The 288,358-nt window shown below is 41.7% G+C and overlaps 12 protein-coding genes and 1 long non-coding RNA gene across 17 annotated transcripts; 4 read left to right on the top strand and 9 right to left on the bottom strand.

Annotated features, from left to right (window-relative positions):
* Positions 1-16,525: 16,525 nt before the first annotated feature.
* slc9a3r1b (SLC9A3 regulator 1b) lies at positions 16,526-55,921 on the bottom strand. The gene is made up of 6 exons (XM_049560865.1): positions 54,919-55,921; positions 29,997-30,170; positions 25,342-25,495; positions 21,512-21,555; positions 18,032-18,151; positions 16,526-17,934 (listed from the first exon to the last, which is right to left on the bottom strand). Exons 1-6 carry the CDS (start codon positions 55,513-55,515, stop codon positions 17,797-17,799), a joined length of 1,227 nt encoding a protein of 408 aa, XP_049416822.1. The 5' UTR covers positions 55,516-55,921; the 3' UTR covers positions 16,526-17,796.
* An 8,303-nt stretch (positions 55,922-64,224) lies between these two features.
* LOC125879200 (ras-related protein Rab-37-like) lies at positions 64,225-81,300 on the bottom strand. Its single transcript, XM_049560871.1, has 9 exons — positions 80,715-81,300; positions 78,106-78,216; positions 76,078-76,119; positions 74,131-74,197; positions 73,865-73,917; positions 73,392-73,457; positions 72,528-72,584; positions 72,372-72,448; positions 64,225-64,942 (listed from the first exon to the last, which is right to left on the bottom strand). Exons 1-9 carry the CDS (start codon positions 80,823-80,825, stop codon positions 64,837-64,839), a joined length of 690 nt encoding a protein of 229 aa, XP_049416828.1. The 5' UTR covers positions 80,826-81,300; the 3' UTR covers positions 64,225-64,836.
* An 11,858-nt stretch (positions 81,301-93,158) lies between these two features.
* Positions 93,159-113,982, bottom strand: xylt2 (xylosyltransferase II). The gene is made up of 11 exons (XM_049560857.1): positions 113,627-113,982; positions 108,321-108,867; positions 106,127-106,302; positions 104,387-104,589; positions 102,635-102,715; positions 102,045-102,261; positions 101,459-101,635; positions 99,474-99,730; positions 99,175-99,370; positions 98,493-98,826; positions 93,159-97,147 (listed from the first exon to the last, which is right to left on the bottom strand). Exons 1-11 carry the CDS (start codon positions 113,834-113,836, stop codon positions 96,825-96,827), a joined length of 2,721 nt encoding a protein of 906 aa, XP_049416814.1. The 5' UTR covers positions 113,837-113,982; the 3' UTR covers positions 93,159-96,824.
* Positions 113,983-119,405: 5,423 nt separating this feature from the next.
* si:ch73-364h19.1 (uncharacterized) lies at positions 119,406-132,067 on the top strand. Its single transcript, XM_049560870.1, has 5 exons — positions 119,406-119,986; positions 120,493-120,602; positions 123,705-123,797; positions 126,604-126,774; positions 129,418-132,067. Exons 1-5 carry the CDS (start codon positions 119,836-119,838, stop codon positions 129,583-129,585), a joined length of 693 nt encoding a protein of 230 aa, XP_049416827.1. The 5' UTR covers positions 119,406-119,835; the 3' UTR covers positions 129,586-132,067.
* Positions 132,068-135,815: 3,748 nt separating this feature from the next.
* On the top strand, positions 135,816-143,941 carry si:ch211-120g10.1 (butyrophilin subfamily 3 member A3). The gene is made up of 10 exons (XM_049560866.1): positions 135,816-135,976; positions 139,369-139,448; positions 139,863-139,961; positions 140,092-140,193; positions 141,227-141,361; positions 141,453-141,590; positions 141,680-141,731; positions 141,818-141,844; positions 142,911-142,937; positions 143,026-143,941. The coding sequence occupies exons 2-10, from the start codon at positions 139,389-139,391 to the stop codon at positions 143,583-143,585; spliced, it is 1,200 nt and encodes a 399-aa protein (XP_049416823.1). The 5' UTR covers positions 135,816-135,976; positions 139,369-139,388; the 3' UTR covers positions 143,586-143,941.
* Positions 143,942-145,269: 1,328 nt separating this feature from the next.
* Positions 145,270-167,480, top strand: recql5 (RecQ helicase-like 5). Its single transcript, XM_049560856.1, has 19 exons — positions 145,270-145,399; positions 145,610-145,731; positions 145,816-146,337; positions 148,428-148,524; positions 148,611-148,722; positions 149,198-149,360; positions 149,441-149,523; positions 158,723-158,935; positions 159,018-159,114; positions 160,602-160,638; positions 162,006-162,064; positions 162,429-162,499; positions 162,602-162,692; positions 162,780-162,953; positions 163,073-163,707; positions 163,866-163,911; positions 163,990-164,202; positions 164,289-164,361; positions 164,925-167,480. Exons 1-19 carry the CDS (start codon positions 145,303-145,305, stop codon positions 165,047-165,049), a joined length of 3,030 nt encoding a protein of 1,009 aa, XP_049416813.1. The 5' UTR covers positions 145,270-145,302; the 3' UTR covers positions 165,050-167,480.
* Positions 149,538-155,957, bottom strand: LOC125879204 (uncharacterized). Its single transcript, XR_007447838.1, has 4 exons — positions 155,496-155,957; positions 154,443-154,490; positions 151,674-151,792; positions 149,538-150,458 (listed from the first exon to the last, which is right to left on the bottom strand). It is a non-coding gene; the product is annotated as an uncharacterized LOC125879204 (long non-coding RNA).
* Positions 167,481-169,851: 2,371 nt separating the features above from the next.
* On the top strand, positions 169,852-183,705 carry cdr2l (cerebellar degeneration-related protein 2-like). Its single transcript, XM_049560862.1, has 5 exons — positions 169,852-170,303; positions 175,291-175,403; positions 176,081-176,229; positions 176,565-176,729; positions 181,091-183,705. Exons 1-5 carry the CDS (start codon positions 170,225-170,227, stop codon positions 182,019-182,021), a joined length of 1,437 nt encoding a protein of 478 aa, XP_049416819.1. The 5' UTR covers positions 169,852-170,224; the 3' UTR covers positions 182,022-183,705.
* A 136-nt stretch (positions 183,706-183,841) lies between these two features.
* Positions 183,842-202,348, bottom strand: arhgdia (Rho GDP dissociation inhibitor (GDI) alpha). Its single transcript, XM_049560872.1, has 6 exons — positions 202,239-202,348; positions 190,441-190,639; positions 188,531-188,614; positions 187,864-187,940; positions 187,646-187,709; positions 183,842-185,570 (listed from the first exon to the last, which is right to left on the bottom strand). Exons 2-6 carry the CDS (start codon positions 190,631-190,633, stop codon positions 185,368-185,370), a joined length of 621 nt encoding a protein of 206 aa, XP_049416829.1. The 5' UTR covers positions 190,634-190,639; positions 202,239-202,348; the 3' UTR covers positions 183,842-185,367.
* Positions 202,349-204,916: 2,568 nt separating this feature from the next.
* Positions 204,917-208,068, bottom strand: alyref (Aly/REF export factor). 2 transcript variants are annotated; one of them, XM_049560868.1, is made up of 6 exons: positions 207,698-208,068; positions 206,126-206,284; positions 205,857-206,004; positions 205,591-205,654; positions 205,315-205,501; positions 204,917-205,225 (listed from the first exon to the last, which is right to left on the bottom strand). In XM_049560868.1, exons 1-6 carry the CDS (start codon positions 207,935-207,937, stop codon positions 205,211-205,213), a joined length of 813 nt encoding a protein of 270 aa, XP_049416825.1. In that variant the 5' UTR covers positions 207,938-208,068; the 3' UTR covers positions 204,917-205,210. The 2 variants fall into 2 exon arrangements, with proteins under 2 accessions (XP_049416825.1, XP_049416824.1); XM_049560867.1 differs by having other exon boundaries at positions 206,732-207,841.
* Positions 208,069-209,484: 1,416 nt separating this feature from the next.
* Positions 209,485-214,961, bottom strand: mcrip1 (MAPK regulated corepressor interacting protein 1). Its single transcript, XM_049560873.1, has 5 exons — positions 214,866-214,961; positions 214,035-214,128; positions 213,712-213,830; positions 210,290-210,394; positions 209,485-210,179 (listed from the first exon to the last, which is right to left on the bottom strand). The coding sequence occupies exons 2-5, from the start codon at positions 214,040-214,042 to the stop codon at positions 210,115-210,117; spliced, it is 297 nt and encodes a 98-aa protein (XP_049416830.1). The 5' UTR covers positions 214,043-214,128; positions 214,866-214,961; the 3' UTR covers positions 209,485-210,114.
* A 1,377-nt stretch (positions 214,962-216,338) lies between these two features.
* On the bottom strand, positions 216,339-219,221 carry ppp1r27a (protein phosphatase 1, regulatory subunit 27a). Its single transcript, XM_049560869.1, has 3 exons — positions 218,432-219,221; positions 218,146-218,296; positions 216,339-217,251 (listed from the first exon to the last, which is right to left on the bottom strand). The coding sequence occupies exons 1-3, from the start codon at positions 218,880-218,882 to the stop codon at positions 217,131-217,133; spliced, it is 723 nt and encodes a 240-aa protein (XP_049416826.1). The 5' UTR covers positions 218,883-219,221; the 3' UTR covers positions 216,339-217,130.
* Positions 219,222-235,956: 16,735 nt separating this feature from the next.
* On the bottom strand, positions 235,957-255,864 carry pecam1a (platelet and endothelial cell adhesion molecule 1a). 4 transcript variants are annotated; one of them, XM_049560860.1, is made up of 16 exons: positions 255,689-255,852; positions 255,548-255,571; positions 249,720-250,013; positions 246,579-246,875; positions 246,226-246,486; positions 242,945-243,226; positions 242,483-242,779; positions 242,119-242,400; positions 240,994-241,132; positions 240,781-240,848; positions 240,565-240,618; positions 238,564-238,656; positions 237,846-237,902; positions 237,210-237,232; positions 237,031-237,104; positions 236,183-236,319 (listed from the first exon to the last, which is right to left on the bottom strand). In XM_049560860.1, exons 1-15 carry the CDS (start codon positions 255,744-255,746, stop codon positions 237,072-237,074), a joined length of 2,262 nt encoding a protein of 753 aa, XP_049416817.1. In that variant the 5' UTR covers positions 255,747-255,852; the 3' UTR covers positions 236,183-236,319; positions 237,031-237,071. The 4 variants fall into 4 exon arrangements, with proteins under 4 accessions (XP_049416815.1, XP_049416816.1, XP_049416817.1 ...); XM_049560861.1 differs by having other exon boundaries at positions 236,202-236,316; XM_049560858.1 differs by lacking the exon at positions 237,031-237,104 and having other exon boundaries at positions 235,957-236,319; positions 255,689-255,864.
* Positions 255,865-288,358: the final 32,494 nt, after the last annotated feature.

The following is a 288,358-nucleotide window of genomic DNA, read 5'->3' on the forward strand; positions in this document are numbered from 1 at the left end:
GAGTCAGGTGGTGATGAAATGACTTGTATTTGGTCAGAAATGTTTGAACATTAATTTTCAGTGTTTGAGATGTTTTTAAGTTTTCAGAAAACTTTCTTAACGAGTTTATAATACTATTTTTACCATTTAATGAAGAGATTTCCAGTCTGAATGTATGAACATCAGACAGGATGTTATCTGTGTTTTAAGACCAGTCAGTATGGTATTATAAATGATCTTGACCAGTGAAACACTGGAAACTGACCATCGTCAGTGCAGTATCTTTCTTCACCTTAACTCTCATTGTGTTCACCACCTCTTTTTCTCTGTAGTTTCTTGCTTCTGTCTCCCTCCAGGCTGTAGTGTCTGTGTTTAAACTGCTGCGCTGTGTGTTTCCCCTCCGACCCGTGGCGCTGTTGTGGGCTGGCTGTAGCAGTGCAAAGCTCAAGGTGGCTCACTGACATTTAGCTCAATCTCCCTTTGGGATCACATTACTGCGGCTCATCCTAAGCACTGTGCTCTAATGCTAATAAAACACAGCAGTGATAATGCTGCACCACCCGTGCAGAGACACACACACACACACACACACACACACACACACACACACACACACACACACACACACACACACACACACACACACACACACACACACACACGTACCAGTGTTCTTGCACAGTGAGTGGGTAATTCTTGAAACACTAGTTTGGGATCATTACTTGGAAAGAATGATTAGGTGTGTATCATGCACGTCAAGTCATATGAGCTGTTTGTAATGAGAGTTTAATTCAAAAGGACACAAATATTTAAATAAAATTTGTACTTCCTTAACCTTAATCATATTTATCCAGGTGTTTTTATTTGACTGATATCCTTCCATTATTAAAATAATTAGCTTGCTTGGATAACAAGTTCCTCCTGTAAGTTGATTTTTTCCAGGGTGCCATTTCTCAAAGAGGGTTGACATGTTTGTCTCTTGTGATTGTTGACTTAAGGATATTTAAGCCCTGGGATATCATGAGACAAGGGAGAGGACACAGAGGTCCTACGACAGGACGTCCTCTGCTGTCAACACCTCAGTGCTTTGTTGTCTATACCAAATCTCACATTATAGCATATCATACATTCAAAAAGATTCAACTCTTCACTATCAATATTTTTCAATGAAGGCAAATATGAAAGATACACGTAATTTTTTTCTTTGCGCTGGACTTTATGCCATGGACATAGGTGCCACATTTTCAGCTTTTTCAACAAATAAAACCCATACTGACGATTGAAACAAAAGAATGTTTATTATCATTTAATCTACCAAGTCATTCTCGATCACTGAGTCTATAAAATATCAGAAAAGTGAAAATGTCGATCCCTAACACTCCCAAAAGGTCAAGTAGCGATGCTGAGTCAGTGGCCCTACACCTCAAAATATGCCACACTACCCTCATGGATGTATGAAGAGAACTGGGTACAGCATTGGCGGTGAGACCCCCTATCATTATGAAAATTGCTTCATGGCGTGTGAAGCCAAAATGGTTCAGCTGCTGGGTATAAAATTTTGATCGGGCACTGCTCCTGTACTGTGCGGCCCACAGAACTGGCGCACCAGAGACCTCTGTCCACTGAGCTGGCTACTTCCAGTTTAGTGCTCTGTTAACTTAAATGGGGATTTGTGCAGCTCTTCTAGACATTTCCAAATGTTATCAGATCAAATGGATTAAATCCTGAGAGTGAAAAATCATTTCTCAGGGGTTGTCACGCTCAAAAATGTATCCACTGATTTACAGATGTCTCTTTCACCATATAAGTCAAAGGGAAAAAGTAATTTGGGGCTGAACCAGGAAGTTGTAATTCCACTGTTTGAAGTCAATTTTTGTGGTGACCAAAGTCTGGTGTATATCCTTGGGGTCAGGTACCCCTCCTATGTCACTTATGGATACTCAGGGATGATGTGTCAAATTATGCTCAGTACATGCATTGTTTGTTTTCAAAAGAAATGTAGAATTTCCTCAGGTTTAGGCAACAAAACTTTTAACTTATTTTAACTCTGAAATACAGCACTGGTATTGTATGTTGAAATACTATGTTGTTAAAATATCTGCTTACAGCAGTCTCCCAGGGGAAATTTTCCCAAAATTTGTCTGACCTATCCACCTCCCCTCCTGCTGTCCCAATGAAGACTCACACTCTTTATACTAGGGTAGTTGCCTGAAGCATTAAAAAATGCAGATGTGCAATGGGTCTCATAATGCTGCTATAGGGTTCCCTAATGTGTTGGTGTCTAAGGCCAAGGGCCACTGACCAAGCCTCAGTATTTGACAAGATGAGAGTGAGAACTGGTCGCCATCCCAGTTTCTACGTGGCAGAGTGCAAGGTGACGTCTTCAAATGTCTTGTTCGATCAACCGTCCAAAATCCAAAGAGTAAGTTTACAGTGAGATAAAATAAAGAATCTACACATTAGAGAAGCTGAAATCAGACAGTTTGCCTTGTCTTGTTTGTTTGTTGTTTGTTTTTTACCTAAAAAGCAACAACCAATTAACACATTATCAGAATAGTTGCAGATTATTCTTCTGTTAATTGACAAACAGATAAATGATTTAACGTGAACAAAACTTCCATTCATTCAAAGACTGACCATAAAAAAGAAAAGGGCCATTTAATGTTCCACACGTGATCTTAATTGATTACAAATATCAAAAAACAAAATACTTGTTTTCATAAGTATTAGCCTCCTTTAATAGGATATGCCTAGATCAGCTCTGGAACAGCCAGTTGGTTTTATAGTCACATTATTAGTTGAATGGAGGTCACTTGTGCTGTGTGTAGTCACAGGGTTTTATACACCTGTATCTAAAAGTTTTCACTTGACATTAAAGGGTAAAAACCCCCCATTGAATCTACTGTGATTCAATGTTTTAGGACAGTAGAGCATGGAAACTTTTTACAGGCACACTGTCTGACTGGACACACATTGTGTACATTACTATTTCAAGACATAAGGTGTTTTCAGCAGTGTTCTTTTGGATGCTGAAGTACCTGTGATGGGCTCATTAAAGTGCAAATATCAAAAACTTCAGTTTCATGATCATCACTTAATTATCTTCTGCCTTTTTTTTGTTCGCTTGTTGCTTGTTTTTTAGTTTTGACAGTTGACTTCCACATTCTCCGTCCCCCTGAAATGATTATGTGCATCATGATTTGGAGCTGGGACGGGGACAGGCAGTGATCTAACAAGTGTGTGAGAGCTTGTTGGCAGGCAGCTCGGTGTGGGAGGCGGGCACGTCAGGCCTGCCTGCCTGTGGCTGCTCATCACCATGGTGGATACAGGAAGCACTTTGAGGGAGGATGATGAGGGCCAAAAGTAGCAGCAGGGCAAGCTGTGTGTGTGTGTGTGTGTGTGTGTGTGTGTGTGTAGGTAGAGTGTATACTGCACTGTATTATTAGCCAAGGCAGGGCAGCTGGGGTTTGAAGTGCCCCACTGTAACTGTACCTATAGCAGCAGTTGTGTTCCTCTGGTATAAATAGTGCGGTGGGCATGTGGGCAGGCAGTTATGACACAATGGCAGAATTTCGGTGTTCTTTTGGGGAGGTTTGAGAATGTGACACCCTGCAGGCGAGGAGCCCCCTAGATGCTACACTGAGACTTGAAGGTTACATGAAGGTGGAGATGAGTGTGCAGAGTATGCGGCAGTAACCAGGTTGTTCTCCAGTTACAGTGTGTAAACAGAAAACAAATTTTCCTTTCCTTCAGATTAACGTAAGCCCTTTTTACAGAGATCGAGCTATAGGGCCGCAACAAAGTCCCTTCTTTATGCTGCCTTTGCATTATTACACAAAACCAAACAGTCACAGTATCATTCCACTCCTGTGTGTAATTTTTGACTGCATCCGGCATTTTGGAATCAAAAGAACACATGCTTTCTAAACAATAACAATGACATTAACATGGCAATAACAATCATTTACCATCGTTGTTATATGGTGGTTAATCTTGTCGTCTGCTTAGACCGTAAGGAACTCCTGCACCTCCAATCTTTTCCAACTTTGCAGACATTTTTGTTCCTCTTTGAGTTAGCCGCTAACTGCTACTCGCTACTTTTCAAATCTCCCGTGGTGGGTCACACACACAACACATCATCAAAACATCACACCAGTACTATCCATGACCCCGTCCTAACCCCCTGTTCTATTTATGTAGACATCATTTTGGTGCTGTTACTACCTTCATGCCTGGCTCAGAGGCAAGACAACTCTATCCCCCATACTGTCTTCATACCTCTATACACAGAATGGCAAGGCGGCATAACAGCACAATATTCCTGCCTTGAACAGGCAGTGTAAAAGGGGCTACAGTTAGAGTTTTGGGGGAAATAATCTTATTTCACTCTTTGCTGACAGTCAGCTGATGAAACCCAATATCATCGTCATTCAAGCCTTAAATAGAAGCTAAGAAGTAACAGCATGTTGAATGTTCCAGCTGGCCAAAGGTTGTAATTTGCTTTTGATGGGAAGAATAACACCCTCATTACTTTCTCTGCAAGGTCCATCCTTGTTATTGCCAAGACATTAATTATGATTAATGTCCAGTCGTTAGAGACCAAAAACCTTCAAGAGTAATAAGACACCATAATAAGCTGTATTCAGACTACCAGTGACAAGGCAACAGTCTACAAGTACTCTTCAGTGGAAGCCAGTGACATAAAGCTACCAACAGACACCTAATGTTGCTGTGAGAGAGGCTTGACTCGTGTCTAATCAAAGTTAAGCTGACCTCAACTCAGGTTAGACATCAACCAATCATATGTTTTCGTTTCACCATAGAGTGCTTCAAGAATGAGTCCTAGTCCCTGGAAAGGAGCTAGCATTTATGCACTCCCCATTCCCTCGTCTCAAAGTCCCTGCCACCATAATTTTTGTTGTTGTCCCACTGCATTTCTCCCTGCCAATGCCGAGCACAATGAATAATGGCAGCTGGCTGTGCATCATACTGATGTGAAAGGACTGCTTTAATCGTTAGCGTCTGACACTGGGAATCACTTACCAAGTGCTGTTTTCAACGACTTCAGACTGAGTCCGGGTTGCAAAGTCAAAGGGTTTTTCTGCTAGATGCCTGAAATAAGGTCTCTTGTTAACACAAGCTTAACATGGCTTGTTCTACAACATAAAATATGTCAGTCAGTTCTCCACTTTTTTTTGAAGCTTTTAGGTGTCTTAAAATGCTTTTTAGTGTGAATTACAGTATCTCTCTACGCTGATGACTAATCTGTTTATGTGCATGTGTAGCCAGTGGTAGTCATGAAAGTCATCAATTATTCATACTCCATTAGCATTATTCACAAGTGCTAATATTATTTCTAAAATAAAATGTGATTTCACTAGTTTGAAAATGTTTGTTTGGGGTAAAACAGTAGTGCTGGAGCAGTTTGAGTAAAGCTGAACAAAACAGTGTGTTTTCAAGTTACTCACACTCTTTTTTTCCCCTCACATGCAGTCCAGAATTGAGAATGAGAAACTCTGCTCTGGAAGCTTTTATAATAATAACTTTTGTATCTCAGATCATGTGTGTGAATCTACTCTCATCTCCTGCCATCTTAACAATGTCTTGGCTGAAATCTGCCTGTTCTCAGTTTCACCAGCTCATGAATCCTGTCCCCTCCTGCACCCACTTCATCACTTTACTGCCACGTGCCCCGAAAACTGTTGCTGGAAGTAAACCAAGGCCAGGCTCCTCTTTAGTAAGTGTGTCCCTGAGAACATAAAGTGAGGACATTCTCCAGGCTCTCGTGTTGCTCTGTTATGTCACCACATCTCAGACTGAGGGAGTAATCCCCCCCACCCCACCCCTTTCTTTGCTATGGTCCAAGAAGACACTACAAACTGATTAGGAGCCATTTCCTCCTCGGAAGATCTGTTTTGGCTTTGCAATAAAGCAGAGCCAACACGTCTTGTTTACAGAGGCTGGTCCAGTCTTTTCTAAGACTTATGACATAATAAACAGCTCTGTATCAGCTACTGCACTGCTTCTATTACACATTTAAATCTCCTTGATTTATAACTTGTAATGTCATCTTAAGAAGTGTGAAAATGTGTCTGAGCTTGCTGTTAATTCAAATTATAGCCAATTCAAATTAGACTAAACTAATGATATCAGGTGTGTGCTTCATAATGGGCATTAATGCCGTCAGATAATTACATAATTACTTAAATAGTCCTCAAACCCTTAAGTCACACAGATTCTATGGATGACACCCTCAATTTGAATTTTTGTTATTTTGTTATTATTTGTTATTGAATAAATGTTGACTTACAGAGCCTTATTTTAAATAGTACACTGAAGTCGTGTTCTTTTTTTAAATTTTTTTTTTTGAAGGTTTAACAAGTTTACAATCTGCAACTCCCACATCTTGGCTTATTTGAGTATTTTTAGACTTGTCGACCACCAAAATAATTATAAAACAAAGGCATCTGCATTTTTTTTAACCGATTGTTATTCCTGGCAGCATGCAGAGGGCTTTAAATATCATTTTGACTTTTGGTGTAAAAGACAAAAAGAAGTTATAACTGAAAAATTGAATTAATACATAGGCAGGAAATGTCCTATATGTCCAGATATATCCATACAATTGCTGGCCCCCGGGTAAAAATGATCGAAGGCTGACATTTCTGTCTTTAAGAGGCTGTGGTGCACTCATTTTTTTAAAGCTTGGGCCAAGGCAGTGGTATCTTGTTAACCAGACAACCCAAATCATCCATTGGTACCAAGCATGTCAACAAATTTTGTCAAGCAGGGGGCTAAAAAATGCTTAGGCTAAAGTTATGTGAGGGAAAATCTGGCATGGCCATTTTCAAAGGGGTACCTTGAACTCTCACTACTCATATCTGAATGAAAATGGGTTTCATTATTACCCACGGGTCTCCCCTAAAATTAAAGGCTTGTTCCCAGTAAACATTTTGTTTCTTGCAATCAATGTACTCTTTCAAACTACGACTGTTGGTATTTTTAAGGGAAAGCACAACCAGCCTATTTGCAGAACAATTAATCACCTGATACGTACGTAACACATTGTTGTGGATCTCAAAACTTTGACCTTACTCATATTAGTTTATCCACATCACATAATTAGTAGTTTTAACTGTAAAATAAGAAACCAAAGTATATCAATGTGCAATTCCTTACTTACTCTCCATACTGACATAGTTTTCAACCAACCTATATACTTTAACAGTGTTATCAAATTCCTAAAATTAAGTCATGGCATTTGGTTATGGTGAACACGGCTAAGATTTTCAGTAGCCCCATCTGCCAACACCTATGAAAAAATTCCGGGGTTGCCACTGCTTAAAGGTACATTAGAATTCAGTTTGTCAATATTTTGTTTTCCTCTATCTGTGATTTAATGCAGAAAATCCAACAGTCATATTGGTTTTTACTTGGATTTACCAAATCGGTGTATTATGTGTTAATTTGAGTATCCATATTGTTTCTTACTGTGTGTTCAGATGTTTGAGTGAAACTTAATGAAGAGTTTTAACATTCCTGAACACACCTCACAAAAGGGACCGAGTTTTACAACAATTGTTTCAGAAAATGCTTATGCTAATGAGACAATAAGCACATGTGCCCATTGTGTGTGTTGGAGCCCCCTCGGCTCCACGATGCAACTCTCTCTGGCAGGTTAGCTGGAGGAGTTTTGCATTCTCGGAGCTTCAGAGTATATTTAACCCTGTGGCTCCCCCGCCGGATGGCCCCGCCATATACGGGCCTGAGCGCGGGCAGGCTGGGAATGACCGGTTGCTCATGGGCTGGAGGAACAGCAGCGTCGACAGGATGATGGATGAGTGTTGAGCAAAATGGAGGGAGTCCACTATGAAGAATCGAGATAGAAGTGGAGAACAAGAGAGTGTTTATCGCCCCTTTGCTTGTTTTTTTTTATTTTTATTGACCAGCTGTGGCCGACTCTTTGTTTGGCCTTGTAGGCAGTTTATGGGATGAAAGCAGACCGAAACCAGCAGCTTGACAAAGCAATGAGGAGGACTGAAAGATGCTCCACCTGCAGGTTCAGTTGCATTTGATCGGTGGATTTTATCAACCGAGATCTCCTCCAACTAATCAAAGTGGCACACACAACTACAGCCCCCTGAAATGTGCGTCAGAAGGATGCAGGCAGTTATCAGAAAAACAAGCAGCCATGTGACAGAATATAGAAAAGTGACCTTGTAGACACAAGTGTCAACATTTCTGAGCATGTCACACTATGTTCAAGTGTGAGTGTGAGACAGAGAGACAGACGGATGGACAGACAGTGTATGGTATGCATCAGACAGGTGTGTGTGTGTGTGTGTGTGTATGTGTGTGCATGCATGTGTGTGTGTGTGTGTGTGTGTGTGTGTGTGCGCGCGCGCGAGTGTGTGGGCATCCAAGTGTGAGCGCACAAGCAAAAGTGTGTGTATGCGTGTGTGAGTGACAGGTGTTTAGCTGGAATGGTGCTAAGCTTTAAGTGCTGTCCCAAACCAAGCCCTATTCCTGGGGTGTACACACACACACACACACACACACACACACACACACACACACACAGACACACACACCAGTAATCATCAAAAGGAGGATACATTAATTGTCCCCTTAGAGACGTTGAGTAATTATTGATAAAATGGTATCATTTTTTCAATAGCAATTACACAAGTGACAAAACCTTTCCTATGTCTGTGGTTATAATTTTTTTACCCTCTCCAAAACCAAAAACACAAGAGAGTGACATGAAGTGAACAAACTGTGTTCAGCTTCAAACACGAAATAGTCAGCTGTAGAAGTTGTTTACAAGCAACTTATGAAGCTAATGTTAGTGTCATTGGCTGCAATTGATGATATCTGCCCTCAGGAAGCAAATTTGAAGACGGTGACGGTGACAGAAGATACTTCATTAATCCCCAAGGGGAAAATCGCTGTCACTCTGTCATATACGCACAGGCCTTGAAATACATACACATGCACAAACAGGACCTATACATGTATTAAATGGAGAGATGTCAGAGCGAGGGGGCTGCATATAAACAGGTGGCCCTAGCAGTTGGGGCTCAAGGGCACATTGGCAGTGCCCAGGAGGCAAACTGGCATCTCTCCAGCTACCACACTCCATATTTGCTCCAGACAGGGACTAGAACCGCCAACCCTCAGGTACCCAACCCAAGTCCCTAGGATCTGCCGCCCAATTTGTTTTTCCTAACATTGCAAAGGCATGATCTGCCTGACTCTGGCTGACTCTGCCTCTGATTGGTTTATCTTGACATTCTTACCTTAACACAGTGGTGTAGTTGATGGTATATGGAGGTATACAGGGTATATTCAACTCTTTTTTTAGGTAAAACATTATGGTTTGGCATCAAATAAGTAGGCCTATTTTTGTCACTAATATACATAATGTAGGTCACCAGTGTAGCATGCTACAGATACTAGATTACTAGGCCACATTGTTTTTAAAAGAAGTCAACACTGACTTTGGGACATTAACAGCGAGTGAAAGTCCTGTGTTTGTTTGACCCATCCACGACCCCAACCTACAGGGGTTTCTGTGCAACCCATTCTCACTCTGACCTTGTCACATATCGATGTGTGGTCATGGACCTTGCATGTCCAGAGACAGCGTGAGAAGTACCCTGGGTACGTTGGTCCCGTGACAAGATGCCGTGACAAGTTCTGCCCTTTACATGCATTGTCTTCATCTTCTAACCGCTTCATCCTCTTGAGGGTCGCGGGGGGGCTGGAGCCTATCCCAGCTACATCGGGCGAGAGGCAGGGTACACCCTGGACAGGTCGCCAGACTATCGCAGGGCTGACACATAGAGACAAACAACCATTCACACTCACATTCACACCTACGGACAATTTAGAGTTATCAATTAACCTAGTCCCCAATCTGCATGTCTTTGGACTGTGGGAGGAAGCCGGAGTGCCCGGAGAGAACCCACGCTGACACAGGGAGAACATGCAAACTCCGCACAGAAGGGCTCCCACGCCCGGGATCGAACTTTTAACTTTTTAACTTTTGTCCTTGTCCTGCTGCATTTCCCCCGACGCCGCCAAGCAACCAGCCGTGTATCATGCCAATGTTAAAGGATGACTTTTTGTGTCAGTGTCTCATGCCACAAGTCATTGCCCAAGCGCTAGATTTCAATGACTTCGGAGGGAGACTGGATTGTTCTTTGCAGGGATGTAGGGGAGGATACATACCTCTTTTTCTGGCTGTTTACACTAAACCCGCCTATCAGGCAAAAAGCTATTGGAATATATTGGAGAGTATACCCATGTCCTCTCTGGACCAATCTCGCTAGTAGTACATCCACCTCATCAACTAAGACTACACCACTGCTTCTTTGATATTTGTACAACTTTATCTGGACTTTTGATGCTACGTCACGTCACTTCCTCCTCTCCTCCTGTATTCATTACTAGGGCCACCAGAAGGTTCCCCTTTACAATTAATGTTGAGTATGGGTCGTAAAAAGTTGCTTCAACAGTCAATCCATGTGGTTGTGTTTCTGGTGAGACAATATCTTCCTGCAGCATACTGTCTGCGTATTACTACCCCAATTCTGACAATGCATGTAAATCTCTTTGTAGATGTTCAAATGATAAGCTAATAGAATTCTCAGTCTCAGCAGATGTCATGAAGCAATGACAAATACCTCAAGGTGAATGCTATGGTAGCGAACAACCATAGTACTACGCACTGACTCAAAAGCAGAGTTCTATCCTGTAATTTTCACCCTGGATGCAGATTACTGTATGCAGTGAGATTGTAGCGGTGGGGCTATAGCTAAGGGCAGACCCCAGGGTCAATAAATCACCTGCAGTATGTGTGGAGCTCGATTACCGCTCCAGAGCTGGAACCAAAAGAGCCCAGTGCTGAAAGAGGAGCCAAGTAAATAATATAACACCGGTCCATCACTGCTTCCCTGGAACAGTTCTCTGTGGGAGCCTATGATGGGCACTTAAAGCAGAGAACAATGACCGTGGCCTTTAAGGCAAATTAAAACGTGAGCAGATTAAATGCGCTAATGCAAAAATAAATCATTATTTCTGTTTATTAGAGTAAGAAACTTTCATTTGGTGGATAGTTCTTGAGGTTTTTTTGACACAACGTTTAGGATTAATTTGAAAAGATGTATTTGTCTGTGCCAGATGTGAAACCAGTTTTTCAGTTGTGTGGAAAATGGATGTAATTGACGGTGTAAAGGGTCACGGCTACAAAGGACCGCAAAAATAGTTAGCTGAACAGAAGGTCTCATTTCTCCAGAGCCAGTTGACAACACTTCCTATTAATAGTGAGGATTGTCCTTGGGTATTTTTATAAAAGGAGATGGGCGGTGTGTGTGTGTGTGTGTGTGTGTGTGCATGAGGAAAGTAAGGCAGAAGGGGATGAAGTTTTCTCAGAGAAGACAGACAGAAAGAAGCTCGTATTACAGCAGCCTTACGCTCCGCTTAGCTAATGCGTCAGACCTCACTCATTGGATTGTGTCACCTTTCCCAAACCTTCTCTGCTCAATCGATGTCACTTATTCCATGTATCTCTGTTTTTGTCTGTCATTTTCTCCACAGTGCTTTCTACACACACACACACACACACGCAGGGTTTATTTTTAGCGTGCTGTGGGGTTTGAAGGTACAGTTGTGTCGACCCCTTGTCTCACCCCAGCTCCAGCCCTTACAAGGACCCCCCGGCGAACACCGTTACCTAGCAACCGGCTGTGTTTGCACCTAAGCTGTGAAGGTCCAACGCACGACCTGCACCTGCCCTTCATCATCTTAATTATCAATGTCACCATCCCCCATCCTCCTTCCTATCATTATCATTTTGATCGTGGTTCCGTGTGCTAAAGTAGCAGATGGGAAGTTGTGGTGAGGAAACTGAGCATGAGTGTGGAGTTATGAGTTATATCTAGAGAGATGTCAAGAGAATCAAACATGCCAGCTACAAAATGTTGGAAAAATACATGTAGTATACTCACTGTTTGAAAAGAAAATGTTCAAAAGATAAAGTTTCACAATTTATTTATCACATTTTACCCCTGCCTGTTGACGCCTGTTACAGATGGGTGATCAGTGCTCACAAACAAGCTCAGTCTCCAGAAGAAAATGTTGGCATTGTACAATTCTGCAAACCACAAATATGTTTGCATGTGTCATACATATAATGTCAAAGTTTCTTAGGAGATGTAATGCATGAGCTGACTTTATCATTGGGAGGTGAAGGTAAGACACCTGCCAAGTTGCAGACTGCTGCGGCCCACTCTTTGAGATCAACAAACTAAACTGGTTATGTTTCTTAGCAGCTCGTTGCTGCTTTTCCAGCTGCAATTTGCCAGCAAACATGGGTGCTGTTTTGTGACCTGTGGCTGTTTTTCAACAGGGGATGGTGCCATAAAAAATGGTTGCTTTTAACTGGGAAATTGCTGTGTTTCCTGCTGGGATAATGGCACGAAAACTAGTTGGGGTTTTTTTTTTTTACCAAGAAGTTGAATGCTTTTTCTGCCAGGATGTTGCCACAAAAGGTAGTTTTACCCAAACATTGCAACATTGTGCCCTCAAATGCAAGTATTTTTAGACAGAACATGATCATCTCTTAGGTATAATCAAGTGGTTTCTGTGACTAAATCTAATGACACCTTAACCAAAATATATCAGCTCCATAATAACATACAAATGCACAGTATGAATGGTTTGCAGAATCGTACAATGCCAACATTTTTCTGGCAGTTGGGCTGCACAAACACATGACTTTGAAGAGTTCAATGAGTTGCTGAAACAGAGAAAGCTCCGTGAATAATTGCTAAATAGGAAATTTGACTGTTTCCTCTTTTTATTTCCTATATAACTTAAAGTATCCAGTGTTAAAGCTGAAGAAGGCAGTTTTCCGGGGAAAAGGAAAAATTAAAAAAACCCTCCTTCAGCTCTCCTCTCTGTCCTAAGCCTCTCCCACCAGACGAGCACGGGCATATGCACATGCTTTAAACAGTAAAATGTACAAGCACTAGTCATTCCTTTCAGTGATCCTGATTATGATGAATTACCATCATGTTTTCTTTGCAGACTTGCAAGCTTTTAAAGCCCTCTGAGATAACACACTTTGATTCAAGGCTCCCGCTAACATTAGCTACATAAATGTGAACTTGAACACTGTCATTTCCCCTTTTGTGTTGCTTTGTAGGTGGTTGTTGCTAATACTGGAAGAGCAACTTTTTCTGCAGAATTTTCTGTCATTAAATTAGGCTTTCACCATGTGAAGGGATGTGCACGCCTGTCTGAATTTGTAGAACAGCCAACAGTAATGCTTTCTCTGAAATGAGATTTCCTAAAACCTAAAAAAAAAAAAAAAACAGAACCAAGAAGAGGTGCAGAAGTCTAGTTTTCTCTCAGACCACTTGAATAACAAAATGCTCCAAGTTTATTATAGAATTTTTGCCTAATGACACCAATAGAAAACTGCCTATCCCAGCTTTAATACTTCAACTGTTTTCTCACAAGGGACAGTTTTTAAAAAGGGGCATTTTTGTTCCACCCATTTCTCTTCCTTGTCAAAAGCTGGCGCCAAAATTACCCACAATACAACATGGCCGGTGACACTATGGTCAGAGATTTGTGTGTGTTATGCCAGCAGCGTGGTGGTGGTGGTGGTGTGGGGTGGGCGGCGCTTTTGCCTTTAATTAACAGGAGAGAGTGAGGTGGGGGAGTGAGAGAGAGTGGGGGGCATGCCATGCATCAAATGGTCGTGAGCTGGAGTCGAGCCCGCGGCCGCTGCAGAAAGGCATCACCTCTGTATATGGGGCGCTGGCACTATCCACTACGCTACAGATAACCCATGAATGTATAATATATATTGGAATACCCCCTTAAAGTTATCGTCTGTGCTAAGCTAAGCTAACTGGCTGCAGGCTATACATTCCTAGCTTTCATTTGCACAGTGAAGGTGATAAATTGGCCCCAGTTAATCCTCTGATAAAGGTCATCATCATTATCTTTGACGTCATTACAACACACCTCTGAACAACATCCTTACAACTGTCATCATAATCACACTGTAGCATCTTTACCAGGCTTCTTATAATAGCCAGTTACAACAACCGCTGTCATTATCCTCCTATGCCGAGTCACCATTTTATCCCATTTACCTCTGATGTCCATCACTGTCACAAAGTCCAATTACATTAATTATTCCGGTGGGACACAGAGGGAGCAGCGCAAAGTGTGACAGTGAGCTGTGACTCTGATGGCAGGGCCAGAAGGAGAGTGGAGGATCAGAAAGGTCGAGGCCATTAGAGAGAGACAGCTGCTGGAGACAGAGTGACATGTAGGAGGACAGAAGAGGAGCACAGACACTCAACTGCGACCACAAGTCATATGAAAATAAACATCAACACAGCAGGGGGCATCAAATAAGAAAATGACTCGCAGTAAAAGGATCTGTGTGAATATTTAGAACAGTATTTTTACATTAATGGGGTCAGACTTATGAAACTGGAAATTAAATTGAGGTGTTCTGGTCCAAGTGATTCTGGTTCCACAGAGAGGAAGCAGTTGACATCAAATACATGGGGATTTTTTTTGGACACACAACAATACTGATTGTTGCATCTTCACTTTTTTCACCCTTAAAACAGCTAGTAAACAGTTTGAATGAGCCATTTCTGTTATGGTTTAATGTAGAAATAATCAGTGGATCACAGGGGAAAGAAAACAGCTGCTGCGCTCTCCTCTGGGGGATAAAACTTGCTGCATCTCTGACCATAGATCAGTTTTTTGCCCCTGATGGACAGATGAGTCGAAAGGTCTCACGAGATGAAAGTTTTTTGCCCTTTGTGAGTCAGTGTTGACACTTTAAACCCGGAATAAGTAATATTTCTGGTCACCTGGGGGCAGTGGAAACCAACTGTAAACAGAGCATGTATCGATTCTCTGTTGTGTCATGAAAGCAAGTGACCTTATGGGTAATGATATTACTGATGTAGATATATTGATTACAGCTGCTTTAATACAAATAATGTGCAAAAACATTCACACACAACAAAGACCAAAGTTATTGCACTTGGCTTTTTGTGTATATGAAGAATGTTTGAATTATTGAAATACAGCATTTTGTAGGGATGAGCAAGTACACCATTATCTGTCTGTATCTTTTCAACAAATGAAATTATCTGTATCTGTACTTGGAATGGGCAAAGGTTAAGCCAGAGGTGGGTGAAGTTTAAATAGAAAGTGTGTCAGGCCCCATCAGAAGTTATTATTTTAAGCCTGAAATTTACATGGATTGTTTAGAAGTTGCGATATTAATTACTTGTGAGAAAAAGTATTTACAGAACAGCCTCAGAGTTCAGCTCCAGATCATTTTTTAATAACCAAGAGTAATAGATTAAACACAGCCACCACAATGACACATTTTACTCATATCATACACATTAAAAGTACATTATCTGTACCGGATACTCATTTCATCCAAGTATTCGGCTCAACCCAAGTATTTTGTATTACAGCACCAGTTAATGTGCTGACTTAACTACATCTTCTGATGCAATGCTTTTAATTGCATACAGTATGATGACCAATATGCTCAGCCCAGTGACCAGAAAAAAAGATGTTGGTATGTTCATTTCTTCAGACCATGACTACATTACATTTGTACGTTTCATGCAGATCACATCAAGGTTTCTTAAGGTCCACACAGTATAATATATTCACTGTCAAACTCATGTTTGGCCATGTTGTTTTTCTGTCACTGTCAAGTAGTTGTCCTTTGTCTGCTCACTCTACAGCAGGAAACGGACATCAAATTGAAAAGCTCCGCACCAGAAAGTCACGCTACTTTAATATAAAGTGTGCGTTTTTTTTTTTTTTTTTTTTACAAAATTAACATGTTCGCCAGTCGCTTGCGGTCCATTCAGATTAGACCCACGACCCACCAGTTGGGAACCACTGTCTTAACAAGTCATCACTGTGCCAAGAAAAGCAGTTGTTTTTTACTGAGACATTGATGGCTTCTGGTTATGCCACCAAAACTGTTTTTTTAAAGCCAGAATTGGATTTCCTAACCTGAACCATGTGGTATTTGTGCCTAAACTTAACCACATGTTAACCACAGCACCGTTGAAACGTAAAGAAAGTGTTTTAAGATATCTACTGCAAATCTACTAAATCTACATAAGACAAATTTAACATATCAGTGGTTTGCATTAACATACAATGACAACATCTGGTGACTGGGCTGATATACTACATATATTCAATGGTGTGTGAGGTCATTATTGTTCAGTACAGCAGGTTATGATGTAATGCATCACTGTCAGATGAATGGTGTAAAACATCATATAGCCACCATGAGAAATTACTACCATATTTTAGAATTTTCCTCTTCTATGCCTTTTGAATTAATGGGAAAGACAAGTCGTATTATCTTTACAGCATCACATTTTTAGGGGTATGTCTCACACACACATAAACATTATCCTAGTTTCACGTCACATCACTGAATAAAAACCACCCTCACTGGACGTTGCTGTGATGACTGATTTATTACAGTATAGAAATCGCTTATTCTTACACAAGCTACAAAAAAAACCTTCATATAATTCAATCATTCAGTTTGAAAAATCATCACTATTCTTCACTGGACAAATGCATAAAATCTAGTGAAGCACAGACATTGTCTTAGAAATACATCATCTCAAAGTTACATAATTATTGTTTCGAAGACATTGATAGAAACCTGTAAAAATCTCATTCCTTCAGGAGCAATAAAAATATTCCATTTTATGCTCAAAAATGTGAACTGAAGCGGACATGAAGTGAAGAAGTGAGGACGGTATAAGTTACTCAGAATAAACTGAAGTTCACATTTAATTAAAAATGATATCATAGATTCAGACAGAGTATGGATAAATGCTGGACAGTTTTGTAGCAAGAAACGGACAGGTATTTTCAGAATTTGTCAAATGTAAAAATATACATATGATATGATATATTTATATATATATTTATATACATACAATATAAGAGAACCATCTTTAAAACACAGTTCTTTCCAGTTTAAAGCCAACAGTAAGGAAGGTCACATCAGGATATGAGGAAAGCAATGGTGGTTAACTTATTTTGGGATCATATACTTTCTTAAAATTGAAAAAAGGGCTTTAACATGTAAAGTGTCATCTACACAAATAAAACCTCACTGTTCAGTCAGATGTTTGATCCCTACAAACTCATAAAAAGACACTAAACGTATGTGATGAACTGATTGTCGGGCTAGTTTCACTCCTGCTGTTGAAGACACTGATGTATTAAATGTTAGTAGAAACTTTTAAAGGACAGATGAGCAGACGGAGGAAGAAGAGGAGGAGGAGAAGGGTCATTAGGTCAACTCCTCCTCATTTCCACAGGCACCAGACTCTGGCCAGCAGGGACTGTCAGGGTCCACACACACACACACACACACACACACACACACACACACACACACACACACACACAGAGGATAGATACACATACACACATACTTTCAACACGGTCCAGTTCTCTGTCATTGGCATATGCATCTGTCATTGTTAGTAGCACATTATACATTTTATTTATATATAACGTCTGGGTTATAATAAAATGAAGAGTAATAATAATAGGAGGACTATATTTTACAGGTTGGCTTGATTTGTCTGGTGCCAGTAGTTAAGGTTTTAATTTCATGACAGTAAAAAATATCTTTCTGACGTCTCACTATAAATCTATGTGTGTGTGTGTGTGTGTGTGTGTGTGTGTGAGGTGCAGTGAGGTGCCCTATAGGTTGCTGAAGAGTTCATTTTTCTTGGTCCAGTCCATGGGCGGGGCTCTCTTGTTGGAGCGTTTCTGGTGGGCGAGCTCTTTGACCTGCTGCAGGGACAGGTTGAGTGCTGGGATGGCGTCTGCGATAAAACCCTGAAAGATGAAAAACAAGGGGAAGAAAATTGTTACATTACTGTATTTTGAAAATCAAGTAAGGTTATTGTGCTGCAGGATATTTCCTGGGACGTACCTCAGGTGGGGTGTTTGCAGGCGGGGTCGTGAGCGAGGTGCTGGACGAGGCATTGGATGGAGACGGACTGACTGACAGCTTTGAGTCCCTCTCTGCCTCTTTGGCTTTTCTGCCGTTCACCTGGGAACACAAACATATTTATTAGTTTCACCTGTTCACCTGTAGTGTCCTCTCTTTGAATATGTAGACATTATTAACACTATCAACGTCTTTAAGGGATTGGGAGACTACTTTTTTTTTCTTGCCAGTTTTGATGCAGTACTACACCTCACCACAAGGGGGCAGCCTTGGATTTGAGTTGGTTTCACAGGCACCTGGAGTGTTCCTCTCCACAATTATGTAGTTTAAGAAAAGTGAGTAACGATGAGTTCTGAGTTTCCTTCTTAGAAATTTCACTGTCAAACATATCTGTTAATTTGGTGAAGTGGGAATCACTGAGAGGTATTCAGTACATCTCTGGGCTTTCCTTGGATTATATCTGGGGAGAATTCAAAAGGCAAAGCATGTTTAAAATGTGTTTTGTAAGAGTGGTGACTAAAAAAACTCTTCCTGCTTCTCTTCCTTAGTGAATGAGTCATGCCATTCAAATTATTTCCTATGTTTTTTGTCATAGTTTGAGTTGCAAATGTTACAGGATGAAGGGATTTAAATTCCTGCAGCCTCAGTATCAGTGTCTCCTGTCATACTCTTCATACCTAACCCACTCCAACCCACCCACATTTTACCTCACGAACAACTTCTCCTTGACCTCTCGGCACCACCCCTCCCTCTCAGCTCTTCAACCTTTTACCAAGCTTCTGTTATGCAACAATACATGGAACATAGAACTTCACTGCTGCACATAAAGTCCCTGAGTAACGGGAAGCCTGGGTCGGCCTTTACTTTGCATATCTGGCCAAATGCCCGAGCGGAAGGCAGCCACGGTCGGCACAGTGGTTTCTTTTAGTTGGTGTTCTTGAGTCTTCATAGAGTCTGGAATTATCTCCGTCTTATCAACACTGATTTACATACAAGTCTAGTGTGTCCACCTGGGAACGAGACACTCTGGTAACCTGAGAGACCCTCAGAAAGCATTCCTGTGACGTTAGAAAAGCACACACACACGTAGAGTTTGTGTTTTTGTTGGAACATACAGTACAGGATTTTAAAGTAAAAGCTGGACATTTTGGGTAGCATGCTTATTGTCTCTCTGGCAGACAGATAATTGGTACTACTCTAATGTCTGTGTGGTAAATATGAAGCAACGGACAGCAGACACTTAGTTTAACTTGGCACAAAGACAGAAAACCGGGTTAAACAGTAATCTGGCCCTGTCTGAATTTAAAAAAGTCCACTTACAACACCTCTAAAACTCACTAACTGACTAGTTATGTGTCGTTTTTGTTATCAGCAAAATAACAGTAAGTATAAAAACAGCAATTCAGTGTTATATGGGGGCGTTTGTGCAAGACTATTTTTTGGCTGAGAGCATTAACTGCCTTGCCCAATGTTAGACAGAACTGGCAAATCATTGCCCTCGTTTCCATTTTCAGTCAACTCAATCTCAGAGGTGTGGGCAGATTCAAAGGTCTGGACTCAGGCAGGTAACTTCCTGGAGTGTCTGATGGTTGCCTGGCAACAGCTCTAAATGAAGAAATAGTGTGTGAAATGGTGATTTGTGTTCAGACAAAAAGCGAAACTAATTTTCACCTTGTGTCAATTGCGTAAATTTAACTTCTGTTGACTATTTAAATTTAATCGCCACAATAAACAGATGTAACAAGTGTGCTGATGTTAGCTACAATGTTAAAGAGAATTTCTGCCAATTTACAACCAGCTTTGTGTCATCGCAATGTGTGCAGCATGTGTAGGCAAACACTGTTTGGCTTCCCCACTTGTCAAAAGCACCTGGAACTCTCTGTTCATTTGCTGGTGGACTTAAATGTTTTGCGTCAACTGGTGGATGGTCAGGGAGCTCCAAAATCTGTCCCTCATATACCCCTTTTTTCCACCAAAATTAACGTTTGTATGCAGGTTTTTTAAACACAGGAAAACACGTTAAAATAGGAAAAATACTGTTTCCTGTTGCAAGAAAACCAGAGCTGTGTAGGCTCTGAAGTACAAGAGTATGCCTCTTTTAAAAAAAAATTCCTAATGCGTCACAGATGGGCCAGGAAACGGGTTAGTAAACAGTAGAAAGCAGCACAGAGGCCAGAAAAAAACCTCAATCATTCAGTCTCTCTAACAGTCGTGGTGCCAACAAATTTTTAACAACGTTCCAGTGCTGCTTGGACGGAGACAGACGGTAATTTGGTTCAAGGTTCAGTTTATTGAAGAAGAGCATGAGAGAACCAAACTCGTTACCCAGGTCCACGAGCGCACAAAATAAATAACATTTAAGATAGACCTATTATAAATAATTATAATACAACACATTGTTAAAAAAATTAAGCAGCATGTAGAAGTGGTGGCGCTTCATTGCATCGCCAAAGCAAAGGTGCTAAAGTTAGCGCTTTCACCTGGATGTTGTATTTCCATTACTGCCGATCAGAGCTGGAGCTGATAAATTGCCGTGACTACTGCAGAGTCATTTGTCCCAGGAGTGAATGACGATCATAACCTTTCCCATTACATACAAAAGCCAGATGTTAGTAGGTTTTTGTGGGTTTACTGTCCAGTGGTAAAGGGGCTACACATTAAGACATATAGCGATCATTTTTGCTCATGAGGGGAAACAAAACACTGTTCAACTTCTCATCTAACTCTGAGTGAGAAAGCAAATGAGCACATTTAACAAAATGTCAAACTATTTCTTGAAGTCTGCGAGGGCCTGATCTCTTCCAGTAAGTGCTGGCCAGTGTGTCTTATTGGGATTACGGCCAAATACTTCAAAAGGATTAACATGAAGCTGCGACATTCTCCATGCCTCTAGCTCCCAGTTTTATACACCTTTTTATACAATAAACTGTGGGTCAAGCCCCTTTATCCATTGAATAATTTTTATTTTGTACACACAATCCGTCCTTGGTCAAACACTCAAATAATTCAAAGTTAATGGAGAACTAGCTGGGTGCGGTTTTCCACAAAGCACCATACAATGAATGCCAGAACGTTTAGACAATCACAGGAAAGCCCGCTCAGTACACGTCTCTGTGATTAATAACTCACTTCACTTGCAGTGTCTCAGTTCTCTGAATGCCAAAATGCTAGATGTGACTTTCAAACGCTGCTCGACCTCGGGCTGCTGGACTGTCTGTCCCACACGCACAGAGTATTCAAAGCTGAACTATTATTGTCCTCGTCCTCTCTGTCAGGAAGAAGAGGCTCCATATGAGAGGAGGGAAGTTGCCACTGCGGGAGACTGACGACTCTTCACAAACTTCAAAGCTTAAATCCCACTTTTGGCTTTGCTCTTGAGTAAATCTTAAAACCAAATGATGGCTCTACACTTTTTAAGTGTCATTCTGTATTTGTGTGTACATGCTGCTGGTGTAATCTTACCTTCTCCTCCATTCCTCCATTAATGGCAGGCTCAGGCAGTGGACCTGTAGGCACGGAAATGACACAAGAATCAGTCATTGCACTCCAAAACTACAAATCTTCCCGTCGGTCAGGACTAATGTCACGTCATGATACCCGCAGTCCTTCAGTCCTGCACCATCAGCTCCACTCTGCTAGATCAAGAGTCTTTCTGCAGCTCACCTTTCATTCCACCAACACCTACTCTATTACATAGCGCAGGTATGAGCAGGTCATCTATTATTCATAGATGGTTCATCTTCTATGAGATGGTTCTCCTCCTGGTCGTCTATACCTCCTCCTCCTCCTCCTCCAGCGCACCCACAGACCCTCTGCATATCAGATGGCTGTAGTGGAACTTTTCCCTGCAGCTTTTTTTTGTAAAAATGTGCTGACACATAGTAGGGGTGGGGGGGGGGGGGGGAAGCGATTCACTTGAGTATTATGGGTTTTTTTTTAATCAGTACCTGAATCAATATGATTCAAATGCGCAGGTGGAAAGAAGTTGCCACTTTTATCGTGGCAGTCTATGTGTAATTAGAGCAGAAAATGGCGGATGGTCTGAGGATACTAACCTTAAGGTACTCGAATAGCGACTCAAATTCAGCCAGCCCTGAGCAAACTCCCACCAGATAAGCAAACTTTCTGTTGCTGCCTTTACAGAGATTAGACCCAGCCTGCTGTGAACCCTGACGCTGGGGTTTGTGCCGGCTGAATTTAACTTGTCACTCTAGGTCCTTTCAGATCTTCCACCTGCTCTCCTCCTTGCGACTAGTCTCCGAGAGGCAGGGAGAGAGGCGGGGAGAGAGGTGGAGGGACGGCGGGTTGCACTAGCACTAATTTTACCCATTTTAAATACAAAAATCAAATAAAACCAAATTCAATTCAATTAAAATCAATAAGTTGTGGTCAATGTTGATATTAAGGCTGCCACAAATAAATCAATGTATGCAAAACACTGCAGACACAGCTAAATGTAGCAGTTTAAGTTTACTCTGATCAGTGCTTCTTATTCATTCTATTGTACATGTACATTTTAGTAAAAATGTTCAGTCTATTTAACATAGCACCCATCACAGAGCAAGATCAGAAAGTGCTCAGCTGGAATAAAATATTTAAAAATAGGGCAAATAAAACAGTCCTTAGTTTATTAACCACTTTTCTGTGCAGTTTAGGGTGCTGCTGAATTAAAAGTCAAAGACTGACTGACATGTGATGCGTGTTTTCGGAAATATGTCTCATGATATACAGTCTCTAGAAGTGTATGATTCAACTTTTTCACATGGTTTAGTGTTAAAAAAGTGAACAAAAATTGCAATTAATTGTAATATCAGCTCACAATACTTAAAAATCGCAATGCATATGGAATCAGCACCCCAGTACTGTGATACTATCCAATCGGTGGATAAGCATTTTGTCTTAGCACCTCTCAAAAATTCATTTTGTGTTCAAACGTGGGTATAACTGCAGCCAGGCATCCTCACAGAGGTCCGGCACGTCTCTTACCTTCCATCCCTCCGATCCTCCGCACAGCCAAAAAGTGATTCTACCTAATGATGATTATAACTGGAGACAGTAGCTGGTCCTCCAGAGTTAATCTCAGATTTGAGTCCTCCTCAGGTCTTTGCTGTGTGTGTGTGTGTTTTTGTGTCCCTGACTCTGAGAGGAGCCTCTCCAAGTCCCAGCTCCAGGCTGAGAGGCCACTTGGAGTGAGCGCCTTGGAAACCAAACAAAGCTGCTGGCCAGCCGGGCTGCTCGGAGAGAGGCTGTATGAGTGTGTTGACGTTAAGAGTCACTGTAGGCAGGTGCCCCCTGAGTGGGCAGCATGTGAAGTGCAGGCAGTTACCTGGGAAACACCTCACTGGAATCTCTCCCCTGGAGGGAGTTATTACTTTTAATCCTGGGCTGAAACACTGGAGGGTTTGAGAGTCCAGGAAATTATGAACCACCTCAATCGCTGGGCACATTTACATGTACGCTAATATTCCACTATTATTCCCACGATATTATGAGTTTGATACGGGCCATGTCAACAGCATATTACATTTGGATATTTTGAATTAGATCTTTTTCTGATACCAATATTTTCTGATTAAGACATGGGATATGCTGATATTATTCAGGTTTTAATAGTATTCTTTGGACATGTATACAGTGTATGCAGAAAATGCATCTTAATAGGGGTTTTTAAAGCAGTTTGGCCTCTTGTCTGTTTATGGTCGGCTCTGTCTAACCAACAGTTTGCAAAGCTGTGAGGTAGAGATGCACGCCCTAAAGAGAAGCTCACATTGCTGGTCAAAAGGAGAAACACATCTTTTAAACAATCTTGGATATGCACAAATATTGTAATGTTGACATTTTCAAGAGGGTAGTTGAAACAATGAAAGAGGAAGGCTGTGTTTGCATGGTCAAACACGTCCTCCACTGGAGGACAACTTAGAAATAATACTGGCACAAGGGACAGACACATTTCCATATTTTAACATGATAAACAACGTGTTAGGGCACATTAATTGGAGTATGCACGGCTGCATGTAAACAGGCATATTAGTGAAATATCAACACAGGACATGTCGCCCACATGCTTACTCTAATGTATTAATAATTAACTGGGAAGACAGGAAACAATCTTTTAAACCATCAACAAAAGAAAAATCAATTTCTTCCGTCCCGGATACAGAGGGCAGCATCTTGCCACCCCGTTCACTGTCTGTTGCCATGCCGACAATTGGCAGCAGCATGTTTACATGAGGGGTCTTGTGGTGCAGAGTGGCACTCAGACACTTGGCCAAGTACAGGACACACACACACACACACACACACACACACACACACACCACCTGCTTGAGGATCTTTTTGTGTGAAGGGTCGGCCCCTTAAACACAGAAACCAAATCACACACTGTATCAGGGCTCCCCCTGGGGGCTGTGGTAGCTATAACCAGGACCTGTGACTTGTGTAAGTGCCTTTGAGCAAGGCACTGAATCCCCATCAGCTCCTGAGATGACAATATCTGATATTTTTGTGGAGGCAGCAAAAAGATGTCAGTCATTATTGGTTTATTGACGTTTGAAATAGCAGTTGACAAAAAAAAAAAAAAGTCTAGACAATAGTCATCTTATTAGATGTTTTCTGGAAAACTAAGATGGAGTTAACACAGGACTGACATTTTATAGGTCTCCATGTCAGCTGAGCAAACTCCGTCTACTGACGAAGACCCTCGAGGGTCCATGACATTCGTAAAAAGTTGAAGACTTTCTCCTTTTTTTTAATAAAGTGTCAAGCTGCAATGTGATAGTAAACTTTAACCAGACAGAGATCTGCATTTAAACCTTTATACTCTCCAAACAACACTGTTACTCAGTGCGATCCCACTCTGATCTGTCTGATCTGATCTATTTATGTCTAAAAGATTAACTTTCTCCACAGGGCATCAACACGTGGGTGTGGGGGAGGGCAGGAAGTGTCTCAGCGTCTCTGTCTCTGTCTACGTTTCTTGGCACAGAGAGAAAGAAAAGGAGGAGAGCCGTGCAGGATTGAGTGAGACAAAGACAGATAGGAAGAATTAACGGAGGAGAGGAGAGCCAAGAAACAGTGTGACAGGCTTTTTAATCTGTTGGAGTTGAGAGGAGGACAGGAGGAGGTGATGTCTTGTGTCTACAACATGTCTACAACTGTGACTGGCAATGAACCTGGAGTGAAATGTTACGAGCTAATTGCGGTCATTCACTCCGTCCTTGTCAGACGCCCGCAGTAGAACTTATTCTGCCTATTAGTGATGGTAAAATGGTTTTGTCTGTGTTTCCTCTCACCGGTGAGGTGGTCCGAGGTGGGGGCCACTCTGCATTTCTTGAAGAAGGCGTCTGTGTCGGGGTCCACCACCAGCAGATGTACCTCTCTCCCTCCTGCTTTAATGGCGGCCACGACTTCTGAATGTGTCTTCCCTTCTATTGGCTGACCGTTCACCTGAGGAGAACAAAGAGATTATTTTGGTTTGTTATTTAAACATGGTGGAAAATCCTTCAAAATTCTTCAAAAATCCTCTTTGGGGGCCGTCTTATCTTTGTTCCCACACAGAAGTGACCAAACTGTTTTCATCACTGTCAAGGATTTCTTTCTCAGTATTATCACTTTGTCTGCCAGAGGCTCCACAGCAGGAAATCCTGTGTGTCCACACACAAACGCACGTATGCATGCACACACACAATCTTTCAATCTTTAACTTACAAAAGAATCGTCATAATGTGCTCAACACCAAAAATGATGATTGTTTTTGTTTTAATTTGGCCTTTTAAGAAACACTGTGTAAGATTTAGTGTCATGCAGCAGTGAGGATTGCAGATTACAACCAGATGAAACTTCTCCAGGTTCCTTCAGTGTTCACTGTTCAGGAGGTTTTTACCAAGAGCTGACTTATCCACAGAGGTCTCTTCCTCTCCAAAACAACCGGTGAAGGCAGTGTCACATTACAAATCAGTGTTTCTCCGAGGCTGTTTGACATGTAGGAGACCTGCTAATGTGTGCTCATCTTTTTTCTCTCATAACTTAAGATCCAGACATCAGGAGATTTTTACCAGGAGGCAAATTATCCACAGTGGTCTCCTCCTCTTCAAAACAAACAGACTCACTGATTTAAATGGGTAAAAAGACCGAATAAAGAAGGTGAAAAAAAACCCAGTGTTTTTCTTTGCTTTCATTGTGGAGGGGCTGCTACTGTAATTCCTGTGGCCAATGCAAAAACACGAATGGCCCTATTGACAGCCAGTGTTTGGTTTATCCGTCCTGGGCTCCTGTAGGAACATAGCAGTTAAACATAGTGATCTCTGTAGATGAGGACCTGCTCCTTATCCAGATATAAACGGCTCATTTTAGGGAAACAAAAACACAAAGTGTCTTATTTTCAGGTGATTATATACTTAAGAAAACATACTTATTATGCTATATTCCATCTCTGCCATTATATCCCCTAATTTTTACACACACTGGACCTTTAAATCAATGGTTACACACCATGTTTACATGTTCTTGACTGTGTGTGACACTTTAATTCTGTGGTATACAGTAAATCAGTGTGTCAGGTGGCTGCCTCCCACACCAGCTGAGAGTTCTGGGATAGAATCACCATGGGAAAGCATGTGAGAAATGTCTTGAAGTGTGTGTGTATGTGTGTGTGTGTGTTTAGGTCATAGGGTGGACCCGCATGTCTAAGCCAGTCCCACAGAGGAAGCTGGACAATAGCCGCTCGGCCAGTAACAGCAGTAACAATGGCTGTCCGCTCTCCACAAAGCCCCGCTCCTCAGTGGGTGGTGTGGCTGTCTGGGGGCCTACTGGGGGACTGGAAACCCTTCGCTATACACTCTCATACAGACCCCAAATCTCTGTGGGACCTTTAATCCCTCTGTCCTCTTTCTGTCCTCCCTCTCCTCTGATTCTTCCTTTTCATTTCACTCTAGTTCTGCTATAGCCATTCATTTAGGGAGTGAAGGGAGGCGTGCGTGATAGTCCACATCAGAGGACACGCTGCCGCCGCTGCTCTGATTCAACCATGTGTTAAAATAATGTATTACTCTGAGTGAGTCAGACACACTCATTGTGGGTTGCCTCTGCTTCTGCTGGCTAAATAATAAGTGGAAGTATGGTTGGTTGTATGATATCACAACCACAAGGTTTTATGGTTGTAAAAATCTATTAGAGGACAATAAAGCGCAGACATGTGGTCTGTGGTAGGCTAAAAGGGTCAGTGGTGCCTCGGTCTCTCAAACATCAGCTCAGACTGTTATTCATACTGGCATTTTGTTAAGCATGAGCGTATTAAAGTGACAGATTGTAATGTTTACACCTCAGACTGTCTCCAATATGAGCGTCTTGTCCATGAGTAAATGCACGCTTCCTTTTCTGCAGTGATGCAGTTGATTTTAGGGTGAACTGTCCATTTAACAAATATTTAAACACACACTCCGTTGTTTTTGACCAGACTTGTATGATACAAAGTTTGTTTTGAGCATCCTACATCACAGCTGCACTTATGTCATTTTGAAATTGCAGTAATTCACTTTGTAATTTTAGTTTTTGTTTACTCTCATACCTCTCAGTAGGCCAGTGTACACTCTAAAGAAGAGGTGGGCAGAGCAGACCCCAGACCAGTTAAGAGGCTGATTATTCCAGTGTGAGGCTGCTCACAGTGACAGTCCTGTGAGGGATTTAAGACCCCACACAGCGGCTGTTAGTTCACATCACATTCCTCTGAACACGCTGTTAACTTTGGGAAAAGACCAGACCACTTCTGAGTAAAAGAAGACTTGTTTGACTCAGATACTAATGGAGAGTCCTGCATTGAAAACATAAAGTAAAACTATAATAAAAAGTATTTTAATTACAAGTATTCAATGCAGAAAAATGTCCCATGTGACTGTTACATTATTGTAAAGCCTACTTATGATAGATTATTATCACACAGGCATTAATGTAAAAGCAGGATTTTACTGTTGTAGTTAGTGGAGCCTATTTTTAACTATTTTGTGTAGGACAGCACCTAATGATTATGTTTATTATGGATTCATCTGCTGATTATTTTCTCTGTTAGTTGATTGATTGTTACTCAAGTAAAGTACCTCAAAATTGCACTTAAAGGGCGGGTCCACCCGTGTTATCTTCCGGGTTTTGTGGGTGGAAACACCCAATCAGCCATTAGCAAAAGGCAGTGACAGAGGTCAGAGCAGTGATCAGTGAAAATAATGATAAAAAAAATCTGAGCTGACCCTCTCAGTTTTTAAGTGGGGTTGTAGAGGTACTTATTCAGTCAGTGTAATATTTTCACCGCTTTATCTTGTGGTCAGACAGTCATTTCCGACGGAAGACTGAAACTGTAACATCACACTCTTCAAAGCCACCAAACACCTCGGTCGGTCACTTCTGTTTATGTTATTGTGTGACTTTTGGGTCAGAATCAGATTTAGAAAAGGATTTATTGCCAAGTAGGTTTTAACTTACAAGCAATTTGCTTTGTTTATTTTTTGGTGCATACATTAAACATACTAAAAGGAATAAAAATAAGGCAAAGTACTGCAACACTCGAGTATATAATCAAGAACAGCAAAATTACAATAAAATACCCATACTAATGTGGCGTCCACACAGCGACACAAAAGGTCGACCTTTGCGTCGACTTGTGTCTTGGCTGAAAAGTTGCACCTGAACACACCGCAAAGACTACAGCCAGTGGCCAACTAGCACGTACTTTCTGCGCCTGTGTGAGAGGAAACAACTCTCTGTACCAGGAGAAGGCGTGAATCTGTATTCGTTATAAAAACTGGGAAACTGGAAGACTGACAGAACAGATTCAAGACACTAATTTTCCAATTAGCGTAATACCAACACAACCCGATGTTGAAAGAACAAAGCATTTTTATTGTGCGCTACCAAACAACAAGACAAACAATTACGAAGTCATGCCCTCTTGAATTAAGCCGTTTGTTTCTTTTCCTCACTTCCATTTGTCCAGTAGTGCACTGAGCTCATCTGCCAATCAGAGCGACATCATTCACCTACGGGGCTCCAGCACTGATTCAACATGCTGAATCCGGGAACAAAAGCCGTCAAGGGTCAACTAGTGCAAATGGCGCAGGACAAAACAGACAAACTAGTGTGACAGACACTTACCGCACCTCGACATTGACCAACAGCCGACACTCTACCTGGTGTGTCAGGACCCTAAAACATTCATACTTCGACCAAAATGTAAATGTTTGGATTTGAATACATAGGGTACATGACTTGAAAGCTACAGAATGATAATAAAACCTCTAAATAAATAAATTAAGAAATGAAATTTTGGACCCATCGTTTTCAGTACAAATCTTGAGAAAATGTACTTTGTTATATTCTACCACTACTTTTCTGTTTTAAAATAAACATAATAGAAGTCGCTGTCTGTCAAACTTGTACTGTTGCTTTTACGTTCTGTCCTAAAACAGTGTAAAATGCCTGTTATTGAGCATCTGTCATTAATGGCAATGATGCAACTACAAGGTCAAATCTAGGACATGAGCAGAAAGTCATACTTTTTATTCTCAGACTGTAAACAGGCTTTCTATCTCAGCTCTCACAGTGTAGGTGAGGCCTGATTACAGGCCACACCATTCTTCTCTATTTTTATCCATGTAAAAAAAATCACAACAGGCTGCTTGGAACTGAAATATGGCAGACTAATCAGGATGCTTATTTTTGTGTAACTCCAATCTGTTACTCCTCATAAAGATGATTCTGTATCTATTAATTTAAAGAGACTGCCAAAGACTTATATTTAAGCTTCTTACATAACACCTAAATTGAGCATTCTGTTCAAGGAGCTTCCAAACAAGAAAATCATCTCAGCAGAACAACAGTAATTTTCATAAATGTCCCTCTTTTCACACCGTACTGAGTTAATGCCCTGCATGGTCTCACAGTCAGTGTTCTTATTAAGTACCTGCACTATCCTGTCCTTGGCCAGCAGGCCTGCCCTCTCTGCTGGAGAGTCCTCATCCACAGCTCTGATATACTGCCCCGGCCGCGCCCGCTCACTGTGTAGGTTGAAGCCATATCCGTTTGACCCTCGCTGGATCACGCAGAGACGTGGCCGCAGCTCAGCGCACAATACCTCCTGGAGAGAGACCAGAGGAAAACAGATATGTTAATACACTGTGATGTGACATACATCAATATAGAGCAGAGCATTAGTGTTAAGAATACCTCCACCATGGGCTCAGGAAGAACAAGAGGCACAAAGATTACGGAGAGCTCCAGTGAGTCGTTAACCATGAATATAAAGCCGAGGTTGAACATACAGCTGGCTGCTGCATGCTGATATGTTGTGCCGTGTGTTTTTAACAATCATGTCTGAACTGAAGCTGTTGTTTTGACTCCACGTGACTCCAAACTGCTCGCCAGGAAGGAAGAGGCTCCTGGAGGCATATGATTGGAGGTCTGCCGGGAAGAGAATTTGGGGAGGGGGTAGAGGGTCGGTGCTGCTCTGGCCTTGAGGAAGGGAGCAGTTCCGGTGTGGTCCGCAGCCCGGCTTGCTCCAGGCTTCGAGGAGGACAATGGAAGCTGGGCGTTGACCTCTGACCGCATCCCCTCGCCCTGTCCCGTCCAGTCCCACTCTGGGATGGCAGGAAGAGTTAGAGCCATATTGTCATCCAGGAAAAAACTCAAGCTCAACCCTAGAGCCTCCCTTCCGCTCAGTGGAAGAAGCAGGTTCTTTATTTAGAAAAGGGGCTTTGTCATCAAAGAGGTCAGAATATGAAATACAGAAGCCACAGAGCTCAGGAGATACAGTGCTGGTCAAGATAATCTTTGTCAGTGTGACCAAATCTGACCTGACACTACCTCCACATCAGAGCATCTATGTGCTCCCGCCCTCTGTCAGGCAAACCCTCGAACACAATGAGCCTCTATAAATAATTCTGACTCACTTTCTACAGAAGAGGCTGATTGATTAAAGCTACTTCATGACTTCAGTGGACATAAATGAACTGTGGACTTTGTAACAACTGACTCAACATTTTCTCTTGTATACAGCTTGACACAAGCGGTGAGTGATGGTCACTTCACTGGATTATGTAAGAGAATTGTTCAGAGCTAACACTCCACCCACCTCCGCCTAGAATGAACTTTTCTCTTTTTCTCTCAGTGAAGCACCTGGAAAAAAAACTGTACTTTGGTGGCTCCCACAGTGCTGCACATATCACACTTGTGTTAATCAGTCCTGATGACCAATCTGAGACTCTTTCAGAACAACAAAAGCATTCAGAGCGCTCACTCACTGAAGTTTAGTCGACAGTTTGTTTGTTTCCTGCAAACAGAGGTTACTTGGAGGAATGATGAGTCTTTAATTAGGATGGAAGGGTTGCAGAAAAACTGACATTTTGGGAAATACACTTGTTCACTTTCCACAAGTTATGAGAACATTCATACCTCTGTACGCTACAGCCAGCAGCTGGCTAACGTAGCTTAGCACAAACACTGGGAACAGGGGGAAACAGCCAGCCTGGCTCTGCCCAAAGGAGATGAAATACATCTATCAACAGCTCTGAAGCCAAACATTTAACATGCTATATCTTGTTTGTTTAATCCGTACAAAAACCGAAGTGTAAAACCAGTTGCCTGGCAACCAGCAGAGACTCCAGGAAGTTACTGTGCCCGGCTAGAGATGGCTATTAAACAGAGACGGCCCACTTTAGATTCATTTCCTGCATTTGTGTGACGTGGGTTTCGCCCCTGCCCCACCCCATTAGGATTCCAATAAACGTAAATACAGATTATGACCGTTTCCTTCTCCCAATCGACACTGAAGTAAATACTGGACCCATTTTTTATAAACCACAATTCTCTTAAACATTCTCACACTGATATTGCATATTTTCAAGCAGACAAATCAGGAGACAATTAACTTTGTTCAAGCATACTTAGCAACATACTCTCATGAAATCTGGCAACAACTGACGTGATCTTACACTCAGTTGATTCAGATATTAAGCTAGCAGATAAGAACGAGCAACAAAATAAGGAACAAACATTACATTCAAATCTTACTCTTTAACTAAAAGGTCTATCTCTGTTGGCGTCCTTTCCAAAATTCAATATCCACTACCATTGCTATGCACACGACACACAATATATGTTCCATTAAAAACCAGTGAAGAAGGCAATTTTTATCACCTTTTATCCTGTCTGCACCAAAACCTTTTCCAGTTAAATGACAATAAATCAGAAATAATCCTCTTCGGTCCTCTTAAATCCATCACCATTGTACAAAACCATCTTGGCCTCTTATCTGCAAATGTCAAACCTGCAGCCAAAAACCTTGGTGTGATATTTGAAAGTGACCTCTCCTTTGAAAAACAAATTGCAAGTGTTGTCCAGTTCTCTTTCTTTTGATTAATCAGATCTACTCTCTCTTAACATGATCTTGAGAAGGTCATCCATGCATTCATTTCTTCAGGGTTAGATTACAGCTCATTGCTCATTGTAGTCAGGGTTGAGCCAAAAAGCCATCTCAAGGCTTCAGCTGGTGCAAAATGCAGCAGCTTGGTTTTTAACAAACACTAGAAAACATGACCATATCAGCCCTGTTTTAGCCTCTCTTTTAGCACTTCATGGCTCAGCCCCCAGCTATACCACTGAGATGCTTCTCCCCTATGAGCCAGGTCGCAGCCTTACATAAGCTAAAGGCGACTAAATGTGCACCAGGATTTTGCAGTCAAGGCTCCTCAGCTCTGGAAGTCCCTGCCTGAGGATCTGAGGCTGCTGAATCAGTGACATCTTTTAAATCGCTTCTTAAAACGTATCTGTTCCAAAAAGCCTTGGATTATTTTTATCGTTATTATCCACTGTTGTCATCAGTTATTGTATTCTTTTATTTTGTATTACTCTAACTGTTTGATTTGCTGTACCTCAGTGCAATCTACAGGGCAATTAGTTGCAAACTTTGCATATCTGCTTCAGTGATGGTATTTTATCTTATTTTTTATTGTTCTTTGTATTTTCTTAAAATTGCCTCATTTAATTTGCTTGAATTCTGCATTGTTTTAAATCCTGGGATGAACCATGTAAAGCACTGAACTTTCCCTTTAAATGTAGCAGCAGCAGTTTGGCAAACAGCACTCTGTCCTCATCATCATGCAGATTGTCCATCTCTGTGTCCATCAAGAGCCCGCTGAGCAGCTGGAGTGTGTGCTGAACATTTATCCTGCTAATCAGATATGCTCCTGATAAGAGCCCTACAGCCACAGTTTCATCATAATTTCATCTCATTATACAAAAATGATTGTCTCTGATTGCACGTCTTTCAGTTTCTCAAGTGTTACACCCAAACTTCAAGTGAAAACACCTTCCTTTTCGAGGGCTTTAATTCAAAACACAGACTGAGCATTTTTATCTTTCTAGTTAATGGTTAGTTTAGCTAATGTTAGTTCTTATTACTGACCTTCCCTCCTCTGAATGCCTGGAATTAACTAACAGAGCTTTCTGCCTTCTACTTAATGGTGTGATGGCAGAGCGAAGCACAAACGATCAAGATTCATGCCAGAGCTCTGCTCCCTGTAACAGTAAAGAACAGTCTGTGATTTACTCAGATCATGCTCCCAGTGCTGGACACGTGAAAGCAGATGAAACAGTGAGCGCCGTCACACTGCAGCCTTGGCATGAGACTGTCTGACACTTGTTGGGTGCCCTGGCTGACGTTAGGCGTCCCTGTGCAGGCAGAGAGAGGTTCTGGCAGGGACAACAGAGGAGGGTTTGTGTCAGAGAGGAATGGAGGGCTGAAGAATCTCCACGCGGGTCTGAAATCTGTGGAATCTGCTGAACACACACAAGCCGGGAGGGGAACCAAGGACCCACTGGCTGTCAAGTGTGTGTGTGTGTGTGTGTGTGTGTGTGTGTGTGTGTGTGTGCTTGTGTTTCATGTGTTTACAACAAATACAATCTAAGTTCTCCATAACTTCACAGCGTAAATCTGATCAACACAGCTGCCACTTACATATACACTTGTCAGATCAAAGGCACAACCACAGAATATTTACGGGATGCTCTGTAAGTTACAAGCTGACACTGTATGACTCCTCCACATACTCTCAGTAACAAACTGAAAGTCCTTATCTGCTGCTGAACAACACAAATCCGTGTACCCTAATTTACACTGCCAGTACAGCTATTTGTTTTAGACAGACTCAGCTTTGGCCTGAGGTCAACTTAATTCAGGAACTTCCTCTCAGAGCTTTGTTTAGAGCACTTCCCGCATTTTACAGCACTGGCGAAGCAGAAGGTGGATGGAGGATGGGGGTGCCTTTGGGGGTCCAGCCCAGAACTTTGTCTCACAAGCTCTGAATCTTCTAGGTGCTGAAAATATCTTTAATGTTGTGTAATTTCCCCTCTGTTTCTCTAAATGGGTCAGCAAATAAACTAAGCAAAAGTTCCATTACTTCTCGATGAGTAATGCTATTTAAGCCAAATTCCTACTCTACCTACGTTATGTAACATAAAAAATAGTAACATGAGATCATTTCTTGCCTATTTTAGGAATGAAGGCTCTACAGGATAATTTTTTCTTACTATCATGTTTTTACTAAATGATGTACAGATTTTTAGGCATTCTATTATCTCAAATGGCTTGAGCCCGATGAGTCCCGAAAAGCCCAACGGGTCGGACTGGTAAGAAGACAGGGAAGACCAGATGGGAGAGGCTTCTGAGAGGAAGAAGGCCAAGTATGAGGAGCATGCTGTTGAATGTTGAAGCAATGGATGGAAGACCCGATGCTATCCCATCGTGGTCAGCTGCTGAGGATTTACCAGACCCTCTACAGGGCCCTCAAGTTGCTGGGGATCAGAGGACTGCACAGCAAGAGAGCCATCAGGAACATCACTGATGCTGCTGAGAGGGCATCAAGATGGCTGTGGATCAAGAGGGGTGATATGTGGACCACACTAGCTACCTGGACACAGGCAAGGGTCTGATCAACCCTGGATGGGTTGGGTCAGTCACATGGGTCAGTTCAGTTCGAGAACTCTACTATAAACTAATCAATTGAGGCAGCGTTTGCACAGCGCCATTTGATTTTATGTACTTGCTTGGGGGATTCTACGCCCTAGTTATTGTAAAAAACAAAACAAAAAAATACTGTGAATCGGTCTATACCTGCGGTAAACAGGAAAAAAATCTCCCCTGAGGAGAATGCCTCCAGACCCTCCTTGAGCCCAGAATGTATACAACATCTCACTCCACCCCTGCCCTTAAGCACATACATGATATGTGAAAGGAAAACATAAACTTATTAATCTACTTGTGCTGCTTCCTTAGATTTTGTTTGGAGGTTGTGAGTCTATATCAGGGCGGTGAAAATCAAAAAGGTTTCTGTGACCATCAAGCAAATAATCTGAGTCAAATCTGAGTCAGTGTGGTGTAAAATCTTATTTGGCACACTCAGAGCTACCCTCATTATTAATATTTCTGACTGCCACTTTAAGATCAAAGTCAGACGGTTTTTCTATTGTGTGAAAGGTTCCTCTCTGCCCAGAAAAACAGCATTTCGAGATTGAACACACGCTCTCTGTGACACAAACTTTCCTTTGAGGAGGGAAGTGTTGAACAGGAACTGTTGACACATCTTCCCTCAATATGCTTCCCTCTGTGCTGGCTCAACTTCCTGACATGAAAGAGAAATTAAAATACAAAACACACCCAAGCAGACGTACAAAAAAAAATACACATGCACACAAATCATGGGAAAGGAGGCTTTTATAAATTAGCATGTGGAGGATGAAGTGTCTGTAGAGTAAAACACACTTAAATGAGTCTAGTGAGCAGAGAATGAAGTAAGTGTATCTGACGTGTAATAAAAGAAGCCAGGCATCAAAAAGCTTCTCTGAATGTAACGAGGCAAATCTGACATGGATTAGCTGTTCCCTCCTGTATCCATGCCTTATGTTAAGCTAAGCTAACTGGGTTCATGTTTACTGTATTTCTTAAAATGTCTAAATGTTCCTTTAAATTTTCTCTTCAACTCAATAAAGACAGATTGAAAAACATCAATATTCTTCTTTCACTGCAGACATTTTGAATCTTGAGCTGCTCTGCTGTCAGACAGATTTCCCCATTAACAGTTAATGGTTGTTTACATGTGAACAATGGCACATGTGTGCGTGCTGCTGTGCATGAACCGTTTTATCTCACTTATTTCATAATGTTTCAACACAAACACCCTGAAGCTATTTATGGTTTGTGTTTTTCTTGAGCAACAGAGATTGTGACTGATTGTACATGACATGTATCCTCTGTATCATGATTCTAGCACTCTAGAAACTGACCATCAGCTGAGTTTAACAACTGACTTAATCAATGTTGCTTAGTATCAAGTGTAAACAGGTGTAAATATTCAACTAGCAGAAGCAACTATTACTGAAACAGTATGAACACTGACTAGGGTGCACACAAAGTTAAGTAACACTGGACAGTCCAAAAAAGTGAAACTTATTTCTGTCATGTAGAAAGTAGAGATTTCATCACATCATTTTCCACTGAGACAAATGTCTATTATAACTACTTCACTGTAAATATCTGCTGCTGTGAAGCCTCTTATTTCTTTAAAGCGGATGTATTATGCTTTTCCCTATTTTCTGTCATACATAAAACGTTACAATGTCAGATGTTCATATTAAATGTGGCCAAAGTTTTAAATAATGAGTTAATCATATCTAAAAGCAATCCCTGCGAGCAGAGTGCACACAAATGTACATATTTCTTATGTTTGCTTTAATTGTATTCTTGTTTATTCTACTGATATATGTTGTATAATATATTTTATTTTTAATATTTTTATATCTTAATTACTAGTTTCAGTTCAATTCAATTCAATTTGATTTGTTTTGATATTTACATACTTCTATTTTATACTGTTATTCCTACCTCTTATAATTCTCTTTTCTTTACATCGGAGCGACTGTAACGGATCACAAGTTCCCCTCAGGGATCAATAAAGTATTTCTGATTCAGAGAAACCTCAGGCTTCAGATCGATCTGAACACTCTGTTTACAACTGTTTTTTTTCTACTTTCGAGACACGATGATGCCAGCTTTTAACAGATTTCTTTAAATGGTCATCTGCTCCAGGCACGCTACTGCAAGTATTTACAGTATATACACGGCTACATATAGTGACATGCTCACATCAGGGAAACATGCAAACTTGGTTGCAGATGTTGCTATTATCTCCCTGATTTCGGATCGGGATCCTGCTAGAAAATGTCCACTTATGAAGATTATGGTTTAGAATCTTTTATTAGTAATTTTTCACAGTAGAAAGTGCCTCTAATTTATGTTCAAGTCATTCCCTGGCTGCAAGTACACTGCTACATGTAGCTCCATGCTAACATCAGGGAAACATGTAATCATAGTTGCAGATGTTGTTAATTCTTCCCTGACTTTGGATCAGATTTTGATTTTGAAGCTTTAATTTTACATTTCAAAGTGATTTTTCACAGAACAAAGTGCACTTATTCCCCCAGCTGCAATTATAAAGTAGAGATGCCGAGAATGCAGATAGCATTGTAATTGTCTCTGTGAATTAAATTAAGAGTATGGTGCTAGACCTGACCAGACAGAGGGTCAACACAGGTATTCCAGCCCAGACTGTCTGAGGAAAAGTGTTCTTTTGAACATTAAAGGATGTAAACATGTTCTAGTAGAAATCAAGAATACAAGTATGAACCTGAAAAAGAGCATAACAGGTCCCCCTGTGAGATACACCCTCTTTCATGGAGCTAATATACGAGTGTGGTTTCTATCTCCACTACACAGACTTCAGAAGGATTTGGCAGCTACATATAAGAGATTGCTTTGAATACCAATCGCTCCAAAACAAAACCAGGGCCTGTGTTAATATTCTCAAAACGCACTTCTGAGTCACACAGCTGTCACACAAATCTCTCTGCATCTGCTGCTCCAGCGCACAGTTCCTCCATGTGTGTTAGACAGTTTACAGGTTCCTTATCCAGAGGTTGATGTTACCCTGTTTTAGACTTGTTTCTGGTTTTCTCCTGGAAGCGGCGATAAACAATAGTTAAGATACAGAGGTATAGTTGAACTTACAGGCCCCTGATGCAGCTGCAGCACCTCTATATGAAGCTGTTACTTCTCATTAAGTCTAAAATGAAGCACTCAATTCCAAAATGCTATATAAAACCATATTTGGAAATCTTTGCTGCCTGGAAAGCATCAGTGAATATTTAAAACACAAATTACAGCCCTGAAAACAGCTTTTTTGTAACAGGTCACAGATGTTTTAAGGAATTTCTTGGTCAGTCAAATCAAAAAAGGGAATTTTTTTTTATGTTGACATGAATGAAAGACGAACCTAATAGGTCAAGTAACAAGGGATGAGACTGGCTATAGCAAATTATTTATATATTAGTATATTGATATTATATCAATGTTGTGATATGAGGAACCCAATGTTGGTATTATATGTTTCTGCAAGCCACAGTTGTGTTACATTTGCCCATTTCATACATATCATATCAACATTTCTTAAGTGACGCAGTATATGAGCTGACTTTGTCATCAGGAGGTGGAGGTGATGGTGGGTGGGGTGTCACCTAGGGAGAGACGCCTGCCAAGCTGTTGCACACCACTAGTTACCTTTGACCACCAAATAACAAAACCAGTTTTCTTAATGAGTCACTGCTGTGTTTTTAGCAGCTTTTTAGGCTGCAAAAACATGGATGGTTTTTTTTTTTTAGCAAACTGTGGCTCTTTTTCTTGCAATTTTTTGCCCTGAAATGTGGCTGTATTTTTGTGACCCATGGCTTTTTTTCCCCCAATGGATTTCCAACTGTCACTGTTTTTTCAGCGGGATAGTGCCACAAGGAGAAGTTGTTTTTGACCGAGACATTGCTGCTTTTCCTGCCAGTAATGTGCCACAAAAAGTGGTCATTTTTAACAGAGACATTGCAGTGTTTCCTGCCAGGTAGTGCCACAAATGGCATTTGTTACTGACCAGGACATCACTGCTTTTCCAGCAGGATATTTTAAGCCAAAACAAGCTCTTTTCCTAGCCATAACCAAGTGATTTTTGTGCCTAAACCTAACCACACATAAACCAAAAGTGTTGGATTCAACATATCCACTGGATAATAACGTGTAAATGTGACTGGGTTGGATATGAGACTATATATCATCTTAAATTTAGGATATCTTAATACTTTTACATTACTTTTTTGTTGTCTTAAATGCTGCCTTACAGTAAAGTCGTATAATTTTCTGAACTTAACAAGACTGTTCTATCTGTTTTATTATTTGCCTTTACCCATTTAGTCATTATATCCATTTTACTGATGATTATTTAGCCAAAATCTCAGGGTAAACATTTTGTGAAACCACCAATAGTCAACCCTACAATATCACTGCAATATTGATATCGAGGTACCTGGTCAAAAATATCATGATATCAGAATTTCTCCATATCATCTTCAAACTGATAAGAACCTTATGGTGGCACTAGAGTTAAAGTCAGGGGATCACCAAAGTCTTTAGGATTCATATTTGCACTACATTTAACAGCAATCCATCCATTAGCTGTTCAGATTTTATTACTGCAGAGCCCTTGATTCTTCCACAGGTGTCTGACAAGCCAGATTGATTGATTTGCACCTTTAAAATCCTCTCAGGGAGCATTAAAAGGCAGCCAACTACCTCCTTAACAACCATCCATCATGTTTATCACCCTCTGACTCAGCCACTGGAGATTTGCATCTGTCGGGCTCTCCAGCTGATTCAGCTCGACAGAGGAGCGCTGTGGCTGCGAGCGACTCAGTCTCTGGCATGGAGGGGTGTGTGAAGGAGTGTATGTGTGTGATGCCAGTGGCTGCAGCTCTGCCACTCAGCCTGCCAGTTATTTCATATTTTCCCCATGCTTGGCCAGCGGACTGATGTGTAACTACAGGCCTTAATAAAGGAGAACACATGTAGGACATCTATTACTGTGGGCTTCCTGCACAGCTCTGTGTCTCTGACTCAACTACTCTTTGTTTCACATGCCCAGAAAAAAAAAATGCTGAAATTTCCTATAATTACGTAAACACCTCACTGACGTATTTTAACCGTCTAACCAACGTCCAGTAAATTCACAAGTCATGCAAATCATCAACTGAATCTGTCACACTCAGCTGCTCTGTACACACAGATCTGTCTTCTATAGCTCTCTTTCAGCTTTATGTATCGCTCTTTCTCCTTCTGCTGCTTTCTTCATCCCCCATGTCGCTCTAATGAAAGCGGGCAGCTCCCCCATGACTTTAACCACTTTGATCAGCATAAAGAATAACTGCTAAAGTGACACGCTGCCAGGCACCATGGTTACTCAGTGACATGACAGATTATTGGCCTCCCCTCTCCTTGTGATTGTCATGTGTAGTTTCTAACGGAGTTTAACAGCCTCAGGGACAGTTTAACAGACTTAATAAATGTTTGATGTAAACCTGGTTCCTTTTTAACCACCGCAGCGCAAGTTTTGTGCTCTTGAGTGTACGGAGCACACCACTCTCTCAGGCAGGACGGGGGTGTTGGATTTCAAGCTGGACCATTGAACCAGCTGCGAGGCAGGAGGAGGGGGGAACAAAGCACCCTACTGTCCCCCCTTCCATCTGAGGATGGGACAAACTGGCTCTACAAAAGACACCAAAGAAAGGTTCGGCTGAGGGTTCCCATTACAATAGACTCTTTAGGGGGAAGGCCTGAAAATAGAAAAGTAATGTCAGTCATCACAGCAGGGGTACAAGCACTGATAAGACCAAATGGAGTGGTCTTGATTACCAGAAAGGCCTCGCCGTCGCTTTAAGATCTTTTAAAATAGAGCAAGCAGGGTCTGCCTTTCCTCAAGTGTCTTCATCTTTAGTTCATCCACTCTGCAGGCTTCTGTTTTTAAAAATCATGACTGTGGTAGATCAGCCCAACGCTGACTGACAGTTTTGTCCTATCACAGTTTTATCTCCTTTGTCAGTCTTCCTGTCTCTGACCCTCCACCCTCGCAGACCTGAAACCAGCATCAGATCAACAACATTTTACACAAGTTTCTCTTCCACATTTTCACACACACACACACACACACACACACACACACACACACACACACACACACAGTGCTGTAATATTTGATGTAAGAGATGCACTTAGAGAAAGAGGGGAAGGCAACACAGAAAATGTGGGCGTTGAGGCAGAACCTTATTGTTACATTAAAGTTGAAGTGGTCACACTCAACGCTACATTTACTCCTGTAGCATATGAGCAAACCTTTAACACCATTTGCTCCTAACACAGCCAGTGCTGTGAGCTTTTTAGTCAGGGATCAACAGAATAAAATTCTGTATCTAAACATAGCTGCCCTTTTGTAATTTAACCATGCGCCAAAAGAAAAAACATCTCATGTAATTCTCCTTCAGCATACCTCAACTGAAGTTCTACATTTCCGTAAATGGTGCTCCACAATCCCTGCCACTTGTTGTATACAGCTGTTAGTGGAGCACAAGAAAAAAGTCATGCCCTTTAAAGGGATAGTCTGGATTTTTTTTAAGAGGCGGTTGTATGAGGTACTGCCAGTGTATTGTAACGACAGTAAATGGTGGTCAGCATGCCCCAACTTCGGAGAGGCAGGCAGGAGTACCGTCACACAAGTTAAGCAATGTACAGCTGTGACCAGGAGGCAGCAGCAAGTGTATTTTAGCCACCTAAAAATGAAATCAGGGACAGTACAAGTGTAAGCTATATCTAAAATATTTTCACCAGTCTTTCCGATAAGGAAGCTGTTAATAGCTTCAGTTTCCCATTTTGTCAAAGACACCAGACTCCATTGATTAAAACAGCAATTTTAGGTCATGGAACGCTGGAGCCAACTGACATCTACTATATGTAATACAGTGACTTTGGATAAGTGTCTCATAACAGTGGTTCCCAACTGGTGGGTCATGGTTCAACAGTGGGTTGCAGGTCCATTCTGAGTGGACCGCAAGTGACTTGAGAACATGTCAAAAAAAAAAATAATAAAAAATTTGAAGTACAATACACGTCCAGCACAGAGCTTTTATTTTGGAAATGCTGTTATCTGCTGTAGAGGAGCAACTACTTATTCTCAAAGTTGAGGAAGGATCCTTAAATGGCTGAATTTCAAGGAGGCTACGCCGTCAAATCCAAAGTCAAGAATCCTTCAAATTCTGATGAGGAGCAGGTCCTTCCTTCAGAGAATTTTCAAGGATGCATGTGTGTATCCTCAGTGGGCATGAAGTACCCACAATTCTTTGTGCACAATTTGCTGGAATTGAAAGCAGGGCCTCTTCAGGTGACGCACAACTGGGCTTTAGCTGGCCTGTTCCAATGTGTGTTCACCAAATGCTGGGCAGTGGTCTTGCCTAGCTTCTGTGGGACCCGATTTAGAAGGACCCGTCCCATCAACGCAGCACCCTCGACTTTGACAAGCACCGAAGACAGCAAACTAGCTTGACAACATGGCCAAACACAAGTATGACACTGAATATATTAAACTGTGTGGACCCTGAACTGATGACTATGAAGAAATCTGGACCCTGTGTCCGGACCTGCCTTATACAACCCCAATTCTAATCTATCCCTTTCATTAAAACCAGACTTGTGGCTGTGTTGAATAATTGAGGCTACTTTTAGTCGAAAAAAGTCAATCTAATCTCTTTTCTTGGGTGATGGATTCTCCCAGGGTGACTGATAAATGCATTTAGTTTCCAAGTGTGTGTAAAATACTTTGTAGCTGGACAGAAAATATCTCAACATAATCGCTGCGGTCATCTATGTATGTATTTATTATTTGTGTTATCCACAGAGATAAGAACAAAATAAAGAGTCTACGCCCATGCTAGCATCTCTGTGAGAGGGTAATTGACACACCAGTGCTTTCAGCTAAATGCTAGTGACATTATGCTAACATGCTGATGCTAAGCAGGTATGTTTAGAGGTAAGTTTATAATGTTCTGACTTACTAGCAGGCTAACATATGCTAATTAGCATTACATTCAAATTACAGCAGAGGCTTATTTGAGGTTGTCTTTAATTTGGCAACAAAAAAAAGTACTTTGGGCTCAATCTTTCCTACATCTCCTGAGTTTAATGTACATGTGTATAGTGTACATTTATTGGCTCTGTCTTGGATGTATGGCATCTGTGTGTTGTATGGTGGGAAGCGAGGTGTACGGCAGGGGGCGAGTCTATTTCAGGGCGAGCAGCCAGTCATTTCCCCCTCCACCCCCCGGCAGGGCGCGGCCCTCCGGCTCATTGTCCGACCGGGGTGGTGAACCTTCAGCAGAATGGAGTGGGAACTGGAATGTAGCATTGTGGAGTCTCCGTCCAGTATCCCACGAGACCCGATCACCAGCGACCCTACCACCCAACCCACACACACACACACACGCACGCACACACACACAGAGGGTTCAGGTTCCACCCCTGACCTGGGCCACAGTGGTCTTGGGAAGGCACAGTGCTGCTGTTGTTTGGACTGACGTCACTGGGAAGTCTCACTGACGGTGCCATGATTTGCAAAGACATTGATTATTTGTTCTGCTTCTAATCAATAGAGGGATATAATGTTCTCTTGTGATGTGGTAGAACTGTATCTGTCCTTTGCTTAAGATATGATGACTGTGCCTTTGGGCAGCTCAGCCTTTATCCAGTTTATGACTGTCTGACATTTAACCAATATAAACTCCTGTTGAATAAAAAGCTAATACCAGGTCGCCCTGGTGGCCTGTGAAGGTTTAAGATACTGATTATGAAATCTCACTGTCTCTGGTGGAAGTCTGGCTGCAGACCTTTGCTGAACGTCCTCCCCACTCACCTCTCTGCCCTTATTTCCTGTCATCACTCATCTGTCTGCTAATAAAAAGGCCAAAAACTGCCCTTGAAATACTTCCAAAAAGGCAAATACTGCACTCCGGTACACACTGTTTCTCTCACGATAACAAGAATGTCTTCATTGTCTTTTATATTCTCACCTCTTTGCAGATACTGCAATGAATTGAGCGTGACTGTCTTGCAAAACAGTGGTGATACTGTCGTTATCTTGGGCGACATTTTGATAGTACTGAGTCATGAGTTACTGTGAGATTGCCGCCCATAATACACACAAAAACAGCTATTTCAGTAAGAGTCACTGGACAAGAGAGGTGCTGTAATGCCAGTGTCTGCTGGTGGTGACTAAAACACATACTGAATGAACACACAGAACCAAACAGAGAGAATCTGACAAGAACAGAACGATATAAGATTGTTGTTTTGGTTATTTTTGTATAGTTTAAATGTAGCTCAGTGGTAGTTAAGTTTAACAGCTTGCAGCCATAGATGCTACCAATATTCTGTTTACCAAGTGACCACTCTGTCATCTGGTGACTTTCAGCCCAGATCCCTGGATGCTTGTAGTAACTTAGGTAAAATGGTTGGCATTGATAATACATACATATATGTGTATTTAAAACTGAGTAAGGAAAATTGAAGGCTTTTAAAATGACACCTTAGTGTTCTGTTTGTGTTTACAACGGCTGCCATCACTACAAGCAGTGTCATTTGAATCAGATTCAGCTGTTTAATACCAGTATTCAATGCTTTGTTTTTTCCATGTAAAGTTTAAAAGTTTGAACGGGGCTCAGTGGGACGTTCTGTGTGACAGTGGCGTTCATCTAGTATGGTAAACAAGCTAACGGAGCTAATGATGGATCGGAAATGTGCAACAATATTTTTTTGCTGAAATAAGATATCAAACAAAAGCCAGAGAATGTGTCATATAAAATATCTGAACTGTAAATTCTCCATTTCTAAGCAGAAGAAAGAAAATAATGTTATCTCGGGGCCTTACAATGGAAAGTTTCTCCTCCTACGTGTTGTTGCATTGTGTCTGCAGCTGTCTGTACCGAAGAGTATCGTTAAAGTCAAGAGCGCCCACTCCGCAGCAAAATCTGGGGACCAAAATGTCCCCAAACGTACACTGCACAGCACACTGACTAACAAAAAAACTGACTGCACAACTGGAAACAGTCTCAGTTGACAGTGGGGTCTCCGACTGATGATGCAAATCTCTGACTTTCAAGGGGCAGCCCTTCAGCTAAGATACCCGTCTGTAGAACTCTGCTATTAGAACATTTCAATGCCTCCAACAGTTTTAATTTAATGTGAAAAGCTAGCTGAACCCTCTTGATAGCTTGGGGCAAAAGCCACTTCCATTGCCAACATGACTTTCAATGACGTCAGCTGTAAAAGGGTCCATACACACAATGTTTTAAGTGATTTGGGACTTGTTCAGTTCTTAGTATTTATCATCCTATCACACTGCCCGTACATGTTACATAACACACTTAAGATCACGCCACCATTTTCTCATAAACAAAAAGGTGCAGCAGGGAAACACGTTACATTTAAAATACACAAATCTTTGAGTTGAAACACAATGAAGCCCCTGACACCCTCTGATTCCCTGAAACACACAGTCAGATGTTCAACAAAGAAGAGAAGGGAAGGGTGACTCCCAAAAGTTATCACACACACACGCACCTGAAAACACCCTCACAAAACAAATACAAAAGCAACACAAACGAGCAAACGTCAAGCGACCGTGTGCAGCAAGTCCGAATGAATCATGGAGTATATCTGAGCAGACAAACACAACGACACGCACTCCTTTACCCAAACAGAGCCTGAACAATACCTGGCTTTGTCACAATGGCTTCAATGATAAGCAAACCAACAAACACAGCTGGAGACACTGTTTACTTTTATGATTCTGTGTCTGTAGCTGGAACGACACGCCATTCAACCACTGTTACATTTTATTCAGTTCATATCCTGCTTTCACTGCAGGCTTTCAGCTGCTTCTTCTGCTCAGACACACAGCGATGGTGAGATCTGTAACCTTTAGCTGAAGTTTTACTGCTACAAGCTGCTGGAAGTGCAAGCCAGAGGGGTGAGAGGAGGATCAAGACGACGGGCGAGGAGAGAGGGGGGGTCTTCCACCAACAACAATGACAGGAAACCGGCGCAAACGTCCTGGGGTGTGTGCGCAGGCCAAGAGTCCCATAGACAGCAGCAGGCAGCCAGAAACACACCCCTGACCATCCTGGCTCAAATAGCTGGTATAGGTGTGGCTATTTCTGCCTCTAGTGCATGACAAATGATCACTGAAAGCTGACGTTCATTCTATTAACAGAAAATTGTATCCACAGGCTATTCCTGAAGACATGACATCAGATGATGTAAACTCTGAAAACAAGTGATTCTGTCCTGCTGAAGGAGATATGACAGGACACGGATAGGAATGTCACATGGATGTGACGTTATCCTGCTCAAATAATGAAAGCCATAGCTGAATACGCCTATTAAAGGTTAGGAAAGTACAAATACATGAATGTACTAGCTGTGGAAACACATGGTTAGAGTCAGGGTTTGCTACAGGTGACACACACAGAAGTGACAGCCCATGAAATCCGGTTAAAAAAGACCATTGTCGATTTATTGCAGGCCATACAAATATAGACTGAATCCGCCCACACAACAGCTTCAGGATGATTTGTTTAGGGAAAACACGTCGTCCCATTCATTAAAGGACTCTGCTTTCTATGCAAAAAGCCAAGCATGTGTGGTGAAAGCAGTGGAAGGCTTGGAGCTCTCTAATAAGCAGGTTTTATATGAATGTGCAGATTAGAGGCTCACATTAAAGGAGGGAAGTGACAACCAACGGGCACAGAGTCGCCTCCGTGTCTCATTTCAGGCCTTGGCAGGGAGTGTCCTCTGTCTACAGTAGATACAGTGATATTACACACATTGACGCTCATCTCTCCGCAGTCGATTTAATCTGTCACAAGCACTCTTCCTCTCCTGTAATTACTGTTTAAAGACTGTCTTATGTAAGCAGCCAGCAGTCATTCAGGAAGACTCCCAAAAAAACTTCTGACCCTCACACTCTCTTTTCAGTCTGAATGAATCACTGAGGAAAAAGCAAAGAGCGGCGTGGTGAAGGAAACACAGCTCCCGAAAAGCACATTTAAATGGGTTTAACTGCACAATGGCTCTGTACGGAATAATCCCCTATTTTATTGCATTTAATGATTTGTATTGTTTTAAATGCTGATTGACAAATCTACCAGGCTCATTTATTTTTCTATTAGTTTTTTATGAAGGATACATTTCAAAATAAGGTGTTTCCAGCGCCAAATATGTGATTATCAGCTCCTCTCTGTGTCTGTATCATTGTTAATTACATATCTTTGAGTGTTGGACTGTTGTTGGTAGAACAAAATAACAGATTTGAAGTGGTCTCTTTTTCACACTATTCCCTGACATTTAAAAGGCTGAACAATAGAGTGCTGCAAGGATGATGATTTTGTGTACGCCAACATTGAAGTTAACGTCATCCTGGTCCCTCGACAGAAATCCAATAGGATTTTTCCATTGGTTTCAAGATAATTCCAAAAAATATGATCTGTGGGGAACAAAGATGTATGATACTTACACATTTTGTTCAGCAAGATAGTCTTCACAAATTAACACCACTTCTCTTGTTACTGAAGTTTCATAAGATTGCCAGACGTAAAAAGAAAATGTCAGCCTATAAACAAACTACACCACAGTCACATGAATTCAACGTCACCACCAAGGCAATGCTGTAAAGCTGCTTACGGGGATATTTTTTGAAGTATTTTTTGTTGTACAGACTTTATTTCAGACATCTAACCAAAAACCCATACAAAAGACCAACTGATTTTGAGACATGGGTACCCAAAGTCAAAAAATGCTAACTCAGTTCTGCGTTTTAGGACTTATTCCTGCAGCACTCTGCATGGTTAGGGTTTAGGGTTAGGGTTAGGGTTTTCAATATCAGTGAGAGATATTAAGGAAATAATAGCAAATTTCTGGAATAACAGTTATAAAATATCAGAGAGAAGTATACACAGAGAGGACTACAATAAGCATTTGAGAGCAACATTCATCGGATAATTTGTTGGCAGAGTATTGCAGGTAAAGAGGACATTAAAAAGCTTACGGGACATAATACAAGCCTCAGGCACCTCACGTCTTTTTCGAATTCATGTGAAAGATACAGCTGGGATACTCAACCTGCTTTGCCCGGGGGCCATTTTTGCCAATGACAGGAGGCCAGGGGCTGGTTAATAAACAAACATTAATAGCAGCTACACCTTCTCATCCAAATATGGTCACATCCAAAAATCTAAGACAGTAACAGTGAAAATTCAGAACTTCTGAACAAACCAATGGGTGACATCATGGTGGCTACGTCCATTATTTTAGTCAGTCTAGGAACTAATTGTAACAATTACTGACAGGTTAAAGGGAAAGTTCACATTTTTTAAGTCTTATGACAACAGGTCAGGTGCCTGTATGTAAAGTGAATGTGGTTGTTCTTGCTGTAATAATTCCTCCTGTTCATACCGGTCAGTAAAACATGCCACAGTTTTATACCACACTACATGGAACTCACTGGAATCATCAGACAGACGGCACACGTCAACACAGCCACAAATGCAAACTTGCCTCTATGAGGTTTTTTTTATTCCTGGATGAGCTGATGGCTCTACATTTGTAATATGTGCTGAGAGCAAGCATCCACTGCTACTTCACTGCACTCGACAACAGCAGGGTAAAACTTTTACTGCCTGGGAAACAAAACAACGACCTTTGGAACCGATGATGACGATGATGTGGTTTATTTTTGTGTGTGTGATTTGTTCCACGATGACGACAGTGCCTCCTATTTTCTTCCCCGGGCCACGCTCCATGTTTTGACCTTCATCATTGCTCGTTCATATTTTTCGCACCTCCCCTGCACTCTCTCACTTTCGCCTACCTCAGTCCTCACACATTCACACGCGTGACATCGGCGTAACCACGGCAACTGCGAGCGAGGCTCCTCGGTTTCCGGAGAAGGCGTCGCTCTTCGAACCCTCTTTTGTGTCTCTTCAAAGACTGAGGCCAGACAGGCGGAGTGCGGACGTCAGTGTGACTGCTGAACCAACGCTGTCTGTGTGTGCATCTGTGTGTGTGTGTGTGTGTGTGTGTGTGTGGGTGTCTTCTAAACTGTACTTGTATATGTGTATGTGTGTGTGTGTGTGTGTGTGTCAATGGCAGGGCCACAGGGCTCAGGCACAGGAATGCCGGACAGGATGTTGGGAGAAAATTCCAGAAAGAGTGGAGTCAATGCAAAAAAACACACCCTGAGGTGCGCCTGACTGTAACATAGAGACAGAGCAGACTCTTAACTCAAACCCCTCGAGTCCAATTTACACACTCACACACTCTACTGTGTCTTATGTCCCTGAGTAACGTCTGCAGCCTGTGAAATCTTGGTTTTGTACCACTTTACGTAAGAAATTCACAACCAGGCTCACTGCTCAGCATGATTCGCACTGGATCTTTGTTCCTTATGTCAAACTCTTTTTGAAATAAAAATCCAAGTGGTGAAAACAAGTTTGATGGGCGTGCGTTTGTTTGTCTCAACGCCACTTCCCTCTGGGTTGCGTGCCAGTGTGACTTGTAGTGCCACAGCTCCATTAGACCATCTGTGGAGAGTATCAAGAGTAAACACGGGAACAATCGCTGTATAATCCTGCGACAAACAACATAACCCAGCAGTGCTCAAGAGCTGCGCACAAGTGTGGGCCCTGAATACCAGGAACATAACTCCAAAAGGCCCTGCATGCTCTGCTTATGTGGAAGCTGTCACTACACTGTTATTATGTAGAGGAAAAAAATGATGTAGGGAAGCAGTGAGTGGCCACCTATGAAAAATGCCAAAGCTTCAGTTAGTACAATGTGGTATTTCGGACATTTTTCTTTGAACTGCTGAGTTTATATAAGGACAGAGAGTTTACAGAAAGGCAAGAAGCATCAGTATGATCCTTGACATGTTTCCTCCTTCTCCACTGCTGAGGATGTTCTTATAAATTCATGGTAAACTCTCCGAAAAAATAAAAATATTCATTTCAGTTAGAGCTGAAACAACTATCTGATTAAGCTGTTTGCTCAAAAATGAATTGACAACAAATTTGATTTTTTTTTGTTTTTGTGAACAACACACGCCCAAAAATCTCAAGTTTTAGCCTCTAAAATGAGATTTTTGGCTTGTTTTCTGCATCTTCTGTGATATTATACTGAATATTTGGGGTTTTTGGACCACTGATCACACAAAACACATCATTTGATGAACAACTTTTACATTTTTTCTGACATTTTATAAACCAAACTACTCATAATCTCATCAACCTTATATATAGAAATCATATAATAGCTTATAATGAAAATAACTGCAGCTTTATCTGTGACTTAATCATCCAAGATGTAAATATAAATGGAAAGAATCTTGGGGTCCTCTTATGCAATATCTGGACTCGATAAGTGCATCTGGATGAGGACCACATCTGGATATACATATTAATGTTTTCTTGTTCCTGCATACTCTGTGTCTGCTAATCATACATGGATGATATGTATTGCTATGTGCTTTGTGTTATTAACTCTTCCCTATGTTGAATTTAGGGGTCAAGATCCCTCTTCCATGTGTGTGAGTGTTTGTTTTGGTTGGGTTTTATTTAAGCTATATATTTAAGCTCAAGATTTTCAGATGTGAAGGGTTTCTGCTGTTTTAAATCATCATATACTGCATATCTTTGGGTTTTGGGCTGTTGGTCGACACCGGAAAAGGTCACCTCAAACACTGTGTGATGGGCTTTTTCTACAGTTTTCTTTTGACATCTCAGACTAAATGATTAATCATAAAAAAAATACTAATAATTCGATTATTTAATGAAAATAATAATTCCTTGTGGTATGCAAATGCAAATTTAGTGTCCTGCATTAAAAAAACTGCATACGTGCTTTGGTGGGGAAAAATGGTAAAAGCCTCATTCCTGCTTATCCTGGAGCTCTATCAATACACTTCATGAATGTACACTGATAACACAAAAAAGCAGAGAGACTGAAGGGAAACAACAGGAAGACCCAAAGTTTGTGGCAAGCTGAGAGTTTATTCAAAGATACTACGAGCACCTCTAAAGCTCACTGATTACCCTGTTATACTGGACCTTGTTTGTTAAATCCACATGACAACTTTATGTTTTCTGGGACACAGTAACTGCTCTTCCCAGTCTTTATGCTAAGCTAAGCTAACCCGCTGCTGACTGTAGCTTATGTACAACAGACAAGGACATAGCAATTATTTCGGAAGTGAGGGGGACAGATTGTCTGGGGTGAGCCGATCTTTTGTCTACCACCTCTCCATAGCAGCTAAGAAACCAAACCAAATAACCAAAAACACCTAATGACTAGGAAAAGAGGTCATCTTTAAACATCAGCTAACTGATATCAAAAAATGCATGACTCAACTTTCACGGTTTAATATAAAGAATAAGTGCAGGGTGTTCTGCCTCTCGCTGGCTTGTTGCTGTTCTTTTTTGTTCAAATGTACAGTACATCCTCCCTGCCCAGCGCTTAGAGAGGCAACAAAGGGAACATGCCTCTCTGCTGTGATGACAAAAGAAGCAGCAAGTGCACACCTTGTCCACTTACTCACAGTAGGCACCAAGGAAAACTTGGAAAAACAAGCTTTGACTTGTTAAATGAAATGAATTAAACTGCTGTCAAACTCTCTTTACAGTACAGAAAAGTGTGGGGGACATAGGGGACAGACACGGCAGCTGCAGGGGACATGTACCCCACGTATCCCCTGACCGTAGAGTGGTATCGATCTTCTCATCTAACTCTCGTTAAGAAAGCAAATGAGAGAAATTCCCAAACTGTCAAACAAGGCATAATGTCAGAAAAGAAAAATAACAAGTTTTTTTAACAATATCATAATTACCAAAATACAAAATCAAGATTAATCTCACAATACATACATCTTCAACTTGACTCCTCATCGTCACTTTACCTTTAAGTACAAAGTGTCACCACCTTTTTGACCTCCCTGACCTCCCGTCACCTTCACAGATCATCATAAATGTATACAGTGAACACCCTGGTTAGTTACCCCATTACTACATCATGTAGAAAAGCTAAAATTGGGGCTTGCTGGACAAGAATTTTATCCTTATTCAATTCTGCCTCTGTTAAACCAGACAGGTTACACTATCCACCGTGAATACACAGTCTTTTCTACATCTTTGTGTCAGACAGCTGCTGGCTCTGCACACTGTGGCCCTTCTTCCCACCTCTCTTCCACCTACAGTGAAGCACCGAGGAGGAGAGCTGGACACGGACACAAACAGCCTCGGGGGTAAACATCAAAGATGCAGTGAGGGGCACAGATGTTCCAGACTGGAGGGACCCTCTTCTCCTCCAGTGCCTTTTAATGAACCCTCAGTTCACAGCCACACAAACACACACACACACACACACACACACACACACACACACAAATAAGTACAGACACAGCAACAAGCGGCCACTGCAGAGTGAGAATGAGCCCATAATGTTTCACAGACAAAGATCAAAGGTTGAATAAATTCATTTAGTGCGACTCATTTTGTGGAGAAAAAAAAAAAAAAGAAATATTTCCTGTTGTTTGTTGTGGACGGTTCAGCAATGTCAGATATTTGTTATGGTGGTTTTGTATGGGAACGGCACAACACAGTCTGCTCAAAGTGTCTGTCATTTCCTCTGAGTTCATGCTTCACCTTGTGCCATCGCTGTAATAACTGAGGATGGCATTGCCTCACATTTTCAAGGGATTGCTCTTTGAGACGGCTGCAGGAAAACACATCGTAATCATATGACTCAAGAGGAGAACAACAGTTCACAGACTGACAGAGAGGGTTTAGGTTATCTTGATCCCAAAGCTGAGACAGTTTGTCCTCTCACCCATGACAAATGTCCAGCCAGCTGACCCGGCCCACAGCATGGCAGCATGTGGGTGCAGCTGCCATGTTATACATGGTATAGACACAGAGCACCTATTCTCTGTAGGGGAACACTCCCTAGGAGATGCATTCAATGCCATTACAGGCATGGAAGGCTCTTATAATGTAGGGGAGACTGGGGATGGTTGTAACAATTGTCTCAGAACTTGCTGAATTTTTGTGTTAGAGCTCTCAAATTTTGTCCCAGAGAACCCTTATTTCTTGACTACAAATAGCAACTTTTAAACTTCTCCAATTATATAATAGAATTCACTAACTAATGTAAAATACAACAAGTTCCATAAGTAGAACCTGACCCACTAATGGGTAAGGTCAATACAAGCTGCGGTGTCTAGTAATAATTAGGGCTGCCATGATTAGTCGACTAATCAATGACTAATCGACTATTAAAATAATCAGTGACTATTTTAGTAGTCGACTAATCCGTTTGAGTCATTTTTCATAAAAAAGTACTGTAAAAGTACCCCAAAATACTCTTACTGCAGCTTCTTACGTTGAGATATTGGCAGCTTTACACACTCTCCCGTGACAGTGAAGTAAAACCCTTTGGCGTGAGTATGAAACAAGACATTAGATGATGTAATTTTGGGGTTTGGGCGAGACAGACCGACATTTTTCAACATTTTAACACATTTTTTGATGAAATGATTAGTCGACTAATCGAAGAAATAATCGACAGATTAGTCGACAATTAAAATAATCGTTAGTGGCAGCCCTAGTAATAATAAGAGTGAGGAATTAAAAATTGCACATTAGCAAAAAATATACATAAAAACTGACACATATTCTGGTAACAAATTCCTACTGGGGTCTAACTCACTAACCTGTACCTGTCAGATGCTTAGTGCCTCACATGGAATGCGTCCAAAATACCAGTCGAGACATCCTCCTGCTACGCAACACTTTTTAAAAGGGTGTTACAACCGTCCCCACTCCTGTCAGCCAGTGTTTACCTGGCTGTAACAGCATGGTGGCTTGAAATGATCAAACATGTAATGCCTCACATTCTACTCTCTAATCTAATTCAAGTTACATAATTCTAATTTCAACAGTATCAATACTCATCAAAATATAGACTTATGTAACCAGTGGACTCCAGTATTGTCTGCGAAGAGACCCAGACTGGAGGCGATATCTGTTTGTTCCTAACAGCAAGTGGCAAAAACGAAATCCTCCGTCAAATACAACCGTATAAACTGAAGCCCCTCTCCCATGGTGCACAACAGCATGTTGCATTCAATTAAGCACAATTAAACACAGAAAACAATCCTGACAACAAGGGGTAAAAACAAAATACAACCCTATAATTTCAAGCCCCTGCACAAATTAAGTGACACAGGATACTGTCAGCATAAACTGAACTCATAAACATCGCTTAACAGTGCTAAAACATGGAAATTACCACAAGAGCAATGTTGCTTACCTCTCCCAGGGAGCACAACAGCAAAAGCGGAGAGGTAAGGTGGGAGACACCCCTTTATAGGTGGGGTACCCCCAAAGGTGAACGTAGGGGTACAGAAACTGAGTATCAAACGTTCCACATATTGAGTATGGAGGCCTAAGCATGTCAGGTAATAACAAGTGAAACAAATTTTGTGTATTCATAATACTTAATATTACATTTACATTTGGTCCAAAAATAACTTGAATGCCTTAAAATTTAAATTCTGGCTGGGAACTTTGCACAGCTGTGATATTTCACATGCCAGGACAGGAAGTAAGAGGTCACAATAACAGTGTTGGGCAGTAATGACATTACTTTTGAAAAGAGTAATGAGTAATCTATTACATTGTTAGAGTAACAAGCCCAACACTGTGCAATAAATAATCTACATGACTCATCGGTCTCTTCTCAGTGAAAGTGGTGCTGTCACAGCCGTCCCGGTCTCCCCCACAGGTGGAGGAAACTTAATCTAACTTTGACTCACCTTCTCAGAGTTGATGCTCAGCTTCTTCTCCACGTGCACGTGGATCTCTCCGTTACTCTCCGGCACCGGCGTGGACTCCCTGGGTGTCTCCTCCCGCTCCTCCTCCCCCTGCTCCTCCACCTCCTCAGCCCGCTTGGCGTGCCTCTCATCCCCGTTCACAGTCCCGTCCCCGTCCCCGTCCTGCTCCTTCACCACCACCACCTCCTCTCTTTCCTCCTCCTCCGCCTCCACCTCCTCCTCATCGTCGAAAGGTAACGGGATGCCGTCGCTGACATACTCCTTCAGACACTTCATGTTGTGTTTCTTCAGCAGCTGCTCCGTGTCCGGGTCCACCACGACGAGCTCCAGCCGGCCCACTGTGGCTCGTATCCGGGACACGACCTGCTGGTGGCTCTCGTTCTCCACCTCCTCCCCGTTCACGAACACCAGCCGGTCTCCGGCGCGGAGTCCCGAGGTCTCAGCCGGGCTGTCGGGCTCCACTAACCGGATGAACTGCCCGGTCTTACCTTTCTCCCCGTGGAGGTGGAAGCCGTAGCCGTTGTCCCCCTTCTCCAGCGTGCACAGCCGGGGGCGCAGATACTGGCTCTTGCTCGGCATTTTAGGCTCCGGTCGCCTTCACAGTGCTGCTGCTGCTCAACTGTGTCTGATGAGTAAAGTGGAAATGACTACAAGACCTGCTGCTCAGGATGCTGCTCAGGAGGGGTGTGTGTATTTGTGTATGTGTGTGTATGTGTGGTAGGCTACCCCTTCAAAAAACACAACACATCCAACCCCCGCCCTCTTGGAGTCCGTGGGAAACTGGTGCTGCTGGTGTTTGTCCCACTCTCTGGTCCACCTCCACTCCACACACCCAGTCCAAGTCTGACCTGATCCCTGTGTAAATCCTCAGTGTGACTCCTGCTATCAGATAGACAGAGGAGGTCCTGACCCGAGGAGTGAACCGAGGCTGATTAAAGTCACACAGCTCCCTCTCAGTGTGCGACAAAAGTAGAAAAGCCACTCAGGAAGAGGGAGGTGCGTTCATGGAACAGCCCAGCTGGCTGCCTCATGCAAAGTAGGGAGGACTAGAGGAGTAAACACAAACTGAGGCTGTCTAGGAAAACACATGAAGATGATGGTCAGAGGAGTACGCAAGACCATTAATGCCAGGCACTGTTTAGTTTAGTTTAGTTCATTAGGATCACCTTTAGATATTCTTCCAGAGATTCACAACATCTTTACATTTGTGACAGTGCACAAAAACAACTCACATATAATACAAAATTTAAACTTCTGCATTAAATTGATGCTGTTGCTATGGCATAGGCTCTACGTTGACATGGAGCCTACGCCATAGCCTGAGGTGCACCTCCCAGAAATGTAACTACCTTGATCTCCTGTCTGTTTTTGTAAGTTGAAACCATTTCCCTCAGTGGAAACGAAGCTTTTATTTACTTCAATTTTAGAGATCAGAAACAATAAATAGTTAAGACAATAAAGCCTCCACAAAATAGCATTTTAGGTCTTGTGTGTGATTTATCCTGGCTTCATATGAGTAGAGTAAACCTCTGCTCGTTGCTAGGCTAATTTATACAATGTAAAATACCATAGCCTTGTGCTAATAATGTTAGCATGTTATATTTGTTTGGAAAACGTGATTAGTATAAGACAGTTGTTTTGTCAGTGAATGTTGTGAGTTGTAATGGAGCCAAATTTTGTAACGTTACCTTTGTTAAATGTTGCTGTTGTCCCTGGTTTTATATGAGAAGAGGAAAAGGTCGCTAGTTGCTAGGCTAATTTATACACTTGACAAGTGTTTTTTTGTGAATGCTGTGAGTTGTAGTGAAGCTGATTTGTGTACTTGTGTTTGAAATTGTCTCTATTAAGCCATGTTTAACGTGTGTTGATGCGTGTTTTCGGTGTGTTTTGAATCAACTAAACTCGCAGCACTTAACAGAAACCTCCACTGCCGACTGGTGTTTAGGAGGTGTAACTGCAGAGTGACACAGACCACCTCACTGGTATCAATGCTCACAATGGTGTAGGCTACAGCGCAGGGTCTGCCGCATGAGTATAAATCCCGCTTAACAGTGAACAAAACAACAGGCCGAGACTAAAACGTTAACACAGACAAACAAGACAGCTCCTAGTAATGCAATAAATAAAATATACTTTTTCATGATTACATTTGGTAAGTAACCTCCAGTTTGGGGCTAAATTTTGCTCTGATTCCTGATGATGCTCCATTATTGTAATATTAGACAAAGTATATACAATAATACCATACATTCACATTTGTATGCTTCCCTGCACACATTACATGTGCATTAAAATGAATAGTTACCAAGAAAAACAATATTTTTCACCATGCGTGAAGTTCATTACAGTGTATGAATCATATTACATAGGTCAACTTTTGGAAAACATGAAAGTAGATGTCCCTGCACCACAAACAAAGACAGACCCTTCATATCCTGAGACACATGACACAGTCAAACTAACCTTTGATATCAATGAATGAATGAATGAATTAATAGGCTTTGACACCTATACTTTGTCTTCTTATTGGATAATCTGAGTTGTTGTCAAAAGGTGCTGCTTCAATAGAATTTTAAATCTATCTTTATTGTTTTCCTGTGTGATGTGTCGAGGGAGTGAATGCCATTCATGCATACCTCTGTACATTGCTGTACATCTGATTGGGCGTTATGGAACAGCTTGTTATGTAATTGAATTTCAAAATGAATGTATTCAGTTACAGTTAATTAGAAAAAATGATTTAATTAAACTACAGTAACTAATCAAAACTGTTGGTGACTACAAATGGGTTACATCCAAATCTATTCTTCTTGATGAAAAAGTTTATATGTTTACATTCTGTTGCTTTGCGTGTTTTCGCATGCAAGAATGTCTTCTTTTGACACAGACTATTTCCTGACATTTTCAGCTTTGTTGGCCAGTTTAAAACATGTTACATTTTTATCTGGGAAACCAGCAATCTGTAACCTATTACATGTCAAAAGTAATTGCCCCCCATTTTTGTTGTGTGGTGCTTAATTTTATTATTTATTTTAATTTTAATTTTTATATTTCTTCATTATTATTATTATCATTATTATTATTATTGTTGTCTGTAAACATTTGTAATATAAAATTGGTAAAGTTGGTGCATTGTAGCCTCCACATTTTGTCTTATTTTCCCTTTGTGATCAACACCTGTTGCACATTTTCTCACATCGTACATATATGTAATGACTGCTCTGAATACATCCTCAGTTTTGGCACCTTTTCATTTTACAGCTTTTGCCCAAAAACACTTTTTTCACACTTTAACACACACACGCACCCCTTCTGTGTTTGTCCTTTAGTGTTATTATTTAGCACAGTCTATTATCTAACACATAATGTCTTTATTCTCTGATTCCTGCTGTTAAAAGCACTCAATAGCAGAAATTACAGGGAATTTTCCTCCTTGGGGATAATGAAGCATCCATCCATTCATCTATTAAGGTCTGTTTGGCTGTATAATTTGGTCAGAGGGACATGAATTATAGTGTGTTATATTCCACAGTGATTATGTTGTGACCTTATCAAACTCAAAAACATGTCATTTGTATCATTTCCCCTTTGGTTATATTAATTGTAATTCATCATAGTAATGTTGCTTTAAATATATACTCCTGCCACAAATAATATGGTAAATCCTAAGGCTTAGTTATGGCTCCTGGTATCTTCAGATTAGATTACATTTAATGATCAGTACGCACAAATTGGTCTTTTTGAGATCCCTAACAAGAGATTAATTTAATAAAAATGATCAGCATCATTTTAAAACTCCACAGTGTTTTGAAGCCAGTCAGCTCGGACCCCCTCTGGACATTCAGAGATATGAGTGCCTGTAAAAATAGAGCCCGGCAAGAAGCCGCTGTCATAAAACCTTAGGGAGGATTTGACTTTTCGGCTGAGAATGCTTCAGACCTAATAAGAAGACAGAGACAGGATCTCTCAACACTCTCCGACCTGGGAATTTAAAGCCACATTCGGCAGCATCAGCAGTGGGTTTAAGGGGATTCAGCTGTTAGCTCAGTTAATGGGAAGTCATCCAAAGTTGTTTTTTCTCAGTAAAGGACAGACAGGCTTCTTAATGCGTCTGCAGTGTGACTCATGGATGTGAGTGGGAGAGCAGGTGAGCTGGTTCAGGTGTACAGCCCAGTAAAGTGAATCATGAATGTGCCCCATGTATATAGTGTCCTCTATTCATAGCTATGGACTTTTCAATAGCTTGTGATACAGTTCCTCAGGCTCTGTCTTCTCCACGGTGGACACATGGGGTGGCTGGGCTCAGCCATAGAGATAGGGTAAGGAGCTCGGACATCCAGAGGGAGCTCGGAATAGAGCCGCTGCTCCTTCACGTCAAAAGAGGTCAGTGGAGGTGGTTCGGGCATCTGATCAGGATGCCTTCTGGGGGCCTCTTGCTGGAGGTTTTTCGGGCATGTCCCACTGGTGGGAGGCCCCGGAGCAGACCCAGAATGCACTGGAGGGATAACATATCTCATCTGGCCTGGGAACACCTTTGGGATCCCCCAGGAGGGGCTGGAAAATGTTGCTGGGGAGAGGGATGTCTGGGGTGCTGATGAAAATGGATGGATGAATGGACAGTTCGTCATAAGAGACTACTGTCAAAATGAAAATCCTCTTTTAACAACATAGTTAAAAAACTGGATTCAGGACGACTTATATGATAGGAAACAGCAGGTGCCACGTCAGGCTGGAAACCAGTGACCTCTGGAGTTCCGCAGGGATCTGCGCTTAGTCCTCTACTTTTTGTTGTCTATAAATGATTTGCCAGGTGTGATACAATCTGATTAATATCTTTTTGTGGACATCACAAAAATAGAATATTCATTAAGGACACTGACATAGCTCATCTTCAAGAAGATCTTCATAGTGGAGAGGAAGAGAATATTGGTGCGGTGTTACACACAAACATTTCAGAAAACATTAAAAAGGCAATCTCAATATCGCAAAGAATATACATTTTGCGCCTGGTCTGGTTGCCAAGCAGTCCTTTTTTAAATTAGAAATTCTTTGTATTTATTAAACTGTTTTTTGTTTTTGTTTTATTTAAACAGGAATTCCCATTAAGCTTGAAAATTTATTTTATAAGAGAAATCTGGCCAAGGTAGCAGCCAATCAGAATACATTTAAAATGCAACAAAAACCACATATAATACAAAAATCAACAATTCAAACATAGTGGCCTCTCAAGAAAAACAAGCACATGTCTTTGTCACCACATTCTTTATGATGCCCTTAAATTGTTGGCTACCTAAAATTATGTGTCCATTCCTTGATTACCCTGTGAGTTATTCATATTCCTTTAGTCTGTACAGTAAGGGTCCTCAGATCAAAAGAATCAAAACGGTTTTTCATAAAGATTTATCCAAGTTTTGAATATTGTTTTAACAGGATAAAGTGGTGTTGGGTCAGTATGCCGGTTGCTGTGATTTCGAGTGCTGTAACTCTGTCGGAGCTAGATCAAATGAATGATTCATAATTGATAAAGATGCCTGTTGATTTCAGTGATTTAAGCAAATAATAGCCTGGGCTATTAATTGAAGTTTTCCGGTATATGTTATTACAGCTGAGCCTGTCATCCACCTTTGGAATAATAGAAGGAACTCCTTAAAATTGTTTCCGCTAAGATGTTTCTCAGAAAAGAAAAAAAAAAAAAGTCATCACATTTCATGCAGTAAAAGCATGGAAGCATAAAAAGCATGAAAAAGCATGAAATTCTGGCCAATAGGTTAATTAAAAAGCTATTTTTTGCTTATCTGTGTAACTATTGTCATCTTAAACATGTATATTGTGGTTTTGTTTGGTTATAGGGTTTGTTTGCTGTAGCTGGAGAGTCTGGTGTAGAGGATTTTAAATTTCTAACTTCACCAAACACATTAATATAACATTGGTATTAAGAAAAACATCACCATCCAGATGTTGAGCGTCCTTTGAAAATCCTCTGTCATAAAATACAATAGACTCTGCTTTACAGTCTCAACATGAGTGCTGCCTTTCTAATTGTTTTTTCTAGTGTAACATACAAGAGAATAAATAAGGTAGCTGCTGCCACACAGTGGCTCATTAACCTCAGCACATCCTGTGACTCCCATTGCTTCCCTCTAACACCCCAACACACACACACACACACACACACACACACACACACACACACACACACACACACACAGAAGACATACAGACGAGACTGACTTCAATAAAACGACACCACATACATTACAAAATATACTTTTTATATATAATATGATAACAAAGCACTTTTTCATGGCACTTTGTGATCACCGTGACGTCTCAGAAGAAGAGGGACAAATGTGACATTGAGCAAGTTCGACAAGCAAACATTCATAATGAACATTGTACAAAGAAACGAGTTGCACGATGCGGTGCATGAACAAATACAGCTTCGGTACAGCCTAGACAACAACATCCATCATTAAAGGAGACACAACAATGTTTGGGAGTGCTGTGAGCATCTGTGTGTGTGAAAGGCAGATAGCATGCTGAGGAAACTCAAACCAAAGATGTGAAAATAGTGATAATTATCTCTTTGTATGAAGCCTGGTGCAGCAATGGGATGATGCTCCAGCACATTTACATGTACAGTACTTGGAATGACGTTTCACTGGCCCTGAATTGAATGTACAGACAGACACACAGTGGGCGAGCGCCCTCGAAAAGTTGGCTTTATTCTATCTAACAGCAGTACAGATGTGAACAGACGGGATCATTGTAGCTACAATCTGACTGTGAGACTGAAGTCCACTTCTCAAACACACTGAATTATCAAAGAAGAATGATGAAGACTGTAAGGCCAAAAGGGATTCAGTTCACAGCCTGGTTAAACAGGGATGGAAACAAACTAAGAGCTGCATGGCAAAATGCTATATCCACAACAACAGTCTTATTCACTGTTTATATAAAAACTGCCATTTATCAAGAGTCAGGCCCGCAAACTGCAGCATGAAAAAGGCGACTGTTCTGAGAATATGGCCGAACTTCACTTTGTGATGCGCCGCTTTGAGCTGGGCCAGACAAAGCTGAAGTAGTTAAGTCACTTTGGACGAGGTCACTGAAGCTCAGCAACCGAAACTGTTTCATTACAAACATGAGGTCAAGCAGGGTCCTGCTGTAATTAAATAGAAACTATATATTAAATATTTTTATGCGCTGTACACATTATCACTTAAATTCTTGTTGGCCTATGATATTAATGAAGTCCTTTTGTTTGTATTTAGAATTATAATTATTATGTTATTCTCTTTGCTCTCCTTACCCTGACAAAACAGGCAAGACTCCACGGTCTATTACGTATAAAAATAATGGACGTAGCCACTGTGACGTCACCCACTGGTTTCCGGACTCCTGTTTTGATGAGGTTCTCAAGTTTGGCATCTTGTTTTTTTATGGAGGCAGAAGTGACCTTATTTAGGCAAGAGGGTGGAGCTGTCTCATAGAGCTTGTTTACAGATGGTACTAACATGCGTCCTCCTGGGTGATCTGATCACAAGTGGACGGCGCATTCAATGACTCAAACCAGGTGGTCTGGGACGCACTTGATCACATATCTTTTGTAGTGTAAATGCTAATACATCCTGATGTGTCGCCGATAAGCACGTAACAGGATTACATCCTCAGTGGAGGACATTGTGGTTGTTTTGGTAACAGCGTGCTAATGCTCTATAACTTGCTCATTATACAACTAGTTGGACGAAGTGTTGCATGACCATCCTTTGTTTCGCCCTATGTGTTAAATTCTGCTGTATCAACACAACCGCTAATGCGACTAGCGAGTATGCTGGCCAGCAGCTAGCAACGTGTGGATATAATAACTGTGCACAGGGCATGTTGGTAAAGATTCTCAGTCATCCAGGTCATGGTAATCGTAAGTGCTATATCGTAGGCAACTGGACAAAACAACCACTCCACAGGCACGTGGCACTGCACAGGAGAGCCAGCTCCTTGGGACCAAGACTCAGCTGTCCATTTACTGTACATCTAAAGGACAAGGGATATTCTTTCAGGGACAGAAATGTACACATCTTAGCCAGAGAAGACGATTTGAAAGGGGCGAAAGAAGCCATCTACATCAAACTGGAATGATCTTCCTTAAACAGAGGGGTGGCCTACGACATCATTTACAGTATTACCCACCTACAATGCAGTCTTGGGATCCCTCTCCAGATGACTTAACACCCATTCGCACCTGGACCCATCTGACTCTAATGACTCTGAAACTCTGAGCTCACATGTGACCTCAACGACTCTGCAAGGGCTCACACCCACACACAGTTTAAAGCCTGCAACTCTGCATCAGTCCGTTAGAACTGAAAAAGCCTCTTAGATGAGAGGCGAAACGTCTTCAAGAGACTCAAGCGAGTCCAGCTGCCTACAATGTAGCACTTAAAATGTGTACAGGGACGTTTTACCCTCTAGAATAAGTGACGTAAGCAGTAACGAAATCTGAAAACAAGTGGTCAGTTGGAGATGCATGATAGACACAGATATGAAGAGAGATCTGTCTTGGCTGTTCACTTGTGTTCAGATCACCACAACACATGTTAAAACCAGGTAGAATCAAGTTCGTTAAGTGTGTTGAAATTTAAATAGGTGAGTTATATAGAAATTCAACCCCAGTACAATCGTCATGAGCAGGGACATTAGCTAAAGAGACCAAAACAATTTTTTGTACCAGGCTGTAATCATGTTTTTTTCTGGCATTTTAACATTGGGGTTTATGGGGATTGACTCGCTGTTGGAGCCACCTTCAAGGATGTGCAGTTTTTGGAACTTCTGCGTTGGCTTCATTTTCTTGTAATGACTAGATACAGGACCCAAAGATGGTGCCTATCCAGTCCAATGATAATTGTTCAAGAAAAGTTTCTAGCTCCTGGGTTGACTTCCATGACGTGCAGCTCACCAAAATCTGCAGTTTTTTTTATCTCTTTTAATCGCCTTTTTTTGGCTCGAGAAAAGTTTTACAAATATAAAACCATCATGGATCAAAAATTCCTAATCAAAAAGGTCATAATTGACCTTGTTTGCAGTTCAAGGTGTCAACAATTTTACAGATATGTCTTTTAATTTTTTTGCTGCAATACCACGAGTAGCCACAGGGGAAAATAGGATGCAAGGCTGAGTGGCATTCATGGGAGACTGCAATTTTCAGCCCTGGAGGTTGCTGCTTGATACTGACCCCTGCTGGCAGTGTTAGCAAGTGCTGAGAAATGACGCTGAAAATGCCTCTCAGCCTTTGGCCTGCTGATAATTGTACTTTATTCAGAGCTGAACAAGATATTTAGATACTTGGTACTGACACTGTGGATTCAAGCAGACTTTGAGGGAGTAGTTTTGAGTGCAATATTTCTGCCCAGGCAAAGCACAGATGCTTCTTCACCCATATAATAAAAAAAAACCTCTATATCTACATAAATCACAAGGGAACCATATCTTGAATCCAACACTGAGGGATTTTGAGTTTGCAGCTATGAGAGTAGAATGACAAATGTTTTCTGTTAGTCCCTGCAGATGGATATAGCATTTCAGATTGTAACTCCTGACTTGTAGTTTGATACAACTGTCACCACAAAGACCACAAACATTTCTACGCATGACATAAAAGAGCTTTAAATTCACATTTCAGAAAAGGGATGGCAGCCAATCCAGATTTCCATTCAAGCTAAAGGCTCAGTGGAGAAGACGAGGTCGTCCGCTTCTCAGATTTGGTGCTGGGATTGGCTTTTCATAAGACAGCAGACTTCTTGTTTTTTTGTTGTTTTTTTTTTTGTTTACCTCGTTCCCACTCCTAACTCCCTCTCTCCATCTCTCTCTGTGTGTCTCTCTCTGCCTGGTAATCAGGATCAGCTACATATGGCCGCAGCAGCCAGACTTTTGCTTCTGAGACTCGATGTAGTCGTGTATCTGGAACTTGGGCTCGTTTGGCTGCTGTGTCGCTCTGTGCTTCAGCTCCCTGATGGAGAGAGACACAGGAAGTTAGAAACAGAGGGGGTGGATGTGTGGGATGGAGCACAGACAGGGTGAGCAAATCAAGAAAATGAGAAGGGAAGAGGAATAAAACAGCAAGCGAGCGAGGGAGAGAAACATCTATCTGTACTCAGATTTAATCAAAATGCCTCTGGCATGAATCACTTAATCTAACTTGCACTTGAAATACACATGAAGATAGCAAATCACCCACATCACTTTCTTCCACAGCTCTGGGAACGTGCTGCACAATCAGTCATTATCAATCCGTTTTTAAAATTCCTGCCTTTCAATAAGAAAAGGTATGTGTGCACAAGGAAGTCAGAGGTAGAAATTACACAGTTAATGTTAAGATCTACCGGGAGCCTCAAACATGCAGAATGCCATTATAACGAGTCAACAGGAACAAACAAGAAATTAGCCAAAAACCATTAGAGTGTATTAGTAGCAGAAATCACAGGGAGGCTCATAAGTGTTGATGTCAAGTCAAAAAAAAGTATAGAAACACCCAGAGAAGAAGAGCAGAGTAAGTCTGTGTGCATGAAGCAGATTAAAATACAAACCCTTTATGTGGAACCTCAGAGGAAGACTATGAGGTCATGCTCCAGAGGCACGACCCCAATTCAACTGGAAATTAATTTTGGTTTTTCTACTACGAGCAGAGAAAGGTGCACTTTCAATACCATCTGTAGAAACATTAATTTTCTTACCACCAAGAACTACATAAAAGAAGATGTAGCCTTTGAAGCGTAAAATATTTGTTTTGGGGATCACTTGTAGATGACTCTGGAAATAAGAAAAGTGCAAATAACTTCTCTGTGAGAAGCGTACTCGCTTTCTTTCTTTCTTTCTTTCTTTCTTTCTTTCTTTGCTGTTAATTTCCTTTTACTCATTGTCGTTTTCTCTCATTTAGGTGGGTGGTGGGGTGTAGAGAAAGGCCTACTCTACAGACTTGCCACCTGTCGTGTCTTTGAAGCATTTTATAACCACAATGTGAACAGACCTTGATTTAGAGCTCAGAATAAAGACACACAAACTGATTAACCAATCATGTCTAAAATAAAAATACCTCCATCCTTCAGGGATATTTAAGTAGCTACACACTTCATGCATTGTGTTAACTTGTACTACATTGAATACTAGAATGAAATGGCCAAAAGTAAGTGGACACCCAGGCATCCCCACCCATAGCCTATGTGACTGTTGAGCGTTTTATTCTAAGACTACAGACATTAATAAATCAGCTTCAACTGCACAGGTTTTCTCTTATTCTCTCGCTGTTTCTGTTTCCTGCCAGACTTGTGTGTGGCAGGGGGCGTGGCTGGCTCTTCCCACTGCAGCTGATGAGGCACACCTGTTTCCACTGGGCTCATCAACTACATATACCCGGTCTTCATTCCACTGCTCTTCCAGGTAATTCCATCTGTGTCTGTAATGCCAAGTGTACTCTTTTCCAGTGTTGCTTCTCTAGTGATTTCTTCCTTGAGTTTTTTTGTGCCTTGTGCATTTCTGTGATTACTTGTATTTTTGCCCTGTTTTCCAAAGGCTACCATGATCCTCACAATTGCCAGTCTCAACATTTACAGTACCGGAGTGTTTTTACATGTGCTCAGCCCTCGTGTTACCTCTGTCCACCAATGGACAATCCCCTAGCCAGCCGTCTCCCTGCCTCCACTACCTGCAATTTTCTTTGTCCTTGACCAATAAACTCTTTTGTTTCCATACACCTGCGTTGGTCTCTGCTTTGGGGTGCAGCCAGAAACCAAAACCTAACAACAAGAGTGTTATTGTGAGGCTGGGCTCTGATGTCAGGCAATAGAGTCAAGGGTTGCCTTAGTTGACCAAACCATAGTCGACCAGAAAGGTCATTAGTCGGCAAGATTTCATTGGTCTCTTAGTCGTAGAAAAACAAAACAAAACAAAAAACGTGAAACTCTGTTAGGAGCTGTGCCTTGTCAAAATAAATCAAAGCCTATGTGACTGGACTATGTGGGAATTTCGTTTGACAGGACAGATACAGGAAGTGACCACGCCAAGCAGTCAGACAGGAGTCAGGTTAATTTCCAGGGCTGGTACCTGCAGTTATTCCACAGGCTAGTTAATAACATGCCGGGCAGGAAATCCAAAGTGTGGGATCATTTTAAGAAGGTGAAGGACGAACCCAAGGTGATATGTAAACTCATCTTCATTGGTCGACTACAAACATGACGTATCATCTGAAACATGGAAGTAGCTACATGCCCATTAGCCCACAGCGTCATTAACAGGCGGCTCGCTCAGTGTGTGACGTGCACTTGTAGATAAAATATAGGCCTATATTAATGAAGGTTCATTAGTACGGTTTTGTATTTCTCTGTAATGTAGCACAGTGTTAACAATGTTACTGATACTATTCTTTCTCACACCTTCAACTCAAACCATTGTGTTGCCCCGCCCAAAATATATCATTTAATAATTAAACTAATATTGTAAACATGCAGGTGACTAGTTGACTAATGGCCCTAAATCGCAACAATTGGTTGACTAGGAAAATTCTTAGTCGGGGGCAGTCCTATTAAAGTTTGACTCAAGGGTAGGCAACGCTCTTCTCCAGTGGCTTCCTGTAGATTTGACCGAAAATGTTATGGGAATGAATGTGTTATTTTTTAACACGCAATTTTCATCTATCATTTTAGTAGCCCTAAAATAATTCTTACATTTTCCAGTTGGGGCGTCACGGTGGTGTGGTGGTTAGCACTCTCGCCTCACAGCAAGAGGGTTGCCGGTTCGATCCCGGGCGTGGAAGCCCTTCTGTGTGGAGTTTGCATGTTCTCCCCGTGTCAACGTGGGTTCTCTTCGGGCACTCCGGCTTCCTCCCACAGTCCAAAGACATGCAGATTGGGGACTAGGTTAATTGGTGACTCTAAATTGTCCGTAGGTGTGAATGTGAGCGTGAATGGTTGTTTGTCTCTATGTGTCAGCCCTGCGATAGTCTGGCGACCTGTCCAGGGTGTACCCTGCCTCTCGCCCGATGTAGCTGGGATAGGCTCCAGCCCCCCCACGACCCTCAAGAGGATGAAGCGGTTAGAAGATGAATGAATGAATGAATGAATTTTCCAGTTGTATAAATGTGTAACATCTCGCCAACTATGTACCTCATACGTCCACTGTCTGGGACCTTTTCCTAAACTTTACAGAATCTGAATAGCGATGGCTAGTCTTATGTCTCCTGAGTGAGGCTAGATTTTGATTCTAAAACCAAAAAGGAAAATGTTTTTTTTTTATATATATATATATATATCTTTTATTGAGCAGATGGATTCCACATCTACATTTAAGGCTAATGTTTCTGAACATTACCGTTGTGCCTGACACTCTGAGATTTAAAGGAAATCAAATGTTGTAATAGGCACAAAGGTAAGACTGAATAAGGTAGTAAAAAATAAAGTGCAATTGCAAGCAAGCTGACCATTTTCCCCATAATCACAGGCCTACCCTCCCATACCCACACCACTTCTCCACTCCTCCCACCTCCCTCCACCCACAGAGACCCATCAATCTTCAGTCATCTCAGTTGTTGTACAGTGTGTGCTGCGGTTTGGACTGTTGTGCTAGGTGTGTGGCTTCAAGGTATGATATGAGGGGTTTCCAGATTTTATTGAATTGTTGGAGCCCATCTTTCAGGGCACATCTTATCCTTTCCAAATGGAGTGTGTTAGTTAAATCTCAGAGGTAGGGACAGTTCCATAAAATGAGAATTAATTTCTTTGCCGTTATGAGGGGATAAGAGAGAAAACTCTGCTGTGTGGCATTAAGCTTTCTGAAGGTCTCAGATATTCCGAGAATAATGAGCAGAGGCTCTGGCTTGATCACAGTGTTCATGACCTCTGACATAATGCTGCAGATATCAGTCCAAAAAGACTGAACTTTGAATATAAAGCAAAGCTATATATAAGTGCTGCCACAGAAGACCAGCATGTTAAGTGCCAAATAACCATAAATAGCCCTCTGCAGAGTAGCTACTTTTTTGTAAAACATATTAATAAATGCTCATTTAGACCTATTGGGAATGTAGGAATTAAATATGTTACCGTTACAATAAGGCACAAATACGTATTGTGGCTCCAAACAGATTTTTGAAAAACTTTTTCGCCATTTTTTTGTCATGGTCCGTCAAGTTACCTAGATTCATGTTCATTTATCATCCCTGTGTTTTCTGTTTTATTTTAATAACTACTGTCTCATCTCATTGCAGATCCAACGTCCTGTCAAGTTTCCCTCCTTTGTGATTTCTTGCCCCGCCCCAATGTGTTTCACCTGTGTCTCATTGTCTCCCTTGTCTAAGTTGATATAAGCCTCTGTCTTCCCCTTGTTTGTTACCAGATCGTCTTGACCCTTGAGTAAGAGTTCTATTGTTTCCCTAGTGTTCCCTCTGTGTGTCTTTTTGACCCTTTTTGCAAGTTCTTTTCAGATACTTTTGCCTGTGTGACTGACCCTTGTACTGACCTTGGCCTGATTAAAAACCCTGAACTTTCATCTGAGTCTGAGAGTCTTCTTAGTGAGTCCATCTCCAGTTTGTGTTTGATCATTTTTTGTGTTGTTTTGATAATAAAGGTTGTCTAACTCAAAGTCAGCGTTCAAGTTTATCCTTGCTATGTTATATAGGACTGAGGTAAGGGCTCTGTGCAGGACAGTCAAATTCATCCACACAAGTTTAAAAAAGTTACTTATGGTTGGGGTGGGTGGATCAATACCAAAATATTGATAATACAGATACTACGTTTTCATTTTGAAGTGGCCAACAGCACTGATACCAAAAGAGAGATCAGTTTCTCTCCTCAACATTGTACAAATTTGTATTTCAAGACTATAACTGCATGTGTAAACACTGCTCTGTTGTCACAGACACGCCAGCTGCATGTACTCTTTGCTTCTCCACCAGCTGCATAAGGAAGTTACGACAGGCCCTAGTGCACGCTATCCTGCATGTAGTGTCTTGACAAATAAAGGCTTGACATTGTACAACATCGACTTAGAGATTTCCCAGCAGTCGTCAATGCATATCTGACAAAAATATCAAAGAAAGTAAGAATTTCATTACTTAATTGAATAGTTTTTATAGTATATTTTTAGTTTTTATAGCTTATATAGAAAAAAAGCATTTTTTAAACAATAAAAAGAAAACAGAGAACCATGACAGATGGTTTTTGCCTTTTTGAGGACATATATAGCAAATGGTACCATATTTAAATGAATAATAATCTTTTTGTTATCATTTAACTTTGAATACAGGAATATTTCCAAGGTGACAATCTGAATCACCTGCAAGGGCCTGTTCTCTCTACAGGCCCCTCCACCCCAGGGCCTGCACTGTCTATATTTACGCCCCTGTTGTTGTTGTCATTTTGTGTGTACTCAAACAACATATATGTGTTGCACTGCAGTGCACATCGTGACTAGTTTAATCCGATTCATAATTGCAGAGATGGCTGAACGAAAAAAAAAAAGAGTTAAAAAGCATGAGTAAGAGACCTTGGTGCTGTGACACAAAACAACGGAGGAGGAGGGAAATGTGTCAGCATCCAGACCCCTGACACACAGACGAGACAAGAGTCAACGGTCTTTTCAGAGGCTCAGAGGAGGAATATCCACGTATATTGTCGTGAAACTATTTTAGTCAAATCAGATCTTCAGCAGTGGTAAATTTTACATTTTCAAACTGTAAGTAGTCATTATTAGCTGTAACTAATTATTCACCTCATAAATCACGACACACTGCTCACCTTTACAGGAAAGTACATATGCTGCTTTTAATCATTAAGGGTATCAGTATCAGTATTGGTGATTCTGGCCCTGTATCACTTGGTATCAGACCGAATTTTGTGGTACCACCCACCCCTAATTTAAGGCCCTCACTTTGTGCAGGAGGGCATGTAAACACAGCTCTTCCTTAACCCTTTGAAACCTCAGCAAAATCAGCTTGGTTTCTTTCAAAAACATGGGAAGAAGGCAGTGAGCAACTGTAGAATAAACTACCCCAAAAATAAGCAAGAAATTAGTAAAGAGAGAAAATTAAAAACAAGAAAATTAGTGGGGAAAAAAGAGAGGGAAAAAAGTAAAAGTAAAAAATAAATAAAATAAGGAAATGATCTCCAAAAGGAGCTCAAATTTATAATAATTCTGTAACATAATTCTAAATATATAATAATGATAAATATCCCCCCCCCCCAGCTTTTTAAAAATACTTTTCCATTATTATCTTTTTTTGTGTGTGTGGAAAATTTTTACCGAGTTGCTCATCGCCTTTTTTTTCTCATGTTTTTGAAAGAAATAGCACCAATTTGCTCAGGTTCAAAGATTTAAATACTTGTGAAAGGAAGGCGTCTGAAAACAGAAGAACAGTGATGTTGCTTGCAGCTTCAAAGTGTTAAACTGTTGCCACAAAGAACAGAATCACTTAACTGGAACCAAGGAAATCAAATTTCCTCATTTTTAATTTTGTTATTTTTTTTTATGTTGTGGAGGTGTGTGTGGTCAGTAGTAAGATGCTGGGGACAGATGTGGGAGGATGGCTCATGAGAGCAGCACCAGGTGAGTTGATCGTAACAGCTGCTGCTGGTTTGTGCTGATTACATCTCTCCCTTTTTCATGCAGCAGTGTGCTGGCCCTCAGATGAGTGCAGCCCAGACCGAGGAGAAGGACACTGCCTGAGGTTTTAGTTTAAAACTGAATGGAGTGAAAGACGTCGACGACGACACCAGATGTAGTGGTGGAGCTGTAGCAGCCACGGGCACATGTTGGGGACTGATTTTGTTGTTGTTGTGTGCTGGGCCACAGAAAATAAAAGTATGGCATCTTTTGTGCTGAATCTGTGCGTCTGTGCTGGGGAACTCAGAGGGGGAGCAAGACGGCTACACGTTTATTAATTGCAGGGTAAATTAGCATCTGATCATGAAACTCTTCAACCTGCATTAATATTTTTTTTGGCCGCATGAAAGCGCAGAAAGCCTCTTTACACATCCAGCAGACACATAGTAACGTTAGCATTGATTTAGAGTTGTGTTTCTGGCCTATTGATAAATGTCAGTCCAATATTTATTCTCTTTTAGCTCTGTTTTTGGTCCCTACCACCTCCAAACGGAAATATATTTTAGCTGCTATATTCTCCACGGTGTTTAGCAGCTAGTCCCTACTTTTGACTGTCTGCATGAGCTCTCTGCTGATGCTGGAAACAATGATGACAGCAGTGAGAGTGAACAAAAACAGTAGCAGTTTGGACTGGAAAGCCAAAACTAAGAGCTTAAAGAAATGCTCTGCATTGCTGAAGAGAACTGCAGAGTCAGGTGGTGACTCTGAGCTACATCTTATACATTACACTTAGTCACTTCATCCACTGCTAATATAAAAATATTGATTCATGCAGCTTTAGGACTTACTTTGCTATAGCGAGAAAGGCCAGCTCCACATTGACTCCTGTCTTCGCACTCGTCTCCATAAATGGTACACCATATTCCTATGATGGAAAAACATTAGAAGAGTGAGTGGACTGTCTCCTCTTGAGAATATGACCCCATGGAGCCATCATACATTACCTTTGCCAGCTTCTCTCCATCCTCCGTCTTCACGACCCTCTCTGCAGCCATGTCTGACTGTAAGACAGCAGAGAGAGAAAACAAGTCATCACAGCGGAGGTGAAGGGTCACAGTTTCACCACGCCATTAGCTACAGCTGATGCACCATCGTGTCAACTGGCACGTCCTCATCTCTGCCGCCAGCCTCTGTGCCAGAGCTCCTCCAGACTGATGAGATGTCAGAAACTCCACCTCTAGAAAAAGAGCAGCACTCCCATAGACTGATGCCGGCAGTCCTGCTGCTCTCAAAGCAAATGATCTGAGCTGCTGCTGTGTGACATCTCTGACCCTGGAGAAGGTTGGGTCCTCTCTGAGCCACCAGAGGGAGCTTAGAAATATATCAGCTGTGACTGCTGGTTGCAATGAGACATAACATTTTCATTTTCATCACCAGCAGCACTGGGAAGGAAATGGTTACGTACAAGGGAAGCTTGAAGTGAAGTGATAAGTCATTTCTGTGGCGGGCTTTGTTTGTATCCTCAGTCATAATGATCAAATAACACTGGGTAATGGGTAAGAAATTAATGTGTTGATGTGGACGATTCTGTAAATGGACCGACTTTATTTTCACCGCAGGGAAATTCTCCTCACAGACCAAAACATAAATCAATGAAGACACACAAACACATTTAAGACTGCGTCTCACTTGTAAATGTTAAGCGACTGAGAGTTTGCATTCATGCATGTGCTGCATGGTTGAGGCGTTTTCTGGCTCTTAAGCATTCACATGTCTGCCTGAGTGTGATAAGAGCGTGTTAAAATTGAGAGACCAGTTATCCTCCTGATCTTTTTTTATGTAATGCAAAAAAAGGAAGCTTTGCTCACCTTGTTGCCGAGCAACATGATGACCACATCCTTCTGGGCATACTCATGTATTTCAGTCAGCCAAGCCTTTCAAAGTATACAAGACAGACAGATACAGGAGGGGAGGAGAAGGAGAGATTGGTCCATAAACAAAACAAATACCACCACTTAAAGTCTGCATTTTCTGCTCTCCTCCTGAGCCATGCATTATCACCGTCCTCCAATCAATCACAGTGAGACTGAGTCACTCTTATCCTTGAACACTTTTATTGCTTTTCATTACTGAAACTGGGGACTGTGTAGCGAAGCAAACGATAACATCATGTCATTTCCAAAGAGGGCTGTGAGAAAATGTTGCAGGTCCTCGAAGTACTTTGCATGTAAACAGACAGAGTGAGGCGTTCAGCTTGAGAGGGTTTTAGGAAGTGAAAATGAAAAGAGAAGAGAGAAAGAGAAAGAGAGTGGGAGGGAAAAGTAATTTGATCCAGCCTTACCCTGATATTGTCAAACGACATCTTGCTGGTGATATCATAAAGCAGAAGTAGCGCTGTGAAAGGAAACAGAACAACTTTATTGTTTTCTGCACACTGTCTTATGCAACACACACATCGACACCTACACACACACTTTCTATGCACAATAATAAAAAGTAAACATCTCAGCCAGGTGGCAACCCTTACCTACACCACCCGCTCCCACACATTAACACACACACAATATAGCGAGCATGAGGAAGTGAAATATAAAAAGGAAAGGTCACCCTGGGCATCTCTGTAGTAGGCGTGCGTTACGCTTCGGAATCTCTCTTGGCCAGCTGTATCCCAGATCTGCGTAACAAACCACATAATTACACAGCAGCTAATGTGGGAAAACTGAACATCCTGAACAGTCCACACTGCAAAACCTCCGCAGCCAAAAGCAGAAACATACCATTATAGCCTACCACCTTACAAAGCCGAAATATAAAAACTATATATTTAGTCAGTCAAGTCAGGATCTGGTGTTATTTTAACATAGAACAAAAATAAGCTGTATTATTTTAAAGAAAACAGCTAAAACATAAACTGTCAAAGCAACAGAGCCATTTTAGCTGCTTCAAACATGCTGGTCAGGTGAGTCAGATGCTAGCTGCTTTAGCACAATCTACTTCTGTAGCCCCTAAATTGAGCATAGCATTAGTTCAGGCAGGACACCATGTCAAGCTCAGCTCACATCCCAGCTACATCAGCTGATCTCAAACAGCCCAATCAACTGATGGAGCTGCTGATAGATGGAAGGGAGTCAGCTGATGAATCACATGATTCCTTTCTATGAAACCAATTGGTTAATCTCATCCAGAGCGCCCTATTTAAACTGCTCTGGCCTGCCTACTGTTGCTGCTTCCTCTGCAAGCTGCTTTGCAATGTGCCTCCACCCCAGCTCCTCCTTTTCATGTTGTGTCTGACTTATCAGTGTCATTTCTGTTTGTCATTGATGCTGCTCTGTTCTGTTCCCGGGGGTCTTTGCAGTTTGCTCTCCCTGCCTTACGTTTTCCATGTAGGCGCATGGAAGGGCAGGGAGGATTGCTCTCTCTGCCTTAGGGACTGTACACATGCTGCAATTTTTTTGCGCCCTCAAATTAATTGTTTTCAATGTAGATGGGCAGCAGGCACACTCAAATGCCAGAGTGCCCCAAGTTTAACTTTTGGAACGTAGCAGTGCGCACGGCATGTCATGTGACGAGGAACAACCAATCACAGCCGACAGATCCCTTTACCTTCTTCTGTAAATATCAGTCTGTAAACATGGAAAAGTTGATCATTTTAGAACAGGGTTACCCAGAGCTTTACATCTGTCCCACGGATGACAGGCCTACACACTTCTAAACAGCGCTTGGAAGAAGATCAGCTCTGCACTCAGGATTTCAGGTCAACAGGCTATGATACAGTGCTTGTTAAGTTTGCTTAGCAGCCTCAGATGCAACCTGCCACAGCGCTCTTGAAAGCTGGCACAAAAAGGCACAAAAGTAACGCCCAGCAATTGACCTTGCATTTTCCAGGCAGTTAAAGACGCAGCATGTGTATAACCCCTTAGGCTTTCCATGTAGGCACATGGAAGGGCAGAGAGGTGTGCTCTCTCTGCCTTCAGACATTCCACATAGGCCTTGGAAAGGCAGAGAGGCCACAGAACAGAGCCATACTGCCAAATTTATGATTGCAAATGGAAATAAAGTTTTATATGGCTTAAGTTGTCCTGCCTGAACTGTTAGTTGTTTCACACAAATGAAACATATAATTTCTAATTAATGAACATCTTGGCAATTTAGTTACTTATCCCACATAGATAAGGTAGCTCTGGTCATAGAGAATAAAAACAGTTAAACTGGTTGTGCTAGAACGTAAACTAAGTAGCCTTGTGGTTATGATGATTGACGGGAATGTAACTTAGATGGACAGCTTTCAGTTGGCACATAAACCTGCACAGTTGCTCACATTACTACAATATCAGGCTTTGATCAGATTGACAATGCAAACAATGACATTCAAGTGAGTATAAAGCATATTTAGATCAACCATTATTTGTAAATCACTCTTCAGATTATTTCTGATTCTGCATGATCTACCAGTTGAGTCAATATGTAGGTCAACAGCTGACAGATGCATGACATGATTTGTCATTTGGTGCTGTAATGTACACTCAGATCTTGAGAAAATGTCCGTGTTCTCACCTGGAGTTTGACTTTGAGGTTGTCGACATCCACCACTTTATTCTGCAGACATGAGAAGAAGAGCTGTGAGAGACTGTCAACCCACCATATGCTTTAAAGACTGGAGTGTTGTGAAAACTGCACAGAAATAAATGACGAACATCACGGCAGACTAAAAAAAGCTTAGAGACTCAGCATGTGGTAAAAGAAACAAGACAACTAAAAGTGGCTTTGAATGCTGGCAGAGAAAGTAATTTGCAACACCCACACAACAACAAGGTCCTGGGATTAGACTTAATTACACAACAGTGAGAAAGACGACTGGCAGCATAACAACTGACTCCCCCGTTAATTTCCTGGAGCCCCGTAGGGGTGCCCTCTGATTTCCTGTAGAGAAAAGATTGGCTTAAAATAGTTTAGGCACCCCGCAAGAAAAAAAAGGTGACGTGTGTGACAGATGAATGTGCTGGATTAAGAATGAAGTGGAAATACGGGTTCAGGTGATATGCAGAATTTAACATGCATGCTCCAACATGCAACAACAAGAACAAAAACACAGGCTCCTTCACACTCTGTTTCATTTACATTTCATTAAGCTTTCATGACCTGCTACAGCAACAAGCCAGGTCACAACCGCATTCAGCCTTGCACAGCAAAAACCACCACAGAAAGATGAAGGAAGTGCGACTAGCAAATATTCTGCAGCACTTCCTCAATCACTTCATCACCTCGTATCAGTGACAGGTCAACACAAACAGCCCCTGCCTTTCCTGTGAATGCACAAGCACAAAACAAAAGAAACGCAGACAGAGCTAAAGAGAGTGTTAATGCTAAATCTGCCACCTGCTGAATCCTCTGCCTTGCCAGAATGGACATGGTTCAACCCCTGCATTAGTTGCCATGGGTTTCCATTTTTCCCTCAATTATGACGTGAGAGGAGCCTGCATGCTGAGTAACTGCTACAAGGAAGCATGCCGAAAATAGACCGGCCATGTTACAAGCTGCCACAACAGCCTGCCTGCCTATCCATGCACGGAGGACAACCTCAGCATATTGACTCAACTGCTCTTCTCAGACGACTCTGTTTCTAAGCAGCTTTGCTCCTCTTCATAACAAGCCAGAAAATGGTAATTGCTTGCATTAAGAGCCATTCTTCTGAATGAATAGTGTGACACTAAACTCATCGTGTTTTCTGCAAGTGTAAACCAGTGTGTGTTCCCTTTTGTAATGCATTTTATGAATGGAGACTGGCTGCAGTACTTGTTGCTTTTGCCTGAGTGGTGGTAAGACTGCATGTCGACACTTCTGAATAGACAACGTCCATATACCTCTATCTGTCAGACATCCATTACGCTCCCTAATGTCTACACCGCCATCCAAAGAAGACAATACATCACTCAGGCTAATGCAACACAATTTCCTCCTCGAATCACCCCTACTTGACTTGCCATTAGTGTGAGTGTTTTCCCATGATTGGAGGGAAACAGGAGGTCGAAACACTCGCTCCACACCGCCTGTTTTCATGTTCAACCCAGCAGAGGAAGAGATGCTGTACAGTAGAAATCTGCTCCAAATTCAGTGACAGTCACTGCGTGGGTCTGTGTGTGTGTGTGTGTGTGTGTGTGTGCGTGTGCGTGAGGTGTATGTGACTAGGAGCTCGTCTGTCAGCAGTGTGACTCCTCCAGGACCGAGCTGAGCTGCAGCCAATCTCTCCAGGAGACAGAGACGTGGGCAGGCACCTGCCAAGACATTTATGAGGCAGTCCGCAGAGCCTTGCAGCACAAGTGGTCTGTGAACTTGACTGATTGGTGAGATGGTTTGTACATTTGGCACCATCATCTCAGAATGACGAAGTGTTCCGCTCAGAAATAGGGTGATAATTGGTCCGCAGTCACTCTAACAAGTGGATCCCTTGTTGCTTTGTAAATATCATTAGGGATTGTTTTTCAGGACTATTTCCTCATGATAGTAGCAAGCATATAACACAAACACAGAAATAATGAATAATGAGTCATTATGTGAGACGCTTCAACAGCATCTCTGTCTCACCCTAAAGTCTATTCCAACGGTGGCTATAAAGTTGCCTCCCAGAAATGCCCCATCTTTAAAGCGCACCAAGACGCATGTCTTCCCCACGGACGAGTCTCCCAGCAGCATCACCTAAAGAATAAACCCACCACCAGAGAAGAGGGACAGCAGGTTACACTGGGCCAAAGACATGACTGACAGTTCATACATGATAAGATAAGAATTACAATCTCCTCTGAAGAGGAAATTAAAGCTGAGGGGTGTGTTGCATAAATGATTTTGCAATTAAAGGTCCAGTGTGTAGGATATGGAGGGAGATACTGGCAGAGATGAAATATAATATAATAAGTATGCTTTCTTTAGTTTAGTAAAAATACAGAATCTGACTTGTTTTAACATAGAATTTAAAAAGAATATTTCAAAGACAAAACCAAAGCGTCAAAACAAGAGCACCAAATTTGGCTAGATAAGTTAGCTGCTGGCTGCTAAAGCTAAATATACTTTGGTACTCTGTGGTTGTTTCCTGTAAATGAAATACATTTATAATGAATTATTAACATCTTGGTAATAAATACCTAATATTATAGTTATTTATCACACATAAATTAGGTAGATATGATCATAGAGGATAAAAACAGCTAGCCTAAACTGTTATGCTAGTAGGCTGAGTAGCCTAGTTTAGCAGAGTGGCACAACTGAACATCCTCTTAGCAATCCTGCACAGGCAGCAACCATAGATGCATAATAATTACTAGATAGCAGCTGCCAAGGTGGCGCCTATTCACTCCAATGGAGTTACTTGCATAGTGCATATGCCAAAAAGGTTTCTAGCCCCACCCATGAGTTCTCACTTGGCTCCTAGACTTAACATTGCTTTTCCAACTTTACAAAAGTTTTAACAATATATAAAACCACCATGGCTCAAACATTCATAAAAAAGGGTCATAATGTTCGCAGTCTGAGGTGCCCTGTGTATGGTTTTACAGACGTCTCTTTACAATGCTCGTATCTGTGGGAAAAAGTTTTTGGGCCACAGGGGATTTTTTAGCTGTTGTAATACTGCGAATGGCCAATGGATAAACTGAAAGCAAGGCTGAGCAGTGTTCCTGGGGGCCTGGCCAGGGGCGTTAATATAGACAGGGCAGGGGGGCCCATAGAGAGACTGAACAATGGGTTGGGTGGAGAATGGGCCTGTATGAGTGACTGCCAACTTGAAAATATGCTTGTGTTGGAAGACGAACTATCAATAAATTAGAAACAGTGCCACTTGATAGACATGCACTTAAAAAAGGCAAACCCATCTCCATCATGTTTCTTTTACTTTTTTGTAGATAGTCAGTAGCATCTATTACAAAATGTTATGCTGATTCTATAACTGTGAATCAACCATAAAAATTGTTCAAATAAAGTAATAATTTCCTATTTTCGATGGTATTTTTTTGTTATACACAGATATGCGATGATGATTGCTGCGTGACATGTATGTTGATGTTATCCAATGTCAAGTTTCTGATCATGTGACGAGACGATATGTGCACAATAGCGTGCACTGGGGCCCAGTAATTGCCTTTCACCACTGGGCCTGGCTCCAATGAATGCTGAAGCATAAGCCTATGTTTCTACAGTAGCCCAGAAAAGACAAACCAGGTAGGGCCTACATAGGGCCATTCACATTTTAACATTTTTGCGTCTGCCACCACACTTAGCTACACCTCTGTCACAACAGCGACCACTTATTTTTTAACGCAAACCTGCTGTATTCAGTGTTTTTACCAGTTTCAATCACTTGGTCTATTTGTTTTGGAGACAGAAAGACCTCTGCGGATAACTGCATCAACTGCAATCTGCATCCTCACTGCTAGATGCCACTAGACCCCCCTAAATCTTACACACTGTTCCTTTAAGTGAGGAATATATTTCACAACTGGGATCATGATGTTGGAGTCAGATGATAATCTTGTGCAATGTCTTATTTTGGTTAAGATTTCAGTTCATTATATGGCAACCGCAGAAAGTGTTGTGATCTACTGTGTGTGTCTGAGCTGCCACCAACATGTGACACTGTTCAGGAGAGAGGACTCAAGGTGCTGGAGCCAACTGTGTAATTTTAACTCATCATTTTTCAGTCCCAAACTAATCAATATAATTACAACAACAGGGGTGTGTAATTATACAATCCACCCAGCGCAGATATTCCCATAGTGAGTGGCTGCTTCACTGTGCAGATAATAATGCAATTAAACTTGAATTTAACTTTGCCTTTTGTCTGTGGCTCTTTTATTAGACAGTTACAGGTGTGCCCGTGCTGCTTTAATCAACACTTAATGGGAGGGAGCAACAAGTACACCCTCAGCAAATATTTGCGTGTATAGAAGGGCGGACAAAGCGACCTCGAGAGATTTTAAAGGCTCAAAGAGGCTTCACATTAAAGCATCAGTGTCTGCTGTGTACAGTCACTGATAAAGGCCTGGTTAATAAGGAGAATGCATGATAGTTAATGCTTTTCACTCATTCTCCAGATGTTGTTGCTGCAGGTACACCCAGTTGTTTCTGTGTCAAAACTACATTTAGACACCTGTTCCACTACAAAGAAGAAAAACAACACACAAGATAAGGACGGAGATACACACCTTGAAGGCAATATCATAATACTCGTTAATAGAAGCGCATCTCTCCAACACATATTTTGACGTCCCGTTTTTAGCCTGCTTGTCCGTCAACGATGTCTTCCTTGTGGACATCGCAATGCCAAGAAGAGAGCGCGGGCTGAGAAAGCCAAACCACAGTTATCTCTCCGAGATGTGTCCAAAGAAAGAAAAGAGACGCGCACGGTGTGTGTGTGAAGATCAGTCCCGGTCTCCGCCAGCCTCCAGCCCCTCTGCTCGCATTACTGCGTGTGGCCACAAAATGATCACCAGGCGCTTCCCGAGGAGAGAGGAAGAAGGAGAAGAAGAAGAAAAAAATCACTGTCAAAAAGACGGAAGCGACAGGTCAAAACTTGAAAAACAAACAGCGGCGGCGTCTAACATCCACCAGTCAGGAGAGAACGCGGTGATGACAAACAAGCGGAAACATTTCTCTGCATCCTGGCGTGGGCAGATGATTAACTGAGCACGTGAGGACGTCGGCAGCTCCGACAACACTCAGGGTTTCTTGTGAGTGAGAACATCAGTCTGTCTCTGAGGCTGACATTGTGCCCAATGACAGCTGCGGGGGTCAAGCGCGCTGATGGCTGACTCATCCGCCACAGGTGGTGCTCGATCATTGAGAGGGTCAGAGAGGAGAGGAGGAAAGAGAGGTGGGAAGAGGCTGAGCTGTGAGCTATTAGTTTAAACATACTTGATGTAAAGCATGACATTTTCTCCTTCAGATATTGTTCATTCTGGTGCGTAAAATGGCGCGCAAACCTTATCCAGAACCCTTTATTCAAACGTTTCCTTCATGAACACCTCAGAAAAATACCCACAAGACCATTTTATATTAACAAAAAGTATGTAGTTCCCATTTGTGATTGCTTCTTATCTACCCATATTTCTTCCATTTAAATCCCTCCACACAGCAGGCAAACAAACAATTACCCAAGTCTCTTCTTGTCAAGAACAAATGATTCTATAAATACCCCCAAATCCCCTCATTTAATTAGCATGTCATACATGTCTAAAATGGTTTCACTCAGAGTCTAAAAATCAATCTTTTCCTCTAGTGTTTGTCTCCCCCCAGTGTTCAAGTCAAGTCTCCCCTCCTCTCTCAGTGCTGACAGGACTAATGACACATGGTCAGAGATCATTCATGTTATGCAATCTCTTGTCCAAACATATGAAGTCATCAGTCTGTGTCAGGGGCGACTGCAGGCAACATCTCACCCCTCTGACATCAACATGGTGATGAAACGTTGAGTTGTAGATGGAGATGATTGAATGGTTGGTTTATTATCACTAGGGTCAAAGAGCAGTTCTGGTATGTGGTTTATATGAAAGCTGTGAAGAGAAGTGTATCTAAATGTCAAAAATGTTCCTCCTTGTGTTCATTTAAAGGGACAACTCATCCCCAAATATAAAAATACATATTTCTCGTATACCTGTAGTGCTGTTTATCAGTCCAGATTGTTTTAATTTGAGCCGCAGAGTGTTGGAGATATCAGTTGTAGGGATGTCTGCCTTCTCTCAAGTATATAAGTATAAAATTGGCTTTGCCATTTTGCATTAGCATGAGTTTGTATGATTCAAACTTCAGAAAACCCTGCAGAAAAATGCACCAGAAACAAAATAAGTCACTCTGCTGCATATGTCTCCTGGATTTAAAGTCAAGAGTAAGACGACACCTGCAAATACACTTTGATCTTTGTTTTGTTTTTTTTACTTAATTTTGGTAGAGCTTGGTTAAGATAATCACAGTAAAGTGCCTTAAAGGGACAGTTCACAATTGTTCCTCTTACCTGTAGTGTTATCTATCAGTCTAGATTGTTCTGGTGTGAGTTGCAGAGTGTTGGAGATATTGGCCGTGGAGATGTCTGCCTTCTCTCCAGTATATTGGAACTAAATGGCACTCGACTTGTGGTGCCACAAAGCGCCTAAAATTGCATTTGAAAAACTCAACAGCAATGTCTCTTTCCAGATATCATGACCATGTTACTCAAGATAATCCACAGACCTTAGTGTGAACAGTTTCATGCAGGAACTGTTTTCTTTCTACCAAACTAGACTTGCCAACAGCATCACCGCACAGAGGGAAGTGTGCATCTACTTTATTTTGGTAGGGCTTGGCAAAGATAATCAAAATAAAGTGCCCTTAAAGGGACAGTTCACCCCCAAATTGCACTCGGCTTGTGGTGCCCAAAGTGCAAAAAAAAGAGTAAATTTGAAAACTCAACAGCAATGTCTCTTTCCAGAAATCATGGCCCTGTTACTCAAGATAATCCACAGATATTGTTGTGAGCAGTTTCATGTAGGAACTTTTCTTCCCTCAGGCAGGTCTCATAGAAAAATGTGAAATGGACACAAAGGCTTACGTGGTGGTGAGCATGAATTATGTTAAAATAATGTACTGGCAATTGTCACAGTGGACGCGCAAATTAAGTATAAAGAGCAAGATAGTCTGCATATGGCAGGTGAAGGGGTGGATTCGTCAAACAAACATGTATTTTCAACCAGAAGGCTACTGTTCATGTACTTGGTGAAAGATAGTCTGTATAAAATAATGGATGTTGTCACCATGATGTCACCCACTGGTTTGTTGACTGCCTTTACGAAGCTTTGAGTTTGGCATTTTTTGGCCAACTTGTTTTTTTTTTTTTTTTTGAGCGACCATATTTGGACAAGACTGTGAGGAGCAAGGAGTCCCCCCATATTGAAGTTAGCTATCGAGACCAAAACCGTTTTTGTACCAGGCTGTAAACATGTCTGATATTAAGTTGGGCATTTTGACATGGGGGTCTGTGGGGACTGATTGGCCTTTAGAGGAACTGCACTACTGCATTGGCTTTATTCCTCAGCCTCAGAGGCTGCTGCTTGGCGGGAAACCAAAAGTCAATGTAGTTATTTGCCTTTACAGACTTTACATAACCATGCAAATTATGTAAGTTTACATCACTTACAGTCTGTACGTAGTTATTTCAGCTGAAACTGGGATCTCTTAATAAACTTCACCAAGTATTTTTTTGTTCTCTTAACCTAACCAACTGTTTTAATTTCCCTGAACCAAAATTTTTTGGTGCTTTGAACACCACAAGCTGAGTGCCAGTTAGTGTGATTATGTTGGAGAGGAGACAGAGATCTCTACAGCCGATATCTCCAGCACTGTGCAACTCACACCAAAACAATCTAGATTGATAAACAGCACTACAGGTAAGAGGAACAATATGTACTTTTGATTTTAGGGTGAACTGTCCCTTTAAGGCACTTTATTTAAATCATCTTCACCAAGCCCTACCAAAATATAGTAAAAAAAAAAAAAAAAAAAAAGATCAAAGTGCAGGCGCTGTCTCACTCTTGACTTTAAATCCAGCAGACGTACGCAGCAGAGTGACTTATTTTGTTTCAGTGGTGCGTTTTTCTGCAGGGTTTTCTGAAGCTTGAATCATACACTACCACAAACTCATGCTAATGCGAAATGGCAAAGCCAATTTTATACTTTCTCACAGGTTTCTGCCTCCTCTGTGCTGCTCTAATGGCACTGACACAAAGCCAAAGTTATCACAGCTGAAGACTCATACATTAAATGAGCCATACATCTTCCCTGTCTCCATTTGCCTCCACTTGCTGCACAGAATGAAATCCCCCCTCACATGTCACACAGCATAAAATCATTCTTGTTTAAAACAGCTTTGTTACAAACATCCAGCAGCAAACAGCCCGCCGCCATGACTTTCATTAGCAGTACTGTCTTCACACTAATTTAATCATAGCAGTGGCATCATTAACCATAATAATGCACACACACGGAGTGTTAAGGATCGTAATGAATGCAGTGAGAACATCCCACACTGGAGAGCACCACATTCATGCTGCACTTCACTGACACACAAACAGCACAGAAACAGAAAAGGTTTGCTTCACTGTCACATCATGATTTCAGTACAAACAGCCCATCGCAGTGACGTGCCCTTCTCATCACTTGGGTGAAGTCAAAAGCATAACAGAGGGGGAGGGAGGGAGGTGGAAGAGAAACCATGCACAGGATGGTGTGTGGAGGACAGGAAGTGTGGACTCACTGTGAAACCGATGCCGACGGTGGCAGTGAAGGACCCTGGGATGAATTTGCCCTGGTCGAACTGGACCAGCAGAGAGGTCTTGCCCACTCCGCTGTCCCCCACGAGGATGGTCTGCACAGAGTCACAGAGAGATGCGACATCATGTTTCCACTGCTGCCTCCTCGCCTGAGGCCAAGTACACTGTGTATGGGCACATGGTGTAGGTTACTGTACATGTTCTGTGCTGTCCCTCAGTGTATTGCTCAGTGGTCTCTAATGTAATGTGACGGGTTAATGCCTTCAAGAGGGAAGAGCAACTGGGAAGATGCTGGAGGATAATTGTGTGTGTTTGGGCCTCAAACTGTGCCACTGTATCAGAGATGGCTGCTCACATCTCAGGCTGATGTTCTGCCTTCATTCTTACACTAACAAGGGGAACAGATACATTTTAAAGTATATAAAGACACTCTGCTATGATTAATATATTGTTTAACATGGTTTAAAAAATAGAGCTGGAAGCAGGTCTACCCTTTCTCCCTGACTGAGAAATTTTGAATCTGGCCTTAGCACCGCCTAACACCGCTGCTTGCAGACATTTTTCTTACCGCTTTTACTACCGCTGCCTGCACTAGGTTGACCTGCTGAAAGACCAGTGTGCATCAAGATGGCTAGTGTTAGCCTCAGGGCCCAGACACACCAAACTAACATTAAAGAACTGTGCTGACGAAGGCAGACTGTTGTGTCACCTCTGTCTCGGCCAAGTTAAACACAGAACTACAGCCAACGGCCAACAAGCATGGACGCTCTGCGTTTGTGTGAGAGGAAATAACTCCCCATATCAGCAGACGGCAGTAGTCTGTATTTGTCATTCGAAAAGGGGGAACAGGAAGACAGACAAGACAGATTCAAGGTGCTAGTTAGCCAATTAGCATATTAACAACACAACCTGATGTTGAAAGATCTAAGGATATTTACCGTGCACCAGGGAACAATAACACATAAAATTCTGAACCATTTGTGCTAAAGAGGTCAATGGCTAAAAAAAATGTACCTAATATAACAAGTTTGCTTAGATCTGACGGCCTCTTGACTTTAGCTTTTTGTTTACTTTCCTCATTCCCGTTTCTCTTCTCGTGCACTCCTAATCAGGGTGATTTCATTCTCAGATGGACTTTGCCTTCTCTGATACCAATTCAACATGCCGCTGACACAAAAATCACCCTTTGGCATCAAACTGGGTATTCAACTAACTCAAATGTAGACCCATTTTTGGCAATGTTTGACACTAAAAGAAACTGACATCGTATAAAGACCGAGAAGGTTGCAATGCAGCGCAACGCATGGAATGCAGTGTCAAGTTCTGCCTGTTATATACATTATCTTCTTTCAAATGACACTTCCGTTTTCACAGGAAATTTTCTGTTTATATACAGTCTCTTTCAAAATCAACACACTACGTCAGTATAAAAACGGAAATTGGCAGGGGTTTTCCCCTCCAACAACTAATGCACATGGTTAGTTTAGCCAACAAAAGCATGGGTTAGGTTTAGGAAAAAAGAACAGGGCTTTGCTTTATAATCTTACCAGATGCAAACACTGCTCTCCCGGTGAAAGTCAATGTTTGTTGCTGCCTTCACTTTCGTTCTTGTCCCGCCAGGTTTCTCCCTGATGCTGCTAAGCGCAGTTAAACTATAACAGCGACCGGCCATGTATCATGCCAACGGCTCTTTTTATCTGTGTCTGACACCGCAAATCACTACCCAAGCACCGGATTTCGCCGACTCCGGAGTGGGATAGGTCTGTTTTGCTGCAACTTGCAGTTAGCATGTGACAGAATGTTTGCTGTCAGAGCTTTCACTATGCTAATGCTAACTCTGCTCTCTGTACTGACACTGTCCTGGAGGAGGTTTCAGGATTCTTTGCCGGTGTTTTGTTGAAGTCTGTTCCCCCTTTTATGCGTGTTTCTCTATCTAGCTTTTGTATCAGGGATGTACCTAATCCAGGTTGCCTGGCGTACCTTTGAATCTCAGATTTTAGGGAAGTGCACAGACATCACCTCTGTGAAAATATTTCGCAAAAAAATTTAACACCCTCAGTTTTACAGACTTGTAAAAGATCTGAGTAGTTGTTGCGCCACTGTTGGCCAAATCAAATCTCATACACATACTAAAAACAAACAGTCAGCGCCGGTGTGATAACCATCAGTTCTCATGGCCGAGGGTCATGCTTCATCCCAGCAGGGATCTGCTGATTTGACACCACAGCGCTGGACGTATAGGCATCGATCGGCCTTGTCGCCATGGTTATCATCTCATTGGGGGTTGCCGGGGGCGTCCAGCCTGGAGCTCCTCAGCAGCAAATGCTTGCCTCTTTTGTTGACATTTATCACCCCTCTCCTCCTCTTCCTCCACCTCCTCCTCCAGCAGGCTGGACCCGCTGCCTGCCTCTTATCTGCAGTCTCAAAGAGCCCACATGCTGCGCAGCATTACAGCATGCAGCGCTGTGCAGCTCGCAGTACGTTCACTTTAATCACTGACATCCACAAGTTCTGCACATTTGACTTTGCTCTCCCATTAAAAACAACACTGTGACAGTCAGAGCAGATATACAGGATGGAAATCAGACTATCTGCTGCTTTAAAGTGAATATTTGTGGAGCTCTCTTTGAAGATGTAGTCGTCCAAAGTGCTGAGTAAAGCAACAACTTTTATGCTGAAAGTACAGATAAAAGCCTCAGAAATCCAGCAAATAGATGGTGACCTTTGCGAAACAAAATGTACAGTGTATAAATAATATAAGATGCTATTGTTTCACTTCTGAATAACAGGCATTACGGGAAATGTTTTTTTTCCCGCAGTGTGAGTGGGTACAAGCACAAATTGGCCCTCAAGTACAAATGATGCAGACCAGAGGCAAGCTGCTGTGTGCATGACTCACACCGTGTTTGTGCGCTGTTTAGCTGGCCACTGTGAAATCAACATATTACTATTTCATACCTCCTTCATCAAATTTTGATGCCGGCATGTAAACATTCTCAGGACAAACGCTGTTGGAGAGCAGAGCAGCAGCGAGGGGGCACTTTATCTCCAGGAAGCACATGTGGAACTGAATCTATGTATGAAGGTGGGGAGGGGTTACTGTGGCGAGGGACCTATAGCGGGGGTAGAGATCCTGAATATGTCTCCATGGCAACATTAGACTTCTCAGAGTTGTTTGGGTTCATCAAGAGCAAGCCCCAGAGACATGTCATAATGAGATAGTTACCATGAAAGTGCTGAGTGGAAACCCAAGACTCTCGTATATACAATGAATCCAGTGGATAATAATTTAATCATACATACCTACACTAAGGGATATCATCACATCATCATAACTCATCACACAGCAGCAGCTACTTAAAGGAACAGTGTGTGAGATTTAGGGGGATTTAGTGGCATCTAGTGGTAAAGACCGCAGATTGCAACCAGCTGAAACTTCTCCCGGTTAGAATTCCTTCAGTGTTCATTGTTCAGGAGTTTTTTACCAGGAGCTGAATTATCCGCAGGTCTCTTCCTCTCTAAAACGAACAGACCAGCCGATTAAAACCAGTAAAATACTTTCATGTTACAAATCAGTGTTTCGAAATCTTGGCTTGGCTTCCTGTTACATTTAGAATTGATTTCCTCCTCCTTGTGTACAAAGCCCTACATGGGCTGGGACTGAGGTTATTGGAGGTTCCCAACAACAGCTGGAAGGAGATCAGGGATGCAGCCTTTGTCAGTTATACATCCCAAAGCTATAGAACACACTACCTATAGATATCAGGGAAGCTAGCTTGCTGAATATTTTTCTGAAGAAGGCTAAAAATGTATCTATTCACTTTAGCCTTTAACTAGATTCAAGATTCAAGGTTCAAGAGGCTTCATTGTTAATTCTACAGTTATATAACAGACATACAGAGAATCAAAACAGCGTTTCACTCTGAATTGACCCACGGTGCAGACAGTGCCAATGGATAAGTATAAAAAAGTATAAAATAATAGCCTTTAACTAGCTCTAACTTTCCTGATACAGGTCTGAAACCCGTTATTTTTACGCTTAATGCTGCTGCAGTTTTACTTGATTTTATGATTTATGATTTTACAAGCCTATATGTCTACGTCTCCATGATTTCATGATGTCTATTTTCATATGAAACACTCGGTGCTTATACTGCCCTTATTGTAAAGTACTTTGTGCTGCATTTCTTGTATGAAAGGTGCTATAAATAAAGTTTATTATGAATATGACTATTATTATAAATAAAATTAAATTAAATTAATTAATAAAATTTTTAGTGATTGTTGAATAAAACGTAATTTGCTAAATGTATATTTTGTCCACAATTTCAGGATGAACAACATACCAAAGTGTATTAGTGTAAGGCATGAGGCAAAAACTGACAGGAAGAAGACTTTTTTTAAGATTTTGCGTACAAGTATGAAGCAAAAATTGTAAAGAATAAAGTTTAACTTTCAGTATTAGTGCCAAAAAAAATTAAATAAATAAATTAGAGGCCTTTATGTTCCGTTAGCACATACTACAACTGCTCCTACAAAATGCCTTCTGTAGATAAAACGGAGGAGCAGTACTTCAGAATCAGTTTTAGTAACAAGGAAATTATTTCTGTTTAAATGCATAAACAGAGTGTGGTAATAGGTTTTGGTACTCTGTCTCCAAATGTGCCATTTCATTGGACATCTTCATTGGGCGCCTCCTGTTTGAGGCGTATGGTGCACGTCCCAGTGGTAGGATGCCCCGGGGCAGACCCAGAAGGGGTTAAAGCAGTTAAAAATGGATGGATGGATGGATGGATGGATGGATGGAGAGGAGCCGACTTCATTGTCAACTTTTCAACTTAATTTTCAAAATGCAAAATCAAAATTTCCCCTCATGCCCTTTATCAGATGTTTCTTTTATTTAATGCAAATTCATCTCAAACAACTTGTAAGTTAAGAAAAAGCAGCATTTTCTTTAAATGTGAGCAGCCCTGTGTGGATTCTCTGTGAGACAGCAGAAAGAGAGAACAGGAAGTGTCTTTACTTTCATGTTTCCCAGTAATTCAGCAGATGTCTTATAATGCTGATAACTGTACATTCAGCCTTCACATTAAAATAAAGATTAACTCAAAAGGAAGCAGAATTTTAAAAACCACATCCTTTGAAGCTTCCTCCTAACAATGAGCTGTCCTGGCCAGATTTTGGATTATACCTTTTATTGTATTCTCAAAGACATTTCTCATTGAAAACAGCTTCTGGTCTCACATTTCCCAAGAGTCCTTAAAAGTTTATTGGGTATTTAAATAACTGAGATCCAACTGGCCTGTGTTATTCTGCAAAAAGTGAAGCCATCTGTGTCGAGTATGCTGTGTAGTTTCTGGCAGGCTGTGACTCGGCAAAACAACAAATACAAGCAGAGATGTGATTACTGAGCGAGCAGGAGTTTGTTCTCACTTCACACAATGCACTACTTCTTTCACAAATATTGGACGGTTGACTTTTTGAGACTGAGGATCTTGAAGGTTAGAAAGGGATCAAATCATAAAAATAGCTGCGGTTTGAAAGCAGTAAAATTAATCTCACAGACTGTAGGAACAAGCCTTTAATTATATATATTTAATTGTAATTGTAATACTATAATAAAGACTAATAATCAGGATTGAGCTCTCAGCAGTTTCACACTGTGTTAGATGAATGTGTGTGTGTGTGTGTGTGTGTGTGTGTGTCTGTGTGTGTGTGTGTGTGTGTGTGTCTGTGTGTGTTTCTGCCATGTGTACAAGTGGATTTGTGCATCCAGGTGAGGCAGTCGGCTCCTGACATGCTGCACGTGATCATACACAGAGGATTAACAAGATTTTACTCATGAATACCAATGATGTGCTCTTTCCAGCTGAGCGATAACGGCGGTGAAGCCACTTCAGCTGAGGATTTTAATATGAAAAACACAACTTCCTCGACTGTTCCCTCTCATTCAGCCAGCCACCCACACAGACACGGAGACACACCACTAAAGAGACCTGAGGGATTTTCCCAGAGAAATACATTTTAACTTCCACTGAAGATCGAACATCATCCAAAACCACCCTGAAAAATACTTCAAAAATACAATTGGAGAAGCTCTTTTGTTTTAAAAGGATATAAGCCAAAAAAAGGTTGGGAACCAGCAGCGCTGGACAGGCAGCCCGCCCTTATGATAATAATAAATAATGAAAATAGTAATTTAAAAAAACATTATAAGAATATGGCATGAGCAGATTCACATCTTTTTATACTGCAGTCCACATTTTCTGTTACTCTCCATACTCCACATACACTCTCTTATATTCAGGTTTTTGTAGTACTCAAACTGAGCTCAGACCACCTTGGGATGGCAGCACAGTGATGCAGTGGTTAGAACTGTCTCCTCACTGCAAGACAGTTACTCATTCAAACCCAGGGTGGGGGAGCCCTTCTGTGCGGAGCCTGCATGTTCTCCCTGTGTCAGTGTGGGTTTTCTCCAGGTACTCCAGCTTCCTCCCACAGTCCAAAGACATGCAGGTTAATTGGTGACTCTAAATTGTCCGTAGGTGTGAATGTGAGTGTGAATGGTTGTCTGTCTCTATGTGTCAGCCCTGTGATAGTCTGGCGACCTGTCCAGGGTGTACCCTGCCTTTCACCCACTTTCAGCTGGGATAGGCTCCAGCCCCTCGTGACCCCCAACAGGATAAGTGGTTATGGAAAATGAATGAATGAATGAATAGCAAATGTGTTTACAAACAGTATCCAACAATCCTGCATAGTAAGAGGCAGGGTGCGTGTGGTGAGGCAGTGACGACACAACTGTCATGAGAAGTGACATTATTAAATAAAGTGGTGTTATGAACATAAATTAAAAGTGTCATTGATGAAGTGGCTCAATTACATGGTTTCTTGTCTGCTTCTTAAAGAGGTTTGGTACACTCTGACTCCCTCATCAAGTTTTTTTTAAATTTGAGGACCTTTTATTGAACACATCAAAAGGATGAGGAGTCAAGCTGACTAAAAACACTGAACTACTCCCTTTCACTGAACTGTACACTGTGCTCCGATCTGCCAGGACACTAGAGAGACACACTATGTCTCTCTGCCTCAACCTTCCTGTAGACACAGTACAAGCTGGCGTATAAGTGTACTGTTTTTTCTCTAGCTGACCGTGTGTTTTGGTTTATCTTATAATTTCTTATCATCATTATTTTTATTATTATTTCTTAATTTTTTATTTTTTGTTTTTTTTGTCCTGTATTTTTTATGTCTGAGTTTGTGTATTGTTAGTCTTAAAAATTCAGAAATAAAATCTTTAAAAAGCATTTTGAAATAAAAATGTCTGTAACAATAAAAAAAATATTAGATCCAATAAACCCTGTTATTATGAATATAAATGATTGTAATAATGAGTTGAGTTTTAATAATTTTGGTTTCATTTATGTATGTGTCTCAATATATTCATATGATCCATGGTGTCTTTTTAATAAAATTTGTTTAATATTGAAAACCTCAGCCTGGTGTGGATATTATTCACTGTAGTTGTCATAATGGAGCACTAAATAATACACACACAGACTCAGCTGGAGTGAATTACTAAAACCCTTTCATAAAGGATACTTATATTAATTTGACTCTGTCCATTTTCCTGATGACATTTTTAGGGATATTAGCTGGCAGTGGAAGCACACTTCAGGAATTTAATACCTGGGCCCTCCATAAATTGAGAATATTGTTGCAAAATTGCTATAAAATCATTCATTTCCACTAGAAGAGCCGAGATTAGCTGCTCATTTTGACTCTGTTAAACTTTAGACGTGACAAATCCTCATCAGAACTAGTGGAAGTAATGAATGAATCACCTTGTGCGTCAGGTCTTCATTATACGGGGAGGTGTTGGATGAGGGAGTCTGTCCGTCCTCTGCGTCCGTGTCCACCGCAGATGACCCATACGCGCTGTCCGATGACACCAGCCTCACCTTGTCCTGCTTGCGTGTTTCACAGGTGTCGTCCATCCTCTACAGATAAACGTCCTCTCTTCCAGCTTTGTCTGCTGGTCATCACCTCCACCCTTCCTGCTCTGCATGCCTCGGGTTTCTTCCTGAACACTAACCTGAGTAAATATTTATAGGAAAGGTGTAGTTTACAGTATTCATGAAGTAAGAAGCATGTCGGGCATTTCTACAAGGAAGCATTCAGCACCCTGGAGAGCACCTCTCCTTCTCATAAACATGTCCTACATCTGCTTTATAGGGAAAAACCTTTGCACCACTACATTCAGTTTGAGCTCAGATACATGTTCAGAGGGAAAAACACTACAAAACAGCATCACAAAAACCTTTAAGTGTTTTTTTTTAATTGAGTCATCAGTCAGGATGTCTATCCTATGAGCTTTCCCAGAGGCAAACGGTGACAGGCTGAAGTTGCCGACTCAGATAAGAGCCACAGAGCTCAGGATGACTCACCCACCGGACTGCTGCTGGTTATCACAGCGGCACAGCAGGACCTCAAGAGACCTCAACCCTCCCAAAAACAAGGTCTGCTTCAAACGTCACTGAACAAACGGGACTGTCAGATGCAACATTATTAGACAGCAGTTTTTAATAGTTTAACAGAGCACTGGAGATGAACGAACACACACACTTCCTCTCAAACAGTATAGAAAAATAACATCTGTTCAGCCAATTTCTCTTCGCTCTCTTGTATCGATAAAACTGGGGCTTCACTGAAGCGACTGTACTGTGCAAGGTAAACAAGGTCACTTGAAAACTCATATTGGTGGCTGACTAGTATTTAAGAACATTTAAAATCAGATTAAAATGCAAACTAAGACACAGACAGGGGGTCTCACTATCCTCTGAAAAGGCATACATTGCACATCTCTGGAAGCTTTTATCCCGTAGTAAACAATTCATCTTTCCACTAAGTGAAGGCAGCTTAGATTCTCTTGATCATGCTAACGTACAAACACAAACATACAGTGTACTGTTGAACATTTTTGGTTGGTGGACATAAAGAGTTGAGCTGAAATGCACCTTAAAAAAAATTAAATGAGAACAATGACCAACCTGTGAGGCAAATGACGCACACTAACAAACTGAAGTGACAATACTGCATATAAACTGATACAAAGGAGGTAAAACATACGGTGTCTAACCAAGGTCGCAATTCAAAAATCAAAAGGAAAGTTGACATTTTTGGGAAATATACGTATTCTCTGTCTTGTTCAGACTTAGATGAGATAACACTGTCATGCTTCTGCGGTTATTATGAAGCCAGTTAGCTTAGCATAAAGAGCTGAAACAGCTAGCCTGGCTGTGTTCAAAGGTAACTCAATCCACCCACCAGCACCTCGACAGCTTGTTGTACATCGCTTATTTTATTTGTACAAAAAATGATAAAAACCAACAAATTTAAGTTATGTGCCAGACTTTCATTATTTCTAGGTTGGGTCCAATTGCCAGGCAACCAGCGGAGACTCCTGGAAGTTACTAGCTAGTCCCGACCATGGATGTATATAGAGAACTGGATGCAGTGTTGGAGGCGGGGTCCTGTCCTCCCTATGTAAGTTATTCAGTGACGCACGAAGCCAAAAACGTTTGACTTCCCAGGTATGAAATGATCCAGATCTTCCACATCGTGGGGTCCATAGAACAAGCGCAGTAGAAACTTTGTTTGAATGGCTAACATCCAGTTTAGTGCTTGGACCAAATGGATCAAATCTCGATAGTGAAACAAGTCATTTCATGGAGTTTGTGACGCTTAAAAAATATATCCACTGATTTACAGACATCTTCATAATGTAAGTCCACAGGAAGACGTATCTGGTATCAAATGACGGACTTGAAAGTTTAAGATACATGATCTGGCCACTGTGTCAAATTATCTTCCATGTTGGGCGCTTTCTGGGGGCCAAGGATGTATAAAGAGAATTGGATTCAGTGTTGGAGGCAGAACCCTGTTCATGCCTATGAAAGCTGCTCAGTGGCACATGAAGCCAAAAAAGTGCCCGTGGTACAAAACTTCATACCAATTTCTGTAGTATGAAATCAATCGTAGCTTCCGCATCATTGGGCCTATAGAACAAGCGCATTAGAGACCTGACCAACAGAGCAGCTAACTCCCGGTTTAGCCCTATGCTAACTTAAACAGGGGTAAACTATTTAATCCTGTGGCTCTTTGTATCCACAGATTTACAAATTTCTCTTTCACCTTGTCAGTCAATGGGGAAAAAGTCTTTGAGCCAATGCCGTGAAGTGATGGACCTGGAAGTTGTAGTGACACGGTTTGGCTGCTATGTAAAATTGGCTTCAAAGTCCAGATGTATAAAGAGAACTGGATACAGCGTTGGAGGCCAGTCCCATCATCCCTATGAAAGTTATTGAGTGGGGCATGAAGGCAAAAAGCTCCAGATTATGAAATTACGCAGATCTTTCTCATCATGTGGCCCATAGAGCAGGCCCTTTGAGACTTCTGCTTGCAAAGTGGCTAACTTCCTGTTTAGTGCTCAGCTAATTACATAAAATTGGCTTCAGCCCTGTTCTCGAGGGCCTGGTCCCAACCAAGAAATTGTCGAAATCACAATCAACAAAACAACGATGTGTTGTTTTTAAACTTCAATTTTTCCATGGGTTAAACAGAAAACTGAGCTTTAGAGATTACCTGATTTAGTTACCTTTGGAAGCCATGCTAGCAGTTTACCTCTGTTTCCAGTCTTTTTGGCTAAGCTTAATTAGCCCGCTTTGGGCTATAGCCTAATTACCCTTAAAAAATATGAGTAGTGTTAATCTTCTCATCTAACTCTGGACAACACAAACAAAACTATTCCTTTAAAATTGTAATCATATTTTCTTCACCTTCAGCTCAGAAGAATTCTGGAGCCATAAAGCACCAAAATATTCCAGAGGATTCAAGTTCATTCTTGCCCTTAAAATCAACAGCTGACAAAACAATCTCAACTTAAGAACTTCTTTCTCCCTTGTTCTGAAGGTTTAAAATATTACCAGCCTTCATCAGCAGGTGGAGTTTCTCGCCACAGAGCCGTAGCTGGACGCTTTAAGTTGAGATTGTTTTGTCATGGATTTCAAGGGAGTTTTGAACGTAACCTCGCTATCTGTGTCTAGGCACTTCCTTTGACCAGAAGAGCAACTTCGAGGCTTTTTTTGCAACGATGGACATGAGAGACAAACTAACACTTTACAGCCAGCTCAGGGAACTAACGAAAAAACAAACACATTAAAAAAACATGTTCAAAAGTGATATGTCACAGTTAACAGAACTAAAAAAGAAATACTCTCTCTCTATACTCTCTTTCCATATCGTTTCCTAATACAGGTTACAAGTCCAAGCATTTAGTGATGTGTCTGTGCAGGGGATTGACAGTGCACGTTTTTACTTTAGAGTCTACTGTAGAATGGAAGTGATGTGACCTTATTCATGACTCTTTAACTTCTGCTCCTCTCACTGTAACCAAGTGACCTCTGTGTAACATTGTAGTCTTACAGTAAAGTGCACTTCATCTGTCTGCTCCTTATGCTTACATAATAATGCTTCAAAATAAGCACAATAATATGATTCAGAGGTTCCACTCTTCTTTGAAATGAAGAGGAACCTGTTGTCAGGTTTTGACAACTGCTTCCTGGTTCTTTCAAAGCAGAGGAAAACTGTGCGCCAAAACAGAGTTCAAACATGCACAGAGGTTTTTTTTTCAAACTCCAACCCTTACTGACAACCTGTGCTCCAGCAAAATAACACAAAACATCTGGCATCCGTGTAACCATTCAGCAAACAATGACACAAGTCTTCTATGTGCAAATTTCCAGCAGTCACATCCTCCTCTTTTAAGTCCGTATTACCACCTGACGGAGAATGTCTCAGCTCCTCAGTGCAGGAAGATGTCTTTTTGTTTATGTGCCCTTGAGCTCTGAGACAATATCCGGTTCACACAGGTTCTCCTGGAGCTATTCAGTGCAGGTCCAGGTCTCCCTCAGTCGTCCTGCATATGTATTGAAGTGTAGAGTCTCTCCTCTCTGGGGGCTACCTGATCCGCCCGTCACTTTTGAGCGGGCCCAGTTCAGACTTGGGGTCCGGGGACAGAGAGCTCCAGGAAGTCTTGGAGCAAAGTCCCACAGCTGGGCAAGAGGAAGTCCGTGTGGCGCATAGGCCACCTGTAACCCAGAAGGACCCTACACTGCTGTCCACCCACGCCTCGAGGGGCTGACCTGCAAGCTGGGCTTTGCGCTGGGCCTCCTGCATGACAGGCTCCTGAGGGGGCAGCTTCAATACGGAGCTCAGCTGCTGGAAGCTCTGCTCCAGGTACAGGTTACCTGGAGGACCTGCGTGGAGCCAGCTGTCCTCTTCTGGAGTCAACATTCAATTGTGCAGAAAAAGAGAAATTAAAAAGGGAAAATTAGCTTTGATCCAACACATTTATTCCTCATGAGGGATCACATATTAAACTTTAAACCTTTAATTATGGTATTCTAAATCAGTGGTTCCCAACTGGTGGGTCTCGGTCAAAAAGTGGGTCGCGGGTCCATTCTCAGTGGACCGCAAGTGACTCTTGAGTGTGTCAGTTTTGTAAAAAACACACTTTATTTCTAAGTACAGTGCATTTCAAGTGTTGTTTCCTGCTGTAGAGCGAGTGAACAACAGACAGCTACCTGACAGAGACAGCAAACTAGCTTGACGGCACGGACAAATGCTAGTATAACACTAAATGTATTAAACTGTGTGGACCTTGAACTAATGACCGAGGACAAATCTGAATCACTGTTCTAAAATATTTCTCATCATCAATAATCCCATGAAACGGCCAAGGCACTGCCTGTAATGGGGGCCACGTTTGATTGGCTTCTTACAGTTATGGCTGATTGGTTATAAATAGTCTGATCTGTTGTCTCTCTGCAGACCAAGTGTCTGTTATACACAGGGGGGATGCCGAGGTCAAACTGTAGCAGGGAAAGTCATGATTTAACCTCTGGTTTTTCCTCAGATTATAGTGACAAGATAAAATCTTATGTGAATAAAGTTTGACCTAAAAAGTTATTAGTTTTCATTGAAAACTACACTAAAATAGTTGTGGTTTTCACTGACAAAGACTGAACTGCCCAGACTTTTAGTAAAAGATGAGGTTGATTCGTCCTCTAGGTTTTTAATCACAAAAACAAACAGGGGCATTTGACAAAGGATCCCGTGATTGGTATCGACTGATACTGCTTCCAGCAATCAGTGACTGGCCCCAAAAATTATGATCAGAGCACCAAGCCCTTAATTGCCTGTGTATCCAAACCAGATATGGTCTATGCCTCTTGGCTCAAAGCTCCATTGTTGTCCCAAAACAATTAAAAACACATCAATGAGCAACACTCACAATGGCGACAATTTTCCGTCATTATCATAAACACAGGCACTGCAGCTTATTTGGAATCAATCCCACATACACTGTCCTGCTGCTGGATTTACGCACTAACACACCATATCAGCAGATGAAAATAGTCCCAGAGAAACACAATACCTAAGCTTTTATACTTCAACATGGAGGCTTACAGCTGTGGGCAGATGACAACAACCACAAACTGGCAGTAGGGATGTCGGCAAATAGTATGTTTCATGGGAATGTTTGACAATAAGAAAAAAATATGGAATATCGACAGCTTTATCCTTTAATTTGATATATAGAAATGCTCTGAATCCACGTCTCACCTTTGCGTAGTGGCTCCTTGTCTTTGAAGGTCAAGGGCATGACAAGGAAGTGAACTTCCGCCACGCGCTCCCACTGTTTTAACACCCGTACCGTCCAGGTACCGGGCCGCAGGGGGCGCTGCAGTGGTGGTTTGTACTGGGTGTACTCTGCATCCACATCCACCGTGATGTCGTAAGATGCTGCGACCACCAGAGCTGGATCGATCCATACAATAGTGGCGGTGAGGTTGGGACCCCGTGCCCACTTCTGGACTGCTAGTGGTTCATTCAAAGGGCCGATCACGCCACCGAAGTTCCGAAAGATTCTTTCTTTAGGATCCCACTCTGTACCGATCTGCCAGGGACAGAGACAAAGGGAATCAGTCCTGAAGTAACAATACAGCAAAACAACGTCTCCTGCGTCTTTGACTTTCAGATTTTATTTGAGGACAAGGAGAGAGGACATGTTGGCACTTTCAGCTCCAGCCGTCCTCCCAGTATTAACAAAATTTTAAACTAATTAAACTTCAAAGTCCAGTTTTGGTCAGATGATCAAGCCCTGATAAAACCACCCCAATTTTTTCATATCAGGAAGAAAATCTTCCTGTGAAGCAGTTTCCTTAAGGTGCCTTGATATTAAAAAGTTTGCACAGGACAGAATCTTCAATGATAATGAAGAATCCTCGTCATCAAGTACACTTACCTCCAGATTCTTGAGCCTTTCAAACTCCTTCAGGTTTGTTTCGAGGACAAGCGATGCTTGAGGCACTGCCCACATCTCCAGTGTCTCCCTGACCTTTGAACCCACCGCCTGGGCTTCCTGACGCACCAGGTATCCTTGGAAACGGTCGTCATAAAAGTACACGTGTACAGACAGAGGGTGGCCTACTGGTTCAAACCTGCAGGGAAAAAAAAATCACACATAAGACATGACTGTATTCAATAAAGAAATAAACCTGTTATCATCCTTTAAAAATAAGACAGTAAACAGTGTGTACGGACTTGCAGGTCTCCACGTTGCTCTGAGCCGTCACCAGATTCTTAAGTCCCAGGCGAAAGAAAGCAGTGTAAGCAGTGAGAGCCACGTCACTGAGTGAGCTCACACCGTCCAGCTGCTCAAACAGGCTCTCCCAGTACGCTTTGACGGCAATGGTGCCTGGAGCGTACTGGCCATACAGGTGAGTGTCCAGGATGTCTATGGCCTCCTGGTTCACTGTTGACTCAAACTTGCGGGCAAAGAATGTCGGTCGGGTCAGTTGCTGTGGATAAGAGAAAAGAAAGTAACAGAAATTAGCCTTTGAGACACTGAACCAAACTGGTGCTAATTAAACATAAGAGATAATCACAGTTATCCAGTAATTGTCAATTTTTGACTGGAGAAATCTGTTCAAGTCCAACATATTTAAATCTTTATGGTCATTATGTCTTGTGAAAATAGGAATAGGGTGCAGACCTAACAGCAAGCAAGTGACCGACAATCCCGTCGCAACGCTTAACATCAGATTTCTCTGTCCACACTAAATCTTTCATACTGTGATAGTTACTGCAAATGACATGCAATTTAAGCAGCCACAAGTAGGTTCTTAGCAGCGACAGTCATTTACCAGAAACATTCAGCCTCTTAGTGATCTCCCATCAGCCTGCTGCCACATTATTTAGCTTTTTGTAGTGAAACGAGGAGGTATCGTATAGGTAAGTCCTCACAACAGCACTTTCAAAGCGAGCATCAGGAATAAATACAAATAGGACATCCTGCCAGAAATGTTGGCAAGAATGTGGGTCTTTAGATGTAGACCACTGTTGTGTTATTTGGAAATGCCAGAAAACAACTGTATTTTAGGATAGCTGTAAAGAGCTTAAGCACATACTAGGATATGAGGTTCCTCATATCCTCCTCATTGTTTGGAGCTTTATCTATGTACATTTTTTGAAGAAAACGTTACTGCTAGCAATAGATATTAGATCAAAATATTGCTAGTAGCAAGCAAGAAAGCTATCACTAGGAACTGGGGTAAAGAAACACCACCAACAAAGGACCAATGGCCAGCAACTGTGGAAGAAATGACACATACTGTGAGAACAAGTAGCACAACTACAAAGAAAATGGTAGAAATTGACTCTATACAAGACTCAAAAAGATGACATTGGGCTGGAACAATAATCAATCGATGCGCTAACACATTAAGGGTATAAAAATGTGTATTTACCCGAGGAGTTTTTGTTTCGTTAGCTCTTTTTATTTTTCAATTATTTTATTATGATGTTGCAACTGACATGATATTGACACAAAAATTGATTTAATGAAGATTTAAGTGAAATAAAAAAACAACAACAGGGAAACAGGGCGTCCAACAAAAGGTCAGGCCCCTTATGACATTCCAGCTGAAAAGAATGCAATCAAACTGATTTTGTTGCTGACGCTCGTGTTGTATTCAGTTAGGACACAGTAATTCTTTCTGTTTATGTGTTGCCCAAACAAATGTAGGATAGCATAATATTTAATAAAAAGCGGGAGTGCACGGGAGTTTATTGACTGGACTTACTGAATTTGGAACATAACGTACATTAAAAAGTATTCTACTTTAAAAAATAAATAAATAAAAAAATCTACATGCCTTTATTATGTCTTTACATGGCCTGCCTACCAACTGTTTTTAAGCTTAATAAAAACATTTAATATTTGATAATATCTGGAATTTCCTGTATGAAAGACTAGGAAAGAATGAGCTAGTTAAAAAAATAAATAAATAAAATAAAATTAAATAAAACAAAATTAAATCAAATTAAATTACATAAATAAAACAAATTAAAATAAAATATAAAACAAAGCAATGAAAAATAGAATAAAATAAAATAAAATTAAAATTGAATAATATAAAACAACACAATCTAAAAATAATAAATACATAAATAAATAAAAATAAAACAGATTTTAAGTAAGAGAGAAAAAAATGTCTGAGTTGTTGTTGTGCAGCTGGCCCACTCACCTGGATCCGGATGAGGTCTTGTGGTTTGAAATCATTGGGAGAGCAGCCGCACCAGTCGACAATGTGCTTGTACTGGCATTTACAGCCCAGCTTTCGGTTCCAGTTGGTGACACGCAGGTTGTTGTCCACCAGGGTGTCACACATGTGACTGTTCCCGAGCACCGTGTGGAAGAAAGACTAGAAAGAAGCAGGAGTAAATACATTATTTCTGCTGCACTGTGCAGTACAACAAAGGCTGTGTTGTGTGAGAGTGAAGTCACTGTAAACTGTGAAAGACAAGTATAAACAGTTTATATCCACTGACTCTAAATTGCAAAAGGTCACGCCTCTGTAGCCTCAAACAACAGGGAACACACCACCGCACCTCCTCTGAGACATTAAACCCCACAGTCAGATAAACTCAAGTGAACCCTTCTCTCGTCTGGCACCTCTGCTGCACGCTGTGCCTGAAAGCTTAAAGTATTACATTATCTCCGCTGCTAGGCTCTTCTGACTTGGCAGGGGAGGATGAGCTTGAGACAGACTTGTATATCAAACTGTCTGTCTCAACTACGGGAGATAAACAGACCACCTAAGGCTCACTTACCTCAGCAGGGAGCAGGGCGTAGGAATAGAACTGCTTCAGCCCCGACACCAGGTCATCCTGGGAGTTGATGACGTACTCCACGAAGCGGCGGGTGAGCGCAAACCAATCAGAGCCACCTGAGACCTCCAAGCCTTCTGGGATGCTGCGTTCGCCGAGACGCCACATGTGGTTGTCACACTCGTGGAAGAGACGATCAAGGCCCTGCTTCTTAATAAACCTTCAGAACAGAACATGGTTTAAATTGATGTGTGGGAGAGGCATTGTGACGCTCTGTGCAGCATTCATCAAAGTAAACGATCAAACAAACCATTTCTGTCTGAGCTGCCATGCTGAATTAAATAATGGCAGAAGAATCAGCTCATCGTTGTTTTTGCCTCTCGTGTGATATCAACAGCAGTTTAAAATGGTCTGTTAATTGGTCCCATTGGCAGCTGCCAACTTGCTGGAATATCTTTACAGAATCAACATGCATCATTACATCTAAACTATCCCTTTAATTTATTGGTGTGTGGTGTCAGATTAAATTAGAGTAAAAATGCCAACCAAATGTGTGTCTTAGCTGGTCTGTATTTTACAGCCGGCATACTCACCGGGCATTTTCCCTCCCGTGGGACTTGAGGAAATTCTTGTCCCTTTGCTGCGACAGGAACGACACCAGTTCATCATTGGTCCTGCAGAAGGGTGTAGAGGTGAGAATTGAAAGAAAGAGGGGTTAGGTCAAGAAAGAAAACGACTTCTCGAAGATTCTTTGGAAAATAAAATGCTGGCTTGAGCAGGGTGCTGGCTGACAATATCCTTGAATGAAATCCAGCAAAACTGATCAGCAAGAAAGAAGGCTACTTAGTGCCAGCTCTGTGATTCAGTGACCAACACAATCCATTTAATGCTGCTACCACGGTACTCTTTTCATCTGGCAAATGCTATGGCTGCTACTGATATTGCAGTCAAAGTCATATTTACTGTAGGTATGCAAAGGAATCAAATCCCCATGCAGCATATCAAAGATTAAAGGGATAGTTCTCCCCCAAATCAAAAATACATATTTTTCCTCTTACCTTTTGCGTTATTTAAAAATCTATATTGTTTTGGTGTGAGGTGCCAAGTGTTGGAGATATCGGCCGTAGAGATGTTTTCCTTCTCTCAAAAATAAGGGAACTTCATGGCACTCAGCTTGTGGTGCTCCAAGAGCCAAAAAATACATTTACACAACACGACAGCAATGTCTCTTTCCAGAAATCATGACCCAGTTACTCAAGACAATCCAAAGACCATGTTGTGAGCAGTTTCATGTAGGAACTAGGCTTGGGAAGTATTAAATTTTCTGGTATACAAGGGTATTCATAAATCCCAGCGGTATGATTTTCAACAGCCAGCAACGGCAGAGATAGACTGCAAGAAAACAGCATGTTTTCACATCTAACTAGGTCAATTTAAGAGTTTTTTTGGACCAAACCAGAGCTGGGAATTGCTGGAGTTATCTAACAAACTAGATGACCAACAAGACTAGCTAAGACAGTGTTAGTGAGTTTATCACATACTATATAGCCCTCGTGAAATTTTAGGAAGGTATGAAAAAATTAGGGATGCACGATTTATATCAGGCCAATAAATTATCCCACTATGGGGAAATGTACATTATCATGTATTATTCTGATGATGAAATTATAGCAGATAAATGGGAAAACACAAAGCTGCTTTAATTTACTTAACAAGGGCAATATTTACACACGTCAATACAGTAGGTGACGGTACACCTTTAAAGTCTTTTATAGTTTCAGATCCCTGATCCCTGACTGCTTGACTCCCCCAACAGATCAGCAAGCTTCCTGCTGCCGTTAAGCAGAACGCAGCACTAAAGGACTGTCTCCAGAGCTGCTGGTTAGAGCTCCTAGTTAGCATGCAGTGGCTCATACGCAATGCAACAACAAGCCTTTAAACAGTCCCAACAAACTCACACTAAAAAGGCTCGACTCTGTGGTTAGGTAATGCTAGCCATGTGATGCAGCAGTTCGCCCTGTCAATATGTGTGTGTATGTGCTGCGGGGGCAGCAGGAATCCAATACTTTGTAACTCACATCAAAACAATCTAGACTGATCAATAGCACTACATGTTTCCATTTTGGGGTGAACTGTTCCTTTAAGCCAGCTATGAAAAAGGAAATCAAGCAATTATCAGAACAAACTGGAAAAGTTGTCTAGATAGACACTAATGCACATCAACATTTGCACTGGACACACTGTATTTAACGCTGTGAGTACAAAGCTACACAGGGATATTTGGTGCTGAAGAATTATGTTGTGAACTAAGGAAGTTGTAAAATGACGTCACCCAGCTGACCAACCTGGTGGGGAAATCTGTAGCGCTGAGATTGATGAAAAAATCCCACTTCCAATCCAACATGGAGAGCAGGTCCTGCATACTGCGTAGGTAGGCCTTGAGTAGGCTCGCACCACCCCAGATGGTGACCATCCGCCACGGCGTGGCTCGTATGTTTGGGTACTGCTGGGCTATCTGCAGAACCTCCCGATGCATGTAGCCGGACCGCTGGAGAATTTCAAAGCCAAAAGGTCAAACAGTTAATTGAGTGAAAACTCAGTTTCCGCATCACAAATGTAATCTAGTTCCCACAGATCTGCAGATGCCACTGTGCCAAGACAACGACACAGAGCTGGCTCGTGTTGAAAGAGAATCTGATCGGAGCAGAACAACAACCACATGGTGCTTTGTGATGATAGAAGGAGAAAATTAAAATTAGCTATTTTTGCCTTGTAGCAAATCTCCTTCTCAAAATGGCAATAGGCGACAGGGACACAGAACTAAGATGAAGTGAGTTTAAAAAAAAAGAAAGAAAAAGAAACGTCAGACAGGGATTAAAGTTTAGGAAGGAATAAAGGATGAGATGGAGGAAGTCAAAGAGCCACGCAGCTGTCAAGCTTTGTGCAGCAGAGACATTAAAAGTGGTGAAAGACGTAGCTGCGAGTGAGCATGTGTGACCGTTTGTCTGAAGACTGCAGGAAGCCAAAATCTGTAGGTTCAAAAGACCTTCTTTTAATTTCCCCTTGGAGCTAAATTAGATTAATTACCAACTAATTAACAAGCAGCCTGTTTCCAAATAAACACAGCTAATAAAGGTCCTGAAGCGATAAATGGGCAGTTTAACAGAAAAAGACACTTTAAATTAATTGTTCAGGGACATGAAGTCCAATTGTGTTTAGTGAAGCACAAACAATGGGCTACTGACTCCATCCTATGTTAAATAAAGAGTGGACAAGTCTTAAATTTAGCCAGGACTTCTTCAGACGTTGCACGAATCTGAGGGTTTCCTGGTCGTGTTCATACAGGAGACAACAGAATGACAGGCCTAAACTCACAGTCCTCACAGTGCAGAGTGCCAAGGAGATGGAAGACTGACTCCAGTACAACCTGACCTGTTTTACAGCCTCATCTCTCAAACAGGCTTTTGCCTCAGAGATAAATGAGGTTAGGTTGGCAAAGTGACTAAGATGGTGTCTGTGCTGCGTCTGTCCCACTGACTACTCATTCATCACTGCCTCCGGTGAGCTTCTCCAGCATCCCCTTGGCAGCAGAACAGAGCAACTCCCCGGGACAACCTTTCCGGCTACACAGGTGCACTGACGACAGCCACCTGTTCCTCTGCGGTCTGCGCTGAACACACCTGAGGTCTCTGCCATTTGTCTTTTGCCTTCCAGCTGCACATGATAGCAGACTTTTCCTCCACTAAATCCAGCCTCTAAGAATAACCACACTCTACTCAATCCAGGCTAATCCCCTTTACCACACTGCGAGACCCACAGGATATATTTAACCTTCATAATGCAAGAAGACCTAACTGGTAAAAGCATTTGTGAGCTCAGTGTAGTCAGCACCAGGCACACAGCTGCCAAATGCATTCTTCAATGTTCAGCTTGAGCATAAATAAACAATAATGTAAGCTAGTATCACAACGTAGAAGAATGAATTGTCTCTTATTTGGATGTTTCTTCCATGCTGTCTCTGTGCGAGCAGAAACAATGGAGGATGCCTGCAAGTCAAGGCACTGTGGTCTCCTTTCAGAGCTTACCTTATCCACATGGATGTAGTAGTAGTGATCACGGTGATATATGGCTTTGATGAGGCGCTTGAGCTGCCGTACAGCACGGCCGTGAACCATCAGAACAAAAGCCACTCTGACAGGGTTCTCCACTTTAGACAGGCTGTTGTCCAGCTCACCAACAGCCTGGACCTGATTTGATATACCTGGCCAAAGAAGACAGACACATAAAGCACTCAGTAGGGTCTGGAGAATAATATCTCATAGGCAGGGTGTTGAGAAATACACCGTTCAATGGATAAAAATTGATTTAAGAAGGTTACATAACAGGTTAATGTGTGAAATGTATAGGATTGTCTTGTCCTTGTTGCTTCATCTTCATTTTTCCTTCAGCAAGGCTTCCCACACACCTGAATGCCACCAACTTTGTTCACTTGAACTCACAAACAAATCAGAGGTGTAGGTTGAGTGTTTTGTCCCAGCACAATCCCTACACTACAGATGAGTAAAACAGCTATACAAAAGTATCTAATATCAGAGATATGTGGGATATGATTGGCTGCCTTTGATGTCTACCCATTACTTGCCGTGCAAGCAATGGGTGATATACGCAACATTATTTTGTGGACATTATAGGACACATTTAGTTGTGTTTATCCCAGTGAGTCAAATGTTCTTTTATTTTCTTAGTATTTTACTGGAACAAGTATTATTAAAGGAGTCCTGGAAAGATGGTCCTTTCATAAAACTAGGCTGTCTATACAGTAGTAAGATGCAAAGACTTTTGAAACTGGTGGTACATGACCAGAGGAAACAGAGCAAAAGGGCCGTGGCTACCAGAATGCACTGCGCCACACAAGACCAATAAATGCTCCTGATGATGGGTAATGTAATGCAAGCTTGTCTGTTTTGACACAGGAAACAATATGGCAGTCTGCTAGTAAAAAGTAACAGTTAAACAGTGCACTAAAATATGTGTCTTACAACATTTGAGGCAAGAAATAGGCAACACTAACAGAATCTTGGTTCATGTTTGATCAACTCTGCTTAATTTTACTGATTTATCTCAATTTTGTCAGCCTCCATTTCATTAAGCAGTATGATACCCACTTCCTGTTCATACATTCTTGCATTAAAGCCAAACAGTGCACTAACATAAGTTTCTGAAGACATTTTATATTTGATCAGCAATGCCTAGTTTTACAGTTTGATACCAGTTTGGTCTGAGTTAGAGCGAGATAGAGAGGTGTCTCTCTTTCTCAATCCACTTCTATATGATTTGTGTCCATTGTGGTGGGCATAAAATGTGAAAGTAAAATCTGTAGTTCAAGCAACAGCCCTAGAGCCAGTGAAACTCTGGGAGATGAGCAGGGAGATCTGGGCGCTGGTAAAATGCAGGCAAGTTTACCACAGTTCATTTACACTTACTATCCACACTGTTATGATAAAAGCCAGAGACAGAAAGCTAGCCAAGTGTCCCTTTAAAAAAAATGCATACTCTCAAGTATTATATGATTAATTGTCTGTTTAGACATGAGAACTTTAAACCACAATATCTTCAAATGAAAATTTTGTCATGAAAGATTTACATACAGAGACAGTGTGATTACATTCAATTATTAAACAGTCCTACTTGGGGGTTTAATAATGGAAGGGCTTTTTATTAAAGGCCAAGTGTGTAGGATGTCAGGGGACACACTGACAGAAATAGAATATATTACTCATAACTATTTTCATTAGTTTATAATCACCTGAAATTAAGAATCATTGTGTTTTCATTTGCTCAGAAAGATCCGTTTCTATCTACAAAGTCAGCCATGTTTTTTTTTTTTTGTAGCCCAGAATGGACCGATCAAACACTGGCTCTAGATAAGGCTATTTGCGCACCCACGCCTGGCGCATGGGAAAAGTGTTAGTTGGTTGCAAAGTGCAACCTCACCACAAGATGCCACTAAATCCTACAAACTAGAGCTTTAATGTATGAAACATTTACAGAGACCTATGTTAAAAGTTTCTGGGCTTCTTTTAGAAATAACAAGATTGAGAAAACAAACCCCATCATACATTTCATTGGATATTCAAGAAAATGTAGTAATGAGAAATGTTTTAATTAAAAAAATCAAAATCAGTGGGTGAAAATTAGAAAAATAAATGATGAGAAATCTCACTGAGTAGATTATCTGCAGCTTAAGCGTTATCACACTATCTGTGCACATGTTCTCACCGAGCTGGGGGCAGAACTGAGGGAGCGCGTCTGGCATGAGCTTCCCAGCCTGATGCTGACACACAATGTTGGCGATCTCCTGTCGGCACTGCTGTGACCCGGCACGATGAAGGGCAGACAGTGCGTCCTTGCCTATGATATCACATTTAGGCACAAAGTCACTGCTGGGGGCTTGGTGCGCCCCATCCACGCTGCCCGGCTCCCCCAGGATGGCAGCGGCGGGTAATTTGGCTGCCCCGTCAGTGCCGCCTCGGGTTTCGCTGAAGTTGCGGCTGCTGGACAGGTCATGGAGGGCCACACCACCATCCAATCCAGCTCCCGTCATGCCCCGTTCCTGGGGAGACTTCAGCCTGCTGCTGGCCTTCTCTCCTTTGCGGCCGGTCCCTCTCCTCAGCGCACTGGCTGCTGTTCCTCCTGTTCTCTCTGACCTGCCGCTCCATCTGCCCCTGTTTCTCCCAGACAAAGAGTTTTGTTTCTCCCAAAGTGCAGCGTCTCTCTTGGGATCCTGGCTGTTGTGGTCAGGCAGCTTAGATCGTCGTGTTTTTCTCTGAAGACAGAGGAGAGAAGAAGAAAGCCGTACAGAGAGAGAGAGAGAGAGAGAAAGAATAAAAATGCAATTTAAATCCAGATTTATTGCTTTAAGAACATCTTGGACAAACACAACTGGGAGGAGGCGTCAAATCACAATCCAGGAATGACATAAGGTAAACTAAGACTACCACTAAGACAACAGCTCAAAGAGTCCCAAAGGGAAGGATGTGTTTACTCGGTTTTGTTGTGTTTTTTCTCCATTTCTCTGATCTGGGTTATTTTTAGCTGAGCCTCTGCCTTTTTGTGGAGCTAATCTGCAAAAAGCACAGTTCTGGATAGCCACACACACTCAAAGACACATAATGAATCCAGTGATTCACTGGAGAGACCTCAACCAACCTCTGTCTGCACCCGCTGCCAAAAAATGCAGGAAGAATGCATACAAATGTATGTGTGTGTGTGTGTCATATGTGTGTACACACACACACACACACACACACACACACACACACACACACACACATGAAAACTTAGCCTAAAACTTCAGACATTAAGGCTATTATACACAGAATTCAGGCTCCTTCTGTGTGTATGTATTTGTGTGTTAGAGCTGCAACGATCAATCGATTAGTTGTCAACTATTCAATTAATCACTAACAATTTTGATAATTAATCACTGCGGGAATTTTTCAAAATAAAGAAGTCAAAATTCTCTGATTCAAGCTTCTTAAATATGAATATTTTATAGTTTCTTTACTCCTCTATGACAGCAAACAGTTTATCTTTCAGTTGTGGACAAAATAAGACAATTAAGGACGTCATCTTGGGCTTTGAGAAACACTGATTGATATTTTTCACCATTTTCTGACATTTAATAGACCAAACAACTTATCAATTAATCGAGAAAATAATCCACAGATTAATTAACAATGAAAAGTAATTGTTTGTTGCAGCACTAGTTCTGCAGTAGGTAAAATTATTTTCTTATAGTCGCAGTTAATTAATTAAACGCATTATTAAAATGTGAGATATCAGGATGGATTTTGTTATGTGAACGCACAGACCGATGTGATGTATTATGCATATGTGCTCTCTGCTTGACATTAGCCCCATCTTTGACCCAGCTTTGTATTATTATTTTCCTTTAATATGATTAATACATCTTCAACATCAAAGCATTTCACTACGACATCATGATCTGTGTACAACATTTGCATCTGAGGCTTTATAGGCTCCCTAAAAATGTCAAGACATGATCCTCTTACAGTATATCTGCTTTGCTTTGAAGTAATAAAGTTGTTCATGTGTCCCATAGCTGGTATCTTTTGCTGTAACATCCCTAAAGGAGACATTAAGTCCTAAAAGCATTTGTCATCTTGTTGTGGTTCAGTAAAAATCAGCAATATAAGAGAAGGATCAGCACTAAGGAAAGTGTTGAGCTGTGTATTCCTCCAATAAAAAGCTGTAGTTAATCTAAATAAAGCTAGAGAGGTTATCTTGTGAAAACAAAAGGCACTGAGGTGTTGTAATGATGTGAGAATCCAGTGTCGGACACACCGCAACCATCATTAATCTGGATTGCTTCCTACGGTTTCAATGTCCAAAGTGAGAGTAAGGAGTAAAGAGAGAATCAGTCTTACTGGAGCACAAATCACACCTCCGAAAATGGAAGGCAGGCTTAGGAGGAAAAAAAAAAACAGGACTTAAGCCATTTTTAAATCTTCTAGCCAAACAGCATCACAGCTTTGGCACACTAGATTACTGGATCACACAAAAGGCCCTTCAAAATGTGCACTTGGAGAAGAGGAAGAAGAACAGTGAGTGGGCTGAGAGCTTTCTGCCTCTGTCAGACGATATGGCAGAACGCGGGCTCACTCGCCTCATGCCGCTGGCACGCCGACAGCCCAGAGACGGTGGGAACAGGGGAGGGATTGGTGATGCGTGGTAGACAAGGAGCCAGATAATACAGTGCCAATAAACCAGCTGCCAACCAACACAGCACAGTCTGCTGCTGATTGCCAACTGCACGCTCAAACCCATTACAGTAAGAGGCATTGTGGAGCCCAGTTACATACCAGTCATTGCACTGAAAGCCTCTTTCAGTGAGTTTACATGCACTTGAGTGACCTGGTTATTGTCAGCTTTGGGCAGTCCTAAACATCACTAAACAAGAATCCTGGGTTCCTTTAATTGGGGTGAAGAATTAAGAGACACACAGCTAGATTTCTGCTATAGAAACCCAATAATTAGGGTATACACTTTTGTTCTCAGCATCAAAGTCCCGAAGAATACTTCACATTTTCTCCAACAGTGGTGGGACTTTTTCTTTCTATGGTGGCACATAGCTGCTAAATTAATAAAAACATTACTGTGAACATCTTTAATGCCTTTACACAGCTAAAACTGATAAAGACACTACTTATTTTTTGGCTGCGAGACTAAATGTTCTCTCACAGAAGACGAGCATGCAGCAGGGGCTAATGTTTCAATTTTCCTTATCACTCGTTTTCACAGTTTTTAATTAACACCATCATGTCAAAAATGTATTGATTCAAAGGCAAGCCGGGCAGCCTCTTTACTTTCCAATTAAAGTCGAGTGAAACCATATCAGCATCGCCATCTGCTGAAGTGGGGAGGCAGCAGCAAGTGCTCAGCTCTGCAGGAGAGCAGAGGCAAGCAGAGGGTGACACAAGGATGACAAGTCTTCTGTCCTCACAATCCTTTCCCCCTGTCTGTAAAAGGGCTTTAAATATAAATGCACGTGGCTGTGTTCACACATGCACAACAAGCCACTGATTACAGCAGATGCCAATTAATGCAGAGACCACAGAGCATGGAGGAATGCAGTCACTCTCACTCATGTTGACCGTACTGACGAGCCTCCCTGACTGAACGTGCGCAGCTCAGCAGCGAGGTGATGATTAATATGCATTCTTAAGCCTGAAATTTGATTCTGAATCTGCGAGTGTGCAAACACGCAAAGACACCGTGCGCTGATATTTGCATAGGTGTCTGCCAACATAGCTGCATGTCAGGCTGACATGTGCACTGAGCAGCAGTGTCACATTACTGAAAGCAGAGTTCACGAGAAATGCAAGAGCCCTGTTTACAACTTTAAATTGTTAATACAAAACTAGACTAACACTTGGATTATTAATAAAATGAAAAATCCGTGCAGTTTTTCAGTGTGGCCTGAGGCACTGGACAGCAAATACTAAGTGTAGTTGTGTTAAGAGTGTAGGGGCGTGTACGTCTGCTGCTTTACAGTCCTAAGTGAACCACAGTTAACCACAGACCCCTACAGACATTTCTGTATCTTTGTTGAAGCATGTTTAAGCCTGATGAGGTGGCAGACAGCCCAGAGGCTTATAATACACACAGGTGATGTATATCAAAAGGAAGACTGCCTCTGCAATACAACGAAGGACATGCCACACTTCCTGTTTTGTCACAATGTCACATTTAAGAGAGTCCAAAGGAAATGGATGACTTCATCTCGGCTTGTATCGCTCATATTAAATGAATAGCAAAGCACCAGGCACTTACTGAGAATTAGTTTTGTGTTTACTGTTTATCTCACAGTTAAGTGAATTGCTCCACATCATTGCCTTGGGGGACACGGCACACTGACAAGAGAATCGTGATCCCTATTTTCTCATCTCTGGGTCAAACTATTTTCCCACACCGACACTACTGCATTACATCCGCCGCCTGCTTTCCCCTCCAGGCACAGATCTGCAATCTATCCATGTTGGGAGGAATATTATACAGAGTCCACGCTTGTCATATCATGATAGGGAGACACCACAGTGCTCAACTCAGGTTTCAGCTTACATTCCTGTGACTTTATCAGTATCGGTCTGCCTCAAAAAAAAATTGCTATACAGGTACAGTCTTCTGAGGGTCACATCTGTTAACAAGCTCACTTCACCTCATTTAGAGGGGGGGTGGGAACAGGCAGTGCCTCAGGGCAGTGCGCTCCAGGTGTGCAAGGGAGACACAGAGATAAGCTTCCCACGGTGGACTTGGCAAATATTGAATGCGTTGTTTCAGTGGTGCACAGAGGAGGCAACTCTCTGCTCAACTTTAGCCTTTATCCCTGGGATATGCTCCCTCTGTGGTGTGATTCACAGCTTAGTGAAGGTCACAGAGACAGAGCAGCCCCCGCAGAGAAAGGCCTCTGGTGGATGTAAATACAAAAAGTAGAACAGATGCTGAGTATCCAGGGAGAGCTATATGACGCGTTTCAGCTCATAATGATGATCTGGTCATGATCAATGAATCATAACGGAGTCATTTCACATGCTCCCAAAAAGTTGCATCACTTCACAGACCTCCTCTGCCTCTGAAATGTGTAGCAATGGTTTGTTTGCCTGGACATCATCACATTTTCCTAAAACCACAGTAACTCCAGATGAAATATAGTGACCAACACCAGTGTGAGGACCACTGCTGCTTCTTACTCAAGTTAACAACCATTTCACGAGCGCTAAAAATACCTGTAATTTCACACTTATGACCGTGTAGCAGGGGGAACTGTGCCGCACTGGTCTGGTGCTGCGGTCCGTGACAGACAGACAAGACAGGGCTGGTCCGGTTGTACTAAAATGTTTCGGAGCGGCGATGTTCCCCAACTGCTAACTTAGCTAGCATCGGCTAGCGTTACTGTATCATAACACACAGTGAGCTATGCTAAGCGCTAACGGCTAGCTCTTACAATTAAACCCAAGCGAATCACTGTCGCGTCAGAAATAAGCGGGGAGATAGTGGCTCACCTCTGCCTCGCCCTCTTCCAGGCTTCTCAGACTCCATACCACAAGCCCTTGGACCAGGAGGATAGTTAGTGCGGCGGCAATCGCTAGTTTATATCGTCGGAGCAGCTTCTGTACTCGAGCGCTGGCCACCATTTTTTCGTCTCCAGTTGACTCGGGGAGCGCGTGCAGGGCGCATTCTGAACTGCGCGCGCACGCGGTGTCGCTCGACATCCTCAGGTTGGTGCAAAGTTTGTCTTCAAAACTTGTACACGCTGGATGGATTTAGGTGGTTTTCTGCCGTGTTTTTATGTATAAAACCATATTGGTAAAAGACAAATGTCCGTTATTCTTGTTGCTCCTTTTAAACTGCTGAATGCACCACATTCTGGCACTCTCAGACCCTCTTCGCTATGGCAGGCCAAGGTGTTTACTCCTACAATTTAAGGGACTGTTCTTTACTTGTCAGAGGAAGGATGGCTGGGTTTTTTTTCCCACCCTCCCTGAAGTTACAGATATTTTTCACTGAGCCTCCGTGAGTCACTTCCATCCACCATAAATTAGTAATCAGATTTTTTAAAACATACCCTTTGATGTTTAAAAATCAAAAGTTAAAAGTTGAAGATGAAATCCTAGAGTTGAAATAAGCTTTGGTTTTCCCCCTCTTATCATGCACTGTGGTTAGTTTGTGCAAACAGTTTATTTTTGGCCAAATTTTAAATGAGACGTGTAGAATAAAGTGATTTTGATGAATTATTACTATTTTAAACTCAGATTTGGTTATGTATTTGTTTTTTTCTGATGGAAGTATTTGTTGGACATGATGTGTACAAGGACCATTGGAAATTGTGTAATTCTGGCCATTTTTTAGTTTGTTTGTTTGTTTGTTTTTAATGGTTTGAAAGGCTCTGTTCATGGCATACATATATTTTTTTCAGACATTCAAGAATACAAGGCACATATTTTTTATAATATGGAGATGGGATCAAGTACATCAAGAAAAATTAACAAATAAGTCTAGAAGGAAAGAGAAGAAAAACTAACAAACAAAATCATGTCACATATATGTCCTTTTACATGATTCTACAGAGTAACATAATCACAAAGCAAGTTCATAATTATTATGTAGGTTTATCTTCCATAATTTCCATTTGACTTCTTTAAAAAAAAAAAAATGCAGGTTTGGAAGTCATGTTTTCCCCCCATGACTTCCAAGTAATGCACAGTCCCTAACCCTTCAAGGCAAGGGCGTAGGTTTAGTTTCAACGCTGATGGAAATATATAAAATGGGGGTTTGGAGGTCCTTCACCTGGAAATTTTGAGCATCAAACACTCAATTTCCTGTATACTGGTTAATTTTATTTCACCAATTTGTATGTTTTTGTCATCAATATATGGTGTAATTGTCCTTAATTTTATGAAATAAAAGGTCTTGGCTACTTTCAAGTTTTTTTTATCAGGATGGGGCAAATGCATATGTTGAAAATATTGAGGGGGACTTGTCCTCTGTGTCCCCCTCAAAATCTATACCTGTGCTACAAGGGGTCCTGATAGGCAAAACAGTGTGGGCTGTATACAGTGCTGCAGGGATGACAGTTTTCTGTGGACTGATGAGGAGGTTCACTCTCTCTCTGGTGCCCTGTCAAAAAGCCTGTGGGATTTTTCCATTAGATTTTAGATTATTGCAGAAAATATCATTTATGATACTTACACATTTTGTTCAGCGAGAAAATCTTCACAAATTAACATCATTTTTATAACTTTTGAAGCATAAACATACATATTGTTACATACAGCACGGATATAAAGCAGTCTTATTTAGCCACTTCTTTGCAACCGCCTTTTTTAAGACACAGAAAAGCTTAAAAATCTACGAGTGGGTTACTGACTTATTATATGTTGCAGAACAAAATGTGAAAGTATCTTAAGCTTGTGTTAAACACAAACTTTACTTCAGGCGTCTAACAAAACCGACTGACCTCAAGACGAGGGAACCGTGGGTGGTAAAATGTTAACTCTTGTTCGAGTTTTAGGACTCATTCCTGGGGCACTCTCTACTTCTGATTTTGCTTTTTCTTGTGAAAAACAGGATACTTTTGTCTCTCTGTGCTTCAACTTCTACTTCAAATGTCACAAATTAGGAAAGAAACAGTTTGGTTGAACTGCAGACAGATCTTCAGACCTTAATCACTATAAATTACTACAGCCTGATTACCTATACAGTCACTTCCCTTTAGAAACACAAGCATCACACACAAACCACCTCCCATCCCCATTTGGACAAACAATGTAGGTGCCACCAGTGTTGTAGTTAGGACCAACGTAACCGAGACCACTTCATGTCTAAGACCAGAGTGTATCGAGACCAAGACAAGACTGACTGTGCGCTCCATTACCTATACTACCATACTATGTAGTATGCCAGAAAAAGATCTAGTATGTCAAATGCAGTATGTCAAAAATACCAGGATGTTCTGCTACATCCAATCAGATTTTGCATTATGCAAGCCAGCATGTTTTTCTGGCTGTTCTGACCCACAATTCTCTGCACAGCTAGAGATGGCATCAACTGTCAGAAGCTGCAATGATGGATGACAGCGCATTCAGCTAACTGATGACTGGTCGATTAGTAATATAAGAATATTCATTGTTTCATTGAATAAAATAATCATAAATATAACCAACAACAAAAGGGCATGAGTATTGAATAACAAAGACAGAGCCTATGTAATTTTACAATCGTGAATATAACATGTTAGAATTTACAGTGTATGCAGTTATTGCAAAATAACAGCTGTCCGTGTTGACCTCTGTCTCTAGCTACCTCAGTGAAACTGCGTTTTGTTTTATCTCCATAGTAACAGATATATGAGTAAGACGTTCAAAGTTCAGGGAGAAGTAGTATGTCCTGATTGTGTGCATACTGCATGCAACAGTACGTACTTTCTGAGGGCAGCTGCAGCACCTTCTAAAAGTAAAAAGAAAAGGTTTGTGACTCAGAACGCAAAAAGAATTTGAGGGTGTTGAGACCAATTCAAGACTAAGACCAATGCAGGGTGTAACCGAGTCACGACCAACTCCAGACCAGGGCTACTCCCACATTGCATGACACAATTACAATAAAATGTAGAACATGCAAACAAGGCACTCCTCAATTTTGTCTGAGAGATCCACATTCACATATAAACACTCACAGAAAACAACCTTTTTCATAAGTGCATTATGAGGAATGTCTGAAGGTACTGAAGAGGTGATTTCATATGTGGGGATTTCCTTTGTTTTCCAGACACAAATACAAGCAAACACTGAGGAGCTTAAATCAACTTCACCGTCTCTTTTCAACACTGCTTTTTTAGCTCCAGCATTTTAGTAATGTCCCTGCAGTTGTGGTCTTGAAGACTGAGTAACAATGTGGTTGAGTCCGAGACATGACCAAGACCTTAAATAGCTGTCTCGAGACCAAGACCGCTCTCGACTGGATGCTACTACAAACATTACACATGGGCTAAACACATTATCTTGTCTATATGATCTCATTTTCATCATTTTGGCACTTTGATATGTTATATCTTGGATTTACTGTGTTTTGTAAACCCCATAAATAAATCAGCCTATTAAAAAAAAAAAACTGTGAAGTTGTTTCTTACAAGTAAATCAAACCAATAGGAAGTGGTGCTTCTGAACTCTTTCATTCTCTGAGGACTTCAAAATATTTTCCCCTGTATTTGATGTTTCCCTCCACATGCAGCAGAACTTCAGAGGTTTTAATCATAAAATATTCCCTTGGAGTCCCTTACATCTTCTTTGGTACATATCTTCAGTTAAATGCAGCTTCATAGGTTTATAAAACACAGTATGTGACTATACCTAACCCTTAGCTGGAGTACAGCTTCTTATTAGGTTCACGTTATAGCTGACTTCCTTCTCCCAGCAGCCTTTGGTCCGTAATATAAAGTATTGATCCAAGCCATGAAGCGTGGGTCAGAGCGAACTATGTGCAGAACACACTTAAGAGATCCACTCCACCCTGTTTAATGCTCTCTGCATGCAGAACACAGGTTGTATATGAGGTTATCATATTCCTCTCCTTAATAACTCCAGCCTGGTCACAACCAGTAGACACATGGAGACATATTTTTTTATTCACATATTGGTCTATAAGCCAGTTGACATTGTGCGAGAGGCAGGGTACACTCTGGACAGGTCACCAGACTATCACAGGGCTGACACATAGAGACAGACAACCATTCACACTCACATTCACACCTACGGGCAATTTAGAGTCACCAGTTAACCTGCATGTCTTTGGACTGTGGGAGGAAGCCGGAGTACCCAGAGAAAACCCACGCTGACACAGGCAGAGCATACAAACTCTGCACAGAAGGGCTCAGCCATCCGTGGTTCGAACCAGCAGGCCATTTGATGCGCTGTGATTTGCTGTGATTTGTGACACACCTTTTCAAATAGTATACTTTTTAATTTTTGGGCTTGGAAGGTATCAAGTATTGTCAAGTCCAAAGGCTCAAGTCCAAGTGAAGTTACGTGTCATTAAAGGTAAAGTCTATGTTGAGTTGCAGGTCTTTTTTGATTTGTCAGGTCGAGTCTTAAGTCATCAAATTTGTGACTCGAGTCAGACTCAAGTCCAAGTCATGTGACTAAAATCCAGGTGTCTGATCAGTGTGTCATTACATGAATTTGTCAGGTTCTTAAATACCACAAAACTTCAATTAATAGCCCGGCTATTATTTGCTTACATCACTGAAATCAACAGGCCTATATTTGAGACAGGCCTTTAATTCCTTTCACACAAAACTGTTGCTCAGCAAAGATCAGAAAAAAACAGTCAACTTTGTTTACTTAAATCAGTATGAATATTACTTGTGTAAAGATTATAGATAATAAATCAATTATGAATCATTCATTTTATGGGAGTTTCGGGACTTGAGGATTACGACATCTGACATACCGACACAACACCACTTTACCCTGTTAAAACAATACTCACAACTTGGATTCATTTTCATGAAAAATCCTTTTGATTATTTTGATAGGTGGACACTTACGGACTAATTTACAAGGTAATTGAGGAATGGACACGTAATTTGAGGTAGCCAACAACCCACTTTTATACATCCGAAAAACTTCTTTAAAAAAAAAAAAATGAGCTGTTGGCCACCGGACCTAGGGTCTAATTGAGACAGGCCTTTATTTGTCTAAATGTGAAGCCACAGCGAGCTAATAAAAGGGACTGGGTGCTGATTTGGGATGAGGTTTTTAATTGAAGTTTTACTGTACTACTTTCTACTACAGTTAAGATTTGATCTTACATGGAAGATCAAAGTCATGGCCACTTCTGATAAAAAATAAAACAATTTCATGCCTTGTCCTTGAATTTTAGAGCAGATTAGCAATGCTTGACATTCAACCCAAAGAATGGCAAACATGCAATAATTTTAAATGTGTCCACTGGTAATCTAAGATAAGATAAGATAACTTTATTTACCATTTGTACACCAGGGTACATACATAGGAATTCTTGTGCAACAAACACATAGAGTCAAATCAGAAATATACAGGTGATAAATAGTAAAAGATAAAGTGCACAAACAAGGTATAAAAAGTGTCATAAATACAAGAATATAGGCTCCACCTGCAGGGCATTAAGAAGGTTTTTCACATTATGGGTGTTGCACTTTAAATTGAAAGAGAAGTTTTCACTAGGCTATAGTTCCCATCCATGAATGTTAATGCCACATTTAGGCTCTTTGTATAGAAATCATCTCAGGACGGGACCCCCACGGTCTCCAGGGTAACGGGACTCCAGCTCAGGCATCCACTGTGTTAATCTAATGGTCTGGATGCCATTGCATTAAGTAGACGGCGGAGGAGGCAGCAGCAGCAGTTGTCTCCTCTCTGGACATAATTTGGACTGTTTACAATCTGTGCGTAAGGCTGCTAAATCTAATCTACTGGCCCTAGAGTGGCTGCTGCTCCACACTAGTAGCCATCCATTAGCCAGACTGCTGCCCAGCGCAGAGCCAGAGCGACGTCACGCGGCTGGGAGAGGGCGTTAGTGCGCCTTGACGAGCTCCACACACACACGCTGAGCCATGTTTACCGAGTGGGGAGAGTTTGATCTGACTTGCAGAGCGCGCATGTGGACTGTCACCCTGTCCGGGACCGAGCAGACAATGAAGAGGAGCGACAGTTTCTCTCTGTGATATATCTCTAAGATGAGAGCCTTTGTGTTGAACCTGATGAGTTCAGGAGGATTTCGAAAGGGAACGATCACAGTTTACACAGAAGAAATGTCCACAACTGCAAGTCCAACCATCCCTTCCTCACAGCTGACATCGGATCAACTCACAGTGGTGGCTGCATCCTGTAAGTAAAACCTTTAAACTGTCTAATATACTAAAAAAAAGAAAGAAAGATTTTGTTTGAAAAACATCTGTGTGGATACTGTTTTCCACGTGTCTGCTTCCTGGGTATTTGCATTTAATCTCTCCACATTGCAGCACTGTGATAACGCTTGTACAAGATAATTTCTTTTTATAGATTGCGGCTAATTTTCACATATTGCAATCAAAGCTTTAATGACAGTTAATGACAGAATTAGTCTATTATTTTCCAGCTGTCATTGTTTTTGATAGACAGGTGCAGCAACAGAGGGAGAAATTGCACCTTTAAGTGGAGACAGACTGTCAATCAAAACTGTTCAAAGCCAACCAAGTTGCTAAACTTAACCACAGTCACAGATCTGAACTGTTAAAAGGACAAAACTCTTCTTTTTTTAAGTTGTTTTGCAGCCAGAATTAAAAAAAAAACACATGGCCTGTCTGTATAAGAGTGATTAACAAACATTTCCTTTTCTTCTGCTTCTCAAACAGTTTCTTCCCTGGTGTTCTTTGTGGTTATTGTGGTGCTGCTGTCCATTATTTACCGCAAGGATCTCCAGTGCTGCAAACTCCGCTCCTATCAGGGGCCACATGCAGATATGGTAAGAGGGAAAAAAAACAAAAGTGAGAGAGTGCCTTGTGTGCTTAGTTTTCTTCTTTAAAGTGACTTCAGTTTTGATCCTGATCCAGCACAGTCGTTGAGAGAGGGGACCCGGGCTCAAAGGCACCATGTGCACTCAGTGTCATGCCATTAAGAAGTGTCAGAATCAATTTGCATGGCTGTGGGAAAGGGACTACAATAAACTTGATATGATCATTGTCAGGCGATGGATTTGCCTCAGCTGAATTAGCTGCCCTCCAGAAATATCTGCCACAGTAACTCTAATGGAATTGGACAGAATTAGCACTTACCACGCATATTGATGCTACTTCAGCACCAGTCGTAATTAAATCACTGCAAATCAGATTTTGTTGCTAACATCAGCATACCAGGTGAAGCAAAACAACCTAATCTTAAAGGGTTTTAAGGGAGTGTGTGGCATTTTATATCATTTATTTTTTTCCACAAATCTTTTTATCAACTTGAGATAACTGGCTGAATGTGTGTGAAGCTGTAGGCGATACGGTATGAGGTGAAAAGGAAATGTAAACACTCCACCAGAGGTAACTTTTCATTGGTTGCCCATTCTCTCTCCTTCCTCTTCCTGACTTCTTTCTCACCTCTGTGAGTCCCAGGGGTGAAGTTGGAGTGTTATCTTCGGATTGCAGAGACGTAACCCGTCCTACCTCCCCCCTTTAACAGACAGGAAGCTCTGTTCAGCTGTGGTTTTAATGGAGAAGTCCTGCTGTCCCATTTAAGGAACTAACAGTGTGTTTCACTGGTACAAAGTGGCCACGCTGGCCTCTAGTTACAGCTGTATCCGCACACAGTGTGGCTGATAAGACAACATTAACTTACCGTCAGGGTCAGTACAGTAAACTGCACATGACAAATTGTAAACACTGAATACAGAGTGCCAGAGTCTCGATTGATGGATACTGAATGGGCCTACTGGGCACAGGCCCAGGGGCCCAAGGTGTCTGGGGGTTTCCTGACCTTCACCTACAAAATATCAGATAAATTAACACATACTGAAAAGAAGAAGAGACTCAAAATGACCACAAGGAGACACAAATAATCAGAATGAAATGCAAAGGAACTGCATAGAGACACAAAACAACTACAAGGAGACACAAAAGGACTACAGAGATCCAAATGAATACCAAAAAAACCCACAAAACAAACACAAGGAGACACAAAATGACTAAAAGGAGTTACAAAATTACCTCATAGAAACCCCAAACGACTACAAAAAGACACAAAACAGTTGCAAGGAGACACAAAACAACAACAAGGAGACACAAAATGACTACAAAAGACACAACATTACATCAAAGAGACACAAAACAATCACATGGAGACACAGAAGGACTACAAAGCAACACAAAACGACCAAAAAAGTCACAAAATTACTTCAAATAGACCCAAACAATTGCAAAAAAACACAAAACAGCCACAAGGAGACACACAATTACATCAAGGAGACACAAAACAGCCACAAGGAGAACAAAATTATTACAAAAACACACAAAACAACTACGAAGAGACACAAAATGACTACAAAGCTACACAAAACAACCAAAAATGTCACCAAATTACTTCAAAGAGACCCAAACGACTACAAAACAGACACAAAATAAGTGCAAAGCAACACAAATCCACCAAAAAAGGCCACCACAGAGTCTGTGTGTCTTGCTTCTGTGTAGGAGAAGTGATGGGGCCCTTTGCATAACTATGCCCCGGGGCCCATTGTGCCATAATCCGCCCATGGTTTGAGGACATTTAATAGTCATCAGATAATTTTCCTGAAACCTGATTCTTACATATAACTGACGCGTTCGACTGAAAAAGAATGAAAAGGCTTTTTTGTTTTTATTGTAAGGACAGAAAAAAAAAGTATCCGTTAGTCATTCCACAGGGAATACACACACACACGCACACACAAACACTCTTTCATTGTGTTCCTATGGGACATTTCATGTCTCCAACTTCATCGTCACATACCTTTCCCTGCTTCAGTTTGCACCATGAATGGTGTGCACACCCCACAGTGGGTGTTGGGGACACAAGGGAGACAATGGATCTCCTTTAGGTTTGCAGTGGTGAAAAAGGCACACTGCTGCTGGGGTCCTCCCCCGACTTCAACACTGATTTTACACGGTTGTGCTTTTTCACACTGGCTGAATCAATGGCAGGAGACAAAAGGACAAGTCTCCTTTTTTCTCTTTCTTGAGGACCTTTTTTTTTTTGCTTCTTAAAAGTACAAACCAACGAGGGAATGTGACCTTTGACATCACCTTTTTAGTGTCGTCTCTCTCTATGAAATGATGTGAGGGTTATGGCAAAGGTCGGTAGAGTGCGTCACTCTGAGTGTGGGTGATGTCATTGTTTAACTGGCCTGGGAAAATGATATATCAGATATTTTTATACCACTTTCTACACACTGATCTCCCACTTTTGTTGCCTCTTAGTCAGAAGACGTCTCCCCAGTAAAAGCAGTAGAAGTTGTTCTAACATCTCTTACCCTCATGCTGGATTCAAATCCCAGTCAGGCAACAAATTGACTTTTGTTGTAATGCTGCCCCAAATGACATACGAGGCCATAATGTGTACTGGAGTGTGCTCGTTAAGAGGTACCTGCTGCAGTTACAAGGGGAAAAGAGGGACCACACGGTGTGGTTTGTTGCCTAGGGACCCTTGTGACACAGTAGGATGTCACATTGTTCTCCACACAAAGGAGACTCATTTAGACTCAAGGCAATTACCTAGTTTTCCCGGCAGTCTTTTTTCAGGATTCTTGCACCTCATACAGTGACACACTGACAGGTCTTGTTTTAGAGTGGGTGGGATGGGGGAGGAGGCACGAAAATTGGAGGGTGGTCCTCTTATTGATTAGATAATTTATGGAATTGCTGAACCAGCCTGTGTCTACAGTGATTAAACAAGGCATGAACATTGGTCGATTGGGCTGAAATGAGTGGATTTCTTACCAACTGCAGCAGGATCCATAGTTAAAATATAAACCGAGGAATGCTTGTAATCAATAACTGAGGCTCTGCTCTCTGAGACACACTTGTTGAGGTTGTTACTGCTTTTTTTACAGGACGCTCCTCCCCAGTACTACAGCAGCAGACAGACACTGGTGGGATCTCCTTGTCTAGAGCAGACTCAGATCATGGATGACAGCAACACTCAGGTGAGAGTGCATCAGCATCATCTGCTATCAGCTTCTCAAAGTGTCAGTCTTCACATCTGTGTGTACTGTTGCAGCAGCTACACACACACACACACACACACACACACACACACACACACACACACACACACACTCTGTTAAGGCTGGGCAATATGTCGATATTATACTGATACTGTGATATAAGATTAGATATCGTCTTAGATTTTGGATACCATAATATCCTAAGTGTTGTCCTTTCCTGGTTTTAAAGGTTGCGTTACGCCCCAATCACACAGAAATTGTTTTGCAGGTAGCAAAAAATGCCTGCTGTGTCCTTTTTTATTGTTGCCAGGCAACAACCCCATCACCTTTTTACACTAACCTTCCCTTGTAATCAATGTACCCTTTTTTTCACACTAATTAGTAGCTAGTTACAAAAATGGACAGGCAGAGGGTAATTGCTGTCAGTCTGGCTGAGACCGAGAGGCTGTCAGCAAATAGTTTGTTAGTCACAGGGAGAGACGGAGATCTGTGTGGGTACATGAGACCCTAAAAAACAGGGAGGATCATGGGGAGTACCACCAGTTGGTCCAGGAGTTTCACCTTGATGATGGCTGTTTCCAGGCATATTTTAGGATATGGGGCAGTTTGACAATCTATCCTCGGGCCATATAGCTCTGGGTATCCAGCAACCGCTACCACCAGTTTCTCCTCCATTGTTTATCAACTGTAAACTTGTTGTTGTGACCACCACAGAAGGCCCGCCTCTCAAATTAACTCATTGGACAATGGGGAAGAAAGATGACACGGGGCACTTTTCCACTCTGAGTTGAAGTTTTGTCAACTGTTCAGAGTGCTCCAGCAAAAACACCAGGCCCCTAGAGAGCAGAAACATGAGGCGCATTTCAATGCAAAAATCATGCATAAAAAGCCCCATTCTCTTTAAAACAATTACAAAAAGCTGCCTCCAGCTGCTAAAAATGCTTTCTGTGTGATCGACAAAATTTTTAAAAAAAAGCTTTGCAACTTGACTTGGACTTAAATACTTGATACCTTCCTCCAAGTCCGCAGATTAAAAAAATTTTTGTTAAAAAAGTGTGCCAAGAATCAATTCATTTCCTGAACATTATTCATTCCCAGCAAGTTGACTCTTAATTCCCTGGATGATCCACTTTGTATGAACCAATCAGACAGCAGCATCAAGTTGCAGGAGAGAACCATGAAGAACTAACGTAATGTTATCAAGAGCTAGCTGGAAAAAGTAATCCCAAAGATAATATTGTTCCTGTACGAAAACTAGTGGTCAGTAGTCAACAAAAAACAGGTCAAAAAATTGCAGATGCAGACGCAACAACTGCCGACTTTGTCCAACATTTAAAACAAACAACAGTAATTCGCAGGTAACAATAACATAGTTAGCAAGCTAATGCTTAGCTAACATTAGCTTAACAGCTAAGTACTTTTTTTTTAACAAAGTTGCTTTAACAAATAAATGAACATTTTAAAAGCCATTCAGGATTTTTGTAAATTGGTATTACATTTGTTAAAGTCAGTATTGTCACCTCACAGCAAGAGGTTTCCTGGTTTTAGCCCCAGGGTGGGGTAGCCCCTCTCTGTGGAGTTTGTATGTTCTCCCCGTGTCAGCGTGGGTTTTCTCTGGGTACTCCAGCTTCCTCCCACAGTCCAAAGACATGCAGGTTAATTGGTGACTCTAAATTGCCCGTAGGTGTGAATGGTTGTCTGTCTCTATGTGTCAGCCCTGTCTGGAGACCTGTCCAGGGTGTACCCTGCCTCTCACACAATGTCAGCTGGGATAGGCTCCAGCCCCCCATGATCCCTAACAAGATAAACAGTTACGGAAAATGAAAGAATTTGTTGAAGGGAGCATAATTACCAATGTTACCAACTTGGCAACTTTCTCACTAGATATAGTGACTTTTCAGACCCCCTTAGTTGCTTTATTTCTTTAAAAAAAAAAAGCAACTTGCAACAAATTAAGCAACTTCTTAAGACCATGAGAGAAAAGAGAAAAGATATATTATATTGTAATTCCTTCCTATGCACACTGCTCAGAGCAAACACGGTCTACGGCTCTTCACGCAGACTCTCTCTCCTTCTCTGCACTTGCATCATGCAGTAGGTGTGGGACAGGCAGGAAGAAGGAGACGTGGGATTTCAGTTGTAGTGAGTTTCTGTGGTTACACTGATGCTCCCACTCTCTGGATCTGAAGCAGGACAAAGTAGTGCACTATAGTATAAGGGCCATTAGCTTGCATGCCACTGAAATGTTTTGTTTAAGGTTTTCCATTGACTCTAGAGTTGGCAACACTGATAAGGACTTGTTAAGGAACTGAAACTCAAAGTGTAGGGTGTAGGACTTGGGACTTGATTTTCGACTTGTTAGTCTTGACTTGAGACTTGAGGGGAAGAGACTAACTTGAGACTTTTGTCTTGGTCCCACCTTGGCCTTTATCCACTTCGTCATTATCTCTATGTTACTGATGGTTATTTATCAAAACTCTCATTGTGTAAATATTTTGTGAAAGCACCAATAGTCAACCTAAAAATATCGTTGCAATATCAGTATCAAGGTATTTGGTAAGAAATATTGTGATATTTGATTCTCTTCATATCGCCCAGCCCTAATCTCTGTTCCCTCTCACAACACATGCTGTACACACACATATCACCACTGAAGTGAACATTTCAATGGCTGTAGACTTAAAGTGGGTTCCAATGATCCACATAAATCCTCGACACATGAAGGCGTCTGCTTCCTGTCCCTCATAAGTGTCCCTCTGTGTTTGACCTCTGTGTGTCCCAGCAGGCAGGTCAGCTGTTCTTCGTCGGCCTGCCCTCCAGCTACAGCCTGCCCACGCTGGAGACCCCCCTGCCGAGGCTCCCCTCCTACGAGAGCGTCCGAAAGAAGGACCGCCAGAGGCAGATCCACATGATGATCGCAGACCGCTTCGGCCTCAATGGACCCATTGTGACTGAGGTCGGCTAAATTAGGGATCAGGACTGTGTCACATCACTTGATACAGTCACAAACGCTTTGACAATGGAGTATTTCAGGTGCCGTTGTTAATCCATGGGAACAGAGAGGATATTTGACTCCTATTACAGTCTCAGAGAATGCCAAAGCTCATATAAACTCGGCTTATTATAAAGGCCCCTCATCTGTAGTTTCACAATGAATGGAGATAATAAGAAGCTGGCTCTTTCTATTATGACCTCGCCGTCATACAATATCGTAACAAGAGCTCGTTCAAAGATGAGATTGCATTCAGAGTGCGGTAAACAGGATGCACTATCAGCTCATCTAATGCTCGCTGCTGAATTGTGCTGGCGGCCGCGTTTCAAGGTTTTACCGTGTTGAACTTTCGCTGAGCTTTTGACTCGCACAACGCTTGAGCAAACAAGGTAATGAGAAAAAGGCACATCAAACATAATTAAAGCCTGCATCCTGAGTGCAAACATGGCCCGGGAATGCAGCTTTGTGCTCCTGTCTTCTACTGTTTTTTTTTCTTCTTCTTTGACCTCCCCTTTTTTCCTTAATTAAATAGTCCTTAGGATGGCTGCCCATCTCCCACACACACACACACACACAAAGAGAGCACATTCATGCACGGTAATTTCCAGTCAACCCATCACCAGTCAGTAAAAAACCTCCTTCCCCCCTTTTTAGACTGCGCTGGGAGTTCAACTGATGGCCCCTTAATTTAAACCTGTCTGTCCTGCAGCCAGAGGCAGGGTAGCAATAAAACTTTGCGGCCTGGTGTGTGTGTGGTGTCTGTATCACACAGAGGGCAGGGTTGTAGGGTTGCTCTTGTCGCCCAAGGGTCCCCAAGCAATTAAAAGATAAGAAGACCCAGTTGGGGGAGTGTGAATCTGCCAGATGTGATCAGAAAGATAATCCACTGGAGAAAAATATGTTCCAGGCGGACGATATTAATTGGTAATGTAAATACAAACATGTTCCACTTATTTTTTAGGGATAGATATCAGACCTCAGGATGTTTTCCGAGCATCACTTTCATCCTGGGAAATAACATTTTCTGTCTGTGCTGAAGAATTTTGTGGTTATCACTTTAAGTGATTATACTCTTGTGTAGACTAGACAAGTAGCAAGGACAGTGTCCTCCAGTGAGAGAGGAGAAGCTCCATTAACGTTAGTATAAGAAGTCTTTATAAGGACCCAATATGAGAAGTTTCCTCAAGGGTTATGAAGTGAGCAGCAAGTTCATCTATTGTGTCTTATTTGGTTGTACCCCATTACCAATGAAACTTCTTATTTCAGGTCTTTGCTTAAACTTGCATTACCTTTTTTACCACTTAGGACAGTGCAACAAGATGTAAACACAATACCACCAATATTACCTTATAAAATTATCAGCAAAATGTTGCCTGGAGACACCTCCAGCAAGTGTGCAGATGTTTAGAGTTGTGTTTCCTTTAACCAGATGAATGTAAAGGCCCAGGCACGCCAAACCGACTTCAAAGAACCAGCAAAGGCCTCCTGCTGCGCCTCATGTTGCCTGTGTCACGGCCAAAAAGTTGCACATGAATACATTGCTAAACTTCAACCAACAGCCAACCAGCCTGTACGTTATGTGCTTGCTTGAGAAGAAATGACTCTCCACACAAGCAGAAGGTGGTAGTCTGTAATCCTCATTCAAAAAGTGAAAACAGGAAGACTGTCTTGATGCTAATTACCCAGTTAGCACATTAACAACACAATCCAGTCATGCACCAGTGAACAATAACACAAACCATTATGAAACGTTTCTGCAAAAGAGTTCAAGAGCTAAAGAAAAAATAATCTTGCCTCATGTCACAAGTTTGTTTTGGTCTAACTCCCTCTGGACTTTATCGCTTTGTTTACTTTCCTCACTTCTGTTTCTTCTCTTCTGTGATGAGCTGAACTGCCGATCAGATTCACCAAAGGGCTCTGCAGTCACCAAAGCCGATTCAACATGCAGAATCAGCAGGAAAAAAAGCTGACTTGCGGCGATGAGGGCCAATGTGTGGGACATTCTGACCCCTTTCGATGTGAAAGAGCAGCGGCTCTACTTCGAGCTCCCTCCGTATGTCCAAGCTCTTTACCCTACCTCTAAGGCTGAGCCCAGCCACCCCACAGAGGAAACTCATCTCGGCCACTTGTATCCGTGATCTCGTTCTTTCAGTCACTACCCAGAGCTTGTGACCATAGGTGAGGGTTGGGATGCTGATGGACCAGTAAATCGAAAGCTTCGCCTTCCAGCTCAGCTCCCTCTTCACCTCAACGGTCCAGCACAGTGCTAGCATCACTGCAGATGCCGCACCAAACAGCCAATCCATCTAACACTCCATTTCTACCCTCACTCGTGAGCAAAACCCTGAGATACTGAACTCCCTCACTTGAGGCAGTAACTGTCACCCAACCTGGAGGCAAACCATGGCCTCAGATTTGGGGGTGCTGACTCATCCCAACTGCTATACACTCATCAACATCATAACAGTGTAAAAAAAAACCCTGAACATTATAGGCATCATAGACATAAACATTATGGCAGAACAACTAAATGCATAACCATTTACAGGTGTATCTAATAAAGTGGTGTATTTTTTTTAAAAAAACACCTGTCTTGTTTCTCTGCAGCCTCCTCCAACATACGAAGAGAGTATTCGCCAGTCTATGGAGCTGCCGTACAACATCCTCCCATCCAGTCCGGATGTCTGCCCTCCTCAGAGCATTTACACCAACACAGGACCCGACACACCTCATCCAGTCAGCTCTGACACCAACAGCGCTATTCTACCTGTGTGATTACCAAGCAAGCTTCTCAAGCTGGTACATGAATGTGACAGACGTGTGATTGCTTTATATAAAGATGAAAAACATCCCGAAACATGTTGAAGACTGGAACCTTCACACAAGCTGATTCAGATACCTCAAGACTGTGTTTATGTTGAGAGACGGCTGATGAAGGAGCAACCAAAGAGGAGCTTCAGGAAAGGACTTCTTTGGCTTGGCACGTTTGAATGTTAAAACACTTTGTTACTGTACATGCTAATGAATTTAGAGAATCACTGGATATTTACATTTACTGAGGTGGCTGGTACATCTTGAAAAATAAATTTGAGGACTACAGGACTTAAACCAAAAAAGGGAACCACTATTTACTTTGTTGATTATACTCTGTTAGTTCAGTGGTTCCCAACTTGGTCACTGGTCCATTCTGAATGGACTGCAAGTGACTCACGAATGTGTCAAGTTTGTAAAAAACACACTTATTTTTAAATACAGTAAATTTGTGGCACAGAGCTTTTATTTTGAAGTGCCATTTCCTGCTGTCAATTCAGTGACTAATGGACAGTAACTTTACAGAGACAGCAAACTAGCTGGACAACATGGCCAAATGCAAGTATGATGCTTAATATATTAAACTGTGTGGACCTTGAACTAATGACTAAGGAGAAATCTGGACCTGGTGGCTGGACCAGTTGGGAACCACTGTGTTAGTGAACATTTGTCCTTTATTGAGACCTCATTGCCTGGTTTGTAAAGTTATCCGAAATCTGTTTGTTTCTGTACCCTGCCGAGGCCGAGCCATACCGCCATACAGCATGTGGTTCAGCCTGGGAGAGGGAAAATATTAAAAGGTGCTAATGAGAGTGCCTTCCATGAAGTTATAATGAGATATTACAACAAATGCATGTTTGCTTTTTACCCCTTTTTACCCCTGCTTATTTTTTATGTTGACAGGACAGCTTACCCCAAAATCAAAAATACATATTGTTCCTCTCATCTGTAGTGCTGTTCATCAGTCTAGATTGTTTTGGTGAGTTGCTGAGTGTTGGAGATATCAGCCATAGAGATGTCTGCCTTCTCTCCAGTATAATGAAACCAGATGGCACCCGGCTTGCGGTGCGCAAAACACTAAAACAATACATTTGAAAAACTCAACAGCAATGTCTCTTTCCAGAAATCATGACCATGTTACTCAAGATAATCCACAGACCTTGTTGTGAGCAGTTTCACATAGGAGCTATTTTCTTTCTACCAAACTACACCACCGTATCATAGCACAGAAGGATGTGTGCATCTACTCATGGACAAGAGGCAAGATTTCAACATAAATGGCGTCCTCCTCAGCTGAGCTGTAATGTTAACTAGCTCAGTTAGCTCCAGTTTCCTCAACCCTGTTCCCTAGACAAGATACTTTCATGGTCTTCATTGTTAAGTGGAGATAATTCCTTGTCTTATAAAGATACTCATAACTGCACAGTGACAACTATGTATAAGGATATTTTTGATACAACCAGTTTTTCTTAGTAAACACTGGTTATTGTTTCTGTTGCCTTTCGCTGAAGTCTTTTTGTTTGATAGCACAAATGATGTAAGCAACGCTATCAACGCACTGCACAGCAACTGAACAAGTCTACAGTCTTTGGATAAAAGACCTTTAGAGACCACCAATACTACCGTCACCACTAAGATCACATTCACATGTTCTGATTTACACCCTAATTCAACTTTTTTTCTGGTTTGTTTGATCTATTTACAATTATGTGTCCTCACCAGGAAGTGTAGTCCTGAAACAAATCACTTCCATAACTTTAAGAAAATAAAAAGCCAGCTCAGTGGTGCTAGTTCAGCTAGCAGTAGATGCACGCTTCCTTCTGCACGGTGATACAGGTGGCGGGTGTAATTCGGTAGAAAGAAAGTAGTTCCTACATGAAACTGCTCACAACAAGGTCTGTTTAGGTCATAATTTCTGGGAAGAAACAAGCTTTTCAGAGATATTTTAGCGCTTTGAGCACCACAAGCCGAGTACTATCAAGTTCCATTGTATTTAAAAGATTCGACTGATATCTCCAGCACTCTGCAACTCACACCAAATTGAACTACAGTCATAAATAGCGCTACAGGCAAGAGGAAGAATATGTATTTTTTATTTTGGGGTGAACTGTCCCTTTAAGACAGATCAGACTCTCTATGATTTCTCTCTCTCATATAGCCAGGACAGAAACATTGATTTCTTTGTTCTGATCTTAAAAAAAGGCTTGGAGGTGTAGAGTGAAGCGGAGTGAATGTGAAATGAAAACAGCGGAGAAATACCAAGTTCCTCGTTGAGACCTGCTTTGTGTTTTTTCTTTATCACACAGAGTTATTCTCTGAAATCTGCCATGAACACATGCCAAATGTTTGCCCTGCACATTGTCATGTTCTGTATTTATTGAAAAGAAAAATGATTGACTCCATTGTTTCTGCAAACAAGAGTAATAAATACTTTTATTGTTTTGTTGATTGACTATTCTAATTATACAGCAGTGGCACATGAATACATATGAATATTTAACAGATATGAGAAGATCACTGCGTGGCTGGCTTTTGATAGTGCTGTTACATTTCCAGGACTATGTGTGAGCTTGTGTGTAAAAGACAGAAAAGAAACTAAAGGCAAATTCAAAAGGAGACTTTTTACCAACTAATTCCTCCTCAGCTTTTTTCTATGTTCTTTTACTTGTTAAAATTAATTTGCAGAGAAACGTCTGACCCTTGTTTCACCCCGATTTTAATTGAAGCTCCTTGAATGTCTCGCCATTTTTTTGCAGCTCTTATGATCTTTTTCTGTCCACGCCTCAGCTAGTACTGTTGAGATTCAAAAATAAACTGCGGCAGTGTAATAATGAGACTGCACGTTATCAGGAATTTGGCTCAGTAGTAGAAATGATTAGAGAGAAAATGGATAAACAGGATTCCTAAAATGTATCGTCACATATGCTCTCAATATCTAATGAGCCACAATCACATTTACTTTGCTGTTTATACTCATTTCACAGTGAGGTGTTGGGAACAGTTAACACTATTAAAAATAAGAACATGTTTTTAGTCTTCAGCTTCTTTTGAGCAGCAAGATTTTTTGTTAACATCTTTTTTTAACAGTGGATCATATGACCATGTTTAATGTGGGTAATTTCAGTTGAACGCCCAGTCGATGTCCACAGGCTGTGGAGCCTGCAGGCAGGATAGTGTCAGCAGTCATTCACTTTGACTAACAAGACAAAGATATCACTGTTGGTGAAGCTCTAAAATTACCCAAATGAAACATGAGTCTCATATTAGTCCACAAACTGTGTTGTCCTTTGTCAAATTACAAAATGTGTTTGCACTAGTGGTGTCATAATATACCAGTGTTAGTGTTAAAGGGATAGTATAGATTTTTTGAAATGGGGTTGTGTGGAGTGGCTATTTATCCATGGACAGTGTATAACATACAGTAGATGACAGTCGGCACACCCCCACTTTGGAGAAGCAGGCTGGAGTCTGACATGGAAGCTAATGTACTGCTGTGGAGGGTTCAGCAACAATGTGTAGTGTAGCCACCTAAAAAAACAACATACGTTTGATTGTGTGGTGAATTTAGAATAGCATTATTATTTTATTTTATTTCATTTCATTTCATTCTATTCTATTTTATTTCATTTCATTTTATTTTATTTAAATTATTTTTACTATTCTATAGATATTGCAGCAATGTCATTTTTTAGGAACTCTTTTGGTCACAATAATTGTGTAGTAAAAATCTGATATTGTGCCTTACCTATTTTCCACCTATTAGAAGAAGACAAATGTTTTTATCTTTTGTTAAAAATCTGAATATCTTTGGCTGAGTCAATCATATTCAGTCACATAAACAATAATTATATGAGCCTAACCTTTGAATTATAAATTATAAATTATAAATTATAAATTATAAATGTTCCCTGTGTCAACATTTCACTTATCAAATCTATCAGATTTGATCTATCAGAGGGGGGCAGCAATCTAAATTAACATCATTGTGAACCTGTATCAGGTTTAAAATTAAGATACCATCATCACTTCAAGTTTTGCTGCATTATTGGAAGCATTCTGATACAAGACAGACATGTAAATAAGGTAGAAATACAACACTGTAAAAGTTTTCCATCACATGCAAAAGTCCTGCATTGAAAATATCACTCAGAAGTTACGACTAATTACAACAATTGGTGTCACTTGTACACTAAACTCAAGATATAGATTAATTCAGTTCAACTTTTTTCATTAGACTTACCTCACCTCATCCAAGCTTCACGGGTTTAACCCCAATTTCTCACCCCTTTGCTTCAGACGTGGTCCACCTGAGGGCACTTTCCTTCATTCCACCTGGCAGTGTAGTAAATTATGAGGCTTTTGGCAGGGGATCTGTGATGCCTCACCCTCATCTGGAAACACTTTCCCAGTGGATCCAGAGGTATGCCTCTTGGGCAACCTCTTAAATTCTAATATCAGACATAACTATTCCATCATACAGAAATCCTTTTGGCTGTTGCCAAAGAATGTATTGCAATGAGGTGGAAGTCAGATCTGCCATCACCTGTTGGATTGTGGCTCCTAGAAGTGAACAGCTGCATAGAGAAAATAACTTGATATTCTATTTCTAACAACTCCATCTCTCAAAGGCACAATATCTGTTATGTATTTGACTCAACTCTCATCTTTACAGTCAACATCTCTTGATGTATTGAGAGGCGTGGAAGGTGGATCTGAATTTACAATATACAGATGCTGAGTGGTCAGATATATTCTCGAGAATACACACCTCAGGCACGGCCTGATTCAATTCAAGGTGGGACACAGACTTCATCTCTCTAAAGTCAAAATCTCAAAAATGTACCCCATGGGGAAGACTCTTGCGTTGTGATAGATGTAAAAGTTCCCCTGCAACACTAGCTCATACATTCTGTTCCTGCCCAGGTCTCTCTTAGTTTACTGGTTCTCCATTCTGAAGCCCTTTCCAAAATACTCCAAATCCTCTCACGGCATTTCTTGGTATTCAGTGTGAAAACAGTCACCTTCCTAGGGAACAATAAAATTGTATTGCTTATGTCAGCCTTTGAGCCAGAAGACGTATATTATCTAAATGGAAGCAGGCGACCATGGGGTCAGAGATACGTTGCAATTTTTGGAGCTTGAAAAGATATGGTTTGCTTTACAAGGACTTGAGGACAGTTTTAATAGTGAATGGCAACCTTTTATTACATATCTGCTTGATCAGCTGTGAGGCTGTTGTACTGTTGGTTCTCAACATCTGCTGCAGAGCCTTAAATCGCAGGCATGCGTGTGTGCACATATACACAAACTTTGTCCGTTATGTTGTTCCCTTTTTTATGGGGGCACATTATTATTTGAAGTTGGATTTTATGTATTTTATCTGACTGTTTGCTCCCAGGGGGTGTATACATGTTTTCTACAATGTGGACACAAATAAATAAAGTGGGAAAAACAAAACCCCATTTGATATGATGAATGTGTACACACACCTCCAACCTCATGAACAAACCTCCGCCCATTGGGTCTTGGGTTGTTGGAGTAGCAGGTGGTGGCCTCCATCAGTCAGCCCCCTCTCCAGGGTCTGGGGGCCACTGAAGAAGCGGAAACCTCTGCTATTTCATTTCATTTTTAATTTATCGAATTTAATTTAAGGAGAAGACAGAGGAGAGATGGAGGTGGAGTGGGGTTTGGGAGAGAGCGATTTTTAAAAAAAAATGTATTTCTTCGTTTTTATTTATTTATTTTTCTGTCTCCCTTTTCCTAATTTAAGTTTGCTTAATCTATTTGTACCCATGGCTCTTCCCACCATCAACATACACAATACCAATATGCCTGTGTTTGTCATTAGTGTTGATTATTATCTTACACCTGTCTTGTCTGCCACATAGTGCTGTCCCTGTCATGTCTTTCACTTGTTTTGTTCCTCAAATCACCTAATTAAAAAAGGATGGTTGGTGTTTTCATACATTTTGGTTTGTACATGTAATATTTGGCCATAATGATAATTGTGTCAGTCCACAGATTTTCTCTTCTTGTTTTCATAATAACTACTCCACACATTACATCCACATTTTTCATCTGTTTGTTCTACCAAAATAAACCTACACCTGCGTCAGTAACAGCGTCATCATCACCTTACAAACATGGCCGTTCGCTTCGTCTACATCAGAACCTCGTTCGTCACTGACGGAGAAAACCGAACGTTCCCGAGCAGCCGACCGTCAGTCTGGCATGTAAACAAGGTCAGACACTGCAGCAGCACAGTCCAAACACTTCCTCCACACACGGACGGCTGTTTGCTTTCACAGCAGGAGAAGAAGAAGAAAACTTCTTAACCACACCTGTGAGGAGAAAGGTGAGCTCGTGCGTCATTACTCGTGCGCGTTATTATCTACCGTGTGTTATTTGTTGTTGTGCAGGACGCAGTGCAGTTGTGACGTTATCAGTATAAATGTGTAAAACATGTTATTGTGTTGCATGCACAGCTGCAGATGCACCAGTTTGCAACGTTTTAAAAAAGAGTCTGACTGCAGCTATAATCCAGATTTGCCGCAAAGTCACGAGACAAGTGTGTGTTTACCTCCTGCGCAGTCAGCTGGCCTCTAACTGGGTCGCTCTCACACTGCAAAAACTGCATAGTCATGTTTTCCCACGACATTGGAAAACCTTTGTAATGGTGCATCTCCTTTTTCATTCGCCCTGGGGCTTGATTTCACTCTCTGCAATTCCAATATCTTCCATTTACTTATGCAAAAATGCAGTTTAGTGCATTTTGGCCCACTGCATATATTAACCACGTTCAAAATCGAGGCTGATCTGATGTGCTGCAATTTTATTTTAATTAACCTGCATAACTTTTCATAGCAGGACTGTGTTTTATAAGACTGCAGATTATCACTAGTTCCACAGAAGTAAATGGGGTCAAGTGACATGCTCAGCGCAGAAAGGCTTTATTTATGCATCCAATCACCCACATCATCCTGAAATCCTGCTCAAACTGGTCATCCCAACGGCTCCAGTGCCAAGCAGACACTGCAGACTGAGCTCATGCATCTTTCTGCAGATGACGATGGTGAGAAAGTGGGTGAGGGGGACAGAGAAGAGAGTTACTAACCAAGGACACACTCAGACAGGCAGCTGGACGTGTGCAGGCCCAGTCACGTTTCCATTCTGCTCCAGTTAATGATCACTGATGTGTTCTGTGGACTCTGATACGACCTCCTGATGGACCTGTTCATGTCTCACCGGAGATAATTTGACTTTATTAACTTTATTACTTAATGTCTGCTGAAGTCAAGGACATGACATCCCTCACTTTTAATAATTTGTTGTGATCACACTCGGGCGTTATGTATTTGTGCCATGTGAACTTTCCATCACGTGTCTAATGATTTACAGCACACAACATGCTGGTGTTATGGAGATAAACATTAGCAGTGATCCAGTTTAAAGGCTGAGTGATGCGACAGATCTCACCAGAGAGTCGACTAATGTGGTGGAAGAAGTGCTCAGATTCTTACGTAACACTTGAAATAACATCTAAAAAATACTACAAATATAATGTTACTGAAGTAGAAGTGTAGAAGTATTATCAGCACTATGCAGAATGGCTACTTTCCAAGTGTTATTATTATTCGTAGTATTATATTTTTCTGTTTTTAACACCAATGAATACATGAAAGGCAAAGCAAGGTATATTTATTTATATCACACATTCATACCCAAGGTGTTGTACATATTTGTATGGTCAATCCAAAGTTCATTATAGCCCAGTCACAAAGCATGCCTCAAAGGACTGTGCCAGTCATTTCCGTTCAAGTTCAGTTTTATCTGTAAAGTATCTGTATATGACAAGTAATAATTTGCCTCAGAGAGCTTTACAACATATGACATCCCTCTGTAGGTATAGGAGCATTTTAATGTTGTAGTTCATCAGTGTGGAGCCAATTTTACTGGGTTTATCAGGTGTAAACTATATCATATAGGCATATCATGTGGTTGTTTTTTTAATGTAATAAACATGGATGGATTACTGAACAGGCCTACTGGGCAAAGGTCCAGGGGCCCAAAGTGTCAAGACCACTATCTGCGATATGACATTGGAATTAACATGTACCAACCAGGAGTTAACAAAAAAGACAACATAGAGATGCAAAGAAAGTGCAAAGAGACACAAAGTAACTACATAAGGGCAAAACAAACACAAAGACACAAAATGCCAAAAATGACCTCAAAGAAACACAAAATATGTATGAAAAGGGACAAAACAACCAAAAAGAGACACAAAATTACCTAAACACCCAGAAAATACCTTATAGCAACACAAATTGACCAAAAAGGACAAAATTACCCATAAACCCATGAAATGACCTCAAAGAGCCTCAGAAGGACTACAAAGTGACACAAAATAATTTAAAAAAGAGGCAAAACAGTTAAAAAGAGACACAAAAATTTAACAGAAAAAACTGCATAGAGACTCAGAACAACTACAAAAGAGGCAGTGCAATTACAAATGGACACAAAATAACCAAAAAAGACACTGAGGGTGCTTTAACTCCTGCCCTGTTTGGTTCAGTTCAATCGAACTCAAGTTCATCTGCCCCCTAAGTGCAGTTCATTTGGGCAGGTGTGAACACAGCAATCACACTCAGGTGTGCACCAAAACAAGCAGACTGAGACCTTCTTGAAGAGGTGGTCTCAGTCCAGTTACAAACAAACTCTGGTGCAGTTCATTTGTGGTGAGAACGTGTTTCGACGTTGATCCGAACCAACTGCAGTCACATGACACATTGTTTGGGTTAAACATGAGCATGTTACAGTCCTGGAGGATTATTAATGTGCACCTCCTCCTGTACTGCCTTAATATGCACATTCAGCACATCCAATGCATCAAAACATTGTTTTCTAGTTGGAGCCGCGCCTCGTTTTCAAACTGTATGGTTTGACTAAAATGAACAATGACAGCAATATAGTCCACGATGAGCAGCGCTAAAATCAGCCTGCGTAGTTGTCCCTCCATTGTGACATTAGAAAGTGTCACAGTTATCTTGCAAGTGTACTCTTCTTCAACGTTTGCTTTACTTCCTGGATTTTTCCCGCATGGAAATTCTGACCAATCAAGAGCAGCTTTGTCACACAAGGTATTTGATCTGGTCCGCTTGTAAATGCTGCCATGAGAACACGAACCTACTCTAGGCAATTACACAACTTTGTTACAAAATTAGTCCCTGATTCAGACCAAAGCAAGACAACTCTAGGTCTGAAAGCACCCTAAAGGCAGAAGAAACTGCAAAAGGGAGCACAACAACCAAAGAGAGACACAAAATGACTACAACAATGAAAAAAAAGCAAACACCACAAAGTCTGTCTGTGTGTTTTCAGTCCTATGCAGGAGAGGTGTTGGGGCCTTTTGCATGTCTGTGCCCAGGGCCCCATTGTCTCATAATCCGCCCATGGTAATAAGCTGTAACTAGACATGTGGAGTGAAGTAAATAGGACAATATGTCCCCCTGAAATGTCGAGTCGAAGTATAACGTAGCATTAAATGGAAATGCTCAAGTACAAGTTTATTAAAATTATATTTAAGTACAGTACTTGAGTAAATGCACTTATTTATATTCAATCACTGCTGATCTTTGCTATAGCAGTGTAACTTTTACTGTCCAGTGTCGAAGTGTCGAAACTGCTAACAAGAACAAATAATGGAGTTTGTCTAGACTAACATGTATTTGTGCTTATTCACCGTAGAACTCTACAGACCAGCCAAGATGATGCAGTGTTTTCACTTCATGGTGGAGCCGGCCAAAAACTTAACGGCCAAGATAAAGGTAACACTTATGTGCACTCTCAAAATCATAATAAACCCTAAACATTGCGTGTTTAATGTGCAAACCTGTTTTTTTGGGTCACCTTGATACTTAAACATATGGTTGACATGACGAAACTTTAAAGCACCATGTGACTGCACACATTTCTCCTTTCCTGGTTTAATTAAACAAAAGCGAGCTGCTGTGAGAGTCTGGCAGGAAGGGCTGTCTTTCTTTTCTGCTGACAGCAACGGAGCCACGATGTGAATTTTAATCAGCCTGAGTGAACCTCTCCTTTCTAATCTGACCTTATTACTCTCTCAGGCACTTGTAAAGCAGCACTAAGTGTCCTCCAAATGTCTTTTTTTGCTGAGAACTCTTTCCTTTCCAGACACTTTCCCACAGAAAATCCTTTAATTTTTAATTGTCTCGCAGGAATCTCACAAGAGAGCGAAGAATGGGAAGAGGGAGCCTCTGGACGAGGATCAGTTGTTTGTTGTGGATCTGGCAAGAGATCTGAGCCGAGTGTGCCAGGTAACAACTCACTCACGAAACCACAAATTATTTAATCAGACCTCTAAAGAAAGTGCTCGTCTTTACCTCTCTGTCTGCCTCTCACCAACCCCATGTTTCCCTCTGTCGTCTCACTGCTCTGCATCTGTAGCGGTCAGCAGTCTTAGAGCACATCTGGAACCTCGATGACACCTGGCCGACGGCTCTGTGCAGGATGATCATCCTACAGTGGGCCTCCATGTTAGAGAGCAAGGTGCTTATCTGAGAAACTCATCCATTTACAGAAGAGAGTTCATGGACAGAATATAACTATAGTTACATACATATTTGTACAGCAGGATGCCCATTTCTACCAATGTCATGAAAAAAGGTCCTAGAAGTCATTATTCAAAATAATGATATATATAGATCTTAGAAGTAAAAGTTATAGAAGATATAGAAGTAAAGGTTATTATTATTATTATTATTATTATTATTCTCAAAGTAATAAAATCTTATTTTTTGACACTAAGTCATTATTTTTAAGAGACCTAGTAATTATTTGGGGTATTAAGTCTTTTTTTTTTTTACTTTATTTTGCAAAGTCTTAATTTTGAGAACAGTTCTCATTATTTCGAGATACTAAATCAGTATTTTGCGACACTAAGTCATTTTTTGAGGTATTAAGTCATCATTTTGAGATGCTATGTCAGCAATTTGCTCTACTAAGTCATGATTTGCGTTACTAAGTAATTATTGTGCAAACATCAGGTCTTAAATTTGTTAAAATTTCTCATTATTTTCAGACACTAAGTCAGTATTTTGCAACCCCAAGTAATTATTTTGAGATACTAAGTCATCTTTTTGCGATACTAAGTGTAGGATTCACCTTAAGTCATTATTTTCAGATACTAAGTCATTATTTTGATGTACTTAGTAATTATTTGAGGTATTAAGTCATTATTTTACTTCACTAAGCCATTATTTTGAGATACTGAATTAATATGTTGTTATACCAAGTCATTATTTTAAGACACTAAGTCCTCATTTTGAGATACTATGTAATCATTTGACTCTACTAAGTGATTATTTCAAGATATAGGTCATAAATTTGCGACACTAAGTCATTATTTCAAGACATTGTCATTATTTTGAGATACCGAATGAATGTTTTGAGATACTAAGTCATTATTTTGCTACACCAAGTCATTATTGTCAGATACCAAGTATTTTTTCTCTTGTACTGGCAGTAATGGGCTTCCATAGCGATGTTTTACCACTGAAGGTTTTAATGTTTGTGTGTGCAGAAGAGGCCCATGCAGACAGATGGCTGGCCAGAGATGGATGAGGTCAAACAGCCTGATATATTTAATGAGCAGGACCTGCTGCAGGCCAAAAATGTGATCCTCAGCTGGGTCAAGGACCTGAGAGCTCAGCCTGAGGTGGGGAGTTTAAATATACCATTAACATTTCATGCCCACCTCACTGTGTTTACTCAGTAGACACCTTTTATTCACACTGATCCCCTCACAGCAAAGTGTGTGGCCTGGCGAACCTGTGGCAAAGGTTCTGGAGGACATGCAGTCAGCCTGGCGCTGGGGCCGCGCACCCAACCTGCTGACTGCCATGGAGCTAGTTTTTCTGACGTTATTGGTGCAGCGCCCAGATAAGGTAAAACAATTCACAGAGTATGCTTAAGTTGTTGTGTGTTATGTGAATGTTGCAGGTGTAATACAAAGCTTTTTGGTGTGTCCTTGCAGGATACCATCCCGCAGCAGTGGCTCATGTGGAAGCAGAAGACTCAAAAGATTGGTTAGTAAATTAAACCTGAGTAAAACTGAATTTCATTGTTAAATTGGACTTTATTTCCTTATGACTCTTTTATTATCTCCATCCAGGTGCCATATCCTACATTCCTCAGCCAGGTGAGTGACACTCTATATGTACATGCATTTAAAACCAGTACATACACCTGCTTCACTGGTTTCGAGTTACATTCTGACTGACTGCTTGCTGTTGTAATCAACACTGTAGTGCTCTTTTTAAGGACAGCCATTGCTTTGGCTAAACATATATATTAAACTGTAGTTTTGCACCATCTGTCCGTACGTTCATGCATCCATCCATTCATCCAGGCATTCATCCATCAATTTGTCCATCCGTCCCATTTTTATGAATGCGACATATCAAGAGTATCTTCAGGGAATTTCCTCAAATTTGGCACAAATGTCCACTCGTACTCAATTGAATTGATTAGAATTTGGTGGTCAAAGGTCAAGGTCACTGTGACTTTGCATCCTTCTCATTCTCATAGGCTATATCTCACATATCTCCAGAACACCTGAAGGGAGTTTCTTGGAATTTGACACAAACATCCACTTGGACTGTAGAATAAAGTGATTAGACTTTGGTGTTCAAAGGTACAAGGTCAAGGTCAGTGTGCCCTTGCAAAACATGTTTTGGCCATAACCCCAGAATTGATTTGCTAATTATGACAAAATTTCACACATTTTATATTCAGAAGGTCAGCTTCACTCTGACATCATAGTGTTCTGCAAAAACATTTTTTAGGCCATTACTCAACATCCTGACTCAGGAACAGAGGGGGAGACATTTGATCAGATACTGAATTGGTGACACTAATCTTGGGTGTCCATCTTAAAACTGAGCTGATAGTAGCCTATAGATCTATGCTGTCGAGGGGAAGATCTGTGTGAAGCATGTATGTGTTTCCCAGACGTTGATGTACACTGTAAGTGCAACTTGACTGGTTTGCTACTCTACAGTAGCCCTGAACAGACAAACTAAAAACCAGCTCTTGATAGAGCTTTTTGCATGTTTGCATCAGCCTCTGTTTCTCCTACACAGTTGGCACACTGGAGAAGTTTCAGTTTTGCAGCCTCACCACTAGATGCCACTAAACTCCGCACACAGGTGTCAGTAGATAGAGGCTGTATAACCAGTATTAAAAGTATCTGTTTTTTGTTGCAGTGTGGGATTGGATCACAGATGCTGCAGGTACAGCATTCATTGTATCAAATGATCAGTCAGTATGATCTTTACCAAACCTGTCTGGTAATTTAAACCATGTTACTTTGGTCTATAGTGGAGGTGACTCTGGATCTGGACACAGCCAACCCTGACCTGCTCATCTCCACTGATGAGAAGAGGATGCGCTGTGGCTTCGAGAGAAAGGATGTCCCCAACTACCACCAGCGCTTTGACGGCTGGTGGTGTGCCGTCGGTGTGGAGGGCTTCACCTCAGGCCGGCACTACTGGGAGGTGGAGGTAGGCGAGCGGGACTGGAGGCTGGGCGTGGCCAAAGAGGCGGCCCTGAGGAAAGGCTTCAAGTCCCTGAACACAGATACAGGTTACCTGAGCCTGCGGCTGGAGAGGGGCACTGAGCTGAAGGCGCTGACCGTTCCCTTCACCTCCCTGCCGCCTGGCCTCATCCCCCGCAAGGTGGGCATCTACCTCGACTACGACCGCGGCCAGCTGTCCTTCTATGACGTGGACAAACACTTGCACATTTACACCTACAACGAGAGCTTCGATGACAAGCTGTTCCCCTTGTTTGGCACCGTGGAGATCATCAAGGATCTGGTGATCAAGTCTCCAGCAGCTAAGAGCCAGTGTCTCTGCCCCACATCCTGCCTCTGGGGTTGAGTTTCCCGCTGTCACCTCTTCCTTTAGAAGCCAGTAGATATCATAATAAAGTATAACAAATGGTTATATCCTAATCACTGGGAGGAATCAGAGATCCTGATGTAAAAGACCATCATTTTGCTATTGAATAGCTCCACTGTATGACCACTCTCTATCCTGCTGTTGCTGCTGCTCCTGCTTTAATGTGATCGTTGCATCCACCTCCTCACTGTAGAGTAACAGTGCTACTCTTCGCTCATAATGTATTTTCATATATTTGAAAGGAAACCTATAGTGTTAGTCATGTATTGTGCAATATTAACCCTGCAGTAAGAATGCACTTCTGTGAATGATTAATAAACCAAATCCATGTCTTACTTTTTGGTCTCTTTATTAGTACATTGTTTTTGCTCATATTTTCACAGGTTTAAGTTTAAAATCCAAAACTTTTTATGCCCTGAATAGATACATTTATCTCAAACTTTGGTCACAAATTTGTTAAAATCAGTGTCAGTGAACAATTGTCCTTTTCCAAGATAATCCAAGATATACCCAACCAACCTCACAACAGCACAAGTTTGTTACCATGACGAACTGTGGTCAAGTCAAGACCCTGGTTAGGAAGACAAGCATGCATAGGAGCTTACCTGAGACAGTTTCTGACAGTGTGTGCCGAAATTCTTTGGTTGTACAATCAGCTGTCTGGGTGGCTGGTCTTAGATGATCCTGCAGGTCAAGATGTTGGATGTGGAGGTCTAGAGCTGGTGTGGTCTGCAGTTGTGAGGTTGGTTGGATGTATTGCCAAATTTTTGAGTGGCCTTTTATTGTCACCTTCACAAGCTTCAAAAATAAAAGAACATTCAGATTAATACTTAAAAGGTTATAATATAGCATACAGGAGGAGAGAGGGCTGGGGAGGAGAAGATAGGAAAATGAGAGGAGAGCAGAGCAAACGCCCCCCTGCTTCCCTCCAAAGTTTACTGGTAAATATGTAAGTAAACCTTGATCACAATATCTGGACTTTTATTCAGATAAAATTATGGTTGTGCTTGTATCATTTATCTTCCATTCCATGAATACTTTTTCACTGAAAGATGAAACTGTTGCGTTTGTCTCATTCACATAGGAGCCGTCTGTGGTGTAAAATGTGTGTAGGTTGCTAATTTGTCCTGTAGCGGTCACTGTATTATCATGGGTGTCTGTCAATATAGGTTGAAACCATTTGACCATAACGCCAGGCCATGTCATGTCACATTGAGTTTTAGCACTCTAGCTTTTGGATTTGGGAGATTTGTTGTTGTTTACTAATATTTTTTAGTGTTTAGGCCATAGGAACAACGTGTACAAATTTTTAAAAATGGGCCTAGTTCCCCCTAAAGTATAGGATCTGAGCGCACATGTGTGTCCATATACTTTTGGCCATGTAATGTATCCCTCACATGTGTCCAGCAGCTGTGAAAGGCGTGTACCAGCTGGACCAATCAGAGAGCTCTGACGCAAGCCGTTACAAAGCATAAACACCACGCTGCATCTTTTTCCAGCAAGATGATAAAAACATAAGGCAATAAATAAAAATATAAAATACTATATAAATAAATAGCATTAAGTATATAAACACCGAATACAATATAATAGAAAAAAACCCCACTTTATTTTTAGTTTTCGTTTTTATCGCGACTTTAATGACGTCATTAGTGTGCGACGACACCGAAGAGGTTCCTTTACAGGGAGATAAACGATGACAACAACTTTGAAACAAGCTTTAAAAACCCACTTTGGGTTTGACAACTTTCGGACTAAGCAGCAGGAGGATGTTGTGAAAGCAGTCGTCAAAAGTAACACAGAAATTTGCTTTTATACCCACTGCTGTGTTAGTTTGTCTCAGTGCTAATTAGCAGACGTTAGCTGTCTCGGAGCAACAGCAACTTAACTGACATTCCTGTTCATATGTAAATATGTGGTGTAGTTGTAGTTATATTACATGTAGTGTTGTCAAAGGGAATAATGTGTGGCACGGTGGTAACTGGTGTTGTGTCTTGCCACAGGAGACAAAGATGTGTTTGTGTGCATGCCCACTGGAGCAGGAAAGTCCCTGTGTTACCAGCTGCCTGCTGTCCTGGCTGAGGGTATTACTCTGGTTATATCCCCGCTAATCGCCCTCATTCAGGTCAGTCTCTGCTTCTGATTGGACCGCTCCTATGTAATGCACAGTCTCAATTATGTGTTAATCTCTTCCTGTGTTCCTCTCCAGGACCAAGTGGACCACCTGCAGAGTCTCAACATCCCTGCCTGCTCCATCAACTCCAAGCTCCCAGCAGGCGAGCGCCGTCTGATCCTGGCTGACTTGGGCAGCAGCAGCCCCAAACTGAAGCTGCTCTACATCACCCCAGAGATGGTTGCCTCTCCCTCGTTCCAGCCCTGCCTGACGGACCTGTGCTCCCGCGGTCTGCTGTCTTATCTGGCTGTGGATGAGGCTCACTGTGTCTCCCAGTGGGGCCACGATTTCAGGCCAGACTACCTCAAACTGGGAGTGCTGCGTGGCCGCATGCCAGGGGTTCCCTGTTTGGCCCTGACAGCGACAGCGCCCAAGAATGTACAAGATGACATTGTGCAGTCCCTGAAGCTGAGCTCGCCACTCTCTTTTGTTACACCTGTCTTCCGCAGTAACTTGCACTACGATGTGATCTTCAGGGAGCTGCTGCCAAACCCCTACGTTCACCTCTACGCCTTCATTCAGAAGGCACTGGCACTGGACAGCGGCTCCAAGGGACAGGTTGGCATTGTTTTTGTGATGCAGCTTATTTTCCCTGAATGATAGATCACATCATCAATTTTTTTTAATTTTTATGTTGTCACTAAAATCCTGGTCATGTTTGGGTGCTAGACAAAGAACAGCTCATTTGGAAGGATAGAAACAGAATTATCTGAATAGAAAAGCGGTGGTTAACTAAAAGTGTTCCCTAGACTATTTCTCACCGTTATTATATACATACAAGAAAATTCCTTTTAAACTTTACAGATTTCAACAAAACAGTAGAAAGCTGTTAAAGGGAAATTTCGGTTTATTTCAACCTGTCTCCTATCGTCCTAAATTTGTTTCAAGTGACTAGTGACATAAAAATAATAGTTAGCATGTTAGCCGTTAGCCTAGATACAGCCGGGGCGCATAGTAGCGTCAGTCCTGTTAAAACGTAAGTGAACGGGCTGCAACCGGTCCCATTCCTTGCAACAGAGGCATTTCTCTTCTGTGGGCACTGGGGCACAGCATTCACAGGTACACCACCAATCTCCAGAGCTACACAGCCTTGCAGCAGCCTTTCCTCCTCTCTCGTCCTCTACCTGTTGCGCCTCTCTCTCTCTCCTCCTCCGTTCTTAAATTTCATGAAGCTCTTCGTCAGTGTATTCTGGCTAAAATAGATAAGGGTGGCCATCAAACTCTGCAAAATCAAATTCTTCCTCCACAAAGTCAAAGTCTGGCAAAAAGTCAGCCATTATTCTATAAATCTTTCATAAAATAAATGAATGAACTTTTCAGGCTACTGTCCGGTTCTTCCTTCCAGCTGTTGCTGCTGGTTCTCGCGATATTTTGGCCGCGCTTTGGAAAGCACAGCTAAATGGTAAACAGAAGAGCTTCGTGAAATTGAAGAACAGAGGAGGAGAGAGAGAGAGGCGCAACAGGTAGAGGACGAGAAAGGAGGAATGGCTGCTGCAAGGCTGCGTAGCTCTGGATATTGGTGGTGTACCTGTGAATGCTGTGCCCCAATGCCCACAGAAGAGGAATGCCTCTGTTGCAAGGAATGGGACCGGTTGCAGCCTTATTTTCAAGGTCTGGATGTGACCGAGGACGAGACACCTCCACCTGGAGTAACGCTAGTATCCAGCTGGGCTTTATCTAGAGCTCGCGAGATATATTTCGGCCGCGCTTTGGAAAGCAGAGCTAGAGGGATAAACAAACATGGCACAAACATTGGTACATATCGGCAAAGCGGATATCGGCAAAAAATCCAATATTGTGCATCCCTAGTGGTAAACAATAATTATATTCAGCTGAGCGCACATGCACAACAGCGAGAAATAAAAACAAACACACAAACATGATGCAGACTACATGAAAGCTTCACCTTTGAGCATCCCCTGTCATTTGTCTGGTTCTTGATGTGGCACTTAAAAGGGAGATTTAGGATTTTTTGAAGTGGGGCTGTATGAGGTACTTATTTATAGTCGCTGCCTGAGTTTGGAGAAGCAGGTCGGAGCACCGCTTTGAAAGCTAAGCAATATGATGCTGTTGACAGGGGGCAGCAACAAAATGTATTTTAGCGTCCTTAAAAAAAATCAATATCACTGTAAGTGTACACTGTTTTTAGAACATTCTCACTGTTTTACCTTTACATCAGACAGTGATTTGTGATGGGTAACTGAAGCCGTTATATTGCTCTCCTCAAAGCCAGACTCCATTGATAAAAGGCGTTAGGAGCTTCTGGTCTACTGCTGCCTTGATCAGTTAGTTTGGGCCATTGTCTCACTTTGGCATTTTAAAGGGTTAGTTTGGATTCACCAAAGCCACACAATAACACTAACTGACCAAGTCAGCAGTAGACCAGTGTTCAGCAAACTAAAATGACTGTTTTTGAGCACCTGTTTGAATGTAATACATTGATGTTATAAATTGCATCAAATAGTTACTCACTACTTGTTTTTTATGAGATACTTTTTTACTTTTACTCAAGTGGTTATTTCTATGTGTACTTTTACCTCTACTTGAGTCATTATAATTATTGTAACGATGCTCTTACTTGAGTATCGTTTTTGTTGACTCACCACTGCTGGTTTCTTTAACCTACTGTATGTAATGTCTGTCACCAGGGTTGTGGGATTGTGTACTGTCGGACCAGAGAGGGCTGCGAAACTGTGGCTCACCAGCTGACTAAGCTCGGAGTCTCAGCCAAACCTTATCATGCAGGTAATACTGATTTCATCCTTATATGCATAGGATTGGAAAACACAAGATTTGGGGTCAAATGCTTTACTTTATCTTTTATAATGCAGGTCTGAAGGCAGGAGATCGCACAGAGGTCCAGAATGAGTGGATGCAGGGGAAGGTGCTGGTTATTGCAGCCACCATCAGCTTTGGTATGGGAGTAGACAAGGCCAACGTCAGGTGAGGCAAGATGCATGGTGTTGTATCAGTGACAGAATTGCATGTGCTTTCACAATATTTCCCAGAATCCAGTTGTTACCAATTTACTTTTTATTTATTCTTATTTTATTTTATTTTATTCATTTATTTTTAATGTTATTTTATTTTATTATTTATGCTATTTTCTTTATCTTTTTCCCTTATCTTATCTTATTACTATTATCATTTTCTACATGTGCCTGATGTTTGATTTAAATATTTATTTTATTATTATCACTTCGAGTAAGGGTGGGAAGGTTATATGGATATGGGACATTAGGATACGAATTAACAGTATGGGCTCAATTCATATTGTCAATGTTGTAAGTTGGTATACGAACCAGAGACCAGCTCACTCTGACATAATATGTCATTGTATACTGCCCATAAATCTAGTAAAAAATTAATAAAAAGATTTGTGGAAATGCACGTGCTGATGTTTTCTTTAATCCCGCAGATTCGTAGCTCACTGGAACCTCGCAAAGTCCCTAGCCAGCTACTACCAAGAGTCAGGGCGAGCTGGGAGAGACGGCCTGCCCTCCTTCTGTCGCACATACTACTCTAAGAAAGACCAGGAGCAAATCAGCTTCCTCATCCGCCAGGAGATCGGCCGCAAACAGGTCAGCACAGCAACTCAAAATGCAAAGAGTTCACATTTGAAGAACTCAGGTGTGTGATCATTTTGTAAACTTGTCTACAGGCGAAACGTGGCTTTGAAAAGGAGACGGACAAAGCAGCCATTACAGACTTCGATGCCATGGTGTCATTCTGTGCTCAAGAATCGTAAGTAAAGCGCTCACACATGCATTTTGTTTATTGTATATAAAAGTGTACAGTCAAAGAATTATATATCCCCACCCTTTGTACATATATATGCAGTTTCATACATGAAACAAAAGTTATTACATGCACGCTGTGCTTTTAAAAATACAGTCATAGTCCATTTCAGTATGTGTACAGCAGAGGGCAGACTTGATCTATGTTTTGTTGTGAAGTATGTCAAGAAACTCTTTGAGGTCAGAAAGCTTCCCCCTCAGGAGGATCTTATCTAACTCCATGTCTGACTGCCAACACTCATTCCTCAAGAATGACACATAGTAAGGTTTAGAAAAGCATAACAAAATAATTTGGCTCTCCCCTTCATATATCACAGCGCAGCTCCCTGCAGTTTTTAATTATCCTACACATTTTTATAGCTCGTATTCCATGCCGGTATTATTTGGATCAGCCCTTCCTTTTCCTCAGGGCAGAGGTGTGGTTGTTGGGTGTTGTTGCCCTGAAAAGCACAGGGATGCTCTGAAGAATGTGGATTCTCCTGAAAACCTGGCAGCTTCAGCAGGTGTGTTTGGCAGCCGGTCAGGACGTCCTTCTCTGCGTTTGTCAGGTTGTTTTGTTTTTCAAGGGTTGGGCCCCTCAAACTCCGCTGAACACACCCTGCATGAGGCTTCAACAGTCACTGAAATGTCTTGAATGTTTATGAAGTATATGGCCATGACTCCCAGAAGGAGTTTTCATTCACTTATAGGGTTCATTTGAGAGAGCTGAATGAGCTGTTGTTGTGTCTCAAAGATGTTTTTATCACCATCGCTTGTTAGGTCTCATCAGGTGGTACACATTTGCTCAAATGGTCGATCCCTTTTTTGCGGTCTTGCGACAACAGCAGCAGCAGCAGCAGCAGTAGTTCACGCAGGTCAGCACCATGAAGAGAACGACCACCACTGTGATAGAGCAAATAAAATAACATCAGTACCAGGCCACTCTTAAAGGACAACTTTGGCATTTTTCAACCTGGACCCAATTTTCCCATGTTTTTGTGTCTAAGGGACTCATGCGAACAACAATTTTTAAAATTGGTCCAGTACTGAGAGAGAGGGCAGCAGCCAGCAGCTGTGAAACACCCATGGTGTAAGCAGATGGGGCAATTGTGCATCATCGCTGTATGTCCATTAAAAGTGGTTATTTTTGTCACAGACAGGCTCAGATTGTTATTGTGAGTGTCTAAAGTGACCTTTTACCTTTCGTTTGATCCGGTCTGTTTGTTATTACGTCTAAAGCCTTGTTTCCACCGAGCAGTACGGTTCAGTTCAGTTCGGTACAACCCCGCCCACATTTAAGAGTACTGTTTGCAGTGGATGTGTTACGGTCTCAGTACCATGTCTGAGGGGTTACTTTGGTTCCAAAGGTACCATACCGAAAGTGTTTGGCAGAAACAGGGCTTAAGTCTCACTCAAGGACAAGGTTGGGCACCTAACTCGGTACTTTTAAGGGTACTGAACAAATAATGTCAATAATACCAAGTACCGATTACTGTGAAATCAATTAGTGCCAAATTTTTGTACCTAAGAGTGCACCTGGATGAGAATGTTGGGTTTTGACAGGAGGTGCAAGCATTGCCAAGTGCCCCAAAGCTAGAAAGTCGCCTGCTGCAGAGCTCTGTGGCTGGCTTTGGGGGGCTTTGCAGCAGAGACAGACAGTAGAAACAGAGCTCCGCTGAGCTGCTGTGTTCAAAGCAGAAGACAGAAGTACCGCAAAGTGTTATGAAGCAAAATTTAGCACCAGTTGATTTAACATTAATTGGTACTCGGTTGTACCAATGTAAGGTGGTCAGTACCCTTAAAAGTACAGAGTTAGGTTCCCAATCCTGTCTTTAAATGAGACTTTCACACAAGAACAAACAGACTGGATGAAGCAAAAGCTAAAGGGACATTTAATGGCCTTACAATGACAGCGCACAATTACCCCATCTGGTTACATAGCAGGTGTTGCATGGTTGCTGGCTGCAGCCCTTTCTCTCAATACTGGACCAGTTTCAAAAATTGTTGTTCACATCAATCACTTAAACACATAAACATGGGGAAAAAAGGGTCCAGGTTGAAAAATGTTACCCTTTAATAAAATACATAAACTAATGACAATGTAAAGAGCAGACTCACAGATGAAGGTTAAGATGACAAAGAACGCTCCCAGCTCTACAGGGTTGGCACTGGGCAGACCCTGCAGCTTGACCCATATCCTGTTCAGGATGTTCAGTGTCTCCTCTCTGGCATCCATCCTGGTGTGGTGGAAGAATTTACAGTGAAAAGGTCACGCTTGAATTTGGTTTACACAGTGTCTCATTTGTTTGCCTGCGTTCAGAGTCATCAGGATATAACTCCTGTTGCTTGTTACTTGCACCCTGAGTGGGTGAGACGACATCGCTGGTGTGTTGACATAAGCATGTAACTTTCAGCTTTTTATCTACCGGCATGATGAAGTACGGTTTAACAGTTTCTCAATCTGCAGGTTCCCTTTTAAAGAGAAATTGGGAGGATAAGTGTGACAGAGGAGTGTGAGGAGTTTTACTGCCTGGAAGTGCACAGATGTAAAGCATGTGGTTTTTCTAGCCAAGTGTGAGTGTGTTCACCACAGTAATGACACGGGAGTGGTGCTGGTGGTTTAAGGTGTTCAGCATAACTAACAGGTTAACCCTCTGTCAGAAAACAATGTGACAAAAGGAGGTAACGCTGTGTTCAGTGTTCTCTGTGTTGAAGGAGGGCTCTCTGGGCACCTGTGTTTAATGTGTGCAGACTGTAATGTGTTAAGTCACCGTGATGGGTGGCGTTCCAAGTGTCAAGAGACTTAATGTTGACTGTGTTATTGTGCTCTAAAGTAAATCAAATTTCACTGGGTGTGACAGTCTGTGGGTTCAGCTCTCTGCTGGCTGTGCTGCGTCGAATTGCATTATGAAACATCATACCTACAATAACAAAGTAGCACAAAGTCTGTATGATAGAATATAGTTCATTATATTGTTAAAGGAATAGGAACATTTGGAGAAAAGCTTTTTGGGGGTTAGATGAGAACATTGACACCGCTGTCATGTCTGCAGTATGTAGCTAGTTGGAGCCAGCAGCAGGCTAGCTTAGCTTAGCACAAATACTTTAAAAAGTACTGTATTGCACTATATGATTTCTCTTGCACTGTCTAAAAAATTATAAATTATTTTATATGAAAAAAAGACAATAAATGGGGGAAAAGCTAGCCCATCTCTGTCTAAAGTAGGGATGAATAACGACTAATTTCCATGGCGTTTAAATTGAGGTTTAAACTTACACTAGTGGTCAATCAGAATTGAGCATAATTTAATCTACAAGGTTAAACATTGTCTGAAAAAATATTGAACATTTAATAAGAGCCAGTAATCCTACTTTTCAAAAACTAAATTGCACTTTCAAGTGTCGCTGAAATTTGTGGCCATTTGCACCGTACATTATGAACATGACACATTATCCTACAAGACATGACAACAACGTTAAACAATAACTTTTATTGAAAACATTATCCTTTATGAAAATACATCTTTAGGAAATGTGCCTGATTATTACAACTGCATTTACATTGGGTGAACGCAATCGCATTAAATAATGACTATTTTTAAAAATGAGTAGGGGGCGCCTGTAAGCTCACCTGGTAGAGCAGGTGCCCCATGTACAAAGGCTCTGTCCTTGCCACAGTGGCTGCAGGCTCAATACCAACATGCTGCCCTTCTCTGCATGTTGTTCCCACTCTCTTTCCCCCCTTCATGCTAACAACTGTCCTGTCAGGTAAAGGAAAAGAAACCCTAAAAGATATCTTTTTAAAAAAGTATGATCGACTAGTATTTCCGGTGCCGACCAACAAATTTAGCAAAGCTTAATTAACTAGTCGACTGATTGCGCACATCTCTAGTCCAAAGGTAACAATATCAGCCTATCAACACCTCTGAAGCTCACTAATTAACACATTATATATCGTATGTTTTAATGGTAAAGAGAATACAAAGACCATAGAGTAAAAATGACAATTAGCCATTTTATAATTGGTAATGGGTCTGATTGTACCTTGAGTGTCCACCGGTTTCTTGGCAACTGGTGCAGCAAATAAGAAATTCCTCACATAACCCACTGTATAATAGCAAATTGTTGTTTTCATGCTTTGGTTTTTGTACAGATTGAACAAAAAATATATAAACTGTTAATTAGTGATCGTTAGAGGTGCTGATAGGCCAGTCTTGTTACTTTTGTACAGAGTTAGGTGTTGTTGCTGTTTCCATTCTTTGTGCTATTAGCACTGCTAAGCTAAGCTGAATACCTGCAAAGAAGCACATTTCCAAAAATATACCTTTACTATCTTCAGGTTACTTCATCCTATATACACTAGGGCTGTTGTACTGTGTTACATTACTCTGTAATTAAGTTTAATTTGTTGTCTCCATTGTGATCCAGTAACACCTGTCAGTTAAATGTGTATAGCTTAGTGGTTTCCAACTGGTGGGTCGCAGTCCAAAAGTGGGTCGTGAGTTTGTAAGTTTATAAAAACACACTTTATTTCTAAGTACAGTGAATTTACGGCACAGATCTTTTACTTGGAAGTGCCGTTTCCTGCTATAGAGTGAGTGACTAATGGGCAGCTACATGACAGAGACAGCAAACTAGCTCGACAACATGGCCAAACACAAGTATGACGCTGAATATATTAAACTATGTGGACCTTGAACTAATGACTAAGGAGAAATATGGACCCTGTGGCTGGACCAGTTGGGAAACCTCTGGTATAGCCAGTGAAAGTGACAGTCAACCCTAGATTTGCTATTTTTGCTTTTTTTATTTGTCTGTGCTGTGTCCATGATTTTTGCAGCCTCCTTTTGAATGCATGCTGCTTATGGTTTGGCACGGGGTCGCTACCTTTTTATTAAGTCCAGACCTCACCTGCGTGCTGGGCCCAGGAATGTTCTGAACACAGAAAAACAAGAAGACAATAAGAAAATACAGGCAGAGGGCAGAGTCTCTGCAGGAAAAACACACTGCCACATATTTCTAGTCGGTCATAAGTGACGATTAAGACGATGAGTCATATACATTACTTTGTTTTGTTTTTGTAAAATCCGCATAATATACCTTAAATATCTTTAATTTTTGTTCCCCAAAATACTGTGGCTATTGTACAGTGTTACATTTCTCTGTAAACAGGTTTTTCTCTCTGTTGTGTCTTAATAACACCTGTCAGTTAACGCTTTTGCCTCCTAGCAAAGGGCTGGTAAACAGCATGACCACAAAGCTGAATCAGCGTCTCTATAAAACAGTTTAAACACAAACTAAATATTACAACACTCATCAAGTCAAGATTTATTGCAGGGCTGTTAAACTGCATTCCAAATACACTGACAGCTGAGGGCCACCTAATGTTTTCATGCTATTTGATGAATTGTGCCAGTTTTAGTGCAGCAGAATTCACATGAAAGATTGTTTTCAAGTGTGGTTTTAGATTTTAAGAACATGCAGATACCAAACCGGATGCTGTTACCACTGTACAGACTTAGTTAGTTAGCTGGTGGTGTGGCAGATGAGTCTGACTGATAAGGACACATCTGCAGTTATACTTGAGAGGTGCTAATTTCAGATCCTGTTGTCATCTATTATTATATTTAGTTCTTTCTTAAAATCATCTCAGTATGCAGACAATGATTAATCTCAATTTTCTGTCACCATGGTCTCACAAAACCAGACTTTCCTCATTAACTCTTAGTGTTATTAAAGATGCTTTCAAATTGTGAGAAACTTAAACACGCCACAGTTACATTTAAAAGCAGCGTAGTTTAACTTCCCAATGTGTGTTTGCACTATACAAGTCTATTTCTGAACACATTCTTCACATTCTTCTCAACCTGGAGAATTTTGCAGGTGCTTTGCCTCTCAAATTGCACAGAAACAGACACACTCGCAGTCAAATGCACTTACCCGTGAGAGTCTCTGTTGTTTTCACACACTCAGCCCAGCCCAGACTGACTGGCAAAAACTACAAAACAGAAGTAAGCAGACCAGTTGATGACGAGGAGGCAGTGATGAACATGACATGTCTTCCCTGGAGGAGTTAACCTGCTGAGCGTTGTCAGCGTGCTAGTTTGTTGTTGAAACGTGCAGTACGTCACCCAGAGGAGGACACGGGCAGACCCAGACAGGCAGTCAGGTTGAGATTAAGGTTATGAGAGGTTATTCCTCAGGTACTGATGAAACTCTGCATGTGGAGTGCTCCTCTGACCTCTCTCAGACTCCTCGTAATCTGTCTCTTCTTTTTGGTCCTTTGCTTTCTTGCTCTCTTCTTGTTTGTGGTTTTTGGTTGCAGAGTAGTTCATCTGTTGTGTGCCTCACTTTAGTTTGTCTCCCTCTGAGGCTGTTCTCTGTTTGGCAGCCCTCCCCGGGAGTGACTGTTGCCTCACAGAGTCTTTGTGTGCCTCTCTGCCTCTCCCCACCTCCTTTGGTGAAACTCTCTTTCATGGCTGTGGAGGCAGAGTTTCCATTTTCAGCAAGGCAGTTAGTATGTTGTTGAAGTGGCTCATCTAATGGGCTCTTTCCCAAACAGACCGTGTGTGAGTGTGTGTGTGTAGTTGTGTGAATATTGACTGTTACATAATACTGGATCTGGAATAGAAGTGTGAGGTCTTTTTTTTATTAAAATAATGGCAACAATTGCATCCAAAGCAAAATGCAGGAAGGTGAACTCATTAGAAAAGAATCGAAGCATTGCGTCCGAATAACTCTGAAATTATAGAGAATAAGACTAATTAGGTCCCAAATCAAGATTTAATTTGCACTAATGTATTCTTGTTATCGATGCATGAAGTTCTGAGGAGGCTAACGGAGCTGTTATCCGTTATCAGACAGATGTATTTTTTATTTCATGGGACAAGGGAGACCTGTTTGACTCATAGAAGAACAGAACCATTGATCATAGTGCTGTGTGATGGTTACACAATGGCTAACAGATCAATAATGCACTAGATGCTCTGTGTATGATGGAGAGATGTTTGGGGTTTGCTCAAAAACATCAACACGACTGACCTTTTAGATGCAGAATCCAATGTGTATATATAAGCTTTATTTAACTAGGAAGTCACATTGAGATTTTAAAACTCTTGTGCAAGTGAGACTTCGCCAAGACAGGGTCATAAAGCAATTTAAAACAGCAACAATAGATATGTCAAAATAGAATACATAAGTAATGTCCAAACCTCTCCACCTTCTGGATAAGTATTTTTAAAGCCTTTAGCAAGATGCTTGAAACCCAACTGGACTCCAACCCAGTCTGCGCACTTCAGTGCAACTTTGAAGGAATCCTGTGTTATGTTGCCAAATAAAGCCCACACTTGGATAGCTTTGACAATGCTCCTGGCAAGATGTTTGATCCTTCTTAATTGAAAGCGATGCACTCCCCCATCCTTTCCTCATGGGGTCAGAGATGTTATGTATTTCTGTAAGTTAGAAAAAATCAAATACATACTCAAAATAGTCCTCTCAAACCTTTATTAAGATATGGAGTCCCTTTTTGGGCCTTTTGGATTCGCTACAGGAACCTCTCGATAAAGATAAAGAATAAGGTGGTGCCTATCGATGTTGCATGACAGCAGAAGTTCTGGTAGCTTCTCTCCTTTACCTGAATGCATTTTGTAACCTGTAATCCTATGGACAGGTGGGCAGGGTGGAATCAGGGATTCCGATTTCAAGTCGTCAATATATATGACAAACAGTGTTTCGTTATAGTCAGGGGAGGAATTGTTGCATTGCTGTCTAAAATACATGTGTTGTATCTTTGTTGTTGGAAAAAGACATTTAAAACCAATAAACATATTACAATACATAATAGAGTGCATTAAAAAGGCAGCACTATGAAATCTAGAATTTGTTGTGTTGCCAACTTTAGACTTTATGAATGTATTCTGCTGTAGCTCACAGGAGCTGTACCAGCCTGTCCTTGCATGTATTTCATTTTTATTAAGGATGCACTGATTTTTCAATTCTGGGCCGATAGTGACATTTTGTTGTTGTTGTTTTTTTTTGTTTTTGTTGTTATTTATTCCCCGTTTTGTGCCAGGGAAACAAAGAAGTACTCATTATAATAGATTAACTGTTCTGAAGTGACTCATTCCTTCATTACACGACCTTTGAATGAGCACAAATTCAGTCATAACAATTTATGAAACAGCCTTTAATATAAACTTTTTTTGCATGAAAAACATCTATATTAGTATCACAATTCCCTCTCTAATATTTAATTTATATTGCTGTGAAAACATAAAAAAATCTCTTCACTCTTGTTGCCAAAAACTTCATCCAGTAGCTAACCCGGACAATATTTGTGCGTGGGGCCCATGTGGGTAGAAAACGGGCTGAAAAATGGGCTCTATATGGGACTGTCCAAGGGTTCCATGATGGCCCCATGCCCCAGATAAGATGCCCGTTTTGGGCCCATACCCACTTGCTACCCAGGTAGCTGTAGCTTAACCCATGTGGTGCCCACTTGAGTGAACCCACTCATGTTGGCAATTGGCATGGGACCATTATGGAACCCTCAGACAATCCCATAAAGGGCCCTTTTTTCCGGCTCATTTACTAACCACATGGGGCCCACGTACAAATGTTGGCCAAATGGGTATGGCCCTGTACTGGGCATCTTATCCTGGGCCCACTTGGGTAAACCCACCCATATGGGCAATTGGCATGGGGCCATTATGGAACCTTTGGACAGTCTCATAAAGGGACCATTTATAAGCCCATTTACTACCTACATGGGCCCCATGTACAAATGTTGGCTGGGGAACAGCTAACATTAACTAGATCTCCTATTGATTTAATTCACTGCTTTGTTTGATACAATATCGCATTATCAGGGAAACAATAGAGTGCGCCCCCTGACACGTTGATAGAGAGTTTGATCCCATAGCCGTCCCATGGAAGATCTCTGTTCATCCCTGGGATGACGGGATGCTGTTAGTCTCAAGCCCTTCTTTTTAGTTGCACAAAACTGATGTGACACGACAGAAAATATCAGCCACTGCCATTGGTAAATGTCAAGGTATTTGCTGACTGGCCGACGGCAGTCAACAAGGCCGATATCAGCTGATATCGATGTTTGCCTGATAAATCAGTCCATCCCTTGTTTTTAACAGTGTCTCTTATCTTTCCTTCAGCTGTCGCCATGCCACAATCTCCAAGTTCTTTGGGGACAAGACGCCAAACTGTGCAGGTGCCTGCGACTATTGTCGAAACCCCAAGCTTGTGCGAGCCCAGCTGGAGAAGGCGGCCGTCCTCAGCACCAAGACTGAAGTTCAGAGCAAAGGAGGACCATTCGGTTTCCTGCCGGACCTTTATGAAGGAGGGAAGAAGGGCTACGGCTTTGAGAGGCAGGACTACTTTGCATTTGCCCCACTTGTTATCACGTACAGCAGTGGTGAACTTGATTGACACTGACATGACATCTTGCAGGTATGATGAAGGGGAGGCAGGTAGTGGTGACGAGGACACCACAAAGAGGAAAAAGGAGTTTGCAGACCTCTTCAAGAAGCAGATGAGCATGCGGAAGGTGAATCACAATCATCAACACACAAACTCTTTTCAGAAAGGTATATTTTCTGTAGCTAGAAAAACAACTCCACGCAGTGTTTGTGTTGCGTCTCTGTGCATCTGTTTGCCAGCTGTTTGCAGCAGGAAAGCAGGGGCTGGTGAGGCCCCTGTAAGAGAGGATTGTGGTAAATCGCTGCCACATGTTCAGTGGAGTCAGCACAACATTGAAGTACAACTATTTGTCAGCAGGTCCAAGTGGAGCCTGTCTAGCTCAGTAAAAGCAGGAATGCCACAATTGTAAATTAGAGAGAAACTGACTTAAACAACAAAGAAGAAATGAGTTGGTGAAGTGAGCCTTTCAGACCTTCATTTAAATCTCTTTACGTAATTGATCTACTAGGTGAAAGTAATATTTCACCCAAAAACATGTTCGCAGGCTTGAGAGCTACATGACTATAAAAAACAACGACTGGCCAGCTCACTCAGAGTAAAAGATAAACCAACGTGTTTCTCCTAGAGAGTTTTCGTCAGGATCATCATCACAGTTGTGGTGCCTGTGCATCAGAGTTCAAGTATCAAGTATCAGCCTCAGGGTATGTACTAATCCTGAGGTGAGATGTCCTCCATCTAAAGCTCTAGATCTCCTTCAGGAGGGGAGGGATTTAAAGAGGCAGCTATCACTGTCTGCATCTTGTGTCTGATACGTGTGGTATGTACAGAGGAGGCAGAGGAAAGATGAAAGCTAATGATCTCAGACGCTATGTGTACAACTTTCTAACTGTTCCATCTCAAGCATGGTTGTGTTGCTGTACCACACTGTGACTGAGAAGGTGCCCAGCTAATCTCTCATATAGGTTAACTTAGCAGTGTGAGGGTTAAGTGTGAATGGCAGGAGGTGAGAGGTAATGATGCAGAGACGGAGGAAGTGTGTCACATTGTTTTGTTTATTTCAAAACACAATTACAAGACGGTATATATTAACTGTACAACAACGAGAGTTCCCATCAATGAGACACATCAAGTGTTTGTGTTTAAGCGTGATGGGTAGATGATTGAGTTGATTTTAGCCATGATTCTCATCTTAAATTTAGAATCAGTAATGCCGCAGCACGCTGTTACATAACTCAGTACTGAGCTCCAAAATTTGTGTCTCTACTAGAGAAGACCGATCTGCCAAAATCAGTAGATCTGTGCTGTATCACATGTCGCCTCTGTTGGTGATAAGAAGTATTTTAATGGGGAAGGAACCAGATTATTGATCATTTTTCAAATTGAACTAGCATCATAAAACACACAAGGCTGTCAAAGGTCAGGAGATTATTCTTCTGATTTTATGATGATGGTAACTTAACAGCTTTTTGTCCGGTGCCTTGAGTGTGTGTTTGTGGAGTGTTTGCAGTGGAGCAAGTGTTGTTCCCAAGCCTGTGATACAGTATTAGATGTGTGAGAGTGAATGTTTTGAGTGAACATCTGAGAATTAACTTCTGTCTGTGCTCGTTTCTTTAGGGAACTGACGGTCGGAAGGAAGACTTTGTTCCCCCAGGTAAATGTTGTCATGATATTGTTGAGCCACTGTATTAAGGCCCAGATACACCAAACCGACATAAAAGAACTAGTGGTGGCAAATGCTGATTGTTGCGTCGCCTAACGATGCCTATGTCTCTGCCAAGAAGTTGTACTTGAACACACCACAAAGACTCCAGCCAATGTCCAGCTAGCACATACATTCTGCACCTGTGTGAGAGGAAATAACTCCATAGCAGCAGGTGGCGGTAGTCTCTATTCACCATTCAGAAAGGGAAACCGGGAGAATGACAGGACGAATTCAGGACGCCACTTAGCCAGTCAGCACATGAACAACAGAACCCGGTGTTAAAAGGACAAAGGTTATTTGCAGTGCATTAAGGAACAATAACACAAGCAATTACTAACCATTTTTCAGGATGTCTGCAGGTCCTCTTAAATTTTAGAAGTATTAGACCATAAAAGTCATTATATAGTCTTAAATTTGAATTTGTTAGGTCTTAATTGCCACAGACATTTTATCTAATTTCATTTATCTGTCTTTAAATATCTTTTTGGCTAAAAAGGGGGAAGCTCTTCTGTGTGAAGTCGACACCTCTGATGTAACAAATCTTTAAACCTACCACTGAACCTAATATTGTCTTTTACTCAATACTCGCACTAACCTTTTGGCAACTAACCTAACTCACTCTAATAACTGTGTTTATACATAAAACCTACCTCTACACATGACCACATATATACTTATTACCTTTATACTTATTTACAATGCTTAAATAACAGAAGAGGATTTTTCTTTTTTAAACATCACATTTTTAAAACGATTATCTTCAGAAAAAAGGTTTTTAAAAGCATTAAATTTAAATGTCTCATACTTGTAGACACTCTGAGTCCTGCGAAAGAATCAGAGCTGCTACAGAACCAAAGCTCAATGGCTAGAAAAATAATCTTTCCTAATATAACCAGTTTGTTTTGATCTCATTCCCTTCGTTTGTTTACTTTCCTCACTTTTGTTTCTTTTCTCGTGCACTGAGCTGAATTGCCATGAGAGTGAGTTCATTAACTGACGAGCTCTGCTGTCTCCTACGTTGATTTATAATGCTGTATTGGCCAAAAAAAGGTGACAAGGGCTGATCAGTGCCAACAGAGTGGGACATGCTGCAAAACCTAGAACGACAGATGCTCACTGACAGCCGACTGTCAACTTGGTGTGTCAGGGCTCTAAAAGATGGCTGAATAAGCAAATTTATGCCGATCACTCACTAGTTAACTGTCCAGATATAACATGGTGTCAGAAGCGGGATATCAATGGATGGATGAAATAATTCTGAATGAATATCCAGGCTGATCTGTACTGTCTTATAACCAATGTATCCTGCTGTGCAGATGCTGACTGCCCACTCAGAGATGCCAGCAGTCAGAGGATCCCTAGGCTCACTGTAAAGGTACTTGAACGCTGCGAACACATTCCTCATACCTGCTGCACTCATTAACACGTCTCCAAGAATTCAGTGACTCAGTGTGATGAGCTGTGAAGACGGGCGTTGACTGAGGCAGCATTTCAGCTGAGCAACACTGACACCATTAATGTAAAAGAGACAGTGTTTATACAGCACCTGAAAAGATAAGATAAAAACTGCAGCAGATTAAATGCAGAAAGTTTCCATCCTGCAGACATTTCTGTCAAATGTGGTCTTTTCACTAGATTAAAAAGATATGGCTCTTTAATTATTAATGCCTCTATTTTTGATCTTCCTTGATAATTTCAGTTTTAATTTATTAACTCTGTTTATATATACTCTTGTGCAGGCCAGAGAGCACTGCCTGTGCCTCCTGCAGGAAGCACTATATGGCCACCAGAGGGCAGAAGACACCGTCAAGTAATTTTGCAGACACATGCCTCAAACATTATTGAATTTTCTGACTGTCTTTCCTCACAGTTGCTCTGCATTGTCTTCTAAGTCTTCTTCGTCTCTCAACAGTGACACCCTGTCTTTAGCTGTGGATATTGAGTATGAGGTCTTCAAGAGCAACAAGTCCTCCAACTTGTACAAAGCTTCTGTCCTAAAAAAGGTAATGACTCACTGCTGCACCTGTCACAGCATCGTCAGCAGCGTACAGTAAGATTGGGAGGATGTTCCTAACTCTCTTTTTTTAAAGGTGTCAGAGTTGAAGAAATCAGCACGTGGAGAAAAAGGAGAAGGTGTAGAGACTGGCAGCAGCAGTGAATCCAGAGAAAATGAGTCAAAAGTCAAAGAAGAAGCACCTTCCTCTTCATCTTCCTCTTTTTCTGAGGAACTGCAGGGCTTCACATCTGCATCTGAGATCTACTCAGTAAGATCCTCTTCACTACATGCATGCTTCCCCAAATTAACAGGCACTTATTGTGGATTCTTGTGGCTACAGAGTATTCAGATATAAACATGAACTCTTTTTTTGCATTGTTCCTCCAGATGAAGCGTAAGAGAGTTGGAGCAGGCCTGAGGGGATCGTCCAACCCCTTCCAGACTGCTAAGGATCTGCTGAAGCCCTCCATGTTAGAAAATGTATCTAACAAAGGGACAGAGAGCGGCGGATTTTACAATGACAGCTCAGGAGGCTCTACAGACACAAACACAGATGCATCTTCAGCTGTAACTTCATCCATCAGAGCCAAAGCTAATGCCGTCGCTGCGTCCCTCAACAGCCCGACAAAGGCAGGCAGATCCATGAGCAAGAAGCAGCAGAAGCTAGTGGAAGCTGCAAAGAGTTCCCGCAACATTTCCCAGTACTTTATGAAAAAAGAAACAACAACAAAAGCCAACAAAAGCGAGGAGGAGGTGGAGACGCTGAAGAGACTTGATGCTACGTTACCTCACACAGCGGTGGTGCTCCCTCAAGAAAACAGTAACCAGCAGGAACACTCACCTGTCGCTGTGGAAGATGTAGAGGTCAGCCCTGTGGAGACACAGGAAGTGATCCAAGAAGACAGTAAAAAAGAAGTAATAGTTATAATGGATGATGAAGAAAAGGAAACCCATGACATAGAAATGTTGGAGCTGGAGCGGCTTCAAGATACATCTGAAGAGTGTATGAAGTCTAATGCAGAGTAAGTGAATGCATCATTTCAAAGAACAAAAACAAAGTTCTCTTCACAGATTTAAGGCAACACAGCGTGAGTAACTGTTACACAATCAGTCATTTAGGGGCTGATTTAAGAAACAGTTGATGGAAAGGTCTCTAAAATTCTATTTACTTCTCACACAGACAAAATGTAACAGTGGAAGAGTCTAAACCACCGCTAACAGAAGGGGTAAGTGTCTGTTTCCCATCCAGTCCTAACATTTATCTTCCGCGCAGTGACTGATGTTACGTATGTGTGTGTGTCCAGATGACAGTTGGTATAGAAGCAAACAGAGAGTCATCTCCTCCAGCGAAACGCAGCCGCCCTGCCAACAGAAAAGTAACCTTTAACCCCCAAGTACAAGAGAGGGCCCTGCTCCCGGTCAACGAACCACCCAAACCTGTGACACTGAAGGAAACTGCAGACATCGTTGTTCGCTACCTGGACCCGTTTTACACTCAGGGAAAGTTTGCCACCAAGGTTAGAGCGGCAAATATAATTTAATGTTTGCAGAAAAGCAACAAGAAATTAAATGAACTCTCATCTGTTGTGTTCTTTGGTTGCAGGAGCTGTTTAAGTCCTTCGCCCGTTACTTATCGCACCTTCTGGCAGAGGGGAGGAGTCGGGGGAAAGGCCAAGGTAAGCAGGGGAGAAAAAATCTAAAGTTGTGCTCTGCTGCATGCGATGGATTTATGTCCAATGAAGCAGCCCCTGCAGTATGTTTCACCCAGAGGTATGAGAATTGGTAGGCATGTGTACCATCCCATGATGTAAACAAAAGCCTCTTGGAGCCATGCCCTAAACCCAGCAGGAAGTCAGCCATTTTAAATTTCGTCTGCCACTTTTGTGCATTTTTTGGCGATGTCCAGGGGCCGTACTTTAACAAACTTCTCCTACAGATTTGATCCAATTGACTTCAAATTTTGTCTGTATCATCTTAAGACCTTGGACATTAAACCTTGCCTAAGGCTTGAGTTTTCGTCGAACTGTGTGACTGTGGCGAGTTGTCAAATGTCACCACAAAACAGGAAGTACTTTGTAACTCCAGAATACATGATCCAAACTGTCCCAGAATTCAAGTTTTATGTGAAAGGGACAGCCTGTCAGCACCCTTAAGTTCGGTGCGAGGGCCCTCTCATCTAAAAGTTGTGCTTTGCTAGATGCGATGGACTCATCTCTAACGCTTGTCTCTGTGTCTACAGTCAAAGCAGAAGCCAGAGCTCTCATCAAGAAGTTCTTCAGCGGCGTCCAGCGCTGTGAGAGTGAGGCCGACTGGAAGCACCTTAAAAGACCGCACAGCTGTAAAACCACAGAGAACAAGGAATGATGGGAAGTGGAAATGTAGCCATTCTTAGGGTCGAACCCTTCCTCTTTGTCAGTGCCTAAGCTTCTCTCGTCCCAGTGACCTCAGGCTTCACCACAGACGCCTGCTGACCTGGTTTAGAGTTGATTTGCTGCTAGAGTTGTGCTTTTTTTTTTGGGCTTGTTGCTGCTGCAGAAGCTTATGTCAATAATGAAGCAATAACGTGTGGGCTGTTACAGTCTGAGACAGCAGAAGTAAAACTGTGTGCATACTGATAGGACAAGTGTTGTTTATGTTTCAGCCCACTAACTGAAAACTGTGTACACTTTACATTTCTGATGACCAATGTATGTGATTTTAAATTAGTCCTCTACAGGCAGCCGTTGGCCTTCATTCTTTTCACTACAGTATGGCACTTAAGTGGTGCTGCACTCTTTTTTAAGTTTGTCTGCACTTAACTCTCCAGTAAACATGTTTCAAGTCTGCAAATTGATTTGCATACTAAGCCGAAATGAATGGAAACTAAAGGCCTCTTTAAATTAGCGAGACTGATGCTGTATCTCAATTCAGATACTTCAGTAAGTACACTTACATGTAGTGCACTGTGTACTCTATGTACTCACTTGCGTAGTGTGGGAATTTAGTGTTGTCTCAAATCTAACACGGCTGTTGTACGGTTGCAACATTTGACCACTTCTTTTTGTTGGCAAATTGCAACTGGATGGAGCGTTACTGCCAACATTTTACCACAGTTGTCACCCGCCAAAATACCTGCTGGCTTATTTGCTTGTCCAGTGGAGCGACCACAACCACTGTAGCTACCTCGACTGCCCTTTTCACACTTTGTGGGTCTCTCTCCTTTCACTATGTAGCCAAGATGGCGCCCATTAAGGGTGAGGAGTGTCCAGCGTTCCACCCTTTACATTTTGACCGTTACGTGTACACCACCCAGGTACTCAGTGTCAGTGTGAATGCACTTATGCATTTAAAATAGCAAGGGCAACTACAGAAGAACAAGAATTGAGTCACAGCCTAAAGGGCTGCAGCCATGCCAGCAGCTCTGTGAGGCTGTACTCAGACGCAGTGGTGCTTGGAGCTAAATGCTAAATGCTAACATGCTCATAATGGCTACGTTTACATGCACAAAATGTTCAATTTTTTTTTCCCATTTTCTGAAAAAGACAATATTCCTTCTGAGCTGTTTACATGGCATTTATATGCATACTCTGTTTAACATGCCAGAACATGTTGTTCATCATTACAAAATATGGAAAAGTGGAATGATAGGAGCTGCTTGTCATTTTGTTATCCTGGGCCTGTTTATATCCAAGTCTGTCATGATGTATAAAAGTAGGCGTGTTTCTCCTTGTGACAAGAAATGTGGGCTTTTCTTTTGGGCATGTATCTCGACCCCACAGCCTTGCAGAGTGTTCACGAGTTGATTTGTGTACAATGTATCCATGACAACGCACAGCGTTTAAAAGGAAGCTGCTGTAAAGACCCGTGTTGAGATGCATACTCTGAATACGCTGTACACATGTACAAAGAATGCTCCTAAAACTTGAATAATATCAGCAAATTTCTCACATCTTAATCTGAAAATGCTTCAATCGGAACAAGGTGTAATTCAGAATATGCTGCTGACATGACATGTAACATTCAGAATATTAGTGTGTGTGTAAACATAGTCGATGATGGTGCTGTTTGGTAGGTAACATTTGCTTATTAACACTAAATGCTGTGTGTCGGAGCACAGCTGATGATGACAAGGATGTTATTAGTTTTACAGGTGTTTGGTCATATCATGAAAAGATATGTAAAGTCAGAGAATCATTTGAGTCATCAGGGTTCATCCTCTGGAGACCATGTGAGACACTCAGTCTGGACCAAAGTGGTGGATGGTGCAGCAGACGGCTAGCATTGCTAGAAACACATAGTGGTCATCAGTAATGTAAAGATGACATCATTTGATGTAAATGGGGACAGAACATTGAGGAACAAAGAATAATACTTTCATATTTGACACAAACCAGGCAGGTGTGTGTTGTGGAGGCCTTGTAGATATTTTACTGCTGCTACGTACTTTGTCTTTGGCTGTTGTCTGCAGAACAAAGAACAGAGTACATGGAAGTATGGATACTGTATGATGTGATACTGTCCTGTTAATTTTTTATTTAAAGATGGATTCAATTTTATCTTCGGTTATTATGTCTTGTAGCAAAGGGATCATTTCTGCAGGATGTTTTTCTTTTTTAGCGACATGGTTTCCACTGAGCAACATGTTGTTTAGTCATAGTGCCTGTCCGTCTGTGAGAGGCCACAGTTTGTGTCTCAGCATTCAGAAGGAAGCCCAAAGAGTCCTGGAGGCACGGATGGACACAGAGGCCCGGCTGTGTGTGTGTGAGCAGCCGTGGTGTGTGTACTCTTTGCTCCTAAATGTTTACAATAAAGTCAATGCTGAACAGAAACAGACTGGCGACAGTGTGTTAATTCATCTATGCTCATGTCTTCAAGTGGACAATTAGACTTAAGGGAGAAGGAGAGGGAGGAAGGGAGGGAGGAGATGTCCGTGCCGGGGACGCTGTCAAATAGACGGTGACGTCACCTTCGCTGTGCTGCATTCAGGTGCCCACTGTAACTTAGGGCTTTTAATGTCCTACATTCATTTCAATAGAAAAGTAGTGATGTTCAGAGTAAAAAATCATTACATTTACTAAGGAAAACATGGCAGTAGAGTCTGTGGTGTTCCATGTAAGGGTTAATTTCAACTTCTGACTGAATGTAATGACCAAAATATTACTACAATATTATTACCAAATTAATGCTGTTGTCATTACTATTTGCCGTACCCCTCTCTTACATCTCTCATATGTCATCTATTGCACATCTGTCCGTCCTGGAAGAGGGGTCCCTCCTCAGGTGCTCCTCCAGAGGTTTCTACCTTTTTCCCCATTAAAGGTTTTTATTTGAGGAGTTTTTCTTTATCCACTGTGAGGGTCTGAGGACAGAGGGGTGTTGCATGCTGTAAAGCCCTCTGACGAGTTAAATAATAAGTCCAAGGGCCAGAATCTACTGTCAGACACTCCAAGGGAAGAGTTAAAAATTTGATGGTCACAGGCAGGAATGACTTTCTGTGGCACTCTGCGATGCATTTCAGAGGAATGCGTCTTGCACTGGATGTTCTCCTGTACCTGACCAGCATGTCACACAGTGGGTCAAGCACTATGTTGCATATTCCTAAACATATGTGTTTACCTGGCCCCAGATTTGTTGTGTGGTATTGGATTAGTCTTCTAGCATTAAAAAGCTGTATTTTACAGATCCTGAGAGGAGCCAGGCCAGGATCAAGTAGCATCTTGCTGTGAGGATTGCAGATAGCAAGCAGCTCAAACCTTTCCTATGTGCCAAGCAGGAGCTCCCGTTTGGGACTCTGTCAGTATTCATTGTTCAAGAGGTTATTACCAGGAGCTGAATATTTGCAGAGGTCCCCTCCTCATTAAAACAAACAGGCTTGATGATTAAAAGCAGTAGAAACACAGAATGAGCAGTTTAATGTTAATGTTCGTGGATGGGCGGCTAGCCCAGCACCTGGTAGTAATGTTCATTCATCCATTCATACATTTTCCATAACAGCTTATCCTGTTAAGGGTCACGAGGGGCTGGAGCCTATCCCAGCTGACACTGAACGAGAGGCGGGCTACACCCTGGACAGGTCACCAGACTATCACAGGGCTGACACATAGAGACAGACAACCATTCACACTCACATTCACACCTACGGGCAATTTAGAGTCACCAATTAACCTGCATGTCTTTGGACTGTGGGAGGAAGCTGGAGTAGAGGAAACCCACGCTGACACGGAGAGAACATGCAAACTCTGCACAGGAGGGTTTCCACTCAGGGTTTGAACCATGAACCTTCTTGCTGAGAGGCGACAATGCTAACCACTGTAGTTTGATATGGAATACAAATGTGACTAATTTTAGTAACAGCAACAAGCTAAGATACTGTTAATTAGGAAGTACTCATTTGAGGACACTGGGACTTTATCATCATTGACAATGTCTAGTTGTTTTTATACTAATCAGGTCCTACTGAGATACTAATCAGGACAGCACATTGGTGCAGGGGTTAGCATTGTTGCCTCCGGTTTGAATCCAGGTTGGGGGTTCAAACCCTGGGTGGAGCTGCTCTTCTGTGCAGAGTTGAAGTTCTCCCTGTGTCAGCGTGGGTTTTCTCCAGGTGCTCCAGCTTCCTCCCACAGTCCAAAGACATGCAGGTTAATTGGTGACTCTAAATTGTCTGTAGGTGTGAATGCGAGCGTGAATGGTTGTCTGTCTGTATGTGTCAGCCCTGTGATAGTCTGGCGACCTGTCCAGGGTGTACCCTGCCTCTCACCCAATGTCAGCTGGGATAGGCTCCAGCAACCCCTAACAGGATGTGGTTATAAAAAATGAATGAATGAATGAATGAATGAATGAAGGTCCTACTGGTCCCATATAGCTAGGAGAAATTAAAAATGCATACCAAACAAAAGTGCGGTCTCAGGAGGTTAAATTTCTGCACCTTAAAACTATGGTGTAGACTATAGGGCATCTAGTGTTGGGATGTAGCCTAGTTCACTTTGTGGCTTGCAAACAGTTGGATATGAAAATAATATGACATTAATGTCAAATTTCAGCTTAAGATAAGCTTGCTTCATGATGGAGTCAAAGCAGTACTGAAATATTTCTGCCGGGCTGCAGCAGGAGGATTAGAATTTGAAATGCCCACATCTGAACACGCATTTCCGACAGCACTTGAATGCAGCAGCAGCGTTCAGCCACTGAGCAGCGAGCGAGCTGCCAACCTGCGTCTGCAGGGCCGTGCTGCTGCTGCTGCACATCAAACACTGATGAGCCCAACACAAGACACACTGGAACACTCTCCACCTCCACCAGCTGCTGCACGGACTGTTTTATCCCAGCCCTGCAGGTGTGAACGACCGGAAGTAGTTTGGTTTGTGGCAGCAGACGATTCAAGAAGAACAAGAAGGAGCAGGTGCGCTGCCTGCCGGGATTGTCTCTCCAAGGCATTTGTCTCAGAGGGTTACACACTTGGGGGGAGGCTGTTGTTTGCTGTCACTTCCGGGGGAGCCGTCCGTGAATTAGCAGATCACATCACCGGTAAGGAGGAAGAGGAGAAGTTCATCAGCATCGATGCTCCGTGCAGGAAGGATGGAGGAGTTTGTGACGGAGGAAGAGGAGCCGTGGTACGACCAGCGGGACCTGGAGCAAGGTGAGACATCAGTCCTCCTGTGTAAGGGTTGTGTGTGTGAGTGTGTGTGTGGATGTAACAATGCCCCGTCACAGTCACTGGTGTTGGCGTTTGGGATGAAGGGATTCATGCAGGAGGGGGTGGATGGATGGGAACGCAGGGAGGAGGTTGCATCCACTGTAAAGCACATTTCATGCACGAGTGCGCGCACTATGAAGACAGTAAAGCATGTATGTGTCTGTCTCCGTGTCTCTCCTCCTCTGCCAATTATTGTGATCTTGTCAGTGATGTTTCCCAGAATAGTCCTGCTGTCTGACTGAGTGAATGTTGCCTCTGTTTCATCTGCAGGGTCACATCTTACATCCCAGCACTCCTCTCCTCCTGGCTTTTCTTTATTTAATCCATCAACACTGTATTCAGAGGGATGTGAAAGCATCTGTGAGGATGTGTGGCATTATTCATGGTGTGCGTGTGTGTGGGGAAAATACAGAAATGAAGCAGTGATCGATTGTGTGACACCTGGAAACAGGCCAGCAGCATGATTAGATTACTGTCCAGGCCAAACCTTGTCCTGCAACTGGGAAATGTCACTCAAATTAACACATACTGATCAGGAGGAGACTCGAAATGACCACGAGGAGATGCAAAACCACAAACAGATGCATTACGACTACAGAAAAATGCAAAATGATGATGAAAAAGAGGCAAAACACCCTCAAAGTGTGTGTTATGCTCCAATGTAGGAGCAAGTACAAATTTTGATAGATGATATTGAGATAGAAAGAGTATATGAGAACATATAAAAAACCAAAATATCAAAGTCCATCGCAATATTGAATAAAGCAAAAGGCATTCTTGACTCAAATTCATTACATAGTGGACCATTCTTTGATACTTTCATGTAAATTCTGGGGAAAAACATATACAGCAATCCCAAATCTGATTTCCTTGCTTCAGGAGAGAGCCATCAGAGTCATTAACAGAGCCGATTATCACAAAACGACAAATAAATTATTCATAAATATCACAGGCACTCAAATTTAGTGAACTTGTGGATCTTAAAATAACGTCGCTAATGTACAAAGCAAACAACAGCATGTTAGCAGACTGTATCTGGAAGTCATTTCCAATAAGAGATTGTCAGAGAATGTAGATCGACTACTACTAAACCCATGTTGATAGTTAGAAAGCAAGATGATTAACAAATATGAAACTGAAGTATGAGGCTACATGATATGTGTTGGGATATTTGGGCCTATAAACAATGAATGTTAAAAGGGTAGGTGTAATAAGCTAAGGCTTCAACCTGCATCTTTGTGGGTCCTGTTTTGTTTTGTGTTGTCACCATGACCTCCAGCATGCACTGGAGCGGTTTGCAGTGTGAAGCAGTCAGGATGAAAGTCAGCACCTCCAAATCAGTGGCCAGGGCTCTCTGCCGGAAACAGGTGCATGGCCCCCTCTGGGTTGGGAGAGAGTTACTGCCTCAAGCGAGGGAGTTCAAGTATCTCGGGGTCTTGTTCACAAGTGAGGGTAGAATGGAGTGTGAGATGGATCGGCGGTTTGGAGTGGCTTCTGCATTGATGCAGGTACTGCGCCGGTTTGTCATTGTGAAGAGGGAGCTGAGCTGGAAGGCAAAGCTTTTGATTTACTGGTCCATCTACGTCCCAACCCTCACCTATGGTCATGAGCTCTGGGTAGTGACCGAAAGAATGAGATTGTGGATACAAGCGGCTGAAATGAGTTTCCTCTGTGGGGTGGCTGGGCTCAGCCTTAGAGATAGAGTAAGGAGCTCGGACATCTGGAGGGAGCTCGGAGTAGAGCCGCTGCTCCTTCGCGACAAAAGGGGTCAGTTGAGGTGGTTCGGGCATCTGACAAGGATGCCTCCTGGGCGCTTCCCGTTGTGTTTTGGGCACGTCCCACTGGTAGGAGGCCCCATGGCAGACCCAGAACACGGTGGAGGGATTACATATCTCATCTGGCCTGGAAACTCCTTGGTCCCCCAGGAGAGGAGAGGGACGTCTGGGGTGCTTTGCTTGGTCTGCTGCCCATACGACCCAGCCATGGATAAGCCGATGAAAATGGATGGATGCTCAAAAAGCTTTAACTTAATGTTTATGTATTGTCCATCTACCACTATATTTGAGTTTTACAAGTCGGAAAATGAGTGAAATAAATGAAACTAAACTGAAGGTGGGGCCATTTGCATATCCATGCCCAGGGGCCCATTATCTTGTAATCTTCATGTCCAGTCGTGCTTGTGACCTTAAATGAACATGGAAGGCAGGAAATCTATCAGAGGTGTTGCCTTTTTACATTTGCGTAATGAGATGCAGCAGTGTGTGTCCAGTTAAATGGATGCACTTTCATCGACAGTGTGTCTCAGAGCAGAGATGTGCGTCCTGGCAAGTGTGTCCCTCTGCTCGCCTCAGCATCACCCCATCCCCTGATTACCTGCTGACCCAGAGAGCTAAAGCAGCTTTGCGTCTCATCATCGCATTGTACGCAGAGGCAGGTGGATTCTGCTGTGTGTGTGTATAGTATTTATGCGCGTGTCGCCATGCAGTCTGTATCTCATCTCAGCGTTATTCCGCATGGAGCTTGAAGTCATTAAGCCCCTCGCTGATCTGATTAGGGAGCCCCAGACCAGACCTCCTTAGTGGGGATCAGAGATTCTAGGCTTTGGGGTCAGATCGGAGGCTTCACGCACACGTCATCCTGCATGCGCTCATGATTTTGCCCCAGAAATGCTGCTGTTATGCAACTTCTGGTCTGCCAGCTCTGAGATTTGGTGACCCCTGTGTCCATTATGATCTGGCAAACATATGAAGTCTGTCTGGGCAGATGGTGGTGTGGTGATGTCATGTTTTTGTCGTCATGCGAGTGAACGTGAGGGCAGTCATGGATAGATGTCATCACTGTGACAGCCATTAGATGTGTGGTGGTTGGTATTTCCTCAGCACAGCCTCTTGCTCCTCTCATACGGGTGCACAATTCTGAAATTACATAACTAAGACCCGGCACGTGTCGACCCTCAGGAGCAGAAGCAGCGCTATGACTGAGTTGGACCTCGGGGGCTGAAGGCCTCGCTGTGCTCACTCCTCACACACTCTCTCAGCTCATTATCACTCACCAGTGTTCTCTTATCGGTTCTGCTTTGTTGAAACAGGAAGTTACAGCCTGTCCCTGCCTCCCTCCGCAGCATCGGAGGCAAATGTAACTACCTAGGCGTGTGAGCTGATGATGCCTGTTAAAGGAACAGTTCACCCAGAAATAAAAAGCACGTATTTTTCCTCTTACCTGTAGTGCTGTTCATCAGTGTAAATTGCAATCGGTGAGATGACGATAAGCCTTTGGGGGCAAGGGCCAATATTTCACAACATATAGCTGCAGCTACATCCCGTTTATACACTCCATGACACGCTCCTACAAACCAGTACAAAACAAACCCACCAATGCAGTGGTAACTTATTTGAACTTATTTGCAGCGTTGTAGTAAATAAATATATCCGGCCAGACGTGGCAATACATTACTTTATTCATTAATGTTATTCATTATACGAAGACATGATTCACCTTATAATACCGAGATGTAACCTTTACCCTTTCCTTAACCTTAAATTTAACTGCTTCTCTTAACCTAACAATTCATTGCTAGGTGCTAACTTTGGCTTCTGGACCCATCACGTAAGTATGGTGGGCAAGTCCAGCCACAGCTGCACCTACTTGAATCTTTCGGGCTGATCCAGTACATTGGATTTACATGGCGGGTGGCACGGTGGTGCACTGGTTAGCATTGTCACCTGACAGCAAGAGGGTTCGTTGTTTGAACCCAGGGTGAAGGAGCCCTTCTGTGCAGAGGTTACATGTTCTCTCCGTGTCAGCGTGGGTTTTCTCCGGGTACTCCAGCTTCCTCCCACAGTCCAAAGACATGCAGGTTAATTGGTGACTCTAAATTGTCCGTAGGTGTGAATGTGAGTGTGAATGGTTGTCTGTCTCTATGTGTCAGCCCTGGGATAGTCTGGTGACCTGTCTAGGGTGTACCCTGCCTCTCACCCAATGTCAGCTGGGATAGGCTCCAGCACCTGGCGTTCAAATGTGATTGTCAACACTACTCTACAAACAGACTACAAATAAAAAGCAGAACACTTTCAAAACCACAATCTTGTCCTGTTGCCTCCAGATTCTGCATACATATGCAGCGACAACACAAAAACAATCTAGATTGAGGAATAGCACTACAGTTAAAAGGAAAAATATGTACTTTTGATTTTAGGGTAAAATGTCCCTTAAAGTATAAGATTAAACAGAGGGACAAGATTAAACAGAGGGATTCCAGGTGCATTCAGGCATACAGTAACTCAGTAAACTACATCCAATCTCTTGTGTTTCACACCTACAGTGTCGCACGTGTGTGTGTGTTCTTGTCATCGCTCACGCCCAGCGCTGTGGTGATAAAACACTGCATTCATGTCCAGTAATGGGTGTCAATGGCTCCCTCTGTGTCTTCCCGTCTCTCCACTCCTCCACTGCTGTGTTGTTAGGCGCTCCAAGTATGCAGAGCCAGCAGGATTCTCCTCCTCCTCCTCTTCCTCCTCCTCAGCCCAGCTAGGCTTCTTTTCAGCAGAGGAGATGAATAATGTATGTTTCAAGCTGTGTTGTAAAAACACAGTGACTGTGAGGGTGGTGTCTGCGCTGGTATCAGTGTTCAGAACCCCCTGGTGTGCAGATGGCTACAGGTTTGTGTCAGTTAGCTTTCATGAACACAACTTGTCAGAAAAGTCAGTGTTTTAGAAACCTCAGAGATTTTAATCAAGGACAGGATGTTATGTTTCCCCATCTTAAATTCATCATTAAATCAAGGTAGTCTGATCAGGGAGGGTGCCTCAGCTGCAGTGGAAGCTTCTCTTCAAATCACTTGTTCAAATCCTTTAAAAGAAGTTGGACACTGTTCGTTTAATCCACCACTTTCTGCTGTTTATGTCTGTTCTGCTTTCCTGGCTCCCGTCAGACCTGCACTTGGCAGCCGAGCTCGGCAAGACCCTCCTGGAACGCAACAAGGAGCTGGAGGACTCCCTACAACAGATGTACATCAACAATGAGGAGCAAGTGCAAGAGATAGAGGTACGCTTGTCCCACATATTGTTACTCTGCAAGCTAATTATCGGAGCACTGGGAAAGAAAAAAAAAACAGCAAAGAGAACCAGAAGTGTTTGTTCTGTGAACATGAAAGGACCCGAGTCCTTATTAGTCAGAAGTTTGGCTGAGGATAAGTGTACTCAGATACAGACACAGAACACAACTCTGAGTGAATCACATCAAACAAAAAAACAGTGTTACTGTCATGAGTGTGTGTTTCAGACAAGTGCAAATGTCTGCTATGTGTCACATCAGTGTCTTTTAGTTGCTGCCAAACACATCACAATGCATTTGTTTGGTTGAGTCCAACATGGCTTAAAAGAAGTGCATTCAACATCCACAGAAACAAGACATAGGTGTCATTAAATTTACACTGTACAAGTGGTCTTCAGCTTTTATTGTCTGATGTGCCTTTGTAAGATGGACTCAAATCAAATCAAAATGTGTTTCCAGACTGGAGGCCATTGTCACAGCAGAAATCTAATGAAAAAATGACATAGTAAAGTATGCCAAAAAAAAAATCATAGTATAGTGTGTTAAAAAAAAGCTATATAAAAAGTCATAGCTCAATATGCCATCAAAATGACATAAAGCTTGACATATCAATGCGTTGGATGAACTGCTGTTTCACTCATTTAATTGCTGAACTTGTCTCCCTGCAGCACCTCTCCAAGCAGCTGGACATGTTGAGGGAGATGAACGAGCAGCACGCAAAGGTGTACGAACAGCTGGATGTGACTGCCAGAGAGCTGGAGATCACCAACGAGAAACTGGTGCTGGAGAGCAAGGCCTCGCAGCAGAAAATAGACAGGTGATCATACACTGTGGAAAAACATTTCTGTAACAAGAGTGATGTCACACATCAGGAAATAATAGGGCAACTTTAGTGGACTTAACATTTTTGCTCTCTTAAACAATTTCATAATCACAATCAGGGATTAAAGCACTTACAAATCATACTAGTGGCCTTAATACTAACGATTTCAATGGCTGCCTCTGTTCTCTCTGAGAATGCTCCTTCACATTCTTTATGTTGTAACAGTGGCTCACTGCAGCTTTAGGAGAATGGTATGCTAATCAAACAGAGAATTACATCACCATAATAATGACAAGCAGCACTGAAAAAACATTTGTGTGTGTGCACAGGTTGGAGGGCACCATGGAGACCTTGCAGAGTCAGGTTGACAGCCTTACAACTCGGGTGGAGGAGCTAAGAACTCTGGAGGAGCTGAGGGTCCGTAGAGAGAAGAAGGAACGCCGCAAGACTGTGCACTCCTTCCCCTGCCTCAAAGAACTCTGCACCGCACCAAGGTCACTAACTGTCAGGATTTTATTTTCTAATGGACAATATACATGTACAAAAAAGCACTTTGTTCACACAGATCAGTATGTTAGTGATGCTTACTGCATGCAATACATATGAAGTGAGGCTTCTGCAGCATAGATGATGGGTTGATTAAAATGATTCTCCAGTAATTATCAGACTGCACACGTCTGCAAAGCCAGAAATCAATAACTACATATTTTGCCAAAATGTAGTCAAATATAGTTTTGACATATTACTTTACTATAAAAGTTACTGCATCATCAAATTTATATGTCATAAAAATTTAATATAAGAAGTCAAAATGTAACATTTACGAAAAATAGTAATATCATAAAAAAGTCATAGTATAGCATGACAACCAAAATATCATAGAAAAGTCATAGTATAGTATGACATCCAAAATATCATAAAAAAGTCATAGTATAGTATGACAACCAAAATATCATAGAAAAGTCATAGTATAGCATGACATCCAAAATATCATAGAAAAGTCATAGTATAGCATGACAACCAAAATATCATAAAATAGTCATCGTATAGCATGACATCCGAAATATCATAAAAAAGTCATCGTATAGCATGACATCCAAAATATAAAAAGTCATCGTATAGCATGACATCCGAAATATCATAAAAAAGTCATCGTATAGCATGACATCCGAAATATCATAAAAAAGTCATAGTATAGTATGACAACCAAAATATCATAGAAAAGTCATAGTATAGCATGACATCCAAAATATCATAGAAAAGTCATAGTATAGCATGACAACCAAAATATCATAAAATAGTCATCGTATAGCATGACATCCAAAATATAAAAAGTCATCGTATAGCATGACATCCGAAATATCATAAAAAAGTCATAGTATAGTATGACAACCAAAATATCATAGAAAAGTCATAGTATAGCATGACATCCAAAATATCATAGAAAAGTCATAGTATAGCATGACATCCGAAATATCATAAAAAAGTCATAGTATAGTATGACAACCAAAATATCATAGAAAAGTCATAGTATAGGATGACATCCAAAATATCATAAAAAAGTCATAGTATAATATGACATCCAAAATATTATAGAAAAGTCATAGTATAGCATGACATCCGAAATATCATAAAAAAGTCATAGTATAATATGACATCCAAAATATCATAGAAAAGTCATAGTATAGCATCATAGAAAAGTCATAGTATAGCATGACAACCAAAATATCATAAAATAGTCATCGTATAGCATGACATCCGAAATATCATAAAAAAGTCATAGTATAGTATGACAACCAAAATATCATAGAAAAGTCATAGTATAGGATGACATCCAAAATATCATAAAAAAGTCATAGTATAATATGACATCCAAAATATTATAGAAAAGTCATAGTATAGCATGACATCCGAAATATCATAAAAAAGTCATAGTATAGCATGACAACCAAAATATCATAAAATAGTCATCGTATAGCATGACATCCGAAATATCATAAAAAGTCATAGTATAGTATGACAACCAAAATATTATAAAAAAGTCATAGTATAGCATGACATCCAAAATATAAAAAGTCATCGTATAGCATGACATCCGAAATATCATAAAAAAGTCATAGTATAGTATGACAACCAAAATATCATAGAAAAGTCATAGTATAGCATGACATCCAAAATATCATAAAAAAGTCATAGTATAGCATGACAACCAAAATATCATAAAATAGTCATCGTATAGCATGACATCCAAAATATCATAAAAAAGTCATAGTGTAGTATGACAACCAAAATATCATAAAAAAGTCATAGTATAGGATGACAACCAAAATATTATAAAAAAGTCATAGTATAGCATGACAACCAAAATATCATAGAAAAGTCGTAGTATAGTATGACATCCAAAATATCATAGAAAAGTCATAGTATAGCATGACAACCAAAATATCATAAAAAAGTCATAGTATAATATGACATCCAAAATATCATAGAAAAGTCATAGTATAGCATGACATCCGAAATATCATAAAAAAGTCATAGTATAATATGACATCCAAAATATTATAGAAAAGTCATAGTATAGTATGACAACCAAAATATCATAGAAAAGTCGTAGTATAGTATGACATCCAAAATATCATAGAAAAGTCATAGTATAGTATGACAACCAAAATATCATAAAAAAGTCATAGTATAGGATGACAACCAAAATATTATAAAAAAGTCATAGTATAGCATGACATCCAAAATATCATAAAAAAGTCATAGTATAGGATGACAACCAAAATATTATAAAAAAGTCATAGTATAGCATGACAACCAAAATATCATAAAATAGTCATCGTATAGCATGACATCCGAAATATCATAAAATAGTCATCGTATAGCATGACATCCAAAATATCATAAAAAAGTCATAGTATAGCATGACAACCAAAATATCATAAAAAAGTCATAGTATAGTATGACAACCAAAATATCATAGAAAAGTCATAGTATAGCATGACAACCAAAATATCATAAAATAGTCATCGTATAGCATGACATCCGAAATATCATAAAATAGTCATCGTATAGCATGACATATTATAGAAAAGTCATAGTATAGTATGACAACCAAAATATCATAGAAAAGTCGTAGTATAGTATGACAACCAAAATATCATAGAAAAGTCATAGTATAGCATGACATCCAAAATATCATAGAAAAGTCATAGTATAGCATGACAACCAAAATATCATAAAATAGTCATCGTATAGCATGACATCCAAAATATCATAAAAAAGTCATAGTGTAGTATGACAACCAAAATATCATAAAAAAGTCATAGTATAGGATGACAACCAAAATATTATAAAAAAGTCATAGTATAGCATGACAACCAAAATATCATAGAAAAGTCGTAGTATAGTATGACATCCAAAATATCATAGAAAAGTCATAGTATGACAACCAAAATATCATAGTATAGTATGACATCCAAAATATCATAGAAAAGTCATAGTATAGTATGACAACCAAAATATCATAAAAAAGTCATAGTATAGGATGACAACCAAAATATTATAGAAAAGTCATAGTATAGCATGACATCCAAAATATCATAAAAAAGTCATAGTATAGCATGACAACCAAAATATCATAAAAAAGTCATAGTATAGCATGACATCCAAAATATCATAAAATAGTCATAGTATAGTATGACAACCAAAATATCATAGAAAAGTCATAGTATAGCATGACATCCAAAATATCATAGAAAAGTCATAGTATAGCATGACAACCAAAATATCATAAAATAGTCATCGTATAGCATGACATCCGAAATATCATAAAATAGTCATCGTATAGCATGACATCCGAAATATCATAAAAAAGTCATAGTATAGTATGACAACCAAAATATCATAGAAAAGTCATAGTATAGCATGACATCCAAAATATCATAAAATAGTCATAGTATAGTATGACAACCAAAATATCATAGAAAAGTCATCGTATAGGATGACATCCAAAATATCATAAAAAAGTCATCGTATAGCATGACATCCGAAATATCATAAAAAAGTCATAGTATAGTATAGTATGACAACCAAAATATCATAGAAAAGTCATAGTATAGCATGACATCCAAAATATCATAGAAAAGTCATTGTATAGCATGACATCCGAAATATCATAAAAAAGTCATAGTATAGTATGACATCCAAAATATCATAGAAAAGTCATAGTATAGCATGACATCCAAAATATCATAAAAATGTCATAGTATAGCATGACATCCAAAATATTATAGAAAAGTCATAGTATAGTATGACATCCAAAATATCATAAAAAAGTCATAGTATAGTATGACATCCAAAATATCATAGAAAAGTCATAGTATAGCATGACATCCAAAATATCATAAAAATGTCATAGTATAGCATGACATCCAAAATATTATAGAAAAGTCATAGTATAGTATGACATCCAAAATATCATAGAAAAGTCATAGTATAGCATGACATCCAAAATATTATAGAAAAGTCATAGTATAGTATGACATCCGAAATATCATAAAAAAGTCATAGTATAATATGACATCCAAAATATTATAGAAAAGTCATAGTATAGCATGACATCCAAAATATCATAAAAAAGTCATTTCATAAAAAATAATAGTGTTGTATACTAAACAGAAAATTATTAAAAAGTCATAGGATAATCTATAATCTTAATATGATGTCATGATTTATGATCGATCTCATGATCCCTTTGGTTGGTTCACTGATTGTATGATTGTGTAGTTATAAAGTATTTATGAAACTGTGCTTTAAATCTCACTCTGATGATGTAATACTTGTCTTTCAGCAGGTATGAAGATGGTTTCCTTTTGGCCAACCCGGGCAGTGTGGACCTGGCTGAACGACGTCCAGTAGATGAGGAGAATGAGCGTCTGAGAGACATCGTGTCTTCCTTGCGCACAGCTGTGGCCACAGAGCGCTCTCAGAGGGAGGGCGCTGAGCGGGAGTGTGCTGCTGTGCTGCAGGAGTTTGAGCGTCTGGAACAGCGTCTTTTAGGAGCTGAGGGCTGCCAGCTGCGGGTCCAGGAGCTGGAGGCTGAGCTCCAGGAGATGCAGCAGCTCAGGAAGTCCAGGGTGTGTCTGATCGGGGGTATGGAGGACGGCTTGGAGACGCTGCTTAGCAACGGCCCTGAGACAGACACCCCAGAGGAGAGCGTGGCGCTGGAGGAGGGAGGTGACGGAGGTGAGGCAGGAGGACCAGGGCAGCAGGGAGGCCCAGTGAGGAAGAGCTGCAGTGACACAGCTCTGAACGCCATCTCAGCCCGTGACGCCTCAGGTAGGCGCCAGGGCAGCTACGCCCTCCATGCTAACGGCGTGCGCAAACGTGGCATGTCCATCCTGCGGGAGGTGGATGAGCAGTACCACGCCCTGCTGGAGAAGTATGAGGAGCTGCTGGGGAAGTGCCGGCGTCACGAGGAGAGCCTGTGCCATGCTGAGGTGCAGACCTCGCGACCTGTCTCCAGGGACCCCTCCATGAAGGAGTACAGCATGGTCTCCGCGGGACCTTCGACATCAGGGGCCGTCGCCACCCCTCCCACACCCCCTCAAACTCCCTCCACCCCAGAGGCACTGGAGGGGATCAGCAGGCAGGTAGAGCAGGTGGACAAACGGCTCAGCCAGAACACGCCGGAGTACAAAGCCCTGTTCAAAGAGATCTTCTCCCGCTTACAGAAGACCAAGAGTGACATGAACTCCACCAAGAGCAGGAAGGGTCACAAATGAGCTGGAGCTGCTGAAAACAGTGACTGCACAAGATTTAATTTACCTCACTGTTGTGAAGGCTTCTCTTATCCTACATTTCACCACTCCTGACTTGCGGGTGGATGCCTGTAGTCATGGCGTTGGCTGATTAATGATGCATATTGTTAGCGGTGGAGGCTGATTAATCTGAAACTGCCAAATGTTATATCTCCCTACATGGATGGAAGATCGTTGATGTGGATGAAATGCCTTTTTCTGAGTGACCATATCTGACAGATAATCAGAACAGAGGGTTTGTTTCTGTCTTAGGACAGTGTAGTGTGTGATGTAGTATTTGTAATTGAGATGTGCTGATGCAGAAATGACTTAACTATTATTTTTTATTCATAGAAAGCAACAATTAAGCCAAATAATACTTAAAAAGAGAAAAAAGAACAGCCATTGGCTTTGAAACTACTTACAGCATTTGAAGCATGCATCTGTCTAATAAACACTAAGTGCTAAATAAGTCTTAAAAAGCAGGTTTAAACTAAAATCACACAAGCTTTTAAACCAGCTTGAAGTTGCTTGAAGATGCAGCAGAGTGATATTTAACTGTGTGTTCTGAATTTGTTGTGTTTGATGACAATTTGTTTACTTAAATGGTTTATTATATCATGTGACGGAGATGATGCCTGAACAGGTGGAGATGCCTCTGTGGTGTTTTTACAGCATGCATTACAAGCTGCAGGGGAATGATCGCTGTGTCAGGGATGCGTTTGATCATTTCAGACATTACGACATCATCAGTTCTACGTGTTACCATTTCACTGTCAACGTTGTTCTTGTTGAAGGCCATTTAAAATGTTTTCTGTTGATTAAAATAAGAAGTGTATCGACCATGTTCCTTTACTGTTAAAGAGAAACTGTGGTATTTTTTCACCTGGACCCAACTTTCCCATGTTCTTGAGTCTAAGTGATGAATGGAAACAATTCTTAAAATCGGTCCAGTATTAAGAGCGATGCAGCTACAACGGTGAATGAGGCTGCAGTGTAATTCCTATGGACAATTGTGCATCATCAGTATACATCGATTTTAAGTGCTTGTTTTTGCCGCTGACAGGCTCAGATTGTTGTGACAAGAGTTTGACAGCATTATGGCAAAGACCCTGCAGAGAAACTAAATGTTTTTCCTTATCTTTCACTTGTTCCGGTCTGTTTTGTGTATTAGTGTCACTCAAGGAGAAGTCTTGTTCTGAAATCTCGCAAGTTGTGACAGAGAGCCTAGCTTCATTTTATCTGAAATATTTATCATCATGGCAGAATATTTAGCAAATTTAGACATTGTGGGAAAAGCCTGCGTGATTTCAGAGGAAGACTTCTTGAGCGAAACTTGGTTACACGAACAAACAGGTAAGGAAGGTGTTTCAATTTAGCCATGACATTGAAAACACTAAGCTACCCTTTCTGTACTCCAACACAACAGTCTTCCTGCCACTTCTCTTTCCAACTCTCACTAACCTTTCCACTGTTGTTTTCCCTGCGACAAGTCACCTCTTGCGAGATTTCAGAACACTTCTTGAGCGAGACTTGGTCACACTAACAAATGCACAACCTGACGGTGAAGAAAAATGTTCCAATATCAATCTGAGCCCGTCAGTGGCAAAAACAAGCACTTTCAGTGGACATGAATGGACATTGCACAATTGCCCCATAGGGATTACATTGTAGCCTGTTTTGCTGCTGTAGTCAAAAATTGCTGGGGTGAAAAATACCAAAGTTTCCCTGTAAGTGCTCAGGGAGGCAACAAGTCACATCCTACAACAGCTAGTTTCCATTAAATAAAACAGGATACACGCAGGCCCAGTCTGAACACTTTAATGTCAACACAGGAGATCAGTAAACTGTAGGTAATACAAGTAGCACATATCGAATCAAACCCAACCAACAGAGAAAAACCTCAGTCCATGACATGAGAGCTTTAAGTAGCTGCGGAAACAGACTTCATTCCCATGCTTCTGGAGTGTATTCAAAAAAACAAAAACAAAGCTTTTATATGGCAGGATGTGTTACCCATCGAAGTCTGGTTGGGGACCGATGTCTCTATACTGGTTCAGAAGTCAATTACAGACGTTTCACCTCACTGATGTTGAGCACAGAGTGCCGTCAAGTCAGCAGGAGCAGCATGTGGTTGTAAGAGACTGGAGGCACAGTCAGCATTGGTATTTTAAACTTGAATAATACAAGGTGAGCAGTTTAACAGTCCGTGGACATGCTGGAAATATGGCCTCAGGGACTAGAGAGGATACTGGGTGACAGGAAGCCATCATCACAACCTGGACTCATATTTACAGTTGTTGTATATTGTCTAAAAGTTAATTGAACTGATCTTTAGAAAACTACAGTGATGAAAAATATGCTTGTAAATAGAGTTAATATGATGGACATCAACATGTAATGGCTTTTACAGATCATCAAACCTGAAATAAAAGGTGTTAAAAGTCCTTAGTCCTAATTCCCTGTCCGTGTATTACAAGTATTGTTAAAAACAGGCTCACATGATGGTCTGGCAAATACAATCTGAAGGCAAATGGCTCAATTAGGTTGTCTATTTTTTTCCTAAGGGTTCTCATTAAGGCCACATGGCTGCTAAAACACTGCCAGAATACCCTGATCAGGAGAGGAACAGCCGCACCTACAGCCAGGGGTCACAATGGGTTAGAGGTAATATTTGTTTCCCCTGTTCTCTCAGTAGACTTTGCAGGGAGCTAAATCATCTGGAAAAAAGACGTGGCCTAAATTCCAAATAATTTGCCAAGACCCTGGTACAAATAATCTGCTCAAAGGCTTTAGGAGGGCTGCGTCCAAGAGTTGTGTCCAGCAATGATTGCTCGGTGACCGTACAGCAGCCACATACATACAGCACTACTGCTTCCTGCACAATGCTTTCCAAGGCAGATCACGGTAATAGTACAAAACAATCTGGAAAAATAAAGAGGGATGAAAACGGGGAGGACAAGAAAGCGCTATCACATATTTGATCACTTCCAAGAGCAGTTAACAGACTTTTTTTTTTAACTTATTTTTTCTTTTATAAACGAACCGCAAAATCTGGATTGTGCACATTGTTTGCTTTCTCCATTTTTAAGATTTAATACTTAACAGAAAGGGGCGGGTGAAAACAAGGTGAAAGTGTTACGACAGGAGGAATGATGAAGTGATTGGAATTTAGAAAAGGAAACTGTAAGAACAAGTTGTCAATGGACGGAGAGAGCAAAAGCTTCAATCAACACGTAATCCAGACAGAAATAATGGAACGACAGCAGAGAAGAGAAAACAGAGAGGGACAAAGCGGGGAAGATGGCGGTGGAGGATGTCGAAGGGGAAATCAGTCTTTCCAGTCTTTCTTGATAATGAGGTTCCACTCCCAGGAGAGATGGTCATGTTTGTCGTCATCAGTGAACTTGGACTTGATGTTGTAGGTGCCGCGGGCCAGCATCCCTTTGGGTGCCTCCTCCATTGTTGTGAGGAACTCGTATGCCTCGTCTGGTCTGGGCCCGTAGCTGCCGACCATGTAGTCCGACTTGTCAACTGTATATTACAGACAGAGAGAAAAGGAGTTCAAACCCTGGTCAGGTCACCAGACTATCACAGGGCTGACACATAGAGACAGACAACCACTCACACTCACATTCACACCTACTGCAATTTAGAGTCACCAATTAACCTGCATGTCTTTGGACTGTGGGAGGAAGCTGGAGCACCCCGAGAAAACCCACGCTGACACGGGGAGAACATGCAAACTTCACACAGAAGGGCTACCCCACCCCGGGTTCGAACCAGGTACCCTCTTGCTGTGAGGTGACAATGCTAACCACTGCATCACCATACAGGGACAGTTCACCCCAAAATCAGATGAACGTATTTTGTCTCTTACTGTAGTGCTAGTTATCAATCTTGATTGTTTTGGTGTGACTGGTCGAGTGTCAGTATCAGCCGTAGAGATTGTCTGCCTTCTCTCTTATATAATTGAACTAGATGGCACTCAACTTGTGGTGTTCAAAGCGCTGTATATCTCAATGTCTCTTTCCAGAAATCATGACCAGGGGTCTCATTAGGCCCGTTTCCACTGAAGAAGTTCCTGGTACTATTTGGGGGGCAGGAACTTTACAGGAACGTCCTCTCGCTCAGCCCTCTCAACCGCCATGTCTCCACTGAGAGGGCGGAGTAGGACAAAGGTTCCTGTAAAGTTACTGGGCTCTGGATGTGACGTAATCATTGGGCGACGTGGCTATTTTGTCGCTTTCTGTTGACGTCAAATCCCGTTTTGAGTATATCCAATCAGCACCAAGTAAACCCCAAGCCCCACCCAGGAGTTTTTTGGGGCCGTTCTGAGTACCTACTCCGAGGCAGGGACTTGTTTAGCCCCTGTAAAAGTTCCGGAACTCTGTCCTTCGGGGGTGGCTCCTGCGGTGGAGACACGCACCAACGGCCCCAGCCCCGTAAAATTACCCCGAAGTTCCTGCAGTGGAAACGGGCCTATTTATAAACACTGCGTATGCACAAAACAAGACCTAAAAGAGGCGTACGCCACATCCCACGCAAAAGCTGTGATGTCTAAATACAGACTTGATGGGAGAAACTTTGATCCAGGCTGACCAACATTTTGGAGAAGGGATATTGGCGACACAGATGGTGAGGTGGAAGCCTGATTGTAGAAATTGTGTACAAGGTTCATTTCTGGCCTTTGTCTGTATATACATTGCTAGTACGGATCCTACAAACTGTTTTATAAAGGAGACCCCTGGTTGCTCAAGATAATCCACAGACCTTGTTGTGAGCAGTTTCACGTAGGAACTACTTATTCCTACTGAATTATTCCTGCAAACTGTAGTTGTGTGCAACTGTACATCTACTCATGGACGAGGGGAAAGTGTTTGTAACAGTGCAAGATGTCAACATTAATGGCGTCCTACTTGGGTGAGGTGTAACTTTATCTAGCTCAGAGGTGCTACGTAAGCGTGATGATATAGTTGGTGGATGTAGTTCAGTAGAAAGATAGTTCCTACATGAAACTGCTCACAAGGTCTGTGGATTATCTTGAGTAACCGGGTCATGATTTCTGGAAAGAGACATTGCTGTTGAGTTTTTTAAATGTATCGTTTTGGCGCTTTCAGCACCCCTAAGCATTGAAAGGAGCCAGTTGAGGTGGTTCGTGCATCTGATCAGGATGCCTCCTGTTAGAGGTTTTCCCACACATATCTAACTGGTAGAAGGCCTTTGCTTGACCCAGAACCTGAACCTGAAGCGTTGCTGTGGAGCGGGACATCTAGAGTATTTTCCTCAGCCTGCTACCCCTGCGATCCAGCCCCAGATGAGCAGATGAAAATGGATGGAAATGGAAATGGTTTTCTTCAATAGGAAGACATGAAATGGGGGAGAGACAGGGGACAACATGCAGCAAAGGGCCATGGGTTGGACTTGAACCCGAGTTGCTGTGGAGGAGGCACACACTACCAGGTGAGCTTTGGGTGCCTCCAAGAAACAACTCAATAGCTGATATCTCACACTGCAACTAACACCTAAACAATCTAGACTGATAAACAACACTACAGGTAAGAGAAATAAAATATATAATTTGATTTAATTTCAAAATCCAGTCTTACCTCTTACTCCTTTCCTGTACGTTTGCTGAGTGTACTTCAGGCCTGACACAATTTCCTTGTTGACCTGCAAAAAGCAACATGCATATCATACCCTGCTAAACAGCTCCCATGACAAAAATAGCTCCCTGCAGCTGCAGTAACATCATTGTATCTTTCCAACAGTCTGAGACAACAAAAAGAAAGGATTCCTGGGTGGGACTAACATCCGCCTCCCTCACCTTGAAGTTGATTTTTATTTTGTATTCGACGCCCTCCTTTAGAACAAATGGGTTCTTCTTGAAGCTGTCCAGGTCTCCTAGAAGACAAAACAGCACGGGTGAAAAGAAAATTATTTAAGAGTTAAGACAGTTTGGAGCATGAAAGCATTTTAACACAGTCTTAAATTTATAAAACTAAGGGTTAATAAACACGTGTGGGACTTTATGATTAAGTTTTAACAACGAAAGAGGAATTACAGTTGTATTTTGAGTTTTAACACCATGTAGTAATGATACTGACCACCAGGTGGCACAGTGGACCCAGCTCTCCTGCTCTGTTGTAGCTCAGTGTGACCACCAAGGGAGAGCAGGAGAGCCATCTGGAAATGGCTCGTTACACGGGAGTCATGTCATTACTAATTAGCGTACTAATGACGCAGCAGGTAATTTGGTCTACACAAGAATGGGAGTGATTACTGTTCATAATTAATGTTACTATGAGCTAATTCTTTCAGTGTGTCTGCTCTCAGGAAAGACAGCTGTCTAAATGTGGGCTTCTGTTCATTCATGAATGAAAAAAATCTTTCAGATGTCGACTATCAATGATCTGTTTTCACTCTAAAAAGCTTTTAAGTTTGCCTCCATCCCAGCCTCACATAGAACAAAGTGCCCTGCCTGCTCTACTCACCTGTCAGGTCAAGAACCAGCGGGGCTGGAGCCGCATCACATACCAAAGTCATGCTCATCACCTGGATGTTGGGGGTGTTGGGATCTAAGACAGAAGGAAAGGTCACAGCATCCAAAATTATGATCATGAGTTTATAGCATTCGTGAGAAATGCTGAGAGAATCAAACTGTGAAAAAAGGGAAGTATCTCATCAACCCTGCCTTTGTCATTGTAATGGTTTTGTTTTCAAACATTTAGTGAGTAGGTATGATCTATTTTCACACAAATGGTCAATCACATATCTTACAAGTCATAACTAACTATTATGCTGATCTGTTCTGTACGACATCTATTGCACGTCTGTCCATCCTGGAAGAGGGATCCCTCCTCAGTTGCTCTTCCTGAGGTTTCTACCGTTTTTTTCCCCCCGTTAAAGGGTTTTTTTGGGGAGTTTTTCCTTATCCGCTGCGAGGGTCATAAGGACAGAGGGATGTCGTATGCTGTAAAGCCCTGTGAGGCAAATTGTGATTTGTGATATTGGGCTTTATAAATAAAATTGAATTGAATTGAACTAAACCCCAAAACAATTTTGTCAGCTGAAAACCATGTATATGGGTATTTTGTAGTGTTAATCTTGACATTTTGGTGCAAATTAATTGAATTCGACACATTTTGTTGTAAATATGCACAGCGACTGCCCTCTACTGGTTGAAACCCAGCCATGCAATTAAATTTTGCTATATCTGATCCGGTGGCGAGGGAGATGAAAGTGGCAGGTTTTTGTCCCTCATAGAAATACATATGTAGACACACCATTGCAGAAATACTTCAACACTGATGCCATATTGAACACGTAAGTAATTCAGTTTATGTAAGTCTAACACACACTCCTCTTTTGAGTGATTAGCAGCAAGTAAAAAATAACTCATTGCAATTAGTTGAAAGATATAAACGTGGTGGTGCTTTTTAATGCAGAAAAAACCCACAGCTCCCCTGTTTACTTGCATTTGTTTACAGGCAAGTTTTGCTCTCTCCAATATGGCAGCGCCGTTGATGAGTGATCCAGTGGACAATGAGGCATCTATGTTTCTACATCTATGTTTCCCACTCCTCCGTAGCATTAAGGAGTGACTGGGTGTGTCTTAGAGTGGGCTTTTTCAGGAGGGGAGCTAAATGAGACAGGCACTAAAACGGAGTGTTTCAGACAGAGGGTGAATACAGGTGTTCCAGCACAGACAGTATGAGGAAAATCAGGACTCAGCATTTTTTGAGCTTATGTGAACACTCCAAGAGAGCTTAGACCCCTCTGAAACGAATCGAACTCAGACCACCTCGGGAGTCAGTCTGAGTTTGGTTCGCTTCAAGTCTGCAGTGCAGTTCACTTAATCTGTGCACTGTGAACACAAAGCGCTCCAGCTTCACTTTGCTCTTTGCCACTGTATTTAGCCCTCTAGATCACGTGGCAAAACCACGCCAGCCTGTAAAGCTTGCATGGACGCAGGACGAGGAGTAGTTTGATCCATGGAAGATACTGCACGTCTCCAGATGTGGAATGTGGAATAGGAATGTTGCAACAGTCTACAGCACAGAAATGCTAATGTTTTCCTCCAATTTAAAGTTAAAAGCGGGGGGCTTCATAACGGCACTGCAGTGCAACGTCAACGTTAAAAAAAAAAAAAAAAAAGCCAATATATATTATATATAGTGTGAGAAAGAGGACTGAGGCCCCATCACAGCTGAATTTGACCAGAAAGAGATTTGAGTCCTGCTCCAAATGACCTGACAATGTGAACACAAAAAGAACTGAGTCCCTTTTCTGTTGGTCCACTTTTTGGTGTACTTTAAGAGGACTGAGTTCTGTTTGTTTAAAAAGTTAGAAGTTAAATCTGCATATGTTCTGTAAGAGTTTGAGTGTTACTTCAATCACTAACCTGCTGCAACCTTAACTTCCTTCCCCAGCAGTGCCTCCTTGTACTTGCGCAGGCTCTCATCCTCTGCGTCCAGCTTCTGGATCTCGTCTAAGCTCTTCTGGGCGGGAGGTCTGTAGTTGGGATTGGTATCCTCCTCTTCAGTCTCTACTTCACTCACATTCACCTGCTCTTGTGTGGGTTCCTGCTCTGCCATGGTGTGCTAATCAAAGCAAGAGAGTGACAGCAGAGAGGTTAGAGAACAGGAAAACAACGTAATAATGACAGACAGCAGGAGTCCACACAACAGACCACTTCCCCTTTTACTCTCTACTTTGCTTTAATGAAATCAGCAGCACATGGTTAGTAGACATCCCCTGCTGGAAGATTATTACAGATTACTTATCCAGAGGAAAACCTCAGTGAACTTTGACCTGGGGAGCTCTGGCAGAATAGAGAATCAGTTCATGTGGACAGGAACACCATAAATCACTTTGTTCCTCTTACTGTGTGTTTGCAGGTTATTAGGGATGCATAGTTTCATCAGCCCCACATCGCTATCAGCCAATATTCGCCTCGCTGACTACCACTGGCCTATCTGCAGATAAGATTGCGTTCACTGATGGCAGCAGCTGATGTTCCTCTGTTGTGTCACATTAACTTTGTGCAGGCTAAAAAGCAGGGCTTGAAACTAACGGTATCACAGGGACAACAGAAAATGTGTGTGGGACAAACCATGGTCTTTCCCAGAACGCTGTTTGATGTAGTTGACTCACTAAAGGTAAATTGTAACGTCCTCATGATGTGTTCAAATGCAGTCTTGTAAAATGTAGTTTTTGGCGAGAAGGGGAATGTTTTCACAGCAATATAAAATAGATAACAGAAAGGGAATTATTATTCAGTAGGCTATATATAGTAAAAAAGCTTTTGAAGCAGTTATTTTTTAAAGTATTTTTCATGTGAAAGGTTATATTAAAGGTTGTTTGATAAATGTGTACTAATTAATTTGTGTTCATTCAAAGATAGTGTAATGAAGGACTGAATGACTTCAAAACAGCTCAGTTATTTCTTTTTACAGTGTAGATTTCTTTGTTTCCCTGGCAAAGGGGGAATAAATTACAACAAATACATAATTAACAACAACAAAAGCAAAAAATCGGTATCAGCCAAATCAGTATCAGCCTGGGATTCCACAATCAGTGCATCCCTATTTATCCTGGTATTTTCAGTGTGATTTGCTCAAGTTTGTTTCAGTGGAGCATAATGGAAATACAAAATCATTCTAAATACAGCAACAACAATTCTGTCCAGGCAGAGTGACAAGGTTAAGGATGACAATCCAAAGTCAGACCTTGCTGTGAATAGTTTAGACCACTGACAGCAGGCTCACATGACGACATAAGATTCCTAAGTCAAATAAAGTGCTGACAACCAGCTCACATGGGTTACTTTATCATTACTTCTTGGAAAGAGACAAGGCAATCACACACGTGAGCACACAAAATGTACACACAAGCAGAGACGAGTGCCAGGACACGTAACCATCTGGCCCTCTTGGCTCTGGAACCGGTTTCTCCGGGGCTTCAGAGGTGACACACAACAGAGACTGGTGGTCTTAAAGCTGATGATTATCGGAGCTCCAGGCTTCTCACTCACTTGTCCCTCCTCCTCCACAAACTGCTGTCAGACACCAGAAAAACAGCAGTGCTAAAGTGGCCATTTACACCCAGCTGCACTGTCACACCAGTCACTGCTGATTAGAAGCGATGACGCTGATCCTGAGCAGTGGAACGGCACAACACAGTGAGATCATCTTCGTTTTTGTGAGAACATAGAGGTGCTACAGAACCCATAAAATGCTCATAAAATGCAGTGGAGAAAAAAAATTATCAATTAAACACATCTGGTGCACATATGCTGGGCACAGCAATACAGCGCTGATCAACATGTGCGAAAGCTGAGAGACAGCTGGATGATGGTGCTCTCACAGCACTTGTTCTGTGTGTTATGTTCTTCTTGCAGTCCTCAGAGAACTGAGGACACACACACACGGCAGTCTAAAGGCCTGTGAGCTGTTTTCATAGCCGCTTACAAAATGCAATGTGGCTGTAGTTTTCACTTCCTGATTTGGGCAAAAATCAACACAGCCATAAATATGTAATTAGGAGGACTCATCATTGAGTCAAGCAACTAGCTGTGGTGTCAGTCACATTAAGGTCACTTATTATTCTGTACAGTATACTTTTCGTGGCACATGATAACATTCCTCTAAGTCAACAGGCAACTACACCCACAAACTTCTCATCCTGAACGTTTGACATTTACATGTGGAAAGAACCCAACTTCCTGTTTGACTGAGGTCAACCAAGCAGCAGGAACCCAAGCTACTGTGGTGGAGGATTTGTCGCTCTGAAAAAAAAAAAATCAGCCTGTATCCTGAAGTTGTGTTAAAGGGCTTAAACAGACCCAAGAAGATAAATACTTAGATGTCAATGATGTGAACAAATCTGTGTACAGAACAACCAGCTGCCCTAAAGTGAAAGAGGAAGACGTAAGCTGATAAACAAACTGCTTCTCCATTTACGTCTAATCAAATTAAACTACTTCTTCTTAGTGTAAATAATCCTTAAACGTGTGCTGGCTCACTTTCAATTACTGTTGCAAATTAAGTCTTATCGTGTGAGTAAAAGGTCATAAATCACTACAGGCGAGCCAACAAATCAGACAAATGCAAACACAGGCACCACATGCTGAACACAGGTGGATCCTCTCTGTACAAGTAACACCCCAACACACTATAATCAGAAGAACACCACTAAATCACACACCCACAAACAGACATGTAACAATAAAAGAAACTGGTTTGTCGCTCTGCCCACCAATCGAACGCCCTTCTCTGTTCTACTGTGTCTGACATATACAGCTGGGTGTTAGCCAAGCAGGAACTGAGAACACAGCATCGTTTTTCCAAATGGGGCCTCTGTGCCCTCATAAAAGCACAAATTCCTTTTCTGCCAATCGTCAGTCAGCTGTGCGAGAGTGTTCCTGGTCATATGGAATGAATGAGAGGTTCCTTGTTGTAAAGAGAGAGGCAGGAAAGTAAGAACAGATAACACAGCGATGCCGTCATATCATTCTTGAAGTATCAAGGAACAGGTTGTTTTTCTCACTTCCTCTACTCTCCTGCAGTACGCTGCACTGTGACTGCACGTACCAAGCTGTCACACAGGAGGAAGTGCTGGGGCTTATTAGACATACGTTAAGTAGAGACTAGAGAGCTGCACTATACAGACTTGTAGAGTCCACAGAGACATTCAAGAGGCTTCTGTTATAATGAAAAGCTATGCAGGGCAAAGCTGCAGGACATAAAAGGGAAACTCCACATGTCGAAGTCTGATTGTTTTAAACAGTCCACTGTAAGACTGAAAATGTTACAGGTAAAATGCTAAATTGTTGGCTGCCTAATATCAGGAAAGAACTGCCTCCGCTCTAACAGATTTCTGTGGGGAGGAGGGTTCAATTCTCCCTAACCTATCACTACAGACCGACATAACTGTCTGAGTTCAACAGCACTTTAAGTCAACACCCATGCCATCATACTGGTTTTTCCAGGGTTTTAAGAGAGGAGCGGAGCAAAGCACAACAAACTATGATGTAGGGCAATGTTGAAGAAGACAAGTCTATTTGGAACAGCCTCCAAAGCAGCGTCTATCTTGGCTAGCAGTCGCCATGGTTATTAATCCTCACTGGTTCTGGTGCACAGCTTGACAACACCTGACAACAGCTAATAATGGTATTAGTCACGGAATCGATTGCTTTTTAATCAAGAAATAACTGTTTCAAGTCACAATGCCAGACCAATCAGTAACTCTGTGGAGTGGGCAGATTCAGCTTCTTATCTATGAATATTTGGTCATTTCTTAGTAGTCTATGATGGTAAAGTGAATTTTTTTGTGTTTTGGGCAGTTGGTCTTGAGCTCTGAGAAACTGTGATGAACATTAGTTAATCAAGAAAAATAACCATCAGATTAATCAGTAATGAAAATAATCATAAGCTGCAGCACAGCCGAGTAAGTCTTTTTTTTCTAACTTTGAAAATGCACAATGAGGTTCACATCAGTCTGAGCAACTAACACCTCAACTCTTCTTCAACATAACACTATTCCTAAACCTTTTTTAGTCATCTTGCTTTCATCAAGTCTCTGATAAGAATCACTCTTCCTCTCACGGTGTGTTGAGGAGGGGTTATGCGGCATGTATAAACAATCATTTTGCCAACTTTAGACTTTATTCAGGTTCCCTACAACGTCAGATATGTTAAAGTTAAGACTTTTGTAAAATGTGAAATGTGGTTTTCAGCAGATTTCAATGTAAGACATTTTTTATAATAACTAAAATTCAAGGAATTTCTTGTCTGGGAGATACACATTGTTTCATAGCAGGTTTTCTTGGCAATTATGTGTTTCTTACTCTGCACTGATTCACACTGGAACAAGTTTGAATTTTTTTTTTTGCGCAAAATACACAGAGGCTCGTATGCACTGCCTTGAGTTGGTTCAAGCCATGCAGCGAAAACCTGGTTGAATAGAAAGTTTCCACTGAATTTGCATACAGTGACAGCGAGCTAGCAGATGGTGGATCCTCTAATCTGAGCCTCAAAGCCGGAAATAAAAAGTGAGTGTTACTGTTCAGCTATCCTGAACAACGGGAGGTTAATGTGAAACGCTTTTGATAAATTATAAAAAAAAGATGTTACCAATTATTTGCATTTTACAATGCAACATCAGAAAAGAAGATGCATAAAAATCCTACTTCCTTGTCTTAGCACGTTTAAGACTTTTAAAAGATTGATTTAAGACATCTTAATTCTAATTAAGGCCTTTTTTTAAATTAATGAATTCAATGCAAAGACTTTTTAAGGATCCTTGGGAACCCTGGTATTTTATGATGGCAAAGTTCTTGTACAGCTACTAATGTTTAGACAGCATTTGAGAATTTGTGTGCTTTTTTGCATGTAGTTTTTTGCAGAGAAAAAAAATGTAATAAAATATTTTGAGGACAAAGTGGGTAAGAATCAGAAATATGAGGACCAAAATAAATGCAGAAGTTGCAAAACAACAGCACATTTTATGAGGCAATTTAAATGGAAGTTAAAGAGTTACACTGTGTTGACTCATGCTGCATAATGGTGCTTTTTACAGTGGAGCTACAGATAGCATTGCTTAGTGTGCATGACCCCGTGCAGCTTCCCTGCAGAATTTCACTGTCAACATCGGTTACCCACATAAGCACTAGCAAATTAAGAAGAATTTGTTTTTAAGAATATTATGCAATGTCTGCATACAGCCACATCAGTCAGAAATGCTATCTTGAGTATGAAATTGTTGGATGGGCAAATTAAAGGCCCATGCATGCACTGTGTAAAACGGATTAGTTTAAACAATATTGACATCACCACCCTCATAATGATGCACATTCTTTCTGGTTGATTCTTCTTAAACAATGCATGCTGTGGCAAACTGGCGACATACTAATCCAAGAGGAAAAGGCCCCGTCATTGTTCAGCCTGCTGGGAGACAACACACAGGTCATGAGATCATGCAAACAAACACTGGACGTGGCGTTGAACCTCTCCACCTCAGTGTCCTAACCTTCACCTGCACAGTCCTGCATGCAGCTCTCTCCTATAGGAGGGTAATCTGTTAATTTGACAGGGCCAAGCAGAGAAGTTTTACAAACACTTCAGGCTTGGCAGCGGCTTAGGCCTGTTCCTTAGCAACACCACTGAGCAGTGAGATTATAGAAAGTGGGATTAACGCTAACGAGGCATTCAGGGACAGGAGTAGAAAGTGTTTGGAGGTGTCAGCGGTGCCGCATCAATAAGATTCTCTTTGACAGGAGTCATTACTGTCATCAAATGTTACTGACGATAATTGATGGAGGGATTGCTCAGGGAATCCCTGTGGGATGATTCAGGCTTTCAGAGGTGTGTGTGTGTGTGTGTGTGTGTGTGTAGGGGCGTGACTGTCTGACTGTCCTCTAAGGGACCATCCATCTGCATCAGTGTAGAAGTGGGTTATACAATGGCCACTTGTATATCAAGTAGTCACTGCGGGTTAACGTTGTATTCATGAGGAACTATTTTTCTTGCATGCCTTCATGGTGGATGGAGAATCTAAAAAAGACAAACCTTTTCTGTGAATTGAAATGAATGAGGATCATGTTTAACAACGGCTAAACTATGTCAGAACAACCTATCACAAACTCACACAACTCATGCACTACAATCCAGGTCTCATTTATCCAGTCGTATGCTCAGAATTTCTAAACATATGCATTTATGCTAAAATGTTAAAACAGAAAACACTTCTGCCTATGAGAACTGAGTGTGCCTGGGCACGCGCATGCTCATGCGTATGAGTTCCACTTCAGCAGAGTTCAAACTCATGCATTTGCCCAGGCACGCTTTTCAGCCGTGCATGAGACTGTTCGTAATGTTTTAAATCTGAACGTTTTCGCAAAAATGTGTTTGCGAAATACAGAGCCAACGACTGGATAAATGAGACTTGGATTATACTGCACAAGCTGTTGGAGAGTTTGTAAACATATATTTGAATAGTTTTGGTGTTGTTGTGAAATGCAGGCCCTGTTTGCTTCAATTCATGAAGAATGAATTCCTTCATGAATTCAGCACAACACAGGGTGACTAAATTCCTTCAATTCCTTTTGATTGTCATTGTAAATAAATACAACAAAATTTAAGGCACAAAATAAAACCAAACTCATTATAAAATAACATAAGCACATTTACACACACAAGCAGTGCCAACATCTGCCGTGAACATAAAGTAAGTTAAAATTTTTGTACATAAATCAAGTAAATGAATAAAGTTATTGCACATGATGTAAGTATAAATATTGAATAATACTGGCTGTGTGATTTCAGTGCAGCGTTCAATGTAGTAATGGCTTTGGGGTTAAAACTGTTCAACATTCTGCTGTTGCATGTTTGAATTGTCCGATAATGTCTGCCTGAGGGCAGAAGGTCAAACAGATGGTGGGCAGGATGAGATGAGTCCTTTGGGATGTTTGTTGTTTTCTGGAGGCAGTGTTCTTTAGACAAATCAGCTCTAAGTCATCAGTCATCTGTGATCAATGACGCATCTCTGGCATCACATCTGATCTTCAACAAGTGCAAGATGTAAGAGATCTTCAGCTAACTACACAGATTAACAAAATACTGGAGAAATAATTTCACAAAAGAGTAACTACTTGTTTGACTGACAATCATCCACAAAGTCATCATTTCACTTCATTGTCATTGTATGACTATTGTTTGATGTAATCTTATGGGCTCTCTCTGATGCTATTGATCATACAGTGAATGTTCCTGGTCAGGCTCTTCACAGGGAGGAACACATGGAGGACTAACAGTGTGGCAAAGGTGATAACGCAGCAGGCATACGGCAGCCAGACATCAGAAAAACATGAAACCTAACAGGAACTTTGTAGCTGGTGCACAATAGAGCCACCTTGATTGGCAATTTGAGAAGTACAAGTCTAACAGCTGATGATTAATACTCTGATTTACTGCACACTTTTACCTGAGAGATAGCAACATATGAAAATTGCTTTACTAAAAGTAGCCTAACTGAGAACTGGCAGGCTTTGCGAAGTGACATTTAGATTGTGCTTCGCCTCCCTACTGATGATGTCAGTCACAGATCTACGGCTGCTTTGATCTCTGGCCTCTGTCAGTCTCTTTCATGCAACACTCAGTCTGCCAGAGCCCTTTGCATTTGTCCCTTTTATCCACACGGCTTCTCCACACTTCAATGTACCCTTATCACGAAGCTTTGATAAAGGCTGATCAACTAAAGGTGAAACACTCACTCACACTCTGTTTTTCTTCAAAGAATAATTGATTCAAATCAACTGATCCTCCTCAAGTTGCTGTGAAGAGCGGATTCTGCAACAGTTATGCAACTGGAGCTGTTGAAATCGGTACATCCCTTCAGCAAGTGCATCAGCTCATATGTAGAGATATTCTGTTTTTTTTCCTTCCAGATACTGATTCCTATCCCTAAACCTGCATACTGGCTGATACCAAGTAATGATCTGATATCACTAAGCTGTTTTTTTGTACTTCTAACCCTGTAAAAATGTGAAAAGATTGCAGTCATTGTTGCTGAAGTTAAACCCTTTGTTAAACATGAACAACTGCATACATGATGTGTCTTTAATGGCTTATAAGATCGCTGGTGTTGATATAGGCAACACTAGTACCACTCCTTGAAACTAAAGCCATGTACACTGCACACACTGCCTTGTCACTAGTGGAATCAATCATCAGTCACTGCGTGCTACTTTGAATTCATGAGGAAAACAATTTTTCTCGCATTCCTCATCAGTGAACGGAGAATCCAAAAAAGGGAACCTGTTTTTTATCAATGGAAATAAATGGGGATCACATTTAACAACAGCTAAACTATATCAAAACAACCTTCGTGGCGTAAAAGACTGACAAAAGGCTGACATTTTGCTAACAGCCAACGTGACACCGGAACTCAATTCTTCTCTGCCTCTTTAAAACAGTAGTTGCCACTAGTTGCACAGCTCAACTCACTGTGTAGGCGAACGCTTCAGAGGGGCAAAGAAGAATCGATTTCACCACTGTTTTATCCCGGTGTGAAACCAGTTCATTAATAAATTACGTGCTATCAGTGCTGTGCATCTACTCGCATATTCACTGGTGCCTGATTCAGTATTTTAGGCAGTATCTGAGGCATTCCTGATACTGGTAACGGTATCGGAACAACTCTACTCAAATGTAATTCGTGAAATAAAATATTTTTCATGCACACAATTTAACAGAATTGGATGTATATCAACCTATAGTCCTTTAAAATCAATTTCAGTTGGAAAAGCAGCACTGGTAGCTTTTAAAAAATGTTTCCACACCATCAAATTAGTTTTGTTTTAGGTTTAAGAGACAAAGCAAATAGCACATCAGCTGCAAATAGTGGAGCTGTGATTAGGTTTGCAACTGCATGTGAATTTCAAGATATAACTGTCTCAGAAATATGAAGATATACTGTACTACACAGTTATTATCAGTGACAATGACCCTTAAAGAAACATCAAACCCTATATTATAATTGAAACTTGAAACCATGTTTTTAAAAAGGAAGTATGTGTAAAAAGTACGATTGGAAGTCGAGGAGGAAATGTACACCGTATGATAACTGTCAATGGTCATACCATGGTATACCGCTGCAACCCTAGTTGTGATAGCACATGATGCAATCGACAGATATTGTGTATCTGGACACCATTAAGCATTTATACTACCAGTTGCTGGCTACATAGCAGCAGTAGCGTTTCTGGTTCAAGACAGGGTGGCTTGCATGTCAGCTTAGCATCTGGCCTTTTTTGTCTGCCAAGAAATGACTGCAAACTTCCTTTTTCAGGCGAGATGATTCATATCCTTTTGAGCGCCTTAACCACAGAGTGTGAGTCTGAAGCGCGGCTCATCTTCTTAACGTTCCACCTGTGAAGCTAAACTCAACCTAATCATTTGTAAAAGATGTTGTAATGATATTAATGCAAAAAGGACACGGGATAGGTGATAATATGCCAGTAGATAAATCAAGCTGGGCGCTAACAAGTTGAGGATTAAGTGCAACTCATACCGAAGTTTTGAGGAAGTGTTGCACACTGGCAGAGCTGATGCAACGCAGAGAAACTAAACTTCGATAGAAGAAGAGAAGGGGTAAGAATAAAACTGGTGAAAATTAGAGAAGCAACAGGCTGGAAAATTTATGAGCTTGTGGTTATTAATAAAGTGAAAAGATATCGGCCCAAGAGCCTTCTAACAACCAAGATAAGGTTTGCAGGATGTCTATCACAGAAACCTCTTTATCAGTAAGGAAGACTAATCTGATGACAAAGAAAATGAGCCACAGAGAGAGGTGGCTGTGAGAGAAAGAGAAACAAAACATGACTCTATCCCAGGAAGAACCAGAACAAATAGGAAGCTTTAAAAATAGCTGGTGAGAAATCCCTGTGTGCAGCAGCAGGAAGCTGCCAGTGAATGGGATAGCCAAGGTGCCAGCTGAAAGGTCAGGGCTTATTCCCAGATTCGGGTCTGCCTCTCTGGGCAACGGCCTCTGCGGAGGTGATGGACACTTCACAATGCAGATTTACAGTTGCACGATCCTTCAAGGGTGGCAACAACCTGATATTGCAGCGGGTACAAGCATGCAAGCTTCTTCTAGCACTGAAGCCCACTATTTCTGAGAGGATGTGCTCCTGAGGCTGAAGGAGGCGCACACAATGTGAAAGAGAGAGGCTGATTATTATGAGCTCACACTGGTCTGTGTGTGCGGGGGTGGGCCTACACCTATTCCCCGGTGACACTAAGCTAAAACAGAAGAGGCCACTAACATGATTCGTCATAGTTGGCTCAGAGAGTTCACTAACATTGCACAATGAGGAGAAAAACATGCATTTGGAAAAGACTTAAGTGTACCAGTGCCCCAAATATTTGAAAATAAAGAGACAAAGCAAAGCAACTGTAGCATTACTGAAGATGTAACGAGCAGATATGGAGAGTTTTGATGCTTCAGCACCCTAGACAGGATGTACACACCTTAACTTTCTAAAAATGAGCTAATATGGGAAACATTTTATGGTTCAGGCCCGCAGCTATGACCCTTGTACTCCTTACTGGGAGCTGCTTGAACATGTAGAAAGCTTATACTTATGTCAGAGAAATACCTACAGTGAAAATGCCTCATGCTGATTCATATATAGCTAATTCTTCCTCCTTGGGCCTACTCAAGATCAACCAGGTCAAACCAGAAAAACAATAACCGCAAAATGAGACATCCGGTCCCCACAGCAAGGCTGCAAATTCTCAGGTTGAGATGAGGGAAATGAAAAAGCCGTGACAGAAATGTGTCATCTCAAAGTTATCCAAGTCCTACTAAGAGGAAAAAATCCCTCAAGGCCATTTAGTTTATCACCCACATGAGAAGAAAAGGGAGGATTCACGGTCTGCATGATCTCTTTGAGAAATCACGTATCAGCCATTCAGCTGAGCACACAGCTTAATTTACACACAAAAGTACATTAAGGGGACTGTCACTTGAGGCACATTTGATCCTAGCAGGTGTAATCTATGTGCACTTGACTATGGAAGCCTTCGAAACGCCAAAATGGTGGCTGGGTTAAGGTGTGTACCCTCAAGGCCAATTCAAATTAAAAGAAGTTAGTTTCAGGAAGTGGCAGAAACTATCCTCATGTGCCTCATGACAAGCGAGTCATTTTAAAGTAGACTAAATTATTCTCCCCAGTCAACTTCTCATCCACCAGTCAATGCATCCATTCATTGTGTGAATTACTGTTAACACATAAATGCAGTGGATAATTGTTACCTAACGGCCAACACAGGCAGCTCAGGTCAGGCTCAACACCCGGAAATGAACAACTATGCCTGCTCCTACACTCCTCACTACGGCCGAACAACTTTTAATGGCTTAGCAATTAATCAAACGATTGAGAGTTTAATAAACTACTACTACGACGATAATACGATATATATATTAATTAAAAAGGCACAGCCCTGAGTGCAGGAAGTTGTCTTTGGTAAACAAATTTCCCCTTTCACAAACTCACGCTCACGGGTAACCGTCAACTTGCTAACACTTCCTTTTTAAGTGCCCAAAAACTTGCTAACTCCGCCAAAGCACCTCAGAAGTGAACGTTTACCAGTTTAACGGGTTATTAGAGGAGTTTATCGAGTGTTGGTCAACTCTTACCGTTATACCGCCGGTAGGCTGGGACAGTCTCCTGTGAATGGTGCTGAGAGAGAGTGAAGTGAAGCGGCGGAGGAAAATCTGAGCCAACGGTCGCTAACCGGGGTGACGACTTCCGGTACGGCCACTTCAAAATAAAAGCAGTGATTAAAGTCAATCCACTCAAAATGATGTGTTTCAATGACTTGACATTTAGCACACTGGCATTTACTTACGTGCGTTTACTTCAGTACAATTGTGCAGTTCTTTACTTGATTATTTCAATGTCGTGCTATGTTTATTTTTGTTTATTTTTATTATTGTTACTTTGGGGACTTTACAGATCAAAATTTTAAACACAAAACAATCTCATAAAAAATTATTATTATTATCATTAAGCTTAGCTACAGGCAAGGGCGGATCATGAAACTATGGGCCCCTGGGTACAGATATGGTCATTTTGTGTCTCTTGTGAGTCATTTTGTGTCGCTTTAAGGTCATTTCGTGTCTTCTTGAGGTTGTTTTCTGTCTGTGGTCGTTTTGTTTTGCTTTAAGGTCATTTCGTGTCTTCTTGAGGTTGTTTCATGTCTCTTTGAAGTTGTTTTGTGTTGCTGAAAGATCATTTTGTGTCTTTTTTTAGTGGTTTTGTGTGTCTTTATATTTCTTTGCCCCTTTTGTGGTAAATTTGTGTCTCCTAGCTGTTCCCATGCATGTCTTTTCTGTGGTGTAAAAGGCTCGACCACCTCTCCTACAGAGGAGTCAGAAGCACATAATTTGTGGTGGGTTTTGTCAGGATTTGTTTTTCTGTTTTGTGTCTTAGTGGTAATTTTGTGTCCCTTGTAAATATACTGTCTCTTTGAGACAGTTCCCTTGCATCTCTTTCTGAGGTGTAAGGCAGTTATGATAAGCCCCGGTGCATGCTATTATGACCGGCCCTAATGCACACTAGTTAATAGTTAAAAGGCACACACACCACTGACAAGTGTCAGTAAGCTTTGATACTTTTTTCCTCCTGTTCATTTCTCTCTTTGCCCCTTTTATGGTAAATTTTTGTCTGTTGGCTGTTCCCTTGCATCTCTTGTTCTGTGGCAAGTTCACTGCCTGCACTGTCTATTTACGCCTCTGCTTTGTGGTCTTTTTGTCTCTTTTTTGGTCGGTACGTGTTCATTTGAGTGACATATTGCAGGTGAAGGCCAGGGCCCATAGGCCTGCGTCTGGAAGGCCAGTTCAGTTATCAATTTATGGTTCTATATTTAACAACAGTACCCTTTATATTACTGCTTTCACTTAAGTAAGGCATGTGAATTCCTTTACAATCATATAAACAGGGCTATTTTTGATGACACTGTCATGTCAGGTGTTCCAGTTAATTTCTTTCCACCCACCTGTAGATAGCACCACTATGTGAATGTTATTTAGACACAAATAAAACATGTAAAACAAACAGTTGATATTTTCAAAAGACAAAAGGAAACAGAGAAGCTATTTGATTACGGTCTACATAAATCATGTGCAATGTTTCTTTTTGGTCATTGTCTGGGGATGTGTGCCCTTTGTGTAAGGCAGAGAGTGCCACTGAGCACAAGCATGTCATTGTATCGTCACCCAAGTTGAACTTTATCTATGAAAACCTAACCGGAAGCAGTACGTGGTTACAATCTAAACCTTTGTCTTTCGACACGCTTCCGGGAAAATCGCGCTAACGACACCATTGATGTATTAACGACACGCGCGGGCATGCAGAGACACACACTCATAAGTCTTGCCCTCAGGGGTCCAAACATGTTAAACTCTGTTCACTTCACTTTATCCTGTATTTTGGCTCCTCTCCCTGAGCTGAAATTCTTCTGCAGTCTCTGAGCAGCTGCACAAGTTCCTTATTCACTAAGGCAGAACATGATTCAGCCCATGAAGGCGTGGCAAAGAGGTACCGAGAAGTTCATTTGAAAAACCGGTTGGCTCAAAGTTTGACATGACTGATGACCGTATATGGAAGATACCGGCAGAGAGCAGGGTGCCACCTAGTTGTTGTGATGGGGTAGTGCATCAAGGCTGCATGCTCAGTCATAACTGACACTGCTCAGGATGCTCAGCTGTGGAGGACATTTACTTTTCCAGCAAAGGAATATATTCTGATAGACACAACCAGCCAGCCAACACATTATCATTTTTTAAAATTTATGATTAATTTGGCAACACCAGTCTGCTCTGGAAGGTTCAAGACTCCTATAGATTAGACTTACTATAGATTTGTGGATGTTTTATGGCAGTTAAACTGCTGGAAAAGATGAAAGTGCATTGGTTTCAGTAAGGTCTTTGTGGGTTCCAAAACGTCCTGCACATACTAAAATTAGTTGCAAAGAGGAAACAAACACCCATCAAAATGCATCACAAATACAACTTAAGTGGATCAAACATTACTACTACTATTTTGAAAGACTAAAAACACAATTCTCCTTCACAATAACATAGTTTAAAATTTAATCTTAAACTTGATTTCACACCCCTTGTTACTTGTGACCATTACTTGATGCAAACATAAAGTAGGAAGTTAGTTGGGGTCTGCAGGTTTTACACCGTTGAAGAACATGTACAAAAAGACGTGAAAAATGACCTCATTTTAGTTTAATATAAATTTACAGCAAAGGCTTTGAAAAACTGGATGTCTAAGCAGATATGAGGACACAAACAGAGAGACTGTATTTGGTTAATATGCACTGTAGGTTTTATTCCAAGTGTCATAAACTACAGGGTACAAGTAAGAACTGGGGAAAACCCAATTCCCATTAACCTACAGCCAAAACCATTTTCATCAGAAAAAAAGGAGAAAAAAAAAATACTGGTAAAAAACACTTCGGAGCATTTAAAAGAAGAGGTTGGAACAATAATTTCAAATCACATCAGAAGACGACCAAGTGTAAAATATTCTGCACATCTGTAACGACCACCCTTCTGTGCAGACAGGAAGGGACGACAACCCAGAGGAGCTTCATTTCTTAGCTGGTGTCCATCTGAGAAAACAAAACAAGCGTGGAGTTAGACAGCTGCAAAAACGCAGTGTGGTAACTGATGAAAGTACTGCCTTGACAGGTGGACTCACTCTGGCATTGTAGGCGTCTAACTGTGCGTCGAGTTCTTCTGCTGACAGCTGTTGCTTGCTGCTACCGCCGCGGCCGCCCCGACCTCTTCCTCCAGCACCACCTGAGCCACGCCCTCCACGGCCTCTCTGCATTCCTCTGAAGCCACCCCCGCGATTTCTGTTCATGCCTCCTCCGCCTCTGTTCAGACTGAAAACAAGAGTGCCCATCACACACTGTGTCCACACCGTCTAAGTCAAGTTGCTTTAAAAATAAAAGAAAAAGGTGGCAACACTCACCCCTGCATAGGTCGCCTCTGTGTGTCAATTTGTGATGTGACGAGCTGGATGTTCATAGGCCGCCCTAGAGAGATAAAGACATTGTGAACCTCATAATTTAGGCATGGCAGCAGTGCTAAAACAGTCAATTTGCCAGACAGATTAACTAATGATCTTAGATTATCAAAATACAAATGATCCCAATTTCTAAAAACACACAGAATATCTGCACAGCTATAATTCAAAGCAAGAGGTGAGGATGCGTATGATTTGAATCTGAGGCATACCATCAAGTGGGATGCCATTGTACTGTTTCATGGCTTTGAGAGCATCTGCCCTCCGTTCGAAGTGGACATCTGCTGTTCCCAGGCTTCTTCCTGATCGGTCGTAATGAACTGCAGCCTTCTTCAGAGTCCCAAATTCAGCAAAAAGTTCCTGTTTGGGGAAAAATAAGTCTTGAGATGCTGTTCCTGGCACACCAATCTATGGCAAACATGCTCCGCTCACAAAAAAAAAAAAAATAAATAAAAAAATGTGTAAAGCAAAAATCAAGTACCTGAATGTCTGCATCTGAGACCCCAAAGTCGAGATTTGAGACAAGGAGCTTCCCTCCAGTTTCCACACCGGCTCCTCCGCCACCTCCAGCAGGGCCACTGAAGCCGCTGAAGCCGTTGTCAAACATGTCATGCTGCCACTTATCTGGAAGCTGTTTAGGCTGCAACAGATGAAAGACAACGCACCTGCTGACTTCAGGATCCCCTTGCCTCTGTCAATCACAGAGTCCACACGGCTGGGTGTTGGGGCAAGCAGGGGCTCCACTTCCAACAGGGCCAGGGTGCACAGCTCCCCCCAAGAGGCTCCCCAAATGTTCCCTGCCCACCCCATCACTACAAGCAAAGTGAATCAGTTCAGACAGAGGTGGACATACACAGGACAGACCACTGAACTAGAACAGCAAGGGGATGTGCATCACTTCTACTATACACACAGTATACAAGTTATATAAATATGAAGCCTAGGCATTTGCTGAGACTGTACATATTTACAAAATGACTACATCAAAACTGATTCATCATCCCAAACCCAACCACAATCTCTATACTAACCCCTGAACAACTTGCCCACTCTGGCTAGCTACCAACATAGCCCACTGTTCTCTTGCCATCTGCGCCTCCACCAAAGGCTCTCCAGATATGATCCTCGGGTACACAGGGGGTCGCCATCTGAAGCAGTGTTGCCTCCAGCGTTGCACCGTGTTTCCTGGCCCGACCCAAAGTTCTTTACCAAGCCACGAAAAGGGCTTTCGTGAAGGGGTTAGTGTCCATGAGAGGATGGATCTGAAAAAAACAACTAGATAAGGGACAGCTATCCCCTCTATGCGAGCGTGGATTATCTGAGCGTCCATTTTGAGACCACGCCATTTTGATTGGGGCTTTGTTGGGCTCATCTAAATACTCATTCACACTTTAGGAGTGAAGGTTTGCCTTATAAGAACACTACCAGGGTGGTTGAAGTCCACTGATCCATCCTCAAGTAACAGCCAGACCGGTTGAAAAGCCACCAAACAGGCCTTGTTGTGAAACCCGCCAGCCACTCCCGAACAAAGGCCGCCTGGTCGCTGCCCCGGGACAAGACCAAAAACTATGCTCCAAAAAAGTGGTGGAAAAAATCATGTGCGGGTGAATTTTCTCGTTGACGTGGGTTCCTCTCACCATCATTTGGACACTTGGGCTGGAAAGCTCTCTTATCGATCGTTGGCAACTAGCTCTAACTTAAAATGGCGCCGCCGAGGCCTTCACGATCCAACTTTAGCTAGTTAGCCAAAATAGCTAACACGCTCACTCTCTCCACAAGGCCTCCTCTTGACAAAAAAGTGATGTAACATACGGGTTGTGGGAGAAGGGACACATTATGAATACGTTACAACTTCCATAAATGCTTAACCGCAAACCATAGAGCTCCCCCCGAGGGAAACTCGGCGGTTATAGCGAACATTTATCGCTTGACTAGCAAGCTGGCTAGAGGGTTAGCTAGCAAGCCTGCTGGAGAATAGAAGGATGTTAACCAGGCATTTTCAGGTTTGCCGAAGGGTTTTCCTTTTCTGCCCATTCCTCTAATTTTCTCATACCCTGCTGTAAGGCGTTGGTCTGCCTCTAGCGCGGTTCAGGTTCTGTCGGTTCCTCATAGGGCCGGATCCGCCGCCTCGGCCTCCAAATCCTCCGCCGCCGCCTCCAAGACGCCCAGGGCCTCCTCCTCGGCCGCCACCTGAACCTCCGCGGCCTCGACCTCTTCCACCGCGGCCTCCGCCTCTCTGCTGCCTGTTCTGCTTGATAATGTCGTCTAGAGACATATCCATTTTATCGGCCATTATGCTGCCTCAGTAATGCTAAACTGTGAACAAAATATAAAAAAAATACGCCCTAGACTCGTTTGGTCCCTCTCCTTGCCCCTTCTCAGCTCAGCGCTCTGCTCCGACAAGAAAACACAATAGCTTTCGCTGTATATAGACAAGCTGGTTCGTTACGTACGGCACGTAGTAACTACGTCATCACGTAATATGCGTGGCCAAGATAACACCCACACAAACACCATTCCAGATGGCATTAAGACAACTGTGTGTGTCTCTTCACAGTTTCTAATTCCTCTCAGATATTTTTTATTCTTTGACTGGTGATATTCTAGATGGATTATTTACGTTTATAAAAAGAAGCCACCTAAATTATACACATACATTTAAATTTTAAAATAAAATATACACAGCTTAATGTCTTATTGCTATGTTTGCAGACATTGCTACCTCCTGCTCCTTTTGTGAACATAATATAAAATCTATTTCCCATCTTTTTTTTTTAATGTGAAATATCTAGAAAACTTCAGACAGATCATTGGACAGAACCTCACCTCTCTAAATCTGTTTACTCTTTTAACCTTAGGGATATTATTTATTATGATAATCCAGATAATATCAAATTAATTCTGTTATTCTTAATGCTATTTTTATTTATTCACAAACAGAATTTCTCTAAATCACTTCCTAGTATTTTTTAATCTTTTCTAATTGAAGGTTCTTCTCAAATCACCAAGTTCATGAAAAAACAAAAAAGTTTTAAGCTTTAGAAAATTATGCAACACTTTTTCTTAAATCCTCAGACTAAATATACTTTTCCTCTGTATGTTTGTATCCATTTGTTTTTTTGCAGTTGTATTTTCCATGTAATTTTAGTTTACGTGTTGTGTTTACCCGATGTTCTGTACATTTATTTTTTCAATTTAAAAAAATGTTAACACAAAATTTACTGCATAATTATCACTTATCAACATGAATGACTAGATGATGTCACTTAGTAACTCGTAATTACAATATATAAAATGTTGCTTCAGATCAGATCAGAGCCACAAGAATCTGTCAATTACCTGATTAGCAGAAAATCAATCTGCAAATATTTTGGAAGTCGACTATTCAATCATATAAGTCATTTAATTTAAGCACTAATACCAACATTTTAGTGATTTCAGTCTATTTGCTGGTTTTCTTGGCTGACTATGACAAACGAAATATCTACAGTCATACAAAACAAGCAAACTAAACGTCAGCATTGCTTCTAAGAAATAGTTTACTATATTCTGATAAATTTGGACCAAATGATTAATCAGTTAATCAAGAGAATTCTTAATGAGGAAAATAATAATTAGCCACAGGTCTTAAATCAGTATGACCAGGGTATAGCACAATTGTTAGTATCTGGATTTATACAATTCCCTCCAGTCTAAGTTTCAGGGTGAGCTTCCTGTCTCTGTGGTCATTAATCATGTAGGATCAATATAAGCAGGAGTACTGTAAAAGTCTTTTATTCAACATTTTGTTTCAAGGCTTAGGGGAGGGGGGTTAACCAAGGGCAGCATAATTGGGGGAGGTCTCTACTTAGTAAAGTCCATTTGAGGGCAAGTAAATTTATAATAAAAATGTTGGCCTTCTACATTGCATTTGGCTTCCAAAACTTGCCCATAAAGTGTTTATCCAATGTGACCATTTCATTACTTCTACAATTTTACTGATCAAACTATCTTCCAAAACATACTAAAAAAAAAAAAAAAAAAAATAGAAGTCAGCCCTTTCGCATTTTCCTCCAAAGTCATATAAGTAGCAGTAGTAAAGAAAACAAGGTTTGTATTTAAGACTGCAGTCTTTTGTGTCCTGTGGAGGGTGTCCACAGTTTGTACCTCAGCATCAGATGTCAGCAAATTTTGATGAAAGTTTGCGCCAGTCCCATCCGCATAAAGAATGTACATATGAAGATTTTGTGACTGGAAAAAAACACATGAACCAAGAGACGAGAGAATACGTGCTCCCTGGAATCCCGGTTCTTTTCTTTGTAGTCGGTCGTAGAGGGTAAAGAAAGAGATTGGGCTGCAATGGTCCAAAGTTGAGAAACAAGATTGGCATTCTGTGCTAGACTGGCCAACAGGGCTGACTTTCTGGCTGATGGAGGAAAAGTTCTCGAGGATAATGGGTGGAAAGAAGCGACTGGATCATCGTGAGAAAGACTAGGACTTCTTGGAATCCTGTGTGTTGCGTTTCTTGAGGTCGCTCAGGTCCACTGGTGTGAAAGCTGCAAGAGCAAACAGGGAGAGCTGTTAACAGGCGTGTTTGATTCATTTAATCCGTCAGTGTGACCTCAAAATAAAGTCCACTTCACTACTATGTTACACTGTAACTTACAATGTAGGTTAGGATTTGGGTTCTTCTCCACATACTCCTGTGGTCCACGGTCATTACGTTCACTATTTTGTGTTGATCTGATGTCTCTGAGCACACACTGCCAGGCTGTGAAAGAGACAAGACAACAATGCTTTTGTTATATTTAGGGAATTTAGGGTTAGTAATGACATGACAAGACAGACTGAAGGGAAATAAAACGTTCAACTTAATGAAGGTGAGACTTGTTGAACAGTTGAAGTGAGTGTGCTGGCATTAAGTAACTTGCAAACTCAATCTTTAGCACTTCAAGACCAGTATTTGCAGTCAGAGTGGGCAGTCAGAGTGGGCAGCAAATGAAGTTGTCCCATTTAGATAGTGGAGCACTATTTGTGCTTTCAATGATGATGGTTGAAGTGATCCTTGAAAAGCAACCTGACACATAGTCTGTTGTGAACAGCACTAGGCTGCCATGGTCCAAGTTCTCACCCCTACCTCACTGACACTACTATTCTCATGACTTCAAGGTTCCCTGGGGAGTTTTGGAACTCTAGTAGCACTATAAGCTGCATCCACACTGATATGTTTTTACTGAAGAACAGCGTTTTACAACAAAAACTACACGCACTGCTGCATTCCAAAAGTAGCAGCTGAAAAATGGGCTCTGCTCTGGCATTTGAGCGCGCCTGCCACATGTCTTCATTGAAAATAATGAATTTGAGGGCGCAAAAAGTGCGGCATGTGTTCGACCTCTAACACCCACTTTGGGAATAAATGTGGGTATTTGTTTTATTGTTTTAAAAAGTCTCAGTTTCAGTCTGTCCAGACTAAAATGCAACCCTGGAGTTTTCAAACTATACAGGGCTAGCAGCGTTTTTAAAGATCTCTGTTTTAGGAGTTCCAAAACGTCAGAGTGGTGTGGACACTAGGCATGACCGCAGCAATATTTATGCATTTTAAAACAAAAACCTATCAGTGTGGATGTGGCCTTAGAGTATTTTTCTGCAAGTGGATCCCTGTAATGTTGATCTTGTGTTTATCTTGTTCACAAGGACTCACATACGTAAGTAAGTGTGCGTGCACAGAAGATGCGCTATATGGTCAAGCTAATGGTTTCACATAGTTTCCCTGACCTACATGCTGCAGTCACACGATAAGATACAAACGTCTTTTGAGGATGGAAACACATTTGCCACGTCAGTTAGACTGCAAAGATGCTGTGGAATTTTCTTGTGAAACTCATCAAGTCTCATCATTAATCTCATTGTGTTATTACAATTAGATCTGGTGAGTAATTCAAGAAAACTCCAAATGGCAACTTTGAAATCCACTCAATAAATGAGGTGTGGTTCCCTCTGCTTTGCCAACAATGAAAAGAGATTAATCACTGAGTATGAGAGTTGAGAACAAGACTGTTGAGAGTGGCCTCTTGCATTGTGGAGAGGAAAAGCAGATTGACAGGCAGAAATGTTGTAATACCATTGCTATTTACAAATTGTGTCCTGACATTTAACTGGTAACCTGTTCTGTTACTCTCTCAGGGTATATGCAGGAATCCTGAGGTTAATTTCAATACCATTTTAAGACTTTTTTTATGACCTTCCAAAAAAACCTTAAGGCCTCATCGCCACTTCAAGCTGTCGTTAGCAGCAACGCATCTTTAACTTACTGAACAGATGTAGTTTGCAATTAAATCTATGGAGCACAAACATACAACAGAACTCAGATAAGATGAGAAGGATTTTTTATTGCCTTTTGCTCCTCTGTTTGGCGCCTGGACCTGCGCCGTCGCGTGATGTCGCACAGGTACGCACACGGCCCCAAGTGGCAGTCCGAGTGTGCCTACCTACACATCGTTGTTTGTAATAGTCGCAAGGAGGAAAATAAATTATACATTCATGGATACTTTATGTCAAAACGTGAATGCCAAGAAAATTTAATACTTCATAAAATCACGATTAAGACTTTTTAATACTTTTTAAGACCCCGCGGACACCCTGTCTCTAAGTACTTTAACTCATTAATGCAGTGAATCCAGTGAATCCACTGTGTTGCAATCCAATGCTTAGAATAACCTACTATATGAATAACTGTAACAGCTGCACACATTTATATATTTAATGGCATACTACAGATAATGGCACAAACTTTCATGGCCAAAAGGTGTCTCTATTTAAAGGCGGAGTCTCTCATTATGGATATAGATCATTGATACTTGAAATCACCACCTAAATAAATACAGTCCTCTCATCAGCGCTCCTCCAGAGGCTTTACCGCCACTCTCGCTCCCATCACTTCCTTTCTCTTTATACATCCATGACCTTTCCCCTGTCCCGAGCACTCACACAGCACCATAGTGTTGTGTGTCTCGGTCCAAGCCACTTTCTTTGTTTACCATTTATAAAGCTATTCAGCACGCGCACACACACACACACACACACACAGAATGGACAACTAGCGGATCATAGAGAGATAATCTCTGAATATGACAAAAGTGTATTAAAGCAGACTTTGGAGAATGAGGTAGTAGTATGCTCTAGGACTGGTTTTATCATATGAGACTCAAGAAAAAATGCAGGTGATCTTTAAGAAAAGGGCTAGCACATGGAAAGAAAAATGACCTTCAGGCACTGATGCGTGGAGCAGGAACAAATGCAATCAAATTAAGTTAAAAACCCTTTATTGAAAAGGCAGCCATGTTTTTTAAATAATGTCTTTTTAACTTGATTCAAGTGCATTTGTTCCTGATCCACGCATCAGTGCCTGAAGGTCATTTTTTTTCTTCCAATGTATCAGAGTAGAATCACGGACTCCAGCTTATATACAGTATCAGAATTTTGAGGGGAAAAAAAACAGTGTACTTCTCAGTTTTAATGGTATGAGCTGAAGTTTCATGTGCCAATTTAGCTTGCAATCCCTGTGAAAGTGTTTACATGTGAGATGAACAAACTGATAAAGACTGTGTTTATATGGTGTACATTAAGTGATCAGAGTGAAGAGTTCTGATTTGCACAATATAAAGAATCCAGAAACACAACATGGTCAGATTTTTTTAACAGGCCTACATTAAGCTCTTCACACCATGTTTGGTTTGCTGCTGAGCTTTAACAGAAAAATTTGTTTCATACCAGTAGTTATGGAACACAAGAAGACGGGTCAACCGCAACAAACCTACAAATAATCACCCTCTTAAATCAAGTGTGGTGGGAAAACGTGCAGAAAGAAGATTCAAATATGACAGCTATAACCACGTTAAAGTTAATTTTCCTGCTGCTGTTTCTGATCATGATCATGTCATGTCTGTAGCCTTCAGGAAATAAACTTTTTAAAACTAAACCCTGACAACACAATTTGTTCTGAGAGGTCTATTATTCTAATAAGTGAAATAAAACACTCAGATTATTTTGAAAGAAACTCAAAGCATTGGTGTCAGATGTCGTACTTACTATCATGTATAAAGCGCACATTTTCCTCATGTGCTGGGGTGAAAAGCTCCCCGCTGTTAGTAGGGGATCGAGGGCTTGAAGTCCGCTTGTAACTATTAACCATCCTGGGAGCAGATGAGCTGCACAAACATGAAAAAAAGCAGAATTAGCAGGATGAATAGACATTCATTTAATCATTGTTTACTCTAAACTTTGACATACTATTCTTCTGTATCTGAAGCACAAAGCAGTACACACCTGGTATTACATTTGATTACATGTTAATAACCAGTGGCGTATTTGTACATGAGCATTCCCACTGGCGTGCATAACTTTATACAGACCTGGTCATTCTGTTTGCAGTCTGTACTCGCTCCTCGCTCCTCTATGGTGAGTGGATGTGAAGAATTAAAAGCTTCAGAAGTCCTCAGCCAAATCCTAATAATACACAACGATGGCATGTTACATAGCATCTCCACATGAAACCAGGAAGCCAGTTTCAAAATACCATAATACAGGCCTCTGATTACATTTAACTCTTACTACTAGAAACAGTAAACTGGTGACACTGCTGATTAGCCCAGAGTTAAATTAGCTAGCTACTCACTAGTCACTAACGATGTACTATGTCATCTGAAGAGTTCTGACAAGTCAAATATCATTAGTAACATTATGAGTGATGTCAACTCACAGTTTCTAATGCTAGCTAATTTCTGTATAGCTGTGGTATGCTCTACGTCTGGAAAATAATGAGCAAACACTGACATTAGCTAGCCAAGGGGCTTTTGTTTACGTTTTTGCTTCAGTAGCATCAGCAGTGTTAGCATCAGGCTACAGATACAAACCCAGTGCGTTAGCCTCTGGTCAAATTCTCACAAACAAGACTGTTTACTGTTTCTACAAAGAGCTCTGCTTCTTAGCATCCATGTCCCTCCATAGCTATGTCATGGACAGCTAACTACAGATCTGCTGACACAATAATTTCGGCTAACTTTAGCCAGCTAGCTAGCTAGCTAGCCGGACGGTTTACATTGTCTTGTCGTATCGTTAGCTTGAATCAGCTAATATTCTGCTGGCGTTACTGGTCTCAGATATTTATTAGATGGACACTTAGCGCAGTTGTAACATTTCTAAGATGCACAGCAAAGGACAAACTGTTAATATAGTCAACAAACCTCTTTATAACCCTTCCTTTCGGTTTCTTTATTCAGAGGCTGTGTACGCCCGTTAGACCTGGCTAAAACGTTGCCAATGCCAACCAATCATTTCCGGGAAAAAGACACGGAAGTGAAAAAACTCCCATCCTTACTGTTAAATATCTGGGCTCTCACCTCACACAGATACTAGCTACGTATAATATTACAGCCAATTATTACATTTACAAATTTAACATACTAGTTTATACAGTGTAATGTAGAGTAATGCACATTTTTATATTTATTTTTATTTTACTTTATATACTTATATTTCATACTCTTATTCTTACTTCTTGTAATTTCTATCCCTTTATTTTATTTTTATTTCTATCTTTACATATCTGTGCTCTCACCTCTCACAAATACAGTCTACTTATAATATTAAAGATAATACATTTTAATAGACAGTCCCTATCTACTGGTATGAGATATTTGTTTAAGAAAATAAAACAGTATGTGTACATTAGCTGATTTACAGTGTATTTTTCCACTTACTTTCTCACCAATATCTGTCTTCTTAAATAAAATTACAGCACTACAGTAGATTTTTCAATGGTGCTACTATTGCGACTGTATTTTAATTTTCCAATCATACCCGGATATTAGGAACATCAGGATTTATCATTGTTATCATTTATAGTTTTAACATACTTGTTTATACCGTATAATGTAGCAAATTGCACATATTTGTATATTTGTACACAGTTACAAACTAATTTAATTTAATTTAATTTAATTCTATTTCATTTTATTCTATTTTATTTTATTTTTACATACCCCTCTGGGATCAATGAACAACTTCTGATTCTGATTCTGAAAGCAGCAGCAGCAGCAAATCCTGACTTAAGTTGAGGACATGCACATCCCAGATAACCCTGCACCACAGTGATACTTAATTTAAGGCTTGTGGGCGCCATCTGGCCCAAAACAGGGTGTCCGGTGGCCCGCCAACAATTTTTTAATTCACAGTTACAATAAACTGACTCACAATGGGAATTTTTTTTGGCACTTTGACTGTAAATAGGGAGCCAGAGTGCAAAAAAAGACAAGCAGTGTAGTGAAAAATGGACAGATGGATTTGCCTTTATTTTGCCTTTATTTTTATTTTTTGCCCTTTGTTTCAATTTTTTTTTTATTATCATTGTATTTCTCATTTACTTATCTAATTATTTTGGTTTATTCATTTTACCTGTTTTTTTATTACAGTCTTTTTTTTTTTTTTTTTTTTAACTTTTTTTTCTTTTTAATTATTTTTCATTGTACAGAAGTGCCCTCCAGGCAAAGCAAGTTGAATATCCCTGCTGTGCCATATTAAAAATGTTTTACGCATACAAGAAGGTCAAAAAGCTTCAGCCTGAAAATGATGGTAATGAAAATGCCGGTGTCTTCTCTCCAGTTCCTGTGACACACTTGCATGTCTCTTACACAGACTACACAAAAGCAACAAAGGCATATTTATAAAAGGTTTCTTTATTTATGAAAACGTACAAAAATAATTATTGAGGAGAGAATTATAAGACTTTCATTGCTGACATTCATAATTCTACCACAGAAAACAACAGCAACACATATGCGAAAAACACTGCAGCAGTAAAAGTGCTTGTACAGCATGAACTTAATGTTTTATGATTTCTGACCATCAATGAAGGATTAATTATTCATTTGGCTGATCCTCTTTCTGCCCAGCAGTGAGGATACACACCTCTGTCTATAAAACACAAACATCTCGGCCTAGATTCTGTGTTGTAAATTCAATCTGCAGTATAATCAGAGTTTGGAAACATACAGCTACTTAGAAAGTGATTGCTGATTGAATACTTAAATCAAAGTGATGTTATAGATAAATCTGATTTTCTCTATTGGACCATAGTGACACATTGCTGGTGTTGTATTACATAAGCTGAGAGTGAGGACAGGGGAGATATGTGCAGTTTAACATTTGCTGCATACACACTGGCAGTATGACAAATACACAAGTGCACAATTAAAGTAATAAAATAACCACCAGAAAGAAAAAATACAGCCTCATGGAGTATTGCTTTAAGGCTGTAATAAAAAAAAGTATATAGAACCACCATCTTGCTTCACAGGACCAGTGACACAGCCCTAACTCTGGCCATGTTCTTCCACACTGTCACAAGTTTGTTTGGTGTTAAATACTGTTAAATATGTTGCTTCCAAGTGGCTGCTCCGCCCTCCATCTTGTCTGTTGCTCTTCTCTCTGTGGGTCCATTTGGTGCCCGGTCACACACAGCCCACCTCGAACAGTTTGAGCAGGTCTTTGCAGTCTGGGTCGATGAGGTCTGCAGGCTTCTCACCGTTTTCGTTCTCTGCCTCTGTGCTCGCTCCCATCGCCAGCAGATACCTGAGTGGAGAAAGAGGCAGAGTGATGTTAAACAGATGATCTCAGAGATTTTAAAATAACATGGTTTTGTTTATCAGTTCTGCAACTGGCTGTGGTTTTTGATTGTTTCTATCTCAACTCAAAGACCGCTGAATAATTGTTAGAATTCAGTGATATTAGTGAAGCTGTATTTTGCCTTATGGATATAATTCAGTACAACATGTGACACTAAATTCTCCAGTGTTTTCCTCCTCTTTAATCCCTGATTTTTGCTTAATGCTGAATACCATGTTTTGTTAACTGATGGTTAAGTTTCATGTAAGTTTTTCACCGCAAATTGTGAATGTTCAGAGCCAAACTACCTACAACAGAGTATTAGGGCCGCATTTAGAAATAAAAAATCTGAGAATAAAGTCGTATATTACCAGAATATAGTTGTAATTTCAAGAAAAAATTGTAACATTGAGAGAATAAAGTTGTAATTAATGACGATAAAGTCATGCTATGTATCAGAATTATCAGAAGTATCAGAATTAAGTCATTAAATTATGTGAATAAAGTAATAATTTCATGAAAAAATGTAATATTATATTGTAAATTTGTAATTTAATGAGAATAAAGTCAAACTATTTAAGGAAAAAGGGTGCAATATTACAAAATTAAATGAGAATTTTACAATGACAAAAATCTTGTTAAATTATTACTTCATTTGTATAAATTTCAACTTTTTTGTCAAAACTACGACTTTTTTCTCAAAATTTAATGACTTCATTCTCAAAATCTCATTACAGCATCAATACTAAAATTAAAGACCTATGTTTTATTTTGTTTTCCATGTTTTATTCTTTGTGATCAGTGCACTGAAAACGGAAGCATGATTGATCAAAATTAAAGGGTTAAAAGGTCACGTGTTACCTGGCAATTTCCGGGTAGCCGTCGCTGCAGGCCATGTGAAGCGGCGTCCAGCCATCTTCGTCTCTCTGATGAACATCAGCGCCGTATTTCACCAGCAGCTTCACCACCTCCATGTTTCCTGTTAGCACGGCTTCATGTAGCGCTGCCATACCTGCACACAAGATTACGTCAGCCTTCTGCTGCATCATAACTGACATCATAACTGTTTCTCATTCGCTGTCATTATTTCTAATATCAAATCAGATTTGCAGGACAGTGTGACAAAGAAGTGTGGGGCTTTGCTCACCTGAGTGGAAGATCGTATCCACACGAACCTTCCTCGCTCTCATGAACCGACCGATCTGCTCCAAATCTCCTCGTCTCACAATATCCTGGAAGATGATGTCATTGGGGAAGTGCACAGTTCTCTTTGCAGGTGCAACAGGTGCGACAGGTATGACAGGTGCAGGGTCCTCCTGCGCTTTTGTGCTCCGGCTTGAACTGTACCGTGACCCTTTGCTGGATGAGGGGACGTACGTCGATGCAGACTTGTAAGTGGACGTGTAGTGTGACGGGGCGTAGTGTGTCGTGCTGTACTGTGTCGTGCTGTACTTTGTCGTGGAGGTGTATGAGGATGTGTAGTTCGGTGTAGATGGCGTGTAATGTGAGGGGGTGTAGTAGGAGGGTGTGTGGTATGTCGGCGTGTACTGTGAGGTGCGTGTGTACGTCGACACTGGCACATGGTAGTTGTACTTCATCCCTGCGGCGGCTGCAGCTCTGCCTCCTCCCTATGCTGTCAGCCCAGGAGGAGGGAAGTGAGAAATCCAAGAGAACTCAATCCAGTAAAAGAGCAGTATCCTTAGCTCTGTGTCCTTTTTACTCCTCGCCTTGCTCGCTTCTTATCCTTTTAGTTCCCAGCTGGAGGATCTCCTGCTGAATACAAGCACCTCTTAAAGCTTCACTGTGATCCAATCCCCTTCTATTAGCTTTTAAGGTCCTCTTTTTCTCGCCTGCTGTGAATTTCTCCCACCTGTGTGCGAAATTATCTTTTGCACAGTGTGTTTGCTGTTGCACAGAACAAATGTCTGATGTGGGCAAGCGGGAGAGCACCCCTATATACCCTCTGCAGAGCTATTTTCGGGCCTAATATCCAGTGACTTCAGCTTAGAAATGAGTGGCCCTTGTGCTGCTCCTCCCACTGTAGAGTCATATGCCCAGTGACACTGCATCCACCCCTCGTAAAAAATGTTGACAACCAACATGTTCCCTGTGAGGCTTGCTTCAGACCTACAACTTCCCACATAAACATTTAAACAACTATTTAACATCAGAGATAAATGTTGACAGAAGGAGACTGTACCTCAGATGCACAAGAGCAATTACTTGGGGTTATTACAAGCTTTAGCTTTCTATAAATCATGCTGTTTTGGTTCTAGGTGTGTTGCAGGACAAACAAACAACAGCAAACAGCACTAGTACATAATTTCATTTTGATATGTGTTGTTGATTTGTCTGCTTACGTCATACCCGACGGTGCAATGTAACTAAGTTGGAGCAGAAACATTAGAAAAACAGACATTTTGCTTCATGTAATGATTTTGCATGCTCCTTCTCGTGTTCCCAGTTGACCCGCAGGTCCGTCATGTGACACGTCATGCTTGCCCTTTGCATCACAAGCAGATACACCAATAAAATTCACAGAGGAGGTCACAGGTGGGAGTGACCAACTGAGGGGGCAAAGCCACTAAATGTAACCTCTCCCTCCAAATGTCACAGAGCAGTCACATGGTTGCTGAAAAACGCAGCTATTTACAACACTGAACTTTTGCCTTCCTAAACAAGACTGACGCGCACACGACGAAAATGTCGCATTTCTCATGAACAGAAATCCCATTTATCACCTTTCTTTTTTAACCTTTTGTAGATTTAATATTCAATAACACAAGTTTTTGACAAGTGTGAATTTATTTATTATTCACACGTACGGTATGTCACTCTAAAACCTACACGCCGCATACTGAACGCTGCTGTAACATTTGTGGCAGCAGCTGTCTGCAGACAGACTTCTGTGATGGGCAGAGCTGGTTATAACTGGTTCACAAACATTTGGAAGAGGTCTTGGGCATTTCACAGATGCTGCCAATGTAACAGAGGAAATAGTGTAGCTGCCCTCTGCAGGTTTTTGTTTCTCACCACTACTCCTCCCAACACTTAAGATATGACCTCGCTCCAGAACTCGATCTCCTCTGTTTTAATTTGCAGCTATTGTAATTCTATGCTACATACTTTACTATTTGGTATACATTTTATTCATATAATTAATCACTTTAAAGGGTGAAGGTGGTGTTTTTTAACCCTATTTTCCCATGTTCTTGTGCTTAAGTGATTGATAGGAACAACAGCTTTTGAATTTGGTCCAGTGTTGAGCACGACATACAGCAGGCTGCAATGTCGATTTATGCCTATTAAAAGATTTTGTTTTTGCTACTGACAGGCTCAGATTGTTATTATAAGTGTCTGACAAAATTATGGAAAGAATCCCGACAGAGACAGACCTTTTTGTTACGGAGTAAGATCCTTTTTGTGTGACGGGAAACAGCCTTGAAATCACCACCAGACTCCATTTTAAAAAAAACACCAATTTTAGCATGTACAGAGGCAACATTATTTTCACATCTTACTGGGTGAATTAAGAGTTTATTTCAACAAACCAGAGTTGGCTATTATTAGAACAGTGGAAAGATGAAACAAGATGGTGTTTGTGAGTTTTATTTTGCTTCTGTCAGCTTTGAATGAAGTGTGTTCTAAGATGATAAAATTACAATCTATTTAAATGGAGTCTGGTGGATTTGGAGATGGACATTTTGGGGTTGTTTCTGGTTAAACAAAAAGGTCTTACTCTTTCGCAAAAAGGTTTATCTCTGTGGGGATCCTTTCAATAATGTTGTCAGACTTTTAAAATTATAATCTGAGCCTGTCAGTGCCAAAAACAAGCACTTTTAGTGGACATAAATTGATAAAAATGCTGTTTGGCTGCTGCCGACTGCCGCCCTCTTGCTTAATGCTGGACAAATTTAAAAAATGTTGTCACCATTAGTCATTTAGAAACAAATACATGGAAAAAGTAGGGGCCAGGTTGAAAAGTACCGACCATGATCATCTTCAAAGCTGTTGAGCAATAGCCTGGTAAGACCATCTTGATCTTGAACATTCTGTTTCGCTCTCTGTATCAGTTTGGACTTGGCGCTGCCCCAAACACTTTCAGTGGATGGGTGTACTTGCCTTGTTGGACAAACCCCTTCAGCCAATCAGTGTAACAAAACAGCATGGCACATCCTCTCCATTATCAACAGAGCCAGTTGATAAATCAAGCTTTTGCCAAGTCCTTTCGTCTTTTTCTCCATGAGTATATCCTCTGGTTCTAATTGTTGTTATTGACTCTATTTCTGCAATAGAAGAAGACTTAATTAACCCCTGAGAGGAAATTCAATTTTGTTTGTCTGTTGTCATACACACACATGCACAGGACTTATATGCATTAAATGGAGGGATGTCAGAGTGAGGGGGCTGCCCTGCCATGGACAGACGTCTCGAGCAGTTGGGAATTTGATGCCTTGCTTAAGGGCACCTCAGCAGTGCCCAGGAGGCTAACTGGCACCTCTCCAGCCACTAGTCCACGCTCCATATTTGGTCCAGATGGAGACTTGAACTGGTGACCCTTCGGTTCCCAAGACAAGTCCCTATGGACTGAGCTACTGTCTTCACTCAGTGCTATATTTACTCTACCAATGTTAGAGTTTTTGCTTGTTGCTTTGGGAGCCGCCATTACTGTTCTGCAAGCTGCAGCCTTCATATTATGTTATCACACAGTCCCTGATTGGCTTCTTACATTGCTGACTACAATGCGAATCTTTGATTGGGGTGTTTGGGGCAGCGCCAAATCCAGACTAATACAGAGAGCGAAACAGAATGTAGAGCTCACATCATCAGGATGGTTTTTACCAGATTTACAACAATTGTGAGACAACTTTCAAGACCACAAGCTTTTCACAACATCACACAATGTTAAGGGCCATTTTCTTTCCAGTTATGTCACAGTCACAGGACAGAGATCACATGATCATCTCAGCAGGAAATGATTAATACATTTCTGCTATGGTAAGAGTTGACCCCAGCTCTAAATGCCAACACAAATTATTATCCATCACCTCCCTGCACTACTGGTCTCTAAACAGAGAGGGGAGAGGGGGCAGAGGCTTAGGGCTAATGTCTACACAAATTGAATGTTCACAGCTCAAGGAAGAGACTTTTAGAAGCTGCTATCAGGTTTCAAAGTCTCTTATACGGTATTGAGGGGGTGTAGGGGCGTCCCTGAGCACTGGTGATTCTTCCCCAGCTTCCCTTCACTCCCCTCCACAGAGACTTCCTCCCGAGAAGAAAGGAGAACCTCGGCATGTGGAAAATGTTTGTTTGCTACAGCCCAAAGTCAGGCCCGCTTTTGGACGAATGCCAGAGAGGGATCTCACACATTACAACGCCTTGCTATACATAGCCCCAGACCGCCCTTTATGTTATGATCTGTCACATTACCAAGAAGTCACAGTTGAAAATATTCAGATGTATAGAACATCACCAGAGCAACAACAACAGTTATTGAAGGGGAAGGAAGTTTCATGTCTGTAGGGGTCATCAGCTCCCTCAATTGACTTTTTAGCTAGTTAATATGTCTCCAAGTATGTATATATCTAGGCTATATTCTGTATTAAATGGTTTAGCGTGACTTTGTCTTTGTGAGGCTCGGGGAAGCAACACTCCCATTCTACTCAGGCATCAATTGGCTGATCAGGGCTGTAGCATTTTGATGCATCTGATCAAAGGTTTTGACCAGACACCAAAGAAGTATGCACTTCTCATATAGTTTATGTTATATTAACTTTAGTTTAGTGTCGGTAACTTTTTTATCTCCTAACATGAATATCTAAAGCACTTTGATTTTATTGCTGAGCTCTCTTCAGACTGTGAGGACCAAAATTCTCTCTGCATTTTCTAAAATAAGTCTGGCTTACGTATATAGAGACCGAAAAGTGCAGGAATCAGCTTAAAAAATATCCACCACACTTTAATCTTTAATGGCCAAATGTAAACTCCCCACAGGCTCTTAAAAAATCCCACACTCCCTGAAAATAAAGCTAAAAATACAAAGGACATGACCTCAGTGTCCTCATTGATGACTGCAGCTGAGCGGTGATACTGACGTCAGTCATCCAAAAAAAAAAAAATAGAGGCTTATACTGGATCAGATTTGGGGCACGTGAACACTTCTTTGTTCATGCACTCCTTGCTTCTCTTCTCTGCTACTGTTTTATATGCACACATGTGTGCACACATTAACTGTACACACAGGAATGAAATATAAATAGCTTGTTTCTGCAAAACGTTTCCTTCATTGGCCTTTGCTTGTATAACTTACCTAAAATGGGATGTGCATCATGCAACTCATTCTGTGGTCATGAACATATTTTGCCTTTTATTTTATCAGAGTATATTGTGTATTGGAGTAAACCAGGAGAAAAGTCTGTTTTGAGGCTGTACAAAATGTAACCCGTGACAGGAGACTTTGACCAATCATAGGTCATTTCAGAGTAAGGAAGTTCCTGTTGACTGTTACAAATGCAGATGCGTGTGCACATCCCTTCAGTGAAAGCCTGATTCAATTGAGGAGAATCCTACAGAGAAAGTTGCTATTCCAGCATTGCCAACAACTGCCAACACTGCAAAGTAACTACAAAAGAGAAAGACAGACTTATCAAAAAGAGAGTCTGACCATAAACGCAAGAAAACACATGTCAGTATCAGAGATCAGAGATGAAGTGAAATGTTGCTAATAGTTTCGCCTTCTGCTAACTGGAACCAAAGGCCCACGGCTGCATCTTCATGTTCACATTTATCTGGCTAACAAAAGTGAGAGACTTGAATCACAGTGTGTCCTCTGCTTCACCCCCCGCCACTTCAGACCACTTCACCAGGAGAAGAGCGTGCAGAGCGACCGCAACAACACAAATACAGCCAGCACAAACCCCAACTCCACATCAGATCAGCAAACTTTCTGTTGCTGCCTTCACAAAGGTTAGATGGTTTGCGCTGGACGAATCCGAGGTGCTACAGCCACCAACCGAACTTTCCTCTAGAGGAAGCAGTCAGCAGCAGTGGAGAGCTAGCTAATTTGTGTCTCATTTGTGGTCTGATAAACAGAGAGAGCAGGGCAAGGAGGGGCTGAGCAAATGAGCTGTGTGCAACTGTACAATAAAATAAGATTAAATAAATCAATGTATGGGAAACACTGGGTTAGTATATGAAGCATGTGGATATGCGCATGGTCATCTGGTGGGAGGGGCTTAGGAGGACTGCAAGAGGAGGGTTTATTTTTCAGATTTCACCCAAGTTTTAACCTTTAAATCATGCTAGATCGTCTGTCTGTGTTTCTGTGCTGCTGATTCTCTTGATAAAATGATGCATGGTGTTAGCATGCACACTCACCAGCAGCCTATCAATGATGCATTTACCTCATAAATGATGACACATGGCTCGCCCCTACATGATACATCAGCTGCTGCTCATAATGAAAATGTATCACTACTGATATCTGTGATTTATTATTTTGTATTGGATCTAAAGCTAATTTTGTGGCTTTACACTCAGTGTTTTCTTGTAGTCGAATCTTTTAGGTCAAAGACGTCAACAAAATATAGTCCAAAATGTGGAAGCTGGTGTCACCAGTGACCCATTGTCTTCACTGCATGGGTGCTCTACAGCCAGGTATTCTGGGACAAACAGTTCAGACAGTTTTAATAGCAACCTGTCACAGAGGCTTATCACTGGGCTATACATGTTACAAAAAAGCCAGCGATGCATTCCTTAACACCCGGCTGCCTCACGTGATGCAGGTAGGAGGCAGGTTGGTGACTCCACTGCCTAAAAATAAGAGCTGTGAAGCATCCTGTCTGTGCATAGCATGTTATGAATGTAAGCTGTCATCCTCATAAAACCTTGTTGTCTAAAAAGGTCAGTGTAACACAAGTCATACAGTTGAATTATCCATATGTATGCATAAACAAACTGTAGATTCACAGCTTTGTCAGTACTCTAAGCAGGAATGTTAAATAGAACAAAGGCACAGCAGATCCAGGAAAGGTGGACCTTCTGCAAGGTTGTTGGAGGTATATTTATTTTACAAAAACACCACCCAATCTTTCCTTTTCTTCTCAGAAACCACCCTGTGTTCCCATTCAGGTACCGTCCCATGGGTAACAACAGGAGCAGAGGTACGTTTCTTAACAAGGTAGCGTATAAATACACCTGGATCACAGGCCGGTAAGCACGGTAGGGATTTGTCTCTGTCTGGATCCCCACAGGCCCGATGGGACATACTCTCTCAGGCTGAAAAGGATCTGGTTACGGCACGAGTAGTGGGCTGATAAACAGGAATCTAAATCAGGAGTGAGCAGAAACGAGGGTGATGATGCCTGCAGCTGTGGAGATGGTTCCAATCCAAGTTTAAATGACCCTGATATTCAGTCTCAGCATTTAAAAACTAGAACAGTTATTTGCTAGACATTACAATAAGTAGATCTGTAACTAACTTTTATGAAAATACATTGTCATATTTGCTGTAATGGTCACTATATGTGGCTAGAAGCTATGCCTGCCATTGGCCGAGTATTTTGGCCACCATTCTACCTACGTTCCGCTATCTGCGTATTACCATTTTCAAAATCCCCTTTGCTATGGGAAACAGTGGCAAGTTTTGGCAGAGATTTGGATTGTGGAATAAAGCATGCCTGCTTTGCTCTCTTGGTAAACTGTTGTAAAGACCAACAATGAAAAAGCAACTTGTGAACGCACATGGGAAAATCCGTCTTGCAGAACTCTCATGCCCAATGATTGCTTTTCTGACGCAGATAGTTGTAGTAAATTTGCAACATCTTTTGAAACGTCTTCAGTCAAATGATATCTGAATGCGATACGTTTTTGTGCCAGGGGACTGGTCCCAGACCGTCTCGACTCCTCGCTAGATTAGCAAACTTTCTGTTGTCTGGTGACTTCAGACCTCTCTAAAGCGCTGACTCAGCACTGTGATGATAAGTCTGGCAGTTGCTCTCATTTTACAGCTAAACAGTACACTAAAGTATTTTCTGTAAACATGTGAAGCAAGAAATATGCAATGCAGTAACAGAATCTTAATTCATATTTGATTAGCGCTGCCGATTTTGACAGTTAAACCGTCGTTCATGGGCAGCGATTGACATGTTTGACAGCTGCTTTAAGGACTCCTCGGCTCTGATTGGTTGTTTTCTTTCAGCCGTGGTGGATTCTTGCAAATGCCATGTGAAGCACCAAAAGGAGGCAGAGGAACATGATTTTTGCCCTCACAGATTATCTGTCTCAGACCACTGTAAGGATTTAGTGACAGTTTCAGCAGATATGACGATATAAAAGTTACCAGCTACAGCTGAAGATTTGTTGTATCAACTGCCAATTCAGCTTCCCACCCTTCATGGTAGAAATGGAAATCATTATAATTATGAGATGCAGATTTGAGTGCAGCACATCACTAATGGCCTTTTCCCTTTTGTTTATTACCAATAGCAAAGTCAGCCTCCTCACAGTACTGAAGTTACATCCAGGTAACTTCTATACATTTATGGCAGTTGGTTATTTGGTTGAACGACTTTCATACAACTGAAAATTAAACTATTAAGAGTAAATGGTGTGTGAGTTTTGAACACACACATGGCTACAGTGGTTTTATCACTGCAGTTAATTTGAATTGACATCAATTATGCTTCATATAAAAGAAAGCATTTCTGTTAATGTGGTCTTTATGGAAAACAAATAAGATAATGGACACCGGGGGATGGTTAACAGCCACTCTGCGTAAGTGTGTCTGAGAAAAGCAAATACATTCTTTCCCCAATAGTTTTCATTTAAATGAAACGGCAAACAGGACAGCAAAAGTCTTGTGCTTCTCACACTCTGTGGACCCTCGTGTGCATGTAGACGGCAATATCAGTTGGCGTCTAGTGAATTCACAAAAGGGTGAGTCCCCTCACAGAGCCAAGTAAGCACATTAGATGAGCCAACCAAAAGTAAATTGAGCCATTTGCTGTTGAAAATGAGCCCAACTGCCATCTGGTCCTAAAATACATGGCGTGGCCCTCGTGATTCCCATGCCTCTGGACTCTTAAGTTGCTGAACCCCCCACCGAGTCATGAACGCATAGTTTCCATGAAAATTGGTCCATATTCATTACAACAAACTGAGTGAATATACATACATAATATAGTAATACATATAGATAGATAGAAGTGATACATGTTCGATTTCAGTGGTTAAAGGAATACTTCACCCACAACATGACCATTTCTATATCAACTCTGTGTTAAATCAAATTCATGAAGAAAACTTTATTTTTCTTGCATGCCTCCATGGTGAAAAAAGAATCCAAAAACAGAGAAAATTCTTGATGAACTGAAATCACAGGGGTCCACGTTTATCTGTTTCCAAACTCTCACACAATTCATGCTTTATAATCAAAGTCTCATTTATCCAATCATATGCTTGGTACTCCCCACAGTACCAAGTATATGATTGAGACTAAAATGGGTCTTAAGGTACATCAACAAACTCAGACTGTTAAATTACCTCCAGCAGTCTGGTTGTGCTGTAAGGGGTGAAAAGTTCTGAGAGATACGTAGGGGCGACACTGGGAAGAGATTTACAAACAATTAGTAGGATTTTGAAGGTTATCCTGAAACGAATGGGAAGTCAGTGTAAGTGTGCAAGGTCAGGAGTGATGTGGTCTCTTTTCTTGGACCTAGTTAGTAAACGGGCAGCAGCATTTTGGGAAATGGTTGTCTGAGAAATGCCTAGATAGAGGGAGTAACAGCAGTCCAGCCTGGATTATATTTCTACACTTTCTAAATCAGAGGGTGACAGGGAATGCCTAATTTTGGAGATCATTCAGAGCTGGAAAAGTAAATCGATATACAAATCATTTTGTGGGTGAAGTATTCCTTTAACATACTTTATAATAATTAATATCATAGCTATGATGTAGACCTAAACAATAACAGGTGCAGACTGGTGGAGGTAAATGAACTCCACAAGCTGCCCGCTGGGAGCCTAAATGTGTTTTTGGTTCCAAGAGGAATAACTGATCAGGGCCACTTCTAAACGTTAGCATATAAAAGGGCTGAGCACTTGAACCCATGCACCTCTCGATTCTCCAATCTCCTCATAAACACTTCTACAGTCTAATATTTTCCAGTGACCCGTGTAACCCAGAATTAAAAGGTTCCCGGTACAGCTTTGAAATAAATCGTCCCATGAGAAGGCTCAAAGCTTTTATAGACTGTTTAGAATAGTGATTTAAGCCACCCACTGGATAAATTCAAGACAAGGGAAAAAAGCTGTCACCCCCCCGGAGAGACGCTACTGCTGACATTGAACAAACACAAAGAACGCCACCCTGCAAAGAGGTAAAGGCAGTAAACAGGCGCAGCAGCTGTCTGGTACACAGCGAGAGCATGAGGGCTCAGACTTAGCACAGAGGGGAATGGGAGTCACGCCGAGGCTGTCTGACTGTTTGTGTGAGGATAGGGTTACGTTAGCCGAAGCCTGCATCCATGGAAAAGGGGGTCAGGGGTTAGAAGCTGTGCATACGTGTGCCTAATGTGTTGATGCTTGATTGCACAATGAGGGCGTGTGGTGGTCAGTGGAGAGGACGTGAACCTTCGCTGCCGCTGTGCGCTCTGAACAGGTTGCACAAGGTTAGGATGAATTAATGTCCTGGATCTGGGAGAGCTTAAGCAATTAAGATGGGGGACACTGAGCAGGTGGACTTACTAAATCTAACCTTTAGTCAGCATATGAAGGACAATGGAGTAGCACACTGTCACACAATGGCATTCCTGAGCTGCCTTTAGTCCTGATACAGCACAGTGACATGTGGCTGCCACACATGCAAGGACAGAGTAAAATATATATATCATTTCTACTGTTGCATAACAGTATAAAGTATAGGTGCACCAACTTTCATAGGAATAAACAGGGTCCTGCCTTCAATGCAGGTCTCCTAAGACATTCATGGGATAGATGGGTGGGTCAAAGTGTTAGAGTCACACAGCCCTCCAAACAGAGGTTTTTCTGACACACACTTAAAACTGAGTGTTACAAGAAATCATCTGCAAGATGGCTGCACAAGCAGCTCAAAAAACCCACAACTTTATTTTCTTTGTGACTAGAAAAAATCATAGCCATCATATTATCTTAGTTTAATGTCTTTCCAATGTGAATTGGTCCTTGTCTTTATAATAGGGGTGTCAAACTCAGTTTAGTTCATGGGCCACATACAGTACAATACAATACAGTAACATCAGCCAATATTTTCCCTTTTTTGTGTAAAGAATTACAAGTACTTTCTGTAGACGTCATTTTTTTTACAACACGGATGAACAGCCTGAGATGTCTTAAGAAAAATAAGTGCAATTTCAGCAGTATGTCTCAGTTTTCCCACATTCAGTAAGTCTACTTCTCACTGTCATCACATGTGCATTTATCCCTACATTTCCTGATTCTTTTGTACTGAAGCTGCTGATTGGCAATGTTCAATATCTTTAAACATGGCCACACTAAGTATTCATTGTTATATCAGACAGTTGTATCCTGGTCAGTATGGAAAAGCCTCTGAAGCAGAATTTTACATGAAGTAGGCGACGAATTGTTTAACTTGCTCCTGAAACTTGGCACCTCTTAGTCTAGTCATCTAGGTGGCCGGATTGGACCCTTTTGCGGGCCGGTTCTGGTTCTTGACACCCCTGCTTTATAACAAGCATCACAAAAGAAATTGCTAGTATGCTGATGTCTCAGGAGCTAGATAGCTAACGCCATTTTGTTACTGCTGAATTCTGTCCCACATTTTGACATATTGCCATGCCACACCTCCATCCCTTCTTTGATGACATATGATGCCCAAAATTAAACTAAAGTCCACAAGCAAAGTTGCAGCACTTGTTACCGCTCCTCTAATATCAGTGTAGACTGGCATTGTAGGAGCGCACGTTGCTAACGTTAGCCTACAGAACACTGCTAGCGCCCTGCTAATGACGCAGTGTTTTGAAGCGGTGATCGACTGACAGTTTGTAACTAAAGTTGTGAACAAATCGCCAGTGTCCTGACAACCGCAAAAGGCTGCCTGACTTTTTCCAGCTGCATTTGTGGCACTGAACCTAGGTGTTGTTTTTTTTGCCAAACCTGGGTGTTTTTAGTGGCACAAAGCAGTGTTTCCTAGCAGCATTTGGGCCATCGAGCCTTAGTGTTTTTCACCAATAGTAGGCCCAAATGAGCATAAAAAACTTAACATTGTCTTCAAACGAATAGTCTCTAATTAACAGTGTCTTAGCTTACTTTTGCTAAAATTTGTCAAATGTGTTGCCATATCAGTCTACAAACAATATTAATCACAAACAAGTTTCAACTATAAAATGTGATCAGTTTTTGGACCTTATCCACTTTTGTGTTGGGATCAGCTACAGACTGACTTGGCAGAGATGGCTGCCATCTTGTTTTTATATGAATGAATGTACTCTTACTTCCAGTGGATGGCACAAAAAAGTGTCCACAAATGAGGACAACAGGTTTAAGTTAGGTAGAATGAAGTATAAGATCAAGTAAACCCAAATGATGTCCTCATATAAGGACACAGGGTCTCAGGAGGTTAAGCCAGAACATGATCTTTTCCCTAACCATAACCAGGTGGTTTTTGTACCTAAACCTAACCACACCTTCACCTGCTGAGACACATAAAGTTTCGACATATCCACTACAAAATAATGTAAAAATGTAGCACACATTAGAGAAATCACTACAGCAGAAGACGGCATATTCACAATGTTGTGTCTGTTTACGTAAATGCTAGCATCGATGACGTCCAATGACATATCAAGGTCTTGAAGGGTTGTCCCTTTAATAGGGGAGATTTCAGTCCCTTGTAACTCTGTTCGAAGGGGCAAGGTGGCACTCGAAAATGAGGGGTAGGGGTAAAGATAAGAAATGTGACTACAGACTGTGTTGACGCCTTGCAGACAACCTATCACTCAAAGCGGCCACTACCTACAAAGTTTCGACCTACAAGCTCAAGTGGCCATTCAAGGAATGATGGTGATCATTCATATTTCAGCCCCAGAGGCTGCACCTTGGATTTGATCTTTACTTCTTCCATTTACCACCAGAAAACTTTTGTGTTAAATGCAGCGTTATATAAACACCTTTATATAACTTGCATAAACTACTGTTCCTCAGTAATATCAACGTGCTATTTAATAGGTTTCAGACACAAACCTAGACTGCAGGCTCTCATCCTTAACATCCCAGTGTGACTCTTTAATGAGGTTCTTACCAGTGAGTGGTATGTAGGAAGACAAATCAGCTATGAAATACCATCCCATTGATAAATAACTCTATATATTCCCAATTAATTTTATTGCAAGTGAGTTGGAAGGCTTGACATTGAATTGGGGTCAGAGTTTGCATAATGTATCGACCAATTCACAGTTTAAAGCAAATATTCTTGAATAAATTGGGAAAATTAACAATCATTTTCAGTTTGACTTATTACCATTCCTCAGATTTAGCCATTATACTATTACTGAATATGAATAAAAATGCCTGTAATAAAACATCGAATTGAAAACTTCTCAACTCATTTGCTCTCCTCATTTGTTCTTTTCCTGCCTCTAGAGTTATTGGGAAATTAGGGATCAAGTAATGCAGCACTCTTTTGAGTTACAGGGCTGTTTGCAGAAACTGTCCTGTAAAGCTGGTTAGACATGATATGGGCATTCTACATGAACACAGCCCTACATACAGAAATTTGGAAGATACTGCTATTCCTATTACAAACTGCAGCTGAACCATGATTACAAGAACGTATTAAGACATTAAGTCAGTCCATTCACCAGAAGAAAATATTGTTTTTTTCTACAAACCATGGATATGTTACATTTGGACATTTAATACGAATCATTTTAACATTTCTAAAGTGACAAATTTGTCAGCTGACTTTGTCATTGGGAGGTGAAGAGCATGGTGGACGGTGTGTCACCTAGACGAGATGCCTGCTGAGTTGAGGACCGCTGCAGACCACTGTTTGAAACCAACAACAACAGTCGGCTTTTGGAGACCCTTCATGGCTTTTACACCAGTGTTCATAGGTCTGAACCTTGGTGTTTTTGGCAACATATCGCAGCGTTTCCCAGCTGCGTTTGTGGCACTGAACCTGGGTGTTTCTTGTGGCACATTGCTGCATTTCCTAACAGAGTTTAAGCCACCAAACATTAGTGTTTTTTTGCCAACACATGGCGGTATTTCCCAGTGGCATTCTTTGCACAGATCCTGGGGGATTTTCCCAAAACGGGTTGTTTTGTAACTACACATTGCGATGTTTCCCAGTGGTGTTTGTGGCACTGAACCTGGGTGAATTTACTGAGATATACATAACCAGATAAATTTAGGATAATTACGTGGTGGCTAAGAACATCTCTCTGAAATTAGTGCTCCTTTGCAGGAACAAGAAAGACGAGGTCTACACGATGACCTCATTGCTGCATCTGAAGACCACAAACAGCACTGGCCCCATAAGGCTAAGTCAAAGGCAGGATATTCCCAGAATGCATTTCACAGGGGTCAATATGCTAATTTTAGCACAGCAGCCAATGACAGTTCAGGAATTGTGCTCCAGATACAGGAGGAGCTGGATCAGGTTACGTGGTGGAGACACGAACAGCGTACGTGCAGTAATAAAGAGGCGAAGGAAGACTCAGCTGGGCCTGTGAGACCATTCCATCACTCTCACCATGTACACAGCCGAGCCCCTTTCCTTAGTTAGCACACACTATGGGCAATAAAGGCATTGATCATGTGACAGCATGACTCCAGTCTTGTAACAGGAACCCTAAAGGTCTGTCAGGGTACATGACCTTACACATCATAGCTTTGGGAACAGTAGTAAATCCACCATCTTCCCCCCCTGACACACAGTTATGACCCGAGGGCAGAGCAGCACCATCCTTGGGCAAAGTGTTCGGTGTCTGAGACGAGAATGCACTTGAAGCACTCTCACTGGCAGTCTCACACACAGTTTTGTAACACACTGGTTTAAACAGGTGTTAGGTGACTTTGTGGTTTTGTCTTTTGGTCAAACGCATCCAAAAGTAAAACCAAAACGATATCAGGGCAGGCTATGTTTTTCTGTGCCTGCAGTATAGTTATAATCCAATGGCCTATTTCTAACAAGCGTGATACTGTATAATATACTGACACTGATATTCATGTAGCACAGTTTCAGCTCCTGTTAGCCCAGTCTCTGGTGCTCAGAATATGCTGTTCACTCCTGCCAAGGCCGACCTCCTGGTTAAGTAACATGATTAATAAACCATGAGTCGACTAAGACAGGGTCCTATCCTCAAAGCAGGGGTGAGTTTTCATTTTGGCACCTCAGAGCCGAGCCCGTATCCATTCATAGATGCCTCTGAGGAGCCCACAGAGGCCAAGATGCACGCATATCATTCTCCATATAAGAGCTTTGGGGGGCCCGGGGGAATGGTGCAAACCCTGGAAATATTGTACCACACCCCGGTGTCACATATTGTGCACACATTCATGAAGACTTAGCACAATTGCAGCTGTGAACAAAGCTCAGAGATGGTGGAGGAGGAGAAGGAGAGATCAGAGAGGTGTGTGAGATGACATAAAACACACACAAGCATACGGACCACTTCCGGGCAGATAAAGAAGATGAAGTCTATATGGTCGTCTGTGCTAAGAATGGAGATGAAAGCGTGTGAATTGGTGGCAGGCTGTCAGTGTTAGCTCTGGTGTCGGGTGTTACATATTCCCACATGGATTTGATCTGCTGTTCGGTGTTCCTAAGAGCTTCCTGTTGAAGCGCAGATCCTCATAATCCAGACTGTCGACAGCAGTCGCCGAGAACTGAGTGAACCCAATGTATGTCCTAGAACTCAAGCCCAGTGCAGCACCTTCTGTATTTTGCGCCGCTTGCCTCAGTTCACTTGCTGACAGGTGGAAACCCATGTCAAAATTATACGCCTGACATTAGCTGGGTGTCCATCCAAATGAAGTGCAAATTTGATCTTAGTGTCACCAATTAACCTGCATGTCTTTGGACTGTGGGAGGAAGCTGGAGTACCTGGACCCATGCTGACACAGGAAGAACACGTAAACTCCCACAATTAGTTGATTTTGTAGCGTCTTTAATTTATTAAATTAGTGGGCCATTTATTTTGTTCTGTTGTGTGAGGCCTTGCCGCATTAAAGGGGAAACTGGTTAGTAGGGCGGCAAACCTTTTTGTGCTTTGTGGGGTTTGAATCATTTTTCTATAAGTAGGTTAATTTTGAGGGTTGTGGATTCAATTTATCTAAACTGACTACATTGTGTGTTGTGTTTAATCCATAGTTTACCTACATAATTTGTGATTTATTTGTTTTTTCACTGTTCATTGCATAGCCCTACCACAGTCTACCTCGCGGGGCAGCACTGTCCTCCCATGGTTTGGTTTACTTATTTGTTTAATTGATTAAATTGGGGTCCGTGTTTGACTAGATAAATGGGACTTGGGTTATACTGCACAAGTTGCGTGAGAGTTTGTAAACAGATGCTGTTAAACGTGGACCCCTATGACTTCAATTTATCAAGAATTTTCTCTCTTTTTCGATTCTTCATTTACCTTGGAGGCTTGTGAGAAAACAAAATTTACCTCCTGAATTCAGTGTAACATGTGGTGAGTAACTGATATACCAGTGGTCATTTTGGGGGTGAAGCGTTCCTTTAAGCGACCATTCTAGAAAGGGGTCGACTCACACAAAATGGGCATTCATGATGATGTAACACCAGCTCAGGAGCCAGGGGTCAGTCAAAAGAAAACTTATCAGCAACAAAGAAGTCATTTTAAAAGCAAAAACACTAGTAAATTGAATATCCTTCATGTTTGGGCTGTTGGTTGGACCAATCAAATTATTTTAAAGTCACCCTGGGCCTTGGGAAATCACGGCACACAAATTTTTAAAAATCATTTTAAAACTTTTTACTGCCTAAATTACTCAATTCATGTAAAAAAGTAATCAACAGTTGATCCAATGGAAAATATCTGTTAGTTTCAGTCCTATCTAACACACTTTGACACACTACTATAACATGCCGGCTATGTTGTCACATCATGTTCTGAGCTAAGAGCTCAATGTCACTTTAAGTCTGAGTTCATGCCAATTATTAATGTACCAAATTCTCCTCTGCTGCACTGAGTTCAGCAGGAAATGTGCCTGCTAAACATATCTGGTGTATAGAGACCTTGAATATGTTCATGTTATATCATTCAATTAAAGTTTAGATAATGGAAACTGAAACTGATATCTGTGTTGCAACCGATGCTGTGACAACACAAGCTCTGCTCACAGTGAGTGAGATCACAGCCAGATGGCACTAAGTTTCCACACAGCGCTGCCTGAAGTCTGTCCTCTAGTGGTTTAAACACAGAGCTCTGATCCTCACACAGCTGATGAATGGAGTCTCAACCTTGTCACTAAAGAGGCAGTATCAGTACCCCGCTCACTTCAAAGACCCCTCTTTCTATTCAGATTCTGTCACCGCTGCCACCAGTGGAAGGATACAGACTTGAATCTCTTTTCCTTTGTGGTTACAACACACATCCTCTCTCTGTGTCTTGGCAAGAAAACCAGCAGAGAAGGAAAGAGAAACACTTCAACTTACAAAAACATTTTATTTGCCCTTCAAAGGCAAAGCGAGTGAATTGACAGTGTGGGATGTTCGTTGCAAAGCATTGCAAAAAGTACATAAATGCTGAGAGCTGTTTAAGGTCTTTCCGAAACAAAAGACTCCGGCTGCATTAACGAGCCGGATAAATAAGGGAATAAATACTCTTAACAATCTGGCGTCGGGTTGTGTTTTCATTCCCCATGGTCGGCGGTTTCGATGTGAACGCTGTCGTCAATCTCATCTAAGTGGTCATCCTGGACAATGTGGTCACTATGGTTACCGTGGTCACCGTGGTCACTGTGGGGATCAGTGTCATGATTCAGCTGTGCATACTCCAATGACCCCTGCTGAGATGGGAAAAAAACAGTGACATATGAAGCTTATGTGAAGAGTTAATGAAAGCTTGGTTTCTTATTATAGATGAGACCAGCTGAAAGTTTACTGTGTGACATGCGTGTCTGTACTGGTCACATGAACTATTTGGGATCAGTAGGATCTGATAGGTATAAAAAATGAAAACTTTTCAATGATAATTAAGTCCCAATGTTCTCAAATGAGACAATAGTAAAATAAACAAGTTTCAACCATAAAATGTGATCAGGTTTTGGACCTTGTCCACTTTTGCATCGGGATGAGCTGCAGACTGACTTGGCAGAGATGGCTGCCATCTTGTTTTTACATGGATTAGTGTATTGTGCTCTTACTGCCACTAGATGGCACAAAAAGTGTCCACAAACGAGGACAACAGGTCTAAGTTAAGTAGAATAAAGTATAAGGTCAAGTAAATGCAAAATGTGAAGTCCTCATATGAGGAAGTAGGATCTCAGGAGGATATAGGAAATATTATTGTTCACACATGTTGCTCTGTATGTTTGCCTGTAGACTAATTTATGACTGACAGCCTCTATATTAATTACCTGGAAGAGTGTATTACCTGAACGTAATTAGTGCCAAACTGCATGGTTCTTTCCAGGACACTCTCTTGTAATTATCAGTCATTAATCACAGAGGTACAAACCAGTAAATAAAGCATTAGCTAGTGTTTAATTGTCAGTTACCTGTCTACAAACAATCAAAACGGTCTCCACAGGGTTTCTGTTTATTGCACTGTGTCTGTCCATGAGAGGTCTCTCTGAGCAAAGAAACAACAGATTCATGAGTGTGTGTCTGCCTATTCTCGATGGTGTGCATGCACTGTATGCGTGACGTGTGTGTGTATGTGTGTGTTTCTACTTACACCATCGGCCTGCTCTAGAACACCTGCAAAAACAAAGCCAGAGGACATGCTCAGGAAACTAAAGGAGTCTGAGGATTAAAGGAGGGCTTGTATAGTCATCAGCACTCCTAAGAACAGCTCCCACATCCCAGGACACACAGGGCTTATCACATCAAACACATATACAGTAATATAAACGAATTAATACACTCTTTATCTAGAAGAAAATCTTGTCCTGGAGAACATAGAGCAAAAAACATGCCTGTTTGTTTGTCTTTACTTCTGCTGCATCATTGTTTGTATCAGTTGACATTTAAACCGTTAGGAGTTATTAGGAGCCAATGAATGAACAATGGTCGAGATTTTCCCCCGTGAGTTTGACACAATGGAACGTGTTGCTCACTAAGTCTAAACGGATGTACATGCTGTTTGGCTCTGATTGTTTGAACAGGAAGTTCTCCTTGACGAAAGCAGGAAGTGGACACCTGGCGACTGGGCCTTCTGTTTTAGTAGGACATTCTTTCACTAACAATGCAGATGTTTACAGTCAGAGCTGATCCTGTTTCCTGGCGCTTTTCTTTTTCAAACGTCAACGAGGGGCTTGATTTCTCTCTCCACACTCACATTAAGCGTGTAAGAGCAGGATGTTAGTCGTACCTTGCTTGGAGTTCTGCACTTCGCTGTACACCGTGTCTGTGCCCACTTTCACCAGAGCTGTCAACAACAAATACATATTTATATTAGACAGTGTTTTTAAAGGAACACTTCACCCAAAGATAATCAATTATATGCCAATTACTCACCCTGTGTTACGTTAACCCCATGAAGAAGAATTTGTGTTTTGTACATGTCTCTGCAGTGAACGAGAAATCCAAAAATGGAGAAAATTCTTGATGAACTGGAGTAAACGAGGGTCGTGTTTAACAACAGCAAAACTGTATCAAAACATCTGTTTACAAACCCTCGCACAACTCATGCAGTATTATCCAAGTCAGTACGTTCCATACCTCCCAAACACATGTATTTGGGCGAGCATGTGCATTTGAACTCACGAAAATGCATGTGTTTGGAAAAAACTGACCATACAAATGGATAAATGAGACTTGGATTATACTGCACAAGTTGTGTGAGAATTTGTAAACAAATGTTTGATATAATTTTACTGTAGTTAAACGTGGACCCCTATGACTTTAATTCATCAAGAACTTTATCCGTGTTTGGATTCTTTGTTCGACGTAGAGGGATGCAAGACAAACAAAGTTTTCTTCATGGATTCAACATAACACGGGGTGAGTAATTGATATACAAATTATCATTTTGTGGGTGAACTGTTCCTTTAAGTTCAGCTAATATTAAAATTCAGAGGCAGTCTCACCTCTGTTTGGATCTGCCTGTCTGGTCTGCACCTCAGTGTATTGAGGTTCTGGCGGCTTTTCCGGAGCGGTCACACTATTCTGGTCGTCAGACTCTGCAGTTCAACACAGCAGCAAGCTGAAGTTAAACCTCATAGCATTTTATATTACTTTAAATAAAACAGTATAGCAGTCTGCTATATGGCAGTATAGCAATCAGATCAGGTAATATCTAAAGGATAGTGCTGATGATATTCTATATTTTTCTTCATTTTCAAACCTAACAATCAATTGTGCCTACAAACATGTATTCTCTGCTTGGCCAAAGTCTCTATAGCTCAAATGTTGTCCAAAAACTAATAAAGGATACACCAGTGAGCCACATTTTCTTTTGTTATTAAAAACAAACAAACAAACGAGTTGTGCATTTTGACCAAATTTTCAGAAAATCAAATTAAATGCAAATTTACACGTTTTTCCATCCAGCATTGTTAAACAAAGATAAACAGTAGGTGGCGCCAGGTGCTACTGCAGAAGAGCGCCAGTAAAACCTCAAACAAAGGAAAACAATATATGAAGAGACCCTTTTACTATTAGTAAAGAGTGTGACGTTTTTTGGTGGGCAGGGCTTAGCTGGAGGCAAAAGAGTTCTCCACAGACCTTAGCTAGTGTTAGCTAGCAAGTTCTGTTGGGTTATTTTAGACAATGGAGGAAAATGACACAGTTACTGCGTTCAGAAATACTATGGGCGCACTCTGGCACAAACACTCTGGGCCCTCTGTCTGGGCACTCTGTCAGAGCAGCAGAGCACCGAGTGGAGTGAATGTGTGATTAACTTAACCATATGTTTATTCATATAGAAATATAACGCTCCGTTTCTTTAACCAACAGGACTCTCGTTTTAATGTACAGCATCAAATTGAATTTCTGAATGCACCATGTCAGGTCACTCACTCTCTGGGACCATGAGTGTTACTTGCATAAGTAAACACTGACCAACAGGACCAGACTGGTCGACCCGTATGCTCTCACTCAGTGGATGGATGATGTCACAGGAAGCTTTGTGGTTGATTACTTGAGGACGACACTGTTTCCTATCAAAGCTAACGTTAGCTAATGTGCTAAAAAGTTAACATTACAGAGAAATCCATTATTCCTCTTAATCCCTCCCCAGTTTCTGATGAGGTAGACATGATAACCCTTAATACACATAATGTTATTCATCCCTACAACAGGAAATACTTTTTCCCCAACCTGATATGAAGTGTGCGCTGCACATGTGAGCATTTTTGATGATCACCTCCATTCAGTCCATTCAGTCCTAATTGCATTTAATCATAGTTGTCTTCGTTTTTGTTGCCGGCCAGTGGAGGCTGGTATGTGATAAAATTTGAATTTTGAGCCATGACTCCTTCTATTCTGACTCCCAACGACATTTTAAGACTCCCATGTAGCCTACAGCCCAGTGGTGAAAATCCTATTTTGCCTCCAGCTAATAAAACAACATCATTGTGACATTGGAAGAGTTCTGGTGACAGCCAGGTGTGCTTACATAAGTGTGTTAAAAGCCATCCAGAGATGACAAAGAGAGCTTGCAGTGGCCGATGCAATGACAGTAGGTCATGACAGCATGTCATCATTTGCTTGTTAAATCTGTTTCCATTGCACCTTGTTGCATTTACCTTGTATCAATACACTGACTTCTTTACCTCCCCCAGGTGTAAAATCTTTTTTGGGTTATATCATTTTTTTTTTATTTTGAAGTTTCCATAAAAAGGTGGATGGAAGTGAAAATGTGTATTAATCCGCAGCTGAAAATAGTCCCCAACAAATGCAATAGCTACTCCTTTCTGAATAACGTTTGCTAAAAACTACAGTGACCAGCTTTTACAGAAAATGACGTAGCATTTTTTAAAAATGGAATGGATGTACTTCGGACTTGTTTTTTTGATCAAGGTCTTCAGTAGCAACTAGTAAGCTCAGGGCTGAGGATCATAGACAGGGTTGGGAAGCCAGGAACTCACCAGAGCCTGATGTATGTTCACTCCAAACACTCTTTCCGATCATGCCTGGGGTGACTACACAGAAACAAACAAACAGCACCAGTCTCAGTTGTTGGCTCAGTACAATCTACATCACAAGTTTCATGCATTTAAAACTAAGACATCATTTAAAAATTAGTTTACTGTAGAGTAGGATTTGCAGCACAGTATTTGTGTATTTCTGACAAGAGCCTTTACCGTTGGCAGCCTCATTGACCTCCGCCTGGGTGAGGCTCAGCCGCTCCACTTTAGTGCCGGCCGACTTCCTAAAAGGAGGTGGACCACAACACACAATCGGCTTATTAAAACAGGAAAGTGCATGGGCGTCACCATGCCACCTACTCTCATTGCTCACATTGCTTGACCTTAAAAACTCTGATTTTTGATAAGAACATGAGAAACGTTACTCACACTGACAGCTCGCCAGTTCTTTTCCTCTTGAACATAAGGAGGCGTCTCTTAAAGGCCAAAATGAGGATCATTGCCAGTATGAACAGGATGCATAAGACCACAAGAGCGATGAGGCCTTTCTTCCAGCCAGCCATCTTCACTGCAGTTGAATGAAATATATGGATGGGTATGACTTATATTATTATTTGATTACAAAGCGCAGACATCAAAATTTTTGCTTAATGTAGTTTACCTTTCAGTGATGGGCGAAGGATTTTTATAGGCGTACTAAATCAACAGAATCCATTCCTTAGAAAGATTCAGCTAAATGTTCTGTGCAGCTCACTAACTTGAATTGAACTTTTGCTAAGCCCCGCCCCTTTGTGATGGTCTGACAAGCTGCCGGAGTAAGCATGGAGCCCACGCTGTAACTAACTGCACTCCCTGAAGAAATATTATCATATATTTGAAGAAATGAAAGAGTGATTTCAGAGAGAAGCAGACAGAGGGGTCTACAGTCTGTGTTTGAAGGATATATCCAGGATGTCAAACTGACTCAGCAGCAACAACAGGTTAAAAAGACAAAGATAGTTAGAAGCTAAAGCCGAACTATAGGCTACAGATCACAGTGTAAAAGTGAACCACCACATCACTGCTGATCGCCACACAAGACAATGAATATAAAGGGAAACTTTGCTGATATTGAACCAGCTGTGTGGCATCACAGTGTGTGCAGATGAACAGTGTTTGGCTTCGCCCCCGTGCTGCTGCCAGCACCCGGATCTCCGCCTCCGTCTCCGGGGGAAGTCAAACAACGTTCATCTGCACACAATGCTTTACAAAACTTTACAGCACTTCACACTAACCCTGCTGCAAACTAGTGTTTTGGAGGTCTAACTGCACTCAAGTATAAATGCTCACAACATCATAGGCGACGTGTGCAGGGTCTGCCACACGAGTATAAATCCCGTTTAAGTATGACTGAAATTTATTTTCCAGCCTTTCACAGTTTTGGCCGCTGCCCAGGTGCCTGCTTATGGCTACACAGTGCTAGCAACAAAATGCTGACTGTGGTTTGCTTTAAGGCCTCAGAGTGAGGGGTCACAAACAAGGACTTTCTAACCTTTACTTGAAGATAAAACACACCTCCAATCATGACAGTGGGGCTTTGTTTGGTTTCGTTGGCTGCGTTGGTGCTCATACAGTAGTATCCCCCTTGGTGCTCACGTCTGACGTTGTTGATGTAGAAGGATGCTGCCTGTTCCTTGGAGTTCTGGAAGGCGAGAGCACTCTTTGTCTCAGTGAGGTACCACATGAAGCTGATGGGAGGAGATCCTCTGTCAACAGAGCAGACAAGAGCCACGTCCTGGCCCTCGGAGACGACCCCCATGCTGGGGAGCACGGTCAACTTTGGTACTGACACAGGCTCTGCATAGAGTAAAATGCATGTTAGACCTGCAGTACGCCATGTTAACAACAGTTTATTCAAATGATCAATCATCCAACACACCTATGATCTTTAAATGCAGCAGCTGCACCCCTGTTTCATTCATGGGAGGCCTGTTTGGACTGTTTTGCGCATGGCACTTAAAGCTTTTTAAGTCAGAAATCTTTTTAATGGGTGAGGAGTTAAAGATGGCTTGTTGCCCCGGCTGTCTCACCACCATGGGATCATACGGCTTGTTAGGGCCATGCAGGGTGTATGTGATGGGCAGAGTGCCATTGTCGCTTTGACAGAGCAGCTGGAAGTGCTTTCCCAACACCAGCGTACCCCCCACCACACTCAGCATGGGTTTTGAAACAGGAACTGAGGAAAAAGATAATTGGCCAGTTAGTCAGTGTGACAAAAAAGAACAAGACACAGATAAACAAGAGTTGACAGCCACACCAGCAGCTCTGTGAGGCTGTATTTAGAGCTAGCACAGTGATGCTCAGAGCTATGATGCTCAATTTCATGCATTAGATGACTCACCTTTTGCTTTCACAACAAGGGTTTGGCTTTCTTTTACAAAGCTGTGCGTAAGAGTAGCAGCCTGGGCTTTACAGGTGTATTTGCCATTTTTTATAGGTTTTGCCACAGTGCTGTATGTGTCTCCACTGGTGAGTTTGACTCCATCTTTGTAGATGGAGAACTTCATGTTTTTATTGCTGATCTTCTCAGGAACATGAATGGAGACTGAGCAGGTGAGTTTGAAGTGGTCTCCCTCAAAGATGTCTGTGGGCATCACAGTCAGTTGTGGCTTTGAATACAGCTCTGTTGAAGTGGGACAGCAAAAATAAAGCATTATACACTGTAGTTTACTTTTAAATTTTGAAAATGGAAAAGGCTGTAACGCTTTATATTAAGGTCCTTGTAATGGTAGGTAATAAGGGCCTTATAAGTCCCTGTAAGATGCTTATAAACATTTTATGTGTTAATAAGTCTATATAGGTGTTAATAAAACATTTATTGCTAGATTATAAGACATTTGTAAGCACTTGTAAGAAATGCATTATTCCCTGATCAGACAGAGTGTGTTATAGCAGTGTGGGGCAGCTTTTTATAGAGTTCTTCAGCGAGAATGACATGTTTTGCTTACTATCTTTGTGTTGCTAAGCACCTTCCGCTTTTCAACTTTATGCACCTTGTGCTTTCGCAAGAGTGCCCTTAACGTCTCTAGTTTAACTTAGTCTGGAAAAAGTGACCGACATCATTGGTGTTTTTTTCTATTGTCCAGTCAGGTGAAGTTAGCAGCGGTAGTGGCAATGACAGCAAGTACACTGAACAAAAATATAAACGCAACACTTTTGTTTTTGCTCCCATTTTTCATGAGTTGGACTCAAAGATCTAAAACTTTTTCTACATACACAAAAGACTATTTCCCTCAAATATTGTTCACGAATCTGTGTTAGTGAGCACTTCTCCTTTGCTGAGATAATCCATCCCACCTCACAGGTGTGGCATATCAAGATGCTGATTAGACAGCATGATTATTGCACAGGTGTGCCTTAGGCTGGCCACAATAAAAGGCCACTCTGAAATGTTCAGTTTTGCTTTACTGGGGGGGTCTGGAGGGGTCAGAAAACCAGTCATTATCTGGTGTGACCACCATTTGCCTCACGCAGTGCAACACATCTCCTTTGCATAGAGCTGATCAGGTTGTTGATTGTGGCCTGTGGAATGTTGGTCCACTCCTCTTCAATGGCTGTGCAAAGTTGCTGGATATTGGCAGGAACTGGAACACGCTGTCGTATACGCCGATCCAGAGCATCCCAAACATGCTCAGTGGGTGACATGTCCAGTGAGTATGCTGGCCATGCAAGAACTGGGATGTTTTCAGCTTCCAGGAATTGTGTACAGATCCTTGCAACATGGGGCTGTGCATTATCATGCTGCAACATGAGGTGATGGTCGTGGATGAATGGCACAACAATGGGCCTCAGGATCTCGTCACAGTATCTCTGTGCATTCAAAATGCCATCAATAAAATGCACCTGTGTTCGTTGTCCATAACATACGCCCGCCCATACCATAACCCCAATGCCACCATGGGCCACTCGATCCACAACGTTGACATCAGCAAACCGCTCACCCACACGACGGCACACACACTGTCTACCATCTGCCCTGAACAGTGAAAACCGGGATTCATCTGTGAAGAGAACACCTCTCCAACGTGCCAGACACCATCGAATGTGAGCATTTGCCCACTCAAGTCGGTTACAACGATGAACTGCAGTCAGGTCGAGACCCCGATGAGGACAACGAGCATGCAGATGAGCTTCCCTGAGACGGTTTCTGACAGTTTGTGCAGAAATTCTTTGGTTATGCAAACCGATTGTTGCAGCAGCTGTCCGGGTGGCTGGTCTCAGACGATCTTGGAGGTGAACATGCTGGATGTGGAGGTCCTGGGCTGGTGTGGTTACACGTGGTCTACGGTTGTGAGACCGGTTGGATGTACTGCCAAATTGTCTGAAACGTCTTTGGAGATGGCTTATGGTAAAGAAATGAACATTCAATTCACGAGCAACAGCTCTGGTGGACATTCCTGCAGTCAGCATGCCAATTGCAGGCTCCCTCAAAACTTGCGACATCTGTGGCATTGTGCTGTGTGATAAAACTGAACATTTTAGAGTGGCCTTTTATTGTGGCCAGCCTAAGGCACACCTGTGCAATAATTATGCTGTCTAATCAGCATCTTGATATGCCACACCTGTGAGGTGGGATGGATTATCTCGGCAAAGGAGAAGTGCTCACTAACACAGACGTAGACAGATTCGTGAACAATATTTTAGGAAAATGGTCTTTTGTGTATGTAGAAAAAGTTTTAGATCTTTGAGTCCAGCTCACGAAAAATGGGAGCAAAAACGCGAAGTGTTGCGTTTATATTTTTGTTCAGTGTAGTAGCATGCATGGTTTGTGCGATGCTAACATTAGCTCACTTTCAACATCGTCCTTGGCAAGCTGCAAGACCTGAACAAACTGTCACCACAGCTACTTTCTAACACTCTACCAACTGTAATTTGGCTGAGCAACTAACAGCAGATGATCAAACTGTCCCTGACTCACTATAAATGAGCCTTGAACCATCCATCATCCAGGTGAAGCTGCTGGACCAGCAGGTGGTATTCCCTGGTGTTTCTCTTCTTTCTGATGTGTTCATGCACCCTCACAAAACTCTTTGATTTCATTCATTTCCCTGTGACCAGTGTACTATATGGGAAAGGCCTCTCACATACGGACAACAATTTAAAAAAGATAAACGAGCTGCAAAAAGCACTCTGTCTTATCTGGGCCTTATTATGCACTTTTTAGCCAGTACTTATGCTTTTTGTAGCCACTGGATCTAAAGCAAGAACAGTGCCTTATTAGAGGTAATACATGCCTTATTATGCCCAGTTTTTTTAAAAGATATTTAAAGAGGTGATTACATGCAGCAAAAGACCTGAGCTAATAACCAGATTTGGTAAAAAAAAAAAAAAAAAAAGATGCAGGTTCGGTGCCGTAAAAAACGTTGGAAATGCTGCCAAGAGTTGAAGAAAAACAAGTCTGCAGCTTAGCAGGCGTCTCGCCAAAGTGCTAAACCAACCACCATCACCTCCACTTGACAGAGACTGTTATATTTCGTCTCCAACTTAAATATTTTATAATTTTAGAACCATGATATGATACGTGTGAAACATTCAAATGTCATGGATTCATGGTTTGCAGAAATGTACAATGACTTTATTCTGGCAGCTGGGCTAATAAATTTCATGACAAAGAGTTCTTGCCTTTAACTGTGATAGTTAGACTGGATTCTTTCTGCACGTTGCCCCACTCTGCTTTGCACACGAGTTTCCCAGAGTCGCCTTCTTCTGCGATGAATCGATGATTGAGGCTGACCGGTGCTTGCTTGAGGACCCTCCTGTCCTTTGTCAGGAATACTTCAATGCTCCTCAGTGGACTCACCACTTTGCAGACCACTTCTATTACATCACCCTCAAAGACTTCTCTGGAGGGCAGCACATTCATGATCGGGGAAATGTAAAGTCCTGCAAGACACAGCTCAGAGGAGTCAATTACATAAGCCTGTTTAAGCAATCTGATCTTTTCCTGAAAGAACAATGGCTCTTGAACTAATCACCTTTAACTATCACTTGAATCTCATTGCTGCGGTTGGAGCTCCTGGCCCCAGAAACCAAATTGACCTCATAGTCACAGTACAGGAAGCTGTCTCCAATCTCTCTCAGGACCAGTGTGGTCTCAGATGTGTTCCCACTAGGCGCTGGCTGCTTTATCCTGTTAAGGGCTCCGTCCCTAGATCTCTGGTAAAACCGGAAGATGAGGGATCCTTTCTCCTCCGGAGCACTGCAGGTGGCTGTGAACTCTTCACCCTGATAGGGTGCAGTCTTATTCAAATACAGAATAGGGGTCTGCAGGCCTAAGGAAAGGAAAACCCAACAGGACAGTGTAAAGCCATTACTGATGTTGTTTGTTAAGACATAATAATACACATGTATGAGCTGCATTGGTGTGAGTATGAAAACTCTGTATTGAAGAACTTTCTCAAATCACTACAGACAATGAGGAAGAAAAACCATACCCATGGTTTTGTGTGTTTTAGCTCATTTCTGTATGTTTTTTTTCCATTTTCACTGTGAAAAGTTGTGGATGGTACCAATGGAACCGTTCTGTACTGTCCCCGTTTTGCCTCGTTCTGTGGACGATAAACAAGGTGCTGACTTCCATCTGTGTCATCGGTAATGAGGAAATACGGTGAGTGACAACAACCCCGCCCACATTTAAGGGTACTGTTTGCAGTGGAAACGCTAGGGTTTAGGTACCTTGTCTGAAGGGTTAGTTTTGGTTCCAAAGGTACCGTACTGAAAGTGTTTGGTTGAAAGTGTTTTGAAACTGGTCCAGTATTGAGAAAGAGCGCTGCAGCCAGCATCAGAGAAACAGGCTATAACGTGAAGGTAATGGGCAAATGTGCACCATCAAGTTATGTCCACTAAAAATGCTTTTCTTTGTCACTGACAGGCTCAGATTGTTATGATTGTTATGAAGTGTCTAACACCATTATGGAAAGGATCCCTACAGAGGTAGAACATTTTGTTGAACCACGAACAACCCCAAAATTGCCATCACCAAACCCACCAGACACAAAAGCCATCTTAATTTGTGTTTTCACTTTTCCAACAATCACCAACTGTGGTTTGGCTGAAATAGAGCCTTAAATTACCCAGTTAGATGTGATAATATGCTGGCTCTGTACGTGCAAAGAAACAATGCTCTTAATTGTTTCTTTAAATGGAGTCTGGTAGGTTTGGCAATGGTGATTTTGGGGCTATTTAAACAAAAAGGATTTTATTATCAAACAAAAAGGTCTCTCCATAGGGATCCTTTCCATAATGTTGTCAGACACACTGAGTAACAATCTGAGCCTGTCAGTGGCAAAAACAAACACTTCTTGTGGAAGCACCTCGACAGTACAGATGCCCAAAGGTTACATAACAGCCTGTTTAGCTGCTGCCAGCTTCAATTGCCACCGACAATTTCAAAAAATGTTTTTCACACACATCATTTAGACATAAAAACATGGGAAATATGGTCCAGGTTTAAAAATACCAAAGATACCCATTTACCACAAAGTGTGTATATTTACATCCCTGATAAGAATTTTCCAAAGTTTGCCTTAAATCATAGGACCTCAAAGAAAATACAAAACTCACATTACTATTTTGACATCATTTACAGTTTGTTTGGTTAAAGGGGCAGTAAGCGGAAATTCATCATTTCTAGACTGAAGGAATTAAAAAATTGCAATGTGAAGAACTAGAGGTGTAACTTCATCTGGAGTATAGCATGACCTCACACCCTCTCTCTGTGTTGATCTCCAGCCCACTGTTTACAAGCCGGTCCGGCTGCGCGTTCATGTACATTCATGTGAATCGCCGCCTCCTCCCTCCTCTCGGAGCCCTTGGCCCTCCCTCCCTATAAAAGGCTACAGCCAGTGAGCAATGGCAGCGCGTATATTCGAAGCGAAATGGCGGAGAGCGGAATGAAACGTTCACCTGAAGACGACCGGGATCTGACATTACCTCTAAAGAAACGACGGTCATTGGTGAAGAAGTTGTCGGATAAAGAAAGGGACAGAACTCCGATTAACACTGGCCTTGCATTTCCAAGGTGGAGAGCACTGCGAGAGCTAAAGGGGCTACAATTTGACTCAGAGCTAGCTCTTCTTCTCCTGGACAGGTACAACATAAAGTCAAATGTCTGTTTTAATTAGTGTTACAGTAACGTTAGGCACATGTCACTATGTCAATTCAATTAAATCTAATGTTACAATCGTAGCATGGGTTATTGTCCGGAGCTTGAGTTATTAGCGGCTCTGTCCCAGCAATGGATCAGGCGTTACAGTTGTGTTAGGTGAGTAGCCCGGCAGCCCAGCTAACATTTGCAATTAGCATTGTAAAATGTAGCCAGGCTAAAACATCGCTCTCACTCACGGAGAAGAGGAGGAACATTAGCGTTAGCTCCCAGTGTTAGCACTAGCCGGGATCCGGCGATGGCTCTAGCCAAGTCGGCTGCCACCGGGTACTGGAGTAACTTGCAGCTGTGGAGCGCTTCTACCAGCTCTTCTAGTCATTGAGCCTGCTAACTGCTAAACTAAGTTTAGACGAGGCGAGTGGGGGGTGGGGTGGAGAGCAGAGGTAGAGGGAGGTGTGGCTCATGACACACTTTGTTTTGGTCTACAGGCAGTGCACAACAGCAAACCTAGCGGTGAAATGATTTTGCTTTTTGCCCCTTTAAGGCTTGCCCTTTATAGTAGCTCCCTATCAAATGTCTAATATCGGACACTCCATGAACACGTCATGAATGACATATTTTAAGAATCTTAGCGTTTGTTCCTGGCATAAGCTTTGCAAAACAATGACACAGCCAGAATGTTCAATGTGACTGATATTTAACTCAAGAAAGTTTCAGGTGTAGAAAAGAATACAGGAAACCAGTCTTAAGTCTTCTGTTATACTGTGGAAAATGGCTGCCAGTAACATAAATTATTCATCAGTTGGAGAAAAAAACCCACTAGATTCTGTCTGACTATAGTTTATGTTGATCCCCCAAACATGCTGATAAATGGCAGATTTTCAAGTATATTATCACTTTTTTTCATGTTATACTACCCTTGTCAGACAAAAGCAATAACAAACAAATCTAACCAATTGAAAACAAATAAATCCTGGTGTGAGAAAGCTATTGTACCAATATAAAGCTTTACCTGTGACGTCGAGTTTTTGGCTGCGGCTGGTTTTGCTCTTGTCCTTGACAGTGACCCGACACTCATAACTTCCAGAGTCCGCTGCCCTGGCTGGGTTGAGCTCATATACGACTGAGTCTTTTGTGGTGGTTACGGAGTGGATGGGACTGTCATCCTGTGTGAGCTGGAAAGTGTGCTCCAGGTTAGGGATGTTGTCGTGGCTGACTTTGACCTGACAGTGCAGGGTCACCGGCGTCCCGCTCTCAACTGTGTTGCTGGGCAGGACTGTGAGGCCAACGTCGTCTATAATATATGCTGTAGGTCCAAATGTCACACACATACACACACGCAAACATGAACATGTATTAAAGAGAATAATTAGGACTTGTTTATCTAAAACCAACATCAGGGGCTGAGTCAGAAATACAATACAGCAGTCAGGGTCTATTATTCTCTCCACAATAAAGGTGAAGTCTGAGGGAGGGCGTTCCCGGGCCTCTAGTCTACTGCACAGTAAGCAGGAGCTGCTGAAGGAAGGAAAAAGCTTCAACAAACAGCGTCTGACCCTCTTCGCCCCCTTGGGAGAGCTGTGTTGATTTATCCCGTCTGCTCTCCCTCAGCAACAACAGCACGGTGTAACCTGCCTCAACATCCACGAAGCAATCACTTAGTCCACATCCTCAAAGTACTGCTGTGAGTTTGGGCTCGGTGATGTAGAGTGACTGAGGCGACGAATGACTGTGCAGCCCTGTCTCCTAAAATTTACTTTTATATGCAACGACTTTGAAACAGCAAATACATTTTGAGGGAAATGTAATGCAGAGAGTTGCATTTTCTATTGACATAATGAGGAAATGTTGCTAATTAACGTACCTGGCAAGTTGCAAAAATGTCGATACTGAATGTATCAGCAAAATTTTCGCCAAACACTGAGCAACTTGTACAGAAGCTGAAGCCAAGGCTGGGCTGTTATTTCAGAATTAAGTCTTGATTTTCTTTTGATGCAACAAGAAGACTCCTTGCTGCTGCTTCAGTACTTGTAGTTGACAATGGTGATGTTTTATGTACACATGCATTTACTTTTCTGTCTACCCTTGAGCACTGAGGTCATCACAAGTCCTTTAATCACTGCTCCTCCCTGTATGCTAGGATTGGCAGGCCTACATTGTCCATCTGTAGACTTAATCACCGGCATGTCCTTATTTGTAACACGATTCTTATCCTGCTTCCTTCCTATCCATAGCCCCCTTTACCCTGCCTGTTTAAGGTGGGAATGTCTCCTGTTATGCCACCTCGCTGTTCTGTATGTAAGATACGATTGCAGAATGGGGAGACAGAGTACTCTCGCCTTTAAGCCACCATAGAAGGTAGTTACAGTGCCAAAACAATATCTGTATAAACAGGACAGCTGACAGGAAAGACCATGGGCAGGATAGGTGTGACATTTTGACGACATGTTATGTGTGCAACCCACAGTGGGAAATTTAAAAAAACAGCTACTTGCAGTTAGCAGCTAACTCGAAGAAGAAGAAGGACAGCTGCTGTAAATGCCCTGAAATTGGGTGAACAACTGGGAAAACAACATTTCCTGACCTAAACCCAACCCGAGTCCAAGACAGTTAAAACCGAGCCTGGCCCGACCCAGACAGACTTTATAGCTTTTAAGTCGGAACTCTACCAGAGCCCGATGCAGGCCTGCTGTTTGATTTTCTTTTGAGGAGGTGGTAGCGAAGCCAGTGATAGTAGTTTGCATACCACCTGCAGCTGCAGACATCCTGCAACCTCTCTCCAAGGCGGAATTCCCTGTCTTCCTGCTGTTGTATCTCATTGAAGTCCCACATGTTTTACATTTTACAAAACCAACTGCTTTGTTATCACCTGCATTGATGACTAAATTGAAATGCCTCCATTACACTGATTTCCCTGCATGGTTTTCAGCAGTTTTAAACTTTCCTGAGAGCAAGTTTTGTCTAGCGTCCTCCATTTTCATTAGTTTGGTCTGAATATTTACCACCTTGGTGCATCCTGTCTGAAATGTAACTATTGGCCTGTGTTGCGATCAGTCATTGTCACGTAAATAACACATTCCAGCCCTTGAATAGGCCATAGCACAACACAGCCACACGTCAAGTGAGAATAATCTGAACTGAACCCGAGCAAAATTTCTGATTTATTATCTGAATTCAGCCCGACCTGTGGGGTTCCGACAGGTTCTGTTGGGCTCGGGTCGGGTATCCACACACTGGGTATCTGGGAGCCGCTTACCCTTTGAGCAGAGGACGAGATTAGTTGCCCTATAACAGGGACAGTAAATGATTGTTACCGACACGTGCCATTGTTATACTGTCGATGCATATGTTATGTCACACAAGAGGCCTATGCTCTAGTGCTCTGTGACATATTCACAAGACCTACTCTTGTTATATTTTCTCAAAACATGTCTTGAAAAGGTAAAAAAAAAAGACTTTAACTGTAGGCATGCTGCCCCTGAAGCTTGTCTGCAATGTCTGATTTGGGTCTCGGGGAGCTGCTCTCTTTTAGTGTTTTCAAAAGTAGATTTAAGGAATAGGATATGTTGACCTGATTTCTTGGTATGCTGTGATTTCTGACTTTTTATTTTGTGTCTGCAACTTTGTTGAATGTGCTGCTGCCTCTCTTGGTTAGGACACACTTGTAAAGGAGATTTTTTAGTCTCAAGAGGCTTTTCCTAGTTAAATAATATTTTCTTCTTCTTTTTTTTTTTTTTAAACATAATTAGTCATAGTGCTTTTGCTGCTTAAACTTAAGACAGCAGTCCGGACGCAAACCCAGGATGTGGTGTTATAGTCCTGGGTGGTACATGAATGTAGTGTTTCATTAAGTCAAAGAAATGTCTCTGAACAAAATCCATGCAGCTTATGAAAACAATTTAGTGGTATAAACAAGTAAATTTTAGAAGACAGGATAGAATCTTGCTAACTCAGATGCTATAGAAATAGTACATACACATTAGGCGGTGGACCTTGAGTTAAGATTATTTTGTCAAAGACACACCTAGGTACTATAATTTTAAAGGAGTAGTTCAACATTTTTAGAAAAACATTTATCCACTTTGTTTCAGAGGGTTAAACGAGAAGATTGAGACCACTCTCATATCTGTACCGTAAATATAAAAGCTACAACCAGCAGCCGGTTAGCTTAGCTGAGCACAAGGACTTGTAACAGGGGGAAACAGCTAGCCTAATTCTGTCCTATGGTAACAAAATCAACCTATTTGCACCTCTACTCTACTACTTTAATCACTTCTGAGACAATCACTATTCAACAAGACACAGCTAAACAGATTTCAAAAGTTCAATGGGCAAAAAAACCTTTTTAGTTGCAAGTAAATTGAATAAACTTCCAGTATCACTGAAACTCACTTAAACAGAGAGAAAATTTAAACAACCTTTGAAGAAATGGTTTGCAAATGGTCTCTCAGAATAAGGACCTTGACAAAACACATACAGTGTTGCCCTTTTATGATTCTTCTATTTCTGTATGTAATTATATGGATATTGTATTTGTTCCTGTTGGTCTTGCCAGACCTGGCATCTTGCCCCACCCCCACAGGAACACAATGGAAACAAGCCTGTGGCTTTATTGTCACTGTCAGTGTTGGTGGTGAGTTGCTTTCATGGGAAAGTTGCTCAACTTCCCGAGTATAACATTACCTGGATCTTCTGAATCATTGTGCCCATAAAACCAGCACAATAGAGACTTCGCCCACCAAGCGTCTAACTTCCAGTTAAGGCCCTCTCACGAACTTGAACAGGGATATAATGATTCAACCACGAGTTCTCCTTGTATGTCGAAATGTTATCTGACCCAACGGATGAAATTCCAGTTGTTTACAGATATCTTTCACAATGAATAGGGAAAGACTTTTGGGACCAAAACATGGACCTAGGAGTTGTAATTTCACGGTTTGGCCACTAAGTCAAATTGAATGCGAGCCAAGTACTGTTCCTGGGAACTTGTTTCTTGACCAGGAGAAGTAACTTCCTGGAGTGTCAGCGTGTTACTGGCAACATCATACTGAGAATAAGGTGGAATTTGTACTTCTGCGTTGAATTGACGGCGTACCTACCGTGTAGGCTCTGCGTCGACATAGAGCCTACACAGTAGGTACGCAATAACCTAAGGCATAGCCTGACGTGCACCCCCCAGAAATGTGTAGACCTCCTGTCTATTTTTGTAAGCTGAAACCACTTACCTCAGTGGAAACAAAGCTTTTATTTACTTTATTTTCTCAGATAAGAAACAATAAATTGTGAAGACAATAAAGCCTTCACAAAAATAGCATTTTGAGTCTTGTGTGTGATTCATCCTGGCTTGTATGAGCAGAGGAAATCTCCGCTCATCGCTAGGCTAATTTATACAATGTAAAATGCCATAGGCTTGTGCTAATAGCGCTAGCATGTTGTATTTGTCTGGAAAAACGTGTTTAGTATAAGACAGTTGTTTTGTCAGTGAACCTTGTGAGTTGTAATATAGTTGAATTTTGTAATGTTACCTTTGTTAAATGCTGCTGTTGTCCCTGGCTTAATATAAGAAGAGGAAATTTTTGCTAGCTGCAAGGCTAATTTATACAATGTAAAATGCCATAGGCTTGTGCTAAAAACATTAGCATGTTGTATTTGTGGGGAAAATGTGTCCAGATAAAGACAAGTGTTTGTCTGTGAATGCTGCGAGTTACAGTGAAGCTGATTTGTGTACCTGTGTTTGAAATTGGCGATATTAAGCCATGTTTAATGTGTGTTTAATGTGTGTTTTGAATCAACTAAACTTTACAGCATTTCACAGAAACACCAAGTGACACAGACACACCACCCAAAAGTATGAATGATCATAACGGCATAGATGATGTGCGTAGGCTATGGCGTAAGGTCTGCCGCACAAGCATAAATCCCGCTTAAGACTTCAGGTTAATTACTCAGCTTCAGAGGTGCTGGTAGGTGGACTTTGTTACCTTCAGACCTTGACCCAAGCTTGCTGTTTCCCCCTCTATCCATCCAGTCTTAATGCTAAGCTAAGATAACTACCTGCTGGAGGAGTGTATCAGTGTTCCCCAGCTCAATATCCTCTTAATATGACACATTCAGAAGACTTTTCAAAGGGTTTTATGTTCTCAGCAACATTTTCCTCAGGGTCAATATGTTGAAATCACCCACCTACAGCTTTTAGCCTACTGATGTTATACTCCTCGAAACCTACGCCCAGACAGTTTTCTTGACTACACATTTTTATCACCACAGTGGCTACCATCGAAACTGCATTTGAAACATGGATCTGAACTGCAAAGATGACTTTTACTGATCTCTTACAATGAGGACCCTGGGAACACTGGGATGACCCCCCTGCCTTGGCATGTGTAGCCTTATAAGGAGTGCACACACATGAGATGGTATCAATCTGTTACTTGAATTCTCGGCAGGAAGTGTGATTTACAAAATGTCAAAATACTGCACAACAGCCAAGATAGACACTGACGCAATAAGAAAACTGAAAGGAGGAAACACGCATTTTGATTCAAATACTAGCTACTCAAAATTTGGGGTGTTAATTCAAACTCACACTGATTTGAAAGATTACCCAGCTTCACCTGTGACAATTAAAAATAGCTTCAATGAATCTCATTAAAGACTTGAAAATATCAAGGAGGTCAGGAGTGCACGATACCATGTCCATTTCCTGCAAAAAATAACTGTGTAAGGTAAAAATAGCTTCCTTGTCTAATACAGCGGATAACCTGAAACTGTCTCAACGCAGGAGAAACCCTCAAGCCCAATTATTAAACAAGACTCAGAAATACAGTATAATGTACTTACATGACTGTCCTCTGCCACACTGCCCTGTGATTGGAGAAAAGCAGAGGAAAAGAAAAAAGAAACAAAAGTGAGAATCGGGAGATTAGGTTTAACTGAAGGAACATCCTTTATCCTTGAAGCGGCACAACAGTGGGTCCTTACAGAAATGTAGGAGGCAGGTGAGGAGAAGCAGCGGCAGGTTGGGGGGTCTGGAGTCCATCCTGAGCGATGGAGGTTCACTGTTGTAAGATGGAAATACAGCTGCAGAGGGCCGACGAGATGGAGGCCAGAAGGGCAGTCAGAAGGATGAGGGAGGGCCGTAGGAAGAGAGAGGTGGAGTGTGTTGAGGATAAGCTTCTGGTGTTTCAGGCAGTGGTGGTGGCGGTGAGGGGTGGTTCCTCATTTTATCATACACACTCTTATGTTGCTTGACTGAATAGGAAATGGCCGTTACTTCCTCAGGAATCTAGCATTCACCGTGTTTTTATTAGTGGGCAAAAGGAAATTTAACAATAACACCTCGCAACCTCCTCACTTCTCTCTCAGCGTGGATCTGGTCAGGGGTTTTTCTTACATAATTAAATAGTTTAAAGCTGTGGTAGGGAGTTAAATAAAGGCATCAGTGGGCAAAAATCCCAGAATGAACATTGAACATATTGTAATTCAAGTGTTCTGAGAGAAAACTGCTGCTCCTCTTGGCTCCATTTTCAGGTTTTAGAATATCTAGGTTGTGACAGGAGACTTTAGCCAATCACAGGTCATTTCAGAGAGAAGGTGTCCTGTTTGGCTGTTCTACAATGCAGATGTGCATGCAGTGGTGTACTGGAGTGTATACGCAGGTATATGGAATATAACCACCTGTTTCACTGGCCGTTTACAGTGTACCCACCTATCAGCCAAAAAACCAGTGGAATATATAGCAGAGTATACCACTTCCTCCTCGGTAACCTACCCATCTTCCTAGTGGTACGCCCACCTTGTCAACCACCACTACACCATTGTGGGTATGCACTTTCCTTTGAAGCTTGATTCACTGACAGAGAATCCTGCAGAGAAAGTTGTGGTTCCAGCATTGGCAACAACTGCCTACACTGCAAAGCAACCCACAAAAGGAAGAGGGGCTTATCAAAAAAGAGTGACAGTAAAGGAAACAAAACACATGTCAGTATCGTCAATATAGTTCATGTTCATGTAGCTAGCATTAGCTAGAGCCTTGGACAACACTAGGTGCGTTCCAAATTGCATACTTTTTCTTTTTTACTTTTAGTAGGTACTGCAGCTGCCCTTAAAAAGTACGTACTGTTGCAGTATGCACACAATCGGGACATTCTTTCACATAACATTACGCCCTGAACTTTGACCCTCTTGCTTTTATATCCATTACCTTGAAGAAAAACGCCACTTACTGAGTTTGCCAGGGATGGAGATCAACCCTGAGAGCTCTGCTGCTGTTACTCTGCAATGTGTGTAGTTTAACTGTAAAGTTCTAACTGCCCAGATTATAGATTCTAACATATTTGCGACAGTGAAATTACATCTGCATTTCTCTGTCATTGTTATTTTGATATTTACATCCTTTTGTTGTTTGTGATATTTATGATTACTGTTCACTTAAACAATTAACATTCCCCTTATTACTATTCAACTGGTCATCAGTTACTTGAATGCGTTGTCATCCATCATTGAGACTTATCTCATCTGTTTGTGACTCTGTGACGTATCGTCCACTGTGTAGAGGATTGTAGGTCAGAATAGCCAGAAAAGCATGGCAGCTTGCATTCTACAAAATCAGACTGGATGTAGTAGAACATCCTGGTATTTTTGGCATACTGCATATGACTTACGATGTATTGGCATACTATATAGTATGGTGGTATGGGTATTGGAATGCACAGAGTCTGTCCTCCGCAGCTCCAATCCGAGCCCCAGTCAGCGGCTGCAGCATCGCAAATCTCGACAGCGCAAACCCCAGCTCCACGGGACCAGACAACCCCGACTCCCTGCTAGATCAGCTAACAGGTTAGACCTGGCGCTGCTGCCGAACAAAAGTCTGTTTCCTGAGCTGCCAGCTCTCCTCCTGGGGAAGCAGTCCATAATGGCGGGGAGTGAGGTGGAGGCACGGTAGGATGTTCTAGCTAGTTCCTGTTTCATTTGTGGCCTGTTAAACAGAGACAGAGAGAGCAGGGCAATGAGGGCCTGACCAACTGAGCTGCATTTAACTGTACAATGACGTAAGATTAACTAAATCAATGTACTGGAAACACCGGGTTACTGTATGAAATGTGGGCATAGGCCTGTGTTGTTTGGTGGGATGGGCTTAGGACAGAGGGGAGTGCTGCAGGGGAGGCTGTAGCTGTGTCTCAATGGAGGGGCTGCAGCCTTCAAAGGACATGGCCTTCACGGTCGGCGTCGGCCACGTCCTTTGAAGGCTGCATCAGCCAAATGAATTGGTTTGGTGTCATCTGTGGATGATTTCCTGGTTGCATCACCAGTTGTTCCTGACCTGTTGGCGTTCCTGTTACCTAGCAACCAGCTGCGCTTTACGAAAGAAGGAGTAAGCTTGAAAGTTAGTTAGCCCTAAATCATGGACCCAGAGATTGTTATATATATATATATGTATGTATATATTTGCTGTTTGATATATTTCAGGCTGATGGACCGTTTTCAGGTAAACTTATTGCGCACAACGCATCTTGTGATAGGCTGGGCCATGAAGGATTCATCAGTTGCATCCTCCAAATTCTGGGAAAGATGGCTGCATTTCTTGACCACATTTGAAGGAGCCTTCGAAATGGGACAGCCTTGGTCGCGCCGTTGTGACGCAATCAATCTTCAAATGCAGCCTTCGAAGGCTGCAGCCCCTGAATTGAGACACGTCCATTTTCTTTTTCCTTCTCCAGCTTTAATATGGAAAACAACCATGTTGATTAATGCGATGAGTACATGGTAATATTAGAGAGTGTTGCTCTCCAGACTGTTGCTGTAAAACAACAAACACATCAGGAATTATGCAAGAACCTAAAGGACACACTACACTTCGCTCGGCCTGCAGTCTCGCCTCTTAAATTCTTAATGTCGTCTGCTGGTTCTGTGCTGAGCTGCAGTGATTCCTACTGATCCAGTCCCTAATTAAATATATTAGACCATGCAGTGTTTTGACAACATCACCTACCACCTCACACCCAAAACTCTCCTCCACCAGGGCTCTTGTAAAATCTGATATGAAACTATGATGGAGCCACTGAATCATTTATGGGATGCAAACTAAGATCTTAGTAACTGCAGAGCGTGTAGAGATGATTTATATATGACCATGTGTTTGGGCAATTTGGGGAGAGATACTCAACATAAGGGAACGTCAGATTGATTGCGGCTATAGCTTGAGATATCAATCCTGCACTTAATCTACTATCCAGCCGATGAGGAAATTAGACTTGAGTAGGCAGGCATTTTTGTTGGACAGGTGTAGATTAATCTCATAACAAATATCCTGGTTGTCATGGATGTGTTTCCCCATCAAATTAAAAGCCTCGGGCGATGGGATTCCTCTGGGGAACAGTCACCCCGCTCAGCACTGTACATTCCCACAGTATCACAGGCAATATGCAGAATGTCAATAAAACAGACTGCGATGGGAATATCAATTTTGGTTGTCACTCTGTCGCTACATATTTTAATTCTGGGAATGGGACTGCATTTGTATTTAAACTCCAGGTGTAAGTGTGCAATGCTGTGCAGCAGGTTGCAATCCTTCAGTGTGACCACTAAGAGCTGCTGAAGACTAACAGGAAAAAGATCTGCTCTGCAGCTTTATCTGCATAACGCTGCCAGTCACTTTCATTTGTGCCACATTTTTTACAAACAAATGTTTTCAGGCTGTACAGAGGTGCATTTTATCTTCTACAGAGCTGCTGCTGCTGCTGCAGAGGTGACCTTGATGGAAGATAGCTATGTTATTTCAACACAAACAATCATATCTGACTTATGCTACTGCAAACCATGAATAGTGCCAGTCTGTATCAGGAAGGTGTCTGCTCTGGGTGTTTCCTCATGCTTGCAGCATGCATGACGTTCCACAGACTATTGATTGATGGAAACATTACTTAGCATTGCTAGTAAGCTGGGAAGGTGTCATTTGGAAATACAGCGGGTCCATCAGAGTTCACACTGCTCTCTCTATTTGGCATTTACAAACTAAGAGCACACACAGTGGAGTGTTGCTCTAAAGCATCACACCTTCAGTGTATGCTCAGCTCCAAATTTAAAGTCAGTTTGACCACGTAAATCTGAAAAGGAATTCAGATGGGACTTTTAGAGTGTTAAGGATGTTTCAGCCAACAGATGAGCTACCATTATCGGAGTATGGCTTCTCAGTCGCCTCAGTGTAGCTGGGTCGAACTTAATTTGTTGCACTGCATCCAGTTTTTGTAGCATCTGTTGTGATTTGTAACGTTTATATTATGGTTTTATTGTTTGGTTAAATATTTTGTATTTTTTAATTTGTGTGTATTTATGTGAAACAGTTGGCATAATGGGATGCTAGACAAATTTCAGATTTTTTTTCTGTTAATAAAATGAAATCAAGTTATTAATCCTGTAATGCTGACTTTCAGGGTGGATGTTCATCCCAAGCAAGCTAACATGCTAGCTTCTTGTTTTCATCCATCAAAGCAAAGTTGTCGAATGTTACATATTCGTGAGTGCTTTCACAGCAGATCATCAGAGCTCCATCTGACTTAACATTACTTTACTAAAATGCTATTTTTCTTGTAACATTAAACAGAACCGGAAGGGCACTCAAAGAGCGCAGACCTCGACCAAGAGTCATCATCTCAGCTGTGCATTTTTAATTTACTTCTACATTGGAAATATCTTATATACTTTACATACCTTTGTGAAAACCATAAAACACTATATTATCATACAGTATACAAATATCAGATCCTTAGACTGAAATCAAATCAACATGGCAGGTTGTTATCAAAAACAGTTATGATAAATCATGTGTTCACAAGAAGTTGTCACTTGAGTCAAGTTTAAATTTGCACACAGGAAAAAAAAAATACACAAGCCTGTATGATTTAGTTACTTAATATTAACACACATGGTGCTACAGTTGCACCGGTTCTCCCATGAAACCACTGCCCCTGAGTGCTCCATAGCAACTGCTTTCTTTATGTTGTTTGAGCAGCTACATGTGTAAGCTAGCCCAGAGGATTACTGTTATACTGTGATAATGAATCATAATATTATCATAGTATATCATTGACTGGATTTTAAGATACATAGCAATTATTCCACCAAGGCCGAACCCTCTACCTCTCAAGGTGAAAAATACTTTGTGTATCTGATTTTATTCTGCTTCAAAATATAACGGGTTCTTCTTTGACCCTTGCTACACCCTTCCACCCATAGACTGTATCAAATTATTGACGTAGCCACCATAACGTCACCCACTGGTTTGTGGACTCCCGTTTTGAAGCCTCCTGTTTGGCATTTAGACCGTCTCCATCTTGGATTTTGGAACCAGAAGTGACCATACTTGAAAGAAATAGTGGAGATCACCCGAATGCTAGCTGCTAGCCTGGTTAGCACAGTCCATTTACTACTATACTATAACAGTGATAATGGTAATGCTAATTTAAGCTAGCCAAAAACAGGCTTGTTGTTGCCGTTGTAGCAACTTGTTAATAGATGGTGTAGTGACTAGCAGTGTACCGTAACCGCTACTGGTTGCTTTTACCAATGTTGCATATCATCATTTGTTTCTTTTTTTTTTTTTACCAGTATCCATAATGTCCGTATAACTTCCACCAAGTTTCAACACAAACTTCCAATAAATACAGCCATGTACATTTTAATGCGAGCACAGTCGAAAACTGTTGGCATCCTAACATTGACAACAACTGTGCTTACTGGCGAGAACTTAAATACCATGGCCCGCCTCAGCCAGTGACATAAGCCACCTATCTGGCATGGTGGGATAATACATTTCACACAAATCAAACATAAGGCTCCAACAGATGGCACCCACCTGTCACTCAAAGCGGCCATGGCCCTAATTATGCAGAAATGTAAGCCGTAATAAAATGTAAACGGGCGAGTTATAGAAAAATTAACTCCCCTACACACAGGTGTCATGAACACGGAAACTAGCTATAGAGACCAAAACTGTTTTCTGTACCAGGCTGTTTATTGCTACTGTAAAGTTGGGCATTTTAACAAGGGGCTCAATGGGGGTAAACTTGCTTTAGAAGCCAGCCTCAAGTGGCCATTCAAGGAACTGCAGTTTCTTGCGCATTGGCTTCATTTTTTCACCCTGGAGGTTGCTGCTTGCTTCTACCAAATGAAAAGTCTTTTTTTGTAATCCCGCTGACAAACAGACAAACAAACAAACCAAGCTGAAAACAAATCCTCCTTGTCAGAGTCAATACAAACAAAACTACATGGCCCACTTTGAAAGTTCTGTGTACCTGGTCAGCATTTGGATGTGGACCATGTAGACACCAGTATGTCTGTATCCTTCACTAGTGTGTCAGCGGCCGTCCAACAGTGTCTGACACTGCTGTGATAGTTTTTTAGAGTGATTCTACAAATAGCCCATTGCAAAATAGCCCTAACCTTTGTAGCTCATAACGGAGCTCTGCTTAAGCCATAATCTGCTCACCTCCTCATTTCCACTGAATTAGCATTGGTTAGAGATCCATAGAGAGGGTTAGAGTTTAATTGTACATTGGCCGGATACACACTTTGATGGAACAGAGTTTGAGGCTGGTTTGGCTGCATGAGGGCTGGACACTGGTAATGATGTGATAAATTGACATTATGACCTCCAATTATTTTCTCTTCTTGACATTTCAGCTTGATTCCTCTCCCTTCAAAATTCAGCTCATTTCTAAAACTAATTCTGCTGGATGATATTAGCTGTGGGCATTCACTGTACTTTCATGACTGTAGAGAGTGTGTTGCATTGAAGGGAGTGATTGATGGTGGTCATGGTAGTACCATTGTCAGTTCGCGGTGGGTCCAGGGCGGCGGTGTAATTGATGTCTTCACTCTGGGCTCTATCCTGCCAGTGCTTCTCTCAGAGTGCCAAACAGGTTCTGGCTCAGTTGGCTCTGCATGCTCCACACTGTAATATGGATCGCAGCATGTTGAGATTCAACCACAAACAACACTGCCTCAGCCAGAGATGATCCCGGAGACAACCTGAGAAACAACTTCCTGAATCGAGGTGGGTCCAAAATAAACATAATGAACTGTGCTGACGTTTCTCTGAATCACAGGATATCCTACTGTAACACGTGTCTGAAGAGGAGGAGAAAATGAAGAGATGAGTAAAAAACTAATTGAGACTCCTACTTTATTTTGGCCTGTGGGAAATGTTGATGGGTAATAAAACACTCCACTGAAAGACATGAGATGGGAAATGTGTTTCTGCTCTGAGGCAAATGTCTTCAGGGTCTAATTACAAGCAATCAGCTCAGGCTTTGTGGAAAATGTTGCGTGTGCAGTCATGCTTTTGTGGTTTAAGCAAACACATATTAGCATGGTTGAATATGGCAAACTAAAAGAGAGGAACTGCATGAGGGATAGTAGCACAAATTGAAATGAATTTGAATGACAATGCAATGGTTAAGGTTTGGTTAGATTTATAGAAACATCAACCTTTGAATTACAATGACTGCTTTGGTATTTCAGAACCTGGGCCCTATTTTTCCGTGTTTTTATTTCTAAGTGAGTAATAGGGACAACAATTTTTGAAAGTGATCAAGTATTGAGAGAAACAGGCTGCAATGTAACCACTTGGGGCATGTTCACACAGTCAATGTATATCCAATTATTAGACTATTATAAAGCCCCGTTTCCAAACACTTTCGGTATTGTACCTTTGGAACCAAAAATAACCCTTCGGATATGGTACCTAGACCCTAGGTTCACAAACAGTACCCTTAAATGTGGGCGGGGTTGTTGTTGCTCACTGCTCCCTCCAGCACTCACTTTATTTCCTCACTACCGGTGATCCAGAGGGAAGTCTGCACCTCGTTTATTGTTCAAAAAACAGAGTTACACGCCGACATTTTCAGAACAAAATAAAACAGGCTGCAGTGAGAGTCTCTCTCCATGGGATATTTAAAAATAGCGGGATTGTGCATTCAGTCCTTCTAAGGCAAGCTCAGGGGTTTAGTGTTGCTGTAGCCACTCTGTGATGCTTTTTTTTTTCTTCCCTTCAAGCTTAGGGTGGGCATCATGGTGTTAATAATTAACACAAGGTTAAGGTTCGGTCTTTTTCTCCCAATAGAGTTACTACAGCTGTTAGAGGTCTTTGTCACTTGGACGTAAACACATGTTGTTTTGCGGCACTGGCTGAAACAACTGATGCTGGCACTCTTCTTGGGAAGGTAGTCTCATGAAAATTTTCTTTGCAAGATTTCAACTTTTCCGCATATCTGTCTGGATTAAAACACACTTAATGCCGCTATACTGTATAGAGTTTCATCTTTAGAGTATTTGCTGTCTGCACATCAATCCAACTGACTAATGTTGACTTTACAAAGCCACTCTCCATCTCTTCCTCCCCGGCACGGTGTGTTTTGACAGAGTGCAGCCAGTTGCGTCCCCAGAGAGCCTCTGCGCCTCACATAGTGACTGTGTGACCCAAGACAGGAAACACTGCGGATGAAGGACAACATGGAGATGTTTCTGCCTCTGGCACAACAGCCTGCAGGAAGCAGGGAGCGTGTTGCTACAAGGCAAAGCTTTGAGGCTACGAGTGCCAAACAACCTCAACTCCATCTTTCTTTCACCAACCGTCTGTCTATTCAAGCGTCATCACTGTTCTGTCGCACTAATTCAGCTGAGGGACCTTAAATACCGACTTTTCATCTTCACACCCTCCTGCTCATTTTCTTGCCGTCTTTTTCCTCTTTTCCTTTCACTCTTTTTTTCTAAATAGGTTTTCAGACTGACTTTCTCTCCCTCTGTCTCTTTCTGTCCCCCTCGCTCCACCCACCTCATATCTGCTGAATCAATAATAAATGATCTGAGAGGCTTGGCTGTGACAGGCGCTCTGCATCGACTCTCCCAGGGTTACTGGGGAGAATCAGACAATGCTCCAGGTCCTGGTACAGCAGCAGGTTTACAGTAGGACGATGAAGCAGAGGGGACACAGAGGACAGTCATGCTCATTGTTCCGTACTGCAGGTCGTTAACGGTGAGCTCTCACGGATGTGTGCATCACATGGCACAGCCGGCTTTCAAACCTCCTCCATGCAGCACATGCATCTACGACGTGCGGTGTGTGGACAGCTCCATCAGAAACTCCACAGGGGGGTATTGCTCTGAGGAGCCTGCTGTGTGCTCACTCCCCACAAAAACCTGGATCCAAGGCCTCCTCTGTTCACATGCTGGTTTGAACATGAACCCAATTCTTTTTCTTTCTCCCTTTTGTGCTGTCAGGCACCCTGTTAGATCCACCCTGCCGAAGTGTCCTTGAGCAATACACTCCAGGGGTGCTGTTCTGTTGAAGATCCTGGTGAGACGCAGCGAGGCAGAGAGAGGATCACATTTGCGTGCCTCTCAAATCTATTATGCAGGCATCAAAGAAAGTAAAATCTAATTGCCCTGTAACTCAATCAGTTCATCTGAAACAGCTTTTTTTCTCCTCATTAGACGGGCAAAAGGAGAGAAAGACATCAAGACTGAGAGCTCTGAACTCATAGTCTGGTTTCCATACAAATGTAACTCAAATGTCAACAGAATTTTCTAGGGCAATAATTCTCAGTTTTGGTGCCATTAAACCACCGCAAAAGATGAGGGTGCAATGCAATGACATGATTAAAAGAGATGCAGTCGCACCTGAAATGGTGGAAAACAATGTGGAAAATGTGATGGAAACAATACATTTACGTCCTCCCATAAAATACGACCACATGGGTTGTACAAGCAACAATTATCACCAATATTTCCATTTACTGCTAGGCAGCGACCTCTAACGGCCGAGCAATTGTGACAGGAGCAAATGAGGATTGGTCAAAAAAGCACAGGAGGCTGGTGACGCCGCTCAGCTTTGCTTCCATTTTTTCCCCAGTGGCCACTCACAGTATTGCAGCAAAAAAATCTGTGGGGCCAAAAACTATTTTCTCCGTAGACCGCCATTATAAAACAGACAAGGTCTCTTATGACTCTTTCTAGTTTCAAGTTTTGATCAGTGGTTTGATTGAGGTTTTATATTTGTAAAAGTTTTCTCCAGTCAAGAAAAGCCATTTCAAAATATGTGACATCATCACACTGTAAAGTCTATGAGTCAAGCAGGAACTTGCAGGTGGGACCAGCGGGAGAAACACTACTGAACGTACTTCCAAATCGAACCTCCAAATTGCGGGGTTTCTGTGAGTTGCTGTAAATTTTAGTTGATTCAAAACACACATTAAACACACATTAAACATGACTTAATAGCAACAATTTTAAACACAAGTACATGAATCAGCTTCACTATAGCTCTCAGCAGTCACAGACAAAGCACTTTCCTGTCACTCTGAGGCAATACAACATGCTAATGTTTTTAGCACAAGCCTATGGCATTTTACATTGTATAAATTAGCCTAGAGGCTAGCAGGCGTTTACTTTATTCATATGAAGCCAGGGACAACAGCAACATAAGGTAATGCTGCAAAATTCAGTTCCATTACAGCTCACAAGGTTCACCGACAAAACAACTGTCTTATACTAAACATGTTTTCCAAACAAATACAACATGCTAACGTTATTAGCACAAGCCTATGGCATTTTACATTGTATAAATTAGCTTTGATTTCCTCTACTTAAATGAAGCCAGGATAAATCACACACAAGACTTAAAATGCTATTTTTGTGGAGGCTTTATTGTCTTTACAATTTATTGTTTCTTATCTGTGAAATCAAGGTAAATAAAAGCTTTGTTTCCACTGAGGGAAATGTTTTCATCTTACAGAAATAGACAGGAGGTTTGCATCGCTGCAACGTGTAGTTACATTTCTGGAGAGGTGCACATCAGGCTACGACATAGTAGTTCTCCTGATGAAGGTAGGCTGTGGGTTTACATAAATAAGCCAGTATCCACCCACAGTTACTGTTTATTTTGTACTAAAACCAACATAATGTGAAGCAAAACTTTGATAGTTTTGTTTGACTCAAACATTTGGAGAGCCATGTAGAATCAGACAGGAAAACAGAAGACCAGGAGCCTCAGGTAGCAGCGGTGTGAGCGTTGGCGGAGGAAAAAGCTCTAAATAGCCTCCTCAGAACAGAAGCTCTCCAGAGAGGAGAGACTTTCTTTGGGTTCTTGTACATCATGAGATGGATGCCGCTTCGTCTTCAAAGTAAAGTGCTGACACACTAAAGTCAAGAAGATTCTGCACAGCGATGAGGGGAGACCTCGTGATTCGTCATGCAGGCCTGTTGTCAGTGCTTCAAACTCAGATTTGCAAACAAGACTGTGCATCCAGTGTTTCGAGATCCTGTTTATAGCTGTTCCTAAGAAACACGGATCTTATGTGCTACTCCCACCAGCCGCTGCAGAGTCAGCCACTGAAGTTATCAAATCCCAAAAGAGAGCAGGGCTACCTCAGTTCATCATGACAGTTCTGATTAAAGCTTGTGTTTAACCTCAGTGTTTAGCTCGGTTAAACCCTGCGGTCTCTCCTCACAGAGCGAGGGCATCTGGCAGAACCCACTCACAATCAATATGAGCGTTATATTAATTCATCAGCTCTACTCAGGACTCATTTGGAGTTATAGAAACCTTAAAGGTGTGAGTGTGCCTGAAACAAAGTGCCTCAGAGTGACAGAGTACTTTCTAAAGTGTAACTGTCTGCCTGCCACAACCAGCACTGGGAAAACTGAAATGATCCACACTGCACGTTCTCAAACTTTTAAGCTCCTTTTCACAGCTGAAACATGAAGCTACTCTGCAAACAGATAGGAATAATGTGGGAGGCACAAGGCTCGACATTTTTGCTTATTTTCTCTGTAAATGTCAATAACAGCCTATTTTAAAAAAGGAAAATACCAGCACACAGGAGAGAAGCAGTTGGAGAGAAGTGTCTTAAAAGTAAAAGGAAAGTGGGGGGTAAGTCATTTATTACAGTGAGTTAGCACGGAGCATTGCATAACTCCCAGCCTTGGCCTTTATAGCAGAACAATGTGTCTCATTTGGGAGGAACACTAATTAGCCGGGGGAAAAAAAAGCGTGGGATGAAATTAAGTTAAAATGGATGTTCTAGGTTCGGCGGCGCCCTCCAACACCTCTTGGCAAACTAAATGCTAAAAAATTATATCATGATTTTTAAGTGTTTGTGTTTATTTCCATGGAGCATAAATTACACACATAGTCTTTTAGTCTGATCAGAAAACAAGTCAATCAATCTGTCCTTGAATATGGAGGAAAGGAAGGAGCAACAAAAAGTCTTATTTATTTCTTATTTACTGCCAACAGGCCCCCGTCACTTGTACCAAGAAATGACTGCAGGGGGCCAATTAGACACTCAATCCCTGCAGCACTATAAATATTTAAAGGGATAGTGCACCCAAAAATGAAAATTCAGCCATTATCTACTCACCCATATGCCGACGGAGACTCAGGTGAAGTTTTACAGTCCTCACATCCCGGAGATTGGCGGGGGGAGCGGCTAGCACACCTAATGGCTGACGGCGCCCCAGACTAACGCCCAAGAACACAAAATTGAAACCACAAAATATCTCCAACCTGCTCATCCATAGTGATCCAAGTGTCCTGAAGCTCCGACATAAAAAGTTGTTTGGAAAAACGTCCTATGAACTCTGTTTTTAGCCTCACTGTAGCCTGTAGCTCTGACTGCTTCTCTGTGCTCCGCGCTCATTTTCATTTTTTGAGCTAACGGGGCTTTGGAATTTTGGGACATTGAACAGTGGGCAGTCCCCATTCATTTTAGCGCTGTGTCAGCACTGGAGAAGCACAAAAGTGAAACCTAGCAGAAGCAGCAGTGGAGGAAATTGGGGGAATCAAGAATCGCTCAAAGAGGAAGAAAGAGTAGATTTGCTTCCAGCCATTTTTTCAGATTTTTCTCATTCTCAGATGAAAGAAACTCAGAGCGACAAAGTGTCCCCCAGCAACTGATTTGGGGGTCCGCACTTCTCTAAAGCCTTGAGTTCTTATACCTTTTTTCTTTATCCCTACATGGACATCCTTTGTTGAAATCTTCTCCTTCTCCTTTACTGCCACTCAATGGATCCTACATTAGATCATAGGTAAGCACGAGGAGTCACAGATGGCACGATCACCTTTGCTACCATAAGCAAGTGTCCTTTCCTGAACGTTCAGTAGGCCTACTTTAGGTCATACCCCCAAGCAGCCAGTTATGAAGTGATGTTACGAGTTTTGCCGATCTGTCAATCAAACCATCTATTTTAATTCAGGTACTTTCCAATTTTACCAGCGATCTGTGCCTGCTTGGCAGTCAGCAAGACTATTGTCTGGCCTTTTCCTCTTATGGAGGCATCGAGGCCTCCTATAAGATCTTCTGGATTTAGCATTGATGTCCGTTTCTTGAGCCACTTTGACATAGATCTTTTTTTACATACTATAAAACATGTCCAGGTAGGGACTTTAAAGCTGCTAACTGACACTCTTGAAGTGATAAACCACCCAAAACTCACAACCCTTCAATATAAAACACAACCTGCAGGGTTTAGAAGTAGTTGTTTGCTTCTTTGTGGAGGGCAGTGACAAATTTCTAATCAGCCATGCTATACTTCTTTTGTAGGAAGTACAACATTAGGTTTCTTAGCATACACATCTCAGACACCTTCACATGATGTCCTAACACCGATTGCATTCTCAAGACAGCGCAGCAGAGACTGTACATGAGGTGTTTCAAGATGTTTGGTATGAGCACCGAAACTCTAGTGAGTGTACCATTGAGAGCGTTCTAACATGCTGTGTTACTGTGTGATTTGGTAACCTGACTGCTCCAGTCTGCAGACTAAGGACTGTAAAGACAGCAGAAATAACTCACTGGGGCAAAACAACCACAACGTCCTGATGTTTACACCACTTGATGCAAAAGGAAAGCCCAAAATATTATTAAGGACACCAGCCATGCCGCTCATGCTCTGTTCTTGCTCCTTGCACTGGAAAAATATGTTACCGGAGCATCAAATCAGAAACCACCCGTCTCAGTAACAGCTTCTGTCCTCGGGCGGTTATGTTTCTGAACAGTTGACGCATCCATATGCGCTGCACATTGCTGTTTGTAGATTGTATGTACTGTGTTTTGTGGGTGTATTTTTTGTTGTTGTCTGGAGATGTGTCCCCTTTGTGTAAGGCGGAGAGGGCCATTCCACTGTAAATTTTTCACACCTGACACTAAACTCCAACTTGAACTTGAGGTTAGCCAAAGACAGGACGGAGCCACTGTCTCCGTTCCCACTAATGATCTCTGTCTGACTTTTTCATTTCTCGGTGAAGCCCTTCGCAGCGGTAGAAATCCTGCATGAATAAAATTTGATTTAAGAGTCATCTACTTCTCTGGATACCTGTGTTGAGAATTTGTTCCATTTCATGATTTTTACTTTTTATTTCATCATCTGACTATAAAAGTGTATAGTTGAGGTACTCAACTCCGACTGCATTCTCAGGATGAGTTACATAGGCTCATCAGGATACCCCACCACATACACTCACAAAATATATGTCTTAATTCAGTTATTAATGCATATAAATACAATTTAAAATCCAATTAATGTGACTGCAGAGCATATAAGGCCATTATAAATCCTTAAAAGGCACATGAGGAGGACGGAATAAATGGAAAGGGGAGAGCAGAAAGGAGGCAGAGAGAGAGGACACATGAACTACAGCACTCGACTGTGTGTTCAGCCTGAGGAGACTGATTACAGTGCTAAGTGGAGGTGAACGTCTCTCAGCTCCAACATGGAAATTAGACCCAACAGAGGACGCAGATGGATCGGACAGATGGGGAACAAAGGATGCTGGAAGAAGACGAAAAACAGGTAAAAAATGGCTTTGCTGGGACATTTGGTTTTCACCCGAGAAAATAATTACAGGCTACTGACTACTGTCAGGTAGTAAATAATAAAAAACATCGGACAAAAGGGATCCTCCAAGCCTCAGTGTTGGTATTCAGGCATAAAACATGTTATATAATATATTGGTTTTGAAACTTTATTCAAGGTATTCAAAGGTGACTACAATGAGACATTCCTTCTATTCATTTCCTCTCTGCAGGAACATTTACAGTAAAAAAACACACACAATGAAAAGATGTGCAAAGTGACCTTGGTGCTGCTTTACAGCGTATCCAAGCACAGAAAGTATTCGCTGAATGACAGGGATTTTTTGTTTAAGAATGATTAGAGAAAAATTCTGACCGGAATATAATGAAACCGTAACCATAGCAACGGCCCTGCTAATAATGAGGAAGCTGTCAGAAGGCCTGTCTACCTTTGTCTGTGAACGACAGCAGGATGAAAAGACGGGAATGAGTTCCTTTGATTTTGCCGGTTTAATGGGGCCAACCGCTGGAGAAAAAAAGGATGATGCTTTGTTCTGTTACACGGAGTCTTAAGGGAAGGTGGCGAGGCACGGATGGGAGGGGGCAGGTGCACGAAGGGGCATCACCTCCACAGATACATGCTTTGACCCCTCGTGTTGAATCCATCCACAGAGACAGTTTGTTTTCAGACAGAGTGACAACTTTCAGATTGCGGGAGTAAGTCCACTGTCAGTCAGTTAGTGCAGCGTTAGGGCTACTGATGTTATGAATCACATCAGCCACCCGTCAACAGCATTCATGGTTACTTTCAACATGAAAAAAACTGTGTAACTCAACTCTTCTGACCACCATGTGGCAGCATTGAGTAGATAAGACGCTCACAGTCAGTGGGTATAACTAAGAAATCCTGCACCTTCTTTGACCTTACATGATTTGGAATGACTTAAAGGTGCCGTTAGCATTTCTAATCCAGCACACCTTTGGTCATATTTAGCGAATATCTCCTCATGGTCTGCTGGTTGTCCGTTCTGTATATATGCTGACAAACAAAAATTAACAATGTTCACAGATACCTACTCATCTACTCATGGACAAGAGGCTCGTGCCTGTGACAGCATGGAGCAGGATTTATACTTGTAACATTAGCTAGCTCAGTGGTGCTAGGTGAGCTAGCAGTAGATGCACGCTTCCTTCTGCACAGTGTTACAGTTGGTGGGTGTAGTTCTGTAGAAAGAAGATAGTTCCTACATGAAATTGCTCGCAACAAAGTCTGTGGATTATCTAGAGTAAATGGGTCATGATTTCTGGAGAGAGACATTGCTGTTGAGTTTTTATTGAGTATTTTTTTGGTGCTTTGAGCACCACAAGCAGAGTGCCATCTAGTTCCATTATACTGGAGAGAAGGCAGACATCTCTACGGTTGATATCTTCATCACTCGTCAACTCAATCTAGACTGATAAACAGCACTACAGGTAAGCTTTTTAAGGGGATCTGTCCCTTTAAACTGTTGCTAATGTGCAGCTAAAACATGCATAAAAGCTCTGTGGATACTCTTTAAATCCATTAAGAAAACGTCAGTGCAAACAGTTCATGCCCGTATGTTCACACTGTGGACAATCATTTTATCAAGGCACAGTCAAGCTGCCACATTAAAAAAAATCTGTGCACAAATGTGCAAAGCACCCAAGTTTAGGGAGAAACTTTTATCGTACTTGTTAGCGTCTGGTATGTAGGGCTGTTCCAAATACAATTTATGGGGATTTGAATATTTAGTGATAATTACCTGCCAATACTGAAAGCTTTGATGTGATGCATCGGACCCCCGGGGGGAGGGTCTAATAGTAATCAATGCCACTGTGTGTTTTATAGACAGAGTGATGGACAGGGAGAAGAGAAGGTGGACTATTGCATGCAATGTTTCTTTAAGTTAATAATAGTTCAAACGCTGGGTTGGACTGCATCACTACATGCAAACTGAGCTCTTAACTACAGCTGCCAGCCACTGATAACCGTCTATAATTTGTCTTACCTGTTCCTCTTCCTCATTGGACAGCTAAGTTAATTGCTTGAAGTGGGGGTCATTGACTGTGCTGAGGACACTGGCCACCACCTTAAATTTCCTCCACCAGTTTACTGGTGAAAAACAAAAAATAAAGCATTTGAATACTGATTAAGACGTCAGTTATCTTGGCAATGACTGAAGCGTCGAAGCTTCACAGCATTCAGGTCAGCTCTGGTGGTATCAATCACAGCCAATCACATCGCATCTTTAAAACTGTACTGAGTGATGGGTGATCAAACTGGGAGTCTGGAGCAGCTTCTCCAGATACAAATGATTTCTCAAGGGATGTGTAGCTGCAAATATAAAACTGCAGCGCGCTTCTTCTTTAAACTGAGATCAACTCTGTGGACATATAACTAAGAATAAATAATTTTGAGTCAGAAATATCCACACAATGAACACTTGTAAATACACTAATGAGTCACCGTAAATGAATGTATGGTGTAGTACGCAGCCCTGGTGGAGGCACAATAAAACTAAGATTAGAAATGTGAAGAGAAATTTAGGCAATTCTGAGTCAAAAAGGAATCTTTCCTCAGATACTCCATGTGAAAACCCATGCTGACCTCCCTCGGGGGCTTCAGGGAAAAGCCTTCACTCAGGGTCTTTCAACTGCAGCAAAGCACAGAGGCCTTCGCACGCAGCTCCACAAAGCGGCCTGGTGTCACAGGAGACCGTGTGCGAGGGAGGCAGAACAAGGCAGGGACATGCTGCGTCGGCTTCCAATTAACTTGAAAACATCTCATTGTTATAAATCACTGACACTTCTCCCCCATGCCGTCCTAAAGCACCCCCCCCCTCACATATTACGGTTTCATCTTACCCTTTTTATATCAGACGTGTGTGTGTGTCCCTGTGTCACACTGACATTATACTCTGTCTACTCTCTACCACACACACCCACACACACACACACACACACACACACACACACACACAGTTATTCCTATCGTAATGTATTAGCTGCAGATTTTGGAGATTACTATTAAATCAAAGTATATTGATGTGTCTGGTTTACATGAGGCTTTTCTTACTTATCTGCTCCTGATTAATCGCAGTTAATGAAATTAGCTCAATCAGTTGGTTGCCCTGTTGGATAAGCAGTTCTTCATCACACTTTTCATAATCTCTATAAACAGATATCTGCATCTGTATGCAGCATCTGTAGGTGATGGGATTTTGGTATCAGAAGTGTTCTGGTTTTGGGGCGTCGGTGGCTTAGTGGTAGAGTAGGCGCCCCATGTGTAGGAATGTTGTCGGCCGCAGCGGCCTGGGTTCGACTCCAGCCTGTGGCCCTTTGCTGCATGTCCTTCCCTCTCTCTCTCCCCCCTTCACACTTAAGCTGTCCTGTCAATTAAAGGCTAAAATGCCCAAAAAAATATCTAAAAAAAAAAAGAAGTGTTCTGGTTTAAATTTGTAGTTTGCTTGAACACACCGGTCGACTCAGAATTCTGTTAGTTGAAATCAGATTTGGCTGTTCAATACCAATATTCGATTATTATTATTTTGTTTCCCATGTGTAGGGTGGCAACAGTGGTGCAGTGGTTTTAGCACTGTCACCTCACAGCAAGACTGTTTCTGGTTCAAACCCAGGGTGAAGAGTTCATACCCTGGGGTAAGGGAAGCCCCTCTATGCAGAGTCTCTATGTTCTCCCCATGTCAGCGTGGGTTTTCTCCAGGTACTCCAGCTTCCTCCCACAGTCCAAAGACATGCAGGGTAATTGGTGACTCTAAATTGTCCGTAGGTGTGAATGTGAGTGTGAATGGTTGTCTGTCTGGTGACCTGTCCAGAGTGTACTCCACCTCTCGCCCAGTGTCAGCTGGGATAGGCTCTGGCCCCCCCGTGGCCCCCAACAAAATAAGCGGTTACGGAAAATGAACAAATGAAAAACAAATGTTTTTTCCCCCGTATTTTGAAAGGAGGTCAAAGGTCCCTCCTGGGTGAAAATCCAGGGTTTGGCTCGACCCATCCTCCTCTCCCGTCCTCTGTAAAAACTGTACTGCTCTTTACTCAAGTACATTTTTGAGCCAGTAATCCACTTTTTATTTCACTACATTTGCCATGTACTCCTATGTTCCTTTAAATGCAGGGATTGACTGTAGGGGGAAAGTGCAAGCAAGGAGCACTTCTCCCGCAGATGCCAGTTTAAAGAAGCACCACCTGTCTTTTAAAAAGATGCAGCGATGATGGAGCAAAACCCAGAAAAAGAACCAGCTTCCAGCACCAATCTCTGACCACATCTGGCCACACTTTTTATGCCAAAATCCAAAAAAGACAACAGTTACATTATGAAGCTGCTGTGCCTCCTGAAAAACTCTGATTCTGCTTTAAAGAAAACTCCTCTTCTGACATCCGCAAGCACATTTAAGTAATTTGCACTTACTGCAGGTGCAAATTAAGTTAGTGAGCTAATTAAGCCATGTTAATTCTTCGTGTGTAGTGTTAATCTTTCATGTTATGATAAGGAAGAGGGGTAGAGAGGGAAAGAGCTGGCGATTGTTCATATCTCAATTGCATAGGCTATCCTTATTTGTTTGATTAGCCGACCTACTCTCATCACGGATGTGGTCTGAACCCAATAGCAGCACTGACTGTAGGCAGCGAGGGTCTTGACAACGGCGATGATGAGTGGGGCCGCGCACACAATGGCAGAATGTGCAGCCAAGTGGTGAGGCAATCCACAGCACAGAAAATCACAAGCTGCTGAATTTGGAGAGCTGAGTGACGGTCTCTCCGAACAGCCAGGGGGAACAGGCAAACAGACACCAGGAACGTAGAAGCAGAGCTCTTGGTTGGGGGGCACAAGGCTGAGTGGTTTACCAGGGAGCAGATGAAGGAGGAGTGTCAGAGACAGGCAAGGTTGACAACGAGGAAGCAGTCCGGGAATAAACTCTGGAAAGACTTGCATGAGTATGAGAACAATCTGGCAAGAAGAGTCTCTGAGGCAGGAGTCTTTATACTGGCAGGAGGTAATGATCCACAGGTGAGAGCAGTTGGCTTGAGGAGATGAGTGTGGGGGTTGGCAGGAGCGAGAGATGTGTGGACAGGTGATAGGCTGGCAGGTAGGTGGAGAGGTGGGGTTAGTGGAGATTTACTGGGTTAACTGAGACAGTGGCCTGTATGGCAGGTTGGAAGTGCCTACTGTGACAGCTCTACTTCATTAAAAAGCTTTATCAACAGGTTCTTTTTTTCTTAGTATTATTTTTGCACTAGCACATACTTCCTAAAGAAATATTAAAATGTACAGTAACATGTACTTTGAATGGTTTAATAATTGGATTCCTTTTAACTTTTACTTGAGTCACATTTTAGGGGAGTAATTGTACTTTTACTGAAGTATAGATTCTCAGTACTCGAGTGTTCATTTCGTTGACATAACTATGACAAAAAAAATTTAGTCAGCAAGCTTTTTTTTCCATAACAAAAACCAGACGATGATGAGCTAAAAATGGATCTTGATAATAAAAACTAGGCAATATCTGTATTTCATTTTCATTAACGAGGTGAGACGTGATGAAAATGGACGTGGTCAAATATTGGACACTGAAAGCAGAGAACGGCTATGCTTGCAATTCTCTTCAAATGCCACAGAAGGAGCAGTTTGGTAAACTCCGCCAGCAGGCCCGCCCCTCCCTAAATGCAGAGCACGCGCTGTGCGTAGGGCCTCATCTTCCATGGGGGGGCCACATTTGCGCGAGGGGACGCATTTGCGCATATGCGCAATGGATGCGCACATGCTCTACCGTGAGGCGTGCGTAGAATCAGCTCGACGAAGGAGAGAAGAGACCTGTAATCTGACCGCGCATGCATGCGTTGCTGCAATGATTGACAGCACTCGATATCTGACCAATCAGAGGGGTGCGCCGGCAGGCACTTGCAGAGCTGCAGCAGGTGAAGAGTTGTCGACATGTCGTCCAAAAGACATCATGAGTCAGGAGCGAGCAAGAGGGAAAAAAAGGCAAAACAAGAGGAAGCTCGTGCTTCACCTGAAGGTGGGTATGTTGTTGAAATAAAACTTTGTGGCACAAACACCTAAGCTGCTACTCATTAGATAGGAATCTTTGTCTCCAATTTCTGTCTGGACTGGAGAAATTTTTTTTTCCAGCGGCCTTGATTAACATTTATTGAATGTCTTGTGAACGCCCTATGCATTCACCTCTGATGAAAAGGAGTGATAAAATAACCAGTTGGTGGTTGTATATATTGATAGGCTATAAACTTTAGCCAATATATATTAGCTAAAGTTTATAGCCTATCAATTTGTGTTGTTAATTTAAATTTTCAATGATTTATATGGAGGTAAATGTCGCCATCTGTTGGTGAATTTGATTCATAACAGTCAGCTTTTGAGGAGACAGGGAAATACTGATTGAAATGAGTGTGTAACTGATACATTTGTTGACAGAGGGAACTAAACTTGACTGTAAAGTTTGAAATATCAGGCTGTTTGATCCTGAATTAGTATGTTTTCTTAGGACTTTAGTCTGTACATAATAATAATAATAATAATAATAATAATAATACAACAACAACAACAACAACAACAATAATGATAATAATAATAATAATAATAATAATAATAATAATGATGTAATAATAGATAGCAATAGTAGTAGTTTTTTGTTAATATTAGTAGAAGTAGTAGTAGTACTACCAGACCAGCACTAATAGTAGTGGTAGCAGTAGTACATTTGTTATTGCTAATAAAGGTTGTCAAGTTAAATGGCATGTTGTTGTACGGTCATTTTGTACCTATGATACATTTGGGATGGGGAGAGGTTTTGCTTAGGGCCCCAGTTTGGTCAGGGGCAGCCCTGTCCGCCAGGATGTTTTGCTAACCAGCAAATACACGACACAATTTATTTGACTAAAACTAGACTACTATGAAGGTTAAAAAGACTAAAATGTGACTAAAACCAATAATCTTTTTCGTCTCGAGACTACAACTAAGTCTAAAAGAGCTGTCAAAATTAGCACTGATCACTAGTTATTATTTTTGTGCACCACCAAGAGATAATTTCTGACATATTTGCCATGTAACGAGATAAATGTTCAACTAACACAGGCTCACAAGATGTAGAAATCCTGCCTTAAGTGTTTTTTGTTGTAGGAGCTAACAGGAGGTTTCTGCCTGAATCCCAGATTTTGCACACAGATTTCAGAGGCAACCCAAGTTCAGAGATAACTCCAGGCCAGGCAATGCACATATATAAGTGCAGTCTTAGAGAGCACATCTAAAACAGCTGACTTCCCTTAAAGAAATGTTGAAACTGAAGAAATGTGGTTCTGCCTCTTAGTTTTACCTGTTTTTGATGAAGCCCTGTAAACAAAACTCTGCAGCAGCTGAGGTGAGAAGAAACAAACGTGTGTATAATCCTCTCTGTGCTGATATTCAGGATGGATCTAATTTTAGCTTTTAGAGACAGACAAAAAACATCACTGCTTTTTAGTATGCAAGCAACTATATTCCGGTGTTGCAATGCACCAGACCTGTCATTCATGCTAATCATGACTCGGAGACAGAGAAAGTATTTCCAGTGGAGTGTAGGCGCACTGAAACTCCTTTCAGCTCAAACCTAACTCATCCGGTCCGCTTTCTGTACCCGCTCTAAAACTGTAAACAGGCTGCTGGAGCAGCTGGAGGTGTGTGTGTGTGTGTGTGTGAGTAGCATTTGGGTGATGTGTTAGGGACTATCAGGAGTGGACTTTCTGCACCTGCTTTAAACTCCTCTGTTTGACATGACAGAGGAGCATCTTTAGCAAAGATGACATTACTTCTAATTTATACAGTGTGAGAGCTGTTTAACATGCATGTGCGCCCCCATGGATGCACATGTGCACACAGGCAAAGGAATAATGAGCGAGGAATTACAGGCAATAAAGAAAATCGCCATCAAAGTGAGGAAGAGGAAGCACGTGGGGGCAAATGGCGGCTGTTCTTCGTCACATTATGTTTCTTAATGCCCGATGGAAAACAATCATTATGCAGAGCTGAGAAACACACAATGCTGACTTATTTCTGTTTACCTGCCCTCCACCTGACCTGACAGGAACAATAAACAGCTGCATGTAGGCGTGTGTTTGTGTTTGTGTGAGTGTGTGTGTGTGATCAGAAAGCACACCTGCCACAGACAGCAGCAGAGCTGATGATAGCTTTGATGACTGAAGGCTGAAAAGGCTCTTTGGGTGTTGCAGGGAGGAAATGGCCTCCTGACTGATGCATGAACATAATAACCCGGATAAAAACTGCCACACGCTCATCTGCGCTCGATATTTCAAATGGACTTCAGTGGCCGTTTCCACACAGCCTTATTATTTGAGATACCGCAGTGCTTCATGGAGTAAAAAGTAGATGAGAAACGCAAAAAGAGCTAAAAGTGTCGGCAGATTCATCCAGCTGAGAGGAGACAAGCTGACACTGGTATTTCTAAGATGTTAAAGGAGGACAAAGCTCCGGCTGTGCAGCTGGTAATTACTGTATGAGCTACTGTATGAGGTGCGCACGGCTCAAACCCCCCGCCCAGGCTGCGGCAGAGAGGCCGGGTACAACACGAGGCTCTGGCATTTACCCACAGGTCTGTCGCCGTGACATTAGCACAGCTTTACACTCAGCATAATGAAACAAGCACGACAGTCGTATTCACAGGGGTGACGTATGGCAGCGCATGGTGATTAGAGCAGAGAACAAAAACATATAATCCCTCAGGTTTCAATTATGGGATTTAATTATAGCAACAGCTAAGCACACTATTCATGTCTGCAGAAGTATGGTATCAAGCCAAATACATGTATATAAAATGACTCAAGGGAAAATATATGCAAAGTAATGCAGAGGCAGGAACAATAGGCCACTGTTTGCTGTGTACTTTGCAGTGATACACAGGAGGAGGGAGAGTTAGATCATGATCATGTGTCCATTTCTGTGCACTGTACTCTGATGTGTGCCCTCTGCTTCAGGTTATCACTGTCTTCTCATGGCTCTTAGTAACAGCAGCCTGATTTAGGGATTGTATAGATTGTTTACTACATATTTCACAGTTTTCAGCATTTCAGTGTCTTTTGATCACTATTAAATTTAGTAGAATTTACTAGCAGAATAATTCATAATATGCAGCCTGGTGGTCACATGATGAAGTTGTTGAAGTCGATGATTTAATAATGTTAAAGAGGTGCAAAAATAGGACTATCTTAAAGGGATAGTCTGGACTATCCATAGTTATAGGTAGGTATAGGTATCCATAGTCAGCATACTACACACAGTAGATGTTGGTCAGCGCGCCCACAGTTTTGAGAAGCACGACAAAATATTCCCAGGTTCCCAACAACAACAACAAAATTATAATTTAAGCTGATACTGACTTTTACATTGGTCTTTTTAGGTGGCTAAAATATGTTTTGCTGCTGGCCCCTTTCCACAGCAGTACATTGCTTAGCTTCCATATCAGCTTTCCTGCTGCTTCTCCAAACTGGGGGTGTGCCGACTGATATCTACTACATGCAATACATAGCCTGGTTCCAGACCATAGACCCCGCTCACTCAACTGAGTAGGCTTGCATCTCTGGTCTGGCATACTTTAATGAATCATCAAAACGCTGGACGGACCAATGAATGCAGGGGGTCTAGCGATTAGCCAATCAGCGCCACGCTGATGTCAAGCTGTACGCCAGTGGGTAACTGGTGAGGATAGCAACAATGGCGACCGCTACAGATCCTACAGACCACATTAACGATGCTATCGAGGTATTTTGCCACTACTCGCGTTAATGGAGGACCAAATTAAGGAAGCTGCTAAACTGGATTTAACGGCGATGCAGCTGGGCGTGCACGACGACGGAGACATTTTAAATGGGCAATGCTCACTTGTTTTCAGCACCCCCGAGGCATGGATACTAATGACGTCAGATTCTGGGTGAGTCGTTGATCTCTACTGATTGGTTAGGGAAAAATCAAATTCCCTCCCCCTTGTAAATCGCCATCAAAGGAGGCGATGTCAGACTGAAGGTTCTGGGAGCTTCAGTCTGACACTCAGGCTATGCAAAACACTGACTATGGGTAAGTACTCTATACAACGCCACTTCAAAAAATCTGAACTATCCCTTTAAAGTATGCAGATGACTATTTTTTTGTAAAAAGACTTCAGGACCACGAGACAATTAAGCCACGGCTCACGTATCGATGACTTTGTCAGATGGCATGAGAAGTCTTGTCTTCAGTTTAACATATTTACAACCAAAGACATGATAATTGACCCTTCGCTAAGTCCTGCCATCCCCGGACGCAGAGTGGCCAATCATAACGTAACATCAAGCCGGCTCAGACCAGAGATCCAACAACAACACAGCTGTGCTCCATTGACTCTAATGCAATTGTGTCAGATTTCCTTCATTTTCAGGCTGGTTTTGTGGATTTGGAGCTAAATGTTGTGCCTGGGGCACATCGGGTATTAATGATCCTCGTTACCTGGAGAGGTTGGAAAAAGATATACGTTTCTTCACTATTTCAAAACTAAAATCAGACCCTGAAAAGTGTAGGGTTAGCTAGCTAGCTACTGAAGATATAGCCTACTGAATGTATACACATGCTGCTTTTGCTTTTAATGATTATAACAGTGAAACAAAGACCGACCCTGCTGTACAGGAACCAGTGAAGGGAAGCAGGGAAACTTTGCTGATGTTCAACCAGCTCTGTGTCATTGCAGTGTGTGCAGATGAAAGTTGTTTGACTGGCAGCAGCACGGGGGTGAAGCGAAACACCGTTCATCTGCACACACTGTGATGCCACACAGCTGGTTCAATATCAGCAAAGTTTCCCTTTATATTCATTGTCTTCTGTGTCGATCAGCAGTGATGTGGTGGGTCACTTTTACATTGTGATCTGTAGCCTATAGTTCGGCTTTAGCTTCTAACTATCTTTGTCTTTTTAACCTGTTGTTGCTGCTGAGTCAGTTTGACATCCTGGATATATCCTTCAAACACAGACTGACCCCTCTGTCTGCTTCTCTCCAAAATCACTGGTTCATTTTTCCAAAAATATGATAATATTTCTTCAGGGAGTGCAGTTAGTTACAGTGTAGGCTCCATGCTTACTCTGACAGCTTGTCAGACCATCACAAAGGGGCGGGGCTTAGCGAAAATCAACTGATTTTAGAAGACATGCCCACACAGACAAAATAATATCCATTAAGAATCAGTCCGTTCAATGTGGGCAATCTTACAGATATCTCGTGCAATTATTGACTCAAAACTGAACTCTGAAGCCGTGAGCCAAAAGGAGCAAGAGTGTTTGTTTAGTTTAAAGAACCTGTCCTATTTCCACATTGACAAAACCACAATGACCTGATTTTATTGTGCTTTTATCGCATCGATTTTATCTTCTGCTTTGGTGTCATGGATTGAAAACCTCTTTGGAAATCTTTAAAGACCAGAAACTCTCTGAGTCAAAGTGTTAAATGGTTTAGTGAGCTGATCGGTGAGTCACGGCTTGATGCAGCGTCCATGTACACCAGACAGTTACAGCAGATAACCAGCTCAGTTTTAAATGATGACTGTCTTTGCACAGTGAATTTAAGCGTCATCCTTCTGGACAACGCTTTATAGTCCCAAGGTGTAGAACAAAGCAGGATAAAAGCAGCTTTTTTCTAGCAGCCATCACTCAGATGAAGAAGATGCTGTAGAGGCAACTTTTTATTTATTTATTTTCAGTGGTTTTAGTGAGTTTTGGAGCCTTGAGTACTTTTATCTTGTCTGTCAGTGGTCTTTGGTATTTGTAAAATGTGTGTGCCTCGTCTTCTACTGCAAACCTAATCTACTTGCGGGTACATATAAAGTTTCCTGAACCAAGAGCAGAAATCAGAATGAGAGTTTATTATATTTAATAAAGACTGTGTCGAGGACAACCCTCTAAATTACGAGAACATGTAATGAAGAGATCCTCTCCTGGTTCTTTAACAGTTTTACAAATCAACACCAACAAAAACCAAAATAAATGGCGTTTATGGCCCCGATTTACCCAGGCAGCAGCTCATTATGCAGTCAGCTCCTGGACTGCACCTGGTACTGAACCTCCAGACGCACTCTGCCAGTGAGGGAGAGCTCATAGGTGCAGCCAGAGGTGTAATGTCTATGAGATTACCAAGCTCAGAGTTGAAATACCATGGTGATCCTGATTGCAATTTTTTTTACTTTGGCCATCTCGACCTGAGAAAACTGTAACAATAAATTTCTCTTGCTAATCTTTAGGCACATGTGGTACACACAATCCCATGGGTGGAGAAAGAGAAAGAGAGGCAAAGCAAGTGGAGGGGGAGGTGGTGTTAACATGAATGTGCTAAATGCAGCCAACACTTAAAGGTCTTAAAGGGACAATTCACTCCCTAATAAAAAAAAAAAACCAAAACATCTTTCTCATCTTACCCGTAGTGCAATTTATCATTCAAGATTGTTTTGGTGTGAGTTGCTAAGCGTTGTGGAGATATCGGCTGTCGAGATGCCTTCTCTCCAATACAATGGAACTAGATGGCACTCGGCTTGTGGTGCGTAAGTGCCAAAAATTACCCAAGATATTCCACAGACCTTGCTGTTGAGGAATGACTTTATTTCTGCCAAACTACACCCACAAAATGTAACGTCATGCAGAAGAAAGCAGACATCTACTAATGGATGAGAGGCTCATGCTCGTGACAGCGCAAGATGTAAACATTAATGGCGTCCTCCTCGGCTGAGCTGCAATGTTAACTAGCTCAATAGTGCTAGATGAGCTAGCAGTAGATCCTCACCTCCCTCTGCATGATGATACAATTGACGGCTGTAGTTCGGTAGAATAATTACTACAGTTCAGTGGTTCCCAACTGGCGGGTCACAGTCCAAAAGTGGATTGCTGGTTCATTGTGAATGGACCACAAGTGACTCACAAACAAGTTTGTATAAAAAACACACTTTATTTTGAAGTACAGTGAATTACTGCCTCAAGCAGAGGAGTTTAAGTATCTCAGAGTCTTGTTCACGAGTGAGGGTAGAATGGAGAATGAGATGGATCGGCAGTTTGGTGCAGCTTCTGCAGTGATGCAGGCACTGTGCCGGTCTGTCGTGGTGAAGAGGGAGCTGAGCTGGAAGGCAAAGCTTTTGATTCACTGGTCCATCTACGTCCCAACCCTCACCTATGGTCATGAGCTCTGGGTAGTGTCCAAAAGAATGAAATCGCAGATACAAGCAGCCAAAAAGTTCCCTCCATGGGGTGACTGACCTCAGCCTTAGAGATAGGGTGAGGAGCTCAGATATCCAGAGGGAGCTTGGAGTAGAGTCGCTGCTCCTTTGCGTTGAAAGGGGTCAGTTGAGGTGGTTGGGGCATCTGATCAGGATGCCTCCTGGGTGCCCCCTATTAGAGGTAGAGGGCACGTCCCACTGGTAGGAGGCCCCAGGGCAGACCCAGGACATGTTGGAGGGATCTCATCTGGCCTGGGAATGCTTTGCTTGGCCTGCTGCCCCCATGACCCGGCCCCAGATAACCGGATGAAAATGGATGGATGGATGAATTTCTGGTGCATAGCTTTTATTTTGAAGTGCTATTTCCTGCTGTATAGTATTTTACTAATAGTCAACTACTTGACAGAGACAGCAAACTAGCTTGACTGCATCGCCAAACGCAAGTATGACGCTGGATATATTAAACAGTGTGGACCTTGACCTAATCACTAAGGAGAAATCTGGACCCCGCGGCTGGACCAGTTGGGAACCACTGATCTAGTTCCCACACAAAATTGCTCACAACAAAGTCTGCAACCTCCAAAAATATCTCCAACACTTGTCAACTCATACAAAAACAATCTAGATGAATGAATAGCGCTACAGGTAAGAGGAAAAATAAGTATTTTTGATTTCGGTGTGAACAGCCACAAAAGTCTAGTTGCAGTCTACGGTGATTTTACAATTCATTGGTGGTCCAAGTTGAAATATAATATAAATATATAAGTGTGATGAACAAAAACCATAACATCTGTCCACCGTTTGTTTGAGCACAGCCAGATGCTGTGTTAATTCATAAGAGCTCAAGTGCTTAATTTTGTCTTTCTAATAATCAGTTTTTACTCACATACAAGCCTATATTCAATGCATGTTTGTCTTCCGTCTACAGTCCTCCTCATGGCTCTTGTAAACTCCATCTGTGCTGCGTTTACACAACAGCATGATCTCAGTAAATCCAGCAGAATACACAATCAACCCCTGTTAACATGTCTCCTCACATTATTTGCACAATCTTCCCCTAAATGCATTTGAAATGAGGAGAGATGTGCACCTTGCAAACACTCAGCTTTCAAACTCACTGGATGAATAAAAAGAAGTTGATCGAGGTTCACATATGGTAAAAAGGATTAAATTATGTTGAACAGAGCGGCACACAAGAGAGGCCGTTAATAAGCTGAAGACACCTGCTAAAACTTTGCCTCCACTCCTTCACCTCCTAATAGCATCTCTGTCCCTGATTCCCGATTTGAGAACAAAGATTGAGGGTTTGAGCAGCAGTTTTTCTCACTGAGAGGACAAAGCACTGCATCTGATAATAAAGTGGCTCCTGTGCTGAATTATTAATAATAAGTGCTTTTCTTCCAAAGAACAGGGATCAGCGCCCAGCAGGGGGGCCTCTCTCAGCTACCAGGGCCCTAAAAATCCTAACTGCTCTACTTTGTTCAGCTCTAACTCTGATATTGCAGACTGGCTTTGCAGTGCACCATTGCAGACAGTCAATGGGAGCTGGATCCATTTTAATAGTATTTTAAAAGGCTCTCCTATATATCAGTATGCTGTAGGGGTTGGCTAACTATGGTTTGGTTTAAGTGTTGTTAGAGTTCATTTATATGCAGAATCAGGTCTGTGACCAATGGCACCCACAAGGGGAGGCCAGGGGGGGGCCATTGCCACCCTGACACAACTGCTGGCCCCTACACTGCCCCCTGAAAAGACCTGTAGGTTGACATTACTGTCTTTAAGAGGCTGTGGTGCGCTTATTTTTTGAGCTAGTGGTATCTTGTGAAACTAGACAACCTAAGGCATCCATTGGTACTGATCATGTCAGTACAGCTTGTCAGGAAGGAGGCTGGATAATACTCCAAAATTAGGCTACAATTTGGTGAGAGAACAATTGGTGTGGCTATTTTCAATGTGGTCCCTTGAACTCACTTCAAGATATCTGAATGAAAATTGGTTCTATGGGTACTGACGAGTCTCCCTTAAACTTGAGAAGGCTTGTTCCCAGTAAATAAATTGTTCCTTACAATAAATGTATTTCTTAAATAGAGGTGTATCAGTGGCGTAGTCTAGTTTATTGAAGTTGGTATACTGTGGTCACCAAGGGGTGGCAAGTTCACGGACTCCTTGATACAATTGCTGGCCCTCCTTCTCAAAAATATTTGAAAATAATTGGTGGCCACTGATTGGTGTGTTTTTAATGGTTGAAGGCTTGTTCCCAGTTAATGTTTTGTTTCTTAAAATCAATGTGCTTATTCAAATTAAAGCTGTTACCTGTCTTTTTAAGGAAAAGGACAACGAGCCTAGTGGTGAAGTAGTGAATCAGTAGTTTGTGTTATTGTATGACTCTGACATATCCAAACTAACCTTTTAAAACACTGAAGTCACACAATAACATAAACTAACTGACCGAGGCAGCCGTCAACCAACGTTGAATGTAAACCACGAGGTGTGGAATAGACCAGTGGATGTAATTTCTGGGGATACTGGACTGGTCAAAGTTTGGACAGGTGAGTTGGCCTTGTACTAGTCACATTTGACAAACGTGAAAACCCCTGTCTGAGGTATAGTTTGGTGGAATTCTGAGTCAGAGCAGCTTATCATGACTTCAACATCAAAAAGTTCACATCAGTTGCACACAATCCCCAGAAAAAGAAGAAAGTGCAACACTTGAAAGCAGCATCTTCCTTTAACTTCTGTCAGCTTTGCTTCACTCAGTCTCCAGACAATTCATCTCATATCTGGGTATAAAGTGTAATATACTGTATAATGTAAAACTCAGCATGTCTTATATTGCAGGTATTCATATAATCTTTGCTCCTTGGTAACTTTCCAAGGAAATTATTGCGTTTCAACATACAGTAGGTGGTGCATTTGTTTCTTTGTTAATCTACGGGGAGCTGTGGGAGTGTTGAGAAGTCATGAAAATGTAACAACTCTAATATTATCATCAGCCCCTTGGAAAGTCTTCCAAAGTCTGGAGCCCTTTGGAGGCTGCATTGACATTAGCTCTCACTATCCTCTGTACTCCTAGCAGACTCAAGATCTATGTGCTGGTGTGAGCTGTCACTGATAATTCCCCTTTACTTTGAAGAGAAGGATTTACTTAAGTATGTGAGAGAATTCCGTAAACAGCCTTGTGTTTTTCACCTCTCTGATCCAAAACTTAAAATGCACGTAGCGAGTTCAGTCGATCTGAAACAAGGATGGAGGTGGAAGGCGCTACTTTTCTTATTCCCCCACCTCACCTGGAGTGCCACGTCTCCAGCCAGGAGCAGAAATGAGAAGCGCGCTACTCATACGACAGCAGGCAAGACCCTGCTGGCTCCGGCTCAGGTGTGATTTCTAAACGTAATAGAGTATTCTGGCACGTACTCTGGGAAGGCTTTGAAAGGCGCAGACCCTCCCTTTGTCAGTCCAGTGCAGGCAGGCATGGAGCAACCTGAGGAAGAGTGGCAACAATCTGCCTCGCCTTGACATGCACCTTCCTTTGGGACGCCCTGACAGGACTCCCATCAAACGAGACGCATAGAGTTTCCAAACTTTGTTCTTCATGTCTTTGCTCTTTATTTTTTTTTTTTTACCTCAGTTTTAAGTCAGCTGTCCCATGCAAAATAACACCACTTTCAGGAAAGAAGGAGAGCTTTTCCTTTCCCCTTGGAGATCAAAACAGTCCGTAACTGGTGATGAAAACAAACAGCATATTTTTTCTCTCATGCAGGAATTAAAAAGTGCTTTGCTGATGCACATAAGGACAAATCAGCAGATCAACTCGGCTAAAATCCCACTGGTCCCGCTTTGAACCTGCCAGTGAGCCTGCAGGAACAACTGGCACACAGAATAGGTGGCAGATTAGAGATTCACTTCAGCACACGTGACATCCACCTGTTGGCACAATCACACCAGTTTGCTTTAGCATCCTATAAAGCGAACATTTGAAGCTGCCATTGTGGCCACTGATCTTTAGCTAAACTGCACTTTTCCCTTCTTTTCTTATCATTTTAACTTAAAAGCGACAGAGACGTCCCTATTGGTACGATACAATATGGGATTCTTGTGCAGAGTCTCTTGAGTACAAACCCTGGGGAAAGATCCGGTCCTCTCTTCCCTCCACTCATCTCACACTCTCTCTGCCACAGAAGGCATATGGGAGGTTTGAAGGAGGAGGAAGATGCTTAGTCAAATGGCAGCCACTTAAAATAGGAAGTGATGAGGGATATTAGGACATTGGATAATGACACTCCCCAGTCATTTGATCGAGACCAGTGTTGTCATGATGCCAAAATTTTGACTTCAATACCAAGTTAAGTATCACAATACTTAAATGATACTTGAAACTGAAACAACGCTGATTCAATACTCGATACCTAGTAGATCAGAAACAGAATGTCCACAAGTGTTGATCACATTTTTTGCAAAACCAGGAGACCCACAGAGTGTATAAAACACGCTAATCTATCGTTATATTTACTAGGGGTGGGGGAAAAATTGATAC

Source organism: Epinephelus fuscoguttatus, linkage group LG19 (genome assembly GCF_011397635.1).
Source record: "Epinephelus fuscoguttatus linkage group LG19, E.fuscoguttatus.final_Chr_v1".
NCBI classification, from domain to species: domain Eukaryota; kingdom Metazoa; phylum Chordata; class Actinopteri; order Perciformes; family Serranidae; genus Epinephelus; species Epinephelus fuscoguttatus.

Bases quoted from the DNA above. Each gene is read 5' to 3' on its own strand.
- slc9a3r1b (XM_049560865.1), bottom strand. From the start codon at position 55,515: ATGCCGAGCAAGAGCCAGTATCTGCGCCCCCGGCTGTGCACGCTGGAG. The intron at 30,171-54,918 runs GTGAGTCAAAGT...GTCTCTCTCCAG, and splicing joins TGAGCATCAACTCTGAGAAG to GAGGTATTGTGCGCTGAGCT. The intron at 17,935-18,031 runs GTACGTCCCAGG...TTCATCTTTCAG, and splicing joins CTGCAAACACCCCACCTGAG to GGTTTTATCGCAGACGCCAT.
- LOC125879200 (XM_049560871.1), bottom strand. From the start codon at position 80,825: ATGTCCACAAGGAAGACATCGTTGACGGACAAGCAGGCTAAAAACGGG. The intron at 74,198-76,077 runs GTGAGAACACGG...TTTGTTACGCAG, and splicing joins ACCTCAAAGTCAAACTCCAG to ATCTGGGATACAGCTGGCCA. The intron at 72,449-72,527 runs GTAATGTATGAT...TTTCCATCATAG, and splicing joins ATGGAGAGAAGCTGGCAAAG to GAATATGGTGTACCATTTAT.
- xylt2 (XM_049560857.1), bottom strand. From the start codon at position 113,836: ATGTCGAGCGACACCGCGTGCGCGCGCAGTTCAGAATGCGCCCTGCAC. The intron at 106,303-108,320 runs GTGAGAACATGT...TTCTTTGGCCAG, and splicing joins TCAGTTCTGCCCCCAGCTCG to GTATATCAAATCAGGTCCAG. The intron at 102,716-104,386 runs GTTGGTCAGCTG...ACCCTTCTGCAG, and splicing joins GCTACAGATTTCCCCACCAG to GACCAATGATGAACTGGTGT.
- si:ch73-364h19.1 (XM_049560870.1), top strand. From the start codon at position 119,836: ATGAGAGCCTTTGTGTTGAACCTGATGAGTTCAGGAGGATTTCGAAAG. The intron at 119,987-120,492 runs GTAAGTAAAACC...CTTCTCAAACAG, and splicing joins CACAGTGGTGGCTGCATCCT to TTTCTTCCCTGGTGTTCTTT. The intron at 120,603-123,704 runs GTAAGAGGGAAA...CTTTTTTTACAG, and splicing joins AGGGGCCACATGCAGATATG to GACGCTCCTCCCCAGTACTA.
- si:ch211-120g10.1 (XM_049560866.1), top strand. From the start codon at position 139,389: ATGATGCAGTGTTTTCACTTCATGGTGGAGCCGGCCAAAAACTTAACG. The intron at 139,449-139,862 runs GTAACACTTATG...ATTGTCTCGCAG, and splicing joins ACTTAACGGCCAAGATAAAG to GAATCTCACAAGAGAGCGAA. The intron at 140,194-141,226 runs GTGCTTATCTGA...TTGTGTGTGCAG, and splicing joins CCTCCATGTTAGAGAGCAAG to AAGAGGCCCATGCAGACAGA.
- recql5 (XM_049560856.1), top strand. From the start codon at position 145,303: ATGACAACAACTTTGAAACAAGCTTTAAAAACCCACTTTGGGTTTGAC. The intron at 148,525-148,610 runs GTAATACTGATT...TTTATAATGCAG, and splicing joins AGCCAAACCTTATCATGCAG to GTCTGAAGGCAGGAGATCGC. The intron at 162,065-162,428 runs GTACTTGAACGC...ACTCTTGTGCAG, and splicing joins TCCCTAGGCTCACTGTAAAG to GCCAGAGAGCACTGCCTGTG.
- cdr2l (XM_049560862.1), top strand. From the start codon at position 170,225: ATGCTCCGTGCAGGAAGGATGGAGGAGTTTGTGACGGAGGAAGAGGAG. The intron at 170,304-175,290 runs GTGAGACATCAG...GGCTCCCGTCAG, and splicing joins CCAGCGGGACCTGGAGCAAG to ACCTGCACTTGGCAGCCGAG. The intron at 175,404-176,080 runs GTACGCTTGTCC...GTCTCCCTGCAG, and splicing joins AGCAAGTGCAAGAGATAGAG to CACCTCTCCAAGCAGCTGGA.
- arhgdia (XM_049560872.1), bottom strand. From the start codon at position 190,633: ATGGCAGAGCAGGAACCCACACAAGAGCAGGTGAATGTGAGTGAAGTA. The intron at 188,615-190,440 runs GTTAGTGATTGA...CTTCTGTCTTAG, and splicing joins GGAAGTTAAGGTTGCAGCAG to ATCCCAACACCCCCAACATC. The intron at 187,941-188,530 runs GTGAGTAGAGCA...TTTGTCTTCTAG, and splicing joins GCTGGTTCTTGACCTGACAG to GAGACCTGGACAGCTTCAAG.
- alyref (XM_049560867.1), bottom strand. From the start codon at position 207,016: ATGAGCCCAACAAAGCCCCAATCAAAATGGCGTGGTCTCAAAATGGAC. The intron at 206,285-206,731 runs GCAAGAGAACAG...CATCTGTTGCAG, and splicing joins CTTTGGTGGAGGCGCAGATG to CCTAAACAGCTTCCAGATAA. The intron at 206,005-206,125 runs GTACTTGATTTT...TTCCCCAAACAG, and splicing joins TCTCAGATGCAGACATTCAG to GAACTTTTTGCTGAATTTGG.
- mcrip1 (XM_049560873.1), bottom strand. The intron at 210,395-213,711 runs GTAAGTACGACA...TCTCTTTCACAG, and splicing joins TGTGCGCTTTATACATGATA to CCTGGCAGTGTGTGCTCAGA. The intron at 210,180-210,289 runs GTAAGTTACAGT...TTGCTCTTGCAG, and splicing joins CCCAAATCCTAACCTACATT to CTTTCACACCAGTGGACCTG.
- ppp1r27a (XM_049560869.1), bottom strand. From the start codon at position 218,882: ATGAAGTACAACTACCATGTGCCAGTGTCGACGTACACACGCACCTCA. The intron at 218,297-218,431 runs GTGAGCAAAGCC...TCTTGTGTGCAG, and splicing joins GGATACGATCTTCCACTCAG to GTATGGCAGCGCTACATGAA. The intron at 217,252-218,145 runs GTAACACGTGAC...TTCTCCACTCAG, and splicing joins GGCTACCCGGAAATTGCCAG to GTATCTGCTGGCGATGGGAG.
- pecam1a (XM_049560858.1), bottom strand. From the start codon at position 255,746: ATGGACTCCAGACCCCCCAACCTGCCGCTGCTTCTCCTCACCTGCCTC. The intron at 255,572-255,688 runs GTAAGGACCCAC...CTCCAATCACAG, and splicing joins CACCTGCCTCCTACATTTCT to GGCAGTGTGGCAGAGGACAG. The intron at 237,903-238,563 runs GTGAGACTGCCT...TGTTGTTGACAG, and splicing joins ACAGGCAGATCCAAACAGAG to CTCTGGTGAAAGTGGGCACA.